The sequence below is a fragment of the Elephas maximus genome, chromosome 12, assembly GCF_024166365.1.
Source record: "Elephas maximus indicus isolate mEleMax1 chromosome 12, mEleMax1 primary haplotype, whole genome shotgun sequence".
Classification (NCBI taxonomy): domain Eukaryota; kingdom Metazoa; phylum Chordata; class Mammalia; order Proboscidea; family Elephantidae; genus Elephas; species Elephas maximus.
In genome coordinates this window covers 45,293,589-45,577,574 of record NC_064830.1, presented here as the reverse complement: position 1 = coordinate 45,577,574, position 283,986 = coordinate 45,293,589, and the positions used below count along the sequence as shown (strand labels likewise).

The following is a 283,986-nucleotide window of genomic DNA, read 5'->3' as shown; positions in this document are numbered from 1 at the left end:
GCCTCTCTCTGGCCCTCGGCCCCTTGGTCTCTCGGCCTGGCCTCTGCCCTGCTCAGGAAAGTGTTACAAAGTGCTTTAGCTCTGCCAATAAGTTCCCAGGGGCACCCTACTTCACCAAGAAGCCTTCGCCTGGTGCTCAGCAATCTTGCTGTGTGGGCCGGCAAGCTCACCATACTCTCTCCTGCTGGTCTTCTGGTTCTGCTGCCTCGGTTGCCACAATTTGTTTGCTGCTGCTTTTTGCTTTCTTGCCATCTCCAGTGTTACAGCTCTCTCTCTCTGTCTTTTAGGTCTAGGAGGATCTCAGAGTAGGGATACTAGTTTCAAAGGACATGCTCCACTCCGATCTGCTCTTTTTGGTGGTAGTCAGGTCCCCTCTTTCCACTTCTGAAAAGACGTATTTTAAGCCTTGCGGAATGGCAAAACTGACCTTTTCTTTCCCAGAACTATCAGGAAAAGAAGAATCTATTTAGTGGGGATCGTTCCTTGTCCCCCTCATTTTGAGTGTAAGCATATCCATGAAAGCTGTAAGCCAGTCACTTCATGCCTTTATCTCCTCCAGTTTTGATAGTCAATGTTTAAATTGCCCATCCCTCAAACCAGTACTCTAAGAAGACAAGCATAGTCCTTGATTTGAAGATCTTCTGTCCCTGTTGAAACTTTGAGCGTCTGCATCCCTAAGCAAAATCCAGTCCAGAGCAAGCCATCAAATTGCAGCAATTTACACTAGCTCACTGTGTCAAACATCTATTAGGTTGGCTTCTGGTCAACTCATCCCCAGCCATCCAAGCTGGGTCAGTGGGTACCAACTGTAGGCTCCAGAGTCCACACACCTCCCTGCACTTGAGACCAGCCAGCCCCTTCTCTCTCATCCCTAACCATTGTGGGCTAGGTCAGTGGGTACCACCCATAAGCTCAGGAGTCCACACAACTCTCTGCGCTTCAGATTAGCCAGCCCTTTCTCTCTGTCTGTCATCCCTAGCCCTCGTGGACTAGGTCAATGGGTGCCAATGGAATATGTCCACACTCAGCCCATCTCTCATTGCCGCACCTCCCCTACTTCCGCTCATTGAATGGATCCGGGTGCAGAGGCGTAACTAAGGTATGGCAGGTAGGACATGTGCCCTGGGTGCCACTTGAGGAGGGACACTAAGGAGCAGTTTCTATTGGCCAGTGCAGTTTCCATTGCCAGCTGTGAGAGATCATTCAACAATTTAAAACTAATTGCCACAGGTGCTATTTTCTGCAGGTAGGCCTCTGCCCACATGGTCACTACAAGTGAGCATACTAGGCTGTCTACTTGCTGGCTCCCTTTAACTACCAGTCCTGGAAGGGGGTTCTTCTGATGGGTACTGACTTTTCCTGCCTTGATACACCCAACAGCAAACTGCTTGCTTGAAATTTAATAAGCAAAACAGTCTTTTTTTTTTTTTTTCTTGCAGGTCCTTCCTTCAAATGCAAATTTCCTCCTCTCCCAGTGGTACTGGGTAGGTCTACATGTCTTTCCAAGCGCAAATCTCCTGGGTGGAGCTCAGGTTTTTTACCTAAGCCCCAAATACTCTATATAGAGAAAAGTAGGGCTACTATTTTTTTTTACTACATTCAAACTAATAGCCTGTGTTTCTTTCTAGCAAATCCTGGTTCCTCTTTTAGCATATCCAATCAAGTATTGGCTGAAGGTGAAGTTACATACTCCCTGTAACCTATAATACCCAATATTCATTTTCATCCTACACTTAGGTCTGTTTTACATTACTAGGTAGATAATAAACATGTAACCCTTTTTAAAACATTCCAGTGTCATCTCTTCTCCACTTCTTGACTGTCTTCTCATTGATATGCATATGGACTTGGGCCTCTGACTGTGTGGAACCAAAAGGCCTCAGCCCCCTGTCAATCATCGTGGTTAATTGGCCTGACTTTTGCCCCAGTCCACTCCAGAAGTGGCTTTTCTCCACTCAGCTGCAGCATAACATCTCCTACTTTCCTTTCAGCTATTATAGGTAGTAGCTACCAAAGTAACCATCTAAGCATCAAAAGTTTCCCTTCCACACCCCTTTGTTCTTTCTCTTACAAAGTCCCATGCTTCCTTGAGCCTGGAGCCATTGCAACGAATCCCACTCCTGATGCCAACTGAAAAAATGGTGTGGTGGAGGTATCTGACCTCCTCTAATTTCACTAGGGGAAGGAGAATCAAGATCAACAGACCAAGGCCGATTCCTATGAGGTAGAGGTCAAAAATACCTCCACTCTCCAACCTTTTTACCAATTCTGATATCAGCCATCCCTCCCATGGTGCTCTCAACTTCTCTGCTGTGTTCAGTAATTCATTGCAATGGCCACACAAAACTCACAGACAATACTCATGGTTATGGGGTCTATTAGGGAAGTCACGGGTTACAATTAAGAATACATTTCTTCGATCATGAACAGCTTCTTTCCAGTCGTCCCTGCAGGCAGGCCTGTCTCTGGCCCTTGGCCCCTTGGCCCCTCTGCCTGGCCTCTGCCTTTTGCAGACAAGTGTTACAAAGCTCTTTAACTCCACCAATAAGTGTCCAGGGGCACCCCACACCACCACGAAGCCTCAACCTGAAGGTGCTCAGCTCTCTGCCTCCTTGGGTCTGCAAGCTTAGCTCTGCTGACAAGTGCCTGGAGGCACCCCACTTGACCAGCAAGCTTCCTGCCCAAAGGCACTCAGCTCTCTCCCTCCATGGGCCAGGAAGTTCACCACAACATCTCCTGCTGGTCTTCTGGTTCTGCTGGATCCGTTGTTGATGTTTCTTTACTGCTATTTCTTGCCGTCTTGCTGTCTCTGGTGTTATATAGCTCTCTGTCTCCTGGATCTAGGAGAATCTCAGTGTAGGTATCCTGGGTCTAAACGATGAGCTCTGCTCCCATCTCTTCTTCTTGGCCAGAGTTAGGTCCCCCTTTCCACCTCTGGGATGGCTCATTTTAAACCTAGTAGAATGGCAAAACTGACCAATCCCCTCATTAGGGTTCCATACACCTTATTTGCATAGTCCAATCTCCCTCCACAAGTGTTCCATGCACTTTATTTGTGTTAGTAGCAAGCTGTCTAATCCCCTTGGTGGGCCACGAGCACCTTATTTGCATAGTCTCCCAATAATTGTGTGTGAGTCATAAAGACAATGGCTTGAAGGGCCATATTAAGTGAATGCACTGCAATAGCAATACATTATTAATATTCTATTCATTATTTTGCCTTTTGTACCAAGAGGGCGTCTCTGCACATCTAGTCTATGGTATTTTCAGAAATGGAAGGCCAATACTTTTTCTTAGAAAAATTTTACCCTTACGAGGGCCCCAAAAGCAAGTCATTTCTACTTCAGCCGTCAGTTAAGTATGTTTTACAAACCCAAGTTTTCTTTTCTGCTCTGTTTCTTCGTATTTGTTTAGAGTATCTCTGGAGAAATGCTTTCTATAAATTGCATAGTTGCCATAACTAAACACAATTAAACGAAAGTTCTTTAAGCAGGGATTTTACTAGGTATTGAGATAATCATCCAGGGCCACAACAAGTTGGGAGAAAATAAAGCCTATGGGGGAACTGATCAATCCCATCAATACCCTTCTATCAAGATCGGAGTCACTTTTCACAATTTTGCAGTATAGGAAGACCCAAGGGTTGTTTCAGGTGCCTGGGTGGTACGATGGTTTGTGGTTGGCTGCGAATATAAAGATTGGTGGTTCAGACCCTCCCAGCTGCATGGCAAAAGAAAGAACTGTCAATCTGCTTCCATAAAGATTACAGCCAAGAAAACTCTATGAAACCACTCTACTCTGTAACTCACAGGGTCACCGTGAGTTGGAACCCACTCGACGACAGTGGGTTTGTTTTGTATCAATCTTAAATGGGGTTCGATGAGCATCTTGGATAGCTATCCTTTTGTCTTTCATGATGTCAGGGAAGTTTTCTGTCAGGAGTTCTTCAACTGTTTTCTCTGTGTTTTCTGTCCCCCCTCCCTGTTCTGGGACTCCAATCACCCGCAGGTTATCCTTCTTGATAGAGTCCCACATAATTCTTAGGGTTTCTTCATTTTTTTTAATTCTTTTATCTGATTTTTTTTCAGCTATGTTGGTGTTGATTCCCTGGTCCTCCAGATGTCCCAGTCTGCATTCTAATTGCTCGAGTCTGCTCCTCTGACTTCCTAGTGCGTTGTCTAATTCTGTTATTTTATTGTTAATCTTTTGGATTTCTACATGTTGTCTCTCTATGGATTCTTGCAACTTATTAATTTTTCCACTATGTTCTTGAATAATCTTTTTGAGTTCTTCAACAGTTTTATCAGTGTGTTCCTTGGCTTTTTCTGCAGTTATCCTAATTTCATTTGTGATATCATTAAGCATTCTGTAAATTAGTTTTTTATATTCTGTATCTGATAATTCCAAGATTGTATCTTCATTTGGGAAAGATTTTGATTCTTTTGTTTGGGGGGTTGGAGAAGCTGTCACGGTCTGCTTCTTTAAGTGGTTTGATATGGATTGTTGTCTCCGAGCCATCACTGGGAAACTAGTTTTTCCAGAAAATCCGCTAAAAAAAAATGCAGTCAGATCCCTATCAGAGTTCTCCCTCTGGCTCAGGCTATCCAGATGTTAATGAAGCCGCCTGGGGAGGGTGGGGGAGGGAACAGAGAGATAGGAGAGTAGCACCTCAGAATATAGCCAGAGTTGCTTGTCTTGCTTGGAATGACTATTATATCTGAGATTCCCACGGGCGCGTCGCCTATGTGTGCTGGCTGTGTGGAGATTGCCCCCGGGGGGTCTGGCCCGCTGGAGTCACGGTCAGATCCTCCGCTTCCAGCCCCACGCCCAGCGTCAAGGCTCCCCTACTGGGACGGTGCACTCTCGACTCCAAAATCAGTCGCTGCCTCCCGGGGACTTCTCGTCCCTCCAGCCGTGTGGCCGTGCTGCCCCCGAGAACCAGTTGGGCCTCCTCCCAGGGTTAGTTCAGATGGGTGGAGCAGCTCCCCGTGCTTGTGCCGTAACCGAGTGTCCCGGCTGGGATGCTGTTCTCCCCGCTCCAATACCAGTCGCTGCCTCCTGGGGACTTCTCCTACTGGCTGCATCCCACGCTGCCTGCGCGACCCGGCTGGTCCCCTTCCCGGGGTTAGTTCAGGGGGGTGGAGCAACTCTCCGTGTTTATGGCGTACCTGCGTCCAGTCCAAATCCCTGCGGGACGGTTCCCCGGCTCGGATGCTGCTCTTTCTGCTCCAAGACCAGTCACTGCCTCCCGGGGACTTCTCCTACCGGCTGCGTCCCACACCGCCTGTGGAACCGGCTGGTCCCCCTCCCGGGGTTAGTTCAGGGGGGTGGAGCAGGTCTCTGTGCTTGTGCCGTACCTGACTGGTACGCTGGCTCCAGGCTCTGGAAACAATCGCTGCTTCCCCGTATTAGTTCGTTCTCCGTCTCTAAATCTGTATTTGTTGTTCAGAGTTAGTAGATTGTTATGTATGTGATCGATTCACTTGTTTTTCCGTGTCTTTGTTGTAAGAGGGATCTGAGGTAGCGTCTGCCTAGTCCGCCATCTTGGCTCCGCCTCGACAGTGGGTTTGGTTTGGTTTGGTTTAGGGGTTGTGTTTTGGTCATCTAGTGCTGCCATAACAGAAATACCACAAGTGGATGGCTTTAACAAAGAGAAGTTTATTTCCTCACGGTAAAGTAGGCTAAAAGTCTAAATTCAGGGTATCAGCTCCAGGGAAGTCTTTCTTGGATCTGGAGGAAGGTCATTGTCCTCAATCTTCCCATGGTTGAGGAGCTTCTCAGGTGCAGGAACCCCAGACCCAAAGAACAAGCTCTGCTCCTGATGTTGCTTTCTTGGTGGTATGAGGTCCCCAACTCTCTGCTTGCTTCCCTTTCCTTTTATCTCTTGAAAGATAAAGGGTGGTACAGGCCACACCCCAGGGAAACTCCCTTTACCTTGGATCAGGGAGGTGGCCTGGGTAAGGGTGATGTTACAATCCCGCTCTAATCCTCTCAACATAAAATTACATCACAAAATGGAGGACACCCACACAGTGCTGGGAATCATGGCCTAACCAAGTTAACACACACATTTTGGGGGGGACATAATTCAATCCATGACAGGTTGTTTCAAACTAGTTGAGCTTCCTGGCTTAGAATATAAATTTAAGAAGAGATAATTCTGGTAAAGAATCCAGAAGGGAGATTTCAACTTATGTAGATGCTTTGTCAACTTAGTTCTGACTTCGTACAAAGACCATCCTTGCAATGCTTCAAAGAAAAAATCCTCCAGTAAAAATGGTGGGACAGAAACCCCTGCCAATCTCTGTTGTCTTCTTAAACTGGAAAGAACATTCTTTCCCTTCTTTTTAAAAGGGCACTAGGGGGACCAACATAGAATGATTGATTTAGGATATTTACTGTTTCTGGGAGGCTATTGATGGCCCTGGTTTCTTTTAATATGCATAAGGCCAGCCCCTTTCTCATCACTTAGCAGCTAGTTTCTTGGGAGGATATGTAATATCAAGATCTCTTCTACAAGGTGACAAAGCCTTTCAAAAAGGCACTCTCTTCCCCAACTCCCTTCATAACTCATACATAACAGATACCCCATGAAATTCTGTTTACCCGGGTGCTAGCCATCAAAGTACATCCTAGAATTTCCGTAATTTTTTAGTAGCACCGGTTTTTCCCCGTATAGATTTCTACCTTTCCAAAGGCACAAGCAGATACTCATTTTATAGTAATGTCCACAGTCCACCTGTCTGAATCGATGGCATATTTTCACAATGACCTTCAAAAGCAAAATAAGCCTGTCCTGGCCTGCCTTTATGTCCAAGGAAATAATGGTGGTGCCGTGTTGTTGTTAATGGGTCCCTGGTGAGACTTACTTCCCTGGCCAGTTGGTGGAGTGTTACCACCACCGTGTTTGCAAGGCACATACATGAAAGCCACCTGTAGCCTGCCAGGAAAGAAGAGCTCTGCTGGCTAGCACATCTCACATCCAGCAGCGCCCCCTAGTGTCAGGGCCAGTGATTTATTGTTATGAGCCTGTAGCCTTTCCCAGCAGGCTTGGCACATACCTACTACATCACACAGGTCATTAGCTGAGCTTTGCTCCAAATTCTGGATTATTTTACCACATTCATTCTCAGAGAATATCAGATCTTTATGGTTTGGTATTCACCTGTCTTGAATGCATTGATTAGGGATGGCTTCCTCACCAAGCCCTATTCGATAGTATCATCTTTAGACAGTGTATTTTCACAAAGACCCCAGAGCTCCGGGAGCCTCGTCAGTCATACATACCATGCGGTTAGCTATGATTTCTGGGTGGTATGATAGAGAACCGTCTTAGTTATCTAGCGCTGTTATTACAGAAGTACCACAACTGGATGGATGGCTTTAACAAACAGAAATTTATTCTATCAGTCTGTTGTTGTTGTTGTTAGGTGCCATCGAGTCGGTTCCAACTCATAGCGACCCTATGCACAACAGAATGAAACACTGCCCGGTCCTGCTCCATCCTTACAGTTGTTGTTATGCTTGAGCTCATTGTTGCAGCCACAATGAGCTCTATCAGTCTAGGAGACTAGAAGTATGAATTCAGGGTGCCAGATCCAGGGGAAGGTTTTCTCTCTCCATTGGTTCTGGGGGAGTCCTTGTCCTTAATCTTTCCCTGGTCTCAGAGTTCCTCAGTGCAGAGACCCCAGGTCCAAAGGGCACTCTCTGCTCCTGGCACTTCTTTCCTAGTATAAGGTCACCATCTCTCTTCTCACTTCTTCCTTCTTTTATCTCTTGTAAGATAAAAGGTGAAGCAGGGAAACTCCCTTACATTGTATCAGGGCTGTGACCTGAGTAAGGGTGTTGCACCTCACCCTAATCCTCTTTAAAATAACCTAATCTTTTTTTTTTTTTAATTTTTATTGTACTTTAAGTGAAAGTTTACAAATCAAGTCAGCCTCTCATACAAACATTTATACACACCTTGCTACATACTCCTAGTTGCTCTCCCCCTAATGAGACAGCACACTCCTTCCCTCCACTCTCTATTTTCCTGTCCATTCGACCAGCTTCTAACCCACTTTGCTCGCTCATCTCCTCTCCAGACAGGAGCAGCCCACATAGTCTCATGTGTCTACTTGATCCAAGAAGCTCACTCTTCACCAGTATCATTTTCTATCTCACAGTCTGGTTCAATCCCTGTCTGAAGAGTTGGCTTCGGGAATGGTTCTTGTCTTGGGCTAACAGAAGGTCTGGGGACCATGACCTCTGGGGTCTGTCTAGTCTCAGTCAGACCATTAAATCTGGTCTTTTTCGGGAAATTTGAGGTCTGCATCCCACTGCTCTCCTGCTCCCTTAGGGGTTCTCTCTTGTATTCCCTGTTAGGGCAGTCATCTGTCGTAGCCAGGCAACATCTAGTTCTTCTGGTCTCAGGCTGATGTAGTCTCTAGTTGATGTGGCCCTTTCTGTCTCTTGAGCTCATAATTACCTTGTGTCTTTGGCGTTCATTCTGTTTTGTTCCAAGTGGGTTGAGACCAATTGATGCATCTTTGATGGCTGCTTGCTAACGTTTAAGACCCCAGATGACACTCTGCAAAGTGGGATGCAGAATGTTTTCTTAATAGATTTTATTATGCCAATTGACTTAGATGTCCCCTGAAACCATGGCCCCCAAACCCCCGCCACTGCTACGCTGGCCATGGAAGCGTTCAGTTTATTCAGGAAACTTCTTTGCTTTTGGGTTAGTCCAGTTGTGCTGACTTCTCCTGTATTGTGTGTTGTCTTTCTCTTCACCTAAAATAGTTCTTATCCACTATCTAATTAGTGAAAACCCCTCTCCCTCCCTCCCTTCCCACTCTTGTAACCATCAAAGAATATTTTCTTCTCTGTTTAAACTATTTTCCCAGCTCTTATACTAGTGGTCTCATACAATATTTATTCTTTTGCAACTGACTAATTTCACTCAGCATAATGCCTTCCAGATTCCTCCATGTTATGAAATGTTTCATAGATTCATCATTGTTCTTTATCGATGCATAACAGTCCATTGTGTAAATATTCCATAATTTATTTATCCATTCATCCATTGATGGGCGTCTTGGTTGCTTCCATCTTTTTGCTATTGTAAACACTGCCGCAGTGAACATGGGTGTGCCTATATCTGTTTGTGTAAAGGCTCTTATTTCTCTAGGATGTATTCCAAGGAGTGGGATTGCTGGATCATATGGTAGTTCTATTTCTAGCTTTTTAAGGAAGCACCAAATTGATTTCCAAAGTGGTTGTACCATTTGACATTCCCACCAGCAGTCTATAAGTCTTCTAGTCTCTCCTCAAACCCTTCAACATTTATTATTTTGTGTTTTTTGGATTAATGCCAGCATTGTTGGAGTGAGATGGAATCTCATTGTAGTTTTGATTTGCATTTCTCTAATGACTAATGATTGTGAGGATTTCCTTATGTATCTGTTAGCTACCTGAATGTCCTCCTTGGTGAAGTGCCTGTTCATATCCTTTGCCCATTTTTTAATTGGGCTGTCTTTTCATAGCTGAGTTTTTGCAGTATCATGTAGATTTTAGAGATTAGACTCTGATCTGAAATATAGCTAAAAACTTTTTCCCAGTCTGTAGGTAATCTTTGGGTGAAGTCTTTGGATGAGCACAGGTGTTTGATTTTTAGGAGCTCCCAGTTATCTAGTTTCTCTTCTGCATTGTTAATAATGTTTTGTATACTGTTTATGCCATGTATTAGGGCTCCTAGCATTGTCCCTATTTTTTCTTCCATGATCTTTACCATTTCAGCTTTTATATTTAGGTCTTTGATCCATTTTGAATTAGTTTTTGTGCATGGTGTGAAGTATGGGTCTTGTTTCATTTTTTTTTGCAGATGGATATCCATTTATGCCAGCACCATTTGTTAAAGAGACTGTCTTTTCCCCACATAACAGATTTGGGCCTTTGTCAAATATCAGCTGCTCATATATGGATGGATTTATGTCTGGATTCTCAATTCTGTTCCATTGGTCTATGTATCTGTTGTTGTACCAGTACCAGGCTGTTTTGACTACTGTGACAATATAATAGGTTTAGAAATGGAATTTATTCATAATCTGGGGACCACCTGGACTAGCATTTTCTTGTTATAGCAGCATTATTTACAATAGCCAAAAGATGGAAACAGCTCAAATGTCCATCAACACATGAATGAATAAGCAAAATGTGGAATATCCATACAAGGAATATTACTCAGCCATCAAAAGGCATGAAGTTCTGATACATACTACAACGTAATAACTTTGGGAACATTATACTAAGTGAAAGATGCCAGTCACAAAAGCACAAAAATTGCATAATTCCACTAATATGAGATACTTAGAGTAGACAAATTCCTAAAGAAAGAAGAATAATGGTTACCAGGGGCTTGGGGAGGGGAAGATGGGGAGTTATTGCCTAATAGGCATGGCCTGTATGTTTGGGATGATGAAATGTTCTAAAAAGAGACAGTGGTGACTGTTACCCAACATTGTGAATATACTTAACGCCTCTAAATTGTATACTTAAAAATGGTTAAAATGATAAGTTTTATGTTGTGTATATTTTACAACAATGAAAAAAAATTTAAAGATAGGAGAGGGAATGAGCTGAAAAGATAGGTGAGTAGATGGGATGAAATGCTGTAGATGGGATATGATAAAATGTAGGAGATGGTATGGGAAAATATGGTAGGAGGACGTGAGAAGGCATGAGAGGCAGAATTTGGAGCCAGGTATTACCGTAAGATAGGTAGGGAAATGGGATGGAAATGATGTCAACGGGATTTCAGCTGTTATGTTCTAGAAGGTGATTTGGTGTCCTCACTAGTGGATGGCTTAGAAAACATCTGGGCAGCTGTGCTGTCTTTTCCCTGAAGGGTGTGTTGAAGGCGATCAAGTGTTCCTAGGGCAGCTGGGGGTTATCATTTTGGGCTCAGCTAAGGTGGTGGTTTGAGGCGTGTTTGGGAGGTGGCTTCCCAGCACGACCACAACCCTGGGGTTGAGTATATACACCACTTCCTTGGATGGGGTCTGCAATTCCTGGAGCCGAGCCCATCCTGGCCTAATCTCAGGGCCTCAATGAGCAGAAGGCAAGCTGTGGGAGCCTCAGATGGGGCAGGAAGCTGGCACTGCAGGGGGACTGTGATCCCAGGTGCTAGGCTGGTGTTGAGGGAGGGTCAAGACTTGTTGATCACCCAGGGGCAGGTCTATGGGTTGGAGAAGTGGGACCATGCCCCTAACTTGCTACACTGTCTCCTTGGCCCTAGCCCTGGTGTCTCTGCTCTGCTCTGCTACCCGTTGCTTGGAGGTCAGGGAGGGCTGGGTCTGCGTTTGAGACCATGGCACAGTGCCCGAGTGGTGTCTGTTGCAGGCCAACTCTGGACCCTTTTGTGTGGCACACCTTCTGGACCCTCTGCGAATTACAAGAGACAGGTCATATGTACAGGACAGAGCGCAGCCTCTCCCAGGAGATGCCCCTTTGTGCTTGGACTGGGTGCCCATTTTAACAAAATTATACCCACTCACAGACAAGGACCAGTGGCCTTGACTTTTCCAGCCCTTTCGGAGGCTTGTCAACTGTACCCCATGACAATGGTTTTTGATGCTGAGCGTGTTTTCTCTTACAATGTCAGTGCTCTAATTCTACAGAGCAGAGGACAAATAGTAGTGTCCCCTGTTAGTCTGGCTCAGGGTCAGGGCAGCACACCTTTCTCCTTTGCTTTCAGCACCATATCCCTGGCTTTTAATTTGCTGGCAACTGTTAGGATAGAAGGCTGATTTTGCCTCAGTTGCTCAGTTCCCTGAGGTGTGGGTGCCGTGCATTCCATGATTTTTGGTGAGGTCTCTTTTGCTATCACTGCGCCTGACCTGTACCTCCTTTGGTCACATCCTGAGTCACCCTGACCATTGTCATAGTATGTTAGAAAGCACCACTTCCTTTTGGACATGGCACTTGCCCAGGGAGGCTCATGTGCCTTCACATCTCCAGGCTTTGCCTGGATCTGGAAACTGAGCAGGTCTGTGTCTCTGCAGGGTGAAGAACCACCTCTGAGGCCCTGGGGCTCTGGTGGAGGCAGTCTGAGCCGTCTGCCTCCAGGGGAGCCTGGGTGAGGAGCTGTGTCTGTTTACTGCCTTCTTTTCCATGTTAGCTTGAACCTACATGCCTTGCTGCTCCTCCAGGCTTTGGTTATGGCCTGCTTTGGGGGTGGCCTATGTCTCTTCCAGGATGGGCTCCATGTTGCAGGTAATAACTGTGCAAAGACCAGGGCAGAATTTGTGGAAGGAAGCAAATTAGCAGGGAGAGAGGAGTTGAGAAGTGCAGCTGTTCTGAGTAGAGGATGGTGCCATCCATTCCTCCCGGGCAGTGCAGCTTCTGCCGTGGGACAGACGGGCCCAGGCAACCAAAAGCAATCTCCCTTGGTAGTGGCAGAGCCATGTCCTGAGACCTTGTCAGCTCACAGATCCCAGGGATAACCTCGGAGAAACCAGAGCATGTCCTCATGCCTTTACCTGTCCTCTGGAATCCTGAGTTCTTACTGCTCCAGGTAGAAGAACAGACAGATCTCACAAGCAGGGCTCTGGGGCAGTGGCGGGTGGCTGTGCTCTCTATTGGTGGACTGGGAGTCTCTGAGCCTGTGTGTTCTCCCCAGGCAGCAATCAGCATCTTTGGCATGGTCGGGGAGCCGCTGCTTGGAGCCTTCTGCCTTGGGATGTTCTTTCCTCATGCCAAACCCCTGTGAATGGCCCCTTCAGCTCGATAGTCTTATGGAGGGGGACAGACCAGGGGAGTGGCATGGCAGGGCTCTCACCATGAGTGCTGGGGTCTGGTGTGAAGGTTGGATGGTAGAGAGGTGGGAACAGCTGAGAGCTTGCATTGTGACATGCCTCTGGACAGGGAGCCATAGTGGGCATGTTGGCTGGACTCATCATGGCCTTCTGGACCGGCATTGGGAGCATAGTGACCAGCATGGTCTCTGGCGTGGCACCCTCTCTCCCAATGGGTCCGGCTTCTCCCTGCCCCACAATCTGACTGCTGTCATGGTGACCACACTGATGCCCTCGACCACTGTCTCCAAGTGAGCAGGCTCAATTTCAACTATAGTAGCTCATTTTGAGGGGGTTGCCCAGGAACCTAGGTCCAGGTGGCTCAAAAGGTTTGCACTGGACTATTAACCTGACAGTTCAAACTTAGTGTACTGTGGAAGAAAGGCCTGGGAACCTGCTTCCATAAAGATTACAGCCACGAAAACCCTATGGAGAGCAGTTCTAATCTGTAATACATGGAGTCACCACGAGTTGAAATGAATTCAATGACAATGGGTTTTTGATTTTCGTGCAGGAGCCTGACCAAGGGATGGGCCACTGGAGCCCTTGGGGAAGCACTGGGTGTTGGGACCCAGGACCCTGGGCCCCTGTAGGTAGGTGGAGCCAGGTGCCTGAGGAGTGCCTGTCCTGAACTGCTAATTGCCCTCACACCTCTGTTCACCCAGGCCCACAGGGCTGCAGCAGCTCTATTCCCTGTCCTACATGTGGTACAGTGCCCACAACTCTACCACAGTCATCGTTGTGGGCCTGACTGTCAGTCTGCTCACCGGTGAGGGGTGTGGGATAGGGGCCCAGGGAGGGCTCAGGGAACCTGGAATCTGGGTGACACTCTGCCCTTCTAGCACTTGGGTGTCTGTAGCAGTGAAGATTGTTGGCTGAGATCTAGGAGGTGGGCGAGGGGCCTGAGAACTGTGTAGCCCCAGAAGACAGGGGTTGCTGTGTATGGACTAGTCACCCAGTAGGAAACCCAGAAGCACCTTTGGCTTTAGGGGGCATGTGGGGCCGGACCCTGAACCCTCAGACCATTTACCCTGTGTTGCCAAAGCTCCTTGCTCTCCTCCCCTTGTCCTGCCAGAAGCGACTTCCCTGCAAAAGCTATAGCCAGGTAGTGCCTGCGTTGTCCACATTGTCCTCTCCCATCCCTTCTCCACAGACTGCACCTGACCTTCCAGTTTCCCTCCCTCGCCCCCCTCCCCATTTTCTTCCCTAAGCATGGACACATGTACCTGCCCCAGCTTCTTCCACATGGAGCTCTGGCTTGTGGGAGAAGGCTCTCAGGCCCAGAGAGGAGCCCAGAGTGCTGAGTGCCCCATCTCGATCCCACAGCCTTGCTCTCCCCCTGCCTTGTGCTTTGCTCCTTCCTTTCTCTCCACCCTCACCCCTGCTCACCACACTCCTTCAGGCCTCGCTGATTTCCCATCTAAGGAGGGATCCCAGCAGTCTCTCCTTCTCTGTATTAGTTCCTTCAGCACCCCTTTCTTTATATTTACTGCACCCCACTCCCCTTAGTCTATGTGTTCCCCAGGACCTCCACATGGACACTGCTACATTCCCAGGGAAGATGAGTAATGGCGTGCTGTGGGGCGGCTGAGGCAAGCAGGCCCTGGAAGAAAAAGAAGGCTCAGCCCACCAGGCCGACAGCGCCACCTTTGTCCTCCAGGAGACCTCGCTGTGATCCGGACTCTTCACGCTCCACAGGCACTCTCCCTCTCCCCAAGCCCTTTATCTCCCGAGACCAGGAACAGTTCACTGTGTGTTCTAGGGCTTGCAGTAGAGCTGTCCCAGTGCAGCATGTGGGATGGGACAGGAGTTCCTGACTATCACCAACACACTCTAGAGCAGCAGTCCTAAAGATGTTCAGTCTCAGAACCCTTCACATTCTTGAAAAAGTAGCACCTCAAAGAGCTTTTGCTTCTGTGGGTTATATATATTGATATTTACCATACTACAAATTAAACTAGAGAAAATTTAATAATATTTATTTTTAAATAACATTAATTGCCTTGTATGTGAACATATATAATATTTTTTAAAGAAAAAGGATTATTTTCCACATTGGAAAACATTTAGAGAGAAGAGTAGCGTTGCTTTACATTTTTGCAAATATCTTTAATGTATGCCTTAATAGACAGCTGGATTCTCCTATTTGCTTCTACTTTCCATCTGTTGAAACACCACACATCATGTGGCTTCTGGAAAATTCCACTGCATTCTTGAGATAATAAGAGTGAAAAAGGCAAACGGTGTCTTGGTATTATGAAAAGAGTTTTGGCCACTTACACCCTGTAACGGGTTTCAGGGAACCCTAGGGTTCCCAGACAGCACTTTGAATACTTCTGATCTAGAGCAAGCATCAGCAAACTTTTTCTGTAAACAGCCAGTTAGTGAAAGGTCTAGGCTTTGCAGGCTATAGAGTCTGCTACTTAAAAAAAAAAAAAAAAAAAAAAATTGCTACTTAGTAGCAGGAAAATAGCCATTGACAACACATAAATGAATGTGACTGTGTTCCAATAAAAAAAAATATTTAAAAAAACAGATTGAAGTCCAGATTTGGCCCATGACCCTGATCTAGAACACCAGGTTTGTAGGGCCTTGGCTTGTGCCACAAAAGGAAAAGGACAATGCCATCTGACTAATCGTAGTCAGGATCCTTCTGGAAGAAGAGACAAGGAATTTCTCGGAGACTGGATCTTGTATTACTAACTGCTCTAGTTCCCAATTTGGCAAAATCGACAGCCTCAGAATTCTCACCTTCCGTGTGGAAGACTTGGGTTCGATTCCCAGCCAATGCACCTCATGTGCAACCCCCACCCATCTGTCAGTGGAAGACTGCGTGTTGCTATGGTGCTGAGCAGATTTCAGGGGGGCTTCCAGACTAAGACAGATTGGGAAGAAAGGTCGGATGATTTACTTTTAAAAATCAGCCAGTGAAAACCCTATGGGTCACAACAGTCCGATCCTGCTGTGCACGGGGTTGCTATGAGCTGACTTGACAACAGCTAACAACCATAACACTTAGATAGCCCTTGGCCACTTCTGCTTCTCCCACACCCCCATCTAAGCCTCTCTCCTACACTCTTGCTGCTCATCAGAAAGGACACGTACATCCAACTGTGTGGAAGAGAGTAGGAAGGTTTTCCACACTTGAGTCATGGGCACATGGGGACGGGTAGGGGGTGGGAGAGAACCAAGGGGACCAGGCCCACCATGTAGAAGCATCCCCTGGCTCCTGAGACATGCCACCTAAGTGTCATGTTTTCATCTGTGCTCCCGTTTTCTTTGGGGGCTTCTTTCCTACATATCCTGGTTCCTAGTGAAAAACAACTATCATTGGACCCAAATCTCAGCTGTCCCTAGTGACTCAAACTGTCCTTGTTCATCACACTCTCCTCTCCCCCACCGGTTGGAATAAAAAGTCCCTGTCTTCCAGTGAACAGATATTTTCTTTCCTCCGTTGTGGAGACAAAGAGGGTTACTCCTGGTTCTTGTTCCTTTGTGGATCCCAGTTTCTGTACTGGCATTTCTTCAAGGGCAGCCTTATGCTTGTCAAGGAGGGAGGGGCCCAGTCCCTCCTCTGGTTAGTCCCAGTCACCCTCTGCTCCTTCCACTGGCTCCTTCAGCCCCCTCGCAGCCTTTTGTTCCTTGGCCTGACTGTGCTGGCTGCCTTAGGCTGGAGAAGATGGCCTCTGGACCCCGCAGGACTGTCCTGGGCACCAAGGAAACCAACTCTGCTTGGAAAGAACCTGAAGCTGCCTTAAAAACTTGTATTAAGGGGACTCTCCCTCCCCCAGCCCCTCTACCAGCTTTATCTTTATTTTGCCCTGCTTATTTTCTCTACCAGGGTAATGTGGTCATCCCCAAGGGGTCTGATATGACTCAGCAAGGGCTTGAGTCTGAACTGGGCAGGGCAGGGCAAACTTCAAGCCAAAGTCTATTCAGCTATCAGCCCCCCCCCTGCCACCCCCCCCCCCCCCCACTGAAGGCTAGTTTTCCCTTCATCCCCAGTAAAAGATTGGATGCCACCAATTCAGGAGGAAACTCATCTGCTCTTTCTTCCTCCTACCCTTGAACCCAACCAGGAAGACTGCCAGCCTTTAAAAATAGAACATTTGAGCTGGACTTTTATGGTCTTGTGAGGAATACTGTGCTCAGATTCTCTAGTTGCCCAGAAGCAGCTCTGGCCAAGCTCTCCAGGGTCCCTCAGCAGATACTTGGTCCCAGGCAGATTTATGGGTTCAGCCCCAGGGGGAGGCCTTCTCATGGCTCCTAGCCACAATCCAGCTGCCCTCCCACATCCCGTGCAGCACAGGCCTGGGACGTTCTGTTTCTCCTTTTCTCTCTCCACCCCAACTGGCTGAGTCACTCCTCAGCCCCATTTCTCCTGCTGTCCTGGCCGGCCCTGTGGTGGAACCACAGTTCATCATGCCAGAACCCAGACCCCCATCCACGCCCAGCCTGCCCAGAACCTCCTCTATTCTCATGCCCTTCTGACGGTGGCTTCTGTCTGAAGATGTCCCTGTGGGATTCTAGTCTGCCTTGTTGACCCATCCCTCTCTGAGGTGCTGAAGTTTAACAAAAAGTTGGTTCCTACAAAATCTGGGGTGTTCCTGGGTGGTGTAAACGGTTAAAGTGCTCAGCTGTTAACTGAAAGCTTGGTGGTTCCAATCCACTCAGAGGCACCTCAGAAGAAAGGCCCAGCAATCTGCTTCCAAAAAATAAGCCATTGAAAACCTTATGGAACACAGTCCTACTCTAACACCCATAGGGTTGCCACGAGTCAGAATTGACTGGACGGCAACCGGTTCTGGTTTTTCTCAGTCTGCAGTTCAGGTACCAGGTGTTAAGCTGTGCCTGGCCTGGAAAGTTACTTTCAGTATGTGTAGGCTCTGTAATTCTTCCTCAAATGATTTCTTGAGGGCCAGAGACAGTTCCATGAAAGCTCTATCAGATTGCTGGCAAGCTGGGGCAAGACTGAGGGAGAACCTGGGGTACAATGCCTGTGGGGAGGAGCTGGTCCTAGGGAGTTAACACGTAGGTAGATTCTAGAACTAACTCCAGTCAATGAAACCTTAGGCAAAAATCATATAAGGAACACACTGAAGTCTGGCCTATTTGTTTTTCCTTGAGGTTAGGTTTCTAACAGAATAGAAAGAGAAGACTGTAATTATCATCCCCTGGAAAAAGATACATCCTCTCCTTTTAAGGTCTTTTGAGGGTGTGGTTGAAGCTCTCAATATCCTTCATGTGAAAGGCTTTAAGTTGCTGCTAACAGTAAAACCTGTTGCCTTTGAGACGATTCTGACTCACAGAGACCTGCTGGGTACAGTTAAAGCAGAGCTGCCTCTGGGATCAGATCTTCTCAAACTAGGCAGCTGGGACTATCTAAAATTTTCTCTGGAAACTGGAATGTAAGCAATGTAAACTTTATGGCTGAACCTGCAAATATAACTCCTGTCAAGTAAAAGGTGGAAGGGCGCAGGGCCCAGGGTGAAGGAAACGTAGCGATGAGGGGCAGCTGGAGAGACCCATGACGGAGAGACACGAATCCTGGCTGCCTGGCTGCCCCTTTGACCTTTAGTAAGAGCTTGGCTGCTAATCAAAAGGTTGCCAGTTCAAATCCACCAGCCGCTCCTTGGAAACCCTATGGGGCAGTTCAACTCTGTCCTGTAGGATCGCTATGAGTTGAATTGACTCAGTGGCAACAGGTTTGGTTTTGGTTTTGGTTAAGCAGCTCTAAGAGATAAATAAGAGTATATCCCTTGATCAGTTTTCCCTCTGGCTGTGTGGCCCCAGCCCAGCTCTGTTCAGACTTCCAGCTGCTAAGAGCCTATCTGGCCCCTGGCTTTCTTGTCAGCACCCTGAGCTGCTGCCATCATAGGCTCCCACCTCTGCATTCATGCAGTAGCTTCTATCTTTCTGCTTTCTCCAGAGCTCAGTGGAGACAAGTGAGTGGGGGTGCCCAACTCAACTTCAAACCCAATCAAACCCCTCTCTCTCCAACTCCCTTCTAGCTGCCACAGAAGAGCCACTGGGGTATGTATGTCCATCCCAGTGCTTCTCTGAGGACTGTCAATCACAGACAAGCCCCCACGTACTCCCAGCACCCACTGCCTGCCTGGACCATGTGCTGAAACTTGGAAGCTGAGCGCAGGTCAGGTTCGATGGCTGAGAGTCAGAGCAAAGACAGGTAGGGCCTGGTAGAAAACCCAGGTCTCTAAGTTTGAGTTGGAGTCTGGGAAAGACGGGCAAGTGTGATGATCATTTGTCACCAAGAGGTGGAGAGAGTGGCCTGGTGGGAGGCAGAGCGTCTTCCTCTGCAGAGACGGGGGGCTCGACCTCTGCATCCCTTTTTCTTTGGCCCGAGGTGATGGCTGTGGTGGAGCCAAGGCCAGAGCACCCCAGGCCTCCAGCATAGAGACGAAAGCGCATCGGCCATTTCTGCAAAACATGGGGATGGGAAATAAGACATGCTCACTATTGCAGCCCCCTGTCATCCAGAATCTTGACACCAAAACTCAGCATCCCTCCCTGTGCCTGCCAACAGTCACCGCGGTTCTGCATCAATGCTCTCTGGCCCATACCCCACGTGTTCTCCTAACCACCTTGAGCCTGGCTATGAGGCCCAGGAGGAGCCGTCTCAGGGGATGAAAGCCCGGAGAGGAGCTCCCACACAGTGGGAGGGAGGTGGCAAGAGCTCAGGTGGCCTGGACAGAGTGGTAAACAGCCAGAGGCTGGGAAATGGGGAGAGCAGTGGAGCTCAGGAAGGAGAGGCTCCTCTGACACTGAGTGACCCTGATTCACTCTCTTGATCACTGCCAAGCCCCAAGATCTGCGTCAGTGCTGCCTGATCTCTCTGAGCCGGGTCCTCCAAGGATTTCCCCTCCTTCCAGCAGTCCCAGGAACGCCAGGCTGGCTCTGCCCTGAGGTCTGCCCTCCTCTCTGGCAGAACTCCACGTGGGGGCCCAGGGGGCACTGCTCCCTGGCCTACTACCCTACTCACCAATCTGCAGAGTTCTAGACCTCACCTGGCCCCTCATTTGTTCATTCTTCGACATACTGATTGATCACCTTCTTTGGTTGCTGCTTTTTAGCTAAGGAAACTACTCTGCCCAGCCCAGGGCCACTGCACCAGGCACAGAACCAGCATTTCAGAGTTGGCCCCATTTAGTCTCAAACTCTTGAATTTCAGCTGTATTTGCACGGAAGAGAAAAGAATCTTGAGTTTCAAGACATTTCAAATATATAAGGGAGGAGGGTGGTAAAAAGTATCCTCCATACTAATAAAGTTAAATCCATTACAATATTATTGTCAGAGGGCAAAGATGGCCCTTCCTTTATAACATAGCTATTCTCCTCAAGCAGCAACTTACTGTTCCATCTCCCAGCCCTTGTTAGTGGCTGTGAGCGTGGAGTCTGAAGTCAGACCTCCCTGGGTTCAAACCGCATTCATTCTATCTCCCTAAGCTTCAGTTTCTTCATCTGTAAAATGGCCCTTATTTAGCTTTTGTGAGGATTAGAAGAGAAAAAACCACTAAAGCACTTAGCATAGCTGCTGGCATATCTTTAAATATAAAAATAAAGCCTGTTGCCATCGAGTCAATTCTCACACACAGAGCAGAACTGCCCCATACGGTTTCCAAGGAGCAACTGGTAGATTCAAACTGCTGACCTTTCGGTTAGCAGCTGAGCTCTTAACCACTGCACCACCAGGGCTCCTTACGTATCTGTACCAAACCCACTGCCATCGAGTCGATTCCGACTCATAGCGACTCTATGGGACAGAGTAGAACTGCCCCGTAGAGTTTCCAAGGAGCACCTGGTGGATTCAAACTGCCAACCTCTTGGTTAACAGCCGTAGCACCTAACCACTACGCCACCGGGGTTTCCGACATATCCTTAGCACCCAATTAATGTCAGTTATAATCGGTGATGGTGATTATTGTTAATTATATCCTTCATTCATGAGCTCATTTCATACTCTGGAAGAGAAGTAAGGCTCGTTTTATTATCTCGCATTTTACATATAATAAAACTAAGATTCAGGAAAGTTAGATCACAGTTTGTGGGACTAGACTGTGGGTACATGCAGGACCAGAAAGAGTGGGGGCTGGAAGTGTGCCCCTCACCGCCACCCCCACTCCCCTCCTCTTGGAGGGACCACATTCCCAGGAAGCCTTTTCCAGCCACCTCACTCCGATCCCATGAGAAACAGAGGGCCAGCCCAGCACCAACAGGCTGCCTGGCTCCTCGCCCTCTGAGAGAGCAGGAAGCAGCTGGTTTCCATGTCAGCTCTGCCCAGGTCCAGTATCCATCCATCCCAAGGCCCCTTCCCCAAGGCTTTTGGCATTAAGATCCCCCCACTCCAAGTCCCCAGGCCATGGCCTACCTTGAGAGGGTGCAAGTAGCAGAGTCCACGCAGGAAGGGTGGCCAGGCGGGGCCGGGCAACTCATGGCCAAGACTGCGGGTGAGGTGGGCTATGTAGCTGGTGGCCAGCACCAGCACGTCCAGCTTGGAGAGCTTGGTGTTAGGTGGCACAGCAGGCAGAGTGGCCTGCAGGGCCAGGAAGGCCTGGCGCAGCGTCCTCACCCGGCTCCGCTCCCGCGCAGCGTTCTCAGGGCTGGCCTCACTCTGCAGAGAGGACCCCGGTGAGTGGCTCTGAGACGGACCACCGTCTGCCCCGGTTTCTAAGAGTATTCTGGTGTGAAGTCTGCCAGAGGCCCTCAGCCCCTCTCTGTCCCACTCTCAGCCCTTCCCTGTTTTACAGCCAAGGAAAGGCCTTGCCTCTGGTCAGATGGCAACAGGAAGGCAAAGCTTGGCTTGTCTAGTGCAGTGCTTTTCTAATATTCCTCTATGCCCTCCTATAGCCTCGCTCCATCCAAGTCTGAATCCTGCTCATCCAAGTGCCCAGAGGAGCACAGAGCTGCGCCTTGGGTTGTCAGGTTGACCCTTGACCCAACGAAGTCTCCAAAATGAAGGACGGCAGTATTAGAGGAAAGGGCATTTTGCTAGAGGTTCAAACATAGAGGCCCAAGTCCCAGCCCTGCCGCTGACTGTTGCTGTGGGACCTTGGGAAACTCACATCACCCCTCTGGGCCTCAGTTTTCTCATCAAGAGAATGGAGCTCTATGTTATGATTAAAACTAGCTATGATTTATGCCAACCACCCCAAGAATGGAGCCTAAAGGGACAGTATCTCCTCTCCTGGGTGGAAACTTAACACCAAGTGAGACTTTGTCCTCTGTAGAGACACCTTGCCCTCCTTCCCCAGCGCCCTCCCCAAGTCCAGCATTTCCTCACCCTTCCACAAGTCAGGCTCCTGGCCCTGGCCCCTGGAGGGCTAGGGGCAACTCTACTCCACCTTTGGTTGCTCCAGCTTGTCTCTTCCCACAGGTCCTGCTTTGTTCTGCTCAGGCGGCTCCTCTTCCTGCCAATGCCTGGCAGCACCCGAGGTTTGACCTTAGAGCTACTATGCCCTACTCCTGGCATTGCTGGCGTCCCTCTGGCCTCCCTCTGTGACATGCCACACCGCTGGAGTATGTGCTGCAGCCACGGAACAGGAACCCTGTGCCTGAGGAAGCCCTTGGGCTCAAGCTAGCTGGGCCAGCCTGGTCATCCAGCCAGCAATGTCTATATCAGAGGAAGCTCTGGGAAAACTGCCCACCAGGCACAGCCCCCACGAAAATCCTCCCACCAGTAACCAGGCTGTGGGGTGGGGAGGCTGCATGCTGGGAGTGGCCAAGCCCTGGGAAGACATCCATGCGGAAGAAGGCCAGAGGGTGGGTCGGAAGGGAGCTCCTTCACAGAGCCATGCCTGACCCTGACAGTGGTCCTGTGGGGGACCTGTGACTTCAGCTTTGAGGCTGAAGTCCAGGGAAAGGGCAGGGTGACAACAAGGAGGAGGGGTTCTTCAACTTCATTCTGTGCCCAGAAGCCTCTCTGCACACATTCCTGAACATCCTTCCCCGCCCTTTGCCAACATGGCCTTTCAGCCCAGGGCGCCATTCCCCACCTTCCAACACCCGTGCTTTTTCTTTTCCCTTTCCATCCTCCCAGAATCCCTTCCTCCAGCTCCGCCTGGTGAGTGCTACCCATCCTTTGGCTATGCCCTCTACTTGTGAGGACTTTTTCAAACCTCACAGAGTCAAAGCCCACCTCGCCCTGTTTGATTGCTTTCTCTTCCTGACTTGGTTCCTAACAGTTCACCTTCATAGATCGCAATGTAGCAGGCACTGTGCTAATGTATTATCTCATTTATTCATCTAAATGTATTATTTCATTTATTCTTATCTATATGCATTATTTTATTTAATCTTATGTATATGTATTATTTATTCTTATCTATATATTATCTTCAAAACCCTCATTGCGTGGTGGTTATGTTCTACCGCTGCTAACCAAAAGGTCAGCAATTGGAATCTGCCAGGTGCTCCTTGGAAACTCTATGGGGCAGTTCTACTCTGCCCTATAGGGTCGCTTTGAGTCAGAATCAACTCGATGGCAGTGGGTTTTTTTTTTTTTTTGGTGTATATATTATCTCATTTATTCTTCAGAACAACCTTGAAAGAAAAAAAAAAAAAACTCTTACATCTTCATTTTACAGATAGAGAAACTGAGGTATTGGGAGGTGACATAACTTGCCCAATGTCCCAGTGTCAAACATCTGCTAAGTATGGCATGGGATAGAAACTAGGCAACTTATTTTTCAGGATTGACTTAGTTATTTCTGGACCCTTATTTTCCATGTAGATTTTAGAAAAAGTTCATTGCATTCCTAAAAAAATCAACTGATGTTTTGAGTGGGATTTCATTTTATCAGCAAGTTAATTTGGGGAGTATCGCCATCTCTATACTTTAAAGTCAATCCTTAAAAGTCCGTTGTACAAGTCTCTTCATGAACAGCAGACTTGGAAAGCTACCCTTCACTCTGGTTCTTACCTGAGTGTTGTTTTACCTACCATAGGTTACTCATGTGTCTGTTCCCATGCTAGATGTCAAGTCTTTGAAGGCAAAGACCATGATGTTTGCTGAGTTGCATCATGTCCTCCATAAAGTTAGTTATAGATTATTATGTTGCTGTTAGGTGCCATTGAGTCAGTTCTGAGTCAGTACAACAGAATAAAACACTGCCTGGTCCTGTGCCATACTCACTATTGTTGTTCTGCTTGAGCCCATTGTTGCAGCCACTGTGTCAATCCAGCTCGTTGAGGGTCTTCCTCTTTTTTGCTGACCCTCTACTTTACCAAGGATGATGTCCTTCTCCAGGGACTGGTCACTCCTGATAATATGTACAAAGTATGTGAGATGAAGTCTCATCATCCTTGCTTCTAAGGAGAATCCTGGCTGTACTTCTTCCAAGACAGATTTGTTTGTTCTTCTGGTAGTCCATGGAATATTCAATACTCTTTGTCAACACCATAATTCAAAGGTATTAATTCTTCTTCGATCTTCTTTATTCATTGTCCGGCTTATATGAGGCGACTGAAAATACCACAGCTGGGGTCAGGCTCACCTTAGTCCTTAACGTGACATCTGTGCTTTTTAACACGTTAAAGAGGTCTTTTGTAGCAGATTTGCCCAATGCAATGCTTCGTTTGATTCCTTGACTGCTGCTTCCACGGGCTTTGATTGTGGGTCCAAGTAAAACGAAATCCTTGACAACGTCAATCTTTTCTCCGTTTATCGTGATGTTACTTATTGATCCAGTTGTGAGGATTTTTGTTTCTTTATGTTAAGGTGTAATCCATACTGAAGGTTGTAGTCTTTGATCTTTATCAGTAAGTGCTTCAAGTCCTCTTCACTTTCAGCAAGCAAGCTTGTGTCATCTGCATATCAAAGGTTGTTAATGAGTCTTCCTCCAATCCTGATCCCCATTCTTCTTCATATAGTCCAGCTAGTCCAGCTTTTTGGACAGCATACAGATTGAATAAGTATGGTGAAACGATGAGATCCTGACACATACTTTTCCTGATTTTAGATGATACAGTATCCCCTATTCTATTTGAAAGACTGCCTCTTGGTCTATGTGCGGGTTCCTCATGAGCACAATTAAGTGTTTTGGAATTCCCATTCTTCCCGAAGCTATCCATAATTTATGATTCACATAGTCGAATGCCTTTGCATAGTCAATAAAACACAGGTAAATATCTTTCCGGTATTCTCTGCTTTCAGCCAAGATCCATCCAGCAATGATATCCTTTGTTCTGTTTCCGCTTCTGAATTCAGCTTGACTTTCTGGAAGTTCTCTGTTGATGTACTGCTGCCATTGCTTTTGAATTATCTTCAGCATAATTTTACTTGTGTGTGATATTAATGATATTGTTTGATAATTTCCACATTCTGTTGGATCACCTTTCTTTGGAATGGGCACAAATATGGATCTCTTCCAGTTGTTTGGCCAGGTAGCTGTCTTCCAAATTTCTTGACATAGATGAGTGAGCGCTTCTGGCACTGCATCCATTTGTTGAAACACCTCAACTGGTATTCTGTCAATTCCTGGAGTCTCGTTTTTTGTCAATGCCTTTAGTGCAGCTTGGACTTCTTCCTTCAATACCATTGGTTCTTGATCATATCGACCAATCCTTTTCGGTACAGTGACTTTGTGTATTCCTTTCATTCCTGTGTTGTTTAATACTTTCCCTGTAGAATCCTCCAATATTACAACTCAAGACTTGAATTTTCCGTTCAGTTCTTTCAGCTTGAGAAATGCCGAATGTGTTCTTGCCTTTGGTTTTCTAACTCTAGGTCTTTGGTCTTTGCACATTTCATTATTTTACTTCGTCTTCTCAAGCTGCCCTTTAAAATCTTCTGTTCAGCTCTTTTACTCTATCATTTATTTCTCCCTTTCACTTTGGCTATTCTATGTTCAAGAACAAGTTTCAGAGTCTCTTCTGACATCCATTTTGGTCTTTTCTTCTCTCCTGTCTTTTTAATGGCCTCTTGTTTTCGTCATGTATGATGTCCTTGATGTCATTCCACAATTTGTCTGGTCTTTGGTCATTAGTGTTTAATCAGTCAAATCTGTTCTTGAGATGCTCTTTAAATTCAGGTGAAATATATTCAAGGTCATACTTTGGCTCTTGTGGACTTGTTCTAATGTTCTTCAACTTCAACTTCAACTTGCGTATGAACAATTGATGGTCTGTTCCACAGACAGCCCCTGGCCTTGTTCTGACTGATATTAAACTTTTCCATTATCCCTTTCCACAGATGTAGTTGATTTGATTCCTGTGCATTCCATAAGATGAGGTCCATGTATATAGTTGCTGTTTATATTGGTGAAAAAAGGTATTTGCAATGAAAAAGTCATTGGCCTTGCAATATTTCATCATGCAATCTCCAATGTCATTTCTATCACCAAGGCCTCATTTTCCAATTACTGTTTCTTCTTGTTTCCAACTTTTGCATTCCAATTACCAGTAATTATCAATGCATCTTGATTGCATATTTGATCAATTTCAGACTGCAGAAGTTGGTAAAAATCTTCAATTTCTTCATCTTTGACATTAGTGGTTGGTGCATAAATTTGAATAATACTTGTATTAACTGGTCTTTCTTGTGGGTATATGGATATTATTTTATCACTAACAGTGTTGTACCTCAGGATAGATCTTGAAATGTTCTTTTTGTTGATGAACACGACACCATTCCTCTTTGTTATTCCTAGCATAGTATACTGCATGATTATCCAATTCAAAATGGCCAATACTAGCCCATTTCAACTCACTAATGCCTAGGATATCAATCTTTATGCATTCCGTTTCATTTTTGACGACTTTCAATTTTCCTAGATTCATACTTTGTACATTCCATGTTCTGATTATCAATGGATGTTTGCAGCTGTTTCTTCTCATTTTGAGTCATGCCACATCAGCAAACGAAGGTCCTGAGTCGTATTTTGAGTGCCTTCCAAGCTGAGGGGCTCACAATGTTTCACTGCTATTCATAATGTTTACACTGGCTAATTTTTTCAGAAGTAGACTACTACTAGGTCCCTTTTCCTAGTCTGTCTTAGTCTGGAAGCTCAGGTGAAACCTGTCCACCATGGGTGGCCCTGCTGGTATTTTAAATACCAGTGCCACAGCTTCCAACATCACAGTAACAGGAAAGCCACCACGGTACAACAAACTGACAGATGTGTGGGGGAGCTACAGGTAGGCTAAAGGAATCAGGAATCTTCCATAGTAGCCCTGCCTGCACTCAAGTGACAACATCTCCCTCCAGCAGAATTCATTTTCCATGTCCCTTGCCCTTCAATCTTGAATTCCAGGGAAGACAAGGATACGTAAAGTACAGAAAGGACAGAGAAACAAAGGTCAATTATAGTGATAGAGAAATCCAGCTAATCAGAGAGAAAGGAACAAAGAAAGAGAGATAAAACAACCTGAATGGCCATCAATAGGGAAGTGATTAAATACGTTTTGGCATACTATGGAATATTGTGCAGTGATAAAAAGAATAAGACAGACTTGTTTACTGACATGAATGGTACATGGTTAAATGAAAAACCTAAATGTAGATCAATATGTATAAGATCCCAGTCAGGTAAAAAAACACCAAAAAAGCAAAAGATGAAAGTGTAAAGGTTTATGTGCTTATGTGAATATATAGAAAGGAGACTGAAAAGATGCACACACAATTTTTTTTTTTTTTTACTATAGATACAGAGAATTAAAATACACCTCAATTCATAGTACTTTGTCATCTTTGGTACACACAGGGCCTCTCGTTAACTTTCCTTCCTTCCTTTTTTTGTTCCATCTATTCCCTTTTATTCCAGTCCCATTATTCTCTCCCATCACAGGCAACCTTTCCAAAATGTTTAATGTATGCCCTTTTTGTTAGTACGTATGATAGTTTTAAACCCATTAAACCCACCATTGCTGTTGAGTTGATTCTGACTCATAGCAACCCTACAGGACAGAGTAAAACTGCCTCATAGGGTTTCCAAAGTGTGGCTGGTGGATTTGAACTGTTGACCTTTTGGTTAGCAGCCAAGCTCTTAACCACTGCTCCACCAGGCCTCCATAGTTTTCAAATATGTACACAAAGTCTTTCACTACTTCCAGCCTCAGATGGGAACCTTCTATTTATTACCCCTTTTTTTTTGTTTGCACCCAACTCTGTCTTTATTCCTGTTCAGTGTTGTCAGAAATATACCTAGCCAATCAATCTTTTCAAAGACCAGCCTTTGGTTTTTGCTAATACTTCTTTTTGTCTTGATTTCATTAATTTTGTCATTATTGTTTTTATTTTCTTCCTTGTTATATTTCTTTCGACTTCGCCCTATTGTTCATTTTCCATCTTTTTGAGAAGAAAGCTGGATTGGTTTGTCTTTAAATTTTATTGTCCTTGGCTAAATAATAACAAGAATAACAGAAAAAGAAAATTTAACCATCATAAACATATTTGCATGTAATAACACAGTCTCAGAAACACATCCAGCAAAGACTGACAGAAATGCAAGGAGAAATAGAAAAATCAACAATTGTACTTGATTTTAACACACTCCTTTCAGAAACTAATTGGCTAAGAAGATAAAAATAAGCAGAGATACTGAATTATAATTAATAAACTCAAGATATTAAATATAATATCTACATTCAGAAACAGAGGACAAACAGTGAATATCCCTGGGGAAAGTTTAAATAGGAAGAATATCAAGGCAGAATTTTAAATTTCACTCTGTATACTTCTATGTTATTTGTATTGTGTATAATGGAATTTATTTGTGTATTTTTTGTATACTTAGAACAACAAAGGATGAAAAGGAAAAAACAAAAACAATACTGGTTCAACCATCTGTCAATCTGGTTCACAATTTTCTCTTTCAACAATCACACTGATCAAAAGTCTTGATGAAGTCAAAATACATGGGGATTATTGTAATCTTCATGCTAGAAAACTCATTTACAAAATAAGAAATGAAGATTAATGTGGACTCATTGGAGCACTTTTCACAATAGCCAAAAGGTAGAAACAACCAAAATGTCCATCAACAGGTGACTGGATAAACAAAATGTGGTATACACATACAACAGAATATTATGCAGCTGTAAAGAGAAATGAAGTTCCAATGCATAGCACAACATCAGAACAGTGGAACCATAACACGAACTTTGAAAACATTATGCTGAGGGAAATAAGTCAGTTGCAAAAGAACAAATACTGCATGATCTTATTTATATAAAATAAGCAAAATTATAGAAACCAAAGATTATTAACAGTTACCAGAGGGTGGGAGGGAGGGGGAAAGGGAGAGCTTTTGTTTGGGGGGCATTGGGTTTATGTTAATGGTGGTGGAATATTTTGAAAAAGGACAGCGATAATGGTGGTACAACAAGAAAAATGTAATCAATGGCATTAAATTGTAAATGTAGAAGTTGTGCAGGTGAATGTTTTGGTGTATATATTTTCACCACAATAAAAAAATTATTAGAAGAAAAAAAAAGATTAATGGGGAAAATTGTATGCAGGAAGTACTCAGGTACTATATTTAGATACTGATAAGCACTTGGGGGTAAGGTAAGTAGATAGTCTTCTCATTGCTGAACTGCAAAAGCAACTCACAGAGCATATATATGCAAATTTTAGTTCCCATGCAGCAAGTCTCCAAAGTAACTAGTTTGAGAGAATGTGTCAATCAACTTTGGAGGAGTAAGAACAGTCACAGAAGCAAAGCTGGTAATATTCATCCTAGCACTGCTCAGAAAAAAATGCCGCTTTGCCCAACAGTATTTTGAGTATTTTTAGTGAGATGAATGAAACACATTCTCTTAGTTTGGTACCATTAGACAATTAATTTATTAATTTACCCAACTTCCATTGTTCTGAGGCCATGATATCAAATGTCTTTCTGACTCCCAGGCAGGTCTGTCATTAGCGTTCAACATGTCAAATCTATTCTTGAGATCATCAAGAAAGCAGAAGATCATTAAAAAGACAGGAAGGAAAGACCAAAATGGACATCAGAAGAGACTCTGAAACTTGCTCTTGAACATAGAGTAGATAAAGCAAAAAGAAGAAATAATGAAGTAAAAGAGCTGAACAGATTTCAAAGGGCGGCTTGAGTAGACAAAATAAAGTATTATAATGAAATATGCAAAGACTTGGAGTTAGAAAACCAAAAGGTAAGAACACATCTCAGTATTTCTCACACTGAAGAAAAATTTCAAGCCTCGAGTTGCAATACTAAAGAATTCTATGGGGAAAATATTAAACAACACAGAAACCATCAAAAGAAGATGGAATACACAGAATCGCTATACCAAAAAGAATTGGTCGACATTCAACCATTTCAGGAGGTAGCATACGATCAAGAACCGATGGTACTGAGGGAAGAGGTCCACACTGAAGACATTGGCAAAAAACAAGGCTGCAGAAACTGATGGGAATACCAACTGAGACTGTAACCAAATGAGGGTCCTTGTCCTGTCCTATTAGCCAATCGAAATAAGACAGACTTCACACCACCAGTTGCAAGGGAAACAGAAAGTGGAAATTTATTGTCTGCACAGACAAGGAGCAACGCAGGGGTCCAGCGACCATAAGGCCACGTGCCCGCTGTCTGAGGGGGCTGGAAGGCTTTTTATTTCCAAGTTTGGTGCCTGGAACTCTCTGCCCTTAGCCCTCCCATGTCCACATTTGCAGGTCCAGATATTGAATCATGTCAGTGATATTCAGGTCCAAGGAAAGATTGAGGACACAGCTCTTCAGGTCCTATGCATGTGCCAAAATCTTGGTTTGCACATGAGCAGAATTCTGGCACCAAATTCAAACTGTGGATAGAGCCACAGCACGGTCGGGCCAAAACACAGAAGCTGTGGCTTGGTGGGCTGCGAAGGGGACGGGGAACCACACTGGAGCAAGGGGAAGTCTCAGCAGCGGAGGCTTCAATCCTCACTCTTAACAGGTTCCTTTTAATCTTAAAAGGGGTTTAGGGCTGAAAATCTCATCTTCTGTCGCTTCTTCCTGCTGGCTGGGGTGCTAGCTTAGAACTGGGCTCTAGCTGGAACCTGCTCGGGGGTGATGGAGTGATATTCCTGTCACAGCATCATCTGCAGATGGAACTTTTGAAGCCTGGAAGACACAAACTTTATTAAAAGGTTAAACAAACAAGGCCTGAATACAAGCAGCAGGACAACCATGGCCAAGGATCTTACCAGGGGAAGACACCATGTTAAGTTTGGGATTGCTGCCTTTATTATATCTCTGTTATCTTGTGAAGCTGTGCCTTGGTTGAACTTGTGTAGCCATTTACTACGGAGAGACTCAAGTCCTCAGCAAGGCGCCAGGAGTCCTATTACTGTACCTGCCCCAGTTAGGATTAAACCCAGTGCCCTCTTTAGTCTACAACCTGCGGTACACCCGGAGACCCAGTACATGCAGACACTGGTGCCTGAGAGAAACAAAAATCCTAGGGAACATTGATCAGTAGTTTTGACAGGGCCAATGTAAGAAGCTGTCCATCCACAGCCAGGACAATGTCAAGCCGGGCTGCGGTCACCCAGGCAGGAGTCAGACCCACACACTCAGACACATCCACTGGGGGCACACAAAGATTCAGTGATGGCACAGCCACAAAGGGTGGCACCAGCTCATTTGAGCCAAGTGCCACTCCACAAGTTAGGGGCCAGTGACAACAAAGCCCAGGTTAACACACTCAGCACTTGGGGCTTTGGTATTTTTTTTTTCTTCTGGCATTGTAAATGTGTTTCGGAGATAAATGAGTGTGCCCGGGGGTGTAGGCCCCATGTGGTTGGGCAAGCAATAGTCAAGGAGCAAATAAAAAGTTCTTGGGAAATTCTTGGATCTCTTCTCTCGGTAGGTATCCCCATGTAACAGACTTGGTTGGTCAAATTAGTCTGGAGATCTCATTCCAGATGTCTGGGGATCTCATTCCAGATGTCTGGGGTTTTAGCAGTGGAGTCAGTGAGACCCTGGATAGTCTGTTGGACAAAGTCCCTAATGTAATTAATGAAAAATGGGCCCAGGGGAGACCCATCACATGAGGAATCTAGTGGTATTTTTAGTAGGTGGGGGTACCTGGACCAGAACTGCCTATACATTGTCTTTAGTTCTGGTAGGGGGGGTGAAGCAGACCCAGTGATCTTTTAAGTGGAGAGCATTTGAGGTGTTTATGAGATAATTATCCTGCCATTCTGGGGGCCCTGTTTTTCTTCTAGAGAGACATAGGAAATAAATAAGCAGGATATAAGGCCGCATATAGGTGGTAAACTTGAACAAAGTCATAAATAACAACCTGCACAATTGCCAAGGGATGACAATCAACCGGCATGATTGTCTACCACTTTAAATCTTCTGAAACCTGACTTTTTCAATTATTATTGTCTTGCCAATTCTCACTGTTCTGCAGGGCTTGTTAGTCAGTATCATGAGTAGAAGCTGGCTGGATGCTAGAGTGGTAGATCCACGCTCCCTTTTTGGGGATCTTGATTATAATGCCAGGGGTTTGTTCTCCTGCTGGGTCTATAGTGCTCCAGGTCTTGACACAGAGAGAGAGACTTCAGGATGTGGAAGAGTCTGTCACGTCGTGTACCTATAAAGAGAGTCAAGCACCCCTGCCACAGAATACAAATATTGCTTAATAGCAAGCTAGATTTGTGCATGTCTCTAGCCTCCAAGGTATCCTCAGGACCCAGAGTAATGAAGCCCTCCCACAAGTTAGGAAGAAGGGAACCCCCATACCTAAGCTCAAAAAGGCTTACCTTAAGTTTGGTTTGAGGTACAACCCTAGTCCTGAACAGAGAACCAAGGGAAGGGTCTTAGCCCATGCTAATTAGGTCTTCTTGCAAAGCTTGGCCCGGTGGGCTTCAAATAGTCCAGTTTACCTTTTTCTTGCAATCTTTTTCTGGAACATATTCCTGGTGCTTAGTCTCCTCTTATGCTGCCAAGAAGATCTTATCTCTTTTTTTGTAATATTGAGAGGGACCATACAGAGTGACAAGTCCTGCAGGGCCAGCTGCTCACAAGGCTTTAAAACCTGATCCAGTGGCAGAATAAATCAGTATATTTACATTTAGGTTTTTCCCGGAAACCCAGGACAGTCCAGTCTGGAGCCATCCCTCCCTTTCTTCTCTACCTTTCTACTTCCTTCTCACCTTTTTATTTTCTCTTCATTCTTCTTGCTCTCTACCCTTTTACTCCTCTAAGCCTCATCAGTTGTTTCTCCCCTGTCCGACCCCTATTTTTGCAACTATAAAGGTCTTCTGTAGCTAATAGCAAGCTACAATCAGCCACTACTACTGGGATCCCAGTTCTCGCGGCTCATTTGGCTTCTATGTTGCCCGTTTGGTGGCCTTGGGCCACCCCTGTATCTTCCTGTTGATGTCCTTTGCAGTGTACTACAGCCAGAGAGGCGGGGAGTGACACCGCCTCGAGTTGTAAAATCTGTTAGCCATGTTTAATTTCTTCCTTTTTTTTTCTTAAATTTTTATTGTGCTTTAAGTGAAAGTTTACAAATCAAGTCAGTCTCTCATACAAAAACTTATATACATCTTGCTATATACTCCTAATTGCTCTCCCCCAATGAGACAGCACACTCCTTCCCTCCACTCTCTCTTTTCACGTCCATTCGGCCAACTTCTGACGCCCTTTGCCCTCCCATCTTCCCTCCAGACAGGAGATGCCAACGTAGTCTCATGTGCCTACTTGATCCAAGTTGCTCACTCTTCACCAGTATCATTTTCTATCCCGTAGTCCAGTCCAATCCCTGTCTGAAGAGTTGGCTTTGGGAATGGTTCCTGTCTCGGGCTAACAGAAGGTCTGGGGACCGTGACCACCAGGGTCCTTCCAGTTTCAGTCAGACCATTAAGTCTGGTCTTTTTACAAGAATTTGGGGTTTGCATCCCACTGCTCTCCTGCTCCCTCAGGGGTTCTTTTTTATGTTCCCTGCCAGAGGAGACATTGGATGTAGCTGGGTACTATCTAGTTCTTCTGGTCTCGGGCTGCTGTAGTCTCTGGTCGATGTGGCCTTTTCTGTCTCTTGGGCTCATAATTACCTTGTGTCTTTGGTGTTCTTCATTCTCCTTTGCTCCAGCTGGACTCAGACCAATTAATGCATCTTAGATGGCCGCTTGCTAGCGTTTAAGACCCCAGAGGCTACTGTCCAAAGTGGGATGCAGAACGTTAACAGATTTTGTAATGCCAGTTGACCTAGATCTCCCCTGAAATCATGGTCCCTAAACTCCCTCGCCTGCTACGCTGGCCTTTGAAGAGTTTAGTTTATTCAGGAAACTTCTTTGCTTTTGGTTTAGTCTAGTTGTTCTAACCTCTTCTGTATTGTGTGTTGCACTTCCCTTCACCTAAATTAGTTCTTGTCTATCTAATTTGTGAATCCTCCTCTCTCTCCCTTCCTAACTTCCCCCTTTCATAACCAACAAAGAATATTTTCTTCTCTGTTTAAACTATTTCTTGAGTTCTTATAATAGTGGTCTCATACAATATTTGTCCTTTTGCAACTGACTAATTTCACTCAGCATAATGCCTTCCAGATTCCTGTGTTATGAAATGTTTCACAGATTCATCATTGTTCTTTACTGATGCACAGTATTCCACTGTGTGAATATACCATAATTTATTTATCCATTCATCCGTTGATGGGCACCTTCGTTGCTTCCATCTTTTTGCTATGGTAAACAGTGCTGCAATGAACACGGGTGTGCATATATCTGTTCATGTGACGGCTCTTACTTCTCTAGGATATATTCCAAGGAGTGGGGTTGCTGAATCTTATGGTAAATCTATTTCTAGTTTTTTAAGGAAGCACCAAATTGATTTCCAAAGTGGTTGTACCATTTTACATTCCCACCAGCAGTGTAGAAGTGTTCCAGTATCTCCACAACCTCTCCAACATTTATTATTTTGTGTTTTTTGGATTAATGCAGGCATTGTTGGAGTGAGATGGAATCTCATTGTAGTTTTGATTTGCATTTCTTTAATGGCTAATGATCGTGAGCATTTCCTTGTGTATCTGCTAGCTACCTGAATGTCTTCTTTAGTGAAGCGCCTGTTCATATCCTTTGCCCATTTTTTAAGTTGGGTTGTCTTTTTGTTGTTGAGTTTTTGCAGTAACACGTAGATTTTAGAGATCAGACGCTGATCGGAAATGTCATAGCTAAAAACTTTTCACCAATCTGTAGGTAATCTTTTTACTCTTTTGGTGAAGTCTTTGAATGAGCACAGGTGTTTGATTTTTAGGAGCTCCCAGTTATCTAGTTTCTCTTCTGCATTGTTAGTAATGTTTTATATACTGTTTATGCCATGTATTAGGGCTCCTAACATTGTCTCTATTTTTTCTTCCATGATCTTTATCATTTTAGATTTTATATGTAGGTCTTTGATCCATTTTCAGTTGGTTTTTGTGCATGGAGTGAGGTATGGGTCTTGTTTCATTTTTTTGCAGATGGACATCCAGTTATGCCAGCACCATTTTTTAAAGAGGCTGTCTTTTCCCCCATTTAACAGATTTGGGCCTTTGTCAAATATCAGCTGCTCATATGTGGATGGATTTATATCTGGGTTCTCAATTCTGTTCCATTGGTCTATGTATCTGTTGTTGTACCAGTACGAGGCTGTTTTGACTACCATGGCAGTATAAAAAAAAACTAAAAAAGTAGTTTTTTTAATATGCTCTAAAATCAGATAGTGTGAGGCTTCCCACTTTGTTCTTCTTTTTCAGTAATGCTTTACTTATCCAGGGCCTCTTTCCGTTTCATATGAAGTTGGTAATTTGTTTCACCATCTCATTAAAAAATGTCACTGGTATTTGGATGGGGATTGCATTGTATCTATAGATGGTTTTTGGCAGAATATATATTCTTACAATGTTGAGTCTTCTTATCCATGAGCAAGGTATGTTTTTCTATTTATGGAAGTCTCTTTTGGTTTCCTGCACTAGTGTTTTGTAGTTTTCTTTGTACAGGTCTTTTACATCTCTGGTTAGATTTATTCCTAAGTATTTTATCTTCTTAGGGGCTACCATAAATGGTATTGATTTGGTGATTTCCTCTTTGTTGCTCTCTTTGTTGGTGTAGAGGAATCCAACTGCTTTATGTATGTTTATCTTGTATCCTCATACTCTACTGAACTCTTAGTTTCAATAGCTTTCTGGAGGGTTCTTTAAGTTTTTCTGTGTGTAAGATCATGTCATTTGCAAACAGAGGTACTTTTACTTCTTCTTTCCCAATTTGGATGCTCTTTATTTCTGTATCTAGCCTAATAGCTCTGGCCAGGACCTACAGCACAATGTTGAATAAGAGTGGTGATAAAGGGCATCCTTGTCTGGTTCCTGCTCTCAGTGGGAATGGATTCAGTCTCTCTCCATTTAGGATGATGTTGGCTGTTGGCTTTGTATAAATGCCTTTTATAATGTTTAGGAATTTTCCTTCTATTCCTATTTTGCTGAGAGTTTTTAATCATGAATGGGTGTTGGACTTTCTCAAATGCCTTTTCTGCATCAATTGATAAGATTGTGTGGTTCTTGTCTTTTGTTTTATTTATGTGATGGATTACATTGATTGTTTTTCTAATATTGAACCATCCTTGCATACCTGGTATGAATCCTACTTGGTCGTGGTGAATTATTTTTTTGATATATTGTTTAATTCTATTGGCTAGAATTTTGTTGAGGATTTTTGCATCTAAGTTCAAGAGGGATCCAAAAAAACCCCGATATTGGTCTGTAATTTTCTTTTTTTGTGGTGTCTTTACCTGGTTTTGGTATCAGGGTTATGCTGGCTACATAGAATGAGTTTGGGAGTATTCCATCCTTTTCTGTGCTCTGAAATACCTTTAGTAGTAGTGGTGTTAATTCTTCTCTGAAAGTTTGGTAGAATTCTCCAATGAACCCATCAGGACCAGTGCTTTTCTTTGTTGTGAGTTCTTTTTTTTTTATTATTATTTTTTCAATCTCTTCTTTCGTTGTATGTTTATTTGGTTGTTCTGCCTCTGTTCGTGTTAGTTTAGGTAGGTAGTGTGTTTCTAGAAATTTGTCCATTTCCTCTAAAAAAAACTAAAAACTAGGTTTGCAAATTTGTTAAAGTACAACTTTTCATAATACTCTGTTATGATTCTTTTAATTTCAGTTGGGTCTGTTATGATATCACCCATCTCATTTCTTATTTGGGTTATTTGCTTCGTCTCCTGTTTTCCTTTTGTCAGTCTGGCCAGTAGTTTATCGATTTTGTTAATCTTTTCAATGAACCAGCTTTTGGTCTTGTTAACTCTTTCAATTGTTTTTCTGTTTTCTATTTCATTTAATTCTGCTCTAATTTTTATTATTTGCGTTCTTCTGGTGCCTGAAGGTTTCTTTTGTTGCTCTCTTTCTATTCATCCAAGTTGTAGGGATAATTCTTTGATTTTGGCCCTTTCTTCTTTTTGTATGTGTGCATTTATTGATATAAATTGAACTCTGAGCACTGCTTTCACTGTGTCCCAAAGGTTCTGATACGAAGTGCTTTCATTCTCTTTGGAGTCTATGAATTTCTTTATTCCGTACTTAATTTGTTCTATAATTCAATCGTTTTTGAGCAAAGTGTTGTTCAATTTCCATATGTTTGATTTCTTTTCCCTGATTTTTCTGCTATTGAATTTTTATCGCTTTATGGTCAGAGAAGATGCTTTGTAATATTTCAATATTTTGGATTCTGTTAAGGCTTGCTTTATGGCCTAATATGTGCTCTATTCTAGAGAATGTTCCATGTGCACTGGAAAATAAACTATACTTGGATGCTGTCGGGTGGAGTGTTCTGTATATGTCTATGAGGTGAAGTTGGTTAATTGTGGCATTTAGATCTTCCGTGTCCTTTTTGAGCTTCTTTCTGGATGTTCTGTCCTTCACTGAAAGTGGTGTGTTGAAGTCTCCTACTATTATTGTGGAGCTATCTATGTCACTTTTCAATGGTGTTAGAGTTTGTTTTATGTATCTTGAAGCCCTGTCTTTGGGTGCATAAATATTTAATATGATAATATCCTCCTGGTATATTGTCCCTTTAATCATTATGTAGTGTCCTTCCTTATCCTTTATGGTAGATCTAAGTCTGAAGTCTGTTTTGTCAGAAATTAATATTGCCACTCCTGCTCTTTTTTGATTGTTGTTTCCTTGATGTATTTTTTCCATCCTTTGAGTTTTAGTTTGTTTGTGTCTTTAAGTCTAACATGTGTCCCTTGTAGGCAGCATATAGATGGATTGTGTTTTTTTAATCCATTCTGCAACTCTCTGTCTCTTTATTGGCCCATTTAGTCCATTTACATTCAGCGTGATTATAGATAGGTATGAGTTTAGTGCTGTCATTTTGATGCCTTTTTTTGTGTGTTGTTGACAGTGTCATTTTTCCACTTACTTTATTGTGCTGAGTTTTTCTTTGTAAAGTGTATATTCCTCTTTTTCATTGTAGTTGAATTTGTTTTTTCTGAGTCTTTATGTTTTTCTTGTTTTTTATTGTGAAGTGTAGGATTGTTAGTCTTCTTTGTGGTTACCTTAATATTTACCCCTATTTTTCTAAGTTTAAACCTAGCTTGTATCTCCCTATGTCGCCTTGATTTCCTCTCCATATAGAAGATCTATGCCTGCTTTATTTAGTCCCTCTTTATTGATTTAATATTGTCATCTTTTATATAATGACATATATAAAAGATGACCTGTTTTGAGCATTTTTTATCTTGATTTAAATTTGTGATTTCCAATCTGAGTTGATATCTGGTTGCTTTGTTCTATGTTCTAGTGTTGAGTTGATATCTGACATATTGATTTTCTAACCAGAGAATTCTCTTTAGTATTTCTTGTACTTTTGGTTTGGTTTTTGCAAACTCCCTAAGCTTGTCTTTATCTGGAGATGTCTTAATTTTGCCTTCATATTTGAGAGACAGTTTTGCTGGATATATGATTCTTGGCTGGCAACTTTTCTCTTTCAATGCTTTATATATATCATCCCATTGCCTCTTGCCTGCCTGGTTTCTGCCGAGTAGTCCAAACTTATTCTTATTGATCCTCCTTTGTAGGTCACTTTTCACTTATCTCTGGCCGCTCTTAAAATTTTCTCTTTATCTTTGGCTTTGGCAAGTTTGATTGTAATATGTCTTGGCGACTTTCTTTTGGGATCTACCTTGTATGGGGTTCGATGAGCATCTTGGATAGATGTCCTTTCATCTTTCACACTACCAGGGAAGTTTTCTGCCAACAAATCTTCAACAATTCTCTCTGTATTTTCGGTTATCCCTCCCTGTTCTGGTACTCCAATCACTCGCAGGTTGTTTTTCTTGATAGAGTCCCACATGATTCTTAGGGTTTCTTCATTTTTTAAATTCTTTTATCTGATTTTTCTTCGAATATATTGTTGCCAAGAGTTTAATCTTCAATCTTACTAATTCTGCATTCCATTTCCACAGTTCTGCTCCCCTGACTTTCTATTGAGTTGTCTAATTCTGTAATTTTATAGTCAATCTTCTGAATTTTTATCTCTCTATGGATTCTTGCAGTTTATTAAATTTTTCATTATGTTCTTGAATAATCTTCTTAATTTCTTCAACTGTTTTATCTGTGTGTTCCTTGGCTTTTTCTGTTTGTTGCCTGATCTCGTTCCTGATGTCTCAAAGAGTTCTGTATATTAATCTTTTGTATTCTATATCTGGTAATTCCAGGAATACATCTTTATCTGGGATAGCCTTGGATTCTCTGTTTTGGGAGTCTGTTGAAGTAATCATGGTTTGCTTCTTTATGTGATTTGATATCGACTGTTGTCTCTGATTCATCTACAAGTTATTGTATTAATTTATTTTGTTTGCTCACTGTGTCCTAGTTTCTTGCTTTATTTAGTTTTGATATAGCCAAATAGGCTACTAGAGCGAGCTCATTTGGTTATTGGAGCCTTTGAAGCACTAATGTCCTGTTACCAGATAGCTAGAGCTGTTACCATGTATATGAGCCTAGGAGTCCATTCACTATTCTTGCATAGATTCAGCTCAGGTGTCCTGATAGTCATTCACCTAGTGTGTGGTGTAGGCTCTCACCTACTATCTTAGAGGAGCAGTGGTGATGGATGTACACACAGGTTTCTGGTAGCAGCAGGGGTTCACACTCTGGGGAACACAGGGGGCTGACAGCCTTCCCCCGTGCGTCAGTGAGGAAGGAGCATCCCTGTTCTCTAGAGTGCTCTGGTGGGTGGGCTCTGCATCTGTACCTTGGGCACCCAGTGCTTATACCTGTAAGAACCGGTAGGCACCGCTATCCTTGGACTCCTTTTGTGGGTGGGTAGGTGGTGTAGATGGAGGCTCCAGTCCTGAGACCCCTGCTGTGGGTAGGTGAAGGCCCTGTTTAATAGGCAGAGAGGTATCAGACCTCCAAAACCCACCTCTCCACTGCACAGCTGAAACAGTTACAGTCAGGCCTCAAACAGACTTGCCCTTGCAATATAATAGCCACCTGGATCCATGCAGAGGTGAAGGACAAAGTCCGTGGATCGCTTGTGCCTGGACTGGAGCTGTTTCTGCTCTGAGCTTCCAGATCAGGGGAGTTGGCAGAGTATTTTTCCCTCATTTGTTAATTTGTTCCTTCTCCGAGACCAGGAGAATGGCTCAGGGAGTGCAGCAGAGCCTGTCTCAGGCCCAGGGAAATCAGTTATTAATGAAACCAGCTGGGGCAGAGGTAGGAGGAATCAGGTAAATAGGAGAGAGTTCTTTCAAAAGAAGGAGGTATTAGATCCGCACGAGGTAAATTAGATCAAATCACTTATCTTGTGCTGAAAGTGCTGTTTTATCTCAGATTCCAGAGGTGTGTGAGGCCTGTGTGCACTGTCTGGGTCCCCACTGAGATCACCCCAGGAGATTAGGGCTGCATCCTGCACTTGCCATCACACCAGGAGGTTGGGGTGCCAGCACTTCAGTTGTCTTCTTTCACTGAAGCAGCCACTTCCTAAACTCCATGGCCAGCCCCACTGTAGACATGCCACAGGGTCAGTGGTGAACCACTCTGCTTGCCTTCTTTCACTGAAGCTGCAGTATCCCAGGAAACTACCATCAGCCCCACTGCAGTCATGCCAAGGAACATGCCAAGTAACCAGAGCTGAGGCGCTGCAGCAGGCTCGGCAACTCCTCACTGTTTCTGCACCGTCTTGGCAACTTCTCACCACTTCTGCACCATCTTTCCCTCCCCTATCACTCGGTCCAATTCCTTAACTTTGCCTTTGATGCTCACGGTTCCTAGCTTGTCATATATATAATTGATTCACTTGTTTTTTTCAGGTCTTTGTGGTAAGAGGGATCAGCAGAAGCATCTGACTACTTCGCCATTTTGGCCCCACCTCCCCCAGTGGGGTCTTGAAGGGGGAAGATGTCATCAACTGCATCTCTGGTCCATCAAGCATCATGTCACCTAGGGACTTCTTCTCTGGCCTTGTCTAGGACCATCTTGTCTTCCAGGCAGGGGGAGGAAGGTGATTAAGAGAGATTGACAGCCTACCCAGGTGGAATCAAAAGAGTTAAAGATGGCAGTAAACAGTTCATACAATTTCTTTGGTTTCTCTCGACACCCTGAGGTGTTATTCTTCCAGTTAATCAGGTCCACTTTACTAAAGGGAACCTGGCCCCTACTTGTCACTGGAGTTGTTTGGTGGAGGGGATACTGGCTAGGGGCTAGCCCTCTCTGTTGGCTCTGTTCTGGCTTTGCAGCACCCAGGACCACATTTGTCCCTCCATACGGTGCCTCCCACCTCATATGGGGTGATGGCAAGGGAAAATTCCCAGGACATTTGAACTGCCTTCCCTGGTTAGTTCTCTACCCTTTCCCCCTACCCTGCACAGGTCCAGGAGGCGAGCTGCACATGCTGCTGGAGTTCTACAGGCTGTTCATCCTAACCCTGCCAGCAGCATGGTGGACTTTCTCTTTTTCCCACGATCACAACCGCATTTATCTCAGTTCTCTGAAGTACACCTTCAGGGTGAATGCTTTGGAATGTTTTTAGGGTTGTTCTTGTTCCTACACCTACACACTCACACGAAGACACACAGACAAAGAACACCAGTTTTAAACACATTCAGACAGAAGGACACCCCCCCAACCTAAAGGAGTGCCCACCAGACAAAGAATAACAATGCAAAAAGGACATCCTCTAAACCAAAAACCAAAACCAGGACTTAACCAAAATCAATGACCATAAATTAAATTACCCATTTTCTACTGTCAGAGAGCAGAGATAGAGAGAAAGAAGGGAAGGAGGAAAAGAGTGTTCTGAAAGAAAGATTATCGTGATGGCAGGGCAGCCTCTGAGGGACTTAAATACCCTCTATCAATTACCGATTAACCTTGGGTGATCACAGATGGACAAAGATCATTGCCAGTGGCAGAGTGACCTGATACCCTTGGTTTCAGATGGGGCGAGGGACCCCAGCTAGGCCAAGGATGGGTTCCAGGGGCCATGACCCCCACTTCCCTCATTTTACAACCATTGGGGTTGGGTCTTAGGACTGTGCTGTTGCCACCTTCTTCTTTGCCTAGCTCCCCAGGGGGGCTGTAACCCTCCTCGGGGGAGACTTTAACCCCCCTCAGATGACCACTGGAACAACCTTGTCCCACGTGCTTACCTTAATTCAGAGGCTTTCCCATTCAGTTTCTGTTTCCAAGCTGAGGTGGGGACCCCACAGGCCCCGTCCTGGGGTGGGGATCATGGTGGCCACCCGAAACTCCTTACTGACCAAACGGGGTTGGCGTGCACCTTACGGAGTTGCCAGGGTCCAGATACTCAAAACCCAGGTTTCGGAGTTCGCAAGTCCCGCCAGAGTCGCCAAAATCTGTAACCAAACGAGAGTTCTTGTCGTGTCCTATAAGTTGATCGAAATAAGACAGACACCACACCACCAGCTGCAGGGGAAAGAGAAAGTGGAAATTTATTGTCTGTGCAGACAAGGAGCAATGCTTGGTCTAGCGACCATAAGGCCATCTGAACACTGTCTGAGGGGTTTGGGGAGCTTTTTTATTTCCAACGGCATCTGGGGGTTGGGTTTGGTGCCCAGAACTCCCCACCCTTAGGCCCCCATGTCCACATTTGGAGGTCCAGGTGTTAAATCATGTTGGCAATATTCAGGTCCAAGGATAGATTGAGGACACAGCTCTTCAGGTCCTATGCATGCACCAAAACCTTGGTTTGCACATGCGCAGGATCCTGGCACCAAATTCAAACTGTGGTTAGGGCCGTAGCGTGGTTGGGCCAAGTCGCAGTTAGAAGCTGTGGCTTGGCGAGCTGTGGGGGGGGGGGGGGGGCAGGGAACTGTGGCAGAATGGGAGGAAGTCTCAGCAGAGGCTTCAAGATGTTTCAACAAATAGGTACAATGCTGGGAGCACTCACGCATCTTTGCCAAGAAGTTTGGAAGACAGATACCTGGCCAACCACCTGGAAGAGATCTATATTTGTGCTTATTCCAAAGAAAGGTGATCCAACAGAATATGGATTATCAAACAATATCATTAACATCACACAACGATAGAGATAATATGCCAGTTGTTTCTTGTCTGTGTGAGCTACATTTTTTAGTGTAAATTTATAAATTGGCTCTCTGCATTTTAGATGGTGTCTTAGTCATCAAGTGCTACTATAACAGAAATACCACAAGTGAGTACCTTTAACAAACAGAAGTGTATTTTCTCACAGTTTAGGAGGCAAGAAGTCCAAATTCAGGGCACCAGCTCTAGGGAAAGGCTTTATCTCTGGGGGTTGGTTCTAGGGGAAGGTCCTTGTCTCTTTTGGCTTCTATTCCTTGGCAATCATGGTGATCTTCATATGGCATGGCATCTATTTTCCCCCATCTCTGTTTTCTTGCTGCTTGTTTAATCTGATCTTTAGTATCTCAAAGGAGATTGATTCAAGACACATCCCCTATTAATACTGCCTCATTAACATAACAAAGAAAACCCTATTACTAAATGGGATTAAAACCACAGGTTATAGTTTTTTTTTTTTTTAATAGTAAGATTCACAACACACATTTTTGGGGGACAATTTAATTCATAACAGTTGGCATGATCAAGAGCAAGTTTCTAATCCTGGAAAGTGAAAGAAGAGATATAATTGTTCTCCCTTAGATGGCAAAGCATATATGTCACTTCTAGATGGCTGTCTGTTCTCTCCAAGTTGTTTTACTTGAACCCACTCTCACCGCTGTGATTGCTGGTTTCTTTTCTAAGGGATCATGAACACTCTGTTTAGTAATCCAGTTGAAAATTTTGCTAGCCAGCAACTAGAAACTCACTGGTTTAACACTCTAGAATTTATCTTTTTTCCATTTTTGGATATTTACCTATCTGCCGTTGTCTGGCACCTCTCTTATAATCATAATACCCCCAAGAAGACTCATGGTAGTTGCAAGCAGCCCCTTCCTTCCATACTGTAACGTGTCACTCAAACAGAAAAGTGACAAGAGTCAAACTTTCTTAGATAATTATCAATTAACCAATCTACCCATTCTCTCAACAAACATTTATAGATTTCCGGGTACAGCATGCTACACAGCATTTGAAAGAAATAGAGCAGAATGTTCTTGCCCAGGGGTAGAGTAGTGAGGGGTGAGGGGTGAGGGGAATGTGTGGTAGATAACATCTACAACAGGAAACAACTAGCAAACTAAAACAACTGCAAGACAATATCACATTTACGACCTGAATACCAAAGTCACTTACTTGGTCAACAAAGTTTTACTGACTAAGCTTACTATACTAAAAAAAATACTAAGCATATAGTAATTAACACAAAGTAAGGGAGGGAGAAAGAAGCCTTGGTGGAGCAGTGGTTAAATCAATTGACTGCTAACCAAAAGTTGGCAGTTCAAAACCACCAGTGGCTCCGTGGGAGAAAGATGTGGCAACCTGCTTCAGTAGAGATCTACAGCCTTGGAAACCCTTTGGGGTCATTATGAGTTGGAATTGACGCAATGGAAGTAGGTTTGGTTTTGGTTTGGTAAGGGGGGGTGGTAAATATGAATTAGAGCTAATCTAGAAAAATTTCTTTAGAACAGCAGTCTTCATATTGGCATCCTCATACACACTAGGAGAACACAAATACTTTCTAAGAGGGCTCAAGTTCTAAGTGACGAACCATCCCAGTTTATCTAGGACTATCTTGGTTTTAGTGCTGGAAGTTCTCCATCCCTCAGTCCCTACAGCTGGGCTTCAACTTCTATATTCCTTCCTGTCTAAAACTGACACTCCTGAGCTTTCATCTGGTTCTTCTTTTCCACCACCCACTCTTTTGTAAATGTCCTTCTCCCACTTTACAGACTCCATATCTCTTTATCAATTTTTAATTTTATTTTGAAAATTGTTTCTGGGTGGAAAAACTTTCAGGGCACCAAAAAAAAAAAAAAAAAAAAGAGAGGGAGAGAGAAATTGGAAATATTGACACGGGTAAATACCACCACCAAAAAAAAAAAAAAAACAACACTGCCATAGAGTGGATTCTGACTCATAGTGACCCTATAGACAGAGTAGAGCTGCCCCATAGGGTTTCCAAGGGGTGGCTGGTGGATTTGAATGCCAACCTTTTGGTTAGCAGCCAACTGCTTAACCACTACACTACCATGTGTCCAATACGGGTAAAGCCTTCTTTAGTACAGGCATCATAAAGCCTTGGAAAGGCATCTCATCTTTTACATTTGTTAAGGGAAAATTCTGGCATTGGAAATGAGAATTTTGGGCCTCACTGGGAGAGTCTGAATTCAGATTTACTATGAAATGGAGTAGAGGTAGTCATGAGAATTTTTATTTAATGATCTTGACACTCATCCCTTGGCAACTTTATAATAAAGCATAGAGGGAGGGAGAGCTCTGAGAGTGCCAGTCAAGGAAAGCATCAGTGAAGACAGCAGGTCCTTATTTCATTCAAGGCTCAAACCCATGGCAAGATGCATGGCTAGTCTGTCCAGTCTATCTTAAAACTACAGTATTCAAGAAACTAGGCAGAAAATTAATAAGGAGATAGAAGACTTGAACAACTGTATAAGCCAACTAAACCTAATAGACATCAACAGAACTCAACAACAATAGCATATAAAATCTTCTCAAGTGCACACGGCATGTTCTCCAGCATAGAACATGTATTAAGCTGTAAAACAAACCTCAATAGATTTAAAGAGGGTTGAAGTCATACAAAGTACATTCTCCAACCACAATGAAATTAAATTAGAAATCAACAACAGAATTAAATTTTGGAAATTCAAAAACGTATAGAAATTAAATCAAGACACTTCTAACTAATGAACAGATCAAAAAAGAAATCAAGAAAGTGAGAAGATAACCCACAGAAATGGGCAAAAGGATTTGTAAATCATATATCAGATAAGGGACTTACATTCAGAATACATAAGAACTCTTAAAATTCAACACTAAGAAGACAAAAAAAAAATAAAAGATAGACAAATTATTTGAATTCTCCAAAGAAGATTAAAAAAAAAAATAGACATTAAGCATATGAAAAGTTTTCAACAGTATTAGTCATTAGGAAAATGCAAATCAAAACCACAGTGGTATACCACTTACACTCACCAGGATTGCTAAAATCAAAAGGACAGGTCACGGAAGATGGCAGAGTCGGAAACACCAGGGATGGGTCCCTCCACTGAAACAACTATTGATTTGGGAGAAACTACCTGAATCAACTGTTTGGGAACTCTGGAGTCTAGTTGAACATTTGCAGCATCCAGAGGACAGCTTGATGAAGAGGTTGGTATATTTTGACATTTTGCATAGAGGATACCATCTTCCATCCCCAGCACTGTGGCTGGCAGCCAAGGGTCAGCCCACTTTCCTGGTACGGTTTGCTGGTGTCAAGGTGGGCAACAGGACGTTGTCCTCTAAAAGTCGGTGTTATGTGTTTTGATTGGTGATTGCTGTTTTTGATCACTGAGGAGCTGGAACAGAGTGCAGCATTGTTTCAACCTCCACAGGCTAAAGCAGCTTTCCAGACAGTGTCTGCAGGGGATATAATGGGCAGTATCCCTTTTTTCTCCTTTTCTTTCCCCTTTTAGGTACCAGACATTTAAACATTTAAGGAAATCTTTATCCGGTCACTGGCTGACCACAGAGATAATAGAACAGAAACTTCAGTACCACACACACAAAAAGAATGAAAACTTTGCAAAAATAGTTGGGAATATCATAGAGGGTTCCCATCCCAAAAAAGCAAAAATCAGTAATCTCTGATTATGCATAATATGCAAATGTCCAGTTCACAACAAAAAATTACAAAACATACAAAGAAACAGGAAAGTATGGCCCATTCAAGGAAAAAAGAATTTGACAGAAATCATCCCTAATGAAACCCAGATATTGGAATTATTAGTCAAAGACATAAAATCAACTGTCTAATATACGTTCAACAGTTTAAAGAAAATCATGGACAAAGAACTAAAGGAAATCAGAAAAACAGTGTCTGAATGAAGTGAGAATAGCAAAAAAGACATCGAAGTTATAAAAAGGGACCAAACAGAAATTCTGGAGCTGAAAAATACAATAACTGAAATGCAAAACTCACTAGAGGGATTCAACAGCAGGTTTGAGCTCATAGAAAAAAAACCAGTGGATTTGAAAACAATTGAAATTATCCAGTCTGGGGAGCAGAAAGAAAAAAAAAAAAGTGAAGAAAAATGAACAAACCCTAAAGGCACCTGTGGAACACCATCAAAGTTACCAACATATGCATTATAGGAGTCTCAGAAGGAGAAGGGGGGAGCAGGGCAGAAAAAATATTTGAAGAAATTATGGCTGAAAACTTCCCAAATCTGATGAAAGACATGAATATACACATCCATAAAGATCAACAAACTCCAAGCAGGATAAACTCAAAGATAGCCAAAGAACACTGTAGTCAAACTGTCAAAACCAAAAGACAAAGAATTCTTAACTTGGCGAGAAGGAAGCAACTCATTATATATAAGACATCCTCAATAAGATTAACATCTTATTTCTCAGAAACCATGGAGGCCAGAAGGCAGCAGGATGAAATGAGTAGTTCTGAAAGAAAGAGAGGGGAAAAAAAAAAAAAAAAAACTCTCAGTGAAGGATTCTAGTATCCAGCAAAACTATCCTTCAAGAATGAAGAAGAGATTGAGACATTTCCTGATAAACAAAAGCTGAGGAACTCATCAGCAGTAGGCCTGTACTACAAAAAATACTAAAGGTAGCCCTTCAGGCTGAAAGTAAAGGACACTTGTCTAAGTTCTCTAGTGCTGCTATAACAGAAATACCACAAGTGAATGGCTTTAACAAACAGAAATCTATTTTCTCACAGTTTAGGAGACTAGAAGTCCAAATTCAGGGCACCAGTCCCAGGAGGCGGCTTTCTCTCTCTGTCAGCTCTGGGGGAAGGTGCTTGTCTCTTTAGCTTCTGTTTCCTGGTGCCCTGGAGATCTCCATGTGGCTTGGCATCAATCTTCCCCCATCTCTGCTTGCTAGCTTGCTTGTTTAATCTCTTTTATACCTCAAAAGAGACTGACACAAGGTACGCCCTACACTAATCCTGTCTCATTAACATAGCAAAGACAACGCATTCCCAACTGGGATTATAACTACAGGCATAGAGTCTAGGATTTACAACACATATTTTTGGAGGACACAACTCAATTCATAACAACATTAAACAGTAACTCAAAGCCATAACAAAAAATAAAGAACACTAGAAAATGTAACATCATAACCAAAACCGAACCTGTTGCTGTTGAGTCAATTCCAACTCATAGCAACCCTATAGGACAGAGTAGAACTGCCCCCATAGAGTTCCCAGGGAGCGCCTGGTGGATTTGAACTGCTGACCTTTTGGTTAGCAGCCATAGCACTTAGCCACTACGCCACCAGGGTTTCCAGGTAACATCATAGGTAAATATAAAAGCCAGTATTATTGTACTTATGGTTTGGTTTGTAAATTCTCTCTTTTTCCTATATAATTTGAAAGACGATTGTACAAAATAATAATTATAAGACATGCAATATGTAAATATGTAATCCATGATAATAACAATATAAAGGGGAACGGATGGAGATGTATAGAAGCAGAGCATTTGTGCAGTATTAAAACTATGTCAGTATTCAAAGTAGATTGTTGTAAGTTTAAGATATTAATTATAATCCCCAGGCAATCATTAAAAAAAAAAAACTACATATATATACAGAAAAAGAAAGAAGAAATGAATAGAATGGTATACTAAAAAAGTCAACTAAATAAAAAAAGCAGTAATGGAGGAACTGAGAAACAAAAATATACAAGAGACACAGAAAACAAGTAAATTGCAGAAGTAAATCCTTCCTTGTCAATAATCACATTAAAGTGTAAGTGAATTAAACTCTCCTTTTTTTTTTTTTTTAATAAAAGGCAGGAAGGCAGGAAACCTTGGTGGCGTAGTGGTTAAGTGCTACAGCTGCTAACCAAAAGGGTGGCAGTTCAAATCCACCAGGTGCTCCTTGGAAACCCTACGGGGAAGTTCTACTCTGCCCTATAGGGTCACTATGAGTTGGAATTGGCTCGACGGCAGTGGGTTTGGTTTTAGTTTATTAAAAGGCAGGAAACCCTGGTGGTGTAGTGGCTAAGTGCTACTGTTGCTAACCAAAAAGGTTGGCAGTTTGAATCCACCAGGCACTCCTTGGAAACTCTATGGAGCAGTTCTATTCTGTCCTATCGGGACACTATGCGTTGGAATCAACTCGATTGCAAGGGGTTTTGTTTTTTGTTGTTAATAGGCAGAAGGAGTCTTGGTGGTGTGATGGTTAAAGCACTCAGCTGCTAACCAAAAGGTCAGTGATTTGAACTCACCAGCCGCTTCAGGGGAGAGAAAGATGTGACAATCTGCTTCCATAAAGATTTATAGCCTTGGAAACCCTATGGGCAGTTCTACTCTCTCCTACAGGATTGCTACGAGTTGGAATCAACTTGACGGCAATGAGTTTGGTTTGGTTTTAATTTATTAAAAGGCAGAGACTGGCAGACTGGGTTTTTAAAAAAGATCCATCTAGATTCTATCTGCAAGAGGCTCACTTTAGATAGAAAGACGTACATAGGTTGAAAGTAAAAGTATGAAAAAAGATATTCCATGCAAATGGTAACCAAAAGAGTGGGGTGGCTAAATTGTTGCCAGGGACAATAAACTTTAAATTTAAAAAAAATTACAAGAGACAAAGAAGAGTATTATATATTGATAAAAGGTTCAATAGAGCAAGAAGACATAACATATATAAACATAATGCAAAAATTGACAACATTAAAGAGAGAAATAGTTCTACAAAGTAGATGAAGACTTCAATATCCCACTTAAAATAAAGTATACAATAACAAGACAGAAGGTCAATAAGGAAATTGAGTACTTGAACATCACTATAAGCCAAGCACACGTAACAGACATACAGAACACTTTACCCAACAACAGCAGAATACACATTCTTCTCAAGTACACATAGAACATTCTCCAGGATAGACCATATGTTAGGCTGCAAAATGAGTCTTAATAAATCTTAAAAAGATTGAAATCATACAATACCAATAAAATGAAACCAGAAATCAATAATACAATTTCTAATCGCAATGAAATTATACTAGAAATCAACACAAGGAAAACTAGGTAATTCACAAATACATGGAAATTATACAACACACTCTTTTTTTTTTAATATATTGTATTTTATTGTACTTTTTTTTTTTAGATGAAAGTATACAGAACAAACTAGCTTCTCATTAAACAAGTAGTACACGTATTGTTTTGTGACATTGGTTACCAACCCCGGGTCATGTCAACACTCTCCCTTCTCAACCTTGGGTTCCCCATTACCTGCTTCTTTCTCCTGCCTTCTAGTTCTTACCCCTGGGCTGGTGGGCCCTTTTAGTCTTGTTTTGTTTTATAAAACCAAAAACCAAACCCACTGCTGTCAAGTCGATTCTGACTCATAGCTACCCTATAGGACAGAGTAGAACTGCCCAATAGAGTTTCCAAGGAGCATCTGGTGGATTCAAACTACCAACCTCTTGGTTAGCAGCTGTAGCACTTAACCACTATGCCACCAGGGTTTCCAAAAAACCACTGTCATTGAGTGGATTCCTACTCATTGCAAACCTGTAGGACAGAGTAGAATGCCCCATAGGGTTTCCAAGGAGTGGCTGGTAGACCTCAACTGCCAACCTTTTGGTTAGCAGCCGGGCTATTTAACCACTGTACCTCCAGGGCTCAGAAATAATAGTAAGATGAGTTCAAACATAGGTAGAATGCAAACATGATATTAATATAGGTGGAAACAATAGACTGTATTCATATCTTTGTTGTTGTTAGCTGCTGTCAACTCATGGTGACCCCATGTGTATTGGGATCTAACCATTGTGATCCATAGGGTTTTCATTGCCTGCTTTTTCCCCCCTTCTGAAGTAGATCACCAGGTCTTTCTTCCTAGTCCATTTTAGTCTGGAAGCTCCACTAAAACTTGTTCAGCATCATAGCAACACACAAGCCCTCACCAATAGATGGGTGGTGGCTACACTTGAAGTGTGTTGACCAGGAATTGAACCTGAGTCTCCTACATCGAAGGCAAGAATTTCACCACTGAGCCACCTTGTTCCCTTGTTTTATAGGCCTGTCTAATCTTTGGCTGAAGGGTGAACCTCAGGAATGACTTTATTACTGAGCTAACAGGGTGTCCAGGGCCCATACTCTCAGGGTTTCTCCAGTTTCCATCAGGCCAGTAGGTCTGGTGTTTTTTGTTTTTTCTTTTTGTGAGTTACAATTTTGGTCTACATTTTTCTCCAGCTGTGTCTGGGACCCTCTATTACGATCCCCTTCAGAGCAGTCAGTGGTGGTAGCCAGGCACCATCTAGTTGTGCTGGACTCAGTCTGATAGAGACTGTGGTAGTTGTGGTTCATTAGTCCTTTGGTCTGATCTTTCCCTTGTGTTTTTGGTTTTCTTCATTCTCCCTCACTCCCAACAGAGTGAGACCAATGGAGCATCTTAGATGGCTGCTCACAAGCTTTTAAGGCCCCAGGTGCTACTCACCAAAATAGAATATAGGACATACTCTTAACCAACGGGGCAAAGAAGAAATCACAGGGCAAATTAGAAAATACCTTGAGATGAATGAAAACAAATACAATATACCAAAATTTATGGGAGGCAGTGAAAGCTAACATGAAAATTTATAGCTGTAAATGCATACATTAAAAAAAAAAAAAAAAAGATAGATCTCACATTAATAGCCTGGCTGTATACTTTAAGGAATTAGAAAAAGAAGAGCAAACTAAACCTCAAGCTAGCAAAAGGAAAGAAATAATAAAGGCTAGAGTGGAGATAAATGAAATAGAGAACAGAAAAACAATAGAGAAAATCAACAAAATTGAAAGTTGGTTCTCTCAAAAGACCAACAAAATTGACAAAACTTTAGCTGGATCGACTAAGAAAAAAAGGGAGAAGGCTCAGGTTACTAAAATTAGAAATTTATTTAGGAGATAATATTGCAGCCATTATTCCTGTCCTAGAATGTGACCCAGCTGGAGCTAGACCCATTAGGACTCACAAGGACACATCAACTGGGCCCTGAGGTATAAAGACAATAGCTAGAACAATCCTGGAAAACATCTTTTAGGGAAACTTTTACATAAACAAATCATAAAACGTAGCACTAACGATCCACATACTTCCCACTCTTATCTTTTGTTTTTTCAGCGAATAGTAAGATTTGTTGGACCAATGAAGACCCTCATAACTGTCATTACTGAAACCCATATCAATGATTATTAAGAGACATGATTCAAAATGTAGAATCACATTGATCTAGCAGTTTTTAGCCAATCAGTGAAAAGGTGAAGCTTTCAATGATTTTACCCATTTTGACGTTAAAATATACTGACGACCCTGTAATGTCCCTCAGATTCGGGCAGACATTAGCTCTGACAGCATGCTTGTCCATTTCCCACTTTTGCCTTTTTGAATATATGCCAAATAAGACTTTTTTTTTCTTTACTTAACCCTGTGATGCTTTTACCCTACAACAAAATAAAAGTGGGAACACTACTACTAACTTTACGAAAATAAATGGAACTATAAGGGAATACTATGACCCCACCAACTGATGAGAGGCAACATCTGTGCTTGCATTCACCAGGCACAACCCTCTCCCTTAACCAACCAAGTGAGGGGCAGAGGAAACACGACTGCATGCACATTCCCCAGCAGCTCCTTCCTCCCTCCCCTTGCCTGACAAGAGGAAGCACCTCTGTGCATATAAGAGTACCTGCCAGATGTGATTCCATCCCTTAACCCACCTAGCGAGGGCAGAAAGGCCATGACTGTGTATGCATCCTCCCACTGTCCCTTCCTCCCTCCCTCCACCTGACGTGAGCATTACCATTGTGCACACATTCGCCAGGTGCCATTCCACCCCTTAACCTGCCCAGCTAGGGACAGAGGAGATGTGACTATCCACATCACCCCTGCAGCCTCTTCCTTCCTCCCCTCCCCTGATGCAAGGTGACACCACTGTGCATGCATCTGCCAGGATCAAATCCATCCTTTACCCTGCCCAGCAAGGGACAGAGGAGTTACAACTACATGCACGTCTCCCCTGAGTCCCTTTCCTCCTTCCCCTTGCCTGGTGCAGGGCAAGGGAAGAGTGAGTATGCACGTATCCACCCACTGTGCCTTCCTCTCTCTTTCCACCACCAATGGAGACAGATGCAGCGAGGCTGAGTGAACATCCACCTGCTGTTCCTTCCACCCTCCCTCCTGCCCAGGAGGAGGTGGAGGTACAGTGACTGTGTGACTGTGCCCATGCAGCTCCCCCCTATCATTCACACCTCCTCCCCTCCTCCTGCAACCAGAGAGAGGAGAGGAGCACGCCCCTGCTTGCCCACCACACCCAACACATCAGCTGCTCCACTTGCATGGAGAGCATCATTCCCTGCTCCTGAGCCACCAAGCTGAAGACAGACGGAGGCCAAAGCCAAACAAACCCACCCTTGGCTGCCCTGCAAGATCAGTAAACAGAGACCCGAGCTCCCACACCTACCCACCACTCTACCTGCCCCAAAACAGGTAGGGAGGGCTCCAGCATGGCCAGTCCAGCAATCTGAGCACCATTCCAGCCACATCTGCCAGTAATCACCAAAACAAAACAAAAAGACAGTACCCAGCAAACAATTATACGAATAAAAAATAAATACAATATCCCTTAATGTCCTGGAGACAACAGACAATAGCAAACCACCTAAAGAAGCAGGGCAAGATGGTCCCAGCAAGTAAGCATAATAAAGAACCAGAAAGCCTTCCTGAGGAAGAAAAGGTAATGGAGCTACCTGATAAGGAATTCAAAAGGCTTATGTATAGGATCCTCAAAGGAATCAAGGAAATACAGACGGAACTATGGAGAACAGAGACAAAACCAAGGAATGCACAGACAAAACCAAGGAATGCACAGACAAAACAGCAGAAGAATTCAGGAAAACAATACAAGAACAAAAAGGCAAAATAAATAGACAACTGGAAATGATTCAGACGTATCAATTAGAAATCCAGAAGCTTAACAAAATTGCAGAAATTGATAACTCAATGGAAAGTCACAGGAGTAGAACTGAAGAATTGGAAGAGAGGATCAGTGTAATAAAAGACCAATCCCTTGACACTAATCTGTTCAAGGAACAATAAAAAAAAAAAAAAATGAAGAAAGCCTAAGATTTTTGTGGAACACCATCAAGAGGGATAACTTACAAGTGATTGGAATCCCAGAAGGGGAGGAGTTAACATAAACCACAGAGAGAATTGTGCAAGATATGTTGACAGAAAACTTCCCTAATATCATGAAAGATAACCATACAAGAAGCACAACAAACCCCAGACAGGATAGATCCCAATAGAAGAAAAGCGAGACATATCATAATCAAACTTTCCAAAACCAAAGACAAAGAAAGAATCCTGAAAGTAGCTTGGGAAAAACAAAAGATCACCTACAAAGGGGCATCAATAAGACTAAGCTCTGATTACCTGGCAGAAAGCACGCAGGCAAGAAGGCAATGGGATAGTATATATAAAACCTTGAAAGAAAAAAAACTGCCAACCAAGAATTATATACCCAGCAAAATTCAAGTATGATGGTGAAATTAGGAAAGTTCCAGATAAACAGAAATTTAAGGAATTTGTAAAAATCAGGTCAACCTTACAAGAAATATTATAGGGAGTATCTTGGACAGAAAACTAATAACACACTAAAAACAACTTGAAATTAAAACACATGACAACATCAGACAAATATCAACCCAGATAAAGAACTCTCAAAAATAAAATAAAGCTAAAAGATGGAAAACAGGGAACCAGAGACATTAATCTGCAACTGAAAACCACTTTAAAACATAAAAGGGGAATAAAGGGGATAGGTTTAGAACTTCCATGTGGAGAGGAAGCCAAGGCAATATCAAGAAATAAACTACTGCTTTAAACTTAGGAAGATAAAAGGAAATTTCAGGGTAACCTCAAAGAAAGTCAACAAATCTACTCATTAAAATATAAAAGAAAAAAATCATAAAGATTCAGCATAGTCAAAGCCAAAAATGATGAAGGAAATGAAAAGATAAGCCACAGACACACGAAAACCCAGCATGGACAATTAAGTAGAGCAAAAACACAGTCAACACCACACACACACACACACACACAAAAATAAGAAAATGACAGCAATAAACTCATACCTAGCAATAATCACACTGAATATAAGTGGCCTAAATGCACTTGTAGAGAGAGTAGCAGAATGGATTAAAAAAAAAAAAAGACCCATTAATATGCTACCTGCAAGAGATACACCTTAAACACAAAGATAAATAAACTAAAGCTTAAAGGACAGAAAAAGATACAACAAGCAAATAATGACCAAAAAAAGTGTAACCCCCCCCCCAAAAGTGTAGAAGTGGAAATATTCATCTCTGATAAAATAGATTTTAAAGCAAAATCCACTATAAAAGACAAGGAAGGAAATTATATAAGGATTAAAGGGTCAATCCACCAAGAGGACATAGCCATAATAAATATACATGCACCCAACAATAGAGCTCCAAAATACATAAACTCTACCATCACTTGGGATTACCATCACTGAAAAGAGAAATAGACACTTCCACAACAATACTAGGAGATTTAAACACATTACTCCTGATGAAAGACAGAACAACTAGAAAGAAACTCAACGAAGACACAGAAGATATAAACACCACAATCAACCAACTTAACCTCATAGACATATACAGAGCATATCACCCAACAGCGACAAAGGACACATTCTTCTCCAATGCTCATGGATCATTCTCCAGAATAGACCACACTTTAGGCCACAAAGGAAACCTCAACAAATTGAATAACACTGAAATAATACAAAGCTTCTTCTCTGACCACAACATTATAAGAAAATAGAAATCAATAACAGGAAGGGCAAGGGAAAAAAATCTAATAAATGGAAACTAAACAACACCCTACTTAAAAACTACTGGGTAATAGAAGAAAAAAGTTGAAATTAAAAAATTTCTCAAACCAAATCAGAATGAAAACACAATGTACCAAAACATTTGGGACATAGCAAAAGCAGCACTCAGAGGTCAATTTACAGCAATAAATGCACACATCAAAAAAGAAGGACAAAAATCAAGACGTTAATCCTACAACTCCAACAATTAGAAAGAGAGCAACAAAAGAAGCCCACAGTTGCCAGAAAAAATGAAATAATAAAAATTACAGCAGAAATAAATGAAACAGAACAGAAAAAAAAAAAATAGAAAGAATCAACAAGACTAAAAGCAGGTTTGGTTTTTTTTTTTTTTAAGGATTAATAAAATTGACAAACCACTGGCCAAACTGAGAAAAGAAAAACAGAAGATGCAAATAACCCAAATAAGAAATGAGATGGGTGACATTACAACAAAACCAACTGATATAAAAAGGATCATGGCAGAATACTATGAAAAATTTTACTCCAACAAATTTGAAAACCTAGAGGAAACAGACAAACTTCTAGAAACACACCACCTATCTAAACTAACACAAACTGAGGTAGAAAATATGAACAGACCCATAATAAAAGAAGAAATTGAATGGGGTCATAAAAAAAAAAACTCCCAACAAAAAAAAGCCCTCGTCCAGACAGCTTCACTGGAGAATTCTACTGAATATTCGGAGAAAAGTTGATACCAATTCTACTCAAACTATTCCAGAACATAAAAAAGAAGGAATGAATACTCCCAAATTCATTCTTTGAAGCCAGCGCGACCCTAATGCCAAAGCCAGTCAAGGACACCACTGCAAAAGAAAACTACAGACAAATATCCCTCATGACTATAGTTGCAAAAATCTCAACAAAATCCTAGCCAATAGAATACAACAGCATATCCAAAAAATAACACATCATGACCAAGCAGGATTCATACCAGACATGCAAGGTTGGTTCAACATGAGAAAATCAATCAACATAATTCACCACATAAATAAAACAAAGAAAAACAATCACGTGATCATATCAATCTATGCAGAAAAGGCATTTGATACAGTCCAACACCCATTCCTGATAGAAACTCTCAGCAAAATAGGAATAGAAGGGACATTCCTCAACATAATAAAGGGAATTTATACAAAACCAATGGCCAGCATTATCCTCAATGGAGAGAATCTGAAAGCATTCCTCCTGAGAATGGGAACAAGACAAGGATGCCTTTTATCACCAATTTTATTCAACATACTCATAGAATATAGGGTCGCTATGAGTCGGAATCGACTCGATGGCAGTGGGTTTGGTTTTTTTTTTTTTTTATTCAACATTGTATTGGAAGTCCTAGGCAGGGCAATAAGGCAATAAAAGGAAATAAAGGGCGTCCATATTGGAAAGGAAGAAGTGAAATTATCCCTATTCACAGATGCATGATTCTATACATAGAAAATCCTAAGAGCTTCACTAGAAAGCTATTGGAACTAATGGAAGCATTCAGCAAAGTGGCAAGATACAAGATTAACATACAAAAATCAGTTGTATTCCTCTACATCAACAAAGAGAATTGTGAAAAGGAAATCAGAAAAACAATGCCATTTATAACAGCCCCCTAAAAGATAAAATACTTAGGAATAAATCTAACCAGGGACATAAAAGACTGATAAAAAGACAACTACGAAACATTACCACAAGAAACCAAAAAAGACCTACGTAAATGCAAAAACATACCATGTTCTTGGATACGATGACTTATTGTTGTTAGGTGCTGTCCAGTCCATTCCAACCCATAGTGACCCTATGTACAATAGAATGAAACACTGCCCAGTCCTGTGCCATCCTCACAATCCTTGTTATGCGTGAGCCCATTGTTGCAGCCACTGTGTCAATTCATCTCACTGAGGGTCTTCCTCTCCCTCACTAACCCTCTACCCTACCAAGCATGATATACTTCTCCAGGGACTGATCCCTCCTGATAACATATCCAAAGTAAGTGAGACATAGTCTTGCCATCCTTGCCTCTAAGGAGCATTCTGATTGTACTTCTGCCAAGACAGACTTTGTTCGTTCTTCTGGCTGTCCATGGTATATTCAATATTCTTCACCAACACCACAATTCAAAGGCGTCAATTCTTCCTTCTTCCTTATTCATCATCTAGCTTTCAGACGCATATGAGGTGATTGAAAGCACTATGGCTTGGGTCAGGTGCACTTTAGTCCTTAAAGCAATATCTTTGCTTTTTAAACACTTTAAAGAGGTCTTTCGGAGCAGATTTGCCCAATGCAATGCGTCTTTTGATTTCTTGGCTGTTGCTTCCGTGGGTGTTGATTGTGGATCCAAGTAAAATGAAATCCTTAAAACCTTCAGTCTTTTCTCCGTTTATCATAATGTTGGTTATTGGTTCACTCGGGAGGATTTTTGTTTTCTTTATGTTGAAGTGTATCCATACTGAAGGCTGTGGTCTTTGATCTTCTCAGTAAGTGCTTCAAGTCCTCTACACTTTCAGCAAGCAAGCTTGTATCATCTGTATAAAGTAGGTTGCTAATGAGTCTTCCTCCAATCCTGATGCCCCGTTCTTCATGTAGTCTAGCTTCTTGGATTATTTGTTCAGCATACAGACTGAAGAGGTATGGTGAAAGGAAACAACCATGATGTACACCTTTCCTCACTTTAAACCATGCTGTGTCCCCTTGTTCTGATAGAACGACTGCCTCTTGATCAATGTACAGGTTCCTCATGAGCACAATTAAGTGTTCCGAAATTCCCGTTCTCCACAATGTTATCCATAATTTGTTATGAGCCACATAGTCAAATGCCTTTGCATAGTCAATAAAAACACAGGTAAACATCTTTCTGGTGTTTTCTGCTTTCAGCCAGGATCCATCTGACATCAGCAATGATATCCCTGGTTCCACGTCCTTTTTTGAATCTGGCTTGAATTTTTGGCAGTTCTCTGTCAATGTAGTGCTACAGCCACTTTTGAATGATCTTCAGCAAAATTTTACTTGAGTGTGATACTAATGATATTTTTCAATAATTTCCACATTTGTTTGGATCACTTTTCTAAGGGATAAGCAAAAATATGGATCTCTTTCAACTAGTTGGCAGGGTAGCTGTCTTCTAAATTTCTTGACATAGGCGAGTGAACACCTTCAGGGCTGCATCTGTTGAAACATCTCAGTTGGTATTCCGTCGATTCCTGGAGCCTTGTTTTTCACCAATGCCTTCAGTGCAGCCTGGACTTCTTCCTCCTGTATCATTGGTTCCTGATCATATGCTACCTCCTGAAATGGTTGAACATCGACCAATTCTTTTTGGTATAGTGACTCTGTGTATTCCTTCCACCTTCTTTTGATGCTTCCTGTGTCATTTAATATTTTCCCCATAGAATCCTTCAGTATGGCAACTTGGGGCTTGAATTTTTTCTTTAGCTCTTTCTGCTTGAGAAATGCTGACCGTGCTCTTCCCTTTTGGTTTTCTATCTCCAGCTCTCCGCACATGTCGTTATAATACTTTGTCTTTTCAAGCTGCCCTTTGAAATCTTCTGTTCAGCTCTTTTACTTCATCTTCTTTTTGCTTTAGCTACTTGACATTTCAGAGTTGAGTAAGAGCAAGTTTCAGAGTCTCTTCTGACATCCATATTGGTCTTTTCTTTCTCGCCTGTCTTTTTAATGACCTCTTTCTTCATGTATGATGTCCTCGATGTCATTTCACAACTTGTCTAATCTTTGGTCATTAGTGTTCAACACATCAAATCTATTCTTGAGATGGTCTCTAAATTCAGGTGGGACACACTCAAGGTCGTACTTTGGCTCTCATGGACTTGTTCTAATTTTCTTCATTTTCAACTTGAACTCGCATATGAGCAATTTATGGTCTGTTTCACAGTCGGCCCCTGGCCTTGTGCTGACTGATGATATTGAGCTTTTCCATTGTCTCTCTTCACAGATGTAGTCAATTTGATTCCTGTATATTCCGTCTGGAGAGGTCCACATGTATAGTCACTGTTTATGTTGGTGAAAAAAGGTATTTGCAATGAAGAAGTCATTGGTCTTGCAAAACTCTATCATGCAATGTCTGCCATCATTCCTAACACCAGGGCCATATTTTCCAACTACCAATCCTTATTTGCTTCCAACTTTCACATTCCAATCAGCAGTAATTATCAATGCATCCTGATTGCATGTTTGGTCAATTTCAGACTGCATAAGTTGCTAAAAATCTTCCATTTCTTCATTTTTGGCATTAGTGGTTGGTGTGTAAATTTGAATAGTTCTATTAACTGGTCTTCCTTGTAGGCATATGGATATTATCCTGTCGCTGACAGCATTGTACTTCAGGATAGATTTTGAAATGTTCTTTTTGATGATGCTGTTGTTCCTTTTCAATTTGTCAAAATGGCCAATACCAGTCCATTTCAGCTCACGAATGCCTAGGATATCAATCTTTACACGTTCCATTTCATTTTTAACAATTTCCAATTTTCCTAGGTTTATACTTTGTACATTTCATGTTCCAATTATTAGTGAACATTTGCAGCTGTTTCTTCTCATTTTGAGCCATCCCACATCAGCAAATGAAGGTCCCGGAAGCTTGACTCCAACCACATCGACTCTACTTTGAGGAGGCAGCCCTTCTTCAGTCATATTTTGAGTGCCTTTCAACCTGAGGGGCTCATCTTTCCACACTATATCAGATAATGTTCTACTGCTATTCATAAGGTTTTCACTGGCTAATTCTTTTCAGAAGTAGACTGCCGGGTCCTTCTTCCTAATCTGTCTTAGTCTAGAAGCTCCACTGAAACCTGTCCACCATGAGTGATGCTACTGGTGTTTGAATACAGGTGGCATAACTTCTGGCGTCACAGCAACACACAAGCCCCCACAGTATGACAAACTGACAGACAAGTAAGGGTGTCTTAACAGTGTGAAAATGGAAGGCTTAACATTGTGAAAATGTCAACACTACCCAAAGTGATATATAGATAGTCAATACTACCTGATCCAAATCCTAACAGCATTCTTCACTGAAATGGAAAAACTAATTATTAACTTTATATGGAAAGGAAAGAGGCCCTGAACAAATAAAGCCTTATAAAAAAAAAAAGAAGAACAAAGTGGGAGGCCTCTTCTCAGAACCTACAATACAGCCACAAGAGTTAAAATAGCCTGGTACCGGTACAACAACAGACACATAGACCAATGAAACAGAATTGAGAACCCAGATTTAGTCCATTCACCTATGGACAGATGATCTTTGACAAAGGACCAAACCCTGTTAAATGGAGACAGTCTCTTCAACAAACGGTGCTGGCAATACCAGATATCTATCTGCAGAAAAATGAAATAGAATCCATGCCTCACACCATACACAAAAAACTAACTCAAAATGGATCAAAGACCTAAATATAAAGCCTGAAACTATAAAGATCATGGAGGAAAAATTAGGGACAATGTTAGGGGCCCTAATATGGCATAAACAGCTCACCAAGCATAACTAAAAATGCATGCACAAAAGAAAATAAACTAGATAAATTGAACCTCCTAAAAATTAAATACTTATGCTCAAGAAAAGACTTCTCCAAAAGACTTAAAAGATAACCTACAGATTGGGGAAAAAAAAATTTGCTAAGATATATCCAACAGGGGTCTAATCTCTAAAATTTATAGAAAACTTCAACTCCTCAACAAAAAAGAGACAATCCAATTTAAAAATGGGCAAAGGAAATGAACAGACACTTCATCAAAGATACAACCCTGACAGACACCTTTCCTGAATTTAAACCATGCAGTATCCCCTTGTACTGTTCAAACAACTGCCTCTTGATCCATGTACAGATTCCTCATGAGCACAATTAAGTGTTCCGGAATTCCCATTCTCCACAATGTCATCCATAATTTGTTATGCTTCACACGGTCGAATGCCTTTGCATAGTCAATAAAACACAGGTAAACATCTTTCTAGTATTCTCCCCTTTCAGCCAGGATCCATCTGACATCAGCAATGATATCCCTGGTTCCACATCTTCTAAATCCAGCTTGAATTTCTGTTAGTTCCCTGTCGATATACTGTTGCAGACGCTTTTGAATGATCTTCAGCAAAATTTTGCTTGCATGTGATATTAATGATATTGTTTGATAATTTCCACATTCAGCTGGATCACCTTTCTTGGGAATAGGTGTAAATATGGATCTCTTCCAGTGGGTTAGCTGTCTTCCAATTTTCTTGGCATAGACGAGCAAGCATTTCCAGTGCTGCATACCTTTGTTGAAACATCTCAATTGGTATTCTGTCAGTTCCTGGGCACTTGTTTTCCGCCAATGCCTTCAGTGCAGCTTGGACTTCTTCCTTCAGTACCATAGGTTCCTGATCATATGTTACCTCCTGAAATGGTGAATGTCGACCAATTCTTTTTGGTAGAGTGACTCTGTGTATTCCTTCCACCTTCTTTTGATGCTTCCTGCATCATTTAATATTTTCACCTCAGAATCCTTCAGTATGGCAACTGGAGGCTTGAATTTTTTCTTCAGTTCTTTCAGGTTGAGAAATGCAGAGAGTGCTTTTCCCTTTTGGCTATCTTCAGCTCTTTGCACATGTCATCATAATACTTCACTTTGTCTTCTCTAGCAGCCCTTTGAAATCTTCTGTTCAGCTTTTTTACTTCATCATTTCTTCCTTTTTCTTTAGTACTTGACACTTAAGAGCAAGTTTCAGAGTCTCTTCTGACATCCATTTTGGTCTTTTCTTTCTCTCCTGTCTTTTTAATGACCTCTTGCTTTCTTCATGTATGATGTCCTTGATGTCATTCTGTAACTCATCTTGTCTTCAGTGCTTAGTGTTCAGTAAGTCAAATCTATTCTTGAAATGGTCTCTAAATTCAAGTGGACCATACTCAAGGTCGTACTTTGGGTCTCATGGACTTGTTCTAATGTTTTTCAATTTCTACTTAAACTTGCATATGAGCAATTGATGGTCTGTTCCACAGTCAGCCCCTGGCCTTGTTCTGACTGATAATATTGAGCTTTTCCATCATCTTTTTCCACAGGTGTAGTCAATTTGATTCCTTTTTATTCCTCTGGGAGGTCCACATGTATAGTTGCCATTTCTGTTGGTGAAAAAAGGTATTTGCAATGAAGAAGTCGTTGGTCTTGCAAAATTCTATTATGTGATCTCCAGCATCATTTCCATCACCAAGGCCATATTTTCAAACTACCAATCCTTCTTCTTAGTTTCCAGCTTTTGCATTCCAATCACCAGTAGTTATCAATGCAACTTGATTGCATGTTTGACCAATTTCAGACTGCAGAAGTTGGTAAAAAATCTCCAATTTCTTCATCTTTGGCTTTAGTGGTTAGCATAAATTTGAACAATAGTCGTATTAACTGATCTTCCTTGTAGTTGTGTGGATATTTTCCTATCATGGACACCGGTGTACTTCAGTATAGACCTTGAAACATTCTTTTCGATGAGCAATGCAACACCAATCGTCTTCAAGTTTTCATTCCCGGCATAGTAGACCATATGATTGTTCGATTTGAAATGACCAATACCAGTCCATTTCAGTTCACTAATGCCTAGGATATTGATCTTTATGCATTCCATTTCATTTTTGACAATTTCCAATTTTCCTAGATTCATGCTTTGTACATTCCAGATTCCAATTATTAATGGATATTTCCAGCTTTTTCTTCTCATTTTTAGTCATGCCAATCAGCAAATGAAGGTCCTGAAAGCTTGACTCCATCCACATCATTCAGGTCGACTCCGCTTTGAGGAGACAGCTCTTCCCCAGTTGTATTTTGAGTGCCTTCCAAACTGAGAGGCTCATCTTCTGGCACTGCTATTCATAAGGTTTTCACTGGCCAATCTTTTCAGAAGTAGACCGCCAGGTCCTTCTTTCTAGTGTGTGTTAGTCTAGAAACTCAACTGAAACCTGTCTACCATAGGTGAGCCTACTGGTATTTGAAATACCAGTGGCAAAGCTTCCAGTCATCACAGCTACATGCAATCCACCACAGACATGTGGTGGTCCTTAGTCGATGCCAACTTTCCACCACCATAGTAAAAAATTCACTACTTCCCAGAGAGTACTTTCTCCTCCTCTCTCCCCTGCCTCCTGGTAACCACTAGTAACCATTGCTCTCTATATAATTCTTATAATTTCATGTAAATGAGGCCATACAATATTTGTCCTTTTGTGATTGGCTTATTTCACTCATAACGTCTTCAAGGTTCATTCATGTGGTAGCATGTGTCAACACTTTTGTTTTTTTAAGGCTGAGTAGTAATATTCCATTGTATGTATGTACACATTTTGTTTACTCATTCCTCTGTTGATGGGAACTTGGGTTGTTCTTACGTTTCTGCTATTGTGAATATGCTGCAACAAACACTGTCGTACATGTCTGTTTATGCCATTGCTTTTAGGTCCCTAGGGTATATACCTAGGAGTGGAATTGTTGGATCATATGGTAATTCTTAATTTTTTAAAGAATTGCCATACTGTTTTCCACAACAGTTGTGACATTTTACATTCCCACCAACAATGGATAAGGGCTCCAATCTCTACACATTCTCACCAACATTTGTTATTTTCTGAGTTTTCTTTTTTTACCATTGCCATTTCTATAGGGGTGAGTTGGTGTCTTAGTCATCTAGTCCTGCTATAACAGAAATACCACAAGTGGATGGCTTTAACAAAGAAAAATTTATCCTCTCACAGCCTAGTAGACTTTGAGTCCAAATTCAGGGTGTCAGCTCCAGAGGAAGGCTTTCTCTCTCTGTCGGCTCTGGATGATGGTCCCTGTCATCAATCTTCCCTTGGTCTGGGAGCATCTCACCACTGGAACCTCAAGTCCAAAGGATGCGCTCTGCTCCCGGCGCTGCTTTCTTGGTGGTATGAGGTCCCCAACTTTCTGTTTGCTTCCCTTTACTTTTATCACTCATAAGTTAAAAGGTGGTGCAGGCCACACCCCAGGGAAACTCCCTTTACATTGGGTCAGGGATGTGACCTGAGTAAGGATGTCCCACCCTAATCCTCTTTAAGCACAGGGAGAGATTATGATTTATAACACATATGAAAATCACAAAATGGAGGACAACCACACTATACTGGGAATCATGACCTAACCAAGTTGACATATATTTGGGGGGGACACAATTCAATCCATGACAAACACTTAGAAGAAAATATAGGTGAAAATCTTCATGACCTTGTATTAGGCAATGATTTCTTAAGTACGATGCCAAAAGCACAGGCAATAAAGGAAAAACAGATAACTAGGACTTTATTTAAGTTAAAAAAAAAAAAAACTTCTGTATCAAAGGACACTGTTGAGAGAGTGAAAAGACAACCCACAGAATGGGTGAAGATACTTTCATATGATATATCTGATAAGGGTTTAGAATCCAGAATACATAAAGAACTTCTAAAACTAAATAAACAACAAAAAGACAAACAACCCAATTAAAAAATGGGTAAAGGACTATTATAAGAACTTGAGAAATAGTTTAAACTGAGAAGAAAACATTCTTTTCTGGTTACAAGATGGGGAGGGAGGGAGGGTGGGAGAGGGGCATTCACTACTTAGATAGTAGATAAGAACTACTTCAGATGAGGGGAAAGACAGCACACAATACAGGGGAGGTCAGCACAATTGGACTAAACCAAAAGCAAAGAAGTTTCCTGAATAAACTGAATGCTTCGAAGGCCAGCATAGCAGGGGCAGGGGTCTGGGGATCATGGTTTCAGGGGACTTCTAAGTCAATTGGCATAATAAAATCTATTAAGAAAACATTCTGCATCCCACTTTGAAGAGTGGCGTCTGGGGTCTTAAACACTAGCAAGCAGCCATCTAAGATGCATCAATTGGTCTCAACCCACCTGGATCAAAGGAGAATGAACAACACCAAGGACACAAGGCGATTACAAGCCCAAGAGACAGAAAGGGCCACATGAACCAGCAGCTATATCATCCTGAGACCAGAAGAACTAGATGGTGCCTGGCCACAACTGATGACTGCCCTGACAGGGAACACAACAGAGAACCTCTGAGGGAGCAGGACAGCAGTGGGATGCAGACCCCAAATTCTCATAAGACCAGACTTAATGGTCTGACTGAGTCTGGAAGGACCCCAGTGGTCATAGCCCCCAGACCTTCTGTTGGCCCAGGACAGGAACCATTCCCGAAGCCAACTCTTCAGACATGGGTTGGACTGGACAAAGGGTTGGAGAGGGATGCCGGTGAGGAGTGAGCTTCTTGGATCAGGTGGACATTTGAGACTATGTTGGCATCTCCTGCCTGGAGGGGAGATGAGAGGGTGGAGGGAGTTAGAAGCTTGCGAAAAGGACACAAAAAGAGAGAGTGGAGGGAGACAGCAGGCTGCCTCATTAGGGGGAGAGTAATTGAGAGTGTGTAGCAAGGTGTATATGGGTTTTTGTGTGAGAGACTGACTTGATTTGTAAACTTTCACTTAAAGCATAATAAAAATTATTTTAAAAAATGGGTAAAGGACTTTTTCTTTTTTTTACAAAAAAGATATAAAAATGGTCAATAAGCACATGAAAACATGCTGAACACCGTCAGTCTTTAGGGGAATCCAAATCAAAACCACAATGAGATACCACTTCACGTCCACTAGGATTGCAATTCTTAAAACAAAAAATAACAAGTGTGGGCAAAGATGTGGAGAAATTAGAAAGCCTGTACACTGATGGTAGGAATGTAAACTGTTCCAGCTACTGTGGACAACAGTTTGGTGGTTCTTCAAAAAGTAGAACTTAAAATTATTATGTAATCCAGCAATTCCATTCCTAGGTACATACCCAAAAGAATTGAGAACAGGGATTCAAACAGACACTTGTATACCAATGTTCATAGCAGCATTACTTTTTTTTAATATTTTATTGTGTTTTTGGTGAAAGTTTACACAGCAAATTAGGTTCTCATTTTTATACTTATTGTTCAGTGACATTGGTTACATTTTTCACAATGTACCAGCATTCTCATTATTTTCATTCTGGTTGCTCTGTTTTCCTTAATCTAGCTTTCCTTTCCCCTTACCTGTTCATGTTTGGTCTAGGAAAAATGTTTACCATTTGGTTTCATTCAGATGATTATTTAAAGAAGCACGGTACTCACAGATGATATTATTTATTTTATGGGCTGATCTGTCACCTGGCTGAAAGGTGACCTCTGGAAGTGGTTTAAGTTCCAAGTTTAAAGGGTATCCTAAGGTGATAATCTTGGGGGCTTATCCAATTTCTACTGGTCCAGTAAGTCTGGTCTTTTTTTTTTTTTTTTAAGGAATTTGAGTTTTGTTCTACATTTTTCTCCCTTTCTATCTGGGACCATTTATTGAGTCCCTGGTTGGAACAGTTGGTAGTGGTAGCCAGGTACCATCTAGTTCTTCTGGTCTCAAGATAGGCGAAGTCATTGTTTGTGTAGGATATTAGTTCTGCAGTCCATTGCAGCATTATTTACAATAGTCAAAAGGTGGAAATAACCCAAGGGTCCATCAACAGATAAATGGATAAACAAAATGTGGCATATACACACAATGGAATATTATTCAGCCATTAAAAGGAATGAAATTCTAATACATGCTACAACATGGATGAACCTTGAAAAACATTATGCTGAGTGGAATAAGCCAGACCCAAAACAACAAATATTGTATGAATCCACTTATATGAGGTATCTAAACCAAAAAAACCAAACCCACCGCCATCAAGTTGATTCCAACTCATAGCAACCCTATAGGACAGAGTAGAACTGCCCCATAAAGTTTCCAAGGAGTGCCTGGTGGATTCAAACTGCTGTCCCTTCGGTTAGCAGCCGTAGCACTTAACCAGTACGCCACCAGGGTTTCCATGAGGTATCTAGAATAGGCAAATTCATAGAGACAGAAAGTAGAATAATGGCTACCAGGGGCTGGGGGAGGAGAGAGCAGGGAATTATTGTTCCATGGATACAGTGTCTGTTTGGGATGATGAAAAAGTTCTGGAAATAGATAGTTATACAACATTGTGAAGATAATTAATGCCACTGACTTGTACACTTAAAATAGTTAAAATGGTAAATTTTATGTTATGTACATTTTACCATAATTTAAAAAACATTTTAAAAAGGACAGGCAATAACATGTGCTGGCAAGTGTGTCGTGGACTGAATTATGTCCCCCCAAAATGTGCGTATTAACTTGGTTAGGCCATGATTCCCAGTATTCTGTGGCTGTCCTCCATTTAATGATTGTAATTTTATGTTAAAGAGGACCAGGGTGGGATTGTAACACCTGTACCAGGTCACATCCCTGATCCAATGTAAAGGCAGTTTCCTGAGGTGTGACCTGCAACACCTTTTATCTCTCGAGAGATAAAAGGAAAGGGAAGCTAGCAGAGAGCTGGGAACCTCATACCACCAAGAAAGCAGCACTGGGAGCAAAGCGCGTCCTTGGACCTGAGATTCCTGCACTGAGATGCTCCCAGACCAAGGGAAGACTGATGACAGGACCTTCCTCCAGAGCCGACAGAGAGGGAAAGCCTGGAGCTGGTGCCCTGAATTGGGACTTCCAGCCTACTGGACTGTGACAGAATAAACTTCTTTGTTAAAGCCATCACCTGTGGTATTTCTGTTATAGCAGCACTAGATGACTAAGACAAAGGGTAAAAAAAACAATTGGAACCTTCATATCTCGCTGCTGGGTTTGAGAAATAGTACAGCCTATTTGGAAGACAATTTGGCAATTCCTCAAAATATTAAACATAGAGTTATCATATGACCCAACATTCCTCTTCTAGGGATCTACCCAAGATACATGAAGACATAAGCCCACACAAAAACTTGTACATGAATATTCATAACAGCATTATTCATAATTGCCAAAAAGTGGAAAAAAACAACCCGCAACCCACATGTCCATCAATTGTTGAATGGATAAACAAAATGTGGTATACCTATACAACGGATCATTATTCAGCCATAAAATGGAATAAAGTATTATCGATACATGCTACAACATGGACGAACCTTGAAAACATTATGCTAAGTGAAAGAAGCCACATCACAAAAGGCCACATATTATATGATTCCATTTATATGAAGTGTCTGCAATAACTAAACCCATAGAAACAGGAAGTAGATTTGTGGTTGCCAGGGACTAAAGGTGGGGGATGGGAGCGACTGCTAACAGGTACAGGAAATCTTTTCTGGGGGATAAAAATGTTCCAAAATTAAACCATTCCCAAAGCCAACTCTTCAGACAGGGATTGGACTGGACTATAGGATAGAAAATGATACTGGTCAGGAGTGAGCTTCTTGGACCAAGTAGACACATGAGACTATGTGGGCAGCTCCTGTCTGGAGGGGAGATGAGAAGGCAGAGGGGGTCAGAAGCTGGCTGAACAGACACAAAAATAGAGGGTGGAGAGAAGGAATGTGCTGTCTCACTAGGGGGAGAGCAGCTAGGAGTATATAGCAAGGTATATATAAATTTTTGTATGACAGACTGACTTGATTTACTAACTTTCACTTAAAGCACAATAAAAATTACTGAAAAAAAGTTCCAAAATTAGATTGTGGTGATGATTTGTACAATCCTATGAATACACTGAATTAAATGGGTAGATTGTATGTATGTGTAGGGTACGTGAATTATATCTTAATAAATCTGTTAAAAAATATTTATTAAAGCATACAATAAGTATATCCCAAGGTGGGGAAAAAGGTGTGGAACATAAGCCACTGCTCAGAAAGCAGAGAAAAACAGGAAGTGAAGGGGGGGCCCACCTCAGATAGGCTCTTTGGTTGTCAAGAACAACAGATGTGGCGGAGGTGGTGGGAACAGAGATCAGAGATGGGGGGTAGGGCCTGAAAGGGAAACAAATGCACCAAAAACGTGCCTGCTTCACAGTGTTGTCAAGGGCCAGACTTTGGACAATCTTTGAAGGAAGTCTTAGAGCCCTGAGGAGGAGATTCTGTGATGTCAATACCCAACCTTTGTGACATAGGCACTGGATGCCAGGGACAACTGCCCCCAGGGAATGGGGTCTTCAGCTCCCAATGGGGGCGGCGCCAGGGTCGCCGCCCCTTGAACAAATTCCCAGTCTCTCAGAGGCTTTGCACCTGCTGGCCCCGCTGCTATTGCTGCTGCTGCTGGATGTGAAAAGCCATCTCAGTCAGGGGGAGACTGAGCCAGAGGACAGCAGCATTAGGGAAAGCAAGGGGTCAGGGGAACCAGAGCGGCAGGAAGCCAGGATGCTTGCTGAATCCCTGACTGGGGTTTAGGAGAACAGAATCTGTAACACAGAAGACCTCTGCCTGTCTGAAGGAAGACGGAGAGCAAGACTCAGACAGAAACCTGGGTCAGACTGAGCTTAGGGTGGTAGATGCTGCGGGAAGATGGAGGTGGAGCCACACCGTGGTGACTGTTCCTCTCTCTCCCAGGTTCCCTCACTGCTGAAGCGCCTCGTGAAACACAGTCCAGAGAAAGCCTCATTGGTAAGAGCTCACAGACCCAAACACCCTCAACTCCTAGCTCCATTTCTGCCCCATCCCCCCAGCCCACTCCTCCAATCGCATCCCACCTTTCTTCCCTCCCTGCTCCATTCTTCCCTGGTCCTCACCTCCCTGGAGCATTTTGCCAGCACTTCTGATCCTAAAGGCAGGTGTGGATTTAGGATCTTGGTGATTTCAGCCTGGAACTGGGCTTGAGGCAGACCAGAGAGAGATAAAAGTCCGCCTTGAGAAGTCTAGGGCCACTGTGAGTCCTTCCAACTCCGAAGAGAAGAGAAACAGCTCTGGAGCTGAGATCAAGAAAATCACAGATCACAGACCCTTACTGCCAGGACAGTTTAGAGATCACCTTGTGCAAACCTCTCATTTGTGGAAAGGAAAAACAAGTCCGAAGAGGGATTCGCCTAAGGACACCCTGATAGTATCTGTTGCCATCAAGTGGATTCTGACTTATGGCAACCCAATATGTTTCAGAGTAGAAACGCACTCCATGGGGTTTTCAATGTCCTTAATCTTACGCAAGCAGATTGAAGGCCTTTCCTTCACAGTGCTGCTGGGTGGACTCGAACCACCAACCTTTCGGTTTTTAGTTGAGCGCAAACCATTTGCACTATCCGGTGACCCTGACATCCTGAGAGTGAGAACCAATTCTCCAGACAATGAGACTGTGAGGGAGGAAAGAAGGGGAAAAAAGAAACGGAAAATACGGATGAGAGGGACCAATTGTCCCAACATCTTGGGCTCTTTGTCTCTTTCTCCGCAGGTCCTATGGGCTGTGCCTTCCTCCCACCCTACCTAGATAACGGCTGCTGCCCCTCAGCTCCCAAGAGCCAGCTCTGATCCTCCGTCCCCACACATCCCTCCTCGATGGCTGACTGCAAAGAAGTGAGAGGCCACGCTTAGACCCAAGCGCCCGCCTGAGTACCCAGAGAGCCTGGTGCTGCAGGGCAAGGTGTCCCTTTGGTCTTCCACCAACACCTGCCCCAGGCTGGAGCCACACTCTGCACATAGAGAAAGGGCCTGATTTCTCACTCACTTCTGGCTTTGAGATTCCAGTCCTGCCTTTGCTGGGTCTCTAATCCCTGGTCTTGTCACCCAGGTCCTTTCTGGACTCAAGGCAATGTTGCCTCAAAACAAGGACCAGGTGCTGCTACAGAACGCAGTGTCCCCTGGGCACCCTTCTCAGGGCCTCTCACAACTTGCGGACTCTGCTCTCCCCAACCGACAGCCTCTCCCTCCCCATCAATCACTTCCTCCCTCCCATCCACGTCTTCCCTCTTCCCCCCAATCCCAGCTACCCTTCTCTCCTCCCCCACAGTTCTGCTCTCTGGACTCACACTTCTCTTCTGACTCACATTCTGACTCTGTCCCACATCTGAACTCTTCCTCTCTCCCAACTTCCCCCACTTTCTTTCACCAGAATTATCCCTCTCTCTCCCTTCCAGGGTCCTCCTCCCCATCTAACCTGCTTTCCTCCTCTCCCTCTCAGCCACAGAACTCCTCTCTCCCCAACTTGCCTTGCTACTCTCCATCCCATCCCAAAGGCCCACCTAGCTCCACGCTTACTTCCCCCAGCCCCAGCCTACCTTCTGGGGTCCACTCTTCCAGGCAGACATGGCACTTGCATCAGTACAGGGACTCCAGGTCCCCTGGAGTGGTGGGGGGATGCGTGGCAAGCGAGAGGGACCCTGCGGAGTTCAGGGACCCAGGAGCCCTGGCCCAGGCCCTGGTCGTCCATCTGGGGCACCGCCGCATCGCACACGACCTGCGTCTACTGCTTTTGCAGCGCCTGTGGCTAGGCAGAGCCGGCCAGGCCCCAGTAGTGGAATATCCCATATGCTTGGTGTGTCTCCGTCCACGCAGTCCCTCCTGCCCCATCCCCAGGTACAGGACTGGGCCCCGGCTGCTGGCCTTCCCCCAACTGCTGCCCTGTGCACAGGGCCAGGAGTCTGGGCCGCTTCGCATAGGCATCGGCTTCGGCCTCCGCCTACCTCGGGGCCAGGCCAGGGCCTTGCATCTGTTGCCAGAAAGAAGGCCGGAGGAAGTAGGACCTCAGAGCGAGACTGCTCAGGCCCCTGGGTGTCAAGCCCAGGCATCTCGGGCACCAGCATCTCAAACCCCAGTGGCTCAGGCCCAGGCAGATCCAGCCCCAGGCACATCCTCCCAGACCGGGAGCCTCAGGTCGCCAGGCCCTCAATCACGAAACTCTGCCCCCAGCTCAGGGCCTCTCCTCCAGGCACCAAGACAGGCCACTGCCTCTCCGAGGCCCAAGCCTTCCTCTGCCCCAAAGAGGTCTGTCTCTTCAGAGCCTATCCCCCTAAAGTCGCCATCCTAGTTCCAGAGCCACGGAGGGTCCCCGGAGCACCTCCTTCAAACACCACCCTCCCCACCAGGCCCCAAATCTCTGGGAGTCCCCGAGACACCCTGAAGGGCTGGCTGGCTGGAGGACAGGTGTGTTCTCCAGCTCTGAACCCTGGGAGCCCCTTGTGGAATCTGCTGTCCCCTGGCTGAAGAGGACCAAGGGCACTGGAAGCCCCCTCCAACCTTCAGCATATCCAATAAAGCCTGACCCTGCACAACTTATGTTTGTGTCCTACTAAGAATGGATGGCTGTACCTACAGGAGCTCTACTCTCCAAACAGGTCCTCTTAGGGGTAGTCAAAGGAAAAAGAAAGCCCATATCATGGACCTGAGGAGAGCAAGAGCCCCACAAGGGCTGAGTGCCTGAGATAAGCTTATGCTCTACCAGGGCCTTCATACGTTAATTCATCTCCATGGGACTGATACTGGCATTCACAGAGCTGCAGCCACTGGGCCGATTCCTTTGGGTGCACCTTAGGTGCCAGCTGAGGCGACCAGTCCTGAGAGCAGAGACTGTGTTCTTGCAATCCTTGAGTCTTCTCACAGGGGAATACACTGGTCCTCAGACAGGAGACTAGAAACCCAAGTGGGTGGGTGGGGTGTCAGGCAGAGAAAAGGCCTACTCGGAGCCACGCTACCTCCCCAGCCTCTCGCCCTAAGAGAAGCCAGGGTGTCAGAAGGTAGGTAGCCTCCACCCCCAAACCTGCTCAGGAGTGGGAGTGCTCAAGAATGGGAAAGAAGCCCAGAAAAAGGGAATGGAAGACTCCTGCCTCTGCCACCCACAGAGGATGGGTGTTGTCTTATCCAGTGCTACTATAACATATCACAAGTGGATGGCCTTAACAAAGAGAAATTTATTCTCTCACAGTGTAGTAGGCTAAAGTCCAAATTTAGGGCGCCAGCTCCAGGGGAAATCTTTCTCTCGCTGTCAGCTCTGGAGAGAGGTCCTTGTCCTCAATCTTCCCCTGGTCTAGGAGATTTTCAGGTGCAGGGACCCCGCGTCCAAAGAACGCACTCTGCTCCCAGTGCTGCTTTCTTGGTGGTATGAGGTCCTCATGTCTCTGCTCACTTCTCTTATGTCAAGAGATTGTCTTAAAACACAACCTAATCTTGGAGATTGAGTCCTGCTTCATTAACGTAACTGCTGCTAATCCCATCTCATTAACATCATAGAGACAGGATGCATAGGAAAATCACATCAGATGACAGAATGGTGGACAATCACACAATCAATCATGGCCTAGCCAAGTTGATACACATATTTTGGGGGGACACAATTCAATCCATTACAGGTGTTAAGATAGATAGTGTCTTCCTCATACTAGGAAGCAGTGGATTCGGGGTTTGAAGGTCATTTTCTCTGGTTTTGGAGGAGCCCTGGTGGCATAACGGTTAAAGCACTTGGCTGCTAACCAAAAGGTCGGTGGTTGGAACCCACCAGCCGCTCCACGGGATAAAGATGTGGCAGTCTGTTTCCATAAAGATTATAGCCTTGCCCTGAGAGTATGGCCCCCAGTCACCCTTTTAACTCAGTACTGAAGTCACTCCTGAAGTTCACCCTTCAGGCAAAAATTAGACAGATCTATAGGGCCAACAGAAACCCTAGTGCGGTTGAGTGCTACGGCTGCTAACCAAAGGATCGGCAGTTCGAAACCACCAGGTGTTCCCTGGAAACTCTATGGGGCAGTTCCACTCTGTCCTATAGAGTTGCTATGAGCTGGAATCGACTTGACGGCACTGGGTTTTTGGGTTATAGGGCCAACAATAACACACGTGAGAAATGTGCTTTACAGTTCAATCATGTATATGAGACTAATGGGCACACCAACCCAAAAGCAAAGACAGGAAAGAAGGCAGGAAGGGACAGGAAAACTGGATGAATGGGAACAGGACCTGGGGTAGAGAAGGGGAGAGTGCTGACACATCTCAGAATTGGTAACCAATGTCACAAAACAATTTCTGTATTAACTTATATAATGAGAAACTGATTTGCTCTGTAAACTTTCACCTAAATCACAATTTAAAAAAAAAGATTGTTGTTGTTGTTAGGTGCCGTCAAATTGGTTCTGAATCACAGCGACCCTATGTACAACAGAATGGAACACTGCACGGTCCTGTGCCATACTCACAATCTTTGCTATGCTTGAGCCCATTGTTGCAGCCACTGTGTCAATCCATCATCTCCTTAATGGCCTTCCTCTTTTTTGCTGATTCTCTACCAAGCATGATGTCCTTCTCCAGGGACTGATCCCTCCTGACAACATGTCCAAAGTATGTAAGACCCAGTCTCACCATCCTTGCTTTCAAGGAGCATTCTGGTTGTACTTCTTCCAGGACACATTTGTTCGTTCTTTTGGCCACGATTCAAAAGCATCAATTCTTCTTCGGTCTTCCTTATTCATCCACCAGCTTTTGCATGCATGTGAAAAAAAAAAAAAAAAACACCATGGCTTGGGTCAGGCACACCTTAGTCCTCAAGGTGACATCTTTGCATGTTGTTGTTGTTAGGTGCCGTCGAGTCGGTTCTGACTCATAGCGACCCTATGCACAATAGAACGAAACACTGCCCGGTCCTGAGCCATCCTTGCAACCCTTGTGATGCTTGAGCTCATTGTTGCAGCCTCTGTGTCAACCCACCCTCTGTGTCAACCCACCTTGTTGAGAGTCTTCCTCTTTTCCGCTGACCCTGTACTCTGCCAAGCATGATGCAAAAATCTTTGCATAGATGTCACTACAAAAGATTACGGTCTTAGAAACCCTATATGGCAGTCCTACTCTGTACTGTAGGGTCACTATGAGTTGGAATCGGCAGCGGGTCTGGTTTTTGGTTTTTTTGGCTTGTCTGGTTTTAAACCAAAGTCCATGCTGCCTTCATTAAGAGGAGAGAGCCACAGGTCATGTTTCTGGTATGTGACCTCGGACAAATCACTTTCTCTCTAGGTTAAAAAGTGCGCTTGTATGAGTCATTTCATCCTTGAAGTATAAAAAGCTTTAATCCAAGGATTTCTTTTTTGAAAGTTTACTAGCCTTTATTAGGAGTCCAAATGTTTAAGCACCTCTGAAGAAAGGCCTGGCGATCTGCTTCCGAAAGGTCACAGCCATGAAAGTCATATGGAGCACAGTTCTATGGATCGCCATAAGCCAGAACCAACTCCACTGGCAACTAGTCATCTTTATTAACCCCACCTCTTCTTTTCCGTAATCACCAAGGGCGTTCCCTTCAAGGAAGCAGCACCTCCCATGCCCCGCACAAAGATGGCGGAGCGCGGGGTCGCAGGGGGCGGGACCGGCGCCCGCGTTGCGTCACCCGGCCGAGTAGTGCTGACGCGTATTGTCGGGTCTGCACTTGCGCGGAGACAGCGGCTGGAGCGGAGCGCTGTCGCCCTGCGCGGCTGGAGCCGGGGTTCGGCGGCCGGGAGGGAAACGGGCCCTGCGTGTGGTTAGAGTATCGGCAGCCCTGCGGATGTGAGAGGAGCCGGGGGTCCTCCAGGCGGCAGCCGGCCCAAGCTCATCGCCGGGCGAGGCATGTCCCAGGAGCTGCGGTGTGAGCAGTGAAGAGCGCCGGGCGGGATGGGCCGGCGCCGGGCGCCAGAGCTGTACCGGGCCCCGTTCCCGCTGTACGCGCTTCAGGTGGACTCCAGCGCCGGGCTGCTCATCGCGGCGGGTGGAGGAGGCGCCGCGAAGACAGGCATAAAGAATGGCGTGGTGAGACCGCAGGGCCACTGGGGCCGGGCTACACCACGGCTAAGGGCGATTCCGGGGTGGCCGCGGGTCACGGGAACGCGCCGTATCTCAGCTTCTGGCCCTGCCCCACCTCCGTGGGGATCCCCGGGAAGCCGGGCTCCCCCGCGCGAGTTTCAGTCCAGCCCGTTGAGAGACTCCTAAGGTTAAGTGAAAACTGCGCGCACCGCTGCGTAGGCGCGACCTACGACCTCAGGAGCAGCCCCGGGGTCTTATCGTGTCCTTTTCCCGGGAGGCCACATAGACAAGTCCATCTGCCTACTAGCAGCGACGAGAACGGCGCATTTGGTCGTAGGCCAGGTTCCTTCACTTTGAGTCTCACTCCGGAGGTAATATCCCCAGTCCTGGCAGCTGTACAGGTTTCTGAGGCCCAAATGAGGACTTAAGAAAGCTTTGTGAACTAGGAAGTGCAGTAAGCAGAGGAGTAAGGCATCAGACTAGAAAGATGTCAGTTTGCCCTTAGGTGTAGTCCGAGTACCCCTGAACCTTGCTCATCCTGGCTTCCTCTCTCTCAGCACTTTCTGCAGCTAGAGCGGATTAATGGGCGCCTGAGTGCCTCTTTGCTACACTCCCATGACACAGAGACACGGGCCACCATGAACTTGGCACTGGCTGGTGACATCCTTGCTGCAGGGCAGGATGCCCACTGTCAGCTCCTGCGCTTCCAGACCCGTCAGCAGAAGAGAAACAACAAGGCAGAGAAGGCAGGTGAGGAGTGCCTCTCTAGCTCTTTGGAAAGAGATGAGGAAGATCACTCTCCTCTTGGTCTCTCTAAAGAAGTGGGGCTGTGGTGGCAAAGAGTGGAAGCCTGCCATGTGGAGAAAGGCTAGTACTGCTGTAGAGGCCTGGGACCTGGCAGGCTGTTTGTATTGCAGGTTCTAAGGACCAAGGACCTCGACAAAGGAAGGGGGTGGCCCCAGCAGAGCAGAAAACTGGAGCGGAAACCCACTGTGAGGGGGTAGAGCTCAGTGTTGAGAATTTGCAGGCGGTGCAGACAGACTTCAGCAGTGATCCACTGCAGAAAGTTGTATGCTTCAACCATGATAACACCTTGCTTGCCACTGGAGGGACGGATGGCTACGTTCGTGTCTGGCAGGTGTGGTTTGGGGGCAGGGGGGACGGTTAGGGCAGGTGAGTCAGTAGCAGCAAGGCCAAAATTGTGAGAAACTGCACGTGGGTTTTGAGAAACGTGTGAGTGCAGCCTGCGTTGAGTGGCCATTAAAAGAGAAAAGAGTGTTCTTGCCGGGTGCCTGGGCTAACCATAGCGGGGGTTTGGCTGCAGGTACCCAGCCTGAAGAAAGTTCTGGAGTTCAGAGCCCACGAAGGGGAGATTGAGGACCTGGCTTTGGGGCCTGATGGCAAGGTGAGGAGGTGGGGAGGTGGAGAAAGTAGGTGGTTATGCTGCTTGCTCAGTAAGTGGATCCCCTAACTGCCCATCCTTGGCATCTTTATTCCTGACTAGTTGGTAACTGTGGGCTGGGACCTTAAGGCCTCCGTGTGGCAGAAGGATCAGCTGGTGACACAGCTGCACTGGCAAGAGAATGGACCCACCTTTTCTAACATGCCTTACCGCTACCAGGCCTGCAGGTGTGAAGACCCCGGAGGGTGGCTAAAAGAGGCACAGCCCAGATGTGGGGGGGGGAGTGGGGAAGACTCAGGGAAAGCTGGGGAGGATTGTGCCCTTGCTAGGTGTCAGCCGAGGCCTGGCCAGAGCGCAGGAGGGCGTAAAGCTCTGCGGGCAGCTGGGCTGGCCCCAGGAGCTGAGCAGCCTCTCTCCTGGACACAGGTTTGGGCAGGTTCCAGACCAGCCTGCGAGGCTGCGACTCTTCACAGTGCAGATTCCCCACAAGCGCCAGCGCCAGCCCCCACCCTGCTACCTCACAGCCTGGGATGGTTCCACCTTCTTGCCCCTTCGGACCAAGTCCTGTGGCCACGAAGTCATCTCTTGCCTCGGCATCAGGTGTGAGGCAGTGCTGGCTTGGCTGGGTGTGGGGGTGCCTGGGGAGCTTGGGAAGGAGTCCTGCCTGAACCCCTGAGGACTACTGTTGGGAACAAGGCTCTCTGCAGAGGCCTCCAGGACAGTGAGCACTTTATTATTTGTTGCAGTGAATCGGGCACCTTCTTAGGCCTGGGCACGGTCACTGGCTCTGTTGCCATCTACATAGCTTTCTCTCTCCAGGTAATGGGTGAAGGTGGGCACAGCCCTGAGGGCTCTTTAGGGTGGGGACACTTGGCCTCCCTCTATCTAGAGTGTGCAGAAAGGAGTCTGGCCCACCCTGTAGCGGGAAAGCCTTCTGGGGGCTGGGGCATGTTTTCCAGCAGAAAGCCACCCAACTGAGCCTTCCTCATTATTTCTCCTCCTGCCCCTAGCGCCTCTACTATGTGAGGGAAGCCCATGGCATTGTGGTGACAGATGTGGCCTTTCTACCTGAGAAGGGTCGTGGTCCAGAGCTCCTTGGGTCTCACGAAACTGCCCTATTTTCTGTGGCTGTGGATAGCCGATGCCAGCTGCACCTGCTGCCCTCACGACGTGAGTCATTGTACCACCCCACCTTTAGCTGTAGCAGAAACTCATCCCCTGGAGAACTATAGCCGGCTGCTCCTTCAGTGGAGTAGGTTGAGGGTCCTGTTGTTCAGCCTGTGAAGGCCCTTTGCCTGTTGACATCTTCCCTTACCCCTTCTGCAGGGAGTGTTCCGGTGTGGCTGCTGCTGCTGCTATGTGTTGGCCTTATTATTGTGACCATCCTGCTGCTCCAGAGTGCCTTTCCAGGCTTCCTTTAGCCTCCCTTCCCCCTGGAAATCAGGGGCCTGGATGCTGCCACCATCTAGACAGGAATGGAGGCCTGGATCCCCACTGATCACTCCATCTGGGTCTGCAGCTGAGGTTGCCCCCACTGAGACAGAAAGGCACTGCCTACTTTTCCCATTCAGGCTTAGCTGTGGCCCTCTGACTCTGGGCACCCTGCATTCATTCTGTGGATTCACCCAGGACAGTGGTATCTGAAGCCCAGGCCACACTACCTGCCCCCTTCCCTCTGCCTACCAGAGACTCCAGAGTTGAGCTTTTCCTTTTTGCAGAAATATGTGAAGGTACCCAAGAGCCTGCAGAAGCTGCCGTCCTTCCTGCAGAAGCCATCTGCTTATCCACCTCCCCTCAGCTTGTAGCCAGTGCTTTTCTCCTGGAGCCCCTGGCATTTGTGGGGCAAGGACTGGCCTGGGACTTGCTGTTAGCAAAGGAAGGGGCAAAAGAAAAACCCAGGGAGGAATCCGTGGATCCAGCTGGGCAGTTCCAAGCCAGCCAGGCTAAATATGGAGTAAGTTCCTGGATAGTCTTCCCCAGTCTTGAAGAAAGGGAAAATGAATCTGAGCCCATTAGGGAGGAAAAGTTATTTAATAAACTAGAGAAGACTGAACTAAAACCCTAAAAGGTGCTCTTAGCAGCTCTTGCTTCTCTCAGCAGATAGGAGAGTCCTGAGGCTCAGCAGCTCCTCTGGGTGCTGGAAGACGGCTCTGGCATACTGATGCAAGAGGCGGCTCATATAGCAGTGGTGCCTGGGGAACAGCCCTTCCATGAAGCCAATGTGGCCACCGTGGGCTGTGATGAGCAGTGCAACATGGGGAGAGTGTTGGGCAGCCTGGAGGGGAAAGGCTGGGGGAGGGGTCAGAGAGGAAGTGAGGAACCTGGGCTTCTACTGAAGGCTGGGCTCTCTCCACTTGTACCTCACAGCCCATTTTCCCTGAGGCTTAAACATCAAGGTTCAGGGTACTCACCACTGGCTGGGGAAAAGGGGTCGTCTGCGGCATTGAGGCAGAGCACAGGGACCTGGATGGCGTCTACCTTGGTTCTCGGGCTTGCTGCTTGATAGTAGGCAGCAGAGTCTCGATATCCAAAGGCCACACTTGTGTAGCGCTCATCAAACTGGCGAATTGTGTGGGCCTGGGTGTGGTGGAGGTGGGCGGGATAGGGTAAGGTAAGGATGAGGAGTAGGAAAATAACTGGAAGAAGTAACTGGGGAGGAGGGAGTGGTTGAAACACTACCTGTAGCACAAAGTCTACATCCACCACTTTTTCAATCACCTTCCTATTTCTGCAAAAGAGCAGGTAAAGGTTGGGATCTAAAATGCCAATCTTCCAAAAGCCCTCTCTCATCTACTGTCATTACTCCTGGACCTGACCCACGGCCTCCAGCCCCCAGTCTATGTCTTACTATCTCTCAAGTGAGAAAGCCCAGCTGTAGAACTTACCTGAGCACTGTGAGAACCTGGCCGTCCTACCCTATCTGCTACCCCCTCCCCACCTGCCAAGACCCTACCGGCCCACAACGTGGCAGAGGCCGGCAGTGAGTTGCTGATTGAAGAGCAGTGAGTTGAGAGGTGTCTCCAGGGAACAGACTGTCTCAAAGGAATCCCAGCATGCAGAGAAAGTCAGTGCTGCCACCACCCCTGCTGCCTGCCCAGTCCGTGCCAGGTGGTTCAGCACCAGTATCCTGCAGGATTGGACCAGGAGCCATGAATGAAGGGTTTGCATTCATCAGTTGGGACAGGTGGAAAGGGAAAGGGCGTGGGGGTGGGGTGGGGATAAGATTGGGCCTTTCGGTTAAGCCCAGGCAGCCTTTACCCTCCAAAAGAGATGCCCACAGCCAGCAGTGGAGCTTTGGGGTAGCGGTGCTTAATGTGCTTCACAGCTGTCTCCAGATCTTCAGTATTGGCAGCACAATAGGCCCTATGAGTCTGAGGGTAAACCGTATCATTGGGTAGGGAGGGAGGCCCTGGCCAGAAGGCAGAAGAAAGCACTTCTTGGCCCTTTGGCTAAGATAAGTGCAGGGAAGGCATGAGAGAAGGAAGGGAAGTGGAAGAATAAGTAGATAGAGCCCTAGAGCCAAGCATCTCTGATGGGGTCGGGTGAAGGCCTGCTGCTTCATGCTATTTGGGGAGGTGACTCACCAGCAGTTCTTCCCCACGGCAGCCCCGGTTATTAAATACAACAGCCCTGTGGCACATACAGGTACATCTTAGCCAGACTCTCCCTAGAAGCCCCTCTCCCCATTTGGTAGTCTTCAGAAAGACCCCAGTCAAAAGGCTCCCTTCATATAGCACTCCTCCCCATACCTATCAGGGTCTGAATTGACTTCTCCCTGTCGAAAGTGTTCAGACACCATTCAGATCCTCCTAGGCTGTGCCCATCCTTACCTATAGCCATCCCTCAAAGCTTGGTTAACTAGGTGCAAGATATATGTCTCCTGGCTACTGCCTGTGATGCCAGGAAGCAGTAATACAATGGGCTGGGTGGTAGGGTCAGGGTATTGGCTGCTGTCATGCTGGCTAGCCCAGTCTAGCAGGAACTGTCCTCCATCCAGGGTTTGGAGGACTTCACTGTAGTTTTGGAGAGAGGGCACACAAAGACACTATTAGGAACTTGTACTTCTCAAAGATTTACCCCCAGCCCCACCCACAAACAAGTCACACAACTTCCCATCAGCATTCTTTGAGGGCAGGCTTTATGCAGCGCATTAAGGCTTTAATAAGGTGAAACAGGGACACAGAAGATGGAGTATTAACTCATGGTTGTGCAGTGTGCCCGCCCATAAACATGCTTTCATTCTTACCTTCATAACACTGAGGTATCTGGGGCAAAGATTACCTTCATTTTAACAAAGGCAGACAGGTAGGGGTCCCCTGTATACCTGACAGCTTCATGTCCACTCCCTTTGTCCCTTCTTACCTCCAGTAAGAGACTTGGGGCCGAGACTGCGTTAAGACTCGGGCAATGGTTTGCAGCCTTCCCTCAAAACACCACAGTGTAGGGTAGAATGTCTCAACGGTGACTGGACAGTGTTGCTCCAGGAACGTCAGAAACCTGGGCCCTGTCACCAGTCGAGGCCTCTGTAATCACACAACACAATCTGCCTCACTCCCTTGACTTTGCACGCAGCCAGGGAGGCACCCAACACCAGATGAGTGACCCCCTCTCCAGCGGCCAGTCTGGAGGGCACTGCTTGGTCTGTGGGTGAGACAGTCAACACGTTTCAATCTGGAATGACAGTATAGTCCAGATAGCGCCCCAAAGAACCCCAGTCCTGGAGCATCACCTCTCTAGAATTGACCCTGAACTTACTCAGAACAGTGTCTAGGATCTGCTGCAGTTGATGGGTGCTGGCTGTCCCATTCAGCCTATCCATGCTCCAAACCCATTTTGGAAAGAGGCAGGTAATACAAGGCAGAAAAAGTGTCCAGCAGGAAGGTGGGGCTAGAGTTATAGGCAGGGACTGAAAAAATCGGTACTGTTCAATCTGCAGCCTTTGCTTTGCAGTTGGACTACCCACACCCTGTCATCTTCCCAAGACTAGCTCTGGCCATTCTGGTTTCCGGCTTTAGCACCGATTGCCTGCACATTCCTGTTGTTCTGTAATGTGTGCTCACTACTGCTGAAGGGCTCCTTCCTACCACAGCATCACATTTTCTTAAAAAAAAAAAAAAATTTTTTTTTTTCTGCTGCTAGACCATGCTCTAAAGGAGGAATGATCCTAGTGTGAACAGATTTTCCCTTCATGCCACCCAGGGGGGAAGGCAGCAGGGATGGGATGACAGGGGCAGGGGAGGTCAGTGGTCACTCAGCCCTGACTTTCAGCCCCTCTGCTTGGTTCTGGGTGGGTATCAAGTGAATGAGAGGGCCTAGGTACGCAGGAAGCTGATGAAGGAGGAGCATGCTGTACACAGCCAAAAGGTCTCAAGCTCAATAATGGAAACTGCATTTCTGTAGCAGGCCCTAAGGAACTTGGGGACCAGATTCCTATTTCTTTTACAGTCCCAGTACTCAAAAGAGACTGGGGAAATTATAAACTAGAGAGGCTAAGGTGATAGAGTGGCTGTTGTGAGATGTGACTTGTACCATCGTCCTTAAGCCCTGGAATAACAAGGGCTGTGATTCATCGAGCACTTACGCAGGCACTGGGTTCAACCATTTGAGATAGGATATCTTATAAGTAGTTTGCCCAAAGTCACACAGCAAGCAAGCAAGAGGCAAAGCAGGATTAATTATAATGATACTATCACTAATACTAATAGGTAAAATTGGTTGAATGCTCACTGTATGTCAGGTGTTGTGCTAAGGACTTTACATGATTTTACTTCATCTTCACAACAGTTCTATGTGGTAAGTACTATGGTCTGCCTGTGGGAACAGGTTTGAATGCCAAGTAACTTGTCAGTGGTCACAAAGCTAGTTAGTGGCAGAGCCGGGGACTCAATCCCAGGTATGACTCTGGAGCTTGTGCTCTTAATGGTACTCTAAAACCAAAAACCAAACCCATTGCCCTCGAGTTGATTTCTACTCATAGTGACCCTAAAGGACAGAGTAGAACTGCCCCAAAGGGTTTCCAAGGCTGTAAATCTTTACAGAAGCAGACTACCAATGGCTGGATTTGAAACCCTGACTTTTCCCTTTAGCAGCCGAGCGCTTTAACCACCGTGCCACGAGGCACAGAACCTGCTCTCCATTAGGTGATAATAGCAAAGTGGAGCCTGGCAGTAGCGCAGGGCCAGGGGGCCAACCATTCCAGCCCCCAGGAAGAGCTTGAACCCCCGGCTAGAAGCTGCGCCCTAGACCCGAGTATCCCACACCCGCCGGCCAGAGCGCTGGACCCGCACGCACCTGGGGCACACATGCCCAGTAGTAGCCCAAATAGAGGGCAGCGCCAAGTCCCAAAAGCAGACTGAAGGCCTCTGTCCAAGTGCCGTTCTGGGGACTCAGGGCTGAGCTCAACATTTTCTATTGCTGGGTGCCCACTCACAAGTTCATGGCTTGCTCCAGCGCTTCACTAGTCAGCTGACAGGAACACACCGTGCCCAGCCCGCCACAAGCCATTGGGCCGCCTGTGCACGTCCGGTCTGCACGGCCCCGCCCTTCGGGGAGCCACGCCCCGCCGGCTGGCCGCGCGCATGGCGGCCCGGGAGGCAAAGGGCGGCGCTACCACCTCGCTGAGCCGGCGAGGCGAGTCTGGTGCCTTGCTAACCAGAGTGACCTCCGTGTGCAGGCCCCGAGGCTGTGCTTCCCTGCTTTCCCTTCCCGGTTACTAGCGGTGGAGCACTTTCCAAGGTCAAGCTGCCACCGGCTCAGCCGCCATCTTGGTGAGGGGCATCTCCTGCTCCTACTTAGTCAAACGCCTCCCCAGCGACGGCAAACAACCTGGTTAGGGCCCGCCAGCCCCTCAGTCCTTCACACACAAGACACAGCGACTCCTGTGGTGTTTTTCTGCACTGTCACACAGTACAAGCATTCACAGTGACCCTCACATACAGGACACAGCCACTGACATGGGAACACCCTGCAGTCTCACACAGTGTTCAACCACTCTCAGTGATCCTCCCACGCTGGACACAACCGTTCCCATTATGGCGCCCCACACTCTCACATACACAGGTTTCAGCTACTCAGAGGGTGCCCTTCCACACCAGTTCACAAACATAGGTTAAAGTCACTTGTATAGTGTCACTCTACGCTGTCTCATACCCGCAATTCCTGCCACATTCGTCCTAAAACAAATATTTACTCATCATTCACCCTTTACCAGGCACTTTGTTGTTTTGTTTTTTTGTGTGTGTGCGTTAGGTGGAAGTTTTCAAATCAAGTCAGTCTCTCATACAAAAAGCCATACACACCCCGCCATGCACTCCCAGATGCTCTCCCCTTAAGGAGACAGCACACTCCTCCTATCCACCCTGTATTCCCTGTGTCCATTCAACCAGCTCCTGTCCCACTCTCCCTTCTCATCTCGCCACAAGACAGGAGTCGCCCAGATAGTCTTATGTGTCTACTTGAGCCACGAAGTTCACTCCTCACCAGCATCATTGTCTATCTTGTAGTCCAGGCCAATCCCTGCCTGTAGAGTTGGTTTTGGGAATGGTTCCAATCTTGGGCTATCAAAGGGTCCGGGGACCATGACCATCAGGGTCCCTCCAGTCTCAGTCAGACCATTAAGTCTGGTCTTTTTACGAGAATTTAAGATCTGCATCCCACTGCTCTCCTGCTCCACCAGAGATTCTCTGTTGTGTTACCTGTCAGGGCAGCCATCAGTTGTAGCCAGGCACCAACTAGTTCTTTGGGTCTCAGGCTGATGGAGTCTCTGGTTTATGTGGCCCTTTCTGTCTCTTGGGCTCATAATTACCTTGTGTCTTTGGTGTTCTTCAGTTTCCTTTGCTCCAGGTGGGTTGAGGCCAGCTGATGCATCTTAGATGGCCGCTTGCTACCATTTAAGACCCCAGACGCCTCTCACCAAAGTGGAATGCAGATCATTTTCTTAATACATTTTGTTATGCCGATTGACCTAGATGTCCCCTGAAACAATGGTCCCCAGTCCCTGCTACACTGGCCTTTGAAGCTTTTGGCTGTATTTAGGAAACTTCTTTGCTTTTGGTTTAGTCCAGTTGTACTGACTATCCCTGTGTTATGATTTGCCTTTCCCTTCACCTAAAAAATATTTTGTCTACTATCTAGTTAGTGAATATCCCTCTCGCTCTCTCCCCACCCTCATAACCATCAAAGAATATTTTCTTCTGTGTTTAAATTTTATCCAGAGTTCTTATAATAGTGGTCTCATGCAATATTTGTCCTTTTGCAATTGACTAATTTCACTCAGCATAATGCCTTCCAGATTCCTGCATGTTATGAAATGTTTCACAGATTCATCATTGTTCTTAATCATTGCATAGCATTCCATTGTGTGAATATACCATAATTTATTGATCCATTCATCAGTCGATGGGCACCTTGGTTGCTTCCAACTTTTTGCTATTGTAAACAGTGCTGCAGTGAACATGGGTGTGCATATATCTGTTCATGTGAAGGCTCTTAGTTCTTTAGGGTATATTCCAAGGAATGGAATTGCTGGGTTGTATGGTAGTTCTATTTCTAACTTTTTAAGGAAGCACCAAATTGATTTCCAAAATGGCTGTACCATTTTACATTCCCACCAGCAGCATATAAGTGTTCCAGTCTCTCCACAACCTCTCCAACGTTTATTATTTTGTGTTTTTTGGATTAAATGCCAACCTTGTTGGTGTGAGATGTAATCTCATTGTAGTTTTGATTTGCATTTCTCTAATAGCTAATGATTGTGAGCGTTTCCTCATGTATCTGTTAGCGGCCTGAATGTCTTCTTTACCAGGCACTTTGCATACCTCAGGGATACTGTTCTCAGTGAGATACAGAAACAAGTAATCTATTAGAGCAGTGGCTTTCAACCTTGGCTACAGATTAGAATCATCTGGGAGTTTTAAAAACTGCCAATGCCCAGGCTCCACCCACATAGAGTTGGTGTGGAGAGGACCCTGTTGTTGTTGGTTGCCATCCAGTAGATTCCTACTCATAGTGACCTTATATAACAGAGTAGAACTGCTCCATGGGGTTTCCTAGGCGTGGGGTTTCTTTATAGGAACAGATTGCCAGATCTTTCTCCTGCAGAGTGGCTGAGTGGGTTTAAACCTCCAACCTTTCAATTAGCAGACGAGCGTTTAACCATTGTGCCTCCAGAGCTCCTTGGAGAGGATCCTAGGTATCAATATAATTTAAAAGCTGTCTAGAATATTCTAATATGTAGTCAGGGTTGACCCCCTGCAATAGAGTGTGGTGCTAGATAAGGGTGCTAGATGGGAGCACTGAGGACGGTGCCTAAACCTCATGGGGGAGGGGTTCCTCAAGGAAGTTTACCTGAATATCAAATGACAGTACATTTAAGGTGAAACCAAAATATGAGTAGGAATTTCCCAGGCAAGTAGTGGAGGGGAGTAAAGGGGAGGGGGGGTAGGGTGAGTAGTTGTCCCAGGAGAGGAAATAGCATGCAAAGGCCCAGAGGTGAGAGAGGACAACTTCTTAACAGAGAAATTTGGTGCACCTGGAGCAGACCAGGTCATGGGCACCTACATAAAGGATGTTAGAGTTTATACTAAGACAGAGGAAAGCCATAAAGGGGTTGGGTGACATGATCAGATTTATATTTTAGAAGAATCATTCAGCCTACTTGGAGAATGGATTGCAGAAGGATGAGAATGGAAACAGAAATGCCAATTGGGAGGCTGTTACTAGAACACCAGGAACAGAAGATGGCTCCCCAGACTGGGGGATAGACCTGGAGAGGAGTGAAGATCTTCAAGATAGGAAGCGGAGGGAAAATGCAATACAGAATTTCAACTTCTCATGGAATCCAGACTTTCTGGAACCATTGAGGCTGGATGAACCCCAAAACTATTGCCCTGAGTTAATCTTTAAACCTTAAATCAAAAAAAAAAAAAAAACCATGAGGACTTCTTTAAACCAAACAATAAAAACGCAGTGCCGTCGAGTCGATTCTGACTCATAGCGACCCTATAAGACAGAGTAGAACTGCCCCATAGAGTTTCCAAGGAGTGCCTGGTGGATTTGAACTGCCGGCCCTTTGGTTAGCAGCCGTAGCACTTAACCACTATGCCACCAGGGTTTCCAACCAAACAAAAGTTTAGCCTAATTAGTAAAGAATGTCTGCCTTGAGCATTGTGCTCTTTTAAGAACTATCCATATGGAATCAAATTGATGAACTTGAAAGATTAGATAGGAAACATAAGGGGCAGAGAGTTTATGTTAATGAAGGAGGAACAGTTTGGAAAAGGAGGGTGAGAATGGTTGCACAAATTGAAGAATACAATCAATGTCATTGAATTGTTCATGAAGAAATTGTTGAATTGGTGTATGTTCTGCTGTGTATCCTCTCAACAACAAATAAATAACATTATGAATAGTGCTGCAATGGACATTGGTGTACAAGTCTCTTTCTGAGTCTCTGCTTTCAAGTCTGTCACAATAGGCAAAAGGTGGAAACAACCTAAATGCCCATCAACAGATGAATGGATAAACAAAATGTGGTGTATACATACAATGGAGAAATGAAGTCTTGATACCTGCTACAGAATGGACAGAGCTTGAAGACATCATGCTGAGCAAAATAAGCCAATAAGGACAAATATTGTATGGCCTCAAGAAAAGACAAATACAGAGAGATCAAAGTTTATTTGTTTATTAGTGGTCACCAGGGGTCAGAAGGAGGGGAAAACAGGGTTAACAGTGATGAAGAAATCACATTGATTAAGGGTAAGGTTGCACAGCTGATTATCATAATTGCTGTCAATAAGTTGCACACCTGCAAAAAAATTGAACTGGCAAAAGTTGTGTGGTAGATATATTTACAACAAAGACAAAAAGTTAAAGTAGCTGCTGAGGCTGCTTATGTGCAACCAAACACCTCATGGGATTTGGTTCCTTGGTTTGGATGTTTCTGGTCATGGTTTCATGCGACGTCCCAGTTAACTGGCCGAATAACGTGTTCATGCTTCTGTTCTACCTCGTAGTTCATTGAGTAGTGGTCTTAAACGCTTGCAAGTGGCCAGTCAAGGCACAACAATTGGTCTCTATTCACCTGGAGCAACAGAGGAAGAAGGACAGCCAGGAATAGGAGGAGGATATGGAATGTGTGGTTAATTGTCTCCATGAACAACTGCCTCCTTTCCCATGAGAACAGAAGAACTGGATGGTGCCCTGCTACCATTTCTGAACATTTTGATAAAAGATTCCATAGAAGAATCCTGATCAAAAGGGGGAAAAAATGCAGAACAGAATTTCAAATTCCTATGAACTCCAGACTGTCCAGAGCCATGGAGGGTGGATGAACCCCTGAAACTATTTCCCTAAGATAAACTTTAACCATTAAACTAAAAATATGCCCTGAAGTCATCTTGAAACCGAACAATAGTTTACCTTAACTAGTAAAAAAAAAAAAAAGTCTGCCTTGAGCATTATGCTCTTTTAAGAACTATCTATATGGGATCAAACTGACAACAAGAACTCAAAAGCTTAGATAGGAACCTTAGGGAGCAGAGAGTTTTGATAATAGGGGAGGAACAACTCAGCAAAGAAGGATGAGAATTGTTGCACAACTTGAAGAATGTGATCAATGTCACTAAATTGTATACGTAGACATGGTTGAACTGGTGTATTTTTGCTGTGAATATGCTCAACAACAATGAAATAAATAAAATTTAGAAAAAAAGAAAATAATTTTTAAAATATATAGGAGGCAGAATCAATAGGACTTGGTAGTAGGCTGGAGGTGAAGGGAGAAGGAGGAATCATGGATGACCCTCAGGTTTGTGACTGCTCAGATGCAGGGATGGATGGCAGCTTCTCTGAGATAGGGAAACCTGAAGGAAGGACAGGGGAAGGTTTAAGGGGAAAGATATGCATTCAGACTCAGACATGTAAAAGTTGGGGTGCTGGTAGGAAATTCGATACCTGAAGTGATCTGGGGCTTAGAGACTGAAGTTAGAGGTTTGGTTGACAGCAGCATTTAGATATTTAGATAGTGATAGAGCACGTGAGCAGATGGAGAGTAGGGAGAAAAGTCCTGGGGAACTCACACATGAAAGAGACAGAGAAGAAGTGACCAGACAGGGTGGAATGATGTTACCAAAACCAATGGATACAATATTCTGAGGAGACAGTGGTCAGCAGTGTCTATGACAGGAAGGAGGACAGTGGTGAGATGAGAGTGGGTTTGTCACTGTGATGGATGCTGAGGGGAAGAAACTGGTAGAGAGAGAGAAGTTGAAAATTCTGGAAAGAGGTCATTCAAAGAACTAAGTCCCTGGGCCAATGGGTGAGGATGTGCTCCTGAGTCCAGGTGGAGGGACTGGCCACTGTGACAAAAGTAGGTGACACACCATTTTGACCACAAAGCAGCTACAGCCATGCACAGCAACACCCTGTGCTGGCAAATGGCTGCCACCACCACCCTTAAGATGATTCTTTCCCAGAAACCACCTTCTAGCCAAGCAATAGCCAGGTCTATAAAATAAACAGTAACACCCAAAAAGAACACACTCCGTAGAACAAACAATTATTAAGAGACCACAAGGACAACATTTGCCCAAAAGAAAAGATAAGAAGGCAGCAAGGGGTAGGAAACCAGATGAAAAGGAACCAGGAACCCAAGGCAGAAATGGGGAGAGTGTTGACACAGTGTAAAAACTGCAACCAGTGTCATGGAACACTTTGTGTATGTACAATTTGTTGAATTGGGGAACTAATTTGCTCTGTAAACATTCACCTAAAATATTAAAAAAAAAAAAAAAAGATGGTACTCTCTCCAGATCCCCCCCCACACACACACACATATCTGTTCTCAATGGAGGCACTGAGTGATGTGCACATTTCAGCTATGCAGGGACACCTACACTGGAAACCAGTAGTCAGGGCTCAGCACCACTTGAGCACCACAAATGACTCAGAAAGAGTTCACCCAGACACCCCTGACACACATGCCACTAAGAGCCTTACTGTCGCACAGCTGCACAATCAGACCCATATTAGCCACACCCTCTCAAGCCCATACCATCACCCTGGATATACAGTCACTCAGCACACCCCCTTCTGTGTCACAAGTTCCTCTTACACACAGCCACGTACACCAGTCACAATCACATTAAGTTGCATTCCATCTTGTGACAAACACCTTGGTGCCAGAGGCAGAGCCAGTGGCACCCACAGCATCACCAGTTAAACCTGCTTCTCATAGGCACCAGCCTCACCATCTGTCTCTCTGTGTCTCTCACACATAGACACACACAGAGAGAGAGAGAGAGAGAGAGGGAGAGAGAGAGAGACACACACACACCGCCTCCTCTTCCTCCCCATCGTCCAGCCCTGACCTCAGGGAGGCCATCTCCGAGAGAGAAATGCCAAGCGCCTGGGTTCGGGCGGGGCGGAGTGGCGGCCCTACCAGCGGCCGCTGGCGCTGGGGACTCTGCACGGGCCAGGGCGGCGGCTCCAGCCGGGAGGGCGACGTGGAGCGGCCACGTGGAGCAGCCCGGGGGAGGGCCCGGCGGCGGGGAGCCGAGGTGCGGCTGGTGGCGCAGCAGCCTCGGGCGACCACGAAGCCAGACCCCCAGCTCCGCGGCGTCGCCGCAGCAGGTGGGTCCAAGCCTCCCTCCGGGCGGGCGGGCACAGGCCTGGGGGCCTGGGGACCCCAAACCCATCATCACCAGCAGGGGAAGTGCGGTGCAGTGGAGTGGGCGTGTACAGGGCTGTGAGGACTGGGGACCTCCGGGGACCCCGAGCCCATCACAACCAGGGGCGATGGGGCGGCGGTCACCAGGGGTGAGCGGCCTCCTGGCCTCTGAGTCCGGATTCTAAAAAGCGCAGTTCCTCTGCATCTTGGACGCGGCTGGAGCGGTGGCCTCCGGCTTGGTCGCGGCTTGAGCGGTGGCTTCGGGCTCTGGGCACTACTTGGGAAGAGTTTATTCCTGAAAGCAGGTGGAGGAAGGGGCTGGAAAGCGAATCCTGCCATCCCTTGGTTTGATGATGGGATTTCACAATGCCCCAATATAGGTTGTTGCTCCACCGGCCCTCTGAGAGGGGTCATTTGACAGATGAAGAAATGGAGGGTTAGGGAGGGGGAAGTCGCTGGCCCAGGTAGTCACCCTGCTAGAAGTGGCCAGGCAGAAACAGCACACAGGTGTGAGACTCTGTTGCCTATATAGGTACTGCCACCTCTCTTGTCCAGGGTGGCCTGTAAGGCACAGGGGCACCAGAGGGGTAAATTAAGAGAGGATTCAGTTCAGAATAAAAACTTCTAACAGGCTCAGCCAGAAAAGGAACAAAAGGGCCACTGGTCTCCTGTCCTGGAAAGATTCAAGCCAGAGGCTGACTGGCCATCTAACAGGGATGCTGTGGGAGAAATTTTGCACCAGGTGGGAAGCTACACAAGATAGCCTTAGGGTCCCTGCAACACCCCACAGTCTCTGAAATACTCAGGGAACATCTGCTAGCCGCCAGCCACTTGGCCCACAATATCTAACTGCATCTTCCCAAAGCCCTATGATGTCGATAGTGCTATCCTCATTTTAAAATGAAGATCCCAGGGCTTAGAGAGGTGACAACATCTGCCCAGGTCACACAGTCAGCAGGATCTGATCAGAGGTTTAACCCTAAGGCTGAGCCATTCCTCCCCAGCGCTGGTGCGAAGACCTGAAGAAATCCTAGGCAAGGGTCATTGTGAACATATGAGTGGGTGTGTATGTGTGTGTAAAAATGGTGTGGGGGCAGCATCTGACCTCTTCTAACTTCAGGAGGAGAAGGAGAATCAAGGTCAACAGCCCAAGGCTGATTCCTATGAGGTGAAGATCAGACATGCCTCCTCTGTCCATCTTTACCAATTCTGACACCAACCGTCCCTTCCACAGCACTCCCTACTGCTCTGCTGAGTTCGATAATTCATTACAATGGCACGCAGAACTCACAGATCAATAAGGTTTATTAAGGAGGTAAACAGGTTACAATTCAGGTTCAGGAATGATGAGGATACAGTTCTTCTATCAGGACAGCCTCTTCTCAGCTGTGCCTGCAGGCATGCCTCTCTCTGGCCTTTGGCCTCTGCCCTGCTTGGGCAAGTGTTACCAAAGCTCTTTTAGCTCTGCCAATAAATGTGCCAAGGCACCCCACTCTGCCAGTAAGCCTCGCCCCAAAGGTGCTCAGCTCTAGCTCCGTGGGTTGGCAAACCTAGCTCTACCAAGTGCCCAGAAGCAACCTACTCTGCCAGCAAGGCTCCTGCCCAAAGGCACTCAGCTTTCTCATTCCAGGGGCCAGGCCTTCTCCTGCCTGGTCTCCTGATTCTGCTGCCACTGTTTCTCTGCCACTGCTTCTTGCCATCTTCTGTGTTACAGCTCTTTCTCTTTCATCTCCTGGTTCCAGGAGCTTCTCAAAGCAGGGATCTTGGGTCCAAAAGATGCGCTCCAGTCCTGGCTCACCTTTCTTGGTGATGGTGAGATCCTCTCTTTCCTGTCTCTGGCATGGCTCATTTTAAGCCTAGTGGGTTGGCAAAATGGATCAATCCCTTGGTTAGGGTTCCATAGACCTTATTTGCATGGTCCCCACCCCCACATGGGTGCCATGAACTTTATCTGCTTTATTAGCAAGCTATTCAATCCCCTTGGTGGGCCACAATTACCTTATTTGTATACTCCCACCCAATCACTTGGGTGAGAGTGTAAAAACAACGTTGGGGCAGCATCTGACCTCCTCTAACTTGGCAAGGGGGAAGGAGAATCAAGATCAACAGCCCAGGCTGACTCCTGTGAGGAGGAGGTCAGACATGCTTCCTCTCTCTGCCATCTTTTCCAATTCTGACACCAACCATCCCTCCCACAGCACTCTCTACTTCTCTGCTGGGTTCCATAATCCATTGCAATGGCCACATAGAACTCACAGACCATACTCACGATTACGGGGTTTATTAGGGAAATAACAGGTTATAATTCAGGCTCAGGAACACTCAAGGATACAATTCTTCCACCAGGAGAGCCTCTTCCCAGCCGTGCCTCTGCCCAAAGCACTTGGCTTTTCCACTCCATGGGCCAGGAAGCCCACTGTGCTGTCTCCTACTGCCATGTCTCTGCTGCCGGGCCTTTCCTGCCACCACTTCTCACCGTCTTCAGGATTACAGCTCGCTCTCTGTGTCTCCTTCTCTGCTTCCAGGAGCTTTTCAGTGCACGTACCTCGGGTCCAAAGGACGTGCTGGCTCCTGGCTGTTCTTCCTTGGTGGTGGTGGGATTTTTCTCTTTGGCTCACCTCAAGCCTAGCAGGATAGCAAAACTGACCAATCCTTTTGGTGGGCTACAATTAGCATATCTACACAGTCCCACCCAATCACCTGAGTGGGAGTTACAAGACCAGGGCAAGAAAGGCCACACAAAAAAATCTATGACACCGCAGAGAGTTACGAGATCATGGTGAAAAAGGCCATAGAAAAGCTTTCATTGCACCGCAGTGTGGCCTGAATAATTTTATTAAATTATATTAGTTTAAATTATTAGTGGTGGTGGCTTTCAAGTGGTCATTAGGGTAAATTATGTTTATGTCCATTGTAGTTACAGGAACTATTCAGGAACATTTTTATTTGACAGGCTCAATAAATAGGAGTCCCTGGATGGTGCAAATGGTTAACACACTTGACTGCTAACCAAAAGACTGGAGGCTCGAGTCCATCCAGGGACACCTCGGAAGAAAGGCCTGGAGATCTACTTCCGAAAAAAACAGCCTTTGAAAAGGCTATGGAGCACAGTTCTATTCTGACATACGTGGAGTTGCCATGAGTTGAAATCAACTTGACGGCAACTGGTTTTCTTCATTCAATATCTGCTTTATTTCTGTTGCTCGGAAAGCTTTTTGTAAATGATTAGAAATGTGTAAGTGTGAACAAGTCACATCATACCAACGTCAGAAGAGTGGCTGGTGCCTTCACCTGACATTCTTTAAACAATGGAGGTCGGTTACCTGGACTAAAAATGTTGCAGTTGGAGGCATTACTTAAGAGAATATATTACTTAAATGGCATTAAAAGTCCACAGGCAATTTCGTTTTTGGCGTGGACACAATGATTAAGTGTTTACTCCGTGGGAGAAAAGATGGGACAATCTGCTTCTGTAAAGATTCCAAACCAAACCAAACGCATGGCCGTCAAATCAATTCCAACTCACAACTGCCCCACAGGCTTTCCAAGGCTGTAAATCTTCATGGAAGCAGACTGCCACATCTTTTTCCCTTGGAGTGGCTAGTAGGTTTGAACCACCAACCTTTTGGTTAGCAGCCGAGTGCTTTAACCACCGCGCCACCAGGATTCCAGCCTAGAAAACCCTATGGGGCAGTTCTACTCTGTCATCTAGGGTCGCTATGAGTCTGAATTGACTCGGTGGCACACAACAACAACTAGAATGCTAAGATTGTCAGGATGGCCCATAATATTTTAGGTTAAGGGTAGAACAGCTTGGGCAAAAGCACTGAAAAGTGAAAGTGAAAAGTATCTTAGGAAACTGCAGCAACCACTCTGTTTAAAGCAAAATTTTAGTATAATGGAGCACTGGAAGGTGACTCTAAAACGGTAACTTGGTATCTGATTGTAAGGCCTTAGTGAGGACGCTGGACTGTATTAGAAATAGGGAGCCATTGAAGGTTTTGGAGCAGATGAGTTCTAGCAAAGGGGGATTGACCTGATGTGGGCATGGAGGGTGCGTGCTTTAAATGGAAAACGTACCAGAGGCAGGGACAACAGAGAGAAGCTAATGTATTAGTTGTACAAGAAGTAATTCACTAACCACTTATTCACTGTAACCCTGTAAGGTAAATATTATTATTATTATCTTTATTATGCAGATAAGGTAACTGAAGTTTCTTGGAGATAACTAACTTGCCCAAGGTCACAGGGATAATCAGTGCTGGGACTGGAATTTGAACTTAGGTCTGGCTGGTTCCAAAGCTCTGTTCTCTGCCTCCTATAAATGCTGAATGTGAGAGATACATAGGACCTACAGAAGGAGAGTGATAGTGATTCATGTGGGGCAGGGTTCAGGACCAGGTACACAAATTGCAAGGCCAAATGCAAAAATCATTGAGAATGTCAAGAGAATGTCACTAGAGCATTACTCCAAGTGCAGGGTCCTTCTGAGAGCAAGGTCCATGAAGCCAGCCTTGATAGGGTTGGTGTTTCCGTTGCTATGGCCGCTAACAAACCACCTTAAAACCTAATTGCTGCCACAACGTGGATGAACCTTGAAAACATCATGCTGAGCAAAATAACTCAGTTGTAAAAGGACGAATACTATATGATCTCACTTACATTAAATGAACAAATATATAGAAACCGAAGATTATCAGTGGTTACTAGGGGTAGCAGGGAGGGGGAAATGGGGCTGCTGATTCGATTTCTTTAATGCTTTATAGGACTATTAAAGCTTGCTATTTCTTCTTAAGTCAGTTTGCTATTAAGTTTTTCTAGAAAGTTGGGCATATCCTTAAAGTTTTCAAATCTCTACTATTTTTATAGTATGTCCCCATTTTCATTCCTAATATTATTTATTTGTGCCTTTTCTCTTTGTTCTTAATAAAAATTTTCAGAATTTTGTCTGTTTTGTTAGTCTTTTTAAAGAAACAACCATTGTTTGGCTTCATTGCTCCTCTCTACTGTGTTTTCAATTTTTTACCTTTTTATTATTATTTCATTTATTCTAATTTCTTTACATTTATTTTTTTTAATCTTCTTATATTGGAAGTTTGACTCATTAATTTTTAGCCTTCTAATGTAAGCCTTTAAGTTTATAGATTTTTCCTCTGATACTGCTTTAGTTATACATCTTGTTTTAATGTATATTTTCTCAACATCACCAATTCTAAGTATTCAAAATTTTCCATTATGATTTTATTCTTTGATCCATAAGTTAATAAGTGTGTTTTATAATTTCCAAACATAAGAGATTTTTTAAATAACATTTTTGCTATTGATGTCTAATGTAATTGCATTTTGGTCATTTAACATAGCATGAGACTGATTCTATACTCTATGGCTTACTACTTGTCAGTTTTTATAAATATCCCACATGTGCTTGAGAAAAATATGTATTTGCTAAGTGACTGAAGCAGGATTCTAAAAATGCTTGTTATCACAAGCCTATTAAATGTCTTATTCAAATCTTCTACATTCTTACTAATTTTTGATCTGCTTAATCTTTCAGACACCGAGTAAGGTACGTCAAATTCTCCCACTGAATAGCAAATTGTCTTTTTCTCATTGTAGTTATGACATCTTTGCTTTAGATATTTTGAGGCTATGTTATTAGGTGTATACAAGTTTAGAATATTATATCTTTCTGGGGGATTAACTTTTCATCATTTTTTAATAACACCCTTTTATCTGCAATGCTTTTCACCCTAAAGTCTATTTTGTCTGATGTCAATATAGCTATATCAACTTTCTTTTATCTACTATTGCCTTGTGTATTTGTCTTCCATTCTTTTAGTTTCAATCTTTCTGTATCTGTATTTATTAATTAGATTAATCTCTTGAAAATTGCATATAGCTACGTTATGCTTTGTATCCCTTTTGATAATCTCTTTCTTAACTAATGAGTTTATACAGTTTATATTTATTATAATTATTGATATACTTAAATTTATTGCTACCATCTGATTTTATGCTTTCTATGTGTTTTCTTCTTGGTTCCTTTTTTTTTTCTTTTTTTCTCTTTTTCTGTCTTCCTTTGTGTTGGCCTCTTAAAATTCCATTCATTTCTTTTTTATCTTTACCAGTGTGAAATTATACATTCCATTTATTTTTTTTTAGTGGTTACCTTCAAATTTTTAACATGCATATTAAACAAAGTTAATAAGTCTACTCTCTTCCTAAACAGCTATCCTCATCTTACATGTCATTGTTGTCCAATATTTTCTAATAGTCTGTTTAGATCTATCCACATATTTACTGATATCTTTGTGCATCTTTTTCTTGCACTTCAAACCTTCCTTCTGGGATCATTTCCTTTTGTCTGAAATATATCCCTTAGAAGTTACTTTAGTAAAGGAATATTGGTGTTAAACTCTGTTGTCTATCTAAAACCTCATTCTTGAAAGACAATTTTGCTGATAATAGAATTCTAAAATGGCAATATTTCCTCCTCTCTCAACACATTCAAATACTAATTCTCATCTGACATCACTACTGCAGTTGAGAAATCGGCTGTCAGTATACTCTTGCTTTTAGGTGATTTTTCTTCCTGGCTGCTTTAGTATCTTCTCTTTTTTCTTGGTGTTCTATAATTCAGAATAGGTCTAGGTGTGAGTTTCTGTTTACCTAATCTGCCTGGGATTGTTGGGCCTCCTGGATCTAAATATCAATGGTTTACAACATACTGGAAATCTCAGCTGTTCTTTGAATGCTGCTGCTACCGAATTTTCTCTACTGTCTACTTCATCTTCCATGTTGCTTAACCTTTTTTTTTTAAACTTTTTATCTTTGTAGCTCAATGGACTGCATTCTGGATAATTTATTCAGATCTATTTCCCAGTTCATTAATTCTCACATTGACTGTGTCTAATCTATTTAACCCATCCATTCCATTTTTTTTAAATCAATCTTTTAATTTCTAAAAGTTATTTTTGGTTCTTCAAATCTATTTGGACATTTTTATGCCCATTTCTTTCTCATATTTTCAAGGTTCCCTGTAATTTCTTAAAACATATTAAGTATACTTTGTTATGGATTGAATTCTGTCACCCCAAAATATGTGTTGGAATCCTAACCCCAGTATCTGTGGATATAATCCTGTTTGGGGATGGGTTTTTTTTTTATTACTTTAATGAGGCTATATCAGTGTAGGGTGTATCTTAAACCTAATCATCTCTGAGTTATAAAAAGGGCAGATTAGGCAGAGACAAGGAAGCACAAACAGGGGAAAGAGAGATGACTGTGGAGATTGAGAAGAAACCAAGGAATGTCGGGGCTAGAGAAGCTGGACGAGGGTTTCCCCCAGAACCAACAGAGAGAGAGCATTCCCCTAGAGCTGGTGCCCTGAATTCAGATTTCTTGCCCCCTAAACTGTGAGAAAATAAATTTCTGTTTGTTAAAGCCACTCACTTGTATTTCTGTTATAGCAGCACTAAGAAACTATGACATACTTACTTTATATTCTGTGTATGATATTCTAATATCTTTAGTTTTTTCAAGCCTGATTCTGCCCACTATTATTACGGTGGCTGTTAGTCACCGTGCCTTTTTTCCTTGTTTGTTTATGACTTTTTTGCTTTGAGTTCATGTTCCTTGGAACTATATCTATGGAAATTCTTTGAGGCCTGGATTAAAGTTGTTTTCCTCCAGGGAAGAGGTATGCTTTCCTCTGTCAGTCAACTTGGGGCACTATCAACCAGGGACTACTTTAAAACATGTTATCTGTTTTAGGTTTTCCAAACCATATGTTGTTGTTAGGTGCTGTCCATTAAGTTCCGACTCATAGCAACCCTATGTGCAACAGAAAGAACACTGCCTGGTCCTGCACCACCTTCACAATTGTTGCTATGTTTCAGTCCATTGTTGCTGCCACTGCGTCAGTCCATCTCATTGAGGGTCTTCCTCTTTTGTGCCAACCCTCTGCTTTACCAAGCTTGATGTCCTTCTCCAGAGACTGGTCCCTCCTGACAACAAGTCCAAAGTATCTGAGATGAAGTCTCATCATCCTTGCTTGCTTCTAAGGAGCATTCTGGCTGTACTTCTTCCAGGACAGATTTGTACATTCTTCTGGAAGTCCATGGTATACTCAATATTCTTCACCAACACCATAATTTAAAGGCATCAATTCTTCTTCGGTCTTCCTTATTCATTGTCCAGCTTCCCCATGCATATGAGGCAATTGAAAACACCATGGCTTGGGTCAGGTGCACTTTAGTCCTCAGACTATGACATCTTGCTTTTTAACACTTTAAAAGGTCTTTTGCAAACTGTAAGGAATCCTTTAGAAAACTACTGAAACTAGTAGAAGAGTTCAGCAGAGTATTGGGATACAAGATAAACATACAAAAATCAGTTGGATTCCTCTACACCCACAAAAAGAACATCGAAGAGCAAATCACCAAATCAATGTCATTTACAGTAGCCCCCAAGAAGATAAAACACTCAGGAATAAATATTATCAGATATGTAAAAGACTTGTACAAAGAAAACTACAGTACACTTCTGCAAGAAACCAAAAGAGACTTACATAAGTGGAAAAACATACCTTACTCGTGGATAGGAAGACTTAACATTATAAAAATGTCTAGTCTACCAAAAGCAATCTATACATTTAATGCAATTCCGATCCAAATCCCAACGACATTCTTTAATGAGATGGAGAAACAAATCACCAACTTCATATGGAAGGGAAAGAGGCCCCGGATAAATAAGGCATTACTGAAAAAGAAGAACAAAGTGGGAGGCCTTACCTTACCTGATTTTAGAACCTATTATACAGCCACAGTAGTCAAAACAGGCTGGTACTGGTACAACAGATACATGGACCAATGGAACAGAATTGAGAATCCAGACATAAATCCATCCACATATGAGCAGTTGATTTTTGACAAAGGCTCCAAAATAGTTAAATGGGAAAAAGACAGTCTTTTTAACAAATGGTGCTGGCATAACTGGATATCCATCTGCAAAAAAATGAAACAAGACCCACACCTCACTCCATGCACAAAAACTAACTCAAAATGGATCAAAGACCTAAATATAAAATCTAAAATGATAAAGATCATGGAAGGAAAAATAGGGACAATGTTAGGAGCCCTAATACATGGCATAAACAGTACAGAAAACATTATAAAGAACGTAGAATAAAAACTAGATAACTGGGAGCTCCTAAAAATCAAACACTTATGCTCATCCAAAGACTTCACCAAAAGAGTAAAAAGACTACCTACAGACTGGGAAAAAGTTTTTAGCTATGACATTTCCTATCAGCGCCTGATCTCTAAAATCTACATGATACTGCAAAAACTCAACTACAAAAAGACAAATAACCCAATTTAAAAATGGGCAAAAGATATGAACAGACACTACACTAAAGAAGACATTCAGGTAGTTAACAGATACATGAGGAAATGTTCACGATCATTAGCCATTAGAGAAATGCAGATCAAAACTACAATGAGATTTCACCTCACTCCAACAAAGCTGGCATTAATCCAAAAAACACAAAATAATAAATGTTGGAGAGGCTGTGGAGAGATTGGAATACCTATACACTGCTGGTGGGAATGTCAAATGGTACAATCGCTTTGGAAATCGATTTGGTGCTTCCTTAAAAAGCTAGAAATAGAACTACCATATGATCCAGCAATCCCACTCCTTGGAATATATCCTAGAGAAATAAGAGCCTTTCCACAAACAGATATATGCACACCCACGTTTATTGCAGCACTGTTTACAATAGGAAAAAGATGGAAGCAACCAAGGTGCCCATCAATGGATGAATGGATAAATAAATTTTGGTATATTCACACAATGGACTACTACGCATCGATAAAGAACAGTGATGAATCTGAGGAACTTTTCATAACATGGAGGAACCTGGAAGGCGTTATGCTGAGTGAAATCAGTCAGTTGCAAAAGGACAAAAATTGTATAAGACCACTATCATAAGAACTTGAGAAATAGTTTAAACTAAGAAGAAAACAGTCTTTTGTGGTTACCAGAGGAGGGAGGGAGGGAGGGTGGGAGAGGGGCATTCACTAATTAGATAGTAGATAAGAACTACTTTAGGTGAAGGGAAAGACAGCACACAATACAGGAGAGGTCAGCACAACTGGACTAACCCAAAAGCAAAGAAGTTTCCTGAATAAACTGAATGCTTCGAAAGCCAGCATAGCAGGGGCAGAGGTCTGGGGACCATGGTTTCAGGGGACATCTAAGTCAATTGGCATAGTAAAATCTATTAAGAAAACATTCTGCATCCCACTTTGAAGAGTGGCGTCTGGGATCTTAAACACTAGCAAGCAGCCATCCAAGATGCATCAATTGGTTTCAACCCACCTGAATCAAAGGAGAATAAAGAACACCAAGGACACAAGGCGATTACGAGCCCAAGAGACAGAAAGGGCCACATGAACCAGCGACTACATCATCCTGAGACCAGAAGAACTAGATGGTGCCCGGCTACAACCGATGACTGCCCTGACAGGGAACACAACAGAGAACCCCTGAGGGAGCAGGAGAGCGGTGGGATGCAGACCCCAAATTCTCAAAAGACCAGACTTAATGGTCTGACTGAGACTAGAAGGACCCCGGTGGTCATGGCCCCCAGACCTTCTGTTGGCCCAGGACAGGAACCATTCCCGAAGCCAACTCTTCAGACAAGGATTGGACTGGACAATGAGTTGGAGAGGGATGCTGCTGAGGAGTGAGCTTCTTGGATCAGGTGGACACTTGAGACTATGTTGGCATCTCCTGCCTGGAGGGGAGATGAGAGGGTGGAGGGGGTTAGAAGCTGGCGAAATGGACACGAAAAAAGAGAGTGGAGGGAGAGAGCCGGCTGTCTCATTGGGGGAGAGTAATTGGGAGTGTGTAGCAAGGTGTATATGGGTTTTTGTGTGAGAGACTGACTTGATTTGTAAACTTTCACTTAAAGCACGATAAAAATTATAAAAAACAAAAACAAAAAAAGGTCTTTTGCAGCAGATTTGCCAGTGCAATGCATTGTTTCATTTCTTGACTGCTGCTTCCATGGGCTTTGATTGTGGATCCAAGTAAAATGAAATCCTTGACAACTTCAGTCTTTTCTACATTTATCATGATGTTGCTTATTGGTCCAGTTGTAAGGATTTTTGTTTTCTTTATATTGAGGTGTAATCCATACTGAAGGCTGTGGTCTTTGATCTTTGTCAGTGAGTATATCAAGTCCTCTTTGCTTTCAGCAAGGAAGGTTGTGTCATCCACATCCTGATGCCCCATTCTTCTTCATATAGTCCAGCTTCTCAAATTATTTGCTCAGCATAAAGAATGAATAAGTGTGGTGAAAGGATACGAGGCTGACACACACCTTTCTGGACTTTAAATCACACAGTATCCCCTTGTTCCATTTGAATGGTTGCCTCTTGGTCTATGTACAGGACCCTCATAAGCACAATTAAGCGTTCTGGAATTCCCATTCTCTGTAATATTATCCATAGTTTGTTATGATCCACACAGTTGAATGCCTTTGCATAGTCAATAAAACAGAGGTAAACATCTTTCTGGTATTCTCTGCTTTCAGCCATGATCCATCTGACATCAGCAATGATATCCTTTGTTCCACATCCTCTTCTGAATCTGGCCTGAATTTCTGGCAGTTCCCTGCCGATGTACTGCTGCAACCACTTTTGAATGATCTTCAGCAAAATTTTACTTGTATGTGATATAAATGATATTGTTCGATAATTTCTGCATTCTGTTGGAATACCTTTCTTTGAAATGAGTACAAATATGGATCTCTTTCAATCAGTTGGCCAGGCAGCTGTCTTCCAGATTTCTTGACATAGACGAGCGAGTGCTTCCAACGCTACATCTGTTTGTTGAAACATCTCAACTGGTATTCCATCAATTTCTGGAGCCTTGTTTTTTGCCAATGCCTTCAGTGCAGCTTGGGTTTCTGCATTCAGCGCCATCAGTCCTTCATCACATGCTACCTCCTGAAATGGTTGAACATCAACCAATCTTTTTGACATAGTGACTGTGTTTCCCTTCCATCTTCTTTTGATGCTTCCTGCATTATTTAACATTTTCCCTGTAGAATCCTTCAATATTGCAACTCAAGGTTTGAATTTTTTCTTCAGTTCTTTCAACTTGAGAAATGCTGAGTGTGTTCTTCCCTTCTGTTTTTCTATCTCCAGGTCTTTGCATATTTCATTACAATACTTTATATTCTCAAGTAGCCCTTTGAAATCTTCTGTTCAGCTCTTTTACTTTATCATTTCTTCCTTCCACTTTAGCTACTGGATGCTCAAGAGCAAGTTCCAGAGTGTCTTCTAACATCCATTTTGATCTCTTCTGTCTTGTCTTTTTAATGACCTCTTGCTTTCTTCATGAATAATGTCCTTGTTGTTCCACAACTTGTCTGGTCTTTGGTCATTAGCGTTCAACACATCAAATCTGTTCTTGAGATGGTCTCTAAATTCAAGTGGGATACACTCAAGGTTGTACTTTGGCTCTCGTGGACTTGTTTTAATATTCTTCAACTTCAACTTGGACTTGCATATGAGCAATTGCTGGTCTGTTCCACAGCTGGCCCCTGGCTGTGTTCTGACAGATGATTTTGGGCTTTTCCATTGTCTCTTTCTACGGATGTAGTCAATTTGATTCCTGTGTATGCCATCTGGTCTGGTCCATAAAAAAAGTCACCATTTATTTTGGTGAAAAAGGTATTTGTAATGAAGAAGTCATTGGTCTTGCAAAACTCTATCATGCTATCTCTGGCATCATTTCTATCACCAAGGCCATATTTTCCAACTACCAATCCTTCTTTGTTTCTAACTTTTGCATTCCAATTGCCAGTAATTATCAATGTGTCTTGATTGCATGTTTGATCAATTTCAGACTGCAGAAGTTGGTAAAAATCTTCATTTTCGTCATATTTGGCATTAGTGATTGGTGCATAAATTTGAATAATAGCCGTATTAACTGATCTTCGTTGTAGGCGTGTGGATATTATCCTACCACTGACAGCGTTGTACTTCAGGATAGATCTTGAAATGTTCTTTTTGACCATGAATGTGATGCCATTCCTCTTCAACTTGTCATTCCTGGCATAGCATACCATGTGACTGTCTGATTCAAAATGGCCAATACCAGTCCATTTCAGCTCTCTAATGCCTAGGATATGCATTTATGCATTCCATTTCATTTCTGATAACTTCCAGTTTTCCTAGATTCATATTGTGTACATTCCACATTCCAATTATTAATGGGTGTTTGCAGGTGTTTCTTCTCATTTTGAGTCATGCCACATCCGTAAATGAAGGTCCCAAAAGCTTGCTTCCATCCACATCATTAAAGTCAACTCTACTTTGAGGAGGCAGCTCTTCCTCAGTCGTATTTTGAATGCCTCCCAACCTGAGGGGCTCATCTTCCAGCACTATATCGGACAATGTTCCACTGCTATTCATAAAGTTTTCACTAGCCAGTTTTTTCGGAAGTCGACTGCCAGACCCTTCTTCCCAGTCTGTCTTAGTCTGGAAGCTCCACTGAAGCCTGTCCGGCAAGGTTTGAAATACCAGTGGCAAAGCTTCCAATATCACATCAATATGCAAGCCACCACAGTATGGACAAACTGACAGACACGTGGTGATCCTAATCATGTAGGTAGCATAAATTTAGGTCTCGGCAACTCTTTAAAGCTGGCTTGTTACAAATTCTCAGGGAAGACTTTTTTTCTCCCTTCTATCCAGCACCAAGGTCAAGATAGGCAAGATTCTTTGCTGCCCTTCTTCATGGAAAATTTATTTTTTGTTCGTTCTTATATTGATGGTATAGCTGCTTGGCATCCCAGCTTTATGTAGGGAATCTCTTATTAGGTTCCCCACTTTGAGTGGGCCCAGGTGTAGCGAAATCAAAGTATTTCAGGGCTGCCCAAGGACAAAGATATACCATGATATGGCAGTGTTACAAAACAAGCCATTTACTGGGGCCAATGAGTTGACAGACGTTGCATGCATGTGGAGGCATTTCTTGCTGAAGGAGACCCTCAAAAGGCAAGTGGGGCAGGCAAGGAGGGCAGGGCACCAGAAGGGGACAAGGTAACTCCCAGAGGAGAAAGGACGCAAAGAAGGGAATTACGTATTCTGCCGATGTCCCTCAGCAGCAAAATGGGGAGTCTCTGGGTCAGAGAACTCCTAGGGGCAGCAGCTTGGGATCTTTATAACTATGGGGTTTATCTTTTCCATGGATAGCAGGTCTGGGGCGTGGTTTTGCAGCGTATGCAAAGCAGGCAGGTTCTAAATGGCCCCAAATCTGCTTATTTGGGCTATTTTTAAAGCAACTGGATGTGTAAAAATTTGAATTTAGCGCTGGTGGGCTTTTTGGGCTAACAGCCCCGACTTGTTATGAAGAAATAAACGACCTGAGGGCCAATACACAGGCCATCTTTGACTCTCATTTATATAACTTTAGGCTTTATTTCTGGTCTCCTGTATTGCATACAGCTCTCAAACTGATACCTCAAGATCAATTGCGTCTGGTTTGGCAGATACTCTTAAGATAAAAGATGACGTCAAGTTCACATTTTTCCCAGTGATAATATTTTCACTATGCTTTGGAGCCCTGATGGTGCAGTGGTTAAGTGATAGAGCCGCTAACCAAAAGGTCTGCAGTTTGAATCCACCAGCCACTCCTTGGAAACCCTATGAGGAAGCTCTCCTCTGTCCTCTAGGGTCACTATGAGTCAGAATCGACTCAACTGCAATGGGTTTTTGGGTTTGTACACTAAGAACTTCTTACTTTCTTGCCAACTCAGTCTATCTGAAAAAACACTTATTTTTACTCATCTTTCTAAGTTACTTTTTGTGGGACATTTCTACCATAACATATCATATTATATCAAATTATATGGAGATCTCAGCTTCAGCTGCCTACTTGGATGAGCCCAAGACCTTGGCTTCTTTCCGGGCACAGCTAAAGCCAGACAATTTTGGTGAACACCTTTAGGGCAGCTGTGACTTCAGCAACCCATCTGGCCACTGGGGATTCCATTTATCATGCACTGTTACACATTTTGTAATAACAAAACAAAAACAAAAACCCATTGCCATCAAGTCGATTCCAATTCATACTGACCCTATAGGACAGAGTAGAACTGTCCCATGTGGTTTCCAAGGAGTAGCTTTCCAAAGTGGACTTGAACTGCCAACCTTTTGGTTAGCAGCCACCGGGGCCCCACTTTTGTAATAGGAGCACTTCTTTCTCCAGAATTTCTAGTCTGCCTATTGCCAGGAATAGAAGTACTCCACATTAGCATGGACACCAATACACTGTGTATGCTCACTATATCCACTGGAAAATGAAGACCCTTAAAGTTTCACCTTCTTGTGAACTTCCATGTTTCGTTGCTTCTTCGAGGCAACTCTGCTGGCATAGCCTACAGCCAGGTTCCCACATACACTAGGCCCGTAATTCTCATCTATCTTCCCGTTAGCCACATGCTCACCTGGTCTATCCTTCATCTCCTAGGAAACTGATGTCCACCCTTCTAGTGATTCTGAACTGTATTAAGGCTTTAGAGCTCTTGAGAATTTACTGAAAGTTATGAACACTTTCCCCAGGGAAACTCAGTGACAGCTGGAGTATAGGTACGGTTTCAGAGGCTTCCTAGAATCTGTGTTAAACCATCAAGCATCTGATGATTTTTCTTCCTAGAGATGTGTTTGGAGTCTTGGGCCTCAGCTTTGGTGGGCTTCTGCTTCCTCAGAAACTCAATATATATGCACACACCTGAGACTAATCAGAAAGGTTTATGTTCTGTGCTTTTGCTCCTAAAACCAAACCAAGCCTGTTGCTGTCAAGTTGAACTCATGGTGACCCAGAGTACAACTGCTCCATAGGGTTTTCTTGGCTGTAATCTTTATGGAAGCAGATCACCAGGCCTTTCTCCTGCAGTGCCTCTGGGTGGGTTTGAACTGCCAACCTTCAGGTTAGCAGTGAAACCGCTTGCGCCACCCAAGAACCTATGTGCTTTTGCTTGATCCTCTCTATATTTTACTGTCATTTTAATGTAATCAAGTCATTGTTTTTGCCAATGGGCCTACATAATGTATGCTTAAGGAGAAATTTTTGTTTTTTCCTTTCATATTGGGATCTTATTCTCCTAACTGCATTTCATAAGTAGCAATTCCACTGATGGATTGATGCTGACTTGTATTTTCACTCTGTACCTGAGTTTAGGCCTACTTCAAGGAGTCTGCACATCTTTTGACTTGTTCTTTGATGGATATACAAACAAACAACCCGTTTCCCTCTCTGCCTCTCTGTTTAACTCAGCCTTTTTCTGACTCCCTGTGTCTTCGAATCTGGCCTTTTTCTTAAGCTCTCTGAGCTGGTTTCCTCATCTGTGAAATGAGAGGACTGAACAGGTCAAACAGATTTAAGCTGCACTTCTCAGAGCACCTCAGGGGCTGGCGGGAGTGAGGGGGATGAGGGCATGGGAGGCCTTACATACCGGATGTGGAGTAAGCTGTGTTTTGAGCAAAGTCCCACTGCTGAAACGCAGTGTGGAGCCCACCGACCTGGGCGATCTCTGATGCCCATGGGTGACTCCTCCCTTGAGCAGGAGTCCTCCCTTCTGGGCTGCAGGGTGGAGGCATGAAGAGGAAGGCGTTCCGGTCTAACCCACTGATCCTCCATTCTTGTGGCAGGCACCCCCTTTCCTGCTGACCCCTAACTCTGCTCCTGGTTCCCATTCCAGGAAGGATGCTACCTTTGCTGATGAGAGTGTTAGTGGTGCCACTGCTGCTGCTGTCCCTGGGTCAGGCTGCTCCCAAGGATGGAGCCACAAGGTAATGGGAAGATGAGGACTGGGTGCAAGAAGTCTCCAGAAAACCTGGGGTGGGTGGAGCCCCTCTAGGAGGCAGGAGACTAGGGTGAACATCACTGATCACTGTATCCCATGCCTCATGCCTGTCAGAGTGCCCTCCACAAAGTGGGCACTCAGAACAAGTTTGCTGGACTCATTTGGAAACAGGGAGCTCAATGCCAATGAGGTGTGATGCATAGGAAAGAAGCGCTGGGTGGGGAGGGCTGCAGTCCTCTTATATCCTTAGAGTGGGAACTCCCGAGATACGGAGCTCACTGGCATACCATCGCCATTTGATTTGATTACCTCTCTCAAGGCTCTGGTTATTAATACTATGCAATGCGTGTGCTGGGTAGAAGTGGAGACAGAGACAGGCTCATCAGCAAGGGCTAGCAGCAGTGGCAGCAATCGCTACAACCACTCCCTCTAACTCTCTAGGGTAGCAGGTCTGGCTGACGTGGGCAAACAGGTACCTCTGTCCAGAACTGGGGACAAACCTTTGAGCCTTAAAGACTGACACATAGATCCTGAGCAGATTAAAACTCTAAAACCAACATATATGCTCTCTGCTTTAAAAAAAAAAAAAAAAGTCAATTTTTTTTTTTTTTTTTTTGTCATGAAGCTAATCGGGTCTCATATAAAACTGGGCAGGGCCACTGGACTCAGCCCAGACCTGTCCCTCAGCTCCCAGCACCCAGGCAGAAGAGCTGCCATCATCTCAGGTGTCCCGCCACCCACTGGGCTGCTTTCTTGGGTCTGTAGCCAGTGTCTACTAGATGGGGCCTCAACTGGCCTCTACCTAAGCAGATTTTTGGGTTTTCGCTTGAAATCCAAGTCGGGCAGCTACAAAAACAGTCTGATGGCATAAGGTTCTACTTCTGAGAGGACCAGAGAGGCCTCTTCCTCACCAGATTTTTGAGTATTTTGAGGAACAATTCCCTTTGGCTCTGGGGAGAGAACTCTGCTGTGGGTTTGGGGTTGGAGGCCTATGCTGGGCCCTGCAGGGAGGCTGTTTGCAAGGCTGGCCCTTCCCTCCCTCCTCCAGGCCCAAGCCTGAAGTGGTGCAGCAGGCCCTACCCAACCCCTTCCTGCCCGGCGAGGAGCAGCTCCGGTGAGTAGGCTGGACTGGGGCCCTGGGGCTGCAGACTGGTCTTTCCTGGGCTGATTTTCCACTTTCGGACAGTCTTCTGCAGAGCTACCTGAAGGGACTAGAGAGGATGGAAGAGGAGCCGGAGCACATGAGCCGGGAGCAGGGTGAGGGCTGGGCTTATGGGCCGAGGCACCAGAAATGGGATTGACCTATGGCTGGCCTGTTGATGCCCACCTTCTCCACCTGCCCCTGGACGCCTCTTCTAACACAGCTTCTCCTCCTCAGTTCTCCTCTACCTCTTTGCCCTCCACGACTATGACCAGAGTGGACAGCTGGATGGCCTGGAGCTGTTGTCCATGTTGACAGCAGCTCTGGCCCCTGGAGCTGCTGACTCTCCTCTCACCAACCCAGTAAGCTCTGCTGGATGGGGGCGGGGGGCCTCTCCCTGGAGGAGACCAGCTCCTTGGTGCTTGGTCTTTCTCACCACGGCTTTTTTGGTGAGTCCCCTGTAAAAGCAACACTTGGAGCCTGCATGGCAGGAATGTGGGGGCATTGGATGGGGGCTCCTGGGAACATCCAGAGTCGCTGTAGCCATGTGCTCCCACAGGTGATCCTGGTGGTGGACAAGGTGCTTGAGACCCAGGACATGAATGGGGATGGGCTCATGACTCCTGCAGAATTCATCAACTTCCCAGGACAGTCCCTCAAAGAGCCCTTTGACTCTGCTCCCCAGGAGCCACATGCTACTGGAAGGCAGCCCCTGTTACCTAAAGGCCCATTAGAACAAGAAGGGCCAGAAGCCCTGAGTCTCAGAGAAGCTGGGGAACAGGTAGAGGCCAGAAGGGAGTCCTTGGAGCCTGTACAAGAGACTGAGGGACCAGCGAAGGCTGAAGCAGAAGCCCCAGGTCTTGGAGGGGAGGCGGAGGGACATGCAGAGGCTGAAGGAGAAGCCCCAGGTCCTGGAGGGGAGGCTGGGGGACAGCCAGAGCCTGAAGCAGAAGGCCCAGGTCCTGGAGGGGAGGCTGGGGGACAGGCAGAGGCCAGGGACACTGCAGAGGAAGAAGTGCTTGCAGGGGAAACACTGAAGTCTAAGAACACCCCACAGGAGTTTGAGGTCCATAGCATCCAGCTAGAGAATGATGAAATATAAACCCTGAGAGTTCAGGCTTGCACCCTTAGAAGTCTCAGGGCCAGAACGCGAGCTGCAAAGGGTGCAGGGTGTGGTGGGATGAGGGTGCCCCTGTGTCCCCTTCCTGGCCTCAGCAGGGTAGCAGGTCTTTCTGTTCAGCTCAGGGAGACCCTAAGTTGGGGGACAGTTTTTAGGGCCCAGATTACCAATAAAGAACTGAATGAATTTGCCCCCCTGGGCCGTCTATCCAAGGGCCCAGCCTCCACAGACCCCACAGGGGCACATGGGGGTAGGGCCTGGACAGGTCTCTTGAAGGGGCCAGGATTCAGTCTTCCTAGTATTCCTGGAAGCTGGCAGTGCTGAGACCCAGCAAAGTCCATGGGGCCAGGCCACAGCCAGCTGCAGACAGTCCCATGAGGACAGCTCATTCCATGCCTGGGGCCAACACTCTCCTCTTCCCTCCTCCCCTGATGCCCACCTCCCAGTGCCCTCCCGTACCTCAGGGCAGACTTCCCACCACCCTGTATGTGCCCCCCACCCCAGTATATTAATAACTATCATTTATTGAGAGATTAGTTTGTACCAGGTGTCATGCTGGGCATTTTATGTATTATGTGATTCTTTCCTCACAATAATTCTGTGAGCCAGGTAGAATTATTAGCTCCATATGACAGATGAGGAAACTGACATTGATCGAGTTAAGCAACTTATCTATACACCTAATTAAGTGGCATATTTGAATTCAGATCTTTCTGACCCCAAAGCCCCATGCTCTTTATCACATTACATGGTCCCAGCCGCCCTGACCCAACTGCCATATTGGAGTTGGCCCCCAATTCCAATTGGCCCTCCTCTGGAGCTGCTCTCCCTGGCAGCCCGCAGCACTCCATACCCCTGGTCACATCTAGGGCTAAGGCACCGCCTTCACTACAAGGCAGGCTCCAAGGGTGGGGCTCTCCGGGGAAGATATTTTTGGACTGTGAAAGCCCCACCAAGCCACAGAGTAGGCTCCCCGCCTGGCGGCCTGGCAGCTGGCTCAGCCATGTGGACTCCCAGTTCCTCGGGCCAAGGGAGTGCAGTGCACAGCACAGGGCCCAGAGGAGTTTTTCACAGCTTCAGGTCATCGGGAAGGTGTGCTGGGGTGCAGGCCTGGGCAGGGAGGTTAATTTGGGGAAGGAAGAAAGAGAGAGAAGGACTGGAGTGTCAAAGCCTCAGGAGTCCCCAGCCAGAGCAGTTCGGACATCAAGAAGGACAAACAGACTGGCAGAGGAGGCTGGCTCTGGGGAAGGAGATTTATTTGCTCTGTGGCTCTGCAAGTGTGACACAGGGAACCCAAGACACAGGCAGAGTCCTCACCACAGCCTGCATCTCCTCAGGGAGCAGGGCAGCCCAGACACCAGCCCCCAGGGAGGGGTGGTGAGCCAATGCTCCTGCCACAGGGCTTTCACACAATGCCATCGTAGCCCTGCAGGCCACACTTCTTGCCGGCTACCTGGCAGCCAAACCTCAGCGCCTCCTGCATGTTCTTTCCTAGAAGGAGGGACACAGAGCTGGGGCAGCCTGGTCTTGAAGCAGGCCCCACCTTTGTCCCCTCCTGCTGGGGTACTCACCCTGAGAGAGGCTGAAGATGACTGAGGCGTTGAAGGTGTCTCCGGCCCCCAGAGTATCCACCACCCGGGGTGGGGGGAAAGCATCCGAGTGGATCAGCTGTCCATCGGGGCCCAGGGCGTCCGCACCCTCCTCGGCCCAGGCACAGATGAGCGTAGCCCTGCAAGCCTCTCTGCTCAGCTAGGGTGTTAGCCCAACTGCCCCCAGACTCATCCACCCCTGGGCAGACCCTCAGAGCCCAAGCTCTCACACTCCTCACATCCTAGGGCCCCTTTTTCAGGTCCCCCAGCTCACCCTTTCCTCACACGGCCATACAAGCCCCTCAGCGCTTCTACTGATGACCGGAACCCGAAGTGCTTGGCCACGTCTTTGCTGACAAACACCTGCAGGCAGTGGAAGGAAGCCTGAGGGTCACCTCTCATTCTAGTCCCAGCTCTGTCCCTTACCAGCAGCAGCCTAGCCTAGCGTTGCCCCTATATTGTAACAACTCCCCCAACACAGCCACATAAATCCCAACATAGCATCTCACTATCCCACAGAAATATTTTTTTTAATAGTTTATGATATACTAAAGTACAACGACATAAATTGTGGCACAAAAGCCCTGGTCTATTTTTTTTTTTTAGTGCAGTGCAAACAGTTAACGTGCTTGGCTGGTAACAAAAGGTTGTAGGCTCAAGTCCACCCATAAGTGCCTCGGAAGAAAGGCTAAGCGATCTGCTCTCAAAAAAAACAGCCACTGAAAACCCTGTGGAGCACAGTTCTACTCTGACACACATGTGGACGCCATGAATCAGTCAATTGGAAGGCAAATTGTTACTTGTTCTGAGATCAGTGAATGCCTCACACTTGAAAACACAAAGAGAGCCTTGAGCGCCATCTTGGGGTAAAATCTACCAGTGTCAAGTTACACTGTGCCAGCTTTTGGGGAGTTCCCCACCCCACCCCCGCCCCCGCAGCTCTGCCCTCTAGGTTTCATCTGTAAAACAAAGGTGTAGAGGTTCCAGAGCTTCCTCAACACCTACTACACCTTAGAATCACCAAAGGAAGTTTTGTTGCAAACACTGAAGCCCAGGCTCCACTCCCGCCACTCAGATAACAAACTAGCAGGTGGGGCTCTGATATCCACATGTTTAAATCTGCAGTCAAGGTGGGAATCTATAAATTATGATGCTAGGATTATCACTCAAATTCCATTGACGTCCCAGCCCTTCCCACATTTACCGTGTACAAGTCCCCTTTCCACTAGCCCCCTAGTGACTCCCACAATTTGCTCCCCACCCGAGTTGGAAGAAACCGCAGAGAAGAGTTCATTTAACAGAGGAAAAGACTGAGAAGGCCCAGAGAGGAGATGCTTCCAGACAGGATTACCCCGGGGCTGACTGTCTTGGCCCCGTCCAAGCCCTCTGGCTACCCTTACACTACTGTACCCATGTGGGATGGAGAAATTCTCCTCTTTGGCCACTGCTAAGGCCTGGACAGGAGCCCAAAGCTGGGGGTCTGCCTCTTTGCTTCACCCCCATCTTCCAACACCACCAAGCCAGGAGTCGCCATCCCAAGAGCGGTAGGCTGGACAAGGGGACTCTTGGGCTCCCTTTAAGAATGAGCTGCTATGCTGTGTGTGACCAGGAAGCTGCCTGGGGCGCTCACCATGTCTCCGTAGCCAAACAGCTGGAACAACTCCTCTCGGGGCTTCTCCACCTCCACGGACACCTGGATCTTCTGCTCCAGGGGCTGCCTGGCATTGTGCTGCTCTATCCGCTGCAGCATCTTCACCTGCTCCGATGCGTTCCGGCCCTGGGGCAAGGCAGGCAGCTCAGGACCAGCTGGGCATTGCCTGGCCTACCTGGCTCATTCTTCCCTCCCTGCTGGAACTCTGAGTGAGGAGGGAGGGGGCCAGGAAAGCTAGGCTAGAATTGCATCCCAAGTCACAAAATTCTAGAGCTGTCATGAGCCTTGGAGACCTTATAGACCAGCCCTCCCATTTCATTGATGAGGAGACTAAAGAATAAAAGAGACTTTCCTAAGGACCTACAATAAATTGCCATGACTGGGATTAGAACTCAGGACTTCCCCATGTTTCTTCCCACCAGGACTCCAAAACTCCTCTCTTGGAATGAAGGTCCTCATTCCCTTGATTTGGGAGCTAGGTCAGGCCCTCTCATTCCTGCTCCCCCAGGGGTCAAGTGCCCTACAGAGCCAGGCTGTTGGCAGAGGTGGGACAGCCAGTAACACAGCAAGCATGGGGCTTTGCCTAGAGCCAGCTGTGCCTGAATCCTGCTGTGTAACCCTGAGTATGCCACCCAACCTTTCTGGGCCTTAGTTTCCTCACCTGAAAACATGAGGGAGGATGGAGAGGGGATGAGGGAGGTTGGATTCAGTTCTCTCTAAGGTACTTCCTGGTTCAAAGAGACCAAGGAAGGAGGAGGACAGTGGATGGGGCTGGAAAGTTGAGCCCCTCAAAATACAGGCAGGGCAAGGCTTGCCTCAATGTGGATCCACTTGAACCGACTCAGATCAACCTTCTCAAAGTCTTTAGCAGACACATCTGGCAGGTTCCTAGGCCATGAGATGGAAAGGACAGGAAAGAAGAGGCGTGGTGAGGTCAGCCAGGGCCAGGATCGCTAACTGGCAGCTGGGGACCCTCTGCCTGGTGCTGCAGCATGGCAGGAAGCTGGATCTACAGCACAAGAGTCTCAAGCTCAGCTCCAGGATAGGCCCTGTCCTAAACTGAACTCCCAACCACTCCTTGCCTCACTCAGCTCCATCCACACAGGGGTCTGAAGGCAATTTGCTAGGCTTCCCCTCCCTGCCAGACAGGTGATCCTGTGTTTCAGACAGTGGGATTATCCAAAGATAAATTCTGCTATGGTAACTGTCAAGGGACCAGGGTCCTTTGTGCCTTGGGGACCACACCTCCCAGGATGCTCTAGGAGCGCCAGAGACTACAATTCCCAGAATTCCCCTTGCCAGCTGCACATGCAGCTCCCAGCATTCAGTGCCCCGGCAAACTACAAAGGCCCTGGCTGGTCTGCCCGCTCTGCTCGGAGCTCGGGCAGCTTTTGGTGTTCCAGTGTTGAGCTTGCTTGTGGTACCCACGGCACCACTGCCCTGACTTTGGTAGAATGTCGCAACCCTGAGGTCAAGGTTAGCAGGTGAGAATGAGTTCATGTTTGGCTTAGGCGTGGAATCCTGGGAAAGGGTCTGCCTCGACCCTCCTCTTGGCCGGAGACCTATACACTGCCAGCGTCCTCCTCTCCATCCTCTGTGGTCTAATCCATTGTCCGCTTAACTAGCTATGTGACTTGGGCCTTTCTGATATAAAAAACCAGACCCGTTGCCACCCAGTCGATTTCGACTCAAAGCGACCCTAATACAAACCAACCAACCCAATGCCGTCGAGTCGATTCCGACTCATGGCGACCTTATAGGACAGAGTAAAACTGCCCCATAGGGTGTCCCAGGAGCGGCTGGTGGATTCGAACTGCCGACCTCTTGGGTAGCAGCCGAGCTCTTAACCACTATGGCACCAGGGCTCCTTCTGAGGTAAGTGGGGCCAAAACCCTCAGCCTCACAAGCTTACTGGAATTGGAGTTGGTGTGAATATGCCTGGAGGCCGGTGTGCAATAAACTTTTCTCCTCAGAACTCTTGTCCCTCACTTCCTGTGAATACCCTTATCTTATCTTTGATCAAAGTTGCTACAGATTGTTGCTTACTGGGCAGATGACTAGGATTGCCCAGTTTGAAGGTTGCCTCTAGACATACGCCTGCTCACTCACTCACTGGGACAAACAGAGCCCAGAGACCACTGGACAAAGCCCGTCCTGGGGTGACTGCCTTCTTCCCCAGGTCCCGTGGTCATGCCAGGTAGTAGGGACAGCCTGGACCCCAGGGCAGCTGGGCTTGGGCCCTCCCAGTGTTAACACAGTACCTGGCACATATTAGGTTCTCAGTAAACATTTTAAACCCCCGAGATTCTTCAGGGAGGAATCTGGGGGTGGGAGTTGGGGGAAGATGAGAAAGGTCTAGGCCCACAGGGCCTCTCCCCAGTAACTTCGGACCCTGAAAGGACCCTCCTCCCACATCAGACAGCCCTGATCTGCTGACCCAGATGTTCCCTTTCCCTCTCCTTCAGCAATGGCTGCAAATTGTGTGTGGAGCATTTGGTCTGGCTTCATTATCCTGGGACCTTTGGGAGACTCATCTCCTTTGAACACCCAAATCCCAGCTCCTTGGTACCATGCTGCAGCTAGCAACTCTGGGGCTGACCCTGGAAATCCCAGTGGGCCCCCTGGCCCTTGAGACAGTTTGATTCCCACCCCCCACCCCTCTGTCTTGAGAACAGTTTCCCCACACGAGCACCCAGGCTGCTGATTGACTAATTATGGAGGAATCACATCATAAATTACATTTTGTACAGGCCTGCCTGCCCGTCCTTGGTGCTGAACAAGGCCAAGTTGCCAGGCAGAGCAAAGCCCATCCCTTCCCACCTCACTTCTCCCCTAATTGAAAATAATTCAAAAATCACCGAACACTTTGGCATGGGGCAATTTCTGGTAGAGAGAGACTGCAGAGGGTGGGCAGTCAGGATGCCCACAGTGGTGAGTGAGGCTGTGAGCTGATTGGTGGGCTGTGGCAGGGTGAGGCCAGGGGCCTTACGTGTCGTAGAGCACAATGGTACGGGAGCCATTGGAGTTGTTGACGATGCAGCAAGAGCAGGGAGTCTCCCCCCTGCTCTGCCAGGCCACCTGAGACACGTCCACACCCCGCCGCCTGAAGTCAGCCACCAGGAAGCTTGGGGTGGAACCCGAGCCAGGAAAAGGGCAAGGAGACACAGATTAGAGCCTACAAGTAGCCTAGACCTCTCACAGGCATGGGGAAGGGGGTGCTGGAGAACTTGGGGCCTCTGAGAGAAGAAGGGTCCTGTTCTTAGAGTTAAGTGATGGCGGCAGCAGCTGGCAAGGCGCAGACAATTGTACAAACCTATAGGCGTGTAGGATGGTGCGGCTGCCATTGGTCTCGTTGATGATGACCATTGAGATGGGGACAGAGCCCACGGTCTGAAAGACCGTGTAGTGCAGGTCCACGGAATAGCGGCGGAAATCATCCAGGACAAAACTGCCAGAGCAGAGGAACCCAGGGGAAGGTGCAGTTCGACAAGGGTTGTGGGGACTAGAGGGTAGCTGGCAGGGCCACTAGGACCCTGAAAGGCAGGGATGCAAATGGAGGAGGACTAGGAGGGACCTGGAAATCAAGGTCTTGTCCGAGAAGGGTCGCAGACTGTGCAAGGGGCAGGAGAGGCAGGGGCATACTGGGCTCAGTGAGAAACACACCAAAGGACATTCTTGTAGGACCTAACTGAGCAACCCCAACCCTGACCCTGTCCTTCAGGCCAACTCAAGATGGAAAGCATTTGCTCCAGTTCATAAAGCTAGATAAGGACAGATTTGGGGCCTAGACCCTGCACCCTGTTTGAACCAAACAGGTAGGGGGCACTGTGGCCTGTGTGAGTTTTATGCAAGGTACAGGCAGAATTAATAATTAATCACCAAGGTGATACTTTGCCCCCTGGCTGCCCTCTGCATGCTTATCCCCATGTACTCTTCTCTCTCAAGTCCCTTCCAGTGCTACAGTTGGGATTCTTCTCATTCCTACACCTGCCTCCATGATGCCCAGCCAGGAAGCGGGCTGTTCATTGCCCTCGGCTCCTACAGCAAAGCTAACCCTCCCGGGCAGTTAGCTGGCTCCAAGTGCCTGGTGCCTCTCAATATGGGCCTGGTCCGGGACTCCTTCCCGGAATCCCCTCCAGTCAAAGTGAGTCTGGGGGTGTCCCCTTAGTCCCCCCATCCCAGCCCTCTCTGGAAATGGGGTGTTCTGTGCCCGAGAGCTGGCAAGTCTGCCCAGCAGTCCAGCCATTGTACAGGCTGTCCTCACTGTGCCTGGACCCCACTTTAAGCAACACTAAAGCTGGGCAGTCCAGATTCGTATAAAGGTGACAAGTCAGGGCATATGCCTTGTCTTATACCTCAAACTCATTGCCATCAAGCCAATTCTGACTCATAGTGACCCTATAGGACACAGCAGAACTGCCCCTTAGGGTTCCCAAGGAGTGGCCAGTGGATTCGAACTGCAGAGCTTTTGATTAGCAGATGAGCTCTTAGCCAGTATGCCACCAGGGCTCGACTTCTCAGAGCATGGAATATATGGTTTGATCTGCCAGATAACTTTTTGCTCCTGAGTGCCGGGCACGTGGTAGGTGCTCGTTAAATGCTTGTTGAACAAATGGGGAGAACTCAGAGTGGGCCACCTGTTGCCATGACTGCTCCATAAAGGAGGGTCCCCACACTGACCTGGAGCCACAGGCCTGCCTCCAGCTAGGGTGAGAAAGGGGCTGCTGAAGAGAGTTAGTTAACTAAGGGACCTGCCACTGGCCCAAAATCCTGTCCCATCTCAGAGGGCAGGTCCTTTCCTCTTACCGGCCTGGTGCCAGTTCATCAGGGCGGGGAGTTTGACTGTGGCTCAGGTGCTGGGCTATGGCAGCACCCCCTCAAACCGGGGTACAAAGGGCTGTGCTTCAGAACCTAGCAGCATGCCCCAGTGCCCACAATGGGCAAAGTGTGGGCCTCACCTCCTGATAAGTGCTTGCTGAGTCAAAGGGTCAAAGGGCTCTTGGGTCCTTGCCACAGCCAACATGGAGAAAGCACGTGGCCATTTACGGGCTGCGGCCCTGACAGCTGGTGAGCTGGAGGCATGGCTTCGGGGCCTAGTACATGGTTTTGGCTGCCCTTGGCGGGGTACTCCTGCTGCTTCAGTGAAGAATGGGGACACGACACCAGCCCTGCCGCCTCCACTGGGAAGAAAACTGTGGGCTTGGCCCCCTAGACACTGGGCATCCCTGAGGGAGGGGCAAGTACAGCATGTCCCTAACTGCCTCCTGCCTCAAGCACAGCCAGGAAAAGGGACTGTAGAAGGGCAAAGTCAGATCCACCGCAGAGTCTGTGGGAAGCAATGTGGGGAGGCTTAGCAGGCTCCAGGGAGTGGCGAAGGAAATGAGCTGTGGAAATGAAACCTTAACAGAAGTGCCGTTAACACCTGGGATCCCTGGACTCCACCCCCTCCCACCCACTTCTGGTGGCCACAAACCACCCACCCTCCCAGGGTGAAGAGTCTTCTTCTCCCCCAACCCTCTAGGCAGGCCTCCTCTGAGCTTTCCCTCTACTCACTCAGCAACATGGCCAGGGGCCAGTGAGCCCATGAAGGCACAGGGGGCTCCCAGCAGGGAGAGAACGGTGCAGGAGTTGGATGCGTTCCCTCCACGCTGCCATCTCTGTGACACGCACCTGCAAAGCAAAGGAGGGTCACTGGGATGAGCAGGGCAACCACAGTGTAAAAGCCAAGATCCCCTTCAGAAAGCCTCTAGGCCAGCCCCCTCTTTTCTAGATGGGGCAGCTGAGGCTCAGAAGGGAAGTGGCTTGGTTGAGGTCCAGGTCTGTCTCCCCAGCCCAGGCTAAATTCAAGTGCACAGCAATTACTTTCTGTCTTTTCACTTATGGCATCAGGAAGCCATTCAATGAGGCCCATCATAATCTGAGGGCTCCACTACATCTGGGTAATCTCTAGAGTTTACAACGTTCCCCCTTCCCCCCAGTCAGAGCTTCTCCCACTTGGCTGTACTGACAGCCTCCTGTATCGGCTCCAAGGACCTCAGGATTAAGGGCCTCTTCTTTTCCCAAAGGCATCTAATGTACCACCTACTCCTATTTTAGGAGAGCTGACATCAATAATACCTGCAGATTAAAGTGAATAGAACAGGAGAGAAAACCTGGAAATTGCGATCATTTAAGAAGCAGGAGGTAGCTTTTAAGATGTCAAAAGCTAAAAAGATTATTGGGGAAAACCAGTTTTTCTCCATCTTTACTGAAAATCTAACCAAAGGAAACTAACTCAAGATACAACGGAAGGGATTCATTGTCATTATCAACAACAAAAATACCATACACATCTAGAGTCAAAGCACTCGAATGATTTCCCATTTGTGCTCCAATGGTAATGTGAGGTAAACACTGCAGGTTGTTAATTCTATTCTGCCGTTCCAAAAAATGATTGTGGCAGCTAACAATATGAGAAACAAGTACCAAAGAACCACTAACTCAAAGAAACGGAACTAGAATTTTAGGATAAGGTATATTTGTACACAAACTTCACCCTGTGGTTCCCTTCAGCCTTGGGAAAGGGGGAACATGCTTTCATTAGGAAGGAAGCATACTGATTTGTAAAGAGTTAAACATTTTTCAAGCTTTATGAGCTTTGGAGAAATTTTCATGCAGAGAAGAAGAAAATAGTCCAGAGAAATCCAACTGGCTCAAGATCACACCAATAGTTAGTGACAAAGCTGATATCAGAACCCAGGTTTCCTGACTTCCAAAATCACTGCTATTTACTCTGTACTTTCTAAATGACAGTAGTTAGGCCCTGGCTTTGATGAGGTTTCCCAGAAAAGGTATGGAACTTTACCCTGTGGAAACCTTTCAAAGTCGCACTAATACCCAACTTCCTGTGCAGAAACGCTCAGTGGAGCATAAGGATGCTTTCTGGCAGGCTCGCCTCAGCCTGGACTCTGGGAAGCAAGGTTCACTCCTCAGAGGTCTAGCCGAGTTCCAGGTGGCAGCTCCTGAGAGGGCCCAACTGCCCCTTGAACATAGAGACCCTGGGGCAGGTTCTTGCCCCTTTGTCCACTTGAGGCCAGTATTAAGGCAGAGGGGGGTACCCACTCAGGCTTGCTCATCTGTGAGCTAGGCTAGGCGGGATGGGGGCACGACAGAGAGAAGGCTCTACAGACAAGCAAAGTGTGCTCTGCATCCCCCTGGGTAGGAGGGGCATGGAGGACAGTGGGCATTTGGGAAGGGTCTCTTTAGAGAGGCATGTAACTTAGCACCCACCTTCAGAAATGGCCTCCATCACAGTGACAGCCAGCAGGACTTCCTTATCCTAACCTCCTGACCTAATTAGCCCCAGGGGAATGAAACTTCAGCTCTGTTACAAAGAGGCACTCCGAGTCTCCCCCAGGGCTCCACAGTCCCTGGAGAGCCTGTGTCCCAGACTTTTCACTGGTCTCCTGAGAGTAAGCCTAACTCCTCACTGTGCACTGTATCCGGGGGCCGACCTTGCCAAGGTCAGGTCAATCCACACAGAAGCACCTCTCGTGCCCCTTCCTTACTGTCCCTGCTGCCCTAGCAAGGGGCCCCTAGGTCTGGCAAACAAAGTAGCCCAAAACAAAGGGTCAACTCCAGGAGACAGGCACAGCAGCGAAAGGGACAGGGAGTGCAAGACATGATGGAGGGCTGGGAGTTAAGAGGCTTGAGTTGGAATTGCTGCTCTGCCACTATTGAACTATGAAGTTATCATGCACATCATTGAACTACTCTGAATCTTTAGCTTCCTCATCTATAAAAGGAGGACGTTACTGACTCATGTTTCTATGGTCTGCTGAGAGGGAAGTATGTGATAATGAACATGCCAGTGCTTTGCAGACTCTTACAGCTAGAAGAGAGTCAGGATCTCTGCCTTCAATTAGCCCCTCTGCCGTGGGCACTGTAGTGTCTTGCCAAAGCTCAGTGTTGAAGTCCCTTCCATCCAGTTCTTGGCTGAGAGAACTGAGAGCCAAGGATCATTTCTTCTCAGTACTCTTAAGTGCTATACTGAAATGCCCCATGGGATGACAGTGTAAATGGGATTATCAGTAGTAAATATAAGCACCAACAAATGACGCTTCAACTTCTACCAGACCACTGAGAAGATATTTGCCACTATGTTGCTCAATGTCTCCTAAAAAGGATTTCTGGTAAACTTTTAGGAGTTAGCATCAGGGAAAAGTTTGAACCAGCTTATCCATAACCCATGGCATCCTCAAGTTTGCCTCCAGTTCCACCAGCAAGCCCTGAGCTATAGTCGAAGCTAAAATACCATGGTTTTAAATGGTCTTTGAACAGTCTAATTGCACAGACCTCTTATTGTAAGCTACCTCAAATCTTTTTTAGAAATAGGTGATATAAATATCCCAAACTCAGTGACGTCGAGTCGATTCCGACTCATAGCGACCCTATAGGACAGAGTAGAACCACGCCATAGAGTTTCCAAGGAGCGCCTGGTGGATTTGAACTGCCAACACTTTGGTTCACAGCCGTAGCACTTAACCACTACACCACCAGGGTTTCCTGATATAAATCTATAACACTTATTTAATATTAATTATATATATATATAATGAACTAGAAGTAAACGTTGGTGAGAGCCAAGTGCATAGATCTTGGTATTACAAAAAAAAAAAAAAAAAACTGGTCCTGCACCTTACTAGCTGTGTGTCCTTGGGTTAATCGCTTCATCTCTCAGAGTCTCACTTGCTTATCAATGAAATGGGGATGATGCCTGACGCAGTTCCAGGGTTGAAATGGGAACTGGCTAATACAGTGCTCTCCAAAGTCTGCTGCTGCTTATTAAAGCCTTCAATTCTTTCCTCTCCTGTCCCGCTCAGAGCCCCCAGGTTCCACAGGCAAAGGACACTGGCTCCCAAGACTGGACTCTCATGGCCTCTGGCCAGACACAGACGCTGGGCTGCAGCGTCCCTTGGGCTCTGGGCGCCCCTACCTGCTATCCGTATCCTCCTCCGGGTACTTATCCACCACACTGATGATGTCCAACACCACTAGCCCCACGCACAGGATCTGCTTCTCTTCCATGAGGTTGCTCCTGGAACGTTCTGTCCTACCAGCTGACGGGGCTCCTCCCGGGTTCTGTCTCTTATCACGGAGACTTGAGCGCCTGTTCCCCAAGCAGCCCTGGCTCCTCCTCCACCACGGAGCTCCTCCTCCAGGAAGCCTGCAGGAGCGAGCAGGTGCGAGGTAGTGGGGTGCAGGGAATGCAGCAGGGGCATTGCACCCGACTCCCACCGATCCAAGCTTGCCTGTGAGCGCAGACCCCGAATTCTTGGTTCCCAGACTCCCCTTAGCAGGTTGCCTGGCCCTGCAGATCCTCACGCCTCCCGCTTCTCGGCCTCAATTTCCTCACCTGACACGCGGACTGGGAACCAATGTAAACCTGTCTAAAACGCGCCTAGGCAATCTCATTAATGCAAAGAGAAAGCGCAGGGGAAAGGCGCCACTTGCCCCGCCCTCCACTTCACCCTTGCCCTGACTCCCGACCCTGGACCCGCGGGGTTGACTCGGCCTTGCGCTGCAGCCCTGTCCCCGCAGTCTAAGCAGCCGCTCGCGTTCTCGCCGGTGTCCCGCTCGGTCCCCGAGGCCCAGCCCAACCCGAGGCCCTCCTCCGCCGCGGAGCCGCCAGGGCCTGTTGGGGTAGGCGGTGGCCACGTGACGGGAGACACAATGAGCGGCGCGGCGTCTGGGCTCCCAGCGCCTCCTGGCGGGCGCCGGCGAAACTGACATGACCGGGAGGCGGTCCCGCTGGAGCTCTAACCTCGGGCGCACCTGGTGGCCCGCATTTCCAGAGCAAGTTCTGGAAGCGCCGCTCCGGAGCCCGAGGGGAGGAGGCAAGCCGGCTTGGAACCCAGGACTCCCTCCGTAGGCCGTTCTCTGCCGCCACCCCATCCCCTACGTACCCCTGAACACATACTGGAGAACAGTTTTTGGGGTTTTTTTAGAAAAAAAAAAAGTGTTTATTCCTGAATAGTTTAGTATGGCGGTGGGGAGTGCCCTGGACCGTAGGGAATCCGCCTGAGGGTCGGTTGAGGGAGCCAAGGGTGTAAAGATCGGCTCCTCTGCAGTCCGGGCCCTGGAGCCGGGTCTGGAGGCGACGGCGATGGGGCCAGAAGTCTGGACGAAGGGACCCTGGAGTCCCACCCCGGCGCGCTGGGGAGGGGCCGCTCTGGGCACGAGTACCGCCGCGCGTCCGGAGATGGCGGCCCCGAGGCGGGAGGCGTCTGAGATGGCTCCTGTCCAGGCGGGGACCCTGGGAGTCGCCTCTGCCGCAGGCTCTTCAGCCAGCGCAGACACTTGGAGCCGTTGCGGCCCGGCCCTGTTTTTATGCCTGTTCGAGCTCCAGGTCCCCGTAGAGCAGGGCTCCGCTGAAGATGGTGAGCGGCTCCTCCGAGTGCGCCAGCTGCCCCATGACCAGGTCGATGCAGACCGTATCCCCGGCCTGCAGTGGCAGGATGAGGCTGAAGACGCCCAGGGCGCCCGGGCTGGGCTGGCTCTCGGCCACCGGCTTGTTCTCCAGGCCCTCCGGCTCGTAGCCGCCGGAGTCGATGCGGGCCACGCCCAGGTTGGAACGGGACAGCACAGCCTCTACTTTCTCGTGCCGGTGCCCAGTCAGCACCGCGCTCAGCAAGTAGCGTCCGGCCAGTGGCGCTGTGAACACGCCTGGGGACAGGGATGGCTGTCAGTCAGACACGTGGCTGGGCCAAGGAGGCTTCGGGGAGCCCACTCAGAATTCCTAGACTAGGGAGGGAACTCTGTGGTCTTTTTACTTCTATCCCAATAGAAACTAAGGTCCGTGAGGGCAGGGAATTTCGCCTATTTTGGTCAGTAGTGCATCCCAGCTCTTAAAAGAGTGCCTGGCAAGAGTAGGCCCCCGCTAAAGATTTTGTTGAATGAATGACTCCTCCTCTCTCCACCCCCAAGGGTGGTGAGAATGAATAAATGAAGGAGTAGGGATCTCCCCAAATCAAAGAATGAAGTTAGGCACTGTCTGAAGAGGCAAAAATGATAACCTACCACTGCACAGCCTTACCCATCCCCCCCACGTGCCCAGCCCCAGGCTCCCCCCCAGGCCTACCTGTCTCCGGATCATAGTAGCCCCCATCGTTCAGCAGGACTCTGTCGAAGGGGACTGTGCCTGGTTCAGACCGGGGCAAACTCAGGGCAGCTGAAAAAGCCACCCGGGGCACAGAGACTGCTGGTGCCCCCTCCACGCCTGGGTGGGGATAGAGTGGGTGTTAGGGTGGATGTTCTGTGCAGGGCCACCCAGGCCCTTCCCCTCCCAGACCTCTAGCTGCCTGAGGCCTTCCATCCTCCAGCCCCTGATTCAGGTTCTACCTCCTCCAGGATCCGATGAAAGAAACTTACCCTGTTCGCCTTGGGGACCTATGGAAGAGGAAAGAGAGCAATGAGAAGTAGGGCAGCTCTCACTAGGTCACTGAGCAAACACCTGCTCAGTCCCTCCCACTGTGCTGAGAGCTATGTGGATTTCAAAGCATGAATGGGGACAGCGAGAAAAGGAGGAATAGTTAGTGTCCATGCTGTACAAGTGCTGGGCCATGAGCCCTTGTCCCACCACCTTTCACACCCTAGATAGCCGTTGTAGGCTCACCCTGAAGTCTTCAATACAGCAGTGAGGCCAACATATGCAATTAGTGACTGTCCCAGCTCCTAATCACTTTCCTCCCACTATCCGCCGCATACCCATTACCACCGAGTCAATTTCGACTCGAAGCGTCCATATAAGACAAAGTAGAACTGCCTCGTAGTGTTCCCAAAGCTGTGAATCTTTACACTCACAGGGCTTCCAAGGCTCTAAATCTTATGGAAGCAGACTGCCACATTATTCTCCCACAGAGCGGCTGGTGGGTTTGAACTGCCGACCTTCCAGTTAGCAGCTAAGCACTTAACCACTACACCACCAGAGCTTCTTACCAGCCATATAGGACCCCCAATTCCTCACCCCTTTCCTCTCTTCTCTTTCAGGTTCAGGGTGGACTATCAAGCTGGGGCTGCCCGGGAGGTTCTCAACCCACATACCTGGTGGTCCAGCAGGCCCCTCTTGTCCATCCTTGCCTGGGGGTCCTGGAGGCCCAGCAGGACCTGGAAGCCCCTGCACCCCAGGAGGCCCTGGAGGCCCAGCCTCACCTGCTGGCCCTGTAGTGACAAAACGATGGTGAAGGAGATCTATAAAGTTCTCAACAGACAAGGAAGGTGGTGGCTCTATGCACTCTATGGATGAAACAGGTGGGGCTTTGCTGGTTAGTGAGGAGCCGGGGCCTCTCAATGCCCATGCTGGATACCTGGTGGAACAACATCCCACCTCCACCCATCTGAGCACTCAGAGGGGGGACAGGGAACTGTGACCTTGGATCATCTCTTATGAAAAAACTGTTTCCCCTAGGATAGAGGAGACTGGCAACGCATGCTGGGCAGAGCAAGGAGAAATAGATGAGAACAAGGAGGGCTGTTGTGGGGTGAGAGGAGGAGAAAGAAAGGGCTTGAAAAGGGGCTCCCCACCCAGGCCTCCTCTTGCCCCCTCACCAGTGAGGTCCGCCAGGCTGAGCTGGTGTAGCCGGTCCTCCAGGAGCAGCAGGGAGCTGTTGAGGGCACCTAGCCTCCTGCCCAGGCCAGCCTGCCCTGCCAGCAGCTTCTCCAGCAGGGCTGCCTGTGTCTGGCTGGTGCTGTTGGTTTCCCGTAGCCCAGCCCAGAGCCCTGCTACATGCCTGGAAAGGCCCTCTCGCAGGCCCTGGAGCCCCCCGGCCACAGTGTCCAACCGCTCACAGACTCCCTCAAGACGGCCCAACCTCCCCTCTACTCCGGGGCACTGGGCAGCCTGCGGCTGTCCCTCCTCCAGGCCACGGAAGCGCTCCTCACTCTCTGTAGCATGCTCTGTGGCCTCCTGCTGCAGCCTGTTAATCTCAGAGATGATGCGGTCCTTGGTGGCTCCCAGGTCGGCCAGATCAGCACCCTGGCCCTCCACAGTGGTCTGGAGCTCATGCAGTGAGTCATTCAGGGAGCTGAAGGTAAGAATGACCTCGGAGAGCTCTCCTTGTAGGGCCTGCAGGGCTGAGCCTGAGCTGCCCCCAAACACACTGAAGCCATCCAATGGCCCTCGGCTTGGTCCCCCAGCACCCGGGCCAGCCCCAGGGCCCCGAGGGGGGAGTAGGGGGCAGGAGCAGCGCTCCACGCCATCTCGAAGGCGGCCCAGCTCCTCTTGGACACCGCCGCAGGCCCCGCAGCCCTCGTCCCCACGGGTCTGCAGCAGACCCTCCAGTTGGCCCAGCCTCGCAGCTGTGAGATTCAGCTGCAGAGTGAACTCTGCAGCTGTCCCATCCTGGGCATCCATGCGATCCTGGAGCTGGCCCACGGCCCGTTGCAGTTCCTCCAGCACGGCCTGCTGGGCCTCCCCAGCTGCTCCTACCTTGTGCAGGCCTGAGCCCACCAGCTGCAGCTGCCCCTCGCTGTCCAGCACCCTGCGCTCCAGGGCACTGAGGATCTCACTGACCTGGGAGTCCTGCTCCCCGGGGGCCCCAGAGCAGAGCTGCTCACAGGCGTGCACAGTCCCCGCCACCTGCTCTTCCAGCAGATCCAGCCGCCCACCCAGCTCCCTGCTCACATTGGCCAGCAGCTCCTCCAGCTTCTCTAGTCGGCCCCAGGCAGCAGTCAGTGAGTGGCTCGGGCCCCCAGGCCAGCCCCCTTCCTGGTCCTCTGAGGGACCCAGGGTGGAGTTGAATCGGTCCTCCAGGCGAGAGAGGCGGGAGGCTAAGCCGGTGTAGCCTGGGGGGTGGCCCCCTTGCCCAGCTGCTCCTCCTAGCTCAGTGCCTCGACGGCCACTCAGCACCGTCACCGAGCCAGCCACAACATCCAACCTCCGCTCCAGCTCTGCCAGTCGCCGGCCCAGTTCTGGGGGACAGCATTCCTGAGGGGGTCTGCGGCCCAGGGCCTGCCCGGTCAGCTGCCGCTGCCGCTCCTCCACTGAGGCCAGCAGCTTCTCCAGAGCTCGCAGCCGCTCCCGGTCTTCCTGCTGCTGCTGGCGGAAGCCCTCCTGCCCCACCAGGCACACAGAGCAGGACTCCTGCAGCCGCTGCTCCAGCTCCCGAAGCACCTCCTCGCTGTGGCCAGGAGGGGCCGGGGCTGAGTCCAGGGTGCTGCCGCCACCACCACCATGATGGTTATTGAGGTGGCCCAGCTCCTGGTCATGGGTGGAGACGCGGTTGTCTAGGAGCTGCAGCTGGTGCTGGATCTCATTGAGGGTTTCGTGCACGCCAGGGCGGGCAGCTGCATCTGCTGGCTGCTGCCTCCCGTTAAAGGCTGTCTCTACAGCCTTCTGGACATCTTCTGCCAGGCGCCCACTCAGTCCCTGAAGGACACCCCGAAGGCCTTGCAGCTCCTTTGTCAGGCTCTGCACCTGCTCCTCCAGCTGCTGCACCTTCTCTGACTCCTGAGGACCTAGCAGAGAGGGGAAGGCATCAAGCAGAGGGACCAGACCTCAGAGCTCAGTGCTACCTCTGTATCCGCCACTCCCTATCTGTCGTCACCAACTAAGCCCTGCTCACCCCAGCTCCAGCGAGGACAGCGGTCCTAGGCCGATTCCTCCACAACTTAGCTGGGTGATTTGGGCAAGAAAAGAAAGAAGGGAAACTCCATTCACTGAATGCCTCTAGGCCAAGTGTGTGCCATGGCTTTCCCCTTACCACACCTTCACTGGGCAGATACCACAAATGCTTCCCATTTTATACACTGGTAAACAGAGGACCAGAGATACCAGGTAACTGGGCCATGGGTTACAAGTTTAACAAGTGGCAGACCAAGTTCCAAACCCAGGTCACCTGTCTGATCACCAAGGCCACGTCCTCTCCACTGTGCACAGTGCCTCTTAACTTTTTGGAAACTGTTTCCTCACCTGTAAAATGGGAGTGACACTATCTGCCCTCCCTCATGGGGCTGTCAAGAGGAGCAAAATGGGAACGTGGTGGGGGCACTTTGAACACCATGACAGTGGCTATTACTGGGCAGCGCTCCCCACAACACCGCTGGGACAAACAAGAGGCTCCATGGCAAGCTTGTTGGGGCTGTAGTGGGTTAGTTAGTCAGCCAGGATGCCAATAAGCACAGTTATTGCTATCTCCCTGGCAGGGAAACAGCCCATCCGGAGTGCCTGGAACACACGCAAGGGAAAGCAAGCAACAGGGACTGCTGCATTCTGGGACCTGCAGTCACCAAAGGCCAGAGGGGCCTGGGACATGTTGCAGTGCATGCTAGGACTTGTAGTCTCAACTGTCTATCCCCAAGGACCAAGTTTCTCAATGGAATCCCCCTTCCTCCCACAGCTGTTCCCAATGAGGAAGCATCTTGGTCACAAGTGGGCGCATGTGAGCACTATTCTGTCTCTCTCTCTCTCTCTCTCTCACACACACACACACCACACACACACACCACACACACACACACACACACACACAGAGAATCTCAGGGATCTCATCAGCTCCCTTCTCTCCCTTTCCTTCCCCTGACTTAGAGCAGTCTGGGGTTTTCCTCAGCAACCCGGCCCCACATTTTCCACCTAGGATGGTCTCCCACTTCTCTCCCCAGCAGCTCCCTACTCACCTTCTCCCCCTAGCCCACTGAGGTGGCTGCCTGCACTGGAGCCAGAGAGGTTGGGGCGGGCAGGCCGGGGCCGAGGGCGTGGTGTGGTAGAAGCGGGGCCCAGCGCTGGGGCAGGACCCTCACCACAATCATCGCCCCCGTACCCCTGACAGCACCGCCACTCCATATCCGACACTGTCTTGTAGGCCACACGGTATCGAGGGCGGAGGAAGCTTCGGTACCTGGGAGAGGTGGAGGGAGGCCTCTTTATTTCCTCCTTGTCCTATCAGTGGCCCTGGCCCCTGTCCTCAGAGATGAGCAGCTGGGTCCCCCTTAGTGTCTAGCATGTGGCCTTGCTCAGTTGACAGCTGTCAGCTTGTTGGCCAAGGGCCAAATCACTGCTCTTACTCTCCTTGCCCTGTGCTGGAACTTTGAACTCCTCTCCTTGAGGATGGCCCCAGCCCACAGAAGGCATTTGGGGGTTGGCACGTGGTCTAGGTGGGGTTGCCCTCGGTATCCCACCAGCCAAACTTGCCATAGCATCTCCTCAAAATGGCTCTGACTGTGGCTGCCTAGTCTTGCCCCTTGCTGCCTGCTTGCTTTGTACGAATTCCCTGAGTTGGCCACCAATATTTTGGCCTTTGGTCAGCCCCCACCAAGTGCCCACTGGCCCAGTCCATGCCCCAGCAGAGGGAGCTCACATGATACTGCGGGGACATTGGGGCTGGCCCCAGCCACACGGCTGATAGTCGGGCTTGACGAAGGTCTCCACTCCATCCTCAAGGACACAGCTCACTGTCCGGGTCACCACATAGGCACACCAGTTCCTGTAGACACAACCCCACCTGGGCCCAAGGACCAGAGACACATGCCCCAGAGGAGGCCCCAGGGACTACCAGCGGGACTGAGTGACATCAGAAAATGAAGGGCCCTGGGCAACCAGCGAGAGCCAGGGCTTTGGCAGGGGCAGCTCTCCCATGCTTTCCTGTGCACCAGGAGCAGATAAAGACTTTTCAAGATGGGAGAGGCCCAAAATGGAAAAGCACAACCAGAGAAGTCAGTACTCATGGCTGTGGGGACCTGCAGAGCCTCTGAATTCACACCCTTATTTGTGTCCATTTCTGGCCCATTCTCAAGTCTTATCTTGGCATGCCCTGTGCGAGCCGGATGGCCAGGTCCCTGGGGATGATCCCCTGGATGCTGGCATCCACCGGTGCCTCAGGGGAGAAGACATGGAGCAGGCCATGATCCAGTTCAAGGTTAAGTAGAGAATAAGCTATTGATGAACCCTGCCTCCCTTGAGGCTAGCAGTTCCACACACTTGCCCCATTCATGCTGGCCTTTGATCTGTGTCCTGCTCGGGAGCAAGAGTGGTGTCAGACTTACAGATTACTGGATGGGGCCAAGGAAGCCCTAGAAAGGACAAAACATCTGCTCAAGGATCCTGGGCTGGCACTCACCAGGCAGCTGTCAGGAAGGCCTGGCCACACCCCTACGGGTGGCTTCCCTGGGCACCAAACTACAGGTCCCCCTGGGGGGATGTGGGCGCTGATCCCCCTCAGGTTACCCGGGAGCCAATCAGTGCAGGGGGCCCTGGAAACAGACCTCTGGGAAGGTGGGCATTTGAGGAGCTACCTGATGGATAAGCTTTCCTCTCTCCCCCCTTCCCTACACCTGGGGAGACAGCCCAGGGCAGGGTAGCCAACGCGGTGGCAGCATGTCCACCTTCCAACCAGCCAACCCATCCACCTCCAGCCTGGGGCTGGGCCTCCTCTTACCTGTGTCTGCTTGCAGGCCGCGGGGCATTCTGGGCTTGGGGCGCCCCGGGGCTGAGGGCCCTGCCGCCCCCCGTATAGAGGCTGTAGCCACGAGGAGGGTGGCTAGCTGCCCCCGCGGAGGCGGTCAGCAGGCAGCAGAGGTAGCAGCTCCAGAGGGCGCTGGGGGCCATGGTTGGGGCGCTCCTTGGTAGCTCTCAGTGGCACATCCCGGCCTGGCAGCTGGCACCACTGCCCGGCCCTGGGGGATGCCGCGGCTCGGCAGGACAGAGCTCGCTGTCCCCGTCCCAGGCTTCCTGCCTGCGGCCCCCACACCGTCTCTTCCTTGGCTGCCTGGCCTGACCCCTCTCCCCCTCCTCTTTCCTCCTCAGGCTCCCGTCTGTCCCTCCCTTGGTTCCTTCCGCTCTCCTCTTCTCCACTTCTGAGGGGAGTTTGTTCTCTGTGCCCCTGGCCTCCTGTGCCTGGTCCCTGCCCCTCTCAGATGCTGCTTCCTGGGCCTCCGCCCCCTAGCCCCAGCTGGCTCTTCTCTGGTCTCCCTGTCCTTTTCCCCTGATGACCAGATCCTGGGGGTGACAGGGCTTTGCCCCTGTGGCTGTTCAGAGGCACAAGGGGTGGCTGTGGGGCGGGCCCTGGCCTCCTGCCTCCCTCCCTTGCTCACTCCCCTCCCTTCCCCCTTGTCTGGCTGGCGATCCAGCCTCCCCCTTCCCCTCCCACCTCTCCAACCATCGTGCGCCACATCTGCTTCTTGTTAACTCAGGGAAAGAGGGGGAAAAAAAAGGAAAAACAGAGAAATGTGGAGTTGCCACTGGGCTTGGGGCCAGCCTCTCAGATGGGCCACATGGAGCCGGGGCCAGAGCTGGGGAGGAGGCCCAGGGCTGGTCCATAGACAGGCAACAGGAGCCAGAACCACAGCTCTCCTGGGGCTAGGGCAGGCCTCGCCTGGGAGAGGGGCCCAGCGGGGAGAGAAGGACTGTAGAGGAGAGAATGAACTTGCAGGGCTCAGGACATCATTCACCAGCTTGTCCATCTGATTCCTTTTATAGATGTGAAAATTGACACCAGAGTAGGGAAGTGATTTGTCCAAGGTAGTACAGCAATTCAAGAGTAGGGCTGAGATTAGAATCTAAAAACCCAGGCCATTGTCCTGGGAAAAAGGAGGAGAGGGGAGAGAGGCCCTGGGCCAGGGAGGAAAAGGAAGAAAGGACTCCACTGAGGCAGGCAGGAAATTCAGAGAACACAGAAGAGGAAGACAGGAATCTGGAGATGGGAGGAGGGCAGTCTTCTGTCCAACAGTGGAAAGGACACAGGCAACAGGAGAATCTCCTTCTTCAAGGACCAAATGACTATGGGTCCAGGCTGGCCATGGTGAGGACGGTCAGGTCATAACTGGGGGTGGGGTGAATTGGGACTTATCTGTACAGCACCAAAGGAAGCCACTCCCTACCTGGAGACAAATCTGATAGCCTCTGTAGCAGATACGGTCCTCAGTCACATTCAGCCATTAGCCTGATCTCAAAGCTCCTTGTGAGGTACCTGAGTCTGTAAGCTTGGTCCTCCTTCACCATCTATCTATTCCTCAGTGCTGTGTCCTGGACCAGGATCTCCCTGTGTGGTGGGAGGCTTAAGAGAGAGAAGCTGGAGCTCTAGACAGAAAGGAGAAAGAGAGCACTGTATGCCAGGCGCTATGCACTGTAGAAGTGCCCAGATAGCAGAGGCATAGAAGACTCAGTCACTGTCCGCTAAGGAGTGACTCGGGCTCTCACGGGGAATGGGACACAAACACCGATACAGAGAACTAACGCAAGGCAGGATACACTGAGTGCCAAGGAGGGCAGGGCAAATGGATGATTAAGTGTTCTGGGTAAGAGGGGTAAGGTAGCTGGATGCTAGGGGTAATCAGAGTAGAGCTGTTGGAACAGAGAGGACCTGACGAGCATTGGAAAAAAGAAAGTGAAGAACAGAGAGGAGGGGAGGGAGAGATTTCAGGCTCAGGCAGTGGACTACCTCAGTTTCCTCATTTGTAGCACCAGGATAATAATAACACATCCCTTTATGGATGTTTGAGGATTATGCAAATTAATATGTGTAAAGCATTTAGAACAGTGCCTGGCACATAATAAATGTTCGATAAATATTAGTTCTTATTTGTGTCAGGAAGAAGTGAGGAAAAAAGTCAGAGAGGTAGATTGTGGACAAATTAGGGTTACAAGTTTTTGAGTAAAAGAATACATTCACGCACAGAAAGAAGAAATTATCAGTAAGAGCAATAAGCAGGGTGCCAACGCACAAGGATACTAGTCCCAGCTCTTCCTCTAACTGTTGTTGTGTTGTTGTTGTTGTTAGACGCGGTTGTGTCAGTTCTGATTCATAGCGACCCCATGCACAACAGAACAAAACACTGCCCAGTCCTGTGCCATCCTCGCAATTGTTTCTATGCTTGAGCCCATTGTTGGAGCCACTGTGTCAATCCACCTCGATGAGGGTCGTCTTCTTTTTCACTGATCCTGTATTTTACCAAGCATGATGTCCTTCTCCAGGGACTGATCCCTCCTGATAATATATTCAAAGTATGTGAGACATAGTCTTGTCATCCTTGCTTCTAAGGAGCATTCTGGCTGTACTTTTTCCAAGCCAGACCTGTTCGTTCTTCTGGCAGTCCATGGTATATTCAATATTCTTCACCAACACCACAATTCAAAGGAGTCAATTCTTCCTGGGTCTTCCTTATTCACTGTCCAGCTTTCACACGCATATGAAATGACTGAAAACACCATGGCTTGGGTCAGGCGCACCTTAGTCCTCAAGGTGACATCTTTGCTATTCAATACTTTAAAGAGGTCTTTTACAGCCAATTTGCCCAATGCGGTTTTTGTTTTGATTTCTTGACTGCTGCTTCCACGGGTGTCGATTATGGATCCAAGTAAAAGGAAACCCTGACAACTTCAATCTTTTCTCCATTTATCATGATGTTGCTCATTGGTCCAGTTGTGAGGATTTTTGTTTTCTTTATGTTGAGGTGCAATCCATACTAAAGGCCGTGGTCTTTGATCTTCATTAGTAAGTGCTTCAAGTCCTCTTCACTTTCAGCAAGCAAGGTTGTGTCATTTGCATAACGCAGGTTGTTAAGGAGTCTTCCTCCAATCCTGATGCCCCATTCTTCTTCAGAGTCCAGCTTCTGAGATTATTTGCTCAGCATACAGATTGAATAGGTATGGTGAAAGGATACAACCCTGACGCACACCTTTCCTGACTTTAAACCATGCAGTATCCCTTTGTTCTGTTCAAATGGCTGCCTCTTGATTCATGTACAGATTCCTCATGAGCACAATTAAGTTGGCCCTCTAACTAGCATTATAAATTTGGGCAAATCCCATGACTCCACTGGGCATCAGTCTTCTTATACAAGGAAGGAGCTCTTAGTTTTCTAAGGTCCCTTGCAAATTCTACATTGCAAGGTGATGCAGACTTGGGCTCTGGTGGTGGCAGTGACCATGGAAAGAATGGGAAGATGGTAACTGCTTGGTGACTGCCTCTGGAATGAGGGTCCAGATGAGGGGAGACACCAGAGAAGATTCCAGGGTTCTAGCCAGGATGGGGAAGTCTGGAAGAGGTGCACGTTTGAAGGAAAGAGAGAGAACTTTAGTTTGGACATAGTGAGTTTAAGATGAGAATAACATATCCCAGAGGAAATAAATGTCTAGGAAAACCCAGTGCCGCCAAGTCGATTCCTGCTCCTAGCGACCCTATAGGACAGAGTAGAACTGCCCCATAGAGTTTCCTTGGGGGGGCCCGGCGGATTCGAACTGCTGACCCTTTGGTTAGCAGCCGTAGCACTTAACCACTATGCCACCAGGGTTTCCAAATGTCTAGGAGGTGGTTAGAAATGTGGGTCTTGATTCGGGGAATCATTTTTACAGGCAATAGTAGGAAGTCATGAGAATGGATGCAACCAGATCTCCGATGTGACTCTGAGTGATCTGCCTCTGAGATCCTATGGCCCAGAATGGGACCCTGATGGCTAGAAGTGTTGGCAAAAAGACAGAATGGTGAAAGTAAAGGCTGGAACCAACAGCAACAAAAATGTGTGGTTGTCCCTTAGAGGTCTTAGACTGGCACACAAGGGGACTTAAGGAAAACGGTCTCAGGAGCTGCCGGTTTCAAAGTTGTCATGGGAAGGTTGCAGCTTCGTCCTTGGTCTCTGCCTCAGTTCTAGGCCCTGGCCACACCCCTGGCAGGAAGCCAGACCACTTCGCCTCCAGATTTTCCCTGACTGTTGCTATGGATTTTCTTTCCCTGCCCTTCTCACTCTTTTCTCCCTTGGCAGCTTGCAAAGACCTCCCTGACATCTTATCACTGCCCAGTTGTCTCCATTCCCTCTCCTGGCCCGTGAAGTTTAAAAATCTGTTGTACATTTTAACTGTGTCAAGTGAAAAATGTTGGCTTTGAAGTACAGTTGCAGTAGGTTGCATTTCGTTTCGTCTTGTAATTAGGAGACAGCCTAAACCTAAGAGCCGACATGAACATTTGTGAGGTATCAAATAAATTAGTTGCTCCAGGTTCATTGGGGAGGATGGTGCCCATTGCCGGCCTCAGGTGTGGGCAATCAGGCTACAATGGAGGTGAAGGTTAGATAGGATATGGTGGTGGTGGTATGGTGGTTTTGGCAGGCAACCAAAAATTTCCAATGCAATTGGCAAAAGAGTTCTTGAGATCAAAACAAGGCTAAGTCTCTGGGGTACTAGAACAGGACCTATTTTATAACCTCTCCAAAACTGGGGATTTCCAAGGGTCTAGTGGCAATGGAACTAGACACACTAGGCAACTAATTCATTCCCTCAACCACCATTGACCGAGCAATGAGTTCATGTTCCCAGGGGCACCAGCAAAAGGGAACATTTTATGCCTAATGCCCTCTGTTAGAGGACTGAATATTGGGAGGAAATAAAAGGGAAGGATAATATGAATTGGGTACCGGGTCAGGCCAACCTGGATGGGAATTCAAGCTTGTGGGGACCTGAGCAAAAGTCCACTCTTCCCCAAATGTATGTTTTTCTTTTCCTTCCAACTCTTTCCCACAGGTACAATACTTTAGGAGCAGACCTCCCTGGACTCGGGGCTAGTCCCGTTTTTCCCATGTCTTGTTGCTTTTTCACTCCTGAGCCTAATCCTGGCCTCATGTCTTCTCCTTGAAAATGTTACACGAACCACAGATTCAGCTCTATTAAGTGTCCCCCCACCCCAAATCTACTTCCAGCATAAGGCGTTGCCTGTCTCACTTCCCACATACTATTCATCCAAGCTTTTTTCAAGTTTTTAACTGAGTCTAGTTCAGTCTCAGAGGCCATATTTTAAATTCACTTCCTCCAGGCACTAGGCCAAATGACCCATTTAAGGGTGATAAAGACTCGATGACCTAGGCCTAGGAAGTCCTGGGAGGTGAAGGACATTTCTGGTGGTTCTAAAACAAATCCTTTCCCTCTGTCCCTGATCCTAGGATAAGCTGTAGAGTCCATAATTTGACATGGAATGTGGAATAGAGAAGAGAGGAATAGGTGACACTTGGGTTCTGGTCCTGGTTCTGTCTTGAACCAGTCGTAGAACCTTGGTCAAATCAATTACCTTCTGGGTTTCAGTTTCCTTCTTTATAAAATAATATTAAAGGCCCCCTTAAGCTCTGACAGTCTAGGAGCTAAAGCACCTGGGTCAGTTGATTTCAGATCAGCCTTGGGAATTTGAAGCACTTCCAAGACCTTTTCTCATATCATTTGCAGTCTAGAAATTCTACTTTCTAGGGTCAGGTTAGAGCTTATTAACAAGACGGAGGTCTAGTTGTGATTGAACAATGGACCTAAGCGTCTGGCTGGACTTGGGTCTGCTTCAAATTTTCAGGAGACATGAAACAATGATGTGTAATCTTTTAAGATCTAGACCCTCATTCTCACAGAGCCAAGCTGGGAACAGACTGCTCTCTCAGGGAAGCATGAGAGAGTACATGTCTAGGATTTCACTAATGCTACATGGAGGGATATTGGTCTTGGGATTCTAAATAGGAAGCTTCTGGGAAATACTGGGTGGGGGCTGGGGGTGAGATGGGGAAAGCCAGGGAAACTACAGACTGCTAAAGGTAGAGACTGAGCTTGGGAACTGCTAGGCTGGAGCATAGACAAACTGCTGCTGGTCCCAGGCCAGGAAGCTGAATTCAGCCTAGTGTACCCCCAGCTCACTCTGCACACAGGCAGGCAAGCTGATCCCCTGACCCAGCTGTTCCAGCCCCACAGCAGCTTCCGTAGAGTTTTCTTTGGCTCAGAGGAGCAGTGGCGTCCCCTGAGCCTCCCCCTTCCCCACACCCCGCCAACTCCCCGCCCATCTCTCCCACCCCCCACCGCAAAGCAACTGGCTTCCATTACCCCTGACAGCTCCCGAGCAACAGCCCAGCCCCCGGCCACAGCCTGGCTGGGTGCTGTTCCCTTTTATGGTGAAGATGAGGGAACCAACAAGTGAGGGGGAGAACGTTCTGACCGGGCAGAAGGTTGTGGAATCCCACGGTGCCTCTGCCCTTGCCAGAGCCCCTCGGACGCCTACCCACAGTCGCCTCTCTTCTTCGTCCTCAGCGACCCACTCTGCCTCGAACCCACGGCCCCTTTTTCTTGTCCCGGTCCTTCCTCCCGTTCCCCCTACCCTCACATCCGAGGGGTGATTTCCCACTTGGCCCAAGTCCCACGGTTTGGGTTTTGATTCCGGGAGAGTCCGCCCTATTTCCGACGCCCACCTCCGAGAGCGGAGTGGAGGGAGGGAGTCTGGGTGAGGCAGTCACTGGTCAGATCACAAGCGTGGTCGTTGAACTCGGTCCGAACAAGGGCAGAAAGGCTGGCGCCGGGGAGAGGAGCAGTCGCTGCCCCAGCCGTCTCTCCATGCTGCACCGCCCCCTACCCCTATCCCCGCCTCCCAGCCCAGGGAGGGGACTTGGAGGGCAAGACCCAAAGGAAGCACCTGGCTGGGCCAGGCCGGGAAGCGAGGGGTGGGCAGCACCGCAGGGGGCCGGGGAAGGAAAGGGGAGGTTGGACCTAGGGGTCAAGCCGAGTCCCCAGACCGGCTCGCCCGCCACCACACTTTCGCCCTAGTCCACTCCCGGCTCCAGGAGTAGCCACAGCTTTGCTAACCGTCTTCCTGGCCTCACCAGCTGCCGCCAGCTGGGCGACTCGGGAACCTAGGCGCGGGTCTGCGGGCCCGCCCCACCCCCCATGGCTCGACGTCCCATCACAGCCCCGCCCGAGACCCCGCCCCGTGAGAGCCCCCCGCGGGGAGCAGGCGAGACAGCAGGGCTAGAGAGGCCGTTCCGACTGAGCCGCACGGCCGGAAGTGCCTGGGTTGGAACTGAGGCGGCGCTACAAAGTTCCGGCTCCAGTCACCTACCGCCTGCTTGTGCGCTGCGAGCGTCTGAGCTGAGTGGGGTTGATCAGGTGAGAGACATGAAGGCGCGCTCCCACGGGTCAGCCGGCCGGGTGGCTGGTCGGTGGGGGCGTGGACGGGTCCTGGCGAAGGCGAGAAATGCGCCGGCCTGAGACTCAGTGCCTGCTCTTCTCCGCAGGATGATTACGGACGTGCAGCTCGCCATCTTCGCCAACATGCTGGGCGTGTCGCTCTTCTTGCTTGTCGTTCTTTATCACTACGTGGCCGTCAACAATCCCAAGAAGCAGGAATGAGAGTGGCGCTTTCTCTGCCCCAGGTAACGGTCCGGGGCTGTAGCGCCCAGCCCCAGGAGAGTTGAGTGGCGCGGCCGCGCCAGGGCCTGCAGGGTTCGAAACTTCAAATCAGAAAGTGTCGGGGCAAGCAGGATACGCCCAGAACTGGGGCCCTGATCCGCACAGAGAAGGGAGTGCTTTGCCCCCACCCCCTTAAACTGCTTCACGCTAGAATGGGGGGTGGGTGCCCTAGTGCCCCTCAGCCCCGATCTTATGGTTCCCAGTAGGTAGATGGCCACGTTGGTATGGGTACACGTTGGGGGTGTGGGTACCAAGTGAGCAGTGAGGGTGCCATCCAAAGCTGAGGATTTGGCCTGTCCACTAAAATAGCTCTCACTTTCCTGAAGTTGTTCAGGCCTTTATTTAGGCATAATTTTTTGAGAGAGAGTGTAACGATGTATAGAGTTCTATTTCCATGTCCTGGGACAAGGGGCATTGATTAGGAGTTGGCTTCGTTAGACCCAAGCCATAGAGAAGAAAGGATGGGGCGGGAGGGGGCCATGGGGACCAACCTTAGGTGTGAGTCAGAAACGTAAAAGGGAACAGGATGGATGGGAGTTGATTTCCAAAGGATTTCCCCAGAAAAAATCTGCAGCATTTTCCTTACCTCAGGTCTTTCCCCCTCTTTTCTAGGATTCCAGGACATAGTCTGAGGCAAGATGGAGGGTGTGAGGGGCCTTCACACTTCACTTCATCCCTTCTACCCATCACAACATGCAAAGCAACTACACCTGGATTTTTCCAAACAACTTTTATTTCCTCAAAGTCTTCCTTAACCCTATGGAACAAGAAGCTGCCACTGAATAGGGCCCAGTATAGGGGCTGCTTTCTTTTCTACTCCCCCAATATAAAAATATAGATAATATTTTTTGTGGTCCCAAAATCTTGTGCTGTGGAAGGAGGGGAGGGGTGTCAGGTCCTTGCTTTGTCCTGTCACGGTGCTGTTCTGTGATGCTTTGGACAGTGTGGCCGGTATTCCATGAGTTATGGTTGTCACATGGACTCGGCAGCTGAGGGAGGGGACTAGCACATTTCTCACTATGTTCTCCCGTCTTGGGGCTATATCCTGGTCAAGGCATTATCAGACCCGGGGAGAAACAGTGAGTGAGGGCAATTTAGGGGCAAAACAAACCTCAGCCTGGCCCAAGGGCCCCCTGCTGTAACAAATCCAGGACTGGGAGTCAGACAGACTACAGGAAATAGGAGAAAAGGCAGGGGCAGATTGGGGCCGTGGGGGCCAAGCCTGAGGCAGCCTGCAACAGAGAAGAGAGAAGAATCGGGGTTGTGAAAACTCTATCCCTCTTCTGATCTGTTAGCCAGGGGCTGGGAGGTCAGAGAGGTAGGGAGAGGAGAAGATGGGCAGAGACAGGCAGGGTACTGCTGTACAGTGGTCTGGTGATAGAACCAGCCAGCTCCTAGGCCTCAGGCCTGAACTAGAAGTTGTTTTCTTGTCCCTTAGCGTGAAGACCAAGGCCATGATGGGAAAGAAAATCAGTGAGTAGATTCTTAAAAGTACATTTAGACTTTGAGGGAAGGAAGAAAATTATCCTGAATGGCTGAAATAAGAGTGAGGGGATAGAAGAAGTAGGGTGGGGAGAGGAACTGGACCCTGGTGCTCACCCTGGTGCAGCAGAGCGGGGTCCCGGCTCCAGCTCACTGCTCTCCCTGGTCCGGGGGATAGGGGATGTGGGGCCCGAAGAGCCTCTCATCCCTCTGCGAGTCGGCGGTGAGCCCCGGCCCAACCTGGGCCTAGCCTGCGTGGACAGGAGTGGGCTAAGAGTCTGGATTCTTCCACGAGCTTGTTTGCCTCTAGAGTTTTCACACAAGAGCGTAGCGTAGAAGTCAACACAAGTATTGGGTCTTTGAATTCCTAGGCACTGTCCCTAGCTAGGAGCTCTGGTGGCATAGTGGTTAAAAGCTTGTCTGCTAACTAAAAGGTTGGCAGTTTGAATCCACCAGCCGCTCCTTGGAATCCCTATGGGACAGACCTACTGTGTCCTATAGGGTTGCTGAGTTGGAATCGACTCGACGGCAATGTTTTTTTTGTTGTTGTCGTTCCTAGCTGAGAGGGGGAAACAAGATAATGACGAGAGAACTCCTGAGTTCAGTCTGTGATTGTGCATTCTGAGTCTTACTTAACTAGGGATGGCCAAAGGCTCCAACATTTAACCTCCCTGGCTACCCATGGCCAAGGTCTGGCTGAGTAGGGAAGCACCATGTGGAAAGACTGGAGTATTGGCAGACCTCCCTCAGATCGTTCTGAGTCTCAGCCCCTGCCAGAGCAGCTTAACTTCACCCATCCAGTCAGCTTGACTGTATCCAACTTTAGCCAACGTAGCATGGGGATCTGGACTGAATCAGAGTTGGTGGCACAGCTGTTTCTAGAAGCAGCAACTAGATGTGTTACCTGGGGAATCCGGGACCCCTTCTGGCGGAAAGTCTCCTCGGGCAGGTCTGGGCAGAAAGAGAGGAGAAGCTAAGGGCAGGGACAGGAAAGCCAAAGCTTGTAGGCTGAGGTTTGGGTGTATCTGACACGGACATGGGTTGGAAGCAAGCAATAGAGAGACCTAACTGATGGGGATGGGAGCACTGGACAGGCTCTCAGCATCTTCTGATTTGCCAGAGCAGCTGGAGAGGCTATAGAGCAGTGCTGGGAATTTCTCCTCCCACTACCCAGATGAATAGTGCCTTGTTGAGTTCTGCCAGAGTTGTTACGCTGGGGACTGGGGAAGACCCAAAAATTACCTGCAATCGGGTCCTGATGCAGGGGGTCCGTGATCCAGTCCCTAGCAGACCTTTCCCAATCACCATGACAGTCTCTGGCTTGTCCCCTGAGGACAGGAGTGAACTGCTACTCCCTAGAGAACAAAGGAAAGTGATCATCAGGGTAGGGGCAATGGAGAAGAGAGGCAACTTCCTTTAGATCAGGTTTTTCGACCTGGACACAACTGGCATTTGGGACTGGACAATTCTTTGTCAGGGGTGGGGAGGGCTATCTTGTAATTGTAGATGTTTAGCAGCATCCCTGGCCTGGTAGATGCCATCTTCCCCATCCCCCCAAGGTTAATTACTTTTGTAAACTTATAGACCTCAGGACAGATCTTAAACGTTCAAGCATTTAAGGACCAAGCCAGCAGTACCCAAGACTGGTGGGTTGAGGGCTACCCATTGAGAGTTAACAAGCTGAAAGCAGTGGCCTCTGAGTGAGGTAGAAGATACTGGACTGGAGCCTTGGAAATCATTTCTATCCAGCCCTTCACACACCTAGATCTGTAACTTTAAAGGAGAATACACGACCTAGGTTTTTTGTGGATGATAGTCACACATAACATTTGCAGTGATGAAAGGCTAAAGGCTTGTGCCTTTTATCGTTCTTTAATTTTGTCTAATGTTGCCCAGGTCTTTTAGTCAGGGAGCTTGAGTAAATAGCACTCTGCAAGGAGGAAACGCCTCAGGTTCCTCAATTGTAAAAGTGAGGATTAAATGAGATAAAGTGCTCAGCAGTGCCTGGCACATAGTGAATACTCAAAAATGGTATCAGCTGCCGTTGAGTTGGTCCCTGACTTATGGTGACCCCATGCACAACAGAACAAAATGGTGCTTGGTCCTGTGCTATCCCCATGATTGGGTACAGATCGAGCAGTTGTGATCCATAGGATTTTTACCGGCTGATTTTCTGACGTAGATTGCCAGGCCTTTCTTCCTGCTCCATCTTAGTCTGGAAGCTCTGCTAAAACCTGATCAGCATAGCAACACACAAGCCTTCTCTGATAGACAAGCGATGGCTGTGCATGAGGCGCATTTAGCCAGGAATCCAACCCAGGTCTCCCATATGGAAAGCAAGAATTCTACCACTGAACCATCAGTGCCCCCATATTAGCTATTTTATTATACAAAATCCTTCATTAAATTCCATACAAGGGCTTGGGTGTTAGGGATTTAGGATAATCCCAGTTCACAATTAGAAGGATAATGGATGCCTCTGGTCTGGAGTGGCTTGCATTAATGTCTGGTCCAGGAGAAAGTCTAGGTCAGATGGCAGCATGGCTGATGGTATTTGCTTAAGCCTACTCAGGAGCTTGGTCTAAGCACTAGGTGATAGGGATGGGAGGATGCTGGTCACCCCAGATCTTAGCGACAGTGGGTACAGACCTGATACGCTGAGCGAGTTGCGCAGTAGGCAGGAGCCCAGGTTGCGTGAGGTGGCTGGGCTAGAACTAGTGGGAGTTGGGGATGGGACCAGGCTGCTTGCAGTAGGGCGATGGGTCAGTGGCTGCTGCCGCCGTCTCCTATCCTGGCTTCGGGGCTCTGGGTGGAAGGGACATAAGCAGATAAAAGGGCAAGTAAGCGAGGCACAGTGAGACAGCCTTCATTACCAGCTGGCTCCCTTGATCAGAAGCCTATATTCAAGTTTCTCATCAGACCAGCCTCCTCTCTTCTGAAGTAACTGAGATGGGTAGAAAACCTTGAATATTTATTCTATTTGACCAATTCTCTCAGCCAGTCCTCATCCTACTTCATCTCTCGCTAACATTTCTTGAATTAACCAACCTACTCACCCATCAGTTCATTCTTCTGGCCAAGAAATTACTGAGCTTAGCTTCTGAAACACAAGCTTTTCTGGGTTCTCTTACCTCTACCTGCTCCTCTTCCAATTGCTATTCCGGCCCTTAAATGCCAGTGTTCCGCACCATTCTGTCCTTGGTCTAAACTCTCTCTCTAGCCCTTTTCTCCTGACCTTCAGTCCTAGTTGTCCCCTCGACATTACCTGGAAATCCCCCCCGAGACCAAAAGAAAACTCATTCTCTCCCACCCTTCCTTTTGTTCTTACTTGTGTTAAAAATCTATACGCTAGAAACTTTATTCCATCTTGTGATGCCTTTGCGTTTAGATCTGTGTTTAATCAAATCCTGACTACCTCTGCAACTGCTTGAATTCTTTCTTACTCCCTCTTACTATTGCCAGTGTCCAGATACAGGTCTTATTATCTCTCACTCAGGCTTTTGAAAAGATTCTCTGCTGATCTTCCTAGCTCGAGTCTCTTGCCTTTTCCAAACCATCCTTCACACAGATGCCAGAAATTATTATTCTATAACAGACACCTGATCACAAATCACTTTGGTTTAGTCAAGCGGGCAGATACTGAAGGTCATTTAAAGGATAAAGTCTAAACTGTTAGTATGGCATTCAAAGCCGTTCCCTCTGTGGTCCCAATCTGCACATCCTTAGAAGGATCCTGGCTTCATACCCTCTATTACAGCCCCTGTGGGTGTGGTTTCTTCTGGAATATCTGTCTCCTAGTGAGACCTCGGACATCTTTCATGTTCCATCTCAGATGTCACCTGTGAAGCTGCCTTGACCATTACAAGTAGAATTGTTCTCTCCTTACCATCATTGTTCTCTGTTCATGCTAGTAGTGGTTTATGCTCTCTGTCTTCTTAATTAACTAAGTTAGTACTTGTACTTTTAACAGTGCTGGCACATAGCTGGCAACCCTGGTGGCATAGTGGTTAAGAGCTACGGCTGTTGGCCAAGGGGTCGGCAGTTTGAATCCACCAGGCGCGCCTTGGAAACCCTGTGGGGCAGTTCTGCTCTGTCCTGTAGGGTCGCTATGAGTCAGAATCGACTCAATGGCAACGGGTTTGTGTTTTTTTTTTGGCACATAGTGATCACTCAATAAATGTTTGGAACTTGAGTCTCTTGAAGGTAGGGACCTTATCTTCTCCAACACTATATATCCCAGTGCTTGTAGAAGACTGCCTGGAAAACCAGATCTTAATTAATGTTTTGTTTACTTGAACACAGATACCCACTGTGGACCATGAGCTGGATCAATGGTACCTGAATCTAAGGGGATATGGTTTTTCTCTTTGAGGCAACTCTTTCTGGTCCGTTCCTGTGGCTAGAGCCTCACTCCTTCAGGTCCTGAAGGGTGGGTTCCCATGGGGTAGAGAGACCTGCAGGTTTGGTGGGTCCTTATCACAGAGGGGCAGCAGGTCAGAGAGCTGAATTCAGTGGAGCTTCCAGGATGTCATTTGACCCCTAATAAAATAACATGTGTTGGATGTGAAAAGCCTCTAACTTGGGAAGTAGGTGACAGTAACTTCGTCTTGTCTAGCTAAACTGGACAGTAACAAGCAGTAACAAGTTTACTACTGAGAAGTCCCAAACCAAGTAACAAAAAAATGGACACCTATGTGAATAAGGTATGGAAGACAGGTCGAGATGATCTCAGGATGGAAGCTACTCTAGCTATGGAGTTGTGTTGAGATGTTGGGTACCAATTAAAAGTCCAAGAGCTGGTCACGGGTCCAAAACAGCCACTAAGAGTTAAGGCAGGGAGGCCAACAGGACAACAGAAGTCAGAGTCTCATGGCCACAGTCAAATGACCTGAAACATTACCTACCACCAGTAACTAGATGCTCTAGGACCCAGACCTGGGCAATTCTGTGGTTAAAACGCATGTCAGGATGACATCCAGGTGACAGTGCATAAAATCTATTGCCGTCAAGTTGATTCCGACACACAGTGACCCTACAGGACAAAGTAGAATTGCCCCATAGAGTTTTCAAGGAGCACCTGGTGGATATGAACTGCGATCTTTTGGTTAGCAGCCATAGCTCTTAACCAATACGTGACCAGGGTTTCTGACAGTGCATAGTAGGCAGAAATAATGAACTCACTGGAGGGTGAAATAAGGGGTTTGTAGATGATTTGAGAAATATCTATATACAGAGGCATGTTAAGGGATGAACCCATACCCAAGGCCCTCACCCAGGAAAGGGTAAGAAAAAGAAAGCAAGCAAGAAAGTGAGCGGTAGAGGAACAACTCAGAAAAGGAGGGTGAGAATGGTTATACAACTCGAAGAATGTAATCAATGTCACTGAATTGTACGTGTGGAAACAGCAGAATTGCTGTATGTTTTGCTGTGTATATTCTCAACAACAACAACAAGAACATTAAAAAGTGGGTGTGAGCCACTAGGACATTCGTAGGTTCTAGGAAGAAACTGCGCAACATTTGAGAACCAAAGCAGGCAAACCATGTCAAAGATGTCCATGTGGAACATAGTAATAAGGGATCGTGGTAAAGATACTAAGAGTACTAAGAAGAGTTTTAGGATAGGAAGCATTGTCTGGTTGAGGAGAGAGCTGATCTGGAAAATAGAAGGCATTTCAAGATGGCATTTCGATCATCACTTAAAAGGAGCCCTCGTGGTGCAGTGGTTAAGCCCTTGGCTGCTAACAGAAAGGTTGGCAGTTTGAACCCATCAGCTGTGCTGTGGGAAAAAGATGTGGCAGCCTGCTTTCATAAAGATTGCAGCCTTGGAAACCTACGGGGAAGTTAGTTCTCTGTCTTTTACTGGGTTGCTATGAGTTGGAATCAACTCGACGGCAGTGGGTTTTTGGGTTTTAAGACCCTGGAGCAGGCCTGTAGATTGGTAAATGTGAGCAGACAGTCTAGTTTCTCGTGTTTTGACTTTTGGTTCCTGGTATAATCCAGGCCTGCTCCATCCCCATTTGAGACAAGTAAAGGAAGGAGCCACAACTAAGTTTCTTGGTTCCGAGGTTACAGAAACAGCAGTTGAAGGTGCAGCTTCCAGAAGTTGTAAGGTGATACCTTATGGTAATCAGCTATGGGTTCCATTTAGGGGTGGCAAGATAGTCCTGGACCTAAGGTCTGAGAGATCATCAGAGCCAGACTGACCTCACCATCGTATGAGTTCTACGGCTTCACAGTTTAGAGGAGTAGTTATTTGACTTGTGCCTAGGTCCTGCATCACTCCACCTAAGCTGTCCCTACCTGTAGCACCCCAGATCTTAATGAATTCTTAATATTACAATGAGAACGGGATCAGTGAACAACCATCTGATTCACGCCCTGATTCATATCCTGAGAGGAAAGGTGAAACAAGCATTCATTTAGCTTCCAACTTCTTGCCTTTCATTCATTCATTCATTCCACAAATATTTACTGATCACTTAAAAAGGGCCAGGCACAGCTCGAGATGCTGAGGGAATAAACAGGTGTGTAAGAAGACATTTCCTGCCATCAAATAGGTTTTAATCTAGTACTTAATAGGACATTTTTGTTTGCAGTGCAAAAAGTAAAAGTGATGATGGAGGCACTCGTATTTCCTGCTGACTCACCTCCCAGAGGAACTTTCACTCACCATTGGAATTTAGCTGATCTACCAGAAGTTGTCTATCAGTTGAGACAAGGGATTGCAGGGGCTGAGAAAGAGTTCTAGTAACCTCGGGGTTCCATGACAGAGCTGGGAGGCATGAACATGCCAGTGATAGCCCTAACAGCTGAAGGGTCCTGCTTTTATACTTAAGTAACTTGAGTTTTACACCAGTATTCAGCTTGGTAGGCTGGAGGGCCAGGGAATGAGTTTCAGTTATTGAGGTTGTTGCTTGAGTCCTGGGTACAAAATTGAAGGAGACATTTGCACAACCCTGACAGTGAATGCCTTCTTCAATTTTACATCTTACGCACCTCACTTGCCTCACCCTAGTCCAGCCCTGCTTGAACCTACACATAACCAATAGAAAGTGAAGCTAGCTTACCTATTCCTCCTCACCCCAGCACGCCCTTTTAGCCTGTTTACATCTGGTTTTGTACCAGTATCTTGTGTGCTTTAGACCTCCCTCACACTATTGTTGTATTAGCTATTCCCCAGGGAATTCCTCTACAGTCCCAACAGCTGCTGGGAGGACGGTCTGTACTTCTGGCCAGGTGGATGGTAACATGATTGTGGGTCTGGGAATGTGGGGTTTAGAACCTGTTTTGCAGCTGGGGAGAATTAGGTAGAAAACGTCCTGGCCTTAAGGTCAGGGGGTGCTGGGAGTCGGAGCTTACTCAAGAGGTTCTTCTAGCCTGCTGTCCCAGCAACATTCCTTTTTGCCCCACTGGCATTCTAAAATGTCATCTGGGGACAGAATCTGTCAGAGTTTTTCCCTCCGCCTCTGCCTTATACTGCTGGTGGGGCTGCTTAGTCTTTTCTGAAACTTTCTGGATAGCTCAATCTCATGTTTGGTTCTAGCCTATGAGGGATAGTCATTAAATGTAGTTAAGTGTGATATAATTTTTATACTTTAGTGGGGGAATTTTTAATAAACAAATTCACAAATTAAAAAAAAATCCTTTGTCAAATCACAACCCCCGTTTTGAGTTTGGAAAATATAGCTGCTTTATAGTTAGATTTCTGAGGCACGGGAAATCATGTTCTTCCTATTTTGGGACAAAGTATGCTTATGTGTGGCAGGGGCCTAATTGCCTGATGTGTGGAACCAGGAAATACTGCTAGGAAATATAGCATAGGACAAATCATGTTGGACAAATATATCAAGTTTTTTCAAGGGTTGGTTGAAGATACCAAGTTCCAATGCCACAGTCTGCATTGCAGGCCTGTATCCATGCCAGGGCCAGTCTCCCATCCTAGAGACCTTAAGGAATGAAGCAGCAAAAACTGTAGCACTAGCAAATGCCCAGAACATAGGAGTTAAGATTCCTGCGATCTGACCTTTCAACTCCTTACAATATCGCTTGTTGCTATTACTAGTAACCCTCTTGACCCCTTGACTTTGGAGACATAGTTTTGTAGTTCTTACAAATATTTATGCAAGTCCATGGTGTGTCTCTGGACTCAAGTCAGGGGCCTCTCTTTTTCTACTTCTAAGTTCATTCACCTGGGGGAACATACCTGCTCACTTGGTTTTACCTGGCACCTGTATATGGATGATTCTTAGATCTTCAAACTTGACATTTCAGTTTGAAATGTCTGTTCCTCTCTCTTCCACCATCACTGACTCCTGCCATGTCTATTTCTAATACTTAAGTTCATCTCTTCTTTCTAGACCCTGGTACAGGCACTAGCCATCTCATGTATAAACTACTGTAAGCATCCCACCTCTCCTGTCCTGTCCAATATATATGGTTCACAGACAGCTCTCTTCCATAACTCTTTTGCCCCCATCATTCTCAGAAGCACACAAATGATGCCATATGTCTCAATTCATAATCTTTGTTTTCAAGACATTTAAACTTCTTCCTCCCACTTCTTTTCATCTGATAGCCTGGAAGGGCTTGACCCTTTGAACCAGCTAGGTATACCTACTTTCTATCCTCGCTACCCAGCAGCTCTGTTCCTGTTCCTGGCTGTCATTTCTCATCTTTGGAATGTTTCTGTCAAACTATATACCACCCATTCTTTAAAACTATTTCTTTCCTGGACATTCTTTGGCTAATTATGCTTGTGTTTACCATGATGGCTCCCTAAGTCCCCTGTGTGTTTATGTGTATGTGCTTTTGTATTGTATTTACTGTCCTGTTTCCTTTTAAGTTTCAAGTCAATCAACAAGCAATTACTTAGGACTGATGATGCAAATACTTATCTGGGGAAGTAACAGAGAAACAGAATACATGTCCCTCACCTACAGGAGTTTAATATAGTGCTCTGCATTGATTAAAAACTGCCTAGAATCCTCTAGTGAGGACCTCCGTAAAGGCTCTTTACTATTTCCCCTTTGTAGTCAGGGAAGAAAAATTTATGACATTAATATTCCTTCCTTGGAAGGAAAAGCCACAAAAGGCTGATGATTAAAAAAAAAGAGAGAAAGGAAAATTTTACCCAGATTTAAGAATTTAAGATGGGTAAGATGAGGAAACATATATTAGAGCATGAAAACATAGAAGTTAGAATGACTCTGCCACTTGATAGCTGTGCAATCTTGGACAAGTCATTCTTAAACAGCCTCAGTTTCTTCAACAGAAAAACGGAAATACCATCCACCCCATAGGGTCTTCACTGTTAAATGCTATTCAGTATAAGGCATTATTATTACTTTAATACTCTCCTTCAAAGACAGTGAGCAAAAGTGTCTTCCCAATGAAAAGAGAATCTCAAAGAATGGGATTTGGGATATGAGCAGATACAATCAGTGACAGAACATCTTAGTGGTCAAAGCTGGTAAGGACTTCTGCTCTCTACTGTGACTGCTCTAACTAGCATGGCTGGATTTACATAGCATTTAACCCAGTGAATGCAGTGAATATTCCAGGTCTACCTAAAGCTAGGTTGCAAGCTGAGTAGCCAGGGAAATGCTAACATGGATGAGTGCGGTTTGAAGAGCAGCAAAACTCTCAGCTCCAGCTTAACAGCCTCCACACTATGGCAAGATTTTTGTAGTCCAGAAGCCACATACAGTATTGATTTGTGGTCTAGTGTATTTCCAGGAATGGCACTACCACAATCTCTCTCCCCACCACAGTCCAGGTTACTCCCATGGAATGGCCGTGCAGTTACTTCCTCTTCTTTTTTCCCAAAAGACCCATCTGTTCCTAGTATAAATTTGACCTAGAATCTCTTGTCTTATGGCAGGATCTCACCAAGCAAAACCTAGGGGTGCTGATGCAGAGATGAAAAATTGCGGCCACTGACGGAGACTGCTAGACCTCTGCTTTGGAAGCCTCTAATAGCTGTCTGTAGTTGTTCCGTTTTTCTTTGGAAGACTTGGAATCCTTCTGGTAACACTTTCTGAATAGGCTCTGAAGGAAGGATTAATTTCAGCCCATAGTGACCCTGGATAGGATTCTCCATCATTCTACAGTGCTGCAATTTGGCTTCTAAGGACATGTCCTTATTCTGCTCCCAACAGGCCAGACTTACACTGTCCTTGATGTGGAGGTGCTGTGTCTCAGTGTTCAGCACTGCCTCAGCTAGTGGTTCGTTTTTGCAAACTCCCGTCTGCCAGCACGTGCAGAGACCCAGACACCCAGGACTTTCACCTACGGCCACCCAGAGTACCCGTCTGGAGCTCATGCCGCGGGGAACACCAACGTCGCAGGAGAGGCTGCAGATTCTGCTACAAACTAATTTTATTGATTCACCCCTTTGGCCCAGCCTGGGTGTATCTTCAAGCTCTCACTTTCCCCAGCAATGTCCCAAACAGCTGAATGCCTGTTGCAGGGGCTCCCAGACTGGCTTACCTCTGATGGGGCCCAGCACTCGGTGGCTGACCTTTTGGGTGCTAGAGCCCAGGCCTGGCAGCCCTGCAGGCCGAGTGCCATGAAAAGGAAAGCTGGGGGAATTCTTCATCTGTGGAGAATTTTGTTGGCTGCTGCTGCTTCCACCAGCACTTGTGCCAGTGCTAAAGCTCCGTGCCCGACTCAAGGTGTTTTCAGAGCAGGAAACAGGCAGTCCACTGCAAAGAAGCAGACGCCAGTTAACCCTAGCCAGGGAGACGGCATCCACGTCTTCCCAGGATCTCACGCTCGGTAAAGCTTCACCTCAGGGGAGAAAGGCATAGGGACTCATTCCAAGGAAAAAGGGAAGAATTCATGTCCACGGGTGAGGTTATCTAACCTGGGGCACATCAGCTGATCTCAGAATGCCTGAGAGCCCTGTCGACACACACATGCTCCTACAGATACTAAGAACCATAAGTGCTGTCCCTGAGCAGCTTCATCTCTCAATGAATTTCCTCCTTATCGCCTTGGCCCTGGCCCTTAAATTCCCTTCAGTCAGTTGTTTGCAACCTCTGGAAACTGCCCTCACCCCCATCAGTCACTTTGATTTTGTACAGGGCTCTGGAGCAGGGAGTCCCCTAGCCTGATCTTCAGATCTCTAGGAAGTATGTCTAGGTAACTCCAGGTGAAAGGGAAGAGGATCCCCTTCCTAAAAAATGAGCTAATCTTACTGAGAGGGCTTCAGACTGGTTCGAATTGGTTCAGTCATGGCTGTCAACATGAAACCGGAACAGACTTTAATTTTTACAATTTGGGTGATCTGGAATGATAACCAGAACAGGAAAAATCACAGGTCAAAACCCTGGAAGGGGAGACTCGGAAAAAGCATAGTAAGCACTTTCAGGAGCCTGATGCATGAGACTGGATTATTGGCAGGACTGTTTTGTTTTTGTTTGTGGAGAATGACACACATTCAAAGGGGTGTGGTAGGCCACCATCTCTGAGCGGAGCACCGTTGTTTCTGACTCTGCTCAAAATCCCACGAGCAAGAACAGTTGGCTGCTATTCAACACATACCCTGCCCATGTTTGCTAAGAGGGAGACTAGTTTCTAGTGGGGCTTCCACCTGTAATTTTTCCTGTTCTGGTTACTGGTCGGTTCATCCAAATTTTTAAAATTCGGGTCTCTTCCAGTTTCACTTCCTCAGCCATGACTGAACTCGGAAGAACCAATCAGAAGTCCTGCTTACCAATTTTAATTTCCCCTGGAAATATGCACCATATGGTACTTTTAGGAGGAGGGAGGGAATAAAAATCTCTTCGCATTCCTCACTCTAGAGCCCTGTTTCATTTCCATGCCCTTTCTCCCATCCTACTAGTCTTACTTGTTACTTCTGGGTGGAGTTCGATAGCCTCTCTTCTTGTTGACACCCACATTCACAGTGCCGCTCAGGCCTCGGCTGTTGCGCACATGTTTTAGCATCCAGGCCCGTAGGTTAGTGAGGCTGCTGTGCTCTGATAGCACAATTCGAGGCCACGGATTACATTCTGCCATGTCCAGAGCTGCAATGGCCATAGCTCGTCCCACCTGTGGGGAGTCCAGGTTGGCTTAGCATCTTGGTCTTCCAATCCAGGCTGTGATGGGGTGGAGTGCACAGCACAGTGGAGGGGAAGGAGGCAGGTTTAAAATTTGCTCAATGGTATACCCTAACTTTTGTGGCCTAGGCAGTTTATCTCACATGGGTTTAGAGATGTTCCCTAAACGATTAACCATTTTAGGGCCTTCATCCATTATGAGCAGGGCCAGGTGTGCTTTCTGGCTGGCACCATGAAAGAATTCTCCTAGCAGGAGTTTGGTCTTTTCTATAACCCACAGCTCTTCCTACTCTTCTTGGTGTGCCCTAGGACACCCATGTCATCAAGACTACTGTAGAAGGGGTGCTTTCAAGCCCAGAAGTGAATAAGCCCAATAGAATGAGAAGCACAAGCTTAGGGGCAAAGAATCTCTGACTGGATGTGCTACGGGATTCTCTAAGGCATGGGGTCAGAAATAATGCCTGTTCATCCTCTCAATATCATGACAGAGGCATGCTCCTACTAAGGAAAATAACCAGTGGTTAGACAGTGACAGTGATGTGTGTCTCTTCAGAGGACCTCAGGCAGTAAGAGTAAAGCCCTCTCCAGACTTCAAGGTTCCCCCTTTTCCCACTTATCCCATGTGTTCATACCTGCTCAAATAATTCCACAGTATATCTGGAGGGGAAAGCCGGCGGGGGAGGGGGGCTGGCACGCCCATTGTCATGGCAGGCAGCAGGGATGCTGTTTACTGAGCGTCCAGTGTTGTAGTTGCATTCGAGTGTATAGCTAAGACACAGAGACCTTCATCAGTGTCCTGCCTGAAGAGACATCAGGACAGAACCATAGCGGATGGCCTAGATGGTCTAAGAAGGTAGTCGTTTGTAAAAAAGTGAACACAAATGGGAAATGTTAATCCCCCAAAACTAACAGCTGTTCTCAGCACTATACCACATACTTACAAAGTCCCAAGAAGGGAGAGTCCCAGACTAAACACAATGATGTTGATGTTGAGCCTCTCTATGAGAAGACTTGGCTGTCCCCTGCCCCTCCAGTATCCTAGACCAGGTATTGTTTTCCTTAGGGAAATTATTTCATCAACTCCATCCTAGTTTCCACCCCAACCTGTGGATTATCCCTGAGGCTTTGTAGATGGCAACACGGCCGCTGCCCTCCTTAGACTGGCCATCTCTACGGTCTCGGGCATACATGTTCTTCTCTGAGAAATTGCAGCCCTGGAAGTCGAAGTGAGCTGAATTCAAGGAGATGAGCTTTGGATACAGCATGTTTTCTACCTGTTGGAGGGGAGAAAGGCAACTCAGAAAGAGATACAGAAAGAAAGAAGGGACAAGAACAAGAAAGAGATGGCAAACATGGGGCCCAGTAACTCAATACACAACAGATCCCATCACAACCATCATCAATAATCAACATTATTTCTAGATTTTGGGAAGGTCCAGTTCTGTTTCTAAGCTCAGTAATACAAAAATTTCTTCCTCTGGATTCCCAAACTCTAGGAAAGACTATAATCGCTGTATAATTGCTGACAGCTTGGCTCATGATATAATGACTAAGACACAGGCCCCGGTGCCATCCCTTCTCGGCCCTTCGAAGCTCATTCAAGAGCCTCTTGCGGCATAGGCCTTCCTGCTAGACGGCTACCTTCCCTTTCTGCTCATGGCCTGACCCTTATCTCCTAACCTGCAATACTTCCCATACTCGCAAGACATTCTTAGGATTCCTACCTGGGTGCTCTCATCACTAAAGCTGTTCCCATACATGAAGCAGCCCCTTTTGGAAGCATGTCCATGCAGGTCCACATAGTAAGCAACACCACTCTCCTTGGGGGGGATGGTCTCCGGGGCTGGCTCCTGAACCTCAGTAGACTGTTGTGGCATAATCCACATACTATTGGGCTTCTGGTCTGCTATCTCTGTCTGTTTCCAGGTCTCAGGGTTCTCCCCATCAGATGAGTGCCCAAGATGAGTTTCATTTTGGAGATTGTTGGTTTTCTCAAGGTCAGAAAGGGGAGCATCAGGAGGGAGATGGGGGCTGTGCTGGTGCTCTGAGGGACTCTGGGAGTTCAGACGGGAGTGCACATGGTGGTAGAGCAGCACAGCTTTGGCCCCATAGATGGCCGGGTGCAGGACCGCATCAGGCTTCAGGTACTGACGGTTCAGATTCACTCCACGTGAGTCTGTGCTGTAGGGAAACAAGGACTGAAGCAGGGTCTAGAGGACTGGGCCTGCGAAGGAGACACTAGGGTAGACGAAAAGAAGACTGTGGGAGACTGGCTCATAAAATGAGGCTAAAGTTGCGCTAGGAAAGAATGAACTGTGGACAGGCCCCCTCCCTGATCTGCTATCACCCCCACCACAAAAATCTAAGGATTGCTCCCTCTATCCAGGTGGGCCTGCAGCTATTCCAATTCTATTCCATCCAGGGAGAACCCCTTGATGGCACCACATTCCTTCTTAGGTCACTATGGATAGATGGGCTTGTCCTTGTTAGGGTGCAAGAGACTTGGGAATATAGAAGAAGTTAGATGATAAGGTTAATGGTATTTCACTGAGGTGCAGGGCATGAGGGGGACTGGGGATAATCTAGACAGGTTGGGAAGACTTCTTACCGGTAGTGACCCCGGACCACACCATCAGGGTTCAGCATGGGAATCAGCTTAAAGACAAAGAGGCGACGGAGGGTTTGGGCCCGGGGGTCATCTGGTCGAAGGATGAAGTCCAGAAAGCCATTGAAGACAAAGCTAGATGGAGTCTCCCCAGGGTGTACCCTACTGCTTAAGAAGAATATCTGAGATGGAGAGGAGAGCAGTCATTAGGTCAGTTACTCTATAGTCCTACTCTGACTATGTTTATGGAGGGTGAGGGGTAGATGAGCAGGAATAGCCACTGGGTTTCCAGTTGGCTGAATCTTTGAGTGGAGTAGAAGCCTTCACCCTTGCCTCAGGTTGCAGGCTGAGACTGTGTCCCAGACACCTAGAGACAATATAGCCTTAAGCTATCAACAGTGCCTGGAGCTAGAGGAAGGCCAAGGTACTATTCTTTATGCTGTTCCCACTCACCCTCTTGCCTACGAAACGGAATGGTCGGGGGTAGCTGGTATCAGGAAATAGCTGCTCTAGACGGGGCTCTCGGTCTTCTTGAAGCCCATGGCAGGAACTGATTGTTAGCAAATCTACACGAAGTCCATCCAAAGAATAGCAAAGGAGCTCCCGGTGGTAATAGATGGTATCCAGGGGGCTGTAGTGATAAAAATCATTAAACCAGGAAAACTCCCTAAGTCCTAGCAAGAGGTGGCCATCATCAAGAAGACCCCAGGATTTGTAGGACCTGATCTTTCACCCTAACTTTTGGGGCCTTAAAATCCCTCACAATGTTAAATGAAGCTAAGGATTTGCATGGGTCTGCATTGCCAGAATAAACTTACTGTTTTTTCCCCAGTTTGTGTCTCCCTAGGATACATTATTTTGTACAGACAGAGAGACTTGCCCTCTGTTGGGACCGATAAAGGTGTCCTGAGCAACAGCAGTGCTGGCTAAGTTCTGGTTAACTGATGGGAACTGGGATATTAGAGGAGGCAGGTGGATGAGTAGAGTGTAGGTGGTGGCATGCTAAGGCCAAGGTCACAAAGAAACTTATTTTTCAAAGGTATCCAAAGCTCCAGATCTGCACAGAGAAAAGATTGATAAGGTTTTACTTCAGAGTTCTTAGGGCAAGTTCCAGAAGTAGCACAGGTGCTGTCTGATCGAGGACTGTGTGATAGGAGTAAGAATGGAGTTGGCACCTGCTGTGAGGAGGGTGGTTCTCCAGAAAGCGCTGGTCTAGCTGATTTAGTAAATCCTGGCAGTCACTGTAGGAGAAAGGGTAGCAGAAGGCGAAGAAGGTGGTGGCCCCACGGCCCTCCACAAAACGGTGAACAAAGGATAACACAAACTGCGTCTCTGTCATCTAAGGAGCAGAGGAGGAACAAGGAAGGGCAACATGCCATTAGTGTCAGCACCTAAGCTTCTGCTGAGGTCACCAGGAACCAACTTTACACCCTCATCATGTTTACTGACTTCTCCCGCTCTGATACTTTGCATATCACAACCAGCTCATTCTAGGCTTTCTGAGGCAGTGGCTCATTTTAGACCCCAAAATAGAGCTGAAGGGAAAGCGGATACCACAACCTGGTGTCCCTCCAGCCTACGACTCTGTATCAAGGCAAACTCTTTTTTCCTCCCTTTTAGCACCCAAGCCTTTCTTTCCTCCTGATGGAGAGCTTACCTCAAACGTTGGCCGGTCTCGAATGCGTTCCCAACGTGGCCGGGTGGGTATTGTGCGCACAAAGGGGGCCATGCCCTGGGAATACAGCTTGCTTTGCTTGTTCATGTTCATAATGTTGATCTTGATGAGTTTCCCTGGAGTTCCTCCTCGGACGCTAAAGTAGAACCATGATCTGAGGGCCAGAGTAGGAGGGACAAGTCATATTATAAAGGAGGGTTGGAGAAGGATATGTTGGAGAGCAGGTGCCAGCCAGACTGGGAAAAGGCCATTTAGTAAGGAGGAAGGAGAGGTAGGGAGAGGAAGGGCAGTGTGCTGGTATGAACTGATAAGTCAAAGGGCTAACAAGAGCATGGATTTGGGGACCTGGGCATCCCCTCTTTTCATTCTTTTACCCTCCATTTCTGTCCTCATACCTGTTCCCATTCTCAAATTCTGTTTCGGCACAGTCTGGTCGGGTCCACACATTGAACTCGTAGTCAGCGGAAGAGGCAATGCTGCTGGTGGGGGCTGATGTGCCACTCCCTCCTCCTTCCCCATCACTAGACACAGATTCCACCTTCTCCACATGGGCTAGGTTCCCTGAGTCAAAGCGAGAACTGAACAGCAATCCCCCACAGCGTAGCTCCATGGTGGGGCTGGGAAAGCATCCTCCTGCCCCACTCTGGCCCTGAGAGCTGGGGGAAAAAGGGGGTTTGGAGTATGGAGGAGAGGGAAGAAAAATGAAACCAAGTTTTTTGGTATCTGGATAAATGAGAGCTATTCTTAAGCAATGCCCTAAAAAGGAAGAGATTCTCTCCCCCTTAGAACACCTGGAAGTGGCCTTATGGAAAAGGTCAAGAGAAAACGGCATTTTGTCCCCGGCCCTAAGGATTATAACTATAACCTAAGGGACCATCGATGGCAGTGGGGTTTTTTTTTAAGGGACCATATTTTACTACAGCTTGGCTGTTCCAAAATAAAGTGCTCGGTGGATTAACTGTTGAGAAATACTAGACTCCGAGCTTCTCTGCAGCCCAAAGATTAGCGAATATAATTAGAGAAGTCAGATTTCCTAAACCTAGCCAAGATACACCCACAACACATGGTCATCTTTAGAGACAGGCCATTCTGAATCTCCATTTCCTAGATTGGCTCTGCACTCCCCAACGCAGAGCTGAGAAGAACCAAGTTTCTTAGTTTAAGCGGCAGCTTCCTCCCTTCACTCCCCCACCCCTTTCTCAAGTACTGACCAGGCACTCTTCTGTTGCTCCCCTGAGTCCTCCAAGGGCTGGTTCTTCTTTAACACTACCCTACCTCTATTATGGAAGAAAACCAGAAAAACTGGCCTTTGCTAAGCTAAAGGAAACTGAGCAGATGTCACCTGCTCACCTAGCTTAATTCCAGGTCAAACGTGAGAGTATTTCCAACCCCCTCCCGCCATGTAAGCACTGGAGCCCCTGCAAAAGCTGCCCTGGTAGTGGCGGGTGAGTAACGGGTGTTCCTGGCAGCCCCAAAAAACGGTGCCTGGTAGAGTCCCACTTCGGGGTATGGGGATGGCTTCTCGACCCTCAACTCTGGACGACCCTCACACTGACCAAGCTTGCCCTGGGCAGGGTCGGGTTTGGAGGCATGGGATGCGTCGAGACAGACCTACACCTGAGGAAGGGTACAAGGCAGGGACTAGGGGCCTGGAGGTGAGGATACATAAGTGGGGTAGGGCCGGAGAAAAGCCCGGGCGGAGGGGCAGGGAGGGGCGGGGTCGGCCAGCCGGCCAGGCCGTGGGTCCAAGTGGGGTTGCAGAAGAGCTCGGGGCTGAAAAGGGCTGGGAGAAGGGGGCGGGGCCGGGGCTGGCGGGGCCTGCACTCCGCGCAGAGCCCCTCACCTCTCTCCGGCCGGTGATCCCGCTCCCTCTCCCGCTAGCGAGGCGGCACCTCGGGCCCCGGCACCCGGGCCCTTCACCCGGGACCCAAACAAAACCAGAGCGCCGCGGTGCCGGGACCCCGCTCTGCCAGGAAACAAGAAGTCTCCCGCCTATTGGCCACAGATACGGCTGGCTACCTGCCCAGTAAAGCTCACTGCCATTGGTCAGAACGCGAGGGTTCCCTCGCACGTTACGGGGTACCTGAGGAAGTGCCGTTTGGGGGTTTGGAGGGCAGGCAAGGTGGGAGGATTCTACCCGCTTTTTTTCCGAAAACGGTTAACGGCCTGCCAGCTGGGAGGAGGAAAAAACAAAGTGACCGAGAAATAAACTGGAAAAGACTGACCTGTGAAATAAAAAGACATTGTATGAAAGTACACATCGCTTTACCTACTTCTCAGTACATTATAAAATACCCAACTCACGCTTGTTCAGCGGATCTCCCAATATTCAGAAACATTTCCTGTGCCGGAGGTAAAAACCTCATCTGGAGGATGCGGGCATCGATCCCGCTACCTCTCGCATGCTAAGCGAGCGCTCTACCATTTGAGCTAATCCCCCAGCTGCTGCAAAGCCTTTTCCCTTTGCCTTACAGGTTATGCAGGATTGTCCACTGACCTGTGGATAAACTGTGATTTAGGACATTTATTCAGTAGGGCGTGGGAAATATTTTTTAAATGAAGCAAAAACCAACTACACATATGTAATAATAATAAAGCCTGACTATAAAGAACATGTTGTCTTTGCGTGTAATACTCAAGACAAGCGTTCTGCAAGCGGACTATTACTTCCTGTGTCTTACCGAATTTCCTCAGTACTCCTGCGTCTTAAGTACACCTTTTTCCTTACATGTAATTGAATTGTCAAAGCTTTAAAAAAAAAAAAAAAAAAAAACCACACGAAGTCCTCCGAGCCGGAATCGAACCAGCGACCTAAGGATTGCCACAGATAACCCACTACAGTCCTCCGCTCTACCAACTGAGCTATCGAAGGCCTCGCTAGCCGCCACCCCTACTGGTCGCCCTCTAATGCTTACTAAGGCGGCATTCTTCCACCACATGAAAGATTTTTGGTTTGTTTAATTCCCGCTTTCTCTAGCAACAAATCTGAGTCTCACAGAGCACAGAAAACCTCAGATAGAAATGCAAGGAAAGGAAGCTTCCCGACCCTGGACAGAAGAAACAAGGGCATTGCGCTTACCCTCCCGTTTCCCTACTTTCTACAAAACAGTACAAATACGCCGTGGCGCTTTCTCTAGGATTCCGAACGCTTAGAGATCCCGACACCATTAAGCTTCTGGGCAGCATGCCTCCAGCTGTGCGGGTACTCACATACTCTTCAAAATTGTAATACGCAAACCCCGTGTGCAAAATTGATGGATTGTTTTGCTATTTCGGCTCCACACTTTTCATTCAGTTTCTCCGGGGGTGCCAATAAAAGGCAACTGCTCTCCTGATGTGAAGGGCATTCGTTCAGTCAATTAACTAACGTTTCCCAAGGATCTTATTTTTCCTGCCTAGGACAAGACTGAACTGCCGATGGCAAGCAGGACCGCGCAGAAGCCGGCACAGCCGAAACGCCTTGGATCCCGCGACTGGCGGGCTTGGTCCTGAGAGGCGGGCCTGCGCTCGGAAGCGTGCCCAAGCCGAGAACATTCTTCCGCGGCAGGCCTGGGGGCGGGCCGGGTGAATTGGTCCCTGCGCCCCCAGAGACCCACGTAGGGGTCCGCCCTGGCCTACAGTTCCGGCGTACGCCTCCTGGTCTTCCGTACGGGTCTGTGCTTAAGTCTGCCTATTCCCGGGGATATCGTGGGTTCCAAACAGGGTCTTCCGCCTCGTCTGGGGTCCCTCTCCTGCAACTATTGCTGCCCGGGTGTCTTCTGTGGGGTCATGGCCTAACCCCACGGCTTCAATCACCTCTGCCCCTCTCCCGCTCACATCTTCATCTCTCCTACCGCGGGCCTGGAATGTCAGCCCCCAATCCAGTCACCAAACGCTATAGAGTTTTTAAAGCAAACAGAAACAAATACCCAGCTCCTGTATGGAGCTTTCTCCTTGCAGTCTGGTGGGAGTGCGAAGGGAACCGGCCTCCGTAACAGCTTCAAGGACAGACTGTGCTACCTTGAGGGAGCGAGAGAGCGAGTGATTGTTTCAAGCCCCTTGCAGCTCCAACATTCTGTGGTTCTGCTCTGCTGAGCTTTTAATCCCAGGTCTTGTTATCATTGAGCACAACATGGCTTCCACCCTTGTGCCCAACCACAAAAAAAAAAACGTGAGGTTAATATCTTCCCATTGAGTTCTTGGTTTAACTTTTCATTCTCCTGCTGTCAATGCCTACCATTGTGTCTGAGAGCCTTGGCTTTAGGGTAGTTTTCTTGGCAGGGTGATTAGCACTGTGATTCTTTTTTTGCTGAGAAGCAGAACATATTTATGTTGCTTTCCCAAAATTTGGGGTAAAATTCACATAGCATACAATTAATCATTTTAATTCAGTGGGATTTAGTACGTTCACGGTGTTGTGTAACCACAACCACTCTCTAGTTTCAAAACTTTTCCTCACCCCAGAAGAATACCCCAGACCAGTTAAATAATCGCTGCCTCATTCCTCCCCCCACCCCCATCTCCTGTCAACCACTAATGGGCCTTCTGTCTCTATGGAATCACCTATTATGGATATTTCATATCAATAAAATACAATAAGTGCCCCTTTGTGACTGGCTTCTTTCACTTAGCAAATGTTTTTGAGGTTCATACACATTGTAGCATGGTTTCAGTACTTCATTGCTTTTTAAGGCTGAATAATATTTCCTTTTCTCTATATATTACAATTTGTTTATCCATTCATCTGTTTTTGATGGACATTTGGGTTGTTTCCACCTGTGATGGTCCTTAAGAACAGGTATTGAAAAAAAGACACTGGCCAGATCAGTAGCTGCATACCAGGCACCAGGAGATGTATTAATTTGCTCAAGCAATGGAACCACAACTGGAACAGCAACTGCAATTGGAGTCACTGCCTGGTTAAGTTTGCAATGATTCACCGTCATTCTCCAAGATCCATCTGTTTTCTGCACAGGCCAAACAAGTGAGTCCAATGGGAATGTGATAGGAATCACCATCCCTGCTTCCTTCATGTCCTTGGTGGTGGCACTAATGTCTGCAATCCCTTTAAGAATGGGCTATTGCTTTTGGTTTACCACATTCCCAGCTAGGGGAAGTTCTAATGCCTTTCACTTGGCTTTTTCTACCATCGTGGCCGTTACTCCACATGTCAAGGATCTACTGTGGGAGTTCTGCCGGTTGCTGAGTATGACTATTCCAATTATGCATTCTGGAACTGGGGAAATAACTGTAAAATGGGTTCAGGAACCCACTGGACCCACTGTGAGACGGACCTGAGCTAAGACTCCATTAATAACCTAACCTCCATACACCCCTACTCTGACTGGCAGACCACAGTGATGTTTTGGGTCTCTTGGAATTAGTGTCAATTCAGAGCTAGTGTCCAATAATCCCTGAAAAATCTGATTATTTCCTTTTCCCCCAATTAACAGTCACTTCCATAAAAGGCCATAGATCCCACTGGGGAAGACTGGGGGAAAAATTAACAGTATAAACTTTTAGTAGTGTAGTACAGTCCTTCTTCAAGAGGACCCAGCCTCCCCTTCATTAAAAGAGTTGTGGGTCTGTAAACTGGCTCAAGTCTGGGAAATGACTGAGAGGTTGTGACTCTATTTTGACAATTCATGTTAGACTGCCATTCACTTGACCAAGAACTCTTCCACTTATTCAGTAGGTTTCACATCTATTTCACTCCTAAAGACACTACGGCTAATTAGCCAACAGCATAAGTCCACATGATTCAGACTATTCTGATTCCTGCTTTGACTCTGCTTTTCATTAAGGTAACCACACCCACCTTGTCTTTAGTGATTGCCACCTCTTGGCCCCTGCCACCCTGGGATCTGATCACCCCCATAGTAATTAGGTTCCTCAATTCAGTGAGTGCAGTTCTCGCTGTAATATCTGACCTACACAGAAGAGCAATCAAAGCAGTCTTCAGGGATGCTGGGGTTCCTCTCACAAATTTATTTCTCACAGGTGTGGTGAAAGGTGTGTCCTTTAGGCACTCACTGGGTGGGTGGGTAGGTCTGACATGATAAATTTTGCTTTAACATTTTAATTTCCCTAAGCCTTTGGATACCTTCTTCTACAGTATACCAAAGTAGTTCTGGCATTTCAACATTGTTTAATGTAGGCCACCTCTTTGTCCATGTGTCGGTCAACTAACCAAATAAACTGTTAGGTCCTTTTCTAACCCCTTGAGCTGAAACAGTGAACGAAGAATCTGCTTAAAATCAAAACTACAGTGAGATTCCTTGGAACATATCCTAGAGAAATAAGAGCCTCTACACGAACAGATACACGCACACCCATGTTTATTGCAGCACTGTTTACAATAGCAAAAACATGGAAGCAACCAAGATGCCCATCAATGGATGAATGGATAAATAAATTATGGTATATTCACACAATGGAATACTACGCATCGATAAAGAACAGTGAGGAATCTGTGAAACATTTCATAACATGGAGGAACCTGGAAGGCATTATGCTGACTGAAATTAGTCAGTTGCAAAAGGACAAATATTGTATAAGACCACTATTATAAGAACTTGAGAAATAGCTTAAACTGAGAAGAAAACATTCTTTTGTTGTTACGAGACGGGGGAGGGAGGGAGGGTGGAAGAGGGGTATTCACTAATTAGATAGTAGATAAGAACTACTTTAGGTGAAGGGAAAGACAGCACACAATATATGGGAGGTCAGCACAATTGGACTAAACCAGAAGCCAAGAAGTTTCCTGAATAAACTGAATGCTTCGAAGGCCACTGTAGCAGGGGCAGGGGTCTGGGGATCATGATTTCAGGGGCCATCTAAGTCAGCTGGCATAATAAAATCTATTAAGAAAACATTCTGCATCCCACTTTGAAGAGTGATGTCTGGGGTCTTAAACGCTAGCAAGCAGCCATCCAAGATACATCAATTGGTCTCAACCCACCTGGATCAAAGGAGAATGAAGAACACCAAAGACACAAGGCAATTATGAGCCCAAGAGACAGAAAAGGGCACAGAAACCAGAGACTACATCATCCTGAGACCAGAAGAACTAGATGGTGCCCAGCTACAACCGATGACTGCCCTGACAGGGAACACAACAGAGAACCCCTGAGGGAGCAGGAGAGCAGTGGGATGCAGACCCCAAATTCTCATAAGACCAAACTAAATGGTCTGACTGAGACTAGAAGGACCCCAGTGGTCATGGCCCCCAGACCTTCTGTTGGCCCAAGACAGGAACCATTCCTGAAGCCAACTCTTCAGACATGGATTGGACTGGACAATGGGTTGGAGAGGGATGCTGGTGAGGAGTGAGCTTCTTGGATCAGGTGGACACTTGAGACTATGTTGGCATCTCCTGCCTGGAGGGGAGATGAGAGAGTGGAGGGGGTTAGAAGCTGGCAAAATGGACACGAAAAGAGAGAGTGGAGGGAGAGAGCGGGCTGTCTCATTAGGGGGAGAGTAGTTGGTAGTGTGTAGCAAGGGGTATATGGGTTTTTGTGTGAGAGACTGACTTGATTTGTAAACTTTCATTTAAAGCACAATAAAAATTATAAAAAAAAAAAAAAGCTACAGTGAGATTCTGTCTCACTCCAACAAGGCTGGCATTAATCCAAAAAACACAAAATAATAAATGTTGAAGAGGTTGTGGAGAGGCTGGAACACTTACACACTGCTGATGGGAAGGTAAAATGGTACAACCACTTTGGAAATCATTTTGGCGCTTCCTTAAAAAGCTAGAAATAGAACTACCATACGATCCAGCAATTCTACTCCTTGGAATATATCGTACAGAAGTAAGAGCCATCACATGAACAGACATATGGACACACATGTTCATTGCAGCACTGTTTACAATACCAAAAAGATGGAAGCAACGAAAGTGCCCATCAATGGATGAATGGATAAATAAATTATGGTACATTCACACAATGGAATACTATGCATCAATAAAGAACAGTGATGAATCCATGAAACATTTCATAACATGGAGGACTCTGGAATTTTAGTGAAATTAGTCAGTTGCAAAATGACAAATATTGTATGAGACCACTATTATAAAAACTCAAGAAACAGTTTAAACAAAGAAGAAAATATTCTTTGATGGTTATGAGAGTGGGGAGAGAGGGAGGGAGAGGGGTATTCAGTAATTAGATAGTAGATAAGAACTACTTTAAGTGAAGGGAAAGACAACACAATACAGGAGAGATCAGCACAGCTGGACTAATCCAAAAGCAAAGAAGTTTCCTGAATAAACCGAACACTTCGAAGGCCAGGATAGCAGGGGCAGCGGTTTGGGGACCATGGTTTCAGTGGACATCTAGGTCAATTGGTATAATAATTGGTATAATAAAATCTGTTAAGAAAACATTCTGCATCCCACTTTGGTGAGTGGCATCTGGTGTCTTAAACGCTAGCAAGCAGCCATCTAAGATGCATCAGTTGGTCTTAACCCACGTGGAGCAAAGGAAAATGAAGAACACCAAAGACACAGGTAATTATGAGCCCAAGAGACAGAAAGGGCCACACGAATAAGAGACTACATCAGCCTACATCATAGAAAGACCAGACTTAATGGTCTTGCTCAGTGTCTTCAGGACTCACCCCCACCACCCTTCTTTGCTTCTAGACCTATAGCTATACTCAAGTCCCAGCGGGCTTCAAAAATAAACCCGTTGCTCTTGAGTCGATTCTGACTCACAGCGACCCTATAGAACAGAGTAGAACTGTAGATAGGGACTAGAAGGACTCCGGAGGTCGTGGTTCCTAGACCTTCTGTTAGCCCAAGACAGGTCCATTCCCAAAGCGAACTCTTCAGACAGGGATTGGACTGGACTGTAAGATAGAAAATGATACTGGTGAGGAGTAAGCTTCTTGGCTCAAGTAGACACATAAGACTATGTGGGCAGCTCCCGTCTGGAGGGGAAATGAGAAGGCAGAGGGGAACAGAAGCTGGTTGAATGGATGCGGGAATACAGGGTAGAGAGGAGTGTGCTGTCTTATTGGGGGAGAACAACTAGGAGTGTATAGCAAGGTGTATATAAATTTTTGTATAAGAGGCTGACTTGATTTGTAAACTTTCAGTTAAAGTACAATAAAAAAAAATTAAAAAAAAAAAGAATCTGTGTTTAGTGGGCTCGTATCGATACATTCAGATTGATTCAATTTTACGTTCCTTGCATCAATATCCCACATCCTTAACAGCCATTCCCACACATCTTCCCCAGATTTGTCTGTATACATTGGAAAATTCAAATATTTTCTTTTTGGAGTGTATAGTACTTCTTCATGAGTTATACTTCAGTGGTGCAGTGGTTAAGAGCTCAGCTGCTAACCAAAAGGTTGGCAGTTCAAATCTACCAGCTGTTCCTGAAAACTCTATGGGGCAGTTCTACTCTGTTCTATAGGGTCGCTATGAGTCAAAATTGACTCAAGAGCAACAGGTTTATTTTTGAGGCCTGTTGGGACTTGAGTATAGTTATAGGTCTAGAAGCAAAGAAGGGTGGTGGGGGTGAGTCCTGAGGACATTGAGCAATAACTTGCCAGGTATTTGCCTCAGGAAGTGCCTCAGGCAAAGATTCCTCAAACAAAGCCAGATTAATCTCTTCAGATAGGGGCAGAAAGTTTAACTTTACTGGTAAAGGTGGCTCAGCAGACAAAGCTAGATTAATCTCTTCAGATGGGAGTGAAAGGGCTGGTTCTACTGGCAAGGGTGATTCAACAAAATTTAGGGGCTCAATGTCCCCAGCTTCAAAGATTGTTTGTCTGTATGTCCCTATCCCAATTTTCAGGATCCCGTTTCTTTCCAATCAATGCCCTCACTTTAACCTCAAACACCTTTCAAGGTTGGGAATCCAACTGATACTGTAATTCAGCCACTCTTAAGACTCTGGGTTTGGTTTTCAGCAATCTCAGTTTTGTTACTACAGGAAATAAGGCTTTCTTTCAGAGCACAAATAGCAACTTTCATGTCCTTTATGCCACACTCAAGCTGGGACTTTGAAGCCCTGAGCTTATACCTTTCTTTCTCCACTTTCTCCAGCAGAAGTAGGAGCAACTAGTCAGCATCATTATACTCATCAGTTTGACAAAAATGTTTGAAGGTATCAAATACACCATCACCCAGAGCCTTGTCTCTCACAAGTATTTGGTGGAGAGTATCCAATGATGGTGTCTTAGGCTGAGTTCTCTAGAGAAGCAAAACCAGTGATACATGTATGTATATATAGAGAGAGAGACTTATATCAAGGAAATGGCTCACTCAGTTGTAGAGACTAGAAAGTCCCAGGTCTGTGGGTCAGACTTGGGACTTTCTCCTTGGACGCTTCTCCTGACTCACGTAGCTGCAGGGGCTAATGAACCCAAGATTAGCAGGTAAGCTGGCAAGCTGCTGGCTCACAGGCTGCGGAGGCTGATGAACCCCCAGATAGACAGGTAAGCTGATAGTTCACGTCCCAAGAACCAAGAGTCAGATGAACATGAGCCAGGTGCAGGATGCAGAGAAGCAAAAGCCCTCAAGCTTTGTCAGAAAGTCCATATGTATTGAATGCAGGCCATATCACCAAGGAAACTCCTTTCAGCTAATTGGCTGCTCATAGCAGATCTCATCATGGAGATGATTACATCATATCAGATCTCATTATGGAGCTGCCAAACTACACCATAACTGCCAAACCACTGAGAACCATGGCCCAGCCAAGCTGACACACATTCTTAACCATAATGGGTGGTAATAGTTTGCATATCTCTATTGCCATATCAAGTCAATATATATATATAAACCAAAAACCAAGCCCAGTGCTGTCGAGTTGATTCTGACTCATAGTGACCCTGTAGGACAGAGTAGAACTGCCCCATAGAGTTTCCAAGGAGCGTCTGGCAGATTTGAACTGCCAACCCTTTGGTTAGCAGCTGTAGCACTTAACCACTACACCACCAGGGTTTCTTATAGTCTTAGTCATCTAGTACTGCCATAACAGAAATACCACAAGTGGATGGCTTTAACAAAGAGAAATTTATTTCCTTACAGTAAAGTCAGCTAAAAGTCCAAATTCAAGGCATCAGCTCCAGGGGAAGGCTTTCTTTCTCCATTGGCTCTGGAGGAGGGTCGTTGTCCTCAATCTTCCATGGTCGAGGAGTTTCTCAGGCACAGGGACCCCGTGTCCAAAGGATGCACTCTACTCCCGGTGCTGCTTTCTTGGTGGTATGAGGTCCCCAATTCTCTGCTTGCTTCCCTTTCATTTCTTGAGAGATAAAAGGTGGTACAGGCCACACCCCGGGGGAGCTCCCTTTACCTTGGATCAGGGAGGTGACCTGAGTAAGGGTGGTGTTACAATCCCACCCTAATCCTCTCAATGTAAAATTATAATCACAAAATACAAAATGTAGGACAACCACATATGGCATAAGTTGACGTGTATTTTTTGGGAGACACATTTGAATCCATATATATACATGAAGTCCTGGTGGAGACGTGGTTAAAGAGCTCAGCTGCTAACCAAAAGGTTGGCAGTTCAAACTCACCAGCCTCTCTGTGGAATAAAGATGTGGCAGTTTGTTTTCGTGGATTTACAGTCTTGGAAACTCTATGGAGCAGTTCTACTCTGTCGTATAGGGTCTTTATGAGTCAGAATTGACTCAAAAGCAGTGGGTTTGGTATATATATATAACTTAAAGGTGAAACAGGCCTTTTTCAGGGCAAACATGAATGCCTTCATGTGTTTCACTAGCTCACTACCATTTGCTAAGTCATTCTTATGTAAGTCCTGGCATATAGGCACTATTGTCCACCACCACTGCCCTCCCACTGCAGGGTGTGGAGATCTGCTTGGACTTGTTGCTGCCCAGGACTCGCCTCATCTGTAAGTCCCCCTAATAAACCCCTTTGCTGCCACCCTGGAGTTGCCCACTTTTTTCTTTGGTCTCTTGGCACCCTCTATTTTTGGAGGCATGTTTCACTTTACAAGTCCATGCCACAACAATTGTGAGTCAGCCAGGAGACCGAGAAAATGGTGAGTGGGAGTGAGGCCTCTCCAGGGGAAATCCCAGGTTGACCAGCGACCTCCACATGAGGAGTTCTGGCCATAGGCTTGATGCGTGCCGACTGTTGTGTGAGTACAGGGGTGCTCCAAGAACACCAAGTGGCATAGCGCAGTTGTGGGAAGATGCGTGCCTTCATAAGCATGGAAAGGAAGCTAGGGAAGCTAGCTGCTGAAGAGCTTTGCAGGGAGAATTACAGTTGGAAAAGGATATGCAGCAGTCATGTGTGGCCATGACTGATGTAGAGAGCAGCCGCATCTGTGAATGGGATGACCAGCTAGGAAAGCTAGCCTGCAGGTTTGTAAAGATGAAAGAAGGAAAGAGCCAAAGGCAAAAATCAGGGCAGTGTTGATGAAAGGTGATGGTAGAGGAGGAACCTGGTTTTGCAGAGTGGCCCCTCCAGGCATGGCTGCTCATTAACTGTAAAATAAAAACTACCCACCCTAGCCCCAGCTCAGCCTTGGTGGCGGGGAGCTTGCAGCTGCCCCATTTATCCCCATTTGGAGCTTGGGGAGAGCAGGCTGGCACTTCCGTGGTCACTAGTGCTGCTGCAGGAGAAACAGGCAGCCAATGAGGAGGAAGCGACCAAGGAGGAGGAGGTGGTGGTGAGCAGCAGGGAGGAGGAGAGCAAAGGAGAGGAGGAGACTGGCCTCCAGGGCACCACTGCCATCTTGTCTCCTAACACCCAGAGCTGGAGTCAAGCCCCTGCTACCCGTAACCTGCCAGCGCCCCCACTCCTGCAACTGCCACAACCCCTACTGGCCCCTAGGGACTAGGGGTAGGAGCGAGGTCATCCAAAGGTCAGGGCCTTGCATGGGGACCAATACATTGGTCGAGAACAAATAAGAAGTGGGTGCTAGCTCTGGCTGATACAGGGACAAAGTGCACCCTTTTCTTTGGAAACCTCGAATGGTTTTGAGGACTCCTGTTGGTAATTGATGGGTACGGCGGAAAGTCCACCCACATACATTGGGTACTCCTGACCCTACAAATAGGATGCATTACCCCTAAACTGTATCAAGTTTATATTTCCCCAATACCATTGCTGCAAAACATGGATTCAAGCCGCCTGCCTCAAAGCCAACACTGAGACAGGTGAGGTAAGCAGCAAGAGGGCTTTATTGTATACCAGTATACAAGAGACAGAGGGGAATGGGCTCTTTCAAATTCTGTCTGTCTCTCAGAGACTGACTGGAGGGTTTTATAGGGTTAGGGCTTAGGTTTGAAGAATCTGCAGAATGGCAGTTCCCCTTTGAGAGGAGGCATGCTGACCACATTTCCGACATGTTGACCTTCTGTGTGTATTCTTAGAGGTCCTCTGGTGCCATCCTGGTTTTGGTCACAAGATGGGCCCCCGTTGTCTGGTTGTCTCATCCCAGATCTTATTGATTGCTGTTCTGCTTCTCCAACAGGAATATAGGTTGATTTTAAACTTCAAAGAATCATGGAGAAAAGGAGAGGGAAGGGAGGAAACAAACCACAAATCACAAAATCACCACGGTATGCAAAAGCTAAGGCTACAATACCCAGGATGTTAGGCCCCTACAATCTCTTTCTCACGCTACTCCTTTCAGTCTCCCCTTTTATTGAAGTTTCTCAATCTTGGGAAATAGGGTGCTGTTCTTTTCTGACTACTTCCTGCTGATTAGGGTCTAGACCAGGGTGAGACACTTCTAATACCCATCAAGGGTGACACTGGAGGGGTAGATTACAGTGGAAGGCAGCTGCTTCTTGGTGGATCAAATAATAAGCATCTCCCTGATCTGATAAAGGGGTGCCTCAATTTATTAGAGAAAAGGTTTCTCCAGAGTGTTTGTAGTTCCTTTTGCCAAGATTTTTACAAAACAAGGAACACAAATGTAAGTCAAAATGTTTTGGTATTTTTTCTGTATCAGTCATCAGTACTACACAGGGAGACTTATTGTTAGCCTCTGAAACCACTATTTGTCTTCTCTCTGGAAATTTTTGAATCTATTTGACAGGGCCCACCAGGGTCAGAGAGGAAATTACACATGGGAGGATTAGGGTATCTCCTACTTGTAGGGTTAAAGTTCCTCTGGATTGAAGACCTGTAGGAGCTTGATCTGTTTTCCTGGAGGCAGCATGATATCTTGTCTGGAATAAAAGAATGAAAGTTAGGATCATTATTTTAGGGGTTTTGTGAACTTATATTTTAGGCCTTGGACAGGAGTACAAGTGTATGATGACTGTTTAGCTTCTTCATTCCGTTCTTTTTCCAGAGGGGCTGCCTTCACTCTCAGGTGATGTACCCAAGCCACCACTCCCGCCAACTTCAAAAATGAGTCAGGAGAACTTCAAACGGTCCTTCCCACTTGGGGGCCAGCTGGTCTTCTGGACATTGGTTTTTCTAAACCTTTAACAGGACCTGATCTCCTGGCTGAAACCTGTGGAGGGGCACATCAGAGGGGACGGATAGACAAGAGAAAGCATATTGATTAATGGTGTCACGATGATTCCCAGAGAATGGACCCAGTCTCTCTCTTTCTACCTCAGACATTACAGAAGTGGGAAAAGTCAACTTTTTTAGGAATGGTCTCCCATATATTAACTAATAAGGGCTTACTTAACTTAAGCCCGCTTTGAGAGGCCACCTGGATTCTAAGCAGGACAATGGGTAAAAATTTGTATCCAAGTGGAGCTTGTTTCTTGGCAAAGCTTTGCCAAGGACTTTTTTTAGGGTGTGGTTCATCTTCTCAGTCTTTCCTGTTGACTGCAGCCTCCAGGCAGAATGTAACTTCTAATTTATATCTAGAGCTTTACTGATCTCTTGAGAGTTATTTGTGCCACAAAAGCTCCCCAATTATTGCTTTGAATTGAAGGATGCAGGCCAAACTGATTAATGATTTCTTTAAGCAATATCTTGGTCACCTCTGGAGCTTCTTTTGTTTGACAGGGGAAAGCCTCTACCCATCTTGAGTAGGTGTTTGTAAAGACCAACAGATACCTGAAGTTTCCAGGTGCCCAGGACAATATACTACCCCCACCTGTTGGGGATCGTTGACCGCTTCTAGGAGTTCAAGAATTTCTGGTACATGTTTTATTTCTTTGTTGGCAGATGTCAGAAGTCCCCTTTCTTTCTACAGGACACCATGTGAGTGAAGACTCAGGTGAGCATATTTGTTATTTGCTATCGGTATACACAGTTATATACCTTCCTGCCCCGAGCTGTAGGGCTTGCCCAAGAGCTATAAGCTCAGCCTTTTGAGCCGAAGTGCTGGCAGGAAGTGAAGCTTCTTCTAAAACCTCGGTTTGGGTCACCACTGTCTATCCTGTCCTGGGATGCCCCTCATGTAGAAAGCTACTGCCATCTGTATACATTTCAATCTCTGTCTGAGTCACTCAGGGGGATATCTGAGAGATCTGGTCTGCTAGAATAAACTTCTTTAACTATGTCCCGGCAGTCATGTACGGGGGTGTCTTCTCAAACGGGCAACAGCATGGTGGGGTTCAGGGAGGAAAAAGCCTTCAGAACCACATTTGGCTTATCTAACAAGATTGCCTGATATTTTCCCATCTGGCCTGCTGTGAGCCAGAAGCCCCCCTTTTGTTCTAAAAGGGACAAAACCGTGTGTGGTGAGTTCCCTGTTACCTTTCGTCTAAGACTGAGCTTCTCCACTTGTAGTAGGTCACAGGGCTCATCCCACAGCTCAAAGGCATGGGGGAGAGCCCCGGGCCATGCTGTCCAGCTGTTTGGAAAAATAAGCTATCGGGGGCCTGGCCAGTCCCAGAGTTTGAGTTAATACTCCCACAGCAATTCCCTATCTTTTATGTACGATTAGTTGGAAAGGGTTTTGGAAGTAAGGCAACCCCAGCTCCGCAGCCGTCATCAGTTTGTACGTAATCTTTTCAAAGGCCTGTTGACACTCTTTTGTCTATAACAAGGGCTCTTTTTGTGCATGGTGTGGGGTATGGGTCTGGTTTCATTTTTTTGCAGATGGATATCCAGTTATGCCAGATCCATTTGTTAAAGAGACTGTCTTTTCCCCATTTAACAGACTTTGGGCCTTTGTTAGATATCAGCTGCTCATATGTGGATGGATTTGTGCCTCTGGATTTTCAATTCTATTCCATTGGTCTATGTATCTGTTGCTGTACCAGTTCCAGGCTGCTTTGACTACTGTGGTGGTATAATATGTTCTAAAATCAGGTAGTGTGAGGCCTTCAACTTTGTTCTTTTTTATAGTAATGCTTTACTTATCTGGGGCCTCTTCCCCTTACATATGAAGTTGGTGATTTTTTTTTCTCCATCTCATTAAAAAATGTCATTAGAATTTGGATCAGAATTGCATTGTATCTACACATCACTTTTGGTAGAATAGACATTTTTACAATGTTGAGTCTTCCACTTGTGTATATCTCTTTTGGATTCTTGCTAACTCTTTCAATTGTCTTGCAGTAGTGTCTTTGAGTTTTCTTTGTATAGGCCTTTTACATCTCTGGTAAGATTTATTCCTAAGTATTTTATCTTCTTGGGGGCTACTGTAAATGGTGTTGATTTGGTGATTTCCTCTTCGATGTTCTCTTTGTTAGTGTAGAGGAATCCAACTGATTTCTGTATGTTTATCTTGTATCCTGATACTCTGCTGAACTCTTCTATTAGTTTCAGTAGTTTTCTTAAGGATTTCTTAGGGTTTTTCTGTGTATAAGATCATGTCATCTGCAAATAGAGATACTTTTACTTCTTCTTACCAATCTGAATGCCTTTATTTCTTTATCTAGCCCAATTGCTCTGGCTAGGACCTCCAGCACAATGTTTAATAAGAGTGGTGATAAAAGGCATCCTTGTGTGGTTCCCATACTCAAGGGGAATGCTTTCAGACTCTCTCCATTTAGGATGATGTTGGCCATTGGCTTTGTATAAATGCCCTTCATTACGTTGAGGAATTTTCCTTCTATTCCTATTTTGCTGAGAGTTTTTCTCATGAATGGGTGTTGAACTTTGTCAAATGCCTTTTCTGTACCAGTTGATAAAATCATCTGGGTTTTGTCTTTTGTTTTATTAGTATGATGGATTACGTTGATTGTTTTTCTAATGTTGAACCATCCCTGCATATGAATGAATCCCACTTGGTCATGCTGGATTATTTTTTTGATACGTTGTTGAATTCTATTGGCTGGAATTTTGTTGAGGGTTTTTGCATCTAAGTTCGTGAGGGATATAGGTCTGTAATTTTCTTTTTTTGTGGTGTCTTTACCTGGTTTTGGTATCAGGGATGTGGTGGCTTCATAGAATGAGTTTGGGAGTATTCCGTCCTTTTCTATGCTCTGAAATACTTTTAGTAGTAGTGGTGTTAACTCTTCTCTGAAAGTTTGGTAGTACTCTCCAGTGAAGGCATCCAGGCCAGAGCTTTTTTTTTGTTGGGAGTTTTTTAAATTACCTTTTCAATCTCTTCTTTTGTTATGGGTTTATTTAGTTGTTCTACCTCTGTTTGTGTTAGTTTAGGTTGGTGGTGTATTTCTAGAAATTCATCCATTTCTTCTAGGTTTTCAAATTTGTTAAGAGTACAATTTTTTGTAGTAATCTGACATAATTCTTTTAATTTCAGTTTGGTGTTCTGTGATATTGCCCGCCTCATTTCTTATTTGGTTTATTTGCTTCCTTTCCTTTCTTTTGTCGGTTTGGCCAATGGTTTATCAATTTTGTTAATTTTTTCAAAGAACCAGCTTTTGGTCTTGTTAAGTCTTTCTGTTCTCTTTTTCATTTAATTCTGCTCTAATTTTTATTATTTGCTTTCTTTTGGTGCCTGAGGATTTCTTTTGTTGCTCTCTTTCTATTTGTTCAAGTTGTGGGGATCGTTCTTTGATTCTGGCCCTTTCTTCTTTTTGTATGTGTGCATTTATTGATATAAATTGACCTCTGAGCACTGCTTTTGCTGTGTCTCAAAGGTTCTGATAGGAAGTGTTTCCATTCTCATTGGAGTCTATGAATTTCTTTATTCCATCCTTAATTTCTTCTATAACCCAGTCATTTTTGAGCAGGGTATTGTTCAGTTTCCAAGTGTTTGATTTCTTTTCCCTGCTTTTCCTGTTATTGATTTCCACTTTTATGGCCTTATGGTCAGAGAAGATGCTTTGTAATATTTCAATGTTTTGGATTCTGTTAAGGCTTGCTTTATGACCTAATATGTGGTCTATTCTAGAGAATGTTCCATGTGCGCTGGAAAAGAAAGTATACTTGGCTGCTTTTGGGTGGAGTGTTCTGTATATGTCTATGAGGTCAAGTTGGTCGATTATGGCACTTAGATCTTCCATGTCTTTATTGAGCTTCTTTCTGGATGTTCTGTCCTTCAGCAAAAGTGGTGTGTTAAAGTCTCCTACTATTATTGTGGAGCTGTCTACCTCATTTTTCAATGCTGTTAGAGTTTGTTTTATGTATCTTGCAGCCCTGTCATTGGGTGCATAAATATTTAATATGGTTATATCCTCCTGGTATATTGTCCCTTTAATCATTATATGGTGTCCTTCCTTCTCCTTTGTGGTGGATTTAACCTTAAAGTCTATTTTGTCAGAAATTAATATTGCTACTCCTGCTCTTTTTTGATTGTCGTTTGCTTGATGTATTTTTTCCATCCTTTGAGTTTTAGTTTGTTTGTGTCTTTAAGTCTAAGGTGTGTCTCTTGTAGGCAGCATATAGACGGATCATGTTTTTTAATCCATTCTGCCACTCTCTCTTTATTGGTGCATTTAGTCCATTTACATTCAACATAATTACAGATAGGTATGAGTTTAGTGCTGTCATTTTGATGTCTTTTTTTGTGTGTTGTTGACAGTTTCTTTTCCCTAGTTAATTTTTTGTGCTGAGTAGTTTATGTTCATATATTGTCTTTTCCTCTTATTCATTGTTGTTGATTTTGTTTTTGCTGAGTCTTTATTTGTTGTATTTTATCTTGATGAGTGTCATTAGTCTCCTTTGTGGTTACCTTAATATTTACCCCTATTTTCCTAAGTTTAAACCTAAATTTTATTTCTTTATATCGCCTTGGCTTCCTCTCCATATGAAAGATGTATGACTACATTTTTTAGTCCCTCATTATTGTTTTAATGTTGTGATCTTTTACATAATGACATCTCTGTTTCCCTGTTTTGAACATTTTTTTATCTTGATTTCTTTTTGTGATTTCCCTATCTGGTTTGACATATGGTTGCTCTGTCCTGTGTTCTACTTTTGGGTTGATATCTGGTATTATTGATTTTCTGACCAGAGAATTCCCTTTAGTATTTCTTATAGTTTTTGTTTAGTTTTTACAAATTTCCTAAAGTTCTGTTCATCTGGAAATATCCTAATTTTGCCTTCATATTTGAGAGACAGTTTTGCTGGATATATGATTTTTGGCTGGCATTTTTTTTCTTCAATACTTTATATAAGTCATCCCATTGCCTTCTTGCCTGCATGGTTTCTGCCGATTAGTCTGAGCTTATTCTTATTGACTCTTCTTTGTAGGTGACTTTTCATTTATCCCTTGCTGCTCTTAAAATTCTGTCTTTATCTTTGATTTTGGCAAGTTTGATTATGTCTTGGTGACTTTCTTTTGGGATGTAACTTATGCGGAGTTCAATGAGCATCTTGGATAGATATCTTCTCATCTTTCTCGATATCAGGGAAGTTTTCTGCCAACAAATCTTCAACAATTCTGTCTGTATATTCTGTTATCCCTCCCTGTTCTGGTACTCCAATCACTCATAAGTTATTTCTTTTGATAGAGTCCCACATGATTCTTAAGGTTTCTTCATTTTTTTAAATTCTTTTATCTGATTTTTCTTCGAATATATTGGTGCCAAGTGTTTTATCTTCAATCTCACTAATTCTGCCTTCTATCTCAATTCTGTTCCTCTGACTTTCTATTGAGTTATCTAATTCTGTAATTTTATTGTTAATCTTGTGAATTTCTGATTGCTGTCTCTATGGATTCTTGCAACCTATTAAATTTTTCATTATGTTCTTGAATAACCTTTTTAATTTCTTCAACTGCATTATCTGTGTGTTCCTTGGCTTGTTCTGCATTTTGCTTGATGTTGTTCCCGATATCTTGAAGGGTTCTGTATTCTTTTGTATTCTACATCTGGTAATTTCAGGAATACACCTTCATCCAGAAGACTCCTTGATTCTTTGTTTTGAGACCTTGTTGAAGCAATCATGGTATGCTTCTTTATGTGATTTGATTTTGACTCTTGTCTCTGAGCCATCTATGTTATTGTATTAATTTATTTATGTTTGCTTACTGTATCTTAGCTTCTTGCTTTGTTTTGTTTTGATACTCCCAAATAAGCTGCTTGAGTGAGCTAGCTTATTTTTGCCTCTGAAGCTCTAACTTCCTGTCACCAGATGGCTAGAGCTGTTACCAGGTGTATAAGCCTAGGAGTCCATTCACTTTTCTGGTGTGGATTCAGCTCAGGTGTCCAGGTAGTTGGTCATCAAGTGTGTGGTACAGGCTCTGTCCTACAGTCTTAGAGGGGCGGGGGTGATTGGTGTAGGTACAAGTATCTGGTTGCACCAGGGGGTCATGCTCTGAACAAGGCAGTGGGCTGACAACCATCCCTCACGTGTCTGTGAGGAAAGTGCATCCCTGTTTCCTAGAGTGCACAGGTGAGTGGGTTCTGCAGCCAGGCCATGGGCACCCAGTGCTTTTGGTTGTAAGGACTGGGAGCTATCAGTTATCCTTGGACCCGTCATGGGTGGCTAGGTGACGTGGGTGGAGCCACCAGTCCTTAGGCCCCTGATGTGGGTAGGTGAGGACCCTGTTTAATGGGCAAAATGGTGTCAAACATCAAAAACCCACCTCTGCACCGCACAGCTGAAACAGTTGCAGTCTGCCAACAAGGGCCTATTCTCCTGACATGGGCCCACACAGGTCCATGCAGGGGTGAAAGGTATTCAAATCCGTGGACCATTTATGCCTGGACGGGAGCGGCTTCTGTCCTGAGCTCCCCAGCTTAGTGGAGCTGGCAGATTATCTTTTCCCCCAGTTGTACATTTATTCCTTCTTGAAGGCCAGGAGAATGGCTCAGAGTGCACAGCAGGACCTATCTCAGGCCCAGGGAAATTGACAGCCACCAAAGCTGGCTTTGAGGCTGGGGGCACAGTAAGATAAATGCAAGTACTTAGCTTTTGCTGACACCACCATTCTTCTCTGGTTCCAGGGGTGTGAGTAGTCTGTGCAGCTCGCTGTCTCTCCCTGAGGAATCTGCATCTGCAATGCTACTGCCAGCTCCGTGGTGGTAGCTCCAGAGGATCATGCATGAGGGTTCCCACTGACTCAGCTCTGGAAACTCCTCACCACTTTTGAACCGTCTCTCCCTTCCCCCGCCACTTAGTCCATTTTCTAACTCTGCCTTTGATGTTCAGGGCTCCTAGCTTGTCATATATTTAATTGTTTCACTTGTTTTTTTCAGGTCTTTGTCATGGAGGGATCACCAGACACTCCTGACTACTCCATCATCTCGGCCCTGCCTTTCGTTTGATTTCTTGACTGCTGCTTCCATGGGCATTGATTGTGGATCCAAGTAAAATGAAATCTTTGACAATTTCAACCTTTTCTCCATTTAACATGATGTTCCTTATTGGTCCAGTTGTGAGGATTTTTTGTTTTGTGTTGAGGTGTAATCCATACTGAAGTCTGTTGTTTCTGATCTTCATCAGTAAGTGCTTCAAATCCTTTTTGCTTTCAGCTAGTAAGGTTGTGTCATCTGCATATCGCAGGTTGCTAATGAGCCTTCCAGCAATTCTGATGCTGTGTTCTTTATATAGTCCAGTTTTTTGGATTATTTGCTCAGCATACAGATTGAAAAATTATGGTGAAAGGATACAACCCTGACACGTTTCCCGATTTTAAACCTTGCTGTATCCCCTTGTTCTGTTCCAACAACATGAGTTCTTCATGAGAACAATTAAGTGTTCTGGAATTCCCATTCTTCTCAATGTTATCCATAATTGTTATGATCCACATAGTTGAATGCCTTTGCACAGTCAAGAAAACAGGGGTAAACATCTTTCTGGTGTTCTCTGCTTTCAGCCAGGATCCATCTGACATCAGCAATGATATCCCTCATTCTACATCCTCTTCTGAATCTGGCTTGGGTTTCTGAGAGTTCCCTGTTGATGTACTGCTGCAACTGTTTTTGAATTATCTTAAGCATAATTTTACTTGTGTGATATTAATAATATTGTTTGATAATTTCCACATTGTGTTGTTTCACCTTTCTTTGGAATGGGCACAAATATGGATCTCTTCCAGTTGGTTGGCCAGGGAGCTAGGTGCCTTCCAAATTTCTTGGCATAGAGTGAGCACTTCCAGTGCTGCACCCATTTATTGAAACATCTCAATTGGTGTAAAGGATAGATAATTTTAAGTGTCTATTTAAATCCAAAGGCCCTTAGAAGCGATAAGGCATATTAAAATTGCTCAGACATCATCCAACCATTACAATTTCTGTATAATTGGCATCTGGGTTAATCTGGATTAGGGTCAGGCAGGTATGTCTGTCTCTGTCGGAAACACTCTACCCTAGACGTAGAGGCGTTTGAGAATGGACTGGCAGTGCTGCAGGTTTGAACCAGCAACATTATCTGCCTGATGTTAAGTCAGGCTGCCCATCCAGCTGCTCTGCTCTAAAACTGAAGCTGTGGATTGGATGTAGTTAACCAGAGGACTATGGAAACTTAGTTTAAGTCTTAGAAAAACAGAAAGAAGTGTTTCAAAATGAGTCATGTGGCATAATTTGCAGGTCCATGTAAGAACCGGTTAAAACTAAAGTAGTAAGAGATAACCATACTCTATCTCTCAGTTTTGCCATGTTGTCTGTTGACCTCCAGCTGTGTGTGCAAAATAAGTTACAATGTCCGGATGTGCCCCTCTGAGGAGCCAGTTTACTTCTGCTCTTCCAACAATAGTGTGACTACCCCACCTGTCAGCACATGGGAGTGCACTCTGGTAGTCCAAACTGGTTTAAGGGCTCAACTTGAACTCCTAATTGTTGATGGTTCTGCAAAAAATAAACATTCCGATGGCTGGGTTTGCTTTAATGGAGAGCAGTGTCATGTTAGACGACTCCTCTGACAGAGGGAAAATTCTGGACAATTCCAAATAGAGTCAAATGATTGTGTCTACTAAATTAAGTCAATTAAAGTTATTGTCAGTGTCCCTGTGGGAGGCTGTGGAGGCTCAGTTAACCTAAATCACTAAAGAGAAATGTTGAAGCCAAGGGCTACTTGTGTTAGCAATTAAATGACCCCAACAAGGGAAATACAGTACACACATTAGAAGCCAGCGTAACACTTGTGAACAGCATTTTCTGAGCTGCGGGATCAGCAGCCTTGGACTCATCATTATAGGACTGCGTGTCATCACTTTCCTTGCCCTGTGCTGTTATCAGCCAGGCTCATAACCTGACTCTTCCTTCAACTTGCCGTAAACACATGCCAATTACAAGGATTTGAGGACTGAATCCATTTGTTCCTGATTAAGATCTGAGGAAATGGAATATGCCAAGACCCCTGGACAGTCTTGCCTCGCAGTCCTAGACCTTGGCTCTTTGCCAGGTGGGGTTTCCCTTTTTTGGGAAAAGTGGCCTGGGTTAGCTGTCACTAGGAGAGCAGGGTTCTGCCCTAGATGGGCTATTCAATTCCCAAGAGGTAACATATATATGTCCAAGCAAGGAAAGTGAGATGCTGTAGGCTTCATGACCTCACTTCCTGTCAAGATCTTTCTGTGCTTGCTACTTTGAAATCTTGCCGCTGGAAAAGTGAGGTGGAAATGTCTGTGGGCCAAGTGAACGGAAAAGTAGCAACTGGACATCATTCCTGTAATTATCTTGGGTGTGTGTTTGAGGGAAACAAGCCAGCCTATGCGAGTGGGAGTGGGCAGTGCCTCTAGTATTGTTTGGATTTCAAAACATTCAAAGAAATGATGTGAAGACTGAAAAACCAGTCTGAAGTCAAAAATTTAGAGGCTTTGGTGATAAGCCCTTCTGATTCATGTCTGTCTCTTAGAGTTGTAAATCTTTCACTCACTTCATTATGAAATGAACCAATTAAGAAACTCTGAGTCTGGCAAGGAAAAGGACTCCCCCTTGATCACTGGCTAAGAATTCCTCAAGGAGAGTTTCACCTGCTTTCCCCAACATAAAATGTTCAAGCTATCAAGGCAAATATTGGGACATGACTCACAAGGACAAGTGAGACATGATTTGGGGAACAAAAGGAGCATCTGGAACCCCCAACAAACCAAGCTTTATAATGGGTTTTGGCTTTCTCTGCCAGAAGCTCAATTATAGCCAGTCGCTACAACTCCCAGGAGGGCAGGAGGCCAAAGAACATAAACGGGCCCAATATTTTGTTGTCCTGTCCCACAACCACAGAAATCACTATATGAGGATGCAGAGAGGAAATCTAAAAATCAAATGTGTCCTTTATTCCACCTAGTAGGCATACCCAAGAGCCTGAACTGTCTCAACAGGCTGCTGCAAGGAAGGTTCCCTGAGCCTGGGGCACACAACTATCTGGACTCTGCTTTCATGGTGGATGGTGGGGCAGTGAAGAGAAGCTGAGCCCTGAGGCATAGCGCCCCCAGCACTGAAAGGGAATGTAAAGTTGAGAAAGTAGAACCACGATAGAGTGGGACAGCAAGAGGCCTGGAAGGGCAGAGGCTGAGCATTTTGATATGAAAGGCATTTCCACCCAGCTCCCCATGTCCACTGACAGCCACACCACATTGCAGATAGAGGTGAAGCTGCTGTTGACCTCGGTGGTGCTATATTCTTCTGGAAGTCTCTTTCCTCTTTCCTCTGTGGCTAAAGTTGTGACCAAGATTGGGAACCAGAGACTGCTGAAGTGCGGGGGCAGAAATCATTTGTCTGAAGGATACCGGAGCCACTCTCTGGAAGTCCCATCTTCATGGAGATCAACTCTTTGGGGCTTTAGGAATGAAATGGAGAGAAGACAACAAGAGAGGCTGCCAGTCCAAGGACAGAGGCTGGGAGCTAGGTGTCATAGGGCCACAGAAGTGTTCAGTGAAATCCTGGGTAGGAGCTGAAGACACCCCTGTCACAGGCCCCACTAAAGATGGAAGAACTGGGACACGGGCAACTGGCCACTTGCCTAGGACATAGAACTCAGGCGCCATGTAAGAAAGACCCCCATGCATAACTGCCATTTACATGGCAGCCCTCCCACCCCCAGCAGTCTCAGATGTCTTGTCCAAGATGAAAGCAAGTGGCCAGGGAGGCTGGGCCTATTGCTGCGATACCATGGCAAGTGCCCAGTCCAATAAAGCCACTGTGATGTCCTGTAGGCAGGTCCAGGTCCATCGGGCGGCCTCACTGAGCTGTGTCTTCACGCAGTCCCACGTCACCTCACCTCTGAGGAAAGCACAACATTTTGGGGGACTGGTTTGAGGATGTGTGCAGCTCTCTTAAGTCACAGGACTGCAGCTCAGAGCCACAAACTTCATCCCAGAGGACTCAAGAGGACAATGGGCAAAGTGGAGCCTGAACAGAGGAGCCCTGTCCCTGGGGAAAGGGAGTGTGGCTACTGGGGGTCCTGCCAGGAAGCTCTGGAGGCGGGGACTCACCTGCACGCCTCGTGGCAGTGCTCCTGGGCCTGGGCGAGGCCCTCAAGCAGCAGGTGCCAGAGTGGCAGCAGCATGTTGTGGTAGAGAAGCAGCAGCAGCTCCTTCAGAGACTGGAGCAGCTGGCTCAGGGCATCTGGGAGCTGGCTCTGCATCTGGGCCACGGAGGATGGAGTGGGTTAGAGCTCACAGGGGAATGCACCCTGGCACTAAGGACCAGTCCACATGGGCTGCACATTTCCAGCAACTCTGCCCTTGGGAAAACTGGGCTTCCTGTGACCTCCTGTCTGGCTTACCCTCTGGGAGAAGCTGGTGAAGGTGTCACCAAACCAGGCAAGGTGGGAGGTACAGTGGGCAGAAAGAAAGCTGACTGTGGCATTGGTGTGGGTCCAGGCCAGCTGCAAGCTGGGCCTCACCATGGTGAGCAGGTGGGAACCCCAGGCCGGCAACGTTTCCTCTAGCCAGCTGCAGGAGAGAGGGAGATGAGGCTCTCTGTTTCCTCAGGACAGCCTGGCTCCCAAAGAATAGGTGGAGAAAGGGAAGGAATGCGAAAGGAAGGCCTCCCCTTCCACTGACTCTCAATGCCTCCCCGAGCTGTGTCACCACCCTTGGGCCCCATCCCTCTCTCTCACCTCCTCTCCCCCGCCCCTGGGAGGAGCTCACCTGTAGCCTTGCAGGCCGTAGGAGTAGAGCTTGGCACACACTTGTTGGCCAGCAGGCAAGAAGCCAGACGACTGGAGCAACCGGCCAGAAAGGGAGGCTGAGTAAAGGGGCCTTTAGTGAGCAGGGATGTGAGCTAGGCCACAGGCAGGCAAGGGAGTGGAGAGGACTCGATATGCTCACAGGGCACAGAGCACGTGCAGAGCTGCACACAACTTTCCTGCTGGGCTCAGTGAGCAGCAGGGGCACAGCCCAGAGCAACCCTAGGCTTAGGCACCAGGAAGCCTGGGGTTTGAGGATCTGCCCTTCTGCTAACCAGCTCTGATCTTAAACCAACTGCTAAGTCTCTCTGGGCCTCAATTTCCTCAGGAGTCGAAAGGAGGTAGCACCTACTCCAAAGAGCCCATGAACATGTAAGCATGTCTACACTGTAAATTACCAGTCCACTCTGAAGTGGTAATGTCATAGCTGAACATCACAGCAGAAAAATCGGTCTGCAAAGTGTTTAGTCAGCGGTATGGAGCACCCGTCTGGGCGCAAGCGTGTGTGTGCGTGGGGGGGAGGTGCTACTAGTTACCAAGCTCTGTGCCCCAACCCACCCCCACACTATCTCCTTTGCTTGCCAATCCTGCTTACCCTGGAAAGAGCCGTGTGACCGGAAGTCATGGCACAGGAAGCCTATGGCAAACACCAGCACCAACAGGAGCAGCCGTGTCCAGGGCAGCCGAGGGCCCCAGGCCTGCTGCAGCAAAGCCTGGGAGGAGACAGGATGGGCAACCATGGTCAGAGGCAGAGGGGCTGGTTGCAGCCCCTGAAGGCAGGTCTTAAGCTAGGTCTTTCAGGAAGAGGGTCAGGCCCTCCCAGAGGTAGCAGGGGCTCCAGGGGCAGGTAGGGCAGCAGCGTGACACAGGCCCAACCCAGGGTGTGCCAAGCAGTGTGTGGGCTGGGCGCCTGCACCTTGCAGGCCTTGTCACAAGTGACGACATCCTGGTTGTTACTGTTGCTCTTCCTTAGCAGCTCCTGGTTGGTAAGCCTGAAGGACTGAATGGTTTCTCGCAAAGACTTCCACACCTACAGGAGAAGAAAGTCTGGGCTGAGAACATAGTATTTGGCCCTTGAGAGACCCGAACCTCCACCCACATCATTTCCCATGCCAAGTGCACTAAGAGGGTACCCTTCTCAGGGAAGCACGGACAGTGGCTGAGTGGTTTAAACCTAAAATCCACACGAGGCTCAGCTGCCATGTCCTCTCAGCCCCTTACCTTCTTGGGCATCCGGTCCTGGGACTTGAGCAAGTGGTCCAGCAGCAGGCTGTGGGGAAAGCCTGCCAGTCAGGTGGCTCACTGGGCCTCCCCTGTCCTGTGTCCTAAATAAGCCCTAGTGCTTTCAGACTAAAGACTCTCCATCCCACTCCAACAAAGCAGCAGCTCCCTAGAGTTCACCTCAGCAATGTTCCGACTCAATCTGAGAGCCATGAGCCTGAGAAACAGTGACAAATGGCCCCTTTCTGCTTCTCGGCCAGGGAAAGGCCAGGTTCAGCCTGGGAAGCACAAACCAAGGCGTCTGTGTGCAGCAGAGGCGGGCCACCCCACCCCACCTGCCTGGATTGTGACAGGTGCTTGGGGTACAGCTGCCTCCAGACGCTGGCGCTGAGGGGGTCCACAGTCAGGCACTCAGTCAGGCTGCTCAGGAGCTGCACAGAGGACAGAAGAGAGACCCCAGTGGGGGCAGGGGCTGGTGGAGGGGGAGACTGCTGAGGTAACCCCACCCCCAGGTAACACAGCCACTCTAAAGGGTGGAGAAATAATGCCAAGACTTGTCCTAGAAGGCTCTCTGAGAGGCTGGGGAGGGGAGGCTGGAGCTCCTGGGCTAGAGCTTGAGCTCAAACATCACCCATCTCCAAGGGGCGGGGCATCAGAGACCCCCCAGGCCTGAATGTGCTGCCCTTTCAGACACAGTCTTTTCAGGGTGGAGTGAGTGGGGCGAGGCTATCAGGAGGAGCTAAGGGTTCCCATGAAGGCAGCACACAGGGACCTCTGCAACTGACCCCAGGAAGGAAAAGGAGCCTTGGACCATTTCCTCACCTCTTTCTTCATCTCAGAGGGACAGCTAGGGGTGGCTCTGGACAAGAAGGAGGGGAAAAACGTATGCAGGGTGGATTCTGGCTTCGCTCCAAATCCCAGCACCTTCAGTCGGGGGTACAGCTGACACAGATGCTCCTGCACGCTGGGTTCGGGGGGAGAAGAGCCAGGCACAGCTGTTAGTGGGGCTGTGCCATGTGTCCCCTTGCCTGCCTCTGAGTCCATGCCCCTGCCCAAGGGAAGACTTGCCTAGGGCCTTGTAATGACTCTCAGCCGTTTTAGACTCAGAGACTCCCTAGAAAATCTGTCAGAAGCCATGGAGCCTTTCCCAAAAAAATGCCCATATGCTAATCACACTCAAATGGCCATACAATTTCAGGGAGTTCACTGATGTCTTGGAATCCACCCTTGAACATCCAAGTTAAGCATCTTAGATTTCCGGTGGCTGTGGAGAAGGGATGGAGGATATACTGCCTTGCCCTGACCCTCTGCTTGGTGCTGTCACTGCAGTTGTGCCCAGGCTGCCCTACCTGGGCGTCAGGGAGTTGTTAGGCATATAGGCAAAGTCCAGAAGTGGGAAGAAGTCCTTGGGGCCAATCATGCCAAAGCCCTTGGTGAGGTTGGGGTGCATCCTGTGGGGGAAGGATGGGGCAGGCTTGTTAGAAACCAACACCCAGGCCAGCTGTTTTGGCCATGACCCCAGCAAAACCAAGAATAGGAAAAAAGGCGTTATTTTCACTCCAACCCATCTCCCCACCCATCAATGGCTCCCTCTGTTATGGATTGAATTGTGTCCCCCCAAAACGTGCTGTAAATTTCTAACTTCTATGCCTGTGATTGGGGCCCCAGTAGCGTGGTGGCTAAGAGCCTGCCTACTAACCAAAAGGTCAGCAGTTGGAATCCATCAGCTGCTCCTTGGAGACCCCATGGGGCAGTTCTACTCTGTCCTAGAATCACTATGAGTCAGAATCCACTAAGGGCAACAGATTTGGTTTTTTTTATGCCTGTGGTTATAAGCCAATTTGGGAATGGGTTGTCTTTGTTATGTTAATGAGACAGGATTAGTGTGGGGTGTGTCTTGAGTCAATCTCTTCTGAGATATAAAGGAAATTAAAGAAAAAGAGATGAGTAAGAATGATGCCAAGACACATGGAGATCTCCAAGGAACTGGGAAGCCAAAGCTGAAGATGCAATGACCTTCCTCCAGAGTTGACAGGGATAGAAAGCCTTCCCCTAGGGCCGGTGCTCTGAATTTGGACTTCTGGCCTCCTAAACTGTGAGAAAATAAATTTGTTTATTAAAGCCACCCGCTTGTGGTATTTCTGTTACAGCAACACTACTATGACACCCTCCCTTTCTTTCCTTGCAGTCACATTCTGAGTTGGGGGTACCTGCTCCTGACTTCACCCCCACATCTATGGAGGCCAGGACCACGGCATCCCATTTTCCGGAAACAGCCACCTGCAGACACCCTGGCCCTCACCCTGCTGTCCCATTACTCACAGAAGCAGCCGATCCAGGTATGCGATGGCGAAGGGAGACAGTGACTTGATGCCCAGCACAGGCATCATGATCCCCAGCCACACTGCAGACAGATGTCGGGGAGGTAGCCTCAGGCTTGGGCCCCCTGGGACACCGAGAGGAGCTTCCTGGCTCTAAGACCATCCCTTTCCTCCCCACTTCCTTGTTACCTTTCAGTCCCTCGGTGAGGCTGGCAAAACCCGCTTGACCCATGGCCCACATGATGGTCAGACACTTTGCTGGTCGGCTCTGGTGGGATCTTAACAGCTCCAGGAACTGTGGAGACCAGCGAGGGAGGCAGGCCGTGATAAAGCAAAGCACCAGAAGCACCTCCACAGCCAGATGGTAACAGAGATGCCAACTGGGAGAGAAGGGACTGGCCAAGGGATAGTGGAGCACTGTGCTAGAGTGGTGCAGGGATTCAGAGCACCAGCCTGCAGCCTTCACCCATGCTGCTGCTGACTTGTTGACCAACTCTAGGGAAGTTAATGAAACCGTCTGTGGCTCAGTCTTCCCATCTGTAAAATGGGAATAGTGGTACTGGACTCATATACATACATAAAGCAGATACACAATAAGTCCTATCATTACTGGTCTTTCAGGGTCTTCTACTATTCCACAACTGGGTCCAACTGTGTGGAATCTGCCCAGCCCTCCCAGTCCTAGCCTTCTGATTTCCCTATCACCACCTTGAGCTTACCTTGCCCAGGTTCATGGTGGCAATCTTGGGCTTTTCTTGCAGTATGGCTTGGATACAGATGCGGTAACCGTGTAGCGACTCTCCTGGAGAGATACATGTTCTCGGCCATATGTACACTACTCAGCATCCCAAAGTGGAAACCTCCCTTTTGGCAGCAGTGAGGCCAGAACCCTGGCCCAGTGAGTCCTAACTTCCTCCTCTCTTTCCAGAAAGTACCAAGATTAGTGTATTTCTCTGCTGGAAACAGAATTACTCAACCACTTTGGAAAGAGGAGAAAGGTAATGGGTTCCCAAGGCAGGGCGGGATTATCCCTCCCTGGCCCCTTACCTGGTGTCTTATCCAGCTCTTGCAGCATGGTGAACAGACAGTGGTCAAAAAAGAGCTCGAGAGACCCTGCAGCTTTCACCAGCAGACCCCGGATGATCCTGCGCAGTTCTTGGCTCACCAGGCTGTATGGATAATCTGTGGCCAACAGGCTCCACATGACTGCCAGGACCAGAAGCCCCGGGCAGCTTTGAGAACTACAGTGTGCCCTCTGAGTACGAGCAGAGGTCTCTGCTTTGAGGCTGGATTCCCCCCATCCCGATGAGGCCATGGACTTCCACAGCCATGATGATTTGAGAGCAGCTCAAATCACCCCCTGGGGACATAAATCAGGAGGGTGGGGGGCACTGGGCTCTGTTACGAACTAATGTGCTTACACACGGCCCTTTCAGAATCTTCTTGAACTTCTGAGCTTGAGGGAGTTGGGAAGACTAACCGTGAGTGTGCTGGCTTAATGTGGGTTCACTTAGAGGAGCTTGGAGCTTGTAGTTGAGATAGCTTGCCAGGTCCTTCAACCACACTGATGGGTTCCCAGAGAACACACTCTGGCTCTTGTCCAGTTCCTTCTGCAGAGCTGCCACGTCCAGCTGCCAGGGACACAGGCCCTTGTCGTGAGTTATAAGGGCCAGGGAAAGGGCGTAGACGTGGGGAAATTATTGAACTAGGTGGTGGTATGAAGAACAAAGGGCTTTCTGCTTTTAAACATAAGCATATGGAATGCCACAATTTTGCTGATCCAGCTCTTTGAAAAGCATGGAACAGGGCCACCGAGATTGCTGCTGTCAAGGCCCTTCACATGTTCAAGGGGGAGAAATAGAGGACAGGATGGAAATCACAGATCGCTGCTTCCACGAGGCAGGGAACAACCGGTTTCCCTATTCCCTCCCTGGTGTTCCTGGGCCTTTAAGGCTTCCCCCTCACTGCTGTTTTCCTACAAACTTCCTTTCTGTTCTAAGCGTAAGTACTCTATTCCCTTGGGGTTTCCATCATTTCCTGAGCTCCTCCTCTCACCTAGTGACCCTCTCCCCCTTCTTTCATCTTCTCTACACCTCAAGCCCCGGTCTTTCCTGCCTGAAGTCTAGGCACACTCACAGCTTTCAGTGCTGCCTCCAAGCTGCGGAAGCGGCCCTGCTTCTGGTTTTGGTTAGTGACGGTTGACACCTTCTTAGGTTGCTTCTTGTTCCCTGGTTTCTTAGGTTCCACAGCAGGGGGTGGAACCTGCTCCTTGTTCTGCCGCTTCATGATTTTCTCAAAGCCCAACTCATAAAGGGTACTTGTAGTCTGGATTGGAGCTAGGGTAAAGATAAGCAGAAAAGGGGGGCCAATCTTGAGTCTCAAAGGCCTCACAGGAACAGTGGACCCTTCTCTCCTCCAGGGAGGAGCCTGCCTCATGGGCCCTTCTTGCTGTACTGCTGGTAGGTTCTTTCAGCCATCACAACTCTTGAGTTCATGTGCTCTTTCACAGAGATGGAGCATTTCTTCATTAGACATATCAGAGTATGTAAGAACTAGCAGCAGGATCAGATACAGAGGACTGTCTTCTTTAATGAGTGGCTACTAGCCCAGGAGGTCAGGATTTTTCCATCTTGGTTCTACCCTAATTCCTGTCAGTTTAGATGTGACAATACTATAATCAACAAGTGGCAAGCTTTCTCACTCCTCTGAGAGACTGTGAGAAAACAGGCACCATACAGAATACATGGTGGGTGTTGAGTAGGGGCGGGTCATTTCTCCCACTCTGGGCCTCCTGTCCCTCCCTGCTCCTCACCTGTGGTTACTGTATTAGTGGGCACCTGTATAATGAACCAGAATGCCTCTTCCCAGCTCTCAGACACTTGCCAGCAGAGACCAGGCTAGAAGACCGCACAACAGCTGTTAGGATTTGTGTGCAGTGAGCAGAATGTCTGAAGACCTGAATCCAAGTCCCCTCTGACATGTGATCCGGGACAAGGCAACTAGTTGGGCCTCAGTTTACTCATCTGTAAGGTGAGGGCAGCAACCTCCTCTTGCGCTGTCTACCTCTCGTGAGGCTCAAAAGAGACAGCGCAGGGATACCGTTTGGTGAGCTGGCCGATGCTGGTGGGCGCGAGGACGCGCTCCGCGAATAACCCGGGGGTGTTTTGACCCTCTGGGCTCCGGTAGCTGCTCGCATCACACCGGGGTCGGGGTGGAGGCCCGGGGTCGGTCGGTGGTACGCCGGCTGCCTGGGGCTGGGTCACTGCGGTGGCACTGGCGGCGGGGCGGGGTACTCACGGGTCAGGTCGAATTTCCACACTCCGTTCGCCTCTCCGAGTGCCCGGCGGTCCCCTTTGCCGCCGCCTCTATTACTGCTACCGGCCGCAGGCCGTCGCCCCTTTTTCACTACCTCCCAGCGCCCCCCACCCGACGCCCTGGCCGCCATGGCTCCGACCCCTCCCGCCACTGCCTGCTCCCTGGGCTTTCCGGTCTGGCGCGGACGCGCCACGTTCGGCCACGTCTCCTCGCAGCTCCTCGCGGCGCGTGACGCCAACAGCAAGGCGGCATGGGACTTGTAGTTTTTAACTTTTGCCAGGTTGCCCCGGCCAAGAGTTTGATGGAGGTTGGCCTCTTTTGGTAGCAAGCCTTTATCTTTTGCCCAGGCAAAGATGTTGGCGTGAGAGGCAATTAAATTCAGAAGACTTTTTGGGTACCTACTGTGTGAAGACCACTGCATTGGGTGACTTGGTGGCTACCAGACACAGAGGGAGAGGGCCTCTTTGCCCTCTCCCTCTCTGTGACCTAGTTGGGGAGACAGACACAAGCAGCTCACCGTTGGGACTGATAAATGTTCAGACCGTTTAGATAGGGAAATTTAACTTTCTTTTTTCCTCTCCAGTAGTGCTAGAAGGATGGAATGGAAATAGTTCTTCTTACTTTCAGGGAGAGCTCGAAGATCAAATGTTTCCTTCCTTATAGGAACATGCTGGCTGGGGTGGCTAGTGAGAGGATTATGGGTATAGTGAGCTATGAAAATCCATCATGAAAGAAAAAGGAAGAGAGTGAGGCCTGAGAGAAGAGGAGAGTATTTGGACGGCAAGAGGTAGAGCGTGCAGAGTCCCTCTGATAAGAAGCAGAGAAAGGTTTGGGTGTCTGGGACAACTAGGGCTGAGTTTCCCCTTCCAGACAATGGGGAAGAAATGGTTCTGGCTCCTACCCCCACCAGATTGCAAATGTGGCAGGGAAGTGGTAGAGAGCCCCAGACTTGAGGAACCATGTAGACAGGTTCCATGTAGACATGCTCAGACATCCCCTACCCCTGAAGGGCCTCCCCTCATGCTTTTAGTGTGTGAGTCCCCAGAAGTTTGGAGCATACCAGCAGGGGAGGGTGAGGGAAGATGAAAGTGATTTATCACAAATAAGGACATGTGCTGTTTCTTGTCCGCCTACATCTGAGGATGAGATGCACACCTGCCACATTGAGGCACAAGACAGACCAGTTTTTATGGTAAGAACCATAATAGAGTCCAAATTCTTACAGGATGAACAGTTGAAGGAATGATGACTTACTTAGGAAGGAGATCACAGATACTTTCCTGAGGGAGATGGCCGTTTGAGATGGATCCCGAGGAATGAAAAAATTTGCAGTGGTTGGGGATCAGGGTGGGTGGAGAGAACACTCCAGGTTATAGCTCACTTGATTTTAGCAAAGGCCTAGAGGTGGGAAATGGCAAGGCAAGTCTGGGAAACCGGAAGTAGTTGAGTGTGACAGTGCTTTATGGGAGTTAGGAGATGAAGTTGGAAAGGGATCTGAGACCATATGTGGAAAGCCTTACCTGACAAGCCAAGGAGTTTGGACCTCATCCTCCAGACCCTGGAAAGCCAGTGGGAAATGGCACAATCTACTGTTTTGGAAAGGTAAATGGGGCTGTGTGGAGCATGGGTTGGGGAAGGGGAAAGGCAGGAGGAAGGGAATGACCAGGTCTTGCTGCCCGCTTCTGCCTGTCCTCCAGCCCCTTCAGGCCTGACCATGGCTGGCTTTGCCTGAGGTAGCTCTGAGATAGACAGTTTCTGCCAAGGTCTGTATTTGAGCTGCATGAATCAATTAATTTTTCCGTTCATTGGTTTAGCTTTAGTCAGAGACCAACAGCAATAATCCCTCTTTGCTCCACCCCTTCTGTGTCACGTGTATGGTCACAGAAGAGAGCCTGGTTTTGGGAGAAAAACAGAACTGGCTCTCCCAAGAGGAAAAATTGTGGGCTGCCCCGTGATGGAGACACAAAGAAGATGGGAGGGACTTTCTTTTCTATCTTTCATTGGAATAATCTGGAAGGTTATCTGTTGTGACTTGGCATCTGGGGGATGAAAGTCGTTCATTTACGTATCCAGCAACATTTCCTAAGCACTTTGTCTGTGTCAGGCACTGGGCTAGGTGAGCTGGGTGACACATTTCTTGCTTTTGAGGAATTGATGCCTGTGTGGGAGACAAATGTGTAAAATGAAAATTACAGTTCACTAAGTGTTCCAGAGGAAAGATACATTCATATAAGTTACTAGGAAGGGAGGGAGGAGAAGAGGGGGTATGGCCGAGCTTTGGGTGTTGAAAGAGCAACCTTAGGTACTGTCCATGGAGGTGGGTGTGGGCAGTTACCAACACGAGATTTGAGGGAAGAACTGAAAGGAGGACAGGTGGGTGTCTAGTTGGGTGCAAGAAGAAGGGGTGAGCTCACTAAAGCACAATTTTATTTTTTTAATTTTTATTGTGCTTTAGGTGAAAGTTTACAAATCAAGTCAGTCTCTCATATAAAAACTTACATACATCCTGCTGTATACTCCCAGCTGCTCTCCCCTCAATGAGACAGCACACTCCCTCTCTCCACCCTGTATTTCCGTGTCCATTCAGCAGCTTCTGACCCCCTCTGCGCTCTCATCTCCCCTCTAAACAGGAGCTGCCCGCATAGTCTCATGTGTCTGCTTGATCCAAGAGGCTCACTCCTCACCAGTATCATTTTCTATCCTACAGACCAGTCCAATTCCTGTCTGAAGAGTTGGATTTGGGGATAGTTCCAGTCTTGGGCTAACAGAAGGGTGGGGACCATGACCTCCCGGGTCCTTCCAGTCTCAGTCAGACCATTAAGTCTGGTCTTCTTACAAGAATTTGAGATCTACATCCCACTGCTCTCCTGTTACCTCAGGGGTTCTCCATTGTGTTCCCTGTCAGGGTAGTCATCGGTTGTAGCAGGGCACCATCTAGTTCTTCTGGTCTCAGGATGATGTAGTCTCTGATTTATGTAGCCCTTTCTGTCTCTTGGGCTCATAATTACCTGTGTCTTTGGTGTTCTTCATGTTCCTTTGCTCCAGGTGGGTTGAGACCAATTGATAGACGGCTGCTTGCTAGCGTTTCAGACCCCAGATCAATTTCAGACTGCAGCAGCTGATAAAAAATCTTCTATTTCTTCATCTTTGGCCCTAGTGGTTGGTGCGTAAATTTGAATAATAGTCGTATTAACTGGTCTTCCTTGTAGGTGTGTGAATATTATCCTGTCACTGACGGCGTTGCACTTCAGGATAGATCTCGAAATGTTCTTTTTAACGATGGATGCAACACCATTCCTCTTCAAGTTGTCATTCCCAGCATAGTAGACTACACGATTGTCTGATTCAAAATGGCCAATACCAGTCCATTTCAGCTCACTAATGCCTAGGATATCGATGTTTATGCGTTCCATTTCATTTTTGACGATTTCCAATTTTCCTAGATTCATACTTTGTATACTCCAGGTTCCGATTATTAATGGATGTTTGCAGCTGTTTCTTCTCATTTTGAATCGTGCCACATTAGCAAATGAAGGTCCTGAAAGCTTTACTCCATCCACATCATTAAGGTCGACTCTACTTTGAGGAGGCAGCTCTTCCCCAGCTGTCTTTTGAGTGCCTTCCAATCTGGGGGGCTCATCTTCCAGCACTGTATCAGACAGTGTTCTGCTGCTATTCATAAGGTTTTCGCTGGCTTTTTTTAATGCTTTTCAGAAGTAGACTGCCGGGTCCTTCTTCCTAGTCTGTCTTAATCTGGAAGCTCAGCTGAAACCTGTCCTCCATGGGTGACCCTGCTGATACCTGAATACCGGTGGCGTTGATTCCAGCATCACAGCAAACTGACAGAGGGATATAGGTCTGTAATTTTCTTTTTTTTTTTTGTGGCGTCTTTACCTGCTTTTGGTATCAGGGATATGCTGTCTTCATAGAATGAATTTGGGAGGATTCCATCCTTTTCTATGCTCTGAAATACCTTTAGTAGTAGTGGTGTTAACTCTTCTCTGAAAGTTTGGTAGAACTCTCTAGTGAAGGCATCTGGGCCAGAGGTATTTTTTTGTTGGGAGTTTTTAAATTACCTTTTCAATCTCTTCTCTTGTTATGGGTTTATTTAGTTGTTCTACCTCTGCTTAGTTAGTTTAGGTCCGTAGTGTGTTTCTAGAAATTCATCCATTTCTTCTAGGTTTTCAAATTTGTTAGGGTACAATTTTTCATAGTAATCTGATATGATTCTTTTAATTCAGCTGTGTCTGTTGTGATATCACCCATCTGATTTCTTATTTGGGTTATTTGCTTCCTTTCCTGTCTTTCTTTTGTCAGTCTGACCAATGCTTTATAAATTTTTTCAAAGAACCACCTTTTGGTCTTGTTAAGTCTTTCAATTGTCTTTCTGTTCTCTATTTCATTTATTTCAGCCATAATTTTTATTATTTGCTTTCTTCTGGTGCCTGAGGATTTCTTTTGTTGCTCTCTCTCTATTTGTTCAATTTGTAGGGATATTTCTTTGATTTTGACCCTTTCTTCTTTTTGTATGTGTGCATTTATTGATATAAATTGGCCTCTGAGCACTGCTTTCGCTGTGTCCCAAAGGTTCTGAGAGGCAGTGGTTTCATTCTCATTGGATTCTATGAATTTCTTTATTCTATCCTGAATGTCTTCTATAACCCAGTCGATATTGAGCAGGGTATTGTTTCCAAGTGTTTGATTTCTTTTCCCTGCTTTTTCTTTTATTGGTTTCTACTTTTATGGCCTTATGGTCAGAGAAGATGCTTTGTAAAATTTCCGTGTTTTGGGTGCTGTTAAGGCTTAATATGTGGTCTACTCTGGTGAATGTTCCATGTGTGCTGGAAAAGAAAGTATACTTGGCTGCTTTTGGGTGGAGTGTTCTGTATATGTCTATGAGTTCAAGTTGGTTGATTGTGGCATTTAGATCTTCTGTGTCTTTATTGAACTTCTTTCTGGATGTTCTGTCCTTCAGCAAAAGTGGTGTGTTGAAGTCTCATACTATTATTGTGGAGCTGTCTATCTCGCTTTTCAATGCTGTTAGAGTTTGTTTTATGTATCTCTAAGCCCTATTATTGGGTGCATAAATATTTAATATGGTTATTTCCTTCTGGTATATTGTCTGTTTAATCAGTATATGGTGTCCTTCCTTATCCTTTGTGGTGGATTTAACTTTAAAGTCTATTTTGTCAGAAATTAATATTGCCATTCCTGCTCTTTTTTGTTTGTGGTTTGCTTGATAAGTTTTTTTTCCATCCTTTGAGTTTTACTTTGTGTCTCCACATATAAGGTGTGTCTCTTGCAGGCAGCATATGGACGGATCGTGTTTTTTAATCCATTCTGCCACTTTCTTTCTCTTCATTGGTGCATTTATTCCATTTCGATTCAACGTAATTATGGATAGGTATGAGTTTAGTGCTGTCATTTTGATGCCTTTTTTTGGTGTGCTGTTGACAGTTCCTTTTCCCCACTTAATTTTTTGTGCTGAATAGTTTATATGTTGTCTTTTCCTCTTATTCGTTGTTGTTGATTTTGCTTTTGCTGAGTCTTTATTTTTTTCTTGGATTTTATTTTGATGAGTAGGATTATTAGTCTCCTTTGTGGTTACCTTAATATTTACCCTTGTTTTTCTAATTTTAAACCTAAATGTTATTTCTTTATATTACCTTACCTTCCTCTCCATATGAAAGATCTGTGACTACATTTCTTCGTCCCCCTTTATTGTTCTAATGTTGTCTTCTTTTACATAATGACATCACTGTTCCCCTGTCTTGAGCATTTTCTTATCCTGATTTATTTTTGTGACTTCCCTATCTGGGTGGACATTAGGTTGCTCTGTTCTGTGTTCTATTCTTGGGTTTATATCTGATATTATTGATTTTCTGACCGGAGAACTCCCTTTAGTATTCCTTGTAGTGTTGGTTTGGTTCTTAATGAATTACCTAAACTTCTGTTTATCTGGAAATGTCCTAATTTCACCATCATATTTGAGAGACAGTTTTGCTGGATATATGATTCTTGACTGGCAATTTTTTTCCTTCAATGCTTTATATAATTCATCCCATTGCCTTCTTGCCTGCATGGTTTCTGCTGAGTAGTCCGAGCTTATTCTTATTGACTGTCTTTGTAGGTGACTTTTCATTTATCCCTAGCCGCTCTTAAAATTCTGTCTTTAGTTTTCACAAGTTTGATTATATCTTGTTGACTTTCTTTTGAGATCTACCTTAGGTGGAGTTCGATGAGTATCTTTGATACATATCTTCTCATCTTTCACGATATTGGGGAAGTTTTCTGTCAACAAATCTTCAACAATTCTGTCTGTATTTTCTATTGTCCCTTCCTGTTCTGGTACTCCAATCACTCGTAGGTTATTTCCCTTGATAGAGTCCCACATGATTCTTAAGGTTTCCTCATTTTTTTTAATTCTTTTATCTGATTTTTCTTCAAATATATTTTGTGCCAAGTGTTTTATCTTCAGCCTCACTAATTCTGCCTTCCACTTTCTCAATTCTGTTCCTTTGACTTTCTATTGAGTTGTCTAAGTCTGCAATTTTATTTTTAATCTTGTGAATTAATGATTGCTCTCTCTGTATGGATTCTTGCATCCTATAAAATTTTTAATTATGTTCTGGAATAACCTCTTTAATTTCTTCAACTGCTTTATCTGTGTGGTCCTTGGCTTTTTCTCCATTTTGCCTGATCTTTCTAATTTCGTTCCTGATGTCTTGAAGAGTTCTGTATATTAATCTTTTGTATTCTACATCTGGTATTTCCAGGAATACACCTTCATCTGGAAGATTCCTTGATTCTTCATTTTGAGAGCTTGTTGAAGCCATCATGGTCTGCTTCTTTATGTGATTTGATATTGACCATTGTCTTCGATGAGGGCACTGTTTTTTTTTTTATTGTCTTCGAGCCATCTGTAAGTTACTGTATTAATTTATTTTGTATTTGCTTACTGTGTCCTAGCTTCTTGCCTTGTTTTGTTTTGATATGCCCAGGTAGGCTGCTTGAAGGAGCTAACTTGATTATTTTTGCCTTTGAAGCTCTAATGTCCTGTCACCAGATGGCTAGAGCCATTGCCAAGTATATGAGCCTAGGAGTCCATTCACTCTTCTGGTGTGGATTCAGCTCAGGTGTCCAGGTAGTTGGTCATCAAGTGTGTGGTACAGGCTCTGTCCTACAGTCTTAGAGGGGCAGGGGTGATTGGTGTACGTACAGCTATCTGGTTGCGGCAGTGGGTCATGCTCTGAAGAAGGCAGGTGGCTGACACTGTCCCCCAAGTGTTTGTGAGAAAAGCATGTCCCTGTTCCCTAGAGTGCACAGGTGGATGGGTTCTGCAGCCGTACCGTGGGCACCCAGTGCTTTTGTTTGTAAGGACTGGAGGGTACCCCTTATCCTTGGACCCATCGCAGGTGGCCAGGTAACGTGGCTGGAGCTACCAGTCCTTAGGCCCCTTACCTGGGTAGGTGAGGACCCTGTTTAATAGGCAAAGCTGTGTCAAACATCAAACACCCACCTCTCCACTGCACAGCTGGAACAGTTGCAGTCTGCCAACAAGGGCCTTTTCTCCTGAAATGGGCCCAAACAGGTCCATGCAGGGGTGAACGGTATTCAAAGTCCACGGACCATTTATGCCTGGGCAGGAGCCACTTCTGTCCTGACCTCCCCAGCTTAGTGGAGCTGGCAGATTATCTTTTCCCCCAGTTGTGAATATATTCCTTCTCCAAGGCCGGGAGAATGGCTCAGGGCGTACAACTAGGCCTATTTCAAGCCCAGGGAAATTGACAGCCACTGAAGCTGGCTTGGGGTTTGGGGGTGTGTGGTAAAATAAATGCAAGTACTTAGCTTTTGCCGAGAGCACTGTTCTTCTCTGTTTCCGGAGGTGCGAGTAGGCTGTGTGGTTTGCTGTCTCTCCCTGAGGAAAAGGCATCCAGAACACACCACCAGCCCCACCACAGTTGCTCCAGGGAGCGGTGCCTGAGGGTGCCAGTGATTCAGGTCTGGTGTGAGCTGTCTCTCCCTCCCCCTACCGTTCAGTCCATTTTCTAACTTTGATGTTCAGGGCTCCTACCTTCTCATAAATATAATTGTTTCACTTGTTTTTTGGGGTCTTTGTTGTAAGAGGGATCACCGGAAAGGTCTGACTACTCTGCCATCTCAACCCCGCCTCCCAGTAAAGCACAATTTTACCCACTGGACTGGTTTTCTATGGCTGCTGTAACAAATCACCACAAACCAGTGACTTAAAACAACACAAATTTATTATCTTACAATTCTGTAGGTCAGAAGTCTGACGTGGGTCGGTCTCCTCACACTAAAACCAAGATGTCGGCAGGGCTGTGTTCCTTTCTGGAGGCTCTAGGAGAGAAACCATTTCCTTGCCTTTTCCAGCTTCTAGAGTTGGCTTTTGGCCTCCTCCCTTCTTCAAAGCCAGCAATGGTGGATTGAGGCCTTTTCACATGGCATCACTCCTCTTCTGCCTCCCTCTCCCACTTTTATGTACCCCTGGTGGCACGGTGGTTAAGAACTTGGATGCTAACCAAAGGTCAGTAGCTTGAATCCACCAGCTGTCCCTTGGAAACTATATGGGGCAGTTCTGCTCTGTTCTACAGAGTCACTATGAGTTGGAATTGACTTGATGGCAATTGGTTTGGTTTTGGTTTGGTTGGTGGTGCAGTGGTTAAGTCCTTTGCTGCTACTGAAAGGTCAGCAGTTTGAACACACCAGCTACTTTGTGTGAGAAAGTTGTGGCAGTCTGCTTCCATAAAGATTTCATACAGCCTTGGAAACCCTATGAGGCAGTTCTACTCTGTGAGAATCAACTTGGTGCAATGGATGATTACATTGGGCTCACCTGGATAGTCTAGGATGCTCTCCCTATTTTAAGGTTTAGTGATTGGCAACCTCAATTCCACCTGCATCCTCGATTTCCCTTTGCCAGGTAACACATTCACAAGCCCTTTGGGTGGGCCATTTATTCTGCCTACCACACCCGCTTTGCAGTTGGAGGTCTCGGCCTGAAGATGAACACTGGGCAGGGGAGAACCACCATCTTATCCCTTTATAGTATCTACCTAGAATAATAGAGGAAGAGCCTTTTCAAATTAGGCAAGGGAATGAAAAATCAGAGAGATAAATAAAAGCAGGGAAGAAACATGGAGAAAACCAGGGACAAAATAAGGCCAGAAGTCTCTCTATGTGGGGGTGGGAATCAAAAGAAGGTGAAGTGAGTGAGGAATGAACAGACATGAGTTGCTCATTTAAGGCTTATAGCTAGCATCATTAGAAAAACAGAGAATTAGCTGTTAGAGAAATTTAAAACTTAAGAGAAATGGTGGTCTGGAAGGAGGGCCATGAGGCAGAGCCAGAGAGGAAACAGCTCCAACCGCATCCACTCATATTCAGGATGGTGAGGAAACAGCTCCCAGGGCATATATGCAGCTAGAGGAATGTTCCAGAGGTCACACCTCTGTGGTCTTAACGGAATGAGCATCGAACCAAGAGTCAGGAGATCTGAATTCTAGTCCTGGCTTTTACCACCTTAAGCATGTTATGCCACATGTGAACCCTCAGTCCCTTGGTTGGTAAATGAGGGCGATGGTCCAGATTACCACTGCCAAGGCTCTATTCTGTTCTGATTTCTAAATTGCAGAATTTAACATTTTGAATGGGCCTGATAACCAAATTCATTTCAGGGCTCTTGGTCCCTCCTGGACATACTGGGCAATGGGTGTTATGGTCCTCTGCCTGGGCACACACCAGGAATGCAGGGCTGTGTGAATGACGTAGAAGCGTTCCTGATTCTCTCTGTTCAATAGAAGGAATGGTTCTGACAGTGCTGTCCAGGGCTCTAGCACTCAGAGCTGCTTGCTCTTCATAACTCACCCAGCCCTCTCTGTTACAGGAACCCTGTCCCCTGCTGGATCACTATTGTGAGGTGTATGTTTTGACAAGGGGTAGGGGACAACATGCAGTGCAACTGACCAAAAGGTCATTGGAACAAAGCACCTCTTGTCAGTCTACCCTGTTGCCCAACGGCCATTTTACCAGGCTGCTGGCCTTCACAGCCATGGCCCTGACTTTGCCCCTCTCAGAGATTGGGGCATGGGGCTTCCATGCCTTCCTTTAGAGTTCTGGCACCAGTGTGGGGAGATGGCAGAAGGTCAGGGCTGGGTGTGAGAGAGGATGACAGTGAGGCAGTGTTCTCTGGCCATCACCTCAGGTGGGAAGGGAGTCCTCAGGGGGTGAAAAGCATTGAGACGCAGGCTGTGGTTCAGTTGAAGGAGACGTAGCATGGACTTTTACCACACAAGTTTATTTAAATAAAAGTGAACACATATGCAGGCTGGTTGGCCCAAGTGGGCAGGGCTGGGGAGTGGGGCAGATGGAGGTGGACGTACAGTGGGGTCCAGGCCGAGTTCGTGTGGTATGAACCAAGCTGCAGAAGGGAATGGCTGGGGGCTGTGCGGCAGTGCTGGGGGCAGGGGACCGAGGGGGTGAGCCCAGTGTCAGGTCATTTCCGTCCCTCATATCTCCCCTTCCTCTGCCTGACCGACAGGGTCTATGCCCACCCCCTCCACCTGTACCCCTTCCCTCTCCTGACATCAGCCCTCCCCTCAGCCACTGGGAAGTCAAAAGATAAAATAAATAATCAGTTGAGTCCTGCCCCGACCCCCCGAGTAGTGGGGAAGGGAAGCCAAGCCAGGCACACTGCCCTAAGCCCTGCTGTCAGCCCTGGGAAAAGAACAGGTAAAGTGCAAGGAAAATCCGGTAAGTAAAAATATACCAATGACTTTGTCAAATATACAGCTGCTGGCTGTCGGGGTGCAGGTGGCTGGCTGCAGGGGGCCGGGGGAGGGGTGGCAGCAGCACCCTGGGAAGTGTTGGCCAACACAGCATACAAACAACGGAAATAAATAGGGGTGGGAGTGGGCAGGGGGCCCCCCGCTGGGCCAGTGCCACAGGAGGGCGGGGCCTCTGCCTGCTCACCTGCCCCATCCCCCCAGCCCTGCCTGCTGGGCTGCCAATGCTGCGGGCTCCCAATGCTGCAGGCTCCCAATGCTGCGGCACTGACACAAAGCACCCGGCCGCGTGGCTGGAAGGAAAGGATTATAATGTAGGGTGGGCATGGGAGGGGACACGGGGATGCCGTGCAGTCAGCCAGGGCTGCAGCTGCCCTCAGTATTCATCCTGGTCTTCTTGTTGGTGTTCCTCAATCTCGTCATCCTCAGGGGGTGCAAATCCTTCCTGGAAGGTGGAAAGGTAGATGGAAGTGGTGAGCCAGACAGGCCCGGCTGAGTGTATTGGTTTCTATAGGTAGCTTAGGTACGAGGGACCAAGAGCAAGGGGGCCTGAGCTTTGAACCTACTTTCCCAGCTAATGCTCTCTGTGACCTTGGGCTAGTGACTTCACCTCTCTCTCCTCCTCAGTAAAAGGTTCTGCAGGTCCTCCTGGTCCTATCACACATCAGTCCAGGGCCAGGCCAGAACGGGGAGTGTCCAGTGGGCCTGGGATGGTGACGGGAGAGCTCACCTCAGTGGCATAGAGAATGCCAATGATGCCCGAGATGACAGGGCTGTTTTCACTTTCATGTTCCTGGCAGATGAGCTCAATGTCACGAAGTTTGCTGAAGTAGAAATCACGCTCCTTCTCCAGCCCATCCACTGTCAGTTTCAAGTCCAAAAGCTGCTTGAGGAGAAAACGGTATTGAAGCCAGAGATGCCTGCCTCAGACTCCCCTTCCTGCCCTCAGCTTGTCCCGGCTGTTATTCCGAGGGCCTGGCTTTTGGAAACGCTGGTGGCGTAGTGGTTAAGTGCTATGGCTGCTAACCAAAGGGTCAGCAGTTTGAACCCGCCAGGCGCTCCTTGGAAACTCTATGGGGCAGCTCTACTCTGTCCTGTAGGGTCGCTATGAGTCGCAATCGACTCGACGGCACTGGGTTTGGTTTTTTGGTTTTGGCTTTTGGGGCAGGGCTATCTCAGCTACCCTCACCCACCCCACTCACCTGCTGGTTGAGTTCAAGGATTTGGGCATCAGTCTCATGGCCGCCATTTCTGGCTGAGGGGGGATTCTTCCGGAGGATGCATGGAGGGGCTACGTTGCTCAGTCGGCCAGAGGTCTGTATATTTTTGGGGCCTGTGGGGGACGTCCTCTGAGGAACTGCCCAGAGGAGAAGAGTCAGATGAGGCCACGTGAGTCCACGGCCCATATGGCTTGAGGCAGCCTGGTGTGACGTCTGTAGGGGCAGGCCCATGCGAAAGGCAGGCACTCTTGCCCTCCCTGCCCAACCACTCAGCAGAGGCATTCACATCTAGGCCTTGAGCCTCAGCCACACGTGACACTAAAGCAGCTAGGCAGCCCTCTTTGGCAAGCCTGGGAGAGCAGAGACTATAAGGAACTAAAAGAAGGTGAGATGTTGGGGAGGGAGGAGAGGTGGTCTGAGGGTGAGAAGAGGTAACTGGGGAGATGGGGATGGAAGAGTCTGAGGAAAAGTAGCTGACACAGGCTCTTGAATCTGGCTCTTGATGGATATTTCCTAACATAAGCCTTACCCAAACCCACTCTCCCCCCATGGATGCCTCAGAGTCTCAAGACTGGAGGTACAAAAATGCCTTCACCAGGGTTTGAGACTGCCGTGGTTAACCTAGGCCAGGCCCCTCCCAGCCCCTGTCTCAGGATGGGCTCTGGTGCCCTCTACTGGCCTTGACCCAGTATCTGAGCAGCAGTGGCCGACCAGGCACCCTGAGTTCCTCCCCAGCACAGCCGGCATGCTGTGGCCACTTGCTTTCTAGCTACTCAGCTCCCTAGACAGAGCTGGCTGCTTCTAATGCAAAGCAAGCAGGTAAGTGGGGGCAGGCCCAGGCGGGGCAGCAGTGCAAACAGAGGAGATGGCTCTGCTATGACGGGTTCAGATGCAGGCTGGGGCTGCTCCTCTCCCTCTGCTGTCTCCCACTACTGCTTCTTTACCTTCTCCTCTAGAACCCAGACAAAGCCTAATTTCAAGAGACTCTTCTCTTGAGGGCTTAGGGTTCTGGGCCTTTGGAATGGGGGAGCATATGATTGAGCCTGGCAAACTCCTGCCCCTGGGCATCCAGGGGGCAGGGGGTGTGAAGGGTCTGTAATGCTGGCACCAGGACCCTGGCCTGGATGGACCTGGACAGAGGAGCCATGCTTCCTTGCTGCTCCATTGTCTTAGGCAAACAAGTTAGCTATGCTGTGAAAGGAAGTACCCTGGGCCTCCTACCACCAGTTGCCGCCATGGCTGGTGCTGGTGGCTCTCCTCTTAACAGCAATTTTTTGGAGCCCTCTCACCCTCTATTGCAATTCCCCATGGTCTAAGTGGGCAGCAGGACGTGCCATCTGAACTCCGTGATAACAGTCTCCTCCAGGCTGGCAGGGCCGGGCCGGGTGGCCCAGGGGGCACTCCTGGCTGCAAAGCACTACCGGCCCGGCCCCCCACACTCCCTCCCCCAGCTAGGGCACGTTACCTGCTGTGCCAATGAGTTTCTTGGATTTGTTGAAGATCTGATCACCTGGGTTAGGAGGTGGTGCTACGTCCTGGCCCTGCCGTGCCAGCAGAGGGTTGTAATCCTTTCCGTCATAGTTTGCGTCAAAGAATTTCTTAAACCACTGAATAAACTCAAAATTATCTTGGAATTTTCCTTTCACTAATTTCTCTACAGGAATTATCTGAAACAGACCACACAAGCAGAGAATTTTAACCACCTGCTGTTGCAGGGCCGCCTCCCTCTGTGCCAGGACTTCTGCACTCAGGAAAGCCAGCCCCTTGGGCTGCAGCAGCCTCGACCTTCTCCTCCCCACTCCCCGTGGCACCAGAGCAGGTGGATTGGCTGGCAGGCCCAGGCCGGGATCTAGAGACATCCCTTTCCTAGAGGCGCAGGAAGAGCTGTGTGGAGAGGTGTCCCTTGGTTCTGTTGCCAGCATGGGGGTGGGGGGCACTGGAACCAGGGTCCTGGGGCCATCAAGGCAGTAGAGTGAGCAAAGAGACTTTCCTTGGGCCCTAGAGAGAGACGCAACTTAGCAGGAACAGTACACAGAGCCTCAGTTTCTGGGGTGGGCAGGGTCCAGGAGATGAGGGCGGGAAAGGAATATTGTCAGGACAGATGTTAAGTGCTGTGGGGTTTTGCACTGTGCAGTGAGCTGAGGGACTGTTTCCTCTGGAGAGACGGGGGTGGAATGACCCCAGCAGCCCCTGCTGCCCAGCTGGCAGGCCGTCTTCTTGCCCGGTGTAACACAGCTCCTCAGGCCCCCCGCCCCCGAGCGCAGGCACCTACTTTGTCGACACCCATCTTCTTGAAGGCTGCTTGTAGCACCTTGAAGTTGTGGATGTATTCGTGCTCTAGCTTAGCCTGGAACTTCACCTTCCTCAAGTGGACACAGCCAGGGAAAAGCATGTCCATGAACTGGCAGTAGGCAGCCCCTGTGGGTCAGCACATGTGACTAAGGGCAGCCTGACTGGGTTGCCCAGGCCCTCTGCTGGCCTACTCCCCAAATCCAGTCTCCTCTCTCCTTGTCCTGGGGGTGGGGCCAGGCTACTTTCAGGACAGACATTGCCAGAATCCTATTTACTATTTACTGATGCATATTATGTGCCAGCACCATACTGAACACTTCATATGTGTAATTTAATTTGATCCTGACAGCGACTCTAGCTAGATAGGTGATGTTATTTCTATTTTATAAGACGGAAAAACTGAGGCCCAGAGAGGTGTAGTGACTTGCCCAGGGTTGCACTACAAGAAGAGCTTAGATTTGGATCCAGAGTGGTTAGACTAGGCCTCGTGCTTTTCACCTCTGGCTTCAGTATTCCTCCTAGCCCCTGGTACCTTACTATTCCTCCCTCTTGTGCCCCTCATTGGGCCTCTCCTGCTCTTGGAGTTTTACTGCTTCCCTTCCCTGGAGACCCCCATTTACTTACTTTAACTCCAAACAGTATGACTAGTTTGGGGCACTGCAGCTCTCCTCCTTGATCCTAATTACAAAGTACATTCCCTCCTTCCCTTCCTTTCCCTTCAGCAGGGCCCGCTCCCCCACTCTCAGCTCCTACCTGAACAGAGCTGTTCTATCTTGGTGTAGTTGAGGTGCAGGGAGTCATTGACCCATGCAAGCATATCATGGCGACTCAGATTTTCACTGGTCACGGATGTGGAGTACACATTGACGGCCATACCCCAGCTGGAAAGGAAGAAGAAAGGTGGGGTCAGCACCCAAGGGCCTCCTGTTGCTCTTTAGCTGTTAGGAGAGGAGAAGCTGGACGATCCCTCAGGAAACCAGAAGCATTTCCCACCAGACCAGCCTTGCAGTCTCCTCCAGAAGAAGTACTAACTCATTCTGTAAACATTTAATGAGTGTCTACAATATGCTAGATGTGTGCTAAGAACTGCTAATAGAAAGTGAAATAAGATATGGTCTCTGCCTTCAAGGAGTTTGCAGACAGGCAAGTAAATCCCTGCAGGGATGGGGCAGTGACAGAACACATGCAAAGTTCAGGGACAGCACAAAAAAGGAAGTATCTCTCTTCTTGGAAGGGTCAATGAAGGTTAAAGAGCAGAGATGTTAAAGCTGAAAGGAGTAGGTACTTTCTGGACATGTAAAGGGTTGGGGTAGGTCATCGCTGACACAGGAATAGCATGAACAAAGGCATGGCTTATTCCGGGAATGCTGAGTTGTTCAGCAGGCCCGGAGAGCAGGTTTTCGTGTTGGGGCGTGGCGCAATGAGGCTGGCAGGGACAGATCACAAAGGGCTTTGTTTACCATGCAGAGGAATCTGGACTTTATGTTTAGACAATGGGAAGCCATTCGAGCAGACAGTAACATGACCAGATTTGTGTTTTAGTAAGACTGACCATCACCTCTCCTCTGACTTCAGACCCCATGTTCCTGTGGCCTGCTGGTTGAGTAACTACAGGCACCTAAACCCTGCTTGTCCCGAAACTTCCCTTAAAACATACTTCTCCTCCTGTGTTCATTATCCCAGTGAATGTCACCACGAGCCACCCAGTCACCAAAGCTAGAAACCTGCGGGTCATCCTAGACAGCCGACTCTCCCTCATCCTCACATCTAATCCTTCACCAAGTCCTGCGACTCTGCCTGCTCAAAACGCCCTGGTCTTCTCCTGCTGCCGATGGGGGTGTATGCCCACGTTCTCTCTAGGCAAGGCCAGCAGGCGCCTCCTCAAAGGCCTTCCAGGCTCCAGCCCTAATCTACCCCCAACACTGTTGCATGCAGCCTGGCCACACCATTCCCCTGCTTAGCGCCCTTTTTCACACAGCGGTCGTAAACCAGCCAACACCTGCTAAATTTCCTTGTGAAGGTGGGAGCTACGCACTCACAGTGCTGGAAACCTTTTTGAGATAGGGCCTGCTCTTTTAAAGTTGAGGAGCCCTGGTGGCGCAGTGGTTAAGCATTCAGCTGGCTAATCGAAATGCTGGCAGTTCAAACCCACCAGTGGTTCTGGGGAAGAAAGATGTAGCAGTCTGCTCTCATAGAGATTACAGCCTTGAGAACCCCATGGGGCAGTTCTACTCTGTCCTATAGTCGGAATCGACTCGTTGCCAGAGTGTTTTAAAGTTAGGATGTTTTGCACACACAATTTGGGATTTCCGGCTTCTTTTGGCAGCCCTGGGCCTATGTTCCTGCACGACAATGACGGCTGGAGCTGAGTAGCAGGCGCCCCTCTGGTCAGCGGGCCTGAGTGCCTCCTCCTCACTCCCACCCCCACCCCCACACAGAGGCCAAGTGTCAGCTGCTGTTTATCACTGGCTTGCGCTATTAAGAGAAGAGGGAAATATTTCCCGTAACTGGGTCTTTATCAGAAACGGAGAAACTGAAAATAGACCAAAAGGACTGTGTATTTTGAGAATTATGAGAGCACATGTTTCTGGAAGTAAAGAATATTTCCCCAGGGTTAATTTGCAAGGTGTCTCTGTGTAGGAAAAACAAACCCAGCCCACTTCTCTGTCCTCTGTAGGCTTCTGTCATTTTTAGTGTGACCCTTCCTTGCTACTAATCAAACTCCTAAATGGGGCCTACCTCTCCAGCCTTATCTCCCACTTTGCTCCTGCAGCTGGGAGTAGAAGCCACAGGCAGCTCCCCACTCTCCCTCTGTCTGGAATGCTGCCCCATCCCATGTCCACTCATTCTCTACTCCAGTGGTTCTCAAAGTGGGATCCCTGGACCAGCAGCACCAGTGCTATATGGGCATCAACTTATTAGAAATTCACACTCTTGGGCTCTCCCCTAGACTCACTGAATCAGAATCTGCATTTTGACAAGATGCCCAGAGGATGTGCAGACACAGTAAAGTTTGAGAAGCATTGCTTTAAAGAGTCGTCTCAGGGCAGCATATGCGTTTGTGCTCCCCTTATGCCCTCTACCTTCCCCTCCACCCCAAGTATATGTAATGGAACTCATTATATAGTACATGTTTAACCAAGTGAACTTTTTTGAAGAAAAGTTGAGAGAAGACCCTCTTACATATTCCCAGTCCTTCCTCCTTTTTAAAATAGACCTGTTCTCCATTGTCCACGAAAACAGAGGCCAGGGCCAAAACTCCAAGAGAAACAAACATTAACGATTGTATTGGGAGCTTCTGAGGACTCGGGACCTAACAATGTCAGAAATTTTCAAGGATGGTTTTGACTGCACTGGAGTCTCTTACTCAATGGCTCTGAGCCTACTGCCCTGTGTTCCTAGCCTCGCACTCCCCATCAGATTTGGTGAAATGCCTAGCTCTCTCATCAGCAAGCCCCTTGAACCCAGGAGTGGGGTTTCCAGGGCCTGTCACTGGCAAGGTATTCAGTGAATTTGCTGAACAACTGAGTGACACCTCCCATCTCCCCTCTCTGCTTGTATCGTCTTTCATGACCTCTGGCCTGGAACCCCTCCTTGCCCCCCACCTTTAGGACTCAGCTTCGGCATCATCTCCTCCAGGAAACCTCTGTGCAGCGAGCCATGCCCCTCCTGTTTCTACAGCACCCTGAGCACCCACGTTATCACATTACATTGAAACTGTGTTGACCCTTCCACCTGACAGTGACCTCTTCCAATGCCAAGCGATGTTTCATTCATCTTTGGGTTTCAGACCAATTTTCAGGTAACAGTAATTGCATAATAATGTTTGCAGAATGAGCGTTTCCAAGTTTCTTGGGGACTCACCTAAATAACATCAGCAGGAGTAGACAACAGCAGATGGACGCTAAACTTGTCAAAGGGGCAGAACAGGTAGGGTCAAGTGGGGCTCATTTTATTTTGAGTATTTACTTTGTTAGGATGTGTGAGAAATAGAAAAGATTTGCCCCTGTCCTCAAGGAGTTTACAGTCTTACTGAGGAGACAAACACACGTGAGAACACTATAACCAAATGCCCCAAATGTGGTGAAACAGTAAGTGCTACAGAAGTTAGGAAGGAGAAAGCTAGCGGGGTTACAGAGAGGGATTTGAAGTAGTGGACTCTGCCAGGCATCTGGAGCTCTGCCGAGGTGCCTGTTGGGAACTGGGTGTAGAGGGCACAAGCTATTCTGGTAACTGTCCAGACTTATTGTCCAGGAGCCTTCCACTCATTTATCCACGAGGCCTTGTTGGGGCCATTCTGTTTCCAGGCCCTGGGGGTGGGGTGGAGAGGGCCTGGGCTAGCTCCAGGTCTGTACTCTGCTAGGCTGCAGAGAGATTGGGTTGGTTTAGGGTGGTTCTGGGAGGTGTAGGGTAGCCTTAGGCTGGTCCTGGGAATTCTTGAGCCACTTGAGGGGTTTAGGATTAATGTGTGAGTTTCAAGGGCTGATTACTGGAGAAAAGCAGAAGCAACAGCCCTAATCCAAACTAGTCCTCCAGTTTTTGACTGAAATCATTTGAGCTCCATGGGTCTTCCAGCCTGAGGGCACCCTTCCTGGGGCTCCATAGGACTGGACCTGCTAATGGTTGAGGCCCACTTTTTGGAACAGGATGTGCTAAGGGCTGGCTCACTCCAGAGGTTCTTTGCTAGAAGAGTCTGTCAGATTCTCTTCAGAGACTTTTTAAAACCACTATGGAGATTCTGACTCAATAGGCTGGCATGAAGCACGGGCACATACCAAAAAAAAAAAACAAACCCAGTGCCGTCAAGTCGATTCCAACTCATAGTGACCCTATAAGACAGGGTAGAACTGCCCCATAGAGTTTCCAAGGAGCGCCTGGCAGATTCAAACTACCAACCCGTTGGTTAGCAGCCGTAGCACTTAACCACTATGCCACCAGGGTTTCCGAGCAGGCAAATATATACTATAATTTTAAAACCCCAGGTGATTCCGGTACATGGCCAGGTAGGAGATCCACAACTTGCATCTGATGCCTATGCTCAGCTGGGACTTACTGGCCTCTGAAGCAATGGCATAGGATGCGATGTTCTGTTACCTCCCTGGGGGAGCGGTGTTAGCCATTCCTCCTCAGTACACAGGACAGGTCTCCAGTTTCCTTTCCAGAACACAGCTATAGACCTTGCTAGCAGAGCTCTAAGAGTCACTAAGAGCTACATAGATACTTGAGAAATGCCCCAGGTCTTCCCAGCTTGGCCAGAAATACCTAGCTCTGTCAGCATCTGATTGGAGTCTAAATTTAGGGTCCCAAGGGTGGCAACTGTGCCTATAAGGAAGTTGGAAAAAAAGGCTTTTTTCAGGGCCCAGCAATCAATCATGCTGTTATCCCTTATGGGACTTTGGGGAAAGTGGGTGGGGGTTAGGCAGCTAATACTAAGAACAGAGCCTTTGTCTCCACGCAAGACTGGCTCAGGTTCTTTTAGAGGGTGGTACTCTCTGGCCCAAGTGGAGCCCATTTTGGCTCAGGAGGACTCATCCAAGGCATCCAGGGGTCTCTGCCAGGGTATCTACCATACGTGCTACAGGGTCTTGAAGAAACCAGCCTCTTAGTTCCCTTATCCCTTGCCATGATGGGGAGGGCAGGATGCCCTTCTTTTACTTGTCCTCTCCTAGATTTCCGACAAGAGTCAGAATCGACTCAACGGCAAGGTTCTCCTAGATTTGGCCCTGTATATAGCAGTAAACTAGAAACTCTAGTGGCATAGCGGTTAAGTGCTATGGCTGCTAACCTAAAGGTCAGCAGTTCAAATCCGCCAGGCACTCCTTGGAAACTCTGTGGGGCAGTTCTACTCTGTCCTATAGGGTCGCTATGAATCGAAATCGACTCGACGGCAACGGGTTACAGAAGTAAACTACGGCCAGCAGGTGGCACCCAGGTCCTGAACAAAGACTCCTTCAAATGTTCCCCCATTACCAAACCCTCTTCTCCCTAGCTCAGGTAGAAAAGGGAGCGCCCCTAACTTTGACCTGGTCTCTAAAGAGGAAGCTCAATTCAGTTAAACCTGTTGGTGTCAGGGAAGGTGGTTGAGTGGAGTGCTTATTCCTCTAAAAGCTGGACTGGGTGGTGTGGCCTGGAGCATTGGATCTGCTCTAAGATTCTGGACTCAACTAAACTAACCAACCTCCAGATCTCCCAAAGCCACAAGAGGAACTCATCAACTGGTCCAACTTCTGGTGGTCTTTTGGATTGGGGTTGACTCAAGCATTTATTTGCCCAGGCAGCTGGCTCTAAGTCAACCAGTTGCATCCACTTACAACAGAGGAACAGAGAAAACGCTTAATGATAACACACCTGTCATTAATGGCTCCTTCACCTCCCCTGAGAGGATGTAGGCAACCACCCAGAGGCAAGACAGGGTAGCTCAGCCCTATGGGTCTTCCAACCCTGTTCCTGTTTTCTCCCATCATCTTTGGTACATGGTGACTGTCAGGAGAAATGGCCCCTAATTGGGGTTGTGGCATGTCACCCTCCAGGCCAGCTAGAAACCCCACAGTAGGATCAGATCAAGGAAGTGGCTTTGGGAAAAGTCTGCTTCATAGGGTCTTGACTCCTGCTATCAGGTCTGGAGCCACGGAAAGAAAAAGTTGAGGCTTAATCTGGTGATTTTGCTACATAATTTTCTGTGAGGAACATAAGGTTCACTGGCCAGAGGAAAGACAGTTACAGCTCTCATCGGGAGAGGTGAAACTGCCAATCATTCTGTAGACTGAAGCCTTGAAAAATGGTCAAGACGAGATCTCAATATCCCGTGGTCAGAAGGGCTTCTAGAGATCATTGGGTTCCTTCCCAGACACCTAGGATTGCATAAAGGTGGTCAATAAGTTTGCATAACTCTGAAATCTCATATTCTTATATTTAACAAGGGGGTATTGGTAGTTTATGGAGTCCCTGAGTGGTGCAAATGGTTAAGTGCTTGACTACTGGCCGAAAGGTTGATGGCTTGAACCCACCCAGAGGAAGACAAGCTTCGTGATCTGCTTCTGAGGCCACATGAATTGGAACTGACTTGACAACAACTAACGATAATTGGTGGTTCAGTGATAGAATTCTTGCAGGAGACCTACCCATCTGTCAGTAGGGACTTGTGTGTTGCTATAATGCTGAACAGGTTTCAGTGGCGCTTTGAGACTACGTGCTTCTAAAAATCAGCCAATGAAAGCTACATGGATCGCACCGGTTTGACCTACAACCGGTCCTGGGGATGGTGTAGGACTAGGCAGCATTTCATTCTGTCATTCATGGGTTGCTGTGAGTTGGGGTCCACTCAACAGCAGCTGACAACAACATTTAATAACTTTATAGCTCAAGAGTTTATACCTTATCAACAGCCTAAATCTAATTCTGGCTCCATTTTTTTTTTTTTTTAATTTTCAGTGGAAAGAGACTCTTCCATAAATATGTCTTGAAGACAACTCAGGGACCCCTAGTCTCTAATTCCCTAGAGTTCCCTCAACCTCAAGCTAGACCTGGTCCTGGAAAGAGCTGACTATAGCCCTCTGAAGTTCCCAGGGCTCTGCTGCTCGCACCAGCATGGCTATGAAAGACATACCAGGCCTTTCAGTCCTGCAGTGGGGAGTGGGCATGACTCCAGCAAGCTCCAGAAAGGTGGTGTGTTAGGGATGCTGGGTCTCCTGTCAGACCACTTGGGTTCAAGTCCTGGCTCTACCATTTCCTAGCTGTTTGGTTTTAGGCTTTGGTTGTCTTCATCTATAAAATGGGAACAGTAACAGTCCCTACTTAATTCATGCTATTGTGAGGACTGGGTGAGCCACATATCCAAAGCTCTGAGGACAGAGCCTGGCACATACAAAGTACTCTGTGTTATCAGCATTGCTGGCACAGACAGTGAGAATCCAAGGGCACTTGTTTGAGAAGCAGGGGCCCCATACACATCCAGCCTCAGGCCTCCAAGACCATGGAATGGCCAGCCCAGAAGGGAGACAGTCTACAGAACTGTGCTTTTCTTTGCCCCTTCTGCCAGGCCTTTGCCACTTACTGACTGTGAGACTTTGGGCAAATAATTTAGGTATCCAAGCTATCTGGGGTTCCTATAGCTGGGTCTCTGGCCATGATCCCTTCCCAACTCTAGATTTCCCATATATTCTGCTTTGTAGATGCCATCCTACCGGCCAGGAAAACCGGAACCGATGCTCTGGGATCAGAGGAGAGAGAACTCTGTGGAGCCTGCCAAACGTTTCCTGCTTCTGACGTGGGGCTATGCCCATTGTCACTGGGCTACCCCTTCCTGCCCAGGCCCAGGGAGGCTGAAGTCACCTGTTTGGAAAATCTGCAAAACTGCCACCCCTTTCCCCCTTGGGTCACACATCCAGGATATTCTGGGGTTGCGTGGAGGCAACGTATGCAGGTAGGGATGAGGGGTTCTGAGGAGATGGAGCAGCCCTGCCTGCGGGTCACAAAGCCCTGGCAGACCCAGCCAATCACCTTCTTCTCCTGGCTGAGCAAGCACCTGAGTCGTAGAAAGGCTCAGCCTCTCAAAACTGAATTAGTCAAAGGTAGATTGTAATGGTGGATGGCAAGTATAGTAGTACCTGGGCTGGCCAGGGTCCAGCCTGTGTTCACTCCAGCAGATCCAGGAAAGGGATCTAGACGGTTGTAGGTTCAGGTAGGGACTGGAGCTTCTCCAGGATTCTGTTCTCAAAACACTTCTTTAGCTCTTCCCTAAGACCACAGACCTTGCTAAGGTTTTAGCTACTGGAGTCCTGGACATGTCCAAACTCTTAAAAGGGTTTTCCCTAGGCTAGTCTGCCTAATGCTGCAATATCCCTTGTAGCTGCTGTCCGGGGATAGAGTCCCTAGAGGGAATTCTGGCCAGATTGCTTTATCTGACCATAATCAAAGGGTTAACAGAAACCCGGGAGTGCAGTAAACACAACTCCTTCTCACTTGCTAAAATTACTTCATTTTAGTAGGGTCCATGTTGGTGGGTAGACAGAAAGGCAAGCCTTTCTTTCTAAAGCTTCTTCACTGGAGATCTTTTAAGTCCCTCGAACACTTGAATTTTTTTTTTTTAACTTTTATTGTGCTTTAAGTGAAAATTTACAAATCAAGTCAGTCTCTCATACAAAAATTTATATACACCTTGCTGTGTACTCCTAGTTGCTCCCCCCCAATGAGACAGCACACTCCTTCTCTCTACCCTGTATTCCCCGTGTCCATTCAGCCAGCTTCTGACCCCCTTTGCCTTCTTACCTCCCCTCCAGACAGTAGCTGCCCACAGTCTCATGTGTCTGCTTGAGCCAAGAAGCTCACTCCTCACCAGTATCATTTTCTATCTTATAGTCAAGTCCAATCCCTGTCTGAAGAGTTGGCTTTGGGAATGGTTCTAGTCTTGGGCTAACAGAAGGTCTGGGGTCCATGACCTCCCTGGTCCTTCTAGTCTCAGACACTTGACTTTTTTTTTTTTTTTAAATAATTCTTATTATGCTTTAAGTGAAAGTTTACAGATCAAGTCAGTCTCTCACACAAAAACCCATCTACACCTTGCTACACACTCCCAGTTACTCTCCCCCTTAATGAGACAGCCTGCTCTCTCCCTCCACTCTCTCTTTTTGTGTCCATTTCACCAGCTTCTAACCCCCTCCATCCTCTCATCTCCCATCCAGGCAGGAGATGCCAACATAGTCTCAAGTGTCCACCTGATCCAAGAAGCTCACTCCTCACCAGCATCCCTCTCCAACTCACTGTCCAGTCCAATACATGTCTGAAGAGTTGGCTTTGGGAATGGTTCCTGTCCTGGGCCAACAGAAGGTCTGGGGGCCATGATCACTGGGGTCCCTCTAGTCTCAGTCAGACCATTAAGCCTGGTCTTATGAGAATTTGGAGCCTGCATCCCACTGCTGTCCTGCTCCCTCAGGGGCTCTCTGTTGTGTTCCCTGTCAGGGCAGTCATCGGTTGTAGCTGGGCACCATTTAGTTCTTCTGCTCTCAGGATGATGTAGTCGCTGGTTCATGTGGCCCTTTCTGTCTCTTAGGCTCGTAATCACCTTGTGTCCTTGGTGTTCTTCATTCTCCTTTGATCCAGGTGGGTTGAGACCAATTGCTGCTCAGACACTTGACTTTTTAAGTCAACCAATTTCAACAAACCAAGGTGATGAATGGCAGACTCTGGGAGGCTGTGTAGTGTGGTGAAGACAGGCTTTATGGCAGAAGATGTGGCTTGGCTGCAGGCTTTGCTACTTACTGCCCATGAGATTTTGGGCAAGTAATTTAAGGGATCTGAGCCACGGTTTTCATGTTTGAATAACCAGGATGATGATACCATTTAGCCTGGGGTTGTGAGGATAACAAGAGATGCTGTCTAGGAAACCATAAGGCTAATCGCCATCCTGCCTTCTGGGATTGAGAAACCTTTACCAGCAAGCAGACTCATCAACATATTTGATTCCCATTCTTTCCAACACCCTGAACCAACTCCCTACAGACCCTCTAATGAGGGTCCTGTTTAGGGAGGAATGATAGAGCAGGGACAGGTTTGGTTCTTGGTTTTCTGCCACCTGATCTTCATAACCCTTAGGCAGAAGGCTAGAGTGGTACTTTTGGAGCTATGTGGCGTTTCTTTCTTCAGTTAGTGCTGGTTCAGGGCCCTGGACACAACAGCTGCTCAATAAGTGTTTGCTGAATGAATAAAAGAAAGAATGGGAGAAGTAACTAGGGTATAAAGTTTCAGGTGGTAGGTGGTCTCAGAAAGGGCAGTTTTGTGGTCTCCTTGTTGGCTGACTCTGGAGAGTGCTGCCAGCAGATGGGGAGCAGTAAAGAGAGTGAAAAGTTGGCTGCACTGGCCACACACAACTAGACACAGCATGAAGCCTTGGGACTCTCAGCAAGAGGGATTTTTAAAATATCCTCTGATGCAAGTAAAAGAGAGACTATATAACATGGTATTGCCAGATTTCCTCAGAGCAAGGGCCAAGAGAGGGCTTTAGATTGTTGTTCAGAGAGTAGAAAGTGGTACCGTGCTGGGAGGACCTCTGGGCAGTGCCTGCTCAGTCCAGCTCTGTGAGCACCCACCAGGGGAGGTAGCCCCTCTCTCTGCTCGCAGCCTGGTCTGCTCTGGGGGCGAGGGGTTGCTAGCCCATCTGTGGGTAGCATGAAGGTAGAGGGGGAGTGGGCCTGTAGGGGATCCCATAACTTGCTGGGGAGGGAATGTTTCTAGGAGTCCCAGTTGGCCTGGTGTTTGCTTAATGGTTCTTCATGTTCCAAAAGCATGTCCGTGTCTGTGGGCACATGTGAGCCATGCCACTTTAACTTCCTTTATCTTTCTTCCTTTAAGACTGTTTCTTCACGTGGTCTGTCTTACCGTTGTCGTCTAGGGCCAAGTGGTATGTTCTCACCCTTCTCTGAGAAGCTCTCTGAAATGCCTGGATTCCATGCATTGTTCAGCCTACTTTCTTCTGGCCCCAAACTCTGCCTCTTTTCTGCTTTCATGGTTATCTGCTGCCCACACCTAGTCCTCTCTTGGAATTCACCCTGTCTTATTTCCTTGCCACCTGACAGGGCACAAACTGCTATTTATCCTTCAGCCTTTCCACCAGAAGTCTACCCTGTTGATGTCCAGGACAAACTTAATAAGATTCAGTGTTTGACTCTGTCCTCTTTCCAGCAGACTGTCATTCTTCACACCCCAGGGTTCTACCCCACCCTGCCTACCTGCCTGCCTGGCAAGACTATCCCGAAGTAGAGACACGTGCCCCCACTCCCCCCCACCACCTGCCTTAGTGGGGACAAGCACTACAGGGGTACTAGAAGGCTTGCTACCTTCAAAGAGCTTTTCTCCTGGCCTACCATGGTGCTGAAATGCCCACCACGAATGCCACTTTTGTGGATTATAGCATTTTTTTCTCCAAATAGTCTTACATGTTACCTCAATTTGCATATGAGTAAATGAAGGCTCGGATTCAACAGACTTGCTCAAGATCAAGCACTAGCAAAGCCAGAGCATGAACCAAGACCATCCAAACCCTGATCCCAAGCTCTTTCCACACCACCACACTACAGCAGGATGAGGAGTTTGGTTTTGCCCAGCTGTAGCGCATGACGAGTGGTTCTGCTCAGCTCCCTGAGCGTTTGGAGAAGGGAAAGGAAATTACAGAGGTTTTGTCTTGATATTTCTCTTTCCAAACTACTACAATACTGTCTTAATCTCAAACAACAGGTATTTATTTACTGCATTGACCACTGACATAATGTGCTAAACACTCCAGAAGGCACCATGGGGACACAGGATCACTTTAAGGCATTGATCCTGTCCTTAAGGAGACTTTGGTTGAGGAAATAAAAGTAATTCATAAAACAACAGGGGCCCCATAAACCACAGTATATAAAGTGAGGCTTTAAAGACAAGAGGAGGTCAGAAAACAGTGAAGAGAAAGTGGGAAATCCACACATGGAAAACTTGTTTATTATAACTTTTATTTTAACAAAATGGGCACAAGACCAATAACTAAATCCTGGAGGAATGTCAGGGGACACAGTCAAAGGAGAGGAGTTGGGAGAAGTAGGTGACGTCTCAGGAGCCAAGGGGGGGACAGTTTCAAGATGGAGGGCATCTCCCCTGTTTAACAAAACCTCTAGGCCTTGGATGGAGAAATGGTCATTTCAGCAGTAAGAAATGATGCCCAGATACTCTTTTAACTCAGTACTTAAGTCACTCCTGTGCTTCATCCTTCAGCCAAAGATTAGACAGGTCTATAGGGCAAACAGAGCCCTGGTGGCTCAGTGGTTACAAGCTATGACTGCTAACCAAAAGGTTAGCAGTTCGAATCCACCAGCTGCTCCCTGGAAATCCCATGGGGCAGTTCTACTCTGTCCTATAGGGTTGCTATAGTCGAATTGACTCAAGGACAACAGGTTTATAGGACAAGCAATAACACACGAGGAACATACTTTGTCGTTCAATCACGTATACAAGACTAAAGGAGTACATCAGCTCCAAAGCAAAGATGAGAAAGCATGAAGGGACAGGAAAACTGGATGAATGGAAAAAAGGGAGCCTGGGTCGGGGAAGGGGAGAGTGTTGACACACCATGGGGTTGGTAACCAATGTCACAAAACAATTTGTGTGTTAACTGTTTAATGAGAAACTAATTTGCTCTGTAAACTTTTACCTAAAGCACAATAAAAAAAATTCTGCCATTGTGCCATCAGCTCACGTTCCAAAAAAAAGAATCATTGATACCTATACATTGCTCTTATCCGTTAAAAAACAATTTTTTGTGACAAAAAAAAAGAAAAAGAAATGCCGAAACTTTGAGTCATTTTGTTGGAGCGTGCAGACAGAAGCTAGATCTGCAGACGATTAATGAGTCCCTGATCATTTGCCTGTGAGGACGCTGAGGAGTGAAATGACGAGCTTGTCATCAGGGCCATTTGTGTCTGCTACAGCATTGCAGGTGCACTAGTTAGTTAGGCGCTGCTTGCAGGGCAGGGAACACCTTGCTTCCTTCTGTAAAAGCTTCAAGTGAAATACAGATGAAAATCTTGACATCCACCCACCCTCCTGTAGAACCCATATCCTACCCTTATTCATATCTATCCAGGGAGGCTCAGGACGGTAACCTCATGATCTTTCTAAAGGTACTGACAACACTGCGTCATGAATAAGAAAGAATGGGAAAAAATTCAAATATAATAAAGCCTTAACTAAGTTGAATATCTGGCATATAACCTTTACTGTTGTGGTTAACTGTGGTTGGTCAGAACCCCTTTGATCTTTAGCTCTGTTGAAAATTACTATACTTACTAAAGCATGCAAGAATAAACAATATTGATTATTAATGAATTTGCACAGCCTCAGATTCACTCATTCACTTATCACCATCTATGGGCTTGCTCCTCTCTGCCAGGCATCGGGCCTGCAGGAAGGAGTGGGACCCAAGTCTGGGCCCTCAAGGAGCTCACAGACTAGGGTGGGAGCTGGACAAGTAATCGGTGTAGGAATAGCATGATGTTGGGTCAGGGTCAGGGAAGGCTTCCAGAGGAAGCATCATTTGAGTTGGGTCTTGAAGGAGAAGCTAATCAAGAAAATAAGAGTCAAGAGGAAAGGGGAATGCATGGGGAGAAGGGTTAGGATTGCACATAGTTCATCCCAGAATGGAGATGGGGGCAGAAGGTGATGTGGTTGATGAGGCAGACAGAGGCCACATCACCAGGAGCTCTGTAGGCATGATTAAAGAGTTATTTTATTCCAAAAGAAATTCACCAAGGGATTTTTTCCCAAGTTTACAATGTATTTATAACAATACTATAGCAAAAATAACAGCATAATTTCCAAATCAAAATTACAACAAAGGAAATTATATTGCTTAGCAACTCCATGTGTTTCAGAGTGGAACTGCGCTCCACAGAGTTTTCATGGCTGTGACCTTTTAGAAGTCATGGAATCACCAGGCCTTTCTTCCAAGCCACCATCAACCCTTCAGTTAGTAGTCGAGTGCTTAACCATTTGCACCAACTAGGGACTCCAGAAACTTCATTAAATTTACAATTCTTCAGAGGCTTTTTTAAATATCCCCTTTTCTATACAAAAATTGAAGGAATTCTTAAATACTGCTGTGTCAATCAGTGCCCCTGCCCCAATTTTCTTTAACTTTTTATTTGGAAATACTTTTAGACTCAAAATGGTAAAACAGAGCAAAGCATTCCCATGTATCCTCATCTAGCCTTGCCCATCTTACACGCCCCACCAAAACAAAAAACCCACTGCCGTCGAGTCGATTCCAACTCACACGCCAGTGATTAAAATCAGGAAACTGACACTGTTAAAACACTATTAACTCAACTCTAGATCTTATTTGAATTTCATCAGTTTTTACATGTACCCTTTTTTTTTTTTGGTGTATAGTTATACGAAATTTTATTACAGGTGTACAGCCATACAACCACCACCTACCAGGACACTGAACACTTCTATCACCTCAAAGAAACTCCCTTGTGCTACCTCCCTTTCCAATCACACCCTCCCCCAAACTCTGACCCCTGGTGGCCACGGCTGTTCTCCATCACTACAATACTGTCGTTCCGAGAATATTGCATAAATGGAATCAGACAGTGAGTAATCTTTTGATATCGGCTTCTCCCCCCTCAGCATAATGCCTTTGAGATCCATTCAGGTTGTTGCGTGGATCATTAGTTTGTTCTTTTTTATTGCTGAGTAGAATTCCAAACAGTGGCATATGTATGGAGGTACTACAGTTTGTTTATCCATCCATTCATTCAAGGACAACTGGGTTGTTCCCAGTTCTGGTGATTACAAATAAAGCTGCTATGAATATTTGTGTATAGGTATTTGTGTGAACATAAGTTTTCATTTCTCTAGGATAAATCCCAGGAGTACTATTGCTGAGTCAATGGGAAGTGTATGTATAATTTATAAGAAATTGCCAAACTGTCTTCAGAGTGGCTGTACTATTTTAAATTTCCACCAGCAATGTATGAGTGATCCAGTTGTTCTATAGCCTCACCAGCACTTGGTACTGTCAGGTTTTTTTTTTTTTTCAGTTGCTTTAATAAGTGTGTAGTCATACTCATTGAGGCTTTAATATGCATCAGTGTTAAACATCTTCTAATATGCTTATTTGCCATCTGTATGTTCTCTTTGTTAAAGTATCTGTTGAATCTTTTGTCCGTTTTCTAATTGGATTGTTTGCTTTCTAATTGTTGAGTGCAGAGAGTTCTTTATGTATTCTGGATACAAGTCCTTTGTCAGATATGTGATTTGTAAATATTTTCACCTGCTGTGTGGCTTGTCTTTTCATTCTCTTAACAATTTTTTGCAGAACAAAAGTTTTTAATTTTGATGAAATCTGATTTATTGATTTTTTTCTTTTATGGATTGTGTTTTGGTGTCATGTCTAAGAACCTTCTGCCTAACCACAGGCCATGAAGAATTTCTCCTAGTTTACTTCTAAAAGTTCTACGGTTTTACATACCAAGAGGCTTTATGAAGGGGAGTGTTATGATAAGACAAGCATTTAAGAAGTCTAGAGACTGGGAGACCCAATCAGGAGGCTATTGTGGTGTCTGGGCAAGTGACAAGTAGGATCTAAATGAAAGCAGTGCAGTGGGGCTAGAGAAGGTGGGAGACTGAAGAGACACAGAGGAGATGGAATCTATAGGATTTTGGGTGTTCTTAAGGAAAAGGGAGAATAATTGGCGATCAACACCCAGGTATTTAGTCATTGTGATGTGGTGAATACTGGTGCCATTCATTGGGATGGAACAAGGAATATAATGAACTATATCCTCTTTTTTTCATTTATTCATTCACTCAACAAATGTTTATTGAATGCTTACTGTGTGCCAGGCATGTTCTAGAAACAGGGAATATAGCAATAAACAAAATGGACGAAAATTCCTACCTGTGTTGAATTTACATTACAGTTGAGTGAAACACTAATAAACAAGATAAAGAAGTAAAATATGTAGTATGTTATATGGTGATGAAGGCTATGGAGAATAAAGCATGGGAGGCATATAAAGTGATGAGTTGGCTTGGTGGTGGGCAGGGGAGAGTTGAAATTTCCAGTAGGGCTCTTAGGGAAAGCCTCATTGAGAACATGGCATCTGAAGCTAAAGATGTGAAGGAAGTGAGGGAGCAAGCTAAGTGAATAAAAGGAAAGCAGAAGTGCAAAGGCCCTGAGGTAGGAATTTTCTTGGTGCATTTTGGAAAAGCAAAGACGCCAGTGTGACTGAAACAGTAAAGCGGGAAGAGTAGTAAGAAATGACGCCAAGGAGATAAAAACTGAAACCATCTACCCCATATAACTTACTGTCTACATCAGGGATTGGCCAACTTTTTCTGTAAAGGGCCAGATAATATTTTACTATTTATTTTGTGGGTCACCTGGCTTCCACCACAACTCTGCCATTGTAGTGAGAAAGCAGCCATAAAGTATAGGTAAGCCAGTAAGCACGGCTGTGTAGCAATAAAACTGTATTTATAAAAGCTGGCAACAGGTTGAATTTGGCCCACTGGCTGTAGTTTGCTGAGCCTAGTCTACATTAACATAACTTTACTATTGCTCTGTTTTCATCAGCATAACTTTACTATTCCAGGAAACTCTTGTCCAGGAAGATAAAAGTTACAAATAACTTTATTGTTATCAACTTCTCAACAGAAAGCATCAACTGATAGTTTATACCCCAAGACTCTTTGAATTCCTTGCTTCAAAATTCTCAGCTTGCTGTGTCTACCAGTCCCTAGGTAATATATCATGATCCTTAGCCAATCTTAATCAAGTACCCACATTGAGAGACCCAACTAAGAGAGACTTTAAGGTCTCAATAAATATGCTTACTTTGCCCTCGCCCCTCTGAGGCACTGTGGAGGCTTTGTCAAGGTAGCAGTAACCCTTGCTGCAATAAGCAATGAATTCAGCTTTGCCTTATTAACATGTTGTTCTGGTGATATCATGTACAGCCAGCACCCAACAATCTTGAAGATCCAGTCAAAACTGAGATCTCCTCCCTTCTGCAGCCCAAAACCCTCAACCTGGAAATAGCAAGCTCTGCTGAGGCTCCTTGAGCCTCCTACTACTTGGAGGCTCTTCAACCACAATGGTGGGGGAAGTAAACCTTGCAATGGGTCATACTAATTTCTTTTCATTCAGCTCCCCAAATTATGAGTTTATTTTTGTCTCCTAGGAGCAAGGAATTCTTTTTAGGGATACTTTGATTATCTAATCATACACTGAAAAAACTTTTATCTTTGGTGGAAATTGGTCTCATCACTAACAGCACTATTTCCTGTCTGTTCTAGTCATTTAAAAAATACATATTTTATTGTGTTTTAGGTGAAAGTTTACATAAAAAATTAGGCTCCCATTTAACCGTTTTTATATAGACTGTTCCATGACATTGGTTACAATTTTAACAATGTGTCAGCATTCTCATTACTTCCATTTTGTTCTGTTTCCATTTATCTAGCTTCCCTGCCCCTCCTTGCCTTCTTACCTTTGCTTGGGGGTAAATGTTGACTGTTTGGTCTCATATAGTTGATTGTTTAAGGGAGCACATTCCTCACAGGTGGTATTATTTATTTCATAGGCCAATTTGTTAGTTAGCTGAAAGGTGACCTCCGGAAGTAGCTTCATCTCCAAGTTAAAAAGGTATCTTAGGACAATAGTCTCGGGGGTTCCTCTAGTCTATCAGTCCAGTAAGTCTGGTGTTTTTTAGGAATTTGAGTTTTGTTCTACATTTTTCTCCTGTCTATCTGAGGCTTCTATTGTGTCCCTGGTCAGAATGGTTAGTAGTGGTAGGCAGGCACAATCTAGCTCTTTGGGCCTCAGGCTAGATGAGGTCGTGGTTCATGTGGGCTATTAGTCTTATGGACTAGCTTCTTCTTTGAGTCTTGGTTGTCTTCATTCTCTTTTACTCCAGATGGAAGAGATTGACAGTTGTATCTTAGATGGTTGTTCAAAAGCTTTTAACACCCTAGATGCTACGCACCAAACTAGGGCATAGAACATTATCTTTATGAACTGTGTTATGTCAATTGACTGACTTGTCCCACGAGACTATGGTCCCAAGCCCTTTAACCCAGTAAACCAATTTCATGAGGTATTTGGATATGTCTAGATTTCTGGAAACCCTGGTAGAGTAGTGGTTAAGTGCAACGGCCGCTAACCAAAGGGACGGCAGTTCGAATCCACCAGGCACTCCTTGGAAACTCTATGGGGCAGTTCGGAATTGACTCGATTGCACTGGGTTTGGTTTGGTTTTTGGTTTAGGAGGTTTCCATAACTGTGCTCCCTATGTGCTTTATTATCTATATGAATATATATGCAACACACCCAAATATGTATATACTTATGCCTACAAACATACCTATATAAGAACACACACGTACTTACATATAACTGGTGCCTTAGTGGTTAAGTGATACAGCTGCTAACCAAAAGGTCGGCAGTTCGAATCTGCCAGGTACTCCTCGGAAACTCTATGGGGCAGTTCTACTCTGTCCTATAGGGTCGCTATGAGTTGGAATCAACTCGGTGGCAGTGGGTTTGGTTTAGTTTTTTTTATACACATGTGGCATACATAACTATGTAACCATACACCTATTTTTTGGTTGTTATTAATTTTGATTGTTGTTGCAAAAGTGTATATGCTATATAGCATTTACTGTAATTGTCCTTTATTCTTATGTGCCTCTCAGTGTCTTCGTTTACCTTGGTCAAGTTGTATTGACCTCCCTCATAGTGTATATTGTTTTTCCCATCACCAGAAATCACAAGTGTCTACTATCCAGCAAGTGATTCCCCCTTCCTCCCCTTCCCATTTCTGGTAACCATCAAAGAACACTGCTTTCTGTGTGTGTACTTTTATTAACTTCTTGTAAAAGTGAGACCATACAATGTTTGTCCTTTTGTGATTGACTTATTTCATTCAGAATAACGTCCTCCAAATTCAGCCATGTTATGTTTCGTGAACTCATCATTGTTCTTTATAGTTGCATATGTATGTATGAACCACAATTTGTTTATCCATTCATCTGTTGATGGGCACTTAGGTTGTTTCTATCTTTTTGCTATTGTGAATAATGCAGCAATGAACACGGATGTGCGTATGTCTATTCAAGTCACAGCTCTTATATCTCTAGGATATATACCAGAAGTGGAATTGCTGAATTATAAAGTAGTTCTATTTCTACCTTTTTGGGGAAGTGTTATACTGTTTTTCATAGTGGTTGTACCATGTTAGAATCCCACCAGCAGGGGATAAGGGTTCCAATATCCCCACAGCCTCACCAGCATTTGTTTTGTTTTTTTTTGATCATTGCTATTTTTGCAGGGATGAGGTGGTATCTCACTGTAGTTTTGATTTGCATCTCTCTAATGGAAACCCTGGTGGCATAGTGGTTAAGTGCTTCGGCTGCTAACCAAGAGGTCGGCAGTTTAAATCTGCCAGGTGCTCCTTGGAAACTCTATGGCAGTTCTACTCTGTCCTATAGTGTCACTATAAGTTGGAATCGACTTGATGGCAGTGGGTTGGTTTAATAGCTAATGATCGTTAGCATCTCTTCATGTGTTTGTTAGCCACCTGAATTTCCTCTTTGGCGAAGAGTTTGTTCATGTCCTTTGCCCATTTTTTGATTGAATTGTTTGTCTTTTTGTTGTTGAGTTGTTAAACCTTCCTATATATTTTAGAGATTAGATCCTTATCACATTATGTCATTGCCAAAGATTTTTTCCTGGTCTGTAGGTTCTCTTTTTACTCTTTTGGTAAAGTCTTTCATGAGCATAAGTATTTAATTTTTAGGAGGTCCCCGTTATCTAATCATCTGTGCATTTTTAGTTGTGTTTGATAGTTTATTTATGCCAAAAATTAGGACCCTTAGTTTTGTCCCTATGTTATCTTCTAGGAACTGTATAGTTTTAGCTTTAACATTTAGGTCTTTGATCCATGTTGAGTTAGTTTTTGTATATGGTGTGAGATATGGATCCTGTTTCATTTCCTGCAAATGGATATACAGTTTTGCCAACATCATTTGTGAAAGAGACTGTTTTCCTCCTCATTGAATGGACTTCGGCCCTCTGTTGAAGATCAGCTGCCCACGGATGGATTTACTTCTGGGTTCTCAATTCTATTCCAGTGGTCTATGTGTCTTTCATTAAACCGGTACCAGGCTGTTTTGATTACTATGGCTGTATAGTAAGTTTTGAGATCAGGGAGTGTGAGGCCTCCTACTTTGTTCTTCTTCAATATTGCTCTAGCTATTCACGGTCTCTTTCCTTTCCATGGGGCAGTGGTTAAGAGTTACTGCTGCTAACCAAAATGTTGGCAGTTCAAATCCACCAGCTGCTCCTTGGAAGCCGTACAGGGCAGTTCTACTCTGTCCTATAGGGTCACTATGAGTTGGAATTGATTTGACGACAAACAGGTTCCCTTCCATATAAAGCTGGAAATAAGTTTTTCCGTTTCACTAAAGGATGTTGTTGGGATTTGGATTGGGATTGTATTATTGACATTTTTACAATGTTAAGTCTTCCAGGCAATGAGCATGGGATATTTTTCCATTTACGTAGGTCTCTTTTAGTTTCTTGCTATAGAGTTTTGTAGTTTTCCTTGTATAAGTCTTTTATATCCCTAGTCAGATTTAGTTGTAGGCTTTTTATCCTTTTGGGAGGTATTGTAAATGGTATTGTTTTCTAAACTTCCTTTTCGGAGTTCTTTTTACAGTAGAAAAACCCAAATGATTTTTGTGTATTGATCTTGTAGCCTGGCACTTTGCCGAACCCTTCTATTAGTTCCAGTAACTTTCTTAAGGAATCTCTGGGATTTTCAATGTATAGGATCATGCCATTTGCAAATAGGGATAGTTTTACTTCTTCCTTTCCAACTTAGGTACTCTTTATTTCCCTTTCTTGCCTTATCGCTCTGGCTAGGACTTCCAGCATGATATTAAATAAGAGTGGTAATAATGGACATCCTTGTCTCATTCCTGTCCTCAAGGGGAATGCTTCCAATCTCTCTCTGTTGAGAATAATGTTGGCTGTTGGTTTTGCATGTGTACTGTTAATTATGCTGAGGGATTTCCATTCTATTCCTATTTTGCTGAGAGTTTTTTTTTTTTTTAATCTGCATTGATTGAGATGGTCATGCAATTCTTTTCCTTTGTTTTATTTATGCGGTGAATGATGTTGATTGATTTTTTAATGTTGAACCACCCCTGCATCCCTGGTATGAATCCCATATGATCATGATGTATTTTTTTTTTATGCTGTTAAATTCTGTTGGCTAGAATTTTGTTGAGAATTTTTGCATCTATATTCATGAAGGAAACCCTGGTGGCGTAGTGGCTAAGTGCTACAGCTCCTAACCAAAAGGTTGGCAGTTCAAAGCTGCCAGGCACTCCTTGGAAACTCTACGGGGCAGTTCTACTCTGTCCTATAGGGTCGCTATGAGTCGGAATTGACTTGAAGGCACTGAGTTTATATTCATGAGATCTGGTTCATGTCCTGCTCACCTTGCTTCACTCCAGGTTTGTTTAACAGGGTCTCTGTCTCCTATTGGGAATTTCGTGAAGTTGCCTTCCTGTGATGCTGCTCACTTTGTCTCAAGATGGCCATGCTGCACCAGAATGGCTGACAGGGCATCTACAATCTGCAAATCTCGTCATTCACTGCTTCATTCAGTTTCTCCTTTCATTCAAAGTTCTAATTCTTCATCCTTCTGTTTGATGCTCAGGGTTCCAATACTGTCATCTGTATCTGTTTCACAGGTCTTTGCCGTAGGGGGACAGCTTGGTGTGTCTAAGCCACCACCTCGGGCCAAACTCCGTCCTTGTCATTTTTGTTGTATGTCTATAAGAGGAAATTTCATATGGAAGAGGATGGGTGATAAATCCGTTCTCAAGCCTGCCCTAGGGACTGGGGAAGTTTACATATTTCTTCTCAGACTGGTGTCCTTTGGACAGACTTTGCCTTGGGTCACTCATCAAAACCCTGTGAGAACTTTCCTCAGTCTTATCCTGCGTTGTCTATAAGAGTCTGGTTCTGGGGTCTCCTCTCCAAACCTTTCTGTCCTTTGGGAACTAAAAATCTGGATGAGGTTTATATTAGGTTGGGGGTCATGAGACATGGGGTACATAAACTAATCTATGGACTGGCAGTTTCCAGAATTATGGATTTGTCTTAGTCTAAACCTACGTCTGTGCCCCTGCAGGCCAAATCCCTGCTTCTTGAATGTACTTATGTTATAACCCCCATTTATGAACTTATATCTCTAAATGGCATAATCTCACCAAGGATAACTCAGACTTAACAGTGTCTAGTTCAGGGAACTTTTGATCCAAACAAAATTATTTGAGAGGCACCTTAGAACAAAAAGAGAACAAAGTTTCAAACATCCGATTATTTGCAAGATCATTCTGGCTAAATCCATTATGGTTCAGATTGACCCGTCTAAATTTCTACTCAAACTTGCACAATACTCTCTTAAACCAGAATCTAAAGAAGGACTAAAATAAGTAGTCAAAAGCATAATACAGAAAGGACTCATCATACTGTGTACAAGTCCTTAGAACACCCTTATCCTCCCAGTCAAAAAACCCAATGGGTAGGGATATAGATTTGCTCAAGACCTCAGGGCCTTAAATAGAATAGCCATTAGTGTTTGTCTGCAGTAAAAAAAAAAAAAAAAGTGTTTGTCTGTAGTACCAGAACTAAACAGTACTTTATCTCCAGCGCCTCCTGAGGCTGCATATCTTGCAGTTGTAGATTTATCTTCTGCTTTTTTTAGTATTCCCTTAGATCAAAATAGTCAATATTTGTTTGCCTTCTCCTGAGAAAAATCAACAGTATACCTGGGCTGTAACGCCCCAAAGATTTACTCAGGCATCCTCATGCTTTTTCACAAGTCCTCAACCACACCTTTAGTTACTGTGGAGTTGATTCCAACTCATTGTGTCTCCATGTGTGTCAGAGCAGAACTCCATAGGGCTTTCAGTGACTGATTTTTGGAAGTAGGCTACAGCAGGCCTTTTTTTTTTTTAGGCTCTCTGGGTGGACTCGAACCTTTATCCTTTTGGTTACAGACTATACCACAACCTCAAGGACATTAAATTTCCCTGTGATTCTACTCTTATTCTGTATGTGGATGACCTTTCGGTGTGTTCTAAAGATAAGACAGATTACAGCTATCTACTGTTTTGTTCAGAAACAGCATTAAGGTTTTCAAAGCAAAGTTAAAGTTTTGTTGAAGTTCTTGGACATGGTTTATCTCCAGCAGGTAAATCCTTTACTTATGACAGACTATAGGCCATTTAAAGCTTTCCCAATTTTTCCTAAGAGACAATTAAGAAGAATACTATGTCCTACTAGCTACCATAAGTAGTGGGTTTCCAATTTTTCTGAAATTATCATACCACTCTATGAATTAATCAAGTCCTCGATATTCAAGCCTCTTCCCTGGGACTTTAAACATGAACAGGGCTTTTGTGAGTTAAAATTAGTCCTTTAATAAATTAGTCCCCTACTTTGGGCTTACCTAATTATCACAAACTTTTTTTTTAACCTATTTGTACATTAAGTGGTCTGGACAAGCCCTTGGTGCTATGACTCAAGTTCATGGAAATCATCACACAAGGATAGCTTCCTACAGTCTCTCTCTTGATCCAGTGGCAAAACCTCCCAACTTGTCTAAGAGCAGCAGCCACAGCAGTTAAACTAGAAGACGTTTCTGCACACTTGGCTTTAGGGTCCCTCTAAATCTGATGGCCCTTCCTGCTATACAACATTTGCTGCTCACTGAAAACACATTTCTCAGCAATGAGGCTTGCCACCAATGAAATCCTGTTACTTTCTCCCTCACATATTTCTGTTCATTATAGTAATACTTTGAATCCTGCTACTCTCATTACCAGAAGATGGAGAAACTCATTCCTGTTTAACCTCTGTTCATGAACGATCTATGCTTCAAATAGATTTATTAGAAATCCCACTAGAAAATTCAGATTTAATCCTATTTGTTGTTGAGTCATATCTTAAAACTGAAACAGGAAAACTCAAATTAGCAAAACTAACGTCCATGGTCTAAAGGTATAGCCATTGGCTTTAGTGACAACAAGACCAACTCCTTCAGGGGTTCATCCACTTTCCTCCTATGAGTGAGCAACAGGGGCCCATACATCTAGGTATATCATCGTAAACGCTAGACTCCACACTACTGCAAGCAGACATGGCCAAAGGTTGCAAGGGATTCATGCAATACACTCAGTCTTATTACCAACAGGTACCAGCAGCCTTTCTTCAACACCCTCCTAATTATATTACTTAAAACCTAGACAACTGATCTTCTGGAAGAGATATAAGAAAAAGATAGTCCTTGAACCCCAATATAAAGAATCCTATCAGATACTATTATTTACTAACACAAAGTGAAACTTCAAGGGGCTAATCCTGGATTCATGAGTCTCAGGGCATAAATCATCCTTGAATCACTGGAAGGCTGTTATTGCTAGAGACCTAAGCTGAGCAGTCTTACAATCCCTCAGAAGCAGACAGTCTTTGGAAGGAAACAACTTCCACTCAACAACTTCAGATAAAGTAGATGACTACATGAGATGTAGACAGTTTCCACCCAAGATACACGGAACAAGACCACCAAATATAATCCTTTAATCTTCATTCTCTTGTTGTCTCTAATTTCTTGATCTTTCCTCTTTTGCTGGTTTAAGGCTACTTTTAACTATCTTACTTACAAAGATCAAAAATTTATACACATATTGTTTCATGACATTCGTTGCAATCCCTGCAATGTGTCAGCATTTTCCTCCTTTCTGCCCCGGGTTCCGTTTCCACTCGTTCAGTTTTCCTGTGCCTTTCTGCCTTCTCATCTTTACTTTTGGGCAAGTGTTGCCCATTTGCTCGAGTATACTTGATTGCTTCTTGCATGTTCCTCACGTGTGTTACTGTTTTACAGGCCTATGAACAGGACAATGAACAGGACAATGAATAAGGAAGACCGAAGAAGAGTTGACGCCTTTTAATTGTGGTGTTGGCGAAGAATATTAAATATACCATGGACTACCAAAAGAACGAACAAATCTGTCCTGGAGGAAGTGCAGCCAGGATACTCCTTAGAGGCAAGGATGGCGAGACTGTGTCTTACATACTTTGGACATGTTGTCAGGAGGGATCAGTCCCTGGAGAAGGACATCATGCTTGGCAGAGTACAGGGTCAGTGGAAAAGAGGAAGACCCTCAACGAGGTAGACTGACACAGTGGCTACAACAATGGGCTCAAGCATAACAATGATTGTAAGGATGGCGCAGGACCGGGCAGTGTTTCATTCTGTTGTGCACAGGGTCGCTATGAGTCGGAACTGACTCGACAGCACCTAACAACAACAACAACAACAACATCTAATCTTTGGCTGAAACTGAACGTTGGGAGTGGCTTCAGTTCTAAGTTAGAATGGTGTCAGGGGGCCATAGTCTTAGGGGTTCCTCCAGTCTCTGTCAGACCAATAAGTCTGGCCTTTTTTTTGGTGAATTTTCTTCTACATTTTTCTCCTGCTCTGTCTGGAACCCTTACTGTGATTCCTGTCAAAGCGGTCAGTGGTGATAGCCAGCATCATCTAGTTCTTCTCGGCTTAGGCTGCTGGAGGCTGTGGATCCTGTGGTCCGTTAGTGCTTTTGACTGCTATTTTCCTTATGTCTTTGTTTTATTTCATTCTCCTTTGCTCTGGAGATAGCCGCTCTTAAGCTTTTAAGACCCCAGACACTACTCACCAAAGTAGGATGTAGAACATTTTCTTTATAAACTATGTTATGCCAATTGACCTAAATGTCGTTAGAGACTACGGTCCCCAGTTCTCAGCCCCACTTGGTCCCTCAAAGTGTTTGGATATATCTAGGAAGCTTCTATGATTTTGCCTTGGTCAAGTTGTGCTGACTTCCCCTATATTGTGCATTGTCTTTCCCTTCACTGAAATTAACACTTGTCTACTATCTAGTTAGTGATTTTCCCTCCACATATCTCCCCTTCCTTGTAACCATCAAAAATTATTTTTTTCTGTGTGGAAACCTTTTCTTGAGTTTCTATAATAGTGGTCTCATACAATGTTTGTCCTTTTGTGACTGATTTATTTCACTCAGCATAATGCCTTCCAGATTCATCATTGTTCTTTATTGTTGCACAGTATTCCACTGTGTATATACCACAATTTATTTATCCATTCGTCTGCTGATGGGCACTTAGGTTGTTTCCACCTTTTTGCTGTTGTGAATAATGCTGCAATGAACATGGCAGTGCCTATGCCTATCCACGTGATGGCTCTTATTTCTCTAGGATATATTCCTAGGAGTAGGATTGCTGGATCATATGGTATTTCCATTTCTAGCTTTTTAATTTGAGGCACCATGACATTTTCCATAGTGGCTGTAGCATTTACATTTCCACCAGCAGTGTATAAGAGTTCCAATCTCCTCACAACCTCTCCAACATTTGCTATTTTTTTTTTTTTAATTCTTGCCCGTAATGTCGGGGTGAGATGGTATCTCATTGTAGTTTTGATCTGCATTTCTCCAGTGGCTAATGATTGAGAGCATTTTCTCATGTGTCTTAGCCACCTGAATGTCTTCTTTGGTGAAGCGTCTGTTTATGTTCTTTGCCTTTTTGTGTGTCGGTGCGTGTGTGTGTGAGTGCGTGCGCGCACTTAGAATGTTGAGAGATATTGCCAAATTGTATGTGAAAGAGCTTACTCTCACTATGAGTTGGAATCTATTCGATGGCAACAGGTTTGATTTTGGTTTATGCTTTTTTTTTTTTTTTTACTGTACTTTAGATGAAGGTTTACAGAACAAACTAGTTTCTCATTAAACAGTACACATATTGTTTTATGACATTGGTTAACAACCCCATAACATGTCAACACTCTCCGTTCTCAGCCTTGGGTTCCCTATTACCAACTGTCTTGTTCCCTCTTTCCTTCTAGTCCTTGCCCCTGGGCTGGTGTGTCCCTTCAGTCTCGTTTTGTCTTATGGGCCTGTCCAATCTTTGGCTGAAGGGTGAACCTCAGGAGTGACTTCATTACTGAGCTGAAAGGGTACCGGGGGCCATACTCTCAGGGTTTCTCCAGTCTCTGTCAGGCCAGCAAGTCTAGTCTTTCTTTTTGAGTTAGAATTTTGTTCTACATTTTTCTCCAGTTCTTTCTGGGACCCTCTATTGTGATCCCTGTCAGTCCTTTGCTCATTTTTAAGTTGGATTATCTGACTTTTTGTTATTGAGGTGTTGAAGTATTTTATAGATTTTAGAGGTTTAGACCCTTGTTGGATATGTCATAGCCAAAAGATTTCACAAATCTTTTGATGAGCATAAGTGTTTAATTTTTAGGAGCTCCCAGTTATTTAGTTTCTCTTCTAGCGTTTGTACACTGTTGGTTATGGTTTGTATTGAATTTATGCCATATATTAGGGCCCTTAGCATTGTTCCTGTTCTTTTTCTTCCATGATTTTATCGTTTTAGGTTTTATTTTTAGGTCTTTGATCCATTCTGGATTAGTTTTTGTGTATGGCATGAGGTATGGGTCCTGTTTCATTTTTTTACAGCTGGCCATCCAGTTTTGCCAGCACCATTTGTTAAAAAGACTGTCTTTTCCCCATTTAATGGACTTTGATCCTTTGTCAAATATCAAGTGACCACAGGTGCTTGGATTTACATCTGTGTTCTTCATTCTGTTCCATTGGTCTATGTGTCTGTTGTATCAGTACCAAGATGTTTTGACTATGTGGCTGTATGGCAGGTTCTGAAATCAGGTAGTGTAAGGCCTTCTACTTTGTTCTTTTTCTTCACTAATGCTTTGCTTGTCTGGGGCCTCTTTTCTTTCCACATAAAGTTGGTGATTAGTTTTTCCATCTCGTTACAGGATGCTGTTAGTATTTGGATTGGGATTGCATTATATCTGCAGATTGTTTTGGGTAGAAATGACATTTTCACAATGTTGAGTCTTCTGATCCACAAGCATCATATGTTTGTCCATTTATGTAGGTTTCTTTTGGTTACTTTAAGTAGTGTTCTGTAGTTTTCTTTGTATAGGTCTTTTACATTCCTGGCTAGGTTTATTCCTAAGTATTTTACCTTTTTAGGGGCTATTATAAGTGGTATTGTTTTACTGATTTCCTTTTCGAAGTTCTCTTTGTTGGTGTAAATAGAAGTCTGACTGATTTTTTTATGTTGATCTTGTATCCTGCTACTCTGCTGAATCTATTAGTTCCAATAGTTTTTTGATGGAATCTTTGGGGTTCTTTATATATAGGATCATATCATCTGTGAATAGGGATAGTTTTAATTCTTCCTTTCCAATTACGATGCCTTTATTTCTTTTTCTTGCCTTATTGCTCTAGCTGGGACTTGCAGCACAATCTTAAATAGAAGTGGCGAAAAAGGGCTTCCTTGTCTTGTTCCCGTTCTCAGGGGGAATACTTTCAGTCTCAATTCATTGAGAATGATGTTGGCTGTTGGTTTTGTATAAATGCCCTTTATTATGTTGAGGAATTTTCCTTCTATTCATATTTTATTGAGAGTTTTTATCAGGAATGAGTTTTGGGCTTTATCAAATGCCTTTTCTGTGTCAACTGAAATGATCATGTGATTATTTTGTTCTACTTATGTGGTGGATTATGTTGACTGACTTGCTAATGTTGAACCATCCTTGCATACCTGGTATGAATCCCACTTGGTCGTGGTGTATTATTTTTTGATAGGATTCTAACTTCTATTGGCTAGAATTTTCTTGAGAATTTTTGCACTTATATTCATGAGAGATATTGGTCTGTAATCTTCTTTTTGTGGTGTTCTTTGCCTGTCTTTGGAATCAGGGTTATGCTCACTTCATAGAATGAATTTGGGAGTATTCCTTCCTTTTCTATGCTCTGAAGGAGTTTGAGTAGTACTGGTGTGAGCTCTTCTCTGAAAGTTTGGTTGAATTCTCCAGTGCAGCCTTTCAGGCCAGGGCTTTTTCTGTTGTTGGGATTTTTTTTTTTTTTTTAATTACTTCATCAATCTCTTCTCTTGTATAGGTCTGTTCAGATTTTCTATCTCAGTTTGCAACAGTTTAGTAGGTAGTATGTTTCTAGAAACTTGGCCATTTCCTCTAGGTTCTCAAAATTTGTTATAGTTTTTTTTTTTTTGTAGTATTTTGTTATGATCCTATTTTATTTCAATTGGGTCTGTTTTAATGTCCCCCCCGCCCCCGTCTCATTTCTTACTTGAGTTATTTGACAAAGACCATTCTTGCGTTTTGTATTCTTAGTCACTCCTTGGTATAATAAGTCCAATACCAGGCTACAATTTACTCTTGAACTGGCTAAAGCACATAACCAAATTGATGGGCTTGTACGCATTTTTCTTTGGGAGCCACCAGATTCCCTTGATTCCAGTTCCTTATAATGAATCAGTTGGTTTCACGGGTAACTGGATTTAACCATTAGATGACTTTTTTAGATGCAAACACCACAACAGGCCAGTCAACCAGAAACTTCCTATCATGTCGAAGGAGATTCTTGTCTCCTTCCTTTGTGGGAGTGAGCTTTTATGACCAAACTTCCATATAAATAGGTCTTGGAAGGGGGCTAGGGAACAGGTGGTATATGTGGAGGCCATTTGACTTTCACAGATCTTACAAGTAAAATAGATCACTTTTCCTTCATTTTAGATCTACCAAATGATCTGGATACTACGAAGATCATTGCTTGAGGCGCAGCTATTCTCATTGAGTGGCACCAAAATACTATAATACAATTTGATAATCAGGGGCATTTTGGTCAAAAACAATACTGAGTGGCCCCCAATGATTGATACTGGATTTGTGGCACAAGAGCCTATAGGCTACCACCCTCAAACTCAACAAGAATTTTCTACCTTAGTAAACTGATGCCTACCTTCAAGATAGTCCCTGATATCACCTAGGGTCCATTTTAGGCCATCAGTTTCTCCTCTAGGGAAAAAAAGATTGTTAGATAACTTACTTAATTCAAGAAGGAGAAAAACTCCACCTTGATTTAAGAAGCAAAACTCTAACCACTCAAGAGGAATTTAGAATTGTTTTCTTATCTCCTTAGGCGCCTTCAGTTCATGCTTTGCAAGAGGCCTGGAAATCAGGCTAGTTAGACATGCCACAAAGGCTATATAGAACTCCTTGCCTGAGAGGTTCAGGAAAAGAATAGAGTTATCTTAGGTATAATATTGGCCTCTCAAGGGAGAACAAGTGCTGTTTTAGGGGAATGATGCAAACCTCTCTGGGATATTTAACAATGCTAAAAAAGAGCTATGAAGCAAGCAATCAGAAAATTAGATAATTTGGCTAATAATCAATATCTGGTTCTGGTGGCTCTTCAGGCTGGGGACAATATCTATTCTCTTGGTTGAATTTGGATACTGTTAGCTCCTGGCTAGTGTCTTCTGTGTTTCAGCGTTCAGATGTGCAATCTCCAGCATGTTAAATGTGGCTGCATAACCACTGTTCCATCAAAAATTCAACAAATGTACCAGAAAATCTGACAGATGTTGAAACCACCACCTTGGAAACTTGAGACACAATTGTGACACTTCAAATAGTGGTGAAGATCTGAACTGATCGAGTCTCCAGATATGAATGGTCTATCCTTCAGCTCAGGCTGAAGAATGGCCACAAGTGCAGACACTGAGAACCCAAACCATCTAACCCTCCCCTCCCCTTACACAGTTTATTTAACATGACTTTCCTATTTTCTTGTTTTCATCAGCAAACTTAACTATTCCAGGAAACTCTGCCTAGGCAAATAAGAGTTGCTAATAACTTTATTTATTCCAGAAACCTCCTGAAAGACCTATCAGCTCGTCAACAGAAAACATCAACTCATGGTTTGTACCTCAAAACTCTTTGAACCCCTCACTTCAATTCTGACCTTGCTGTTTCCACTGATCCTAAACTACTATATCATGATTTTTAGTCAACCCTATCAAGCCCCCTGCATTGAAGGACTGCCTTTAAAGCAGACTTCGAAGTTTCAGTAAATATCTTGACTTTGCCTTTCCCCACTCATATGCTGCCAAGACTCTTACAAAGTAATGCTCTCTCTTGCTCAGCTTTGTCTTATTAACAGGCTGTTCTGGTGATATTCTGGGGAGCCAGTATTTGGCAGAGATAGTGAGGAAGGGGGCCAGATACATGGCGCAGGGCCTTTTAAGGCCCATTATAAAGACTTTGGCTTTTGGTGAGGTATGAGAAGGTGTGAGAGGGTTTTGGGCACTGGAAGAACAAACATAAATTATTGTTTAATAGGATTTTTTTTTTTGTTGTTGTTGTCATGTTGAAAATATACTAAGAGGTAGAGAGCAAGAGAGGAAGTAGTTAGGAGATTATTGTAATACTCCAGGTCAGAGAAGATGGTAGTTTAGATCAGGGTGGTAGCAGTGAGGATAGAGAGAAGTGGTCAGATTCCAGATATTCACTAAAGGTGGAACTTACCTGATTTTTCACAGGATGGTTGTGGGATGTGGGAAGTGAGAGGTCAAGGATGACCCTAAGGTTTCTGGCCTGAGCCACTGGAGGATGGAGAAACTTGTGGAATAGGTTTGAGGGTTGGGTGCAGACCAGAAACTAACTTAACATTACACTGTGAGCACTTCAAAGAATAGTTAAGAACATTAGAAAACATATTTAATCATGTTGTTATTGTTGTTAGGTGCCGTCGAGTCAGTTCCGACACATGAAGACCCTATGCACAACAGAACGAAACACTGCCTGGTCCTGTGCCATCCTTACAATCGTTGTTATGCTTGAGCTCATTGTTGCAGCCACTGTGTCAATCCATCTCTTTGAGGGTCTTCCTCTTTTCCGCTGACCCTATACTTTACCAAGCATGATGTCCTTCTCCAGGGACTGATCCCTCCTGACAACACGTCCAAAATAGGTAATACGCAGTCTCGCCATCCTTGCTTCTAAGAAGCATTCTGGTTTTACCTCCTCCAAGACAGATTTGTCTGTTGTTTTGGCAGTCCCTGGTATATTCAACATTCTTCGCCAACACCACAATTCAAAGGCGACAATTCTTCTTTGGTCTTCCTTATTCATTGTCATTATTTAATCATAATATGCTATTATTAAAGCATTCTTTAATTTTTAGACATTTTTTATATTTAAATAGCACTGGAGTTAATATCTTAGAAGAGTCAATTTTTGTCTAAATATCTGACTGCCTCCTTGGGCAGGTAATACTGTGTCAAAGGGCATAACATATTTTTAGGGCCCAATGGCTTTCCAGAAAGACTGTATATAACTTTTATTTTTCTTCCACAAGTTTATGAGTACTCATTTCAACACACTCTCACCAACACTGAGTGTTATCATTTTTTAAAATACGTTTAAGAAAAAAATATTTTTATTCTTTTAAATCACATATTTGATTGCTAGTAAAGAACATATCTTCATGTTTATTACATATATGTATACATATATATATTTATTTATTCTTTTATAAATTGTTAGAGTGGTTAAGTTTGAAGGACTCTCAAGATACCTTTGTGGTCCTGGGTAGTAAAAAAAAAAAAAACACATCTGGAAATCCTGATGATGAATTCTCCCTATTCATACTTTCTACCGAAGATCTAGGATCCTGGGATGAATTTGTACTGACCCCTGACATATCTGTGACATTTACCCTTTTTACTAAATCCCTGATAGTCCATATAATTTATCCTAATTATGAGGTACTACACAACGTCCTTATATGGTTTTGAAATTCATGTAAGGTAATTATAAGGAAAAAAGCAAGATACTATTAGCGCAGTCCAGCTATACTAAAGTATATTTTAAGATGGAAAAAGTGTTTAAGTTTGGTAACAATGGTGAAAATGCACATTATCAGGGGATCAAAATAAAGGTAGCCACGATCTGTTTCCCCCTCATATTTTTGCCTAGAAAATAGGGGGGAAGAGTTAAGAAAGGGAAAATGACTTAGAGTTTCCAAGATGGTACTGAAAGTAGAGGAAATAGAGAATTAAGAAAGTAAACTTTAATTATGCCACCAAAATACAGCTTTATGGTGTATTTCCTAAGAAATACACTGGCAAGTTTAGCCATATGAACAGGCAGTGTGGTGCACTAAAAAGATGGTGAAGGAGATCCCAGCAATTCCAATGCCAGCTCTGCCTCTCTTATCTTCAGGGCTCTGGGCAAAGGCTCCATTTCTCACTGTAAAACAGAGATGCCTTTTGGACATCACAACTTTGCCAAAAAGGAAGACAACTTGAAGCACTTACTGACGAAGATCAAAGACTACGGTCTTCAGTATGGATTACACCTGAATGTGAAGAAAATGAAAATCCTCAAAACTGGACTGATAAACATCATGATAGATGAAGCAGAAACTGAAGTTGGTCACTGATTTCATTATGCTTGGATCCATAATCAATGTCCATGGAAGCAGCAGTCAAGAAATCAAAGGATATATTGCATTGGGCAAATCTGCTGCAAAAGACCTCCTTAAGGTGTTAAAAAGCAAAGATGTCTCTCGGATGACTAAGGCGCAGTTGAGCTATGGTCTTTTCAACTGCTTCATATGCATGTGAAAGCCGGACCACGAAAAAAGGAGGTACTACGAAAAAGGAGGACAGAAGAAGAATTGATGCATTGGAACTGTTGTGCTGGCAAAAAATACTGAATATGCTGTGGGCTGCCAGAAGTTTGAACAAATCAATCTCAGAAGAAATACAGGCAGTTCCTGGGTTACAAACATCTGACTTACGTACAACCCATAGGTAGGAACCAACCCCCGTAGAGCTCATTATATTAAAAATTTGAGGCACATACAATGGTTTGTAATAACAAATAGATACCACTTTGTGATGTGCATCAAAACATTATTATTACTGCATTATTATGTTAAATACAGAAGTGTTTCTTTAATTTTTTTATGCATAGAAAGGTACATTATATTCTATACTAAGACAAACACTTGACTGACATTAGTACAAACTGTATCTAATTGTTCTGATTTACATACAAATTCAATTTAAAGACAATTTAGGAATGGAACTCATTCGTAATCCGGGGACTGCCTGTGCAACCAGTATGCTCCTTAGAAACAAGGGTGGCAAGACTCTGGCTTGCTTACTTTGGACACACCATCAGGAAAGACCAATCACTAGAAAAGGACATCATGTTTGGGAAAGTAGAGGGTCAGCAGAAACAAGGGAAACCCTCAATGAGATAGGTTGACACGATAGCTGAAACAGTGGACTCAAACATACCAATGATGATGAAAATGGTGCAGGACTGGGCAATGTTTCATTCTGTTATACATAAGGTTGCCATGAGTCCAAGCGAACTCAATGACAACTAACAACAGCTGTGTGGCTCACGGGCATCCAAAACACAGATAATCTGAATAGACAATTTATGGAAGATGTAATATAAATGGCTAGCAAACATATGAAAAATGTTCGACTTTACTAGTAATTTAAAAATACCCACTTGCACTGCAGGACTGTTGTGAAGGTTAAAGCTAACGTAAGTGAAGCACCCACACATAGCCTAACATTAGCCAAATCAGCTTAGTTATAGTTATTGGTCAGATGTTATTAATGTAATTTTGACAGGCAAGGCCTTTTTTAAAGTCTTAGAGATGAAATTAGGAAGGGAGAAGGGGATTGGGGACTGTAATATTGCTACATATGGTAATCGTATGTGGGATTTATTTTGTGGGTATCATATTGAGGCAGCACACTATCGTGGGAAGAAATGAGGAATTTGGGTAGAAGCCCTGAGCTTGAAAAATTATACTTGACAGTAGTGACTGGTCAGGGTGTCAAGATCCAGGTTTTAGCGGGATTCAGGAGATATGCCTCACAAATTTTAGTTTCTCGTCCTTTCTCTTCCCTAGTGGTGGTGATAACTTGACACAGAAGCTCAAAACTATGCCCTATGAGGAAAGCTCACAGCTCAGTTTTCTTAAGATAGTGCTTCTCACACCTTGGGTGTCATCTCTCAGGAGGTTAGGGTAAGGTCCTGAAGGGACCACCAAAATAAAATGCTTATCATTTTCTCTCCTGGGATCAGATTCTGGAATTTTCTTTTTCTAATTTTGAAGGGATGGTGGTGTGGTACTGGAATTTGTCCTATGTTCTTGCATTCTGCACACTTTTTGCTTGGATTCACCATTCGTTCACTTGTTCACACATGAATATATGCCTACACACATGAATACTCAAGCACCTATTATATGCACAGACAACCACCTGTCTGTCAGTTTGTCATACTGTGGTGGTTTGCATGTTGCTATGATGCTGGAAGCTGTGCCACCGGTATTTCAAATACCAGCAGGGTCACCCATGGTGGACAGGTTTCAGTGGAGCTTCCAGACTAAAACGGACTAGGAAGAAAGGTCTGTTGATCTACTTCCGATAATTAGCCAATGAAAACCCTACGGATCACAACAGAATATTAACCAATATAGTGCTGGAAGATAAGTCCCCTAGGTTGGAAGGCACTCAAAATACACAGTAGCCACAAGAATGAACTCGAACATAACAACAATTGTGAAGGTGGTGCAGGACTGGGCGATGTTTTATTCTGTTGTAAGTGGGGTTGCCATGAGTCGGAGCTGACTCCATGGCAACTAACAACACGTGCACAAGATGATGTGGCCAGAGTGTTGCGGTTCAGGGAACTGTTCTCTCACTCGTGGGACGACGGCTCATTTGGGAGAAGCAGTACATGGTAGCTAACTGCTGAATAGTTAGTAAGTCCTTCAAAGGGCACTGATGGCTGGAAATAATTTACTCCTTTGACCACCTCTCAGGAAACTGCAGCATGGCACAAAAGCAGTTTAATGGGATTAAAATATCAACTACCACCCCCTCCTCCCACCCCGCCAAATCTACGGATACTCTCTTCTGGACCTGCTTCCTGTTACAGACTACGAAGCTGACCTGTAAGGTTACCTTACCTGAGGGAACTCAGGTGAGAGTGATGTGTGAGGATGTGGGGAGGTCTCTTTCAAAGGAGGCCAGATTCCAAGTACACCACAATCCAAGACAGGCAAGATGGCCTTGAATTAGGACTGAGCTCGAACAAATGATGTCTCCACAGTGGCATTAAGGACTTTCAAAATAAGGACTTATGAGCTAGGTACACTGTCACAAGAAACATCATGAGCCCTCTCCAGTCCACATCAGAACAAGGACCTGCACCAACCCACCCGGCAAGTACAGGATGGACATACTGCAGGCTCCCACCTCCAGGCAGCCACAGCGATGAGTCAGGGCTCGGCCTGAGGTGCTCTTAGGGTCCCTGCTCTGGGTTCCCAGAGGCGCATGGGCAGGGGTAGCACAAAGTTAAATCCACAGTAATGGTAACAGTAAAGGCTTAAAATGACAAAGAATTAAAAAACAAAACAAACCTGTTGTTGAGGGTGCAGGGAAATGGGTTTTTTAAACCATTTGTTGATGAGAGAGTAGTTTTTTACATTGTACATACTCTTTGGTCCAGTGATTTTACTTCTAGGAATTTTACCCTAAAGCAATAATTGTTGTCAGCCCCTGACTCAGGGTGAGCCCACTTGTTACTGCTCCATGGCTGTGATCTTTGTGGGAGCAGATCACCAGGCCTTTTCTTCCACGGAGCTGCTGGGTGGTTCCAACTGCCAACTTCAAGGTTAGTGGTCAAGCACAAACTACTTGTACCGCCCAGGCTCCTTAAAGCAATAATTACAGATATGTAAAAACTGAAGCATATTAATAATAATGAAAAATGAAAACAATTAAAATTGGCCAACAAAAAGAACTATTAAATAAATCATGGTGCATCTAAACTATGCAGTTGTTCAAAAAGAGGTATTGTAGAAGGGTATGTAATGAGTCTTTGGCACCGGTGACTGGCTGACTCAACATCCACTCCCAATACCCTTCTCCCTTGCCTGACTCCACTAGAGAGGCCAGAAACACTAAGTACAGTCATCCTCATTATTTGCAGCTTCTGTAGTTGGGAATTCGCTTACTTACTAAAATTTTATTTGTGACCACAAAATCAATACTTGAGGTGCTTTTGTGGTCATTCATGGACATGCGTGTGACTCCCTATGAAAAACAGTCCCCTACTATTTGTTTGGAGTCCCTGGGTGGTACAAAGCAGTAATGTGCTTGGCTGCTAACTGAAAGGTTGGAAGGCCAAGTCCGCCCGGAGGTGCCTTAGAAGAAAGCCCTAGTGATCTACTTCTGAAAAAGCAGCCACTGAAAATCCTATGGAGCACAGTTCTGCTCTGACACACATGGTGTGGGCATGAGTTGGAGCTGACTACATGGCAACATTTTTTTTCTAATTTGTTTAAGCCACTATTAATAGAGTTTGCTATTACTTGCATAAAAACACATTCCCAACTGATAAAAACATGGAAGGATGTTTACAATATATTAAGTGGGGGAAAATATGACAGAGCAAAGATATAGGAAAATAATGTGAGCATATATTACAAAAATACAATTGTCATTGTGTCTTATGGTAGAGTTATAGGGAGTTTTTCTTCTTCTTCTGTGGGTCTACCTGGATTTTCAAATTTTTCTACGATGAACATGTATTACCTTTGTGAAAAGAAAAAAAAAAAAAAAAAGAAGATATTAAAAAAACAGCAACAGGGTAAAGAAGTAAAGGAAAGCTTGTGGTCAAGTGGCAGAAGTCCTTGACAAGAGTTGTCCAAATAACTACTTTCAGGATTCTGTTGATTTTTATCTGGTGAAGCTAAGCTCAGACTTCCCAGCCCTTCCCTGCTAGCTTTTTGGTTTTAAAAAGTCAGCACTGTTTCTAACCAGGCCTGTTGAGGGTCTATCTCAGCCAGAAGGGCATGATGGCCTACGAGGACTCAAGGGCCTCTGAGCTCTTCCTGGTACATCTCTCTCCTCTTCAGGGCAGGTCTTGCTTCCCATCTCCTCCTCCCTGTCTCTCATTTCTTGTTCTCTCCTAAATTTCTTGGAAGCACCAAATGAGATAACCTACCTGAAAGTACTTTATACAGAAAGGATACATTATAAAATACAACAATGTATAAGTTGTCACTTTTCTTGCACGTATCTTTCTCACTCTTTCCCCCTTCCTGTTTTTTAATCTTTCACTCTTGTTTTTTCTCTTCTTCCCTCATTTCCTTTTCCACTCCCCCCCACCTGACATGGTATAAGAAGGACCTAACAGGCCTCGATAGCCCTGTGCATATACCCCTATGATATCTCACCTGGCTCTGTATTATACCTATCTGTCCATGGGCCTCTCCCTGCTCAGCAATGAGCTCCCTGAGCAGAGACCACATCTGTAAATCCACAAGAACCTTCTGTGTAGTACGTCTCACAGTACTCACTCACCTGGTGAATGCTTGCTTGATGTTACTGAAGTACATTTTTTGTTTTATTACCTGGATAAAGCACAATACTTACACAAACATACGCACGTATGTAGAAAATTAGTCATCCATACAAATAGCAGAAATTTGTTACTTGCATCTTAAGAATTAAGGTCTTGTAGAATCATTATCTTTAAGGAAAGAACCAATAACGGAGAATTGGTAGAAATTTAAAATTTGAAAATATATTCAGAATTGAAATGGAAACATTAATAATGTAGAAACAATTAAATGTTATGGTAAAACAGAACTAATTTATATTTTATATAAATAAATGCTTTAATATGCAGTACCGTGTTAAGAAGTGCACTTAGTTGGAATCTTCTCCTACCTTTCCTATTCTGGCCGCACTGTCACCGTCATTGGTTCTTCTGCACCATCTCGGCCCTCCCACTCTCACTGACATCATCCTTGTCCAGACCATTGTCATTTTGTGACTGGACAACATTCCTGCCTCCAGTCTCCTTTTCAAAAATTTTTCTTGACAAACTTTCCCAAAACACTGCTTTAATCATCGCACTGGAAAACCATCAGTAGCTTTCTATATCTATATAGATATTCTATAGCATAGAATCAATCTTCCTGGCCTGGTGTTCACAATTTCACTCCACTCCTTTTTTGCCCGCAACCTTTTCTTTGGCTTCCCCATCCCTCAAATCCTCAGCTCCCGTCAGATTGCCATTCTCCCTCCCCAGACACTTCTCCACTCCGCCAGTCTTCTAATATTGCATCCCTCCCTGCCTTGATGCTCTCCTCCTCTTAAGGTCAAGTTCATGTTTCACCACATCCACAAGCACTGGCTGACAAAATCAGGCTCCCAAATTGCTAAGGACACATCATGGTAAGAGGCTAAACCATTCAAAAGAAATAAATATGAGGTTCTACATTTGGATCTTAAAAACCAACTGGAAGGAAGAGATGTGGTTTAATAGCAACGCATTGTGAAAAAGACAAGAGTTTTAAACTGATGGGAGCTCCATGTGAGTTGCCATTGTGATGGGATTGAAAAAGGCTACCCTGACAGAGGCTGGGGCAGGAACCAGCACTGACAGAGTCCCCATCACGTGCTTGGCCCTGATGTGCATTTTATCTCATTTAATCTTCATAGGTGGGGTGACTGAGGTCTCTCAACCCCCCATTTTACATGCCTCATACCACCTCTCTGCAGACCACCATTAAAGTAACTCCTGATTTGTTATCTTCAGATTACCTTCCAGGATAGTCCCATGACTGGCAATGTGCTTGCCTTTCCAGCTTCACCTCCCATCACTACTTCCCCTTCTCGCTCCATGTTCCAGCTGTAAGGAACTGCAGACTGAGTCATATCTGGGAGATTGTTCATATTTTTCTTCTGTCTGGAATGCCTTTCCCTTCCTTGACCCTAATCTTCACCTGGAAAATGCCCACTTATTCCTCAGGACTCGTCTCAAGGGTCAACAACCCTGGAAAGTTTTCCCTGGTGCTCTTCCCTTCCCCCAGGCTGGGTTAGATTACCCTTCTAGGTTTTTCTGTAATACTGTGTGCATGTACTTCTTACCACATCAATTTCTTCCACTTCGCTATGAGCTTTCTGAGGTCGGGATTAAGTTTTATCTTTGCATCCCTATTGTCTAGTATGGTGACTGGTACGTGGTATGTTCTTAGATATTAGCAGAGCTGAACTGAGGCTCAGAGAGCTTAAGTAACTTGTCCAAGGTAACACAGCTACTAGGAATAGAACTGGGTTGAAATCAGATATCTGATTATACAGTCCTTCTGGAATGAGGGAGGTGAGAACATTGCTCTTCTCTGGGATTGTCATACCACACCTGGGATACTGAGTTCAGTTCTTGACAGCGAACTCTTAGAATAACATTGACAAGCAGGGAATAACGTTCAGATAAACATGACCATGAAAAGGTATACACCCAAATCCATGTTATATGAGGATTTGTTGGAGAAACTGGGTTTCTCCCCAACAGTATCAGGGTTTAGCTTCGAGACAGAAGAAAACTCAGAGGGAGATGAGAATTGCCTTTAATTACTTGAAGGGATACCATGGGGAAGAGTAAGAATTAGATTTATTCTCTGTGGCCACAAGGGGGAAAACTGACCAAAACTGTTGAAGCTACAGAGAGACAAATTGGAGCAATTAAAAATTTTCCAACAGGGCTGATTCAAGGCAGCGTGGCTACCCCAAGAAGAGGTGAGGTCTTATTATGGCATGTTTTCAAGCAGAGACTAAATGACACCCTGAGGTGATACTCTAGAGGGTTCAAAAACCAGAATGAAGGGTGGTCTAGGTGAGCTTTCACTTTTAGGTGACCTCTTAAGGTCCCTGTGTTACAGCTTGAATTGTGTCCCCCAAAAATGTGTGCCAGCTTGGCTAGGCCATGATTCCCAGTCTTGTGTGGTTGTCCTCCATTTTGTGATCTGATGTTATTATACTATGTGTTGTGAATCCTACCCTGTATGATGTTAATGGAGCCCTGGTGGCACAGTGGTTAAGAGCTCGGGCTGCTAACTAAAAGGCTGGCAGTTCAAATCTACCAGTTGCTCTTTGAAAACCCTATGGGGCAGTTCTACTCTGTCCTATTGGGTTGCTATGAGTCAGAATTGATTCAACAGCCACCAGTTTTTCGGTTTGGATGATGTTAACGAAGGGGCCCTGGTGGTGCAGTGGTTAAGAGCTCTGATGCTAACCAAAATATCAGCAGTTCAAATCCACCGGCTGCTCCTTGGAAACCATATGGGGCACTTCTACTCTGTCCTATAGGGTTGCTATGAATCAGAATCAACTTCACAGCAACAGCTTTTCAGGTTTTTATGACATTAATGAGGCAGCATTAGAGGCAGTTATGTTAATGAGGCAGGACACTATCTACAGGATTAGGTTGTATTTTCAGTCAATCTCTTTTGAGATATAAAAGAAGTGAGCAGAGAGGAGAAGGACCTCCTATGACCAGTAAAGAAGAGTGAGCAGAGGGCGTCCTTTGGACCCAGGGTCCCTGCACTGAGAAGCTTCCAGGGAAAGATTAATGACAAGGACCATCCCCCAGAGCCAGCAGACAGAGAAAGTCTTTCCCTGGAGCTGGTGCCCTGAATTTGGATTTCTAGCCTCCTGAACTGTGAGACAATAAGCTTCTGTTTGTTAAAGCTATCCACTTGTGGTATTTCTGTTATAGCTGCACAGATAACTAAGACTCTCTTCAACTATGAGATGATATGATACTATTTTTCTGTGTCTTTTCTGACATCTGTATCTTTAGCCTTTGGCAATCCCTCGCTCCTTTATATTTAGTGAATTTTATGAGTTTATGTAATTCATACATACACAAACATACAATGGAATACTACTCAGCCAGTAGGAGAAATGAAGTCTTAACACATGCTACAATATATGGAGCTTGAAGACATTATGCTGAGTGAAATAAATCAATCTCAAAAGGACAAATACTGTGTAATCTCATGTATATAAAAAGAAAAGGCAAAACTATAGAGATTAAAATTTATTAGTGCTTACCAGGGGTAGGAGCGAGCGGAGAGAGGGGGGTTAATGGTGATGGGAAAATTGCATTGACTAAGGGTAGGGTTGCACAGCCAATTATTGTAATTGTGGTCAATAAGTTGTACACGTAAAAAGTTGAACTGGCAAAAGTGGTGTGATATTGTCTTAGTTTTATCTAGTGCTACCATAACAGAAATAGCACAAGTGGATGGCTTTAACAAAGAGAAGTTTACTTTCTCACAGTAAAGTAGGCTAAAAGTCGAAATTCAGGGTGTCAGCTCCAGGGGAAGGCTTTCTCTCTCTGCTGCCCTTCTCATCAATCTTCCCCCAGACTAGTAACTTCTCTGTATAGGGGCCCCAGGTCCGAAGGACTCGTTCTGCTCTCAGCACTGCCTTCTTGGTGATGTGAGGTCCCCAACTTTCTGCTTGCTTCCCTTTCATCTCTTTAGAGATAAAAGGTGGTGCAGGCCACACCCCAGGGAAACTCCCTTTACATGGAATCAGGAATGTGACCTGGGTAAGGGTGTTACAATCCCACCCTAATCCCCTTTAACATAAAATTAAATCACAAAATGGAGGACAACCACACAATACCGGAAATCATGGCCCAGCCGAATTGATACACACATTTTTGGGGGGACATAATTCAATCTGCGCCAGATACAGTAAAAAAAAAAAAAAAAGAAAAGAGTAGCTGCTGAGGCTGCCTATGTACAACAATGGGATTTGGTTCCTTGTTTTGGAGGTTCAGAGTTATGGTTTCATGGGACATCCCAGTTAATTGGCCTAATAACGTGTTCGGTGCTTCTGTTCTACCTCCTAGTTCACTGAGTAGTGCCTGGGGTCTTAAAAGCTTGCAAGCAGCCATCCAAGGCACAGCAATTGGTCTCTATTCACCTGGAACAACAGAGGAAGGAGAGCCAGGAATAGGAGGAGAATATGGAATGTGTGGCTAATTGCCTCCGTGAATAACTGCCTCCTTTGCCATAAGACCAGAACAACTGGATGGTGCCCAGCTACCATTTCTGAACATTTTGATAAAAGATTCCATAGGGGGAAAATAGAGAACAGAATGTCAAATTCTCATGGACTCCAGACTTTCTGGAGCCATGGAGGCTAGATGAATCCCTGAAAATATTGCCCTGAGATAATCTTTAAACCTTAAACCAAAAATATCCTCCAAAGTCTTCTGAAAACCAAACAATAGTTTAGCTTAATTAGCAAAAGTGCCTGCCTTGAGGGCTGTGCTCTTTTAAGATCTTTCTACATGAAATGAAATTGATAACAGCAACTCAAAAGATTAGATAGGAAACTTAGGGGGCAGTGAGTTTCATGTTAATGGGGGAGGAATGACTTGGAAAAGGGGGTGAGAACGGTCCCACAACTCAAAGAATGTAATCAATGTCACTGAACTATACATGCAGAAACTGTTGAATTGGTATATACTTTGTTGTGTATATTCTCAACAACAAAATAAATAAAAGAATATATGTAACCTCCATACAACATTTAAGTTAGCAATCTACCTTTTATAGCGTCATTTTATCTTTTTTATAACATCTTCCCAAACAGACAGTAAGTGTCTTGAAGGCAGGAACCACATATTATGTATCATACATCTTTGGTCCTCACAATTACACTTGTTCAAAATAGAATAAAAGTAATGTTTTAAATGCTCGATTTATGACGTGACCTTAATTTGCCTGCTAATGCTCTTGTCTTTTCTTTCCTGAGGATTCCCTGGAAAACGAAAAACAATTATTCATTTTTCCTCCAAGTGTTTTTCTCTTTTCCAGGTGAAGGCCTGAAAAGGAAACACTGTGAGTGTGTGAGTGTGTGACTCTGTGTGTGTGTGTGGTCTCTGCTAGTTCTAGGAAATCCCTGCCTCCTAATGTCTCATATTTTCTTATGTCTGCCCAATGGCCCTAGAGGCAAGAGTTGCTCTTTTGGAGTCACCAGGTTTCAAGATTCCAACCCTATCACTAAGGAAGAACTTTCCTTTCTTCCCTCATTAATTTTTTTCATTTATTTATTTAACCAGTATGGAGTCATGGATTCTTATTTTATTCAATGGGTTATAACACGTTATAGGTAGTCCCTGTTCCGACAGCTCCATTGTAAGTCAGTTCTGACATGTGTCAAATACCTGTTTCTTTTTTTTTTTTTTTCTAGTTTTCATTATTATTACCTTTTATTATCAGTATCTTATCTTCATAAATCTGATCTTTGTCTTTGGGGGTTGGAAACATTACCTATAAACTTATAGATAATAATAGCATCAGCAAATTACACACAGCAACACTGTACATAGTACATATTACTAAAGATAAGATGTACAAAAAAACAAAACAAAAACAACAGTTGTAATTGCAGTTTGTTGTAACTCGAATATGTCATAAGTAAGAGACTGCCTGTATTATCATTATTTATTGTTCAAATTTCCCTGTGTTGGCCAGTGGGAGCCCCTTTCAGCTGACTCACTTCTTTTTGACACAACTCCATTATTCTTTGAGAGCTTACCTACTTTCTGGCACTATAAAATGTTCCAGGTTCAACTTGTACTTTCCCTTCATTTCTTAAAATAAGTAATTTCTCCAAGGATTTTGGTTCTTTTAGTGGAAAATAAAAATCACTTTTGAAGACTAAAAGTTAAGCATCAAATTAACATTTCGAATGACAGGACTGAAGCAAAAGCCAGGAAAGGATAGAAAGAGCCCTTCTTTGATTATGACTAATAACCAGGGGCCGGCAAGTTATAAGCCAGTGTTCCCTTTTTGTAAAAAAATTTTAATTGGGACACATTCATTTACCTATTGTCTATGGCTGCTTTCATATTACAAGAGCAGATTGAGTTGTTGTGACAGACACTAGAAGGGCCCACGAAGTCTAAAATATTTACTATCAGGCCTTTTACAGAAAATGTCTGCCAACCCCTGCTAACAAGTATGTACATGTTACAGACAAGATTAACTATCAGGAAGAAGAGTGTGATTTGGAGATATTGTAAATAAGACTAACATGTCTTCCCAGATGTCACAAGGCTGCATTTGACTTAAAATTTGTCAATGTGAAATAAGTTACAAACTTGGAAAAACTGTAACATGTCATGATGCAGAATCTGGTTGTAATGGCAATTATGAACAGAAAGGAGTGGTTATTATGGAGTCTAGAAAAAAGGACATCTAGAAGGTAAAACCATGTTAGTATAATTTTAACACTGTCCAATGGAGTGAGACCTGGTTTAGCTGACATTGGTACTCTGGTCACTAGAATGGTGTCTCTTTTAGTGGGAGAGGGGAGAATTAATCCAGCTTGACCATGGTGTGGGTGACACATCACTTCTTAACATCTTCCAACTGTATTTGCTCTGATTTCATGCTCGCAAAGCAAGATTTAATTACTTTTCTTACCTTCAGGCAACATGATTTAGGAAAGAAGAATATCCCTTGCTCATTAAATTGGCTTTGTGGTACAAATATGACTGAGCAAGTATGTCAGTTTTCTCAGGGCCTATTGACCTTCATGTCTTAGTTATCTAGTGCTGCTATAACGGAAATACCACAAGTGGGTGGCTTTAACAAACAAAAATTTATTTTCTCACAGTTTAGGAGGCTAGTCTGAATTCAGGGCACCGGCTCGAGGGGAAGGTTTTCTGTTGGCTCTAGGGGAAGGTCCTTGTCTCTTCAGCTTCTGGTTCCTGGTTCCTTGAAGATCTCCATGTGGCCTGGCATCTATCTCACCCCATCTCTGCAATCTAGCATGCTTATTTAATCTCTTTTATATCTCAAAAGAGAGTAACTCAAAATACACCCTACACTAATCCTGCCTCATTAACATAACAAAGACAACCCATTCTCAATTGGGATTATAATCACAGGCATAGAGATTAAGATTTACAACACATATTTTTGGGGAACATAATTCAATCCATAACACCTAAGGACAGCTGATCATTAAGATTTCAGATCTAAAGATCTGAGAGGCTAGATCCTGAACTATGCCAATTTCCTTGGAATATAGCAAACAATAAAACAGTCAAAACAGCCGGGTCGTCATTATACTTCTTTCAAAGCAGGCAGATGAGAAAATGTGCTGAAATGCTGGACAGCTCCCACACACAGAGATTAGGGCTCTAGCCAAATCCTGCGGTATCCTAAAAGGTTGCCTTAAAGTCAATGTTTTCAATCAGCCTCTGTCTTGTGGGATAAGACCATGTCCTACTCAGGAGGGCACAGTTCTCTAATACGTCCATTACGAGTCTTGGCTTTCCTGACAGACATGCAATTTCAAACCTGATCAATGTCCAGGACCAAGCTGGGCCTGCAGTAGTAGGATAAAGGACCAGAACTGCCCTGTTTCTTATATTCAGCAAACACCGGAGCTAGCAAGGCTGCAAACGGGGTAGAGGGCTCACCAGTAGGTCCTTAACCTGTGAGGAGTCACATCCACTCACACCAAGAGCTCAATCACCACTTGGGGTGTCCATCCTTCTGATTTGCCCAGCACTTTACACTTAAGAGGAAGCTCCACTTGCCTGGAACAAACTTCTTTTCTGTGTCCTGGAGGACTTAGGTTCTAACTAGTGATACTGGTATAATATAGTGGGGAAGTATGTGTAATCTTAACACCAAACAGCCTGAAGTGACCCATAGGAAAAGACGGCAGAGAAAAGGTACTGAGAGAGGAGCCATAACAAATAAGTCTCTTGTTCTATTTTAATAATGTCCTAACATTTCACCTTGTCAGGGCCTTCCAGTTGCAACATGCATGCTATTTCCAGAGAAAGGAAATGTGGAAGCTGTGCAATCCCTCTCCTGAACTGAAGCTAGTCCCTCCAAGGAAATTGCGGAATATAAAAAGAGCATGAAAATGTAGCCTGTGTCTCGACCAAGAGAACAGAATCCTGGATCTCATAGGAGAGGAGCAACACATTAGGCAAGACTGACACTTCACGCAGGGAACAGAAGAGTTTGAAGTAATCTTCCCACTTGTGGCCTACACAATGTCTTAACAAAGACAGGAGTTAAGATGAAATCAATCTTTATTTGATGCTAGTTTTATGAGAATTACACCACTTTTCCATGATTACAGTACAGTGTATTAAACTATAAACATGAATTCAGGGACGGGGCAGTATTTTGGTCTCTTATTTGTCTTTTTAATTCCAAAAGCACGGCCCAAAGTAGGGGTTTAATGTTTGCTGAGTGACCTGTTTTCCCCTCAAACAATCCATCTCCAAATCTTAGAACAGCTCAGATAAAAGTGTTACTTGAAAGTGATCTGAGAATATTGCATAAGACCACTATTATAAGAACTCAAGAAACAGTTTAAACAGAGAAGAAAATATTCTTTGATAGTTATGGGAGTGGGAAGGGAGGGAGAGAAAGGGATATTCACTAATTAGATAGTAGACAAGAACTGTTTGGGGTGAAGGAAAAGACAACACACAATACAGGAGAGCTCAGCACAACTGGACTAAAAACCAAAAGCACGAAGTTTCCTGAATAAACTGAATACTTTGAAGGCCAGAGTAGCAGGGGCAGGGGTTTGGGGACCATGGTTTCAGGAGACATCTAGGTCAATTGGCATAACAAAATCTATTAAGAAAACATTCTGCATCCCACTTTGGTGAGTGGCATCTGGGGTCTGAAATGCTAGCAAGCAGCCATCTAAGATGTATCAGTTGGTCTCAACCCACCTGGAGCAAAGGAGAATGAAGAACAACAAGGACACCAAGAGACAGAAAGGGCCACATGAACCAGAGACTACATCAGCCTGAGACCAGAAGAACTAGACAGTGCCTGGCTACATCTGATGACTGCCCTGACAGGGAATACAACAGAGAATCCCTGATGGAACAGAACAATGGGATGCAGACCTCAAATTCTTGTAAAAAGACCAGTCTTAGTGGTCTGACTGAGACTAGAAGAACGCCGGAAGTCACAGTCCCCAGACCCAATGGCCCAAGACTGGAACCATTCCCAAAGCCAACTCTTCAGACAGGGATTGGACTGGACTGTAAGAAAATGATACTGGTGAAGAGTGAGCTTCTTGGCTCAAGAAGACACATGAGACTACGTAGGCAGCTCCTGTCTGGAGTGGAGATGAAAAGGCAGAGGGGGACAGATGCTGGCTGAATAGACACAGGAATATAGGGTGGAGAGAAGGAGTGTGCTGTCTCTTTAGGGGCAGAGCAACTAGGAGTATATAAAAAGAAAAAAAAAATTTTTTTTATATATAGCGAGGTGTATATAAATTTTTGTATGAGAGACTGACTTGATGTGTAAACTTTCACTTAAAGCACAATAAAAAATAAAATGATCTGAGAGCATTACTCAATGAATTTTCTGCTTCATAATAAATAAAAATAGTTCTCATTTATCCTTTTCCCTTAGTCACAGGTATGTTTCTGATTTCCCACAATCCTAAGGCTGAAAATTAAGCACACACAACTTCCCCGGGGGAAGTTGGCATGAGGGAAGGATGTGTGGGGCATGTGGTGGTGATGGTGAAGGCAGGGAATCCATTTTCACATGTGGCCTAAGGAGGTCAAGGTAAGAAGTCTAGCATGATTCATGAGAGTGAGCTGTTTCAACAAGTGAAGGGGAGAAGGAACACACTGTGATTTTACTGGAACAGAGAGAATACACATAGCTGTTATCTGCTTATATCTGGCCTATTTTAAATTTTCAGAGTCTGATCTAGAAATGTAAGACTGCGGTGGCTGCCTAGAAGCTGCCAGGGTTCTCAGAGAGACCATGTAGGCAATCTCATGATTACAGAATTCTGGAGGGGAAACAGCTAGATTGAAGACACTAAGGGAATTGTGTGAAAATGAACTTTTTTTATTTTGGTGAGGGTCTGCAAAGTGTTTAGGAGTCTTAACGGATAGTACTGGAGTAACGACTGTTAATAAAGTGAATTGCAGTGACCCACAGGCCCATTTGTAGCCAGGTGCCACATCCAGAGTTCTATTCTCCCCGCCACCACCATCACTTCCTGCTACTGTCTTTATATAAGGACTAGACATGTCAGTTGGTGGATGGGCTGTGCCTCAGTGGCCAACCTGACACCCCTGGGGCTGATCAACCAAGCCTCCTCAGAATCCATTTTAAGTCTCTTAAATTCAATAAATATGTACCGTGTGTCCACTGAGTTCAGGGACAGTGCTGGGTACCAGTGATAGGCAGACAAACAGGACAAGACTCCTGCCACTAAGGAGCTCACAGCTGAACAAAAGAGACAAAAGCAGTGATGACATGATAAACAAAGGTTGTAACAGCAATCAATTCTCTCCTGGTAATTATCTGAGCAACTAGTCTCTTGATAATTGCTAAGCATTAGAAAAAAATCTTTTTTAATTAATATTCAAATTTAAATACGGATGTGTAAAAAACTAAAGGCTTCTGTTAGACCTTTTAGAACTTTTAATATGCATATTCAAATTATATGCACACATATTTGTTCAGTTGTTTAAAGAAAAATAGAATCAGAATGTAAATATTGATATGTAATGTTTTTGTTTTTCCTCTAAAAATATCATGGTGCCTTTTCCATAAAGTATATAGAGAGTCACCACATTCTCCTTGATGGTTGTATTCCTTTGTACCTAGCAATAATTAATTTCTCCTAAAAAGGTTAGGGAAATTTGGGGACAAAAGCTGACGTGTGATCTGGGCCTTGAAGGAAGAGTTGGAGTTCATTTAGCAGGAGGCAAAACCAAGAGATGAGATGGGGTATGCGGGCATGTGTTTGTGATGCACGCATGGGAGGGCTGGGTGGGGAAGGCAGTTCAGGGGACAGGATACACACGAGAGAGGTGAGGAAATGCACAGCCTGTGCTGGGAACCATCAGTGGTCTGGTAAGAGCGTGCTGGAAGGCAGGGTTCCTCAAACTTTGATAGGCATCAGCATCATCTTGGAAATTTCTTGAAACTGCAGAGCTGCCCAGTCTCTCTCCTGCTCTAGATTCTGATTCAGGAACTTGTGACCCCAAAGTCCTTGCCTCTTAGCCATTACTCTGTATTATCTCTCCTTAGATGACCATGTGTTTCACAATGTCCTTCATAAGACCAGTAAGGCAGATGGAGGCCCAGAAAGTCCTCACGGCAGCTGAGTAGAAAATTCTGACCTAGACGTTCCTCTCACTTAGCCATCTCAGTCTTCTAGTACCCTCTCCTACACCAACACTTCATTGTGTAGTTTTATATCATCTTTCATCTGAGATCTTCAAAGTAATCCCAACTCTGACCTCATGATTGGGCAATGGGAACAGGTAATAATCTCATTTTACAGCAGGACAGAGGCACCAGGGAGCTGACTTTCCTACAGTGAGTCAGCACTGGAGCTGAGAACAGAGCTCAAGCCTGACTTTCATTCCACTTGTGATGTTATTGTTCTTTCCCTGGAATCACATGGACCCTGGCTTGCTTTTCTCATTTATGGAGGCAATGAGTGCAAAGCATCCTGCCCAGCTTACAGCATAGACAAGTCATTTCATTCCTTGACCAGAGCAAAGTAGGGGCTACCAGAAGCCCAGGAAGTTTGTTGGGTACTTCTTGGTGTTCTGCAAAATGACCATCAGAAATTCCACACTGACTTTTCTTCTTAGGGTATCAAGAAAAACATCAGAATGCCATCACAATGAATAAGGCAAAGACAGTTACATCTCAAGGCTTAGCTTCTGCATCACTTGGGGAGACAGGGGCACTGTAATTACATGGCTATTTATGAGAAAGTTGAGGTAGTAAAGCAGTCTGCTTGGCACATAGCAAGAAAGAATTACAGAACTGGGACTTCACAGCATATAGTGATACTGAGCTAGCATGTAACCCTTTCCTAGGCCCAAGGACATACAAAGAGTAGCAGGATAATCCCTCTACCCAGGAGTGGCAAGGGCCATTTTTGGCTTTGGATGAAGCCCTTTGAACTGGGGCTTGAGGCTATACACTTCAAGAAGGAAAACCTTTGAGAGCAGAGTGTATGTAAGAATCAGCTGGTTGGGCTAGTACTAACACAATTCTTGGGCCCATCCCTAGACAGGGAGAGATGTGGGGCTGGGGCTCAGGAGCCTGCCTTTTTCCTGGTGATTCAGTAGCAAGACCACATTTGAGATATCCTGCTCCTGTCACTGTTGATCAGTCAGTGGCCTGACCAGCATTAAGCCGAGTCACAGAAAAGCACAGTTTTTACCTTACAGTTTTCCTTCATCTCTAGAAGCTTCGCTCTTCTTTCTGGCTGGATTCCAGAATGAGGGGTCCTGCTTTTAGTGGTGATAGGGTAAAACAACTTGGGGGGTAGGGGGGGAACTGACTTCCGATATGGATGCTGAGAAAATTTCACTGAAGTGTCTCAGCTATTAATGACCACTTAGTTAACCGGCTTCTTCTTTTCTTAAATTGTGCTTTAGGTGAAGGTTTATAAAGAAAATTAGTTTCCCATTCAATAGTTTATACACAATTGTTCCGTGACATTGGTTGTACTCTGCAATGTGTCAGCACTCTCTCCGTCACCACCAAGTTCCCCATTTCCATTCATCTGCTTTTCCTGCCCCTTCCTGCCTTCTCATCTTTGCTTCTGGGCATATGTTGTCCTTTTGGTCTCATGCAGATGACCGTTCTAAGGAGCACTTTCCTCATGGGCATTCTTGTTTATTTATAGGCCTATTATTTGGCTGAAAGGTGATCTCTGGGACTGGCCTCAGTTCCAAGTTAGAAGTGTGTCTAAGGGCTGTAGTCTCAGAGGTTTCTCCAGTCTCTCTCAGGCTACTAAATCTGGTCTTTTTTATGAACTTGAATTTTGTTCTACATTTTTTCCCCAACTCTAACCAGGACATTCTATCGTGATCCTGGTCAGAGCAATTGGTACTGGTAGCTGGGCATTATCTGGTTCTATTCTCAGGTTGATGGAGGCTGTGGTCCTTTAGTCCTTGAGTCTTTGGTTTTCACTCTCTTTTGTTCTGGACCGAAAGAGGCCAAGAGTTGTATCTTGCTAATTGGCTTCTCCTGCCAAGATTTAAAAAGCAGTTAATGTATGCAGTGTTCTTTCTTGATGATCACATACAGCAAATTAAAAAAAAAAAGACTAAGACATATTACATCATCCCATCATAGAGTGCCAAGATGCTGGAAAGTTCCTGTATTTAAAAACTGTCAGGGAGGAGTCTCCCCTTCTACCAGGTCAGGATGCTGGTCCTATGAAAGACACTTCTGCCATATCATCGTGGCTGCTCAAACCACTGGGCCAAGAGATACACCGAGTGAAAGTGGCCCTGGCAGTTAGAACCTGGTCCCTAGAAAGCCCCCCTGGCTAGGAGGCGGTGGTAGTGTTGTCTACAGAGAGGTAGCCCAGGATGACAGGTTCTTTTGTGTCTCCTACCTTGAACTCCACGCTCTAAATGAAAGCACATATCCAACAAGCTTCTTCTTTTTAAAGTGAAATTCATTAATTGGAGTATCAGACCCTTGTGTTATGCAAAGAGATGCTGAAGCAGAATTAAGTCAGGAATTACTTGGCAAGGTTCCAAGGCATTCACTATAACTTCTCACAGTGCTTCACAAGTGTGCAGGAGGTAGCTGCATGCCGACACCTCTGTCTCATGCCCTGTCCTAGAAGTAAGTTTGGGTGGTTAGGAGCACAAGAAATATTTCTGTCCTAACAGGCTCTTCTCTGATCCCTTTGTTGGTTGGCGAATCTCTTTGAAAAATTCTCCAACTTTATATTCAACCATGAAAAACTTTTTCAAAATAGGCACAAGTGTTTTCTGGAATTAATTTTAATGTTGAGAACTAATTCTCTTCCCTGGTCCCAACTCTACCTCTTTGAAATCAGCATGGCTTTCATCTGTAAATCTAAAAGTAAACATTAATAATTAATGCTTTCTCATTCCCTCTAAGTAGGAAGTTGTATTTACTTCTGAGGAAGAAATTACTTTCCAGAGCTACAGAGACAGGCAGGAACAAAATAGGAACTTTGCTTTTGATGGGTCTTGAGATTGACTCACACTGTCTCAAGTGATGCCGTCTGCTTTCAAGAGTACCTATTATTGGTGCAGAACAAGCACACAGGAAGCATACTCCTTCCTGAGTTCTTTCTTCTACATGGAAATATGCTGCAAATGGTGGCTCTCAGCTTCTCACTCTCCCTTCTGACCATTACCTCCCCTGAACCACTTCCACCTTTCACAGTGGGAACCACAACATCTCCTGTGTGTTCCATAGCTCTCCCATTACAATGAACTTGCCCCACTGTCATGTATATGTAATCCCAGCACCATGTGTACTTCTGGTGACGCACCCCTTGGCTCATCTTCAGTGGGCTGCCCTCCACAGCCACTAGTTTTATTAGTGATGGTTGCATGAAATGTCCTCACCAATCAAAGGCCCATTCAGCTCAGTCACCTCATCTGATAAGCACCAAAGGTGAGTGCTGTAGGAGACCACCTCCCTCCACCCCAAACACATCCCACCTTTAAAGGTTAAAGGGAAAACTTCACCTTCCCCAGCTCACATCACAACCCCATCTCTTTATCATTGCTGACCTACAACCTTCTACATCTGCCTGAAAAAACCTGTGAGGGTAATATATTCCATGTTTACTGCCTTTGCATAAAGAAGTGTTTCCTTTGATATTAAAACTGTGCTTCTCAAAGTTCAAGGAATAGGATTTAATTTGAATACTCTGGGATGTGGTGAATAGATTCCCCCATTCTCATCCATGCCTTTAGGGGTCACATAGACTGTAGTAGGCTAAATAATGCCCCCACAGATGCCCATGACATTAAGTGAATACATTACCTTATGTGGAAAAAAAAAGATTTTGCAGATGAGATCATGGATCTTATAAGGGAATATTATCCTGGATTATCTAGATGGGCTCAGTGTAATCACAAGAGCCCTTATAAGAGGTAGGCAGGAGGGTCAGAGTCAGAGAAAGAGCTGTGATGAGAGGTAGAGATCAGAGTGATGTGGGGCTACGAGCCAAGGAATGCAGGTGTCCTCTAGAAGCTGCAAATGGCAAGAAACCAGATCCTCCAGGGGCCTTCAGAAGAACACGACCCTGTTGACACCTTGATTTTAGCTCACTACGTACAGGGTTGCTATGAGTCGGAATCGACTGTTTTTGGTATGTTTCGGTGGTTTCTTGTGGCTCCACTTGTTCCTTGGATTGTGGTCTCATTGCTCCAATCTCTGCTTCCATGGTCGCATTGTCTCCTCCTCTTCTCTCTCAAAACTCTCTCTGCCTCTCTCTTATTAAGGACACATGTGACTGTATATAGGGGTCACTCAGATAATCCAGGACAAACTGCTCCATTTGAGATCTTTAATCATACCTTTTGCCGTATACAGCAGTATTCTTTTGCTCTGTAAGATAACATTCCCAGTTCCCAGGGATTATGGTATAGATAGATCTTTTGCTCTACAAGGTAACACTCCCAGGTCCCAGGGATAGAGTATAGATGTATCTTTTGAGGAGCCACTATTTAGCCCACTACACTCACTGAGACTGATCTTGGACTTCTGACCTCCAAAATTATAAAATAATAAATCGTGTTGTTTTAAGTCACTACACTTGCGGTAATTTGTTACAGCAGCAATAGGAACCCAATACACAGATGACCATGTCTCTTCTCACTACTATCCTAAAGAGTCCCTCTTTGTTGTCTCATGCCGTGGAGGTCACTCTGGCTTATGTTGGTGTGGTATACTGAATTACAATTATATGGACCTTCTAGCCATGGTCTTTGTGACTCCCACAAAATGACTGGGTGGGACTACGAATATAATGTGTTTGTGGCCCAACGAGGGGATTGGACAGCCAGCTAATAATGCAAATAAGGTACAATAGAACGCTTGCAGGGATGGGACCATGCGAATAAGGTGTATGGAACCCTAACAAGGGGACTGGTCAGTTTTGCCATCTTGCTAGGCTTAAAGGGGACCAATTCCAGAAGCAGAAGAGGGGGTCTCACTACCATCAAGAAGAAGAAGAGCCAGGAGCAAAGCACATCTTTTATACCCAGGGTCCCTGCACTGAGAACCTCCTAGACTCAGGAGACAAAGAGAGCTATAACATTGGAGACAGTGCCAGACAGCAAGAAGCAGCTGCAGAGAAACAGTGGCAGCAGAACCAGGAGACTGATGTGAGACGGTACTGTGGGCCTCCAGGCCCATGGAATGAGGCGGCTACAGTGGGCATTCTGACCTACAGAGCAAGAAAGCTGAGCACCTTTGGGCAGGAGTCTTCCTGGTGGAGCGGGATGTTTCCAGGCATTTATTGGCAAAGCTAAAGAGCTTTGTAACACTTGCCCAAGCAGGGCGGAGGCCAGACTCAGGGGCCAAGGGCCAAGGGGCTGAGGGCCAAAGAAAGGCTTGCCTGCTGGCACAGCTAATAAACCGTCCTGATCAAAGAACTATATCTTGCACTGTTACTGATCCTATTTTGTAACCTGCTACTTCCCTAATAAACCCCATAACTGTGAGTATGGTCTGTGAGTTCCATGTGGCCATTACAATGAATTATCAAACCCAGCGGAGAGTAAAGAGTGCTGTGGGAGGGATGGTTGGTGTCAGACTTGGTGAAAAGATTGGAGGGTGGAGGTATGTTTGACTGTCACCTCATAGGAATCAGCCTTCGGCTGATGATCTTGATTCTCTCTCCCCTCCTGAAGTTAGATGAGGTTTGACACCATTGCACAATTTTTACAGCTGTTTTTCCCCCATGGCCATGGTTGTGTACGGTGTTGCTGGTCTGGGCCAGACCCGAGGTTATGGGGTAGGCCTCCAGAGCCTACTTCTAACGCATTACTTCTATAGCAATAATCTTTATCCAATGGGATTATTTTTGTCAGAATTCTCTCTGGCTGTGTTTACACATGGAGAAATGAGATGTACAAAAGTGAGTGTACAACAAGAATACTGTGAAATGTTTCATGAGATGGGAGTGACAGCCCAGGTGGGATTCTGTCTGCCTTGTCCTTCACCCCAAAGGGAAGAAGAGTTTCAAAAGCATATGTCTTTTAACAACCTCTTTCAGGGCTGAAGCCCATCTATCTAAAAGGTACTAGGCAGCAGATACCCAAACTAAAAGAAAAGAAAGAACTCAAGACCTAGGAATGTCTTCTACTCCTTTCTAGAAGTTTCAATAAACTTAGGCAGTTCAGCAGTGATCTTGGGCAGTTACAGACCTGTAGGTAAGTGTGGGGTACCTGGGTTGTACAAATGGTTAATGCACTCAGCTGTTAACTGAAAGGTTGGAGGTTCGAGTCCACCTAGAGGCACCTTGGAAGAAAGGATTGGCAATCTACTTCCAAAAAACAAGCCATTGAAAACCGGATGGTGCATAGTTCAACTCTGACACACATGAGGTCACCATGAGTAGGAATCGACCCGACGGCAAGTGATTTTTTAAGTAAGTCTAGCTTTAGCTAAGGCACAGTTTTACTTTGATCTTAAACAAGTCATTGCTTCTATATATCAGCTTTTCCACTAGCACAGTGAATGCATATCCCAGGGGTAAGCTCAAAACAAAGTTTGCTGACATGCTATTTCAGAGTCTTGGAAATAAGTGTTTTGTTACTGGGGATAAAAACAAAACCAAGTATAATGTTACCTGGGGCAATGGAGGTGGTGTCTACAAGTATCTTGCACTGGCACTGGAACACAACTACTGGAAAAACTGTAAATGGATACCACTCTAGTTAAAAGACAGACATAAGACTGGGAGACAAAGCAGAAAAATGCTAAACACAGTTAAAGAACAATGGTGCCAACAGGCTATACAGAGGGGCTTAGGGTTGGTAATCCAGAGAAGACAGGGCAAAAGATGGATCTCGAAGCTGCATTTGCCGAACAGGCACACATCTGTGTTTGGACTGTATGTTTACCTGGGGCAGATTTGTGTGTGGAGGCGGGAGGTGGGGGCCAGTGCTAAAGCCCACCTAAGCCATCTTTTGGTGCCAATACTACCTCACAGAATGACAAGTGGTTTCAATTTTCTCATTTACTCTATCTTTTCTAATTTTTCTATAAATGAAAAATAGTAAGATCTCATGTTTTTAAAAATAAATAATACGTTGGTATGTGTGTAGAAAACTGGAGGAAACTTCAGCAAACTAGTGGCAGTGATTCTGTCTGGGGTCAGGTGTATGGAAGACTTTCATTTTCTATCTTAGGCTTTTCAAAGTTTCAATATTAAAATGTTTAATTTTAAAGGCAAATTTGAATCAAAATTGTTATAAAAAAGGTGGGGGAGGGTTTTGATGACTATATATTAAAGAGGAATCTTGGTGGTGCAGTGGTTGAGAGTTCAACTGCTAACCAAAAGGTTGGTGGTTTGAATTCACCAGCTGCTCCTTGGAAACCCTATGGGGCAGTTCTACTTTGTCCTATAGGGTCACTATGAGTTGGAGTCGATGGCAATGGGTTTTTCTATGTTAAAGAAGGAACTCTGGTGGCACAGTGGTTAAGTGCTTGGCTGCTACCTGATAGGTCTGAGGTTTGAACCCACCAGCCGCTCCACAGGAGAAAGACGTGGCAGTCTGCTTCCATAAAGATTACAGCCTTGGAAACCTTATGGGGCAGTTCTACTGCTAATTGTTGGAAATGACCCCAAGGCAATGCATTATACGTTAAAAACATTAGTTAGACACACAATACTCTTACAAGTTTTTCTGAAGATATGTATGTATGTGTATGTGTATGTACGTCGTTATTGGTGCCGTGGAGCCGGTTCTGGCTCACAGCGACTCTATGCACAACAGAACAAAACGCTGCCTGGTCCTGCACCATCCTCACAATTGTTGCTATGCTTAAACCCAGAAGGAATGATTAACAGTGATTTTTGAGAATTTTCTTTTTTTTTAATTCATGGGAAAGCTAATGAATAGATGCAAATATTATTAGGGTGAGGGTGAGATAAATGACGTAAAAATTCTCAAGCACGTTCCCTGGAGGAATAACTAAGGACTAGGCAGCTTCCTTTCGCTGCTAACCAGAAGGTCGGCAGTTCAAATCCACCAGCCACTCCCTGGAAACCCTATGAGGCAGTTCTACTCTGTCCTATAAGGTTGCTATGAGTTGGCATCGACTTGACAGGAACAGTTTTTCTGTTTTGTTCTGGCAGCTGCTTGAGGAATGCCTTTCCAAACTCCAAACCCTAACATGCGGAAGGGACCACAGGTGAGAGGCAGCTGCTGCCCAGGGACAACCTGCAGTCAAAGGCTTCTAAGTTGTTTCCCTTAGCTCACCTTCTGCCTTCAACAACCCACCTGCATCTCCTTAGGTACCCTGGAAAGCTTCTTCAGGGAAGCTGACGGGCAGCCTCTTTGGAGAGGCTGTTAGAAGGAGCTGTTGATTCCAGAAAACCACGCTGAAAGCAATGTATAAATTCAGATGTTTCATCTAACAGTTCTGGGAGCTCTGAAACAACTAGCTATTCCCTAGTCCTTCCCAAAGAGGTCATCCACTCCAGGCAGCAAGCAACATAATTTCCAAGAACAGCCAGATGCTGGCAGAACCATCTGAGTTCAAACAATGAGCTTTAAAGATAAAGGAACAAATTGCATCTTCTTAAACACTTCTGACAGGGCCTGCGTTATCACTGGGTTCCCAGCACCCTTCAAGAGGGCCTCAGAGGCACCAGTCCTCTTGAGTTATGACCTTTTAGCACATCCTGTGACAGTTCTGGGCCACAGCGCTGCTTGCTGGGTTTTGCCAATGGAACCTTTCAGGCCATGGGACAGTCCTTGGGCTGAAATCAGAGGGATGGTTATACCTGGAAAGGCACAGGGACTCTACTTGTTCTCAGGCTGGCCAGGTTCAGAGAGCTCCCTCAGGAAGTATATCACTTCTCTAGAAGGTTCGTGGGCAAGGCTCAAGTGTGCTTCAGGGAGAAAACGAGTTCTGAAGCCTACGCTCAGAATCCAGTAGGCTCCTGCGCCAGGGTCTCAGCACACGTATCTAGGGAATCGGGATCAACTGTTAGGAAAGGCTACACTAATCAAGCTGACTTTTTCTTTATGTACACGTAGATCATGTGGTGGGCTTGGTCACTGATTTTTTTTTTTTTTTCCTATTTTTTTAAATTGTGTTTCAGGTGAAAGTTCACAGCACAAATAAGTTTCCCACTCAAAAATTTATACACAAATTGTTTTGTGACATTGGTTGCAATCCCCACAATGTGTCAGCACTCTCCCCCTTTCCCTTTACACTCCAGGTTCCCTGTGTCCATTAGTACAGTTTTCCTGTTTCTTCCTGCCTGCTTGTCTTTGCTTTTGGGCAGGTGTTGCCCATTTGTCTCATATGCTTGATTGAACTAAGAAGCACATTCCTCACGTGTGTTATTCTTTGTTTTATAGGCCTATCTAATCTTTGGCTGAAAGGTGGAATTTGGGAATGGCTTCAGTTCTGAGTCAGCAGGGTGTCTGGGAGCCATTGACTAAAGAGTTCCTCAAGCCTCTGTCACACAACCAAGTCTGGTCTTTTTTTTGTGAGTTTGCATCTTGCTCTACATTTTTCTCCTGCTCTGTCTAGGACCCTTTATTGTGATCCCTGTCAGAGTGGTAGGTGGTAGTAGCTGGGCATCGTCTAGTTCTTCTGGGCTCAGGCTGGTGGAGGCTGTGGTTCATGTAGTCCATTAGTCCTTTTGCCCGATATTTTCCTTCCATCCTGGATTTTCTTAATTTTCCTTTCCTCTGAACGAGATGGGATCAAGGGGTGGCTTTTCGATGGCCGCTCACAAGCTTTTAAGACCCCAGATGCTACTCATCAAAGGAGGATGAACAACAGTTTCTTTATGAACTATGTTACACCAGTTGACCCAGATGTCCCCCAAGACCATGGTCCCCAGCTCTCAGCCCCAGTAACTCAGTTACCTCCAGGTGTTTGGATATGTCTAAGAAGCTTCTATGGCTTTGCCTTGGTCAAGTTGTTATTTCCCCTATGTTGTCTGTTGTCTTTCCTTTCACCAAAGTTAACACCTATCTACTATTTAGCTGGCGATTTCCCCTCCCCACAACCCCGTTCTTTTGTAATCATCAAAGATTGTATTTTTCTGTGTGTAAACCTTTTCTTGAGTTTTTTATGATAGTGGTCTAATACAATATTTGTCCTTTTGTGACTGATTTATTTCCCTCAGCACAGTGCCCTCCAGATTCATTCATATTGTGAGATGTTTCACAGATTCATCATCGTTCTTCATCGTTTCACAGTATTCCACTGTGTGTATGTACCATAATTTATTTATCCACTCACCTGTTGATGGCAACTTAGATTGCGTCCATCTTTTTGTTATTGTGAATAATGCTGCAGTAAACACGGGTGCACGTATGTCTATTCGTGTGACAGCTCTTATTTCTCTAGGATATATTCCTAGGAGTGGGATTGCTGGATCCTATGGTATTTCTATTTCTAGCTTTTTAAGGAGGCACGACATCATTTTCCAGAGTGGCTGTACCATTCTACATTCCCATCACAGTGCATAAGAGCTCCAGTCCCCCCATAATCTCTCCAACATTTGTTATTTTCCTCTTTTTTTTTTTTTTTGGTGCCAGTAATGTCAGGGTGAGATAGTATCTGATTGTAGTTTTGACTTGCATTTCTCTAATGGCGATTGATCTGGAGGATTTCCTCATGTGTCTGCTAGCTGCTTGAATGTCTTCTTTGGTGAGTTGTATGTTCATATCCTTTGCCTATTTTTGAATTGGATTATTTGATTTGTTGTTATTCAGGTGTTGAAGAATTTTACAGATTTTAGAGATAAACCCTTGTTGGATATGTTGTAGTCAAATTTTTTTTCCCCAGTCTCTAGGTTCTATTTTTACTCTTTTGGTGAAGTCTTTTGATAAGCTTAAGTGTTTAATTTTTAGGGGCTCCCAGTTATCTAGTTTATCTTCTAGTATTTGTGCATTGTTAGTTATGGTTCATACTGAATTTATGCCATATATTAGGGCTCTGAACATTGTCCTTGTTTCTCCTTCCATGATCTTTATCATTTTAGGTTTTATATTTAGGTCTTTGTTAGTTTTTGTGTATGGTGTGAAGTATGGGTCCTGTTTCACTTTTTTATAGATGGCTGTCTTAGTCATCTAGTGCTGCTGTAATAGAAATACCACAAGTGAATGGCTTTAACAAAGAGAAGTTTATTTCCTCACAGTAAAGAAAGGCTAAAAGTCTAAATTCAGGGCGTCAGCCTAAGGGGAAGGCTTTCTCTCCCTGTCAGCCTTCTCATCAGTGTTCCCCCGGACTATGAGGTTTTCTGTACAGGGACCCTGGCACTGCTTTCTTGGTGGTATGAGGTCCCCTGTCTCTCCATTCGCTTCTCTCTTTTATACCTCAAGAGACTGCCTCAGGACACAATCCAGTCTTGTAGATTGAGTCCTGCCTGACTAACACAACTGCAGCCCATCTTCCCTCATTAACATCATAGAGGCAGAATTTACAACATATAGGAAAATCACACAATACCAGGAATCATGGCCCAGCCACATTGATACACACATTTTTGCAGGGACATAATTCAATCATCTAGTTTTGCCAGCATCACTTGTTAAAAAGACTGTCTTTTCCCCATTTAATGAGCTTTGGTCCTTTGTCAAAGATCAGCTGACCATAGGTGGATGAATTTAAGTCTTTGTTCTTGATTCTCTTCTATTGGTCTATATGCCTGTCATTGTACCAGTACCAGGCTGTTTTGACTACTGTGCTGTATAGTAGGTTCTGAGATCAGGTAGTGTGAGGCTTCCTACTTTGTTCCTTTTCTTCAGTATTGCTTTGCTCATCCGGGGCCTCTTTCCTTTCCATATAAAGTTAGTGATTAGTTTTTCCACCTTGTTAAAGAATGCTGTTGGTGTCTGGATCAGGATTGCATTATATCTGTAGCTCGTTTTGGGTAGGATTGACATTTTTACAATGTTGAGTCTTCCTATCCTTGAGCCTGGTATGTTTTTCTATTTATGCAGATCTCTTGGTTTCTTGCAATAGTGTTTCATTGTTTTCTTTGTATGGTCTTTTACATTCCTGGCTAGATTTATTCCTCAGTATTTTACCTTTTAAGGGGCTATTATAAATGGTATTGTTTTCCTGATTTCCTTTTTGAGTTCTCTTTGTTGGTGTATAGGAAGCCAATTGATCTTTGTATGTTGATCTTATATCCTGATGCTCTGCTGAATCTATTAGTTCCAGTAGTTTTCTTGTGGAATCTGGGTTTCTTTACGTATAGGATCATATCATCTGTGAACAGAGATAGTTTTCCTTCTTCCTTTCCAATTTAGATGCCCTTTCTTTTTTTTTTGCCTTACTGCCCTAGCTAGGACTTCCAGTACAATCTTAAATAGGAGTGATGTTAAAGGGCATCCTTGTCTTATTCTCGTTCTCAGGGGGAATGCTTTCAGTCTCAATCCATTGAGAATGACGTTGACTGTTGGTTTTGTATAGATGCCCTTTATTATGTTGAGGAATTTCCCTTCTATGAGAGTTTTTATCAGGAATAAATGTTGGAGTTTATCAAATGCCTTTTCTGTGTTGACTGAGGTGATTATGTGATTCTCTTCTTTTGTTCTACTTATGTGGTGGATTAGGTTGATTGATTTTCTAATGTTGAACCATACTCGCATACCTGGTATGAGTCCTACTTGGTCGTGGTGTATTATTTTTTTGATAGGATGCTGAATTCTATTCATGAGAATTTTGTTGGGAATTTTTGCATCTATATTCATGAGAGATATTGGTCTGTAATTTTCTTTTTTTGCAGTGTCTTTGCCTGTCTCTGGTATCAAGGTTACACTGGCTTCTCAGAATGAATTTGGGAGTATTCCTTCCCCTTCTGTCCTCTGAAATAGTTTGAGTATTACTGGTATGATCTGTTCTCTGAATGTCTGGTAGAATTCACCAGTGAAGCCATCTGGAAGCCGTTTGGGCTAGGATTTTTTTTGCGGGGGGGGGGGGGGGCGGGGGCGGTGGTTATTACCTCTTCAATTCTTCTCTTGTTATAGGTCTATTCAGATTTTCTATCTCAGTTTGTGGGTCATAGAATGTTTTGACTCTGTCTCTGTATTAATAGAATGTTAACTCTGCCCAAGTGAGACTTCTTGAATAGGGTGATGGTATCCTCTTCTCATTTCTCCCAATCTTCATCTGAGAGGAGCTGGTTTTGGTCTTCTCAGTTTTTTAGTGCCATTCCCAACCTATAGACTGAAAAGTCAAAGAACTGCTTTTTCTGATAACCTTGTTCACCAAGACAAATGTGAGAGCTTTTTAGTTTTTTATTGGAGTCACTATCTCTCTCCTAGCACCCGTTTCAAAGAACTAAGACCTGACAGCACCAGAAGACACCCTAGAAATCCATTCATCCAGCAATTATTTATTTGTGGAGCCCCAAATATGTGCCAGGTCTTGGATGGGTGAATTAGAGAGTTGTGGTCTCTGCCTCATGGAGTTTATCATTTAGTTCGAGGGATAAAGGGCAACAAAATATCATAGAAATAACCACATAGTTATAATCACATTAAGTGCTACGGGGGAAAAGTACAGGACTAGGGTATTTTGAAAGTAATGGCTTTCAAACTTTCTAAGTAATAAAAAAATTTATATTGTAACCAATATTTATACAAACACATACACCCAGAGACATAGATAAAAAAACAAATATTTCATTAATCAATTCTTACCCTAACTATGAGCAATGAGCTCTGATGTTTTCTGGTCTATTCATTTAAAAAATGCTGGTTACAATCCAATAAATTGATTCTATAATTTGAGAAACCCTGTCACGGAAGCCCTAACCTGGCCTGGAGTTGGGGTGGAGGTCAGGAAGGCTTCCCTAAAGGAATGACGTTTAAACCAAGTCAAACCAAGTTAAAAAAAAAAAAAAAAGCGACATTTAAACCAAGTCAAAAAAAGGCCAGGAAAGAATGCTCCAGGCAGAGGAAACAGCATATGCAAAGATACTTCATTTTACAGTAAAGGAAACTGGGAATCAAGGAGGAGATGTAATTTGTCCAGGGTCACATATTCCAAGCCCAGGTCTCCTAACTCCAAATTTAAGGTTCTGTACTCTACAGCAGCCTATCAGTTATAGTATTACTACTTACTTTACCTAATTATGGGCCAAGGGCTGATTATTCCCACCTAGGCTAACCAGGGTTTGGAGCCCTGGTGGCACAATGGCTAAGAGCTTGGCTGCTAACCAAAAGGTCAGCAGTTTGAATCCAACAGCCACTCCTTGGGAACCTCATAGGGTAGTTCTACTCTGTCCTATAGGGTCTCTATGAGGGGGAATTGACTCAAGGGCACTAAGTTTTAGGCCAACCAGGAGAAAGAAGGAAAGGACAACAGCAGGAGGCTACGTTTACAAAAGGCCATTTAATGCTACATGCAAAACAATGCACCTTAGCTCTTACCCCACCTGGCTGGAGGCTGGCACTGAAAACTGTTTGTTCCTTCCTGGTAGGTACTGGCAGGGAGCCACACTCCCGCTTAGGCCCTGGCTTTAAAGAAACAGCATTTAGAAAATGTTCAGGCAGGGTTTAGACTATTTTAGGCCCTAAGAATGCAGACCACTGGCCCTGGCTTATCTATCTCCCCATGTTGATTCCTGCACCTGACTTTCCCCACAGTTCGCCTTGCTTAGCTCCCTGCTATCAGCCCCTGCAACTGCTTTGCATGGGTAGCTGTGTAAATGACAAGTAAGGTCTCCCAACTAGCTTCAGTTGTGCTGCATGAAGGTAATGTGAACCGGCAAGTGGAATACAGGCCACGCCCAAGGAGGGTCAGGGCTAGGGCCATAATGGGCAATGTAAGAGGGTATAAGGGGGAGAGGGGGCCAGAGGAGGTAAGCGCTAAGTTTCAAAACAGGGCAAAAGAGGAAGCAGGGCTTGTATAAACAGTTGTACAGTTTGTACACTGTGCAAAGCCACCCAACAGAGGGGATGAGTGAGGGCTGAAATGGAACTCACACTTCATTCACGAAGCTGTGTTCCCAGCAAGGGGCTGCATCTGCTGGAGGAAGAAGAACCTCCACTCACAGACCAGAGAGGAATGGCTCCAAAGGCTTCTGGTCAGAGAGCTGGAAAGAGACAGGCCCACACAACAGCACATCTGTGACTGTCAAGCCTGGGCATGGCCTACCTCCTCAGGTTCGAAACACTACTGACATGCAGGTGCATAAGGGCTGCTGATTGGTTGCCACCCTCTAGGGACAAGCTAGGACCATAGGAATCTGTGGGTGACAAATGGAGACTCCTCACAGTTCCGACACCTTGTCAAATCAGACTCTGTGATCCTCCTCCATCTTCGTTTCTCTCTCATGAATCTCAAAGAATCTAGCCACACCCTGAAGGACAGCTTTATTTCTGAGGCGTTTTAATTATTAGTTTAAAAATTGTTGCTAGTAATACATGCCCATGTTTAAAAAAAAAATCCAAACATTACACAAAGGTAGAAAATTAAAAGCAAAAACAGTCTACTCCGTGTTAAAAAAAAAAATCCAAACATGACACAAAAGTAGAAAATTAAAAACAGTCCATTCTAAGTTTTAAAATTAAAATCTTCCTCTGCTGATAACCTCCTTACTGCTAACCCCTCATATTCCAAACCTGCTTTCTGTACCCCTGGAACCTATTATTACTCTGTCCCTATCCCCGTTGATGACAGTGCCCATCCTAGATCTGCTATGCTCCCCTCTACCTCTGACCTTAGGGCCAGCTACTTCACTACCTCCTTAAATTCTGCCTCCTCAGAAACCTTGCCCTGAGTGTGCCAAGCAAACCCCCAATCCTGATGCCTTCCCACTCTCTGCTGCCTCTCCAGGGTAGAGGACTTTAGAGACTTGGCCCATGATAAATTCACAGTCCAACTTGGCCTCCACCCCTGAGCCACAAGACTTGTATTCATCTCTTGTGTGCTCCCAAGCTCATTCCTCACAGTGGTTAATTCAGACCCTCCCTGCCCCTCCCTCATGGAGTGGCCTTGGCTCTGTTTTATCGAGGAGATGAAGGTCTTTTTGTAGCTGGAACCCCAGTCATCTCCCCTGGACTTTACCCCGCAAGTCAAGGGTAGAGAGATTCTCAAAGGGGCACCTTTCCTCCCCTGCAAGTTAACCCTTCCTTGATGACCTCGAGATCATTCCTTGCTGCTTCCTTTCTCTCTTGTACCTGGAATACTTTCCTCAAATGGCTCCTTTTTCTTTTTGCCATCAAGCATGCTCAGACCTCCTACATCAAAAAACATTTTACATCAATAGAGAACTCTTACTCTTGATTGTAAATTGTTTGGATCACCATGGAGAACACATAACAAACCTATTTGAAAACAAAAAACTGTTAGTACCCTTTGCCTCTGTAATTCCACTTTATGGAATATGCCCTGAAGAAATAACCCACCGGAGAAAAAAAGTAACTTGTATAGCGGTGTTCAGAGCAGAGATATTTTCAGTTGTAAAACGTTGGAAACAATCCACTTGCCCAATAATAGCTTGATGATTAAGCGTATTTCTCTATCAATATAATGCGATGCCACAGAAGGAACCGGATATTTGAGGTGGCAAATACACAGATTATGTTGACATAGAGAAACCTATAGATGAAACACGTTTTACAACAAAAAATATGTAGAAAAATATACACTTACTAGTTTTAAATGCTTGATGACAAAGAATAGAATCATTTTTTTGACAATAAAATCTTGGATGCTGCTGCTGCATCCTGGTTATTTTTCTCCCCTTTCCTATTGTTGCTCTCTGGTGACCATCCATTGTCTCTATTTTGTCACTACTGATTTCCCCCTTTGCCCTAGGCAACCTGGCTTCTACCACCAGTGTTTTACTGAACGGATACCATCAGCAATCAGAATCGTTCTTCCTTCTAGTTCGATCAGCAGCACCGAAGCTCTCTTCTCTTGCCTTGACACTGAGCCGTTCTAACTTTCTCGCATCTCTTTCTCTACCTTTTCCTAACTGCAGGCAATTCCTAAAGCTTATCACTTGGACTCTGCTCTTTCACTCTGCATTCAAGACCTCTGGAGAGACCCCTTCCAGGGAAGTCTTCTCCTCCTCTGTGTTGATGACTTCCACATCCATAGCTCCTACTCTCAACCTTACCCTCAGGTTTTGGCTCTATGTCCTCACTGTCACCTCTAATTTTCCATGTCTAAAATTAAATTCATCACTAGACTGTCTATTCAACTTCCTAATTTCTGGTTAATGTCACCAATATTCTTCAAACTCAAAACCAGCCCACGCCCTCAATTTGGAAAAGCTGACTTGCTTATAGTCCTCGTCACAGACAGTCCTTTGCTGAGGCTGCACCTGCCTCATGGCCAGCCCTCTCTGGGGCTCTGTCTACTCCTAGGTTGCTCATCCTTAAGGTAAGGTCAGGTTCTGCTTCCTCTGTGAATCTTTTCTGATTATTCCAGTTCACAGTGTTTTTGTTTTCCCCTTCTCAAAATCCTTTTGAACTTAGACTCTATAGTAAGTTCACTCTTCTTTTCATTTCTTTTGCCTGAATTCTCTGTCCTCTGGTACACTCCAGAGTGTCTCCAGTGTGTCTCCCTCTCTGAAGCCTTCACTGCAGGGGTCACTCTCCCTCTGGGTTACCAAAGCACCCTGTCACATCCCCTTATGTTGTAGTGGCTGATGTAATTCTGTGTCTAACTCTCTCACAACAATGTTAGCTGAGTTTCTTAAGGGCAGAGACTATGTCTTATACAATAAAGCATCAAAAATGCGTTACTGACAGCCAATATTGTCTTATACACTAATCATTCCACACGTACATCTCATCTTCCAAGCCAGACCACAGCCTCCTCGCGGACAGGGATTGTGTTTCATTTCTTTTATATCCTATAGTGCCTAAGAATACAAAATGCAGAGAAAGGACTTGGACAATACTTGTTAAGTCCTTGTGAAGATAATATGCAAATTTATATAAATAACTTATAAGCCTGGAAACTGTACTTTCTGGGGAATGCAAATCTTATCAAGTTATCTCAAAACATGGCACCTTGCTATTTTGGAGCCAGCATAACACATCTCTGTACTTAGCAGTGGTCCTGTCACTTAAAGGTGTTAATAGGATGCCAAAATTGGGAGCTTTCGGCTGTGAACTTTACCAATCTAAAATGAGAACAAATCAGAGAATAAACCAGAGTCTCTGATAAGTGGCAATAATCTGCAGGGAATGGAGGGAGGGGGGAACAGGGGTTGACAGCTAGCTGCCAAAAGTCTGGTGCTGTAGAAAAGTCTGGCTTCATGTACATATTACACCACCAGAGATAAGCCTTCAGTGAAACACTTCTCACATGAGAAGGGATATTCCATTTCACCCAGTGGTCCCAGCCCTGCCCCCTTCACATAGCAACACACACATTAGTCCAACCATGGTCTTGCTGACTCAGAAGCAGTTAAGATTTCATTTCTTACCAGTCAGGAAACACAATCTAAATTACAAGGTGGCCAGGACAACAATGTTCTCAAGAAGAATGCTTTCCTGATAATGACTCCGTCCAAGTAGCAGAGTTCCTCCAGTCAGCCAGAACCAGACTTGTTCGCTAATAATCCCAGGCAGCTGAGAAGGCCTCCGCCCCATCTGGGACAAGTGTTTGAGTAGTCAGAACCATTTGGAAGAAGAGGCAGATCCTGCTTAGCAAACATTTACCACAGCACAGGCCAAGCTGTGCGACAAGCCATATGGCTCTAAACTCCAAGTCCCAAATCCCAAAGAGGAGGCCAGATGCCCCGCTTCCCCAGTGCCTGGAGTTGGGCAGACCCCACCAGCAGAGGGCAGGTATCAGTCCATTCGTCTAGACCATTGCAGCCCCTACAATGTGGATGTGAATGTGAAAGATGAGGCAAGAGGACAGCTGTCTGGACTGCCCTGCTCCCTGCTCCCCACAACACTGCCCCCCCCAACCCCCGCCCCAGCCAGCAGCTCCAGGGACCCAGCAAAGCAAAGAGAGAGCAGCCCAGCCTGGCCCTACTGAGGGCTTCTGCCCATCATGCGGCCAATGGTGGGCACCCAACCTTCTCTAGCCCTGAAAGAAAAAGAAGCCTCTTAGCTGATGGCTACACAGAACAGAACCATGAGCAAAGGGAGGAAGGAGGCTGTGGCAGGCCTGGACACAGCCCTTCAAAACAGAGGACAGACAGATACATAACTAACCACAAATAAGGCCCCTAGGTCACCAGAGAACCAGAAATCCAGAAAATCTGAAAACAACAACAAAAATGGAGAAAGAAAACCTATCCAAAACAGACCCCTATGGTATACAGGGTTTTACTAAAGGCTTTGGAAAAGTCACTGGAAAATTGTTAAACAGCAAAAGCTAGGAGGCAAAGAAGACAACTAAGACACACTTTTTTTTCAAAAAAATTTTTTTTAACATTTTTATTTGGGTCAGGAGAGATTACTTAATTTGGATGGGTGGACTCTGGAATTTCTAGGGTAAATTTTAAGCCACACACACATCCAAAAATAATACTTTATATACTCTCTCAAAGAAGAAATGAAGTAGCCATCTAAAGAAACACCTCTGGGAAGTGTTTAGCATTAATTATCGCAATAGTGGAACAAAATAATCATAAAACATTAATCATAAAAAGTTAAACAGCTTACAACTGTCTTGTTAACTTTGCTGGTTGTTTTAAATGTTTGATATTACTAATAATATTACATTAATAAAAATCCTTGTACAAGTATTTGTACATGCACCTCTACTTTTCTAAATATTCCTAGAACTGAAATTTCTGGTCTAAAAGTATGTGCACTGTTATGGATTGAACTGCATGCCCCCCAAATATGTGCTGTAAATCCTAACCCCTATGCCTGTGGTTCTGGAATTCCCATTCTTTGCAATGTTATCCATAGTTTGTTATGATTCACACAGTTGAATGCCTTTGCATAATCAATAAAACACAGGTAAACATCCTTCTAGTATGCTCTGCTTTCAGCCAGGATCCATCTGACATCAGCAATGATATCCCTGGTTCCATGTCCTCTTCTGAGACCGACCTGAATTTCTGGCAGTTCCCTGTTGATATACTGCTGCAGCTGTTTTTGAATGATCTTCAGCAAAATTTTGCTTGCATGTGATATTAACGATGTTGTTCTATAATTTCCACACTCAGTTGGATCACCTTTCTTGCGAATAGGCATAAATATGGATCTCTTCCAGTCAGTTGGCCAGCAAGCTGTCTTCCATATTTCTTGGCATAGATGAGTGAGCACCTCCAGTGCTACATCTGTTTTCAAAATATCTCAATTGATAGTCCATTGATTCCTGGAGCCTTGTTTTTCGCCAATGCCTTCAGAGCAGCTTGGACTTCTTCCTTCAGTACCATCAGTTCCTGATCATATGCCACCTCTTGAAATGGTTGAACATCGACTAATATCAGGAGGCGGTTGTTCATACAGAACAAGGGGATACTGATTGGTTTAAAGTCAGGAAAGGTGCGTGTCAGGGTTGTATTTTCTCACCATACCTATTCAATCTGTATGCTGAGCAAATAATCCGAGAAGCTGGATTATATGAAGAAGAACAGGGCATCAGGATCGGAGGAAGACTTATTAACAACCTGCGTTATGCAGATGACACAACCTTGCTTGCTGAGACTGAAGAGGACTTGAAGCACTTACTAATGAAGATCAAAGACCACAGCCTTCAGTATGGATTGCACCTCAACATAAGGAAAACAAAAATCCTCACAACTGGACCAATGAGCAACATCATGATAAACGGAGAAAAGATTGAAGTTGTCAAGGATTTCATTTTACTTGGATCCACAATCAACAGCCATGGAAGCAGCAAGTCAAGAAATCAAGAGACGCATTGCATTGGGCAAATCTGCTGCAAAGGACCTCTTCAAAGTGTTGAAGAGCAAAGATGTCAGTCACCCTGAAGACTAAGGTGCACCTGACCCAAGCCATGGTATTTTCAGTCACATCATATGCATGTGAAAGCTGGACAATGAATAAGGAAGACCAAAGAATTGACGCCTTTGAATTGTGGTGTTGGCGAAGAATATTGAATATACCATGGACTGCCAAAAGAACAAACAAATCTGTCCTAGAAGAAGTACAACCAGAATGCTCCTTAGAAGCAAGGATGGCAAGACTGCGTCTTACATACTCCGGACATGTTCTCAGGAGGGATCAGTCCCTGGAGAAGGACATCATGCTTGGCAGAGTACAGGGTCAGCGGAAAAGAGGAAGACCCTCGACAAGGTGGATTGACACAGTGGCTGCAACAACGAGCTCAAGTGCAACAATGATTGTAAGGAGGGCGCAGGACCCGGCAGTGTTTTGTTCTGTTGTGCATAGGGTCGCCATGAGTAGGGACCGACTCCACAGCATCCAACAACAACAACATGCCTGTGGTTATAAACCCATTTTTGGGAATGGGTTGTCTTGTTATGTTAATGAGGCAGGATTAGCGTAGGGTGTGTTTTAAGTCAATCTCTTTTGAAATACAAGAGATTAAACAATCAAGTGAGCAAGAAAAGATGGGGGAAGAGAGATGCCAAGCCACATGGAAATCGGCCCAGGAGCAGAACCTCAAAGGAGATAAGGACTTCCTCTAAAGCCTTCCCCTAGAGCAGGCACGGTGAATTCGGACTTCTAGCCTCCTAAACTGTGAGAAAATAAATTTCTGTTCGTTACAGCCATCTATTTGTGGAATTTCTCTTATAGTAGTGCTAGATAACTAAGACATGTATGAACCTTTAAGGCTTTTCATACATAATGTCAAACTACTTTTTGGCAGATTTGTAGTCATTACTTCTTGCTCAGTTATTTTAAACATATCACATAAATGGTATGTATCTCCTATATATAGGACTGGTTTCAGAAAAAAAAAATTTGTTTTATATGGAGTCAAAACATTTTAGATAGGCCAAATCATTATGTACTTCAGGTAAATGAAGTACCTAAGGCTTAAAACACAGATGTTATTCGATGAAGGTCAGATTAGCAAAGTTGGTAGGTGTCATGGATTGAATTATGCCCCCCCAAAATTGTGTATCAATTTGGCTGGGCCATGGTTCCCAGCATTGTGTGGTTGTCCTCCATTTTGTGATTATAATTTTACGTTAAGGAGGATTAGGGTGGAACTGTTACACCCTTACTAAGGTCACATCCTTGATCCAGTGTAAAGGGAGTTTCCCTGGGAAAGTTTCCCACTTTTTATCGCACAAGAGATAAACGGAAAGGGAAGCAAGCAGAGAGTTGGGGACCTGATAGTGCCAAGAAAGCAATGCCAGGAGCAGGGTGCGTCCTTTGGACCCGGGGTCCCTGCAAGGAGGTGCTCCTAGTCCAGGGAAGATTGATGAGAAGGCTGACAGAGAAAGCCTTCTCCTGGAGCTGATGCCCTGAATTTGGACTTTTAGCCTACTTTACTGTGAGAAAATAAACTTCTCTTTGTTAAAGCCATTCACTTGTACTAATTCTGTTATAGCAGCACTAGATGACTAAGACAGTAGGGTATGGCGCTAATAAGAACAAGATCTAGGACAGACTTAGGCCAGCATTGGCTGGTCAACTCTACACAGAGAAAAAAACATCCTCGGCCACAGGGTGCCCTACCAACCTTGGCCAACTGTCACAAATTCGCACACTTGGCCAAAGGGAAGACTGGGTGATGGAATGTGAGTTACTCATCATAACCCATCCTAACTCTTGGGTAAGCAACCCAAAGCACATGTCCCAGTGACAGATGCATCATGTTTCTATAATAAACATAACATTTGGCTACAAAATACAACATACAACTGGCCAACTTACAGCAAAATTAAAAGGTCAACAATACTTAATAATTTTATCATAGTTTATCAGGCACTCCTAACAGGAGCAGTTAATAAATCACTATGCCAAAGGCATGCTCTATCAACTCTAAAATGCAGCTACCGTAACAGAGCATGCCAGCATTTCAGCTGGGGTTCCTTTAAATTGTAAGCCTTCTTGATGTTAGGAGGCATGGATTTTTCATAAAGGTCATATGGTAGGATGCCATTTTAGCCAACAGTTGAAAAATAAATTAGTTTATTAGAACAGTAACAATGGCTTTGGCTGGTCAAAAGAAAGACAGGACTATTCTCAAGAAGGAAATGAAAAGACTAGGAGAAGGTCAATGAAGTAGCCCAGGCTGCCAGGGAAACAGCCACTTTGGAGGGTCCTCCCCTTACCTAAAGGAGCCCTGGTGGCACAGTGGTTAAGCATTTGCCTGCTAACCAGCTCAGCAGTTTGAGCCCCCCAGCCACTCTTCGGGGGAAAGATGTGGCAGTCTGCTTTCATAAAGATTACAGCCTTGGAAATCTTATGGGGTAGTTCTACTCTGTCCCATAGGGTTGCTATGAGTCCAAATCGACTCGATGGCAATGGATTACCCTCACCTAATTGCCTCTTTTGGTGAACGGTGCTTATGGAAACAGTCTAAACCTATCTGTCCCATGCACTGAAGGCTAGAAGTAAAGGCAACTGCTTCTTCTGTACCAAACTGTATTCATGGAAAAACAACCACTACCAACTCTACTGGCCTTCATTAAACTACAAAAGCATACGTGCTTCTTATAACAATTCAAGTACAGATGCATATAACATAAAAAAGTGAAAGTTCCCCTTTGAGTCTCCTCCTCCCTTTTCCCATCCAAATCCCACTTCCCAGAGGTAAACATTGTTGTGTTCATCTTTCAAACTTTAGATACCTATACATGGGTATCTTCCCTAATGAAATTTATCTGGGAATTTAAATTCATTTGTGGAATGAGGACGACTCTGCCCTTCTTCCATCTGAACAGTTTGCCCTGGCTCCTGAATTACTGGTCCTCTTTGCCTTGAGCCCATCTGTAATTGTGGCCATCAAAAATGGCCTCCCTTTACCTCTCCTCACTAGTGAGGAGGCACTCCTCCTAAGGAGGACAGCCCTCTATCTCCTGCCCTCTGGATTTCACATACGTAGAAGCTGATCCGAGCAAAATCCCCAAAAAACAAACCTGCTGCCATCGAGTTGGACTCATAGAGACCCTATAGGACAGAGTAGAACTGCCCCATAGAGTTTCCAAGGGTTTCCAAAGTCACCTATTAAAGCAACACCTCTAATAGTAGAGGAAGTGAATGAAGGCCATGTGAGCTTTACTCACAAACAAGAGTTCGGCAGCTTTTCCATTTCAGATTAAGATCACTCCCCAAACTATCGTCCTCCCAAGTGGAGGACTCATTACCCCACAACACACACAAACATACCAAGTCTGTGCTCTCCTTGAGTTAACTGCTCCTGCCTCACCAGTCTTTCAGATAACCAGGTCAGCTGAATACATGGAGACAAAGAGGCATTTCATATACTCCTATTTGGGCAGTTGAAATAATACTGCAAGTGCCAGGTCTTCAGAGGACAAATCTGTTCTCTGTGCATCTCAAACAACCCAGAGGGCTGTTGAGAGATTGGGGCTACTGAAATGAGGATCCAAGATGGACTTGAGTCCCAATAAAAATTTGAAAGCATTACTTTTTATTTTATACTTTAGTAAATATAAAACAATGATTGCTATCTCGTATTAAGCAGGTACTCTACATACTTTCTTTCATTTAATCCTGACAACAACCTTGTAAAGCAGATGACTATCATTCCAGGCTTACACCTGAGGAAACTGGCACTCAGAGGCTATATAACTTGCCCAAGGCCACCGAGCCAGGAAATGGCAGGACTGGAACTGGAACTCAGATCTGTCTGCTTCCAGAGGCCAGACCACTTTGCTTTCCCAAGGATAGGGCTTAGAAGTCCCTGAGGCTCTCAAAAACCTACAAAAGGTTACATTCTAAGTGCTAGAAGGTAGTCCAGCAGCAGCCAATGTGCTTGCTCTTCCTCTCAGCCCCCTTCCAACCCTCCCACCTCGCTTTCTGGAATGCAGCAGCCTCACAGATAAGTTAAGAAGACTTCAAGTACCCAACTTGCATTTGCTTGTGTTAGTTGATGCAAATTAAAATTAAAGAAAAACCTTCCTGAAGTCAGAATGTGTGAGGAAAAATCATTATTTTGAAGGTGGCAAGCATAAATATTTAAGTAGATAGTGTGACACTAAATTTTGCCTGGCTTTGCAACATCTCAGATGATAAAACAAGCCCTTGTTTACAGGGCTAATTATGGACTAGTAAATTATTTTTATTAAAGCTCTCTGGGATATTAAACATGAGGGATGAAGCAACAAAGTAGTAGTAGAAATAGCTCTAGTCTGGAAACCTGAGTTCTAATCCTGACTCAACTACTAATAACCACCAACACTCATTTGGCACGTGTCCACAGTTTACAAAGTGTTTCACATACTTTCTGCATTAGTTCGGTGACCTTACGTAAGTCACTTAATTCGTGGTATTTCAGTGTCAAAATCTGGAATCAAGTAGGTTGAACTACACCATCTGAGGACTCTCCAGTTCTAACACCCTGAAATGGAGGGAGGACACGTGCCTCAGGATCTTTGCTAATGTGTCTATAAACAAATCCAAGGAAATGCATTCTGATTTAGAAATTATATTTTCTGCTCAGTTTCTGAAAGAAGTTACTTGGCTAAATTCAGGTACAACTCACAAGATGTTTGTTGCCAGCTAGTTGGCTCAGCTTCTGGAGAGTGCCATACTAAAGCACTGGGGTGGATTCCCACACGGGTGCTTTCCCTGTTCAGTAACCACCTACCAACCCTAGCTCTATATGATCTTACAAACGTAACCACACAAAGAGGGCTGGCCTGGAGGAAGGACTTGAAGAAACCTGTCCGCAACATGATGCGCTCTCAGGATGACAGGTCAGTAATGTCATCATTAGACAGTGTTATTATAAATACCATTCTGTCTTGACTCTAAGACACACGAAGCCCGCCTTCAAGTCTCAGTGTTGCCCCTTTCTAGATGATTAATGTTTCTGAAATTAGGATGCACTTTACGATTGACATTAAATTACTAAATCATTTTACCCAAAAGCTGTTGATAAATTGCTGGTATGTCTTAGGATCAAAGACCTACAGTCCTACGAAACCACAACATCGATTAGCTCATAGATTTAGGTATAACTTGAATCAAATCGTGTCCCTCTCCCTGATCTTAACAACCGCATCTAGTAACAGCTGGACAGACAATGCATTAGGCAGGCAGGTATTAGACCTGTTTCCCAATAGTAGCAGTTTAAAAGGCATTCCAACATTATCTCATAAAACGCTGGCATGGATTTCAAAGACAAATTAGCCCATATAAAAACCACTCTGATGCTCTGAAAATGTACTCTCCCACAGCAAACTGGAAAGGGAACATTTTAATCACACCCTCCTGATCTGTCATAGCCTTGACACATTTCTTGCTCCTTTCTTCACAGTCCTCCACCCCAGTAATATTGCTGATTCCCAAAATACACTCAACCCAGGAGAAGCAGCTCTCCAGTACAGCTGTCTGCTCCTGCCCTGCTCCGGTATTCCATCGGGGAGCTATGTGACACAGAGAGGACCACACAAAAGGAATGTAACTCTCAGGCCCCACAGTTCCCATCGTGCCGAAGGCAGGTGCATCCCGCCAAACCCCAGACTGGCATTCGGAACAGAAGAAACTGCACTGCTAGATGGGGGCTGTAGTTTTCCTGAACTTCATCTCTATGTTTAAAAGTAGGGCGACAGCCGTCTTTGCTACTGTAAACTAATCTGATGGGCATGGGGGCAGGGAGTGGCTCAGAGGAGGCTGCCAACAGACCATGATTGAGCAAAGTCAGGGAGCTAAATCGTTATTTCTCAGTGCCTGCAGCCCCAGAAAACTCCAAGCGAATACCTCTTTCTCCGCAACTTTCAGAAGTGGAGCATCCGCTCCTTTTGCAGCCTGGAGTGAAAAACACAAAGGCTCTTGTACAGTAGAAATGACGTATATTTACACTTATTTTCTAACAGTACACTGAAATCAAAGGAAGTTGGCAATGAGGTACACACACGGTAGTTAGGAGCCCTCGAGTTGAGGCACGTTTATTAAGAGACAGCTTCTGGCTGTGGGCACCAGCTCTGACTTCAGCTCAGTTTCTGCTGTCTGGAGAAAGAAAATAGTTTGAGATCGTCCTGTGTTCCAAGATCAGGGAACGCAAGATGGGCAGGTGGATGGGTAGCAAACATAACCCAGGAATTGTCCAAACATGCTATAACCCCTATCAGGTGACAGTCCCTAAGAAGACTCACAGCTGAAGGAGGCAGGGAGTACAGGCCTACATTCCTACACCACGGAGAAGCCTCAGTTCTTCTCCTTCTGCTCCACTCGGTCACATATTGGTTAAAATCCTCTACTATCCAGTTGGTTACCACACGGATTAACAAGTATCAGAGATCAAGTCTTGCCACAATCTCAACACACAAACAGTAGGCACTTGCTATGGTTGGTATCAGGCCTGTTTCCAAACCTCACATTATACCCAGGTTATAATGCGGGGGTGGGGAATGCATTTTAAAGAATCCTGGAAGATGCTTATTCACAACAACACACCAGAGAAAGCGCAGGAACTTGAGCGCCCAAACGGCACCTTTCCTCTGCTCCCTCCGCTACCTCTACTGGCCCTCCACAGCACTGGCCAGGGCAGTGGCTTAGCTCACTAGAAGGCCACTGGGCACTAGTGGGTGTTCATGAAACAGCGGTGGATCTTGATGGGGCCGAACCCTTCTCGCAAAATCTATTCCGAAAGCCCCACGAGCTCTCCGCAGTCAGTTAGAACTGTCCAGACCTGCTCCCCCAAACCTGCCAGGGCACGAGTGTAAGGGACGGAACCCCGAGGCCCCACGGTTGGTCTGGCAGAATGCCCTCGGCCCGAGTCTCCCTCGTCACTGTTTCTAGCATATCACTGGGGAAAACCAGAGAAACCGGGAGATGTGAGGAGGCCCACGAGGGGTAAGGAGAAGGGACAAGGGCGGACTGGAGGTAATCTGGGGGGCCGAAAGGCCAGTCCAGGGCAGAGATGCGGTCGCGACGCATCCAAGGGGCAAAATCCTCGAGGAGGGTCCAGAGGGAGGGAGGGCAGGGGAGGGGGAGTGGCTCGGGAGGCCTGGCCGGCGGAGGCCGCAGGGAGCCCGGGAGAGAGGGATGGAGGGCGGGGGCCCGCGGGGGGAAAGGCGGTTGGGGGGGGCAGGGGCGCGGGGCCAGTGCGGGGGGGAGCCGGTTCCCCTCCCCCAGCCCGGGCCTCCCGCTGACTCAGCCCCGCGGCGTCCGTCGCCTCGGCCCGGACTCACAGTGCGCGAGGCTGCTCCGGTGGAGGCGGCGGGGGAGGGGCAGGCGGCAGGGGCGCTGCGGCTGCTGCTGCGACTGCGGCTCCGGCCGGCGGCTCCGGGGCGGAGGGTCCTAGCAGAGGCCGCCGCGGTCTCCGGCTTCAACGCACAGAGACTGCGGGGGAAGAGAGCACTGCGCAGGCGCGATGCGGCCACCGCTGTCAGTCCGAGCGGGGCGGGGCCAGAGCACCCGCCGTCTCCAAGGCAACAGGGCGGCGAGAGAAGGACAACCCCTACCTCCACCTTGTCTTAGCAACTGCGGCGGGAGGTGGGGGGCCGACGAGAACAGTCCCTCTCTATTACCATAGCAACAAGGAGAGGAACTCGCCTCGTAAATTTACGGCGGTACCCGGGGAACGCGCTTACCTCGTCACCATGGTAACCGGGAACAGCCCCTTCCTTTTTCCTTAGCAACAGGGTAACAATTCCTCCACCCTTTCTAACTAATCACAGAAGGAACAACCATTTACACC

At 45.6% G+C, this 283,986-nt stretch overlaps 11 protein-coding genes and 2 non-coding genes across 25 annotated transcripts; 4 read left to right on the top strand and 9 right to left on the bottom strand.

The window, feature by feature from the left end:
- Positions 1–16,832: 16,832 nt before the first annotated feature.
- On the bottom strand, positions 16,833–22,485 carry TCF23 (transcription factor 23). Its single transcript, XM_049904679.1, has 3 exons — positions 22,135–22,485; positions 21,223–21,465; positions 16,833–19,274 (listed from the first exon to the last, which is right to left on the bottom strand). Exons 1-3 carry the CDS (start codon positions 22,354–22,356, stop codon positions 19,095–19,097), a joined length of 645 nt encoding a protein of 214 aa, XP_049760636.1. The 5' UTR covers positions 22,357–22,485; the 3' UTR covers positions 16,833–19,094.
- Positions 22,486–71,946: 49,461 nt separating this feature from the next.
- On the top strand, positions 71,947–73,161 carry PRR30 (proline rich 30). The gene has a single exon (XM_049904008.1). It carries the CDS (start codon positions 71,947–71,949, stop codon positions 73,159–73,161), a length of 1,215 nt encoding a protein of 404 aa, XP_049759965.1.
- Positions 73,162–76,534: 3,373 nt separating this feature from the next.
- On the top strand, positions 76,535–80,386 carry PREB (prolactin regulatory element binding). The gene is made up of 9 exons (XM_049903915.1): positions 76,535–76,892; positions 77,444–77,636; positions 77,804–78,024; positions 78,211–78,291; positions 78,391–78,515; positions 78,715–78,888; positions 79,035–79,107; positions 79,299–79,458; positions 79,615–80,386. Exons 1-9 carry the CDS (start codon positions 76,758–76,760, stop codon positions 79,707–79,709), a joined length of 1,257 nt encoding a protein of 418 aa, XP_049759872.1. The 5' UTR covers positions 76,535–76,757; the 3' UTR covers positions 79,710–80,386.
- On the bottom strand, positions 80,301–84,784 carry ABHD1 (abhydrolase domain containing 1). Its single transcript, XM_049903916.1, has 9 exons — positions 84,580–84,784; positions 82,651–82,811; positions 82,119–82,301; positions 81,873–81,918; positions 81,547–81,659; positions 81,242–81,415; positions 80,968–81,016; positions 80,700–80,865; positions 80,301–80,577 (listed from the first exon to the last, which is right to left on the bottom strand). Exons 1-9 carry the CDS (start codon positions 84,691–84,693, stop codon positions 80,363–80,365), a joined length of 1,221 nt encoding a protein of 406 aa, XP_049759873.1. The 5' UTR covers positions 84,694–84,784; the 3' UTR covers positions 80,301–80,362.
- A 6,880-nt stretch (positions 84,785–91,664) lies between these two features.
- On the top strand, positions 91,665–111,656 carry CGREF1 (cell growth regulator with EF-hand domain 1). The gene is made up of 6 exons (XM_049903723.1): positions 91,665–91,920; positions 108,738–108,828; positions 109,891–109,956; positions 110,029–110,099; positions 110,221–110,345; positions 110,543–111,656. Exons 1-6 carry the CDS (start codon positions 91,686–91,688, stop codon positions 111,083–111,085), a joined length of 1,131 nt encoding a protein of 376 aa, XP_049759680.1. The 5' UTR covers positions 91,665–91,685; the 3' UTR covers positions 111,086–111,656.
- Positions 111,657–112,196: 540 nt separating this feature from the next.
- KHK (ketohexokinase) lies at positions 112,197–124,180 on the bottom strand. 5 transcript variants are annotated; one of them, XM_049903725.1, is made up of 9 exons: positions 123,872–124,167; positions 123,318–123,548; positions 119,897–120,013; positions 117,657–117,791; positions 115,159–115,231; positions 114,323–114,469; positions 112,967–113,055; positions 112,675–112,832; positions 112,202–112,594 (listed from the first exon to the last, which is right to left on the bottom strand). In XM_049903725.1, exons 2-9 carry the CDS (start codon positions 123,407–123,409, stop codon positions 112,509–112,511), a joined length of 897 nt encoding a protein of 298 aa, XP_049759682.1. In that variant the 5' UTR covers positions 123,410–123,548; positions 123,872–124,167; the 3' UTR covers positions 112,202–112,508. The 5 variants fall into 5 exon arrangements, with proteins under 5 accessions (XP_049759685.1, XP_049759684.1, XP_049759683.1 ...); XM_049903728.1 differs by lacking the exon at positions 117,657–117,791 and adding an exon at positions 117,333–117,467 and having other exon boundaries at positions 112,197–112,594; positions 123,318–124,180; XM_049903727.1 differs by lacking the exons at positions 123,318–123,548; positions 123,872–124,167 and adding an exon at positions 121,613–122,897 and having other exon boundaries at positions 112,199–112,594.
- A 107-nt stretch (positions 124,181–124,287) lies between these two features.
- EMILIN1 (elastin microfibril interfacer 1) lies at positions 124,288–132,393 on the bottom strand. The gene is made up of 8 exons (XM_049903722.1): positions 131,752–132,393; positions 130,675–130,800; positions 129,995–130,215; positions 126,929–128,836; positions 126,425–126,541; positions 125,753–125,770; positions 125,463–125,600; positions 124,288–125,047 (listed from the first exon to the last, which is right to left on the bottom strand). The coding sequence occupies exons 1-8, from the start codon at positions 131,919–131,921 to the stop codon at positions 124,710–124,712; spliced, it is 3,036 nt and encodes a 1,011-aa protein (XP_049759679.1). The 5' UTR covers positions 131,922–132,393; the 3' UTR covers positions 124,288–124,709.
- A 6,724-nt stretch (positions 132,394–139,117) lies between these two features.
- OST4 (oligosaccharyltransferase complex subunit 4, non-catalytic) lies at positions 139,118–140,355 on the top strand. Its single transcript, XM_049903608.1, has 3 exons — positions 139,118–139,208; positions 139,337–139,474; positions 140,124–140,355. The coding sequence occupies exon 2, from the start codon at positions 139,338–139,340 to the stop codon at positions 139,449–139,451; it is 114 nt and encodes a 37-aa protein (XP_049759565.1). The 5' UTR covers positions 139,118–139,208; position 139,337; the 3' UTR covers positions 139,452–139,474; positions 140,124–140,355.
- Positions 139,415–159,658, bottom strand: AGBL5 (AGBL carboxypeptidase 5). 8 transcript variants are annotated; one of them, XM_049903601.1, is made up of 18 exons: positions 159,181–159,657; positions 158,549–158,614; positions 157,733–157,993; positions 157,320–157,491; positions 156,838–157,001; positions 156,116–156,293; positions 155,666–155,844; positions 154,782–155,238; positions 154,162–154,331; positions 153,690–153,825; positions 152,847–153,049; positions 151,484–151,698; positions 143,643–143,798; positions 142,236–142,348; positions 141,898–141,944; positions 141,111–141,299; positions 140,623–140,743; positions 139,415–139,537 (listed from the first exon to the last, which is right to left on the bottom strand). In XM_049903601.1, the coding sequence occupies exons 3-18, from the start codon at positions 157,945–157,947 to the stop codon at positions 139,415–139,417; spliced, it is 2,838 nt and encodes a 945-aa protein (XP_049759558.1). In that variant the 5' UTR covers positions 157,948–157,993; positions 158,549–158,614; positions 159,181–159,657. The 8 variants fall into 8 exon arrangements, with proteins under 8 accessions (XP_049759558.1, XP_049759556.1, XP_049759557.1 ...); XM_049903599.1 differs by lacking the exon at positions 158,549–158,614; XM_049903600.1 differs by lacking the exon at positions 159,181–159,657 and having other exon boundaries at positions 158,549–159,174.
- Positions 159,659–159,704: 46 nt separating this feature from the next.
- TRNAA-AGC (transfer RNA alanine (anticodon AGC)) lies at positions 159,705–159,777 on the bottom strand. Its single transcript has one exon. It is a non-coding gene; the product is annotated as a tRNA-Ala (tRNA).
- A 343-nt stretch (positions 159,778–160,120) lies between these two features.
- Positions 160,121–160,209, bottom strand: TRNAY-GUA (transfer RNA tyrosine (anticodon GUA)). Its single transcript is given in 2 exon segments — positions 160,121–160,156; positions 160,173–160,209. It is a non-coding gene; the product is annotated as a tRNA-Tyr (tRNA).
- Positions 160,210–181,781: 21,572 nt separating this feature from the next.
- On the bottom strand, positions 181,782–190,680 carry TMEM214 (transmembrane protein 214). The gene is made up of 17 exons (XM_049904032.1): positions 190,497–190,680; positions 189,336–189,535; positions 188,680–188,830; positions 188,247–188,381; positions 187,919–188,001; positions 187,389–187,494; positions 187,201–187,282; positions 186,228–186,329; positions 185,701–185,842; positions 185,218–185,309; positions 184,879–184,927; positions 184,574–184,687; positions 184,253–184,370; positions 183,620–183,716; positions 183,253–183,421; positions 182,960–183,111; positions 181,782–182,747 (listed from the first exon to the last, which is right to left on the bottom strand). The coding sequence occupies exons 1-17, from the start codon at positions 190,642–190,644 to the stop codon at positions 182,621–182,623; spliced, it is 2,067 nt and encodes a 688-aa protein (XP_049759989.1). The 5' UTR covers positions 190,645–190,680; the 3' UTR covers positions 181,782–182,620.
- A 10,125-nt stretch (positions 190,681–200,805) lies between these two features.
- MAPRE3 (microtubule associated protein RP/EB family member 3) lies at positions 200,806–283,681 on the bottom strand. 2 transcript variants are annotated; one of them, XM_049902804.1, is made up of 7 exons: positions 283,478–283,681; positions 205,585–205,712; positions 204,812–204,957; positions 204,050–204,206; positions 202,522–202,676; positions 202,050–202,202; positions 200,806–201,764 (listed from the first exon to the last, which is right to left on the bottom strand). In XM_049902804.1, exons 2-7 carry the CDS (start codon positions 205,703–205,705, stop codon positions 201,696–201,698), a joined length of 801 nt encoding a protein of 266 aa, XP_049758761.1. In that variant the 5' UTR covers positions 205,706–205,712; positions 283,478–283,681; the 3' UTR covers positions 200,806–201,695. The 2 variants fall into 2 exon arrangements, with proteins under 2 accessions (XP_049758761.1, XP_049758760.1); XM_049902803.1 differs by having other exon boundaries at positions 204,005–204,206; positions 283,478–283,679.
- Positions 283,682–283,986: the final 305 nt, after the last annotated feature.

Bases quoted from the DNA above. Each gene is read 5' to 3' on its own strand.
- PRR30 (XM_049904008.1), top strand. From the start codon at position 71,947: ATGTTGCCTCAAAACAAGGACCAGGTGCTGCTACAGAACGCAGTGTCC.
- ABHD1 (XM_049903916.1), bottom strand. From the start codon at position 84,693: ATGTTGAGCTCAGCCCTGAGTCCCCAGAACGGCACTTGGACAGAGGCC. The intron at 81,416-81,546 runs GTAAAGGCTGCC...CCAATCCTGCAG, and splicing joins GTGGGCATCTCTTTTGGAGG to GATACTGGTGCTGAACCACC. The intron at 80,866-80,967 runs GTAGTGTTTCAA...CACCACACCCAG, and splicing joins ATGTAGACTTTGTGCTACAG to GCCCACACAATTCGCCAGTT.
- KHK (XM_049903728.1), bottom strand. From the start codon at position 123,409: ATGGAAGAGAAGCAGATCCTGTGCGTGGGGCTAGTGGTGTTGGACATC. The intron at 120,014-123,317 runs GTAGGGGCGCCC...TTTGCTTTGCAG, and splicing joins GAGGAGGATACGGATAGCAG to GTGCGTGTCACAGAGATGGC. The intron at 113,056-114,322 runs GTGAGCGCCCCA...CACTGCCTGCAG, and splicing joins TGTTTGGCTACGGAGACATG to GTGTTTGTCAGCAAAGACGT.
- OST4 (XM_049903608.1), top strand. From the start codon at position 139,338: ATGATTACGGACGTGCAGCTCGCCATCTTCGCCAACATGCTGGGCGTG.
- TCF23 (XM_049904679.1), bottom strand. From the start codon at position 22,356: ATGTCACAGAGGGAGGCCAGAGGGACGCCAGCAATGCCAGGAGTAGGG. The intron at 21,466-22,134 runs GTGAGGAAATGC...TCCTCTCTGCAG, and splicing joins GGAGCCTGACTTGTGGAAGG to AGTGAGGCCAGCCCTGAGAA. The intron at 19,275-21,222 runs GTAGGCCATGGC...CATGTTTTGCAG, and splicing joins GCTACTTGCACCCTCTCAAG to AAATGGCCGATGCGCTTTCG.
- EMILIN1 (XM_049903722.1), bottom strand. From the start codon at position 131,921: ATGGCCCCCAGCGCCCTCTGGAGCTGCTACCTCTGCTGCCTGCTGACC. The intron at 128,837-129,994 runs GTGAGTAGGGAG...CCTCTCTGCTAG, and splicing joins CAGTGGGCTAGGGGGAGAAG to GTCCTCAGGAGTCAGAGAAG. The intron at 126,542-126,928 runs GTGAGGGGGCAA...TTGTCACTACAG, and splicing joins CAGCCTGGCGGACCTCACTG to GGCCAGCAGGTGAGGCTGGG.
- CGREF1 (XM_049903723.1), top strand. From the start codon at position 91,686: ATGCCAAGCGCCTGGGTTCGGGCGGGGCGGAGTGGCGGCCCTACCAGC. The intron at 108,829-109,890 runs GTAATGGGAAGA...TCCCTCCTCCAG, and splicing joins CCCAAGGATGGAGCCACAAG to GCCCAAGCCTGAAGTGGTGC. The intron at 110,100-110,220 runs GTGAGGGCTGGG...TCTCCTCCTCAG, and splicing joins GCACATGAGCCGGGAGCAGG to TTCTCCTCTACCTCTTTGCC.
- TMEM214 (XM_049904032.1), bottom strand. From the start codon at position 190,644: ATGGCGGCCAGGGCGTCGGGTGGGGGGCGCTGGGAGGTAGTGAAAAAG. The intron at 188,382-188,679 runs GTTAGTCTTCCC...TGTTGGCCACAG, and splicing joins ATTAAGCCAGCACACTCACG to ATTATCCATACAGCCTGGTG. The intron at 183,112-183,252 runs GTAAGCCAGACA...TCCGTGGCCCAG, and splicing joins TCACCAGCTTCTCCCAGAGG to ATGCAGAGCCAGCTCCCAGA.
- MAPRE3 (XM_049902803.1), bottom strand. From the start codon at position 205,705: ATGGCCGTCAATGTGTACTCCACATCCGTGACCAGTGAAAATCTGAGT. The intron at 204,207-204,811 runs GTAGGTGCCTGC...GGTCTGTTTCAG, and splicing joins AGAAGATGGGTGTCGACAAA to ATAATTCCTGTAGAGAAATT. The intron at 201,765-202,049 runs GTGAGCTCTCCC...TCCACCTTCCAG, and splicing joins GCATTCTCTATGCCACTGAG to GAAGGATTTGCACCCCCTGA.
- PREB (XM_049903915.1), top strand. From the start codon at position 76,758: ATGGGCCGGCGCCGGGCGCCAGAGCTGTACCGGGCCCCGTTCCCGCTG. The intron at 77,637-77,803 runs GTGAGGAGTGCC...TTTGTATTGCAG, and splicing joins CAACAAGGCAGAGAAGGCAG to GTTCTAAGGACCAAGGACCT. The intron at 78,292-78,390 runs GTGAGGAGGTGG...ATTCCTGACTAG, and splicing joins CTTTGGGGCCTGATGGCAAG to TTGGTAACTGTGGGCTGGGA.
- AGBL5 (XM_049903601.1), bottom strand. From the start codon at position 157,947: ATGGAGCTACGCTGTGGGGGATTGCTGTTCAGTTCTCGCTTTGACTCA. The intron at 157,002-157,319 runs GTAAGCTCTCCA...TCTGCTCCTTAG, and splicing joins GAGACCGGCCAACGTTTGAG to ATGACAGAGACGCAGTTTGT. The intron at 142,349-143,642 runs GTCTGTACCCAC...TTTGTTCTCTAG, and splicing joins CAACTCGCTCAGCGTATCAG to GGAGTAGCAGTTCACTCCTG.